The sequence below is a fragment of the Ischnura elegans genome, chromosome 13 (genome assembly GCF_921293095.1).
Source record: "Ischnura elegans chromosome 13, ioIscEleg1.1, whole genome shotgun sequence".
Taxonomy (NCBI): domain Eukaryota; kingdom Metazoa; phylum Arthropoda; class Insecta; order Odonata; family Coenagrionidae; genus Ischnura; species Ischnura elegans.
This window is the reverse complement of record NC_060258.1, coordinates 17,074,790-17,363,147: the sequence shown is the minus strand read 5'-3', so window position 1 is coordinate 17,363,147 and position 288,358 is coordinate 17,074,790. Positions and strand designations below refer to the sequence as shown.

General features: G+C 36.3%; 3 protein-coding genes and 1 non-coding gene across 15 annotated transcripts; 2 read left to right on the top strand and 2 right to left on the bottom strand.

Annotated features, from left to right (window-relative positions):
* Window positions 1-1,885: 1,885 nt before the first annotated feature.
* On the bottom strand, window positions 1,886-18,847 carry LOC124170325 (zinc finger protein OZF-like). The gene is made up of 2 exons (XM_046549044.1): window positions 18,745-18,847; window positions 1,886-3,670 (listed from the first exon to the last, which is right to left on the bottom strand). The coding sequence occupies exon 2, from the start codon at window positions 3,581-3,583 to the stop codon at window positions 2,462-2,464; it is 1,122 nt and encodes a 373-aa protein (XP_046405000.1). The 5' UTR covers window positions 3,584-3,670; window positions 18,745-18,847; the 3' UTR covers window positions 1,886-2,461.
* Window positions 18,848-21,003: 2,156 nt separating this feature from the next.
* Window positions 21,004-22,255, top strand: LOC124170041 (piggyBac transposable element-derived protein 4-like). The gene has a single exon (XM_046548725.1). It carries the CDS (start codon window positions 21,026-21,028, stop codon window positions 22,253-22,255), a length of 1,230 nt encoding a protein of 409 aa, XP_046404681.1. The 5' UTR covers window positions 21,004-21,025.
* Window positions 22,256-49,057: 26,802 nt separating this feature from the next.
* On the bottom strand, window positions 49,058-186,541 carry LOC124170323. Of its 12 annotated transcripts, none has more exons than XM_046549031.1 (15): window positions 186,320-186,541; window positions 185,296-185,405; window positions 185,137-185,228; window positions 182,946-182,999; window positions 172,871-172,962; window positions 170,680-170,733; window positions 166,934-167,213; window positions 148,561-148,699; window positions 127,243-127,551; window positions 121,197-121,455; window positions 91,254-91,657; window positions 81,657-81,902; window positions 68,807-68,928; window positions 57,701-58,024; window positions 49,058-50,587 (listed from the first exon to the last, which is right to left on the bottom strand). In XM_046549031.1, the coding sequence occupies exons 6-14, from the start codon at window positions 170,686-170,688 to the stop codon at window positions 57,741-57,743; spliced, it is 2,052 nt and encodes a 683-aa protein (XP_046404987.1). In that variant the 5' UTR covers window positions 170,689-170,733; window positions 172,871-172,962; window positions 182,946-182,999; window positions 185,137-185,228; window positions 185,296-185,405; window positions 186,320-186,541; the 3' UTR covers window positions 49,058-50,587; window positions 57,701-57,740. The 12 variants fall into 12 exon arrangements, with proteins under 12 accessions (XP_046404987.1, XP_046404995.1, XP_046404989.1 ...); XM_046549039.1 differs by having other exon boundaries at window positions 121,206-121,455; XM_046549033.1 differs by having other exon boundaries at window positions 185,350-185,405.
* On the top strand, window positions 165,381-165,453 carry Trnat-ggu. Its single transcript has one exon. It is a non-coding gene; the product is annotated as a tRNA-Thr (tRNA).
* Window positions 186,542-288,358: the final 101,817 nt, after the last annotated feature.

The window sequence follows — 288,358 nt, the reverse complement described above, 5'->3', positions numbered from 1 at the left end:
ATATTTAATATACTGTGACTATTTATCTGATTGGATGTAAACGAATGACTTATATTTTATACTTATGGTAAACTATTATTTGAAAATGTCAACTATCAAATGTACCTATTATTAAAACAATTTATTCTTGTAATAAATCATAAATAAATTAAATATTATGATAGTAAAATTTAAACCAAAACAAGGTATTTTTTGAAAAAATTGAACTTTTAGCAGATGCAATTATTATGCATCAAAACTTGTCAATAGTTTTAAATATTTTTTAAACATCTCTAACGGTTTGGGGTGGGGAGAATCTATCCCCCTAATACGCCCCCATAGTTATGCCACTGATTGTAGGAACCTTTTGTTCGGAGTTTCTTATTTCAGGAGTGAAGAGCATAAAAAGGAAATGTTTGCGCACCACAACATGCGAAAAGAATCATACAAAATACCGTATCTCTCTGAATATAGTCCCCCCACCTAATTTTGAGGCTTGAGTTTCTGGAAATAATTTGAAAATGGGTTTGAATATAGCCCCCCCCCCTTCAATTTTATCATGGGCATTTTTGGAAAAATAAGGGGGGACTATATTCAGACAAATACAATAATTCACCATCCCCATCTATTTGATTAACTCAAACATTCTCCGGCAAACAGGTGCTATTGAAGAACACCAAAAATAGGGTATCACTATAGGGCCAATTCTAAAGTAAAAGACCCTGTTCACAATCCCACAAATGTTTCTCCTTTGGTGGAAGTTTTTCATCTTCTGAAAACACTTAATCAATTATCAATCGTAGGGAAATAAGTCCATAACAATGGAAGAAAATGAGGTCTTTACCTGGGGAATATTATTGATAGATGAAATTTCAGCCACTCAGACGACGGGGCAGCGGTATCTCTCTTCCGCATCCCCTCGGCAGCAGACTGGCGTATGGATGGCATCTATGAAAGAATGCACTCATACCCTTTGCATCTGGATGACATCCAGCTGCCAAAAGAAATTTGATGAGTTGTGCCACCCGGGACGGCAGCCATCTCTGGAGGGGCTTATCAACAGGTCGTTTGCAGTTAGAAGTATGGACTTTACATTGCACACTTGAAACAAGTCCAGTGTTGAAAATCAATATTGTAATGAATAATATGTTATCAAATGCAAAAAAACTACTTTAGGCTCGCTATATTCTTTGAGAAAAGCAATAAATATCTAACATGCATAACATCAAATATTTTGTTGCCAATAATGAAATACCTCTTCTCCTTTCAAGACTAATGTATCTCCCATTTGACAAATTGCAATGAACATTACTGCTGTTGAGACTCATAAAAAGGAAAAGCTGAAAGCTCGCATGGATAATCATAAAACAGTTATCGCCAGACAATGCTCTCATATTTCGCAGTTAAGGAGAGCCAACAGGGCAAACAGAACCTTGAAATTTATGAACCTAAGATAAGAAGGGAAAATTCAAATCTAGGGAATCTTTCATCCTCACACCAATGCAATTGAGCCACGAGAAGTTCAGTCCATGGAGTAAGGAGGAACAGAATTTTGCGATATCTCTGAATTTCAAATCCCCTACTGTGTAAAGATTACTATTTGAAAAGCTCATGATTCCAGCTTTTTCAATTCTGAAGGTATGGCTAGCTACCTTATCCAAATATATGACCGAGTTTAAAGAGTTACTCTTCCAAAAGCTAGCGCTCAAAGTGACCATGATGTCTCAAAAATGCAAAGTTTGCCTCATTTTATTTGGTGAGTAGTTCCTCATGGCAAATTTTGATTATTCAAACTCAAAATGGCCATATGTATAGGTTTAAGTGAAAATTACAACATATTAAAGGTGTAAAAGAAAAAAGTAAGCGTGAAATATTTATTGCTGAAAATGCCATTCCATGTACGTAATCGTGGCTGCATTAATGGTCTCTACCCTGACAAAAATAAACTCCACCATGGTGGGTACAGGAAGGGTAGCATCCTTCATGGTGGGTAGTTACCCTTGCACAACCCACGCCCTACCCACCATTAAGGGTAAGGGAAGGATATACACGACTAATACTTGGAATAAAAATTTTCTGATTCATGAGCATACAAAAATAATGAACAGTCTTTAACACACAAAATATTTTCCTTACATTATACGAGACTAATACTAGGAATAAAAATTTTCTGATTCATGAGCATACAAAAATAATGAACAAAGTCTTAAACAAACAAAACATTTTCCTTACATTACACGAGACTAAATCTTGGAATAAAAATTTCCTGATTCATGAGCATACAAAAATAATGAACAAAGTCTTTAACACACAAAATATTTTCCTTACATTCTTCGAGACTAATTCTTGGAATAAAAATTTTCTGATTCTCAAGCATACTTGTTGCATTTAAGGTTAGATATCAGAGTGAAAAAATTTCGATCACACACTGTATTCGTAGCGTCTCCATGCTGCATGTGCATCCATGTGTGTTTGAAGGCGGTCATTCTTTGTGTAAGCCTTTGTGCACACGCTGCTGATATATCGTCTTTCTCCAGTGTGTGTACATGTGACTCTTAAGGTTAGAACTCCGGGAGAAAACCTTTTTGCAGACAGTGCATTCGTATGGTTTCTGTCCAGTATGTGTCCGCATGTGACATCGAAGGTCGGTATTCCGAGTAAAGGATTTGGAGCAGACAGAGCATTCGTAAGGTCTCTGTCCACTGTGTGTGTTCATGTGCCTTTGAAGGAGGGAATTACTGGTGAAAGTCTTGTCGCACTCACTGCATTGGTAGGGCCTATCGCCCGTGTGTGTAAACATGTGTGTTTGAAGGCGGTCTTTCTGCGTGAAAGCCTTTGGGCAAATGCCACATTGGTAAGGTTTCTCTCCTGCATGCGTATACATGTGACTTTGGAGATTGGAATTACGATAGAAAGACCTTGGGCAGTAAGTGCATACGTAAGGTTTCTCTTCTGTATGCGTAAGCAAGTGACTTTGAAGATTAGTTTTCCAAGAGAAAAGCTTTGCGCACTCGGTGCAGCCGTAGCATTGCACTCCTATGGTACGTGTACTCCATTCGTGGCTCACAGGATTCTCATCCACTGGTTCTGGAGAGCCTGCTTGGACATTTCCATCGCCACTGCATTCGTATGGTTCCTGTCCACAATGTGTAAGCATGTGACTCTTAAGGTGATCATTCTGAGAGAAAAGCTTTGCGCACTTGGTGCAGTCGTAGCATTGCACTCCTATGGTACTCGTACTCCTTTCGTGGCTCACAGGATTCTCATCCAATAGTTCTGAAGAGCCTGCTTGGATATTTCCATCGCCTGCTTGGATATTTCCATCGCCTGCTTGGATATTTCCATCGCCTCCTTGCCCAAACCACTCTCCTCCTGCATCCCCGTCATTCTCGTTCATGGGTACATTTCCACCAATTTCATATGTGCAATTAGATTCCGCATTACCTTCTACATTTGTTAGTATGAAGTAAGACAGTGGCGTATCACCATTGAGCACACAAAATGTCTCAGAGTTTCCTTGAGACAACATCCTTTCCTCCTCTTGATGGAATGTTACAGCCCCAGAGTCAGTGCCATATCCAGATGCCATAGGAAACAGAGCCATCACTTTGATCAATCCTTGCTTTTCTTTCCTTCCCCACACGTGGAATGGATCATGTACGCATTTGCATACAGCTGTGTTTTGGAAGGCCTAGAAAATAATTATTACATACTGGTCAATACTAGCACTTTCTTACATGCCTAAATTTATTAATTTTAGGAAAGGGAATAGTTTCTGGTGGTCCATCAACTGAGTGTAATAGACAAGAAAATTCTCATACTGGTGAGTTAAATGCTGGAGTAATATGTAATCCTATATCAAAGAGTGCAGATGAAAACTAAAATACTTTTATAAATACATATAAGTTAGTGAAAATCACCCCATTAAGCAGAATTTGTATTGCAGACTGGATTTTTAGGACCAACTAAGGTCGAGAATTTAATACCAGCTTCTAATTTTTAAATAACTTTAGGCTGACCAATCCAGAATGCATATGGAAACCATTAGTAAAACGCACTTTTTTGTTAGAACGGAGGATTGTAATAATTTTTAGAAATGTATATAGCATACATGTAGTTATCACAGCAGTAGCATACGTTTAAAGCATTTTAGGCACCTTTCAGGTAGCACTGTTACCTCGTCTACTTAACTTTCATCTAAGTATCCCTCTAACATGTAAACTGAATGAGGTTTGCCCTGCCCAATAAAATGCTAGTGATATTATACACACTCTCCAAAGAGGAGGTAATATCTTCGATTCACATTTCATACAAGCTTAAATTTTTCAAATGTTTTCCTGCATTTTCCCCACTGGTCTACCGGCTGTTCCCTTAATGTCATCATAAGGCTAAATCTTTCCAGACACTATTATCAACAGTGCTGAGCAGAAAACCAAAAGTTTGCAGATATTTGTCCGAAAACAAGAAGTAGTGGGTTAACCGAAGAATATTTCTACAGAAGAAAAGAAACAAAAAAGATGTACATAGAATGAGATAGAGCTTTTCTTATAAATTGTAAAAACCACATGAATGCCATTGAGTTTTCCATCAAAATTAATGATAAAGGTCTTTCACTGACCACCAGAGCAAAAACTGAGGTTCTAAATTTTTGAAAAATGAAAAGTTCATAATATCATTTATCACATGTTAACGTACCCCTTTTGTCAGGACCATGAATTCACCTAAAAACAACAAAAACTTTGTAAAAACACTGTTTGCAACTCTATTCGTCACTGTCATGAATATGTTTTGGACACTGAATGTCCAAAAGATATTTGTTTGTTCGTAAGATAAATGGGTCCTTCTTGTACAATTTCCAGTTTTTCCAAGGTGTCCAGTCTTCAATCTCCGGGTCAAAATCACAAGAATTTTTTTATTTTCGAGGAGATGTTTTGCCACGAGAGAGGTGCTATCACCTTTCCCCCAGCATTTCCTGTGCTCCTTCACACTATTTTCGCAGCTTCTGTCCGTCTCACAAATGTACACTTTATTACAGTCTTTGCACTTTAATCTATAGACCCATGATTGTTTAAGGTAATTGTTTAAAGAGATAAAGTTTAATCTTATTAATGTATATAGCATACATGTCGTTATCACAGCAGTAGCAGACGTTTAAAGCATTTTAGGTGCCTTTCAGGTAGCACTGTTACCTCGTTTACTTAACATTGATCTAAGTATCCCTGTAATAATGTAAAATGAAGGAGGTTTGCCCTGCCCAATAATATGCTAGTGATGTTAAACGACCTCTCCATACAGGAGGTCATACCTTACATTTAAATTTCATTCAAGCTTCGTTTTTTCCAATGTGTTCCTGCATCTTCCTCTCTGATCTACTGGCTGCTGCCTTAATGTCATCATAAGGCTCAAACCTTTCCGGACACTGTCAACAACAGGGCTTAGCAGAAAACCAAGACTTGGCAGACATTTGTCCCACAACAACAAGTAGCGGGTTAACCAAAGAACATCTACTACTGAGGAAAGAGCCAAAAATTTATACATGTTCTTAGAATGAGAAAGAGCTTTTCTTATAAATTGTACATAACCTCATGAATGCCATGGAGTGTTGCATCAAACTTCATAATAAAGGCCTTTCACTGACCACTAGGACAAAAGCTGACATTCTTAATTTTTGGAAAATGAAAAAATTCGTTACATCAATTACCACATGTTTACGTTCCCCTTTTCTCAGGACCATGAATTCACCTCATAACAACAAAAACTCTGTAATGAAACTGTTTGCAATAAAGAGAACCTGCTCCTCTTCTGCAGATGTGACTTAACTTCTTAAATTGTACATTTTACCAAGTGCGTAAACATTGCAATCACACTGTCACAAGCTTTCAATAATTCACTGCATCAGTATAGGTAAAAGCTTTGACAATGAAATTGGTTAAAACATTGCCATTAACACCTACCTCTCGATTGAGTAAGTCTCTATGGTGCATAGTAATGCTAGTGGCTATCAACTGGAGCAGTTCACTATATACATATTAATTCCTTAATAATTTAAGTGGTGCAATGCTTGTAAGATGGAATTTCAATTTTTTATGGAGTGCATATCAAATTATGACCATAGTGGATTAGAGGGTAGGATTCTTGGTTTAAAATGAGAGGCTACATAGTATTGGACCAAGTTCCCAGATGAAGTCTCCAAGGTAGTCTCCTAAAATTAAATCCTCACTGATCAGGGTTGCCCATGGAAAGGACGTAGTCCCCCCTGCCCTAAATTTGTGAGATTCTTAAAACACATGGCTTCGTATGGAGTGATATCCAACCTCAAAGAGCCAAACCAACTCTCACCCTCAACTGTTTAGTATGTGATTTCAAAATTCAAGGCAAATTCATTGGAAAAATTCATGCAAGACGCTACTTGAATTCAGCCCTCATCAAAAGCTCCCATCCATCTGCAGTTACAATACGTTTTTCTGGAAAAGAATTGAATTCGGGCTGGCACACTGGATTTTGAAACCTGAATTTCAGCTGCTTAACTATGCATATGGGAATAAAGTGCAGGTGAGTATTCCATTCACCATAATAGCAATATATGCAATATTGATAGCAATAAATAAAAACAATAATAACTAATACAGTGGAAACCCGATCCATCCTACCCCCACTGATCGTTTTCCCACATTCATCTTTCACTTTTGCTGGTACAATATAAAGGCCATTATGACAATGTAATTTTTCCCCACAAATATCATCCCCTGAATTATCGTTTGAAGATCAAAGTCCCATTGTATTACTTTCTGCATCCTCCATTTGACACAAAAATGGGAGGGGGGTTAACTATGTGTTACTTGTGGCTAATAACAACAGGCACATAGTTTGAATCTACCCCAAGAGATTAAACTACTATTGGGAGTAGCTGACAGCCATGGGATAGTAACATTAGCATATTTCCCAAAATCAGCTATCCCCCTTCATTCAGCACTCGCCTACCCCCCTTTGACAATTTCCTCTTCTTGGAAATCAAACAAAATGTCCCAGCTCACGCAGGGATCGTATTACTAAGACCTTCGCTTTAAAAGAAAGTATCAAGTTACACAAGAAAAAAAGAAATCTTTCTCGCGCCTCCCCCTTTTTCACTCTGACATATTTCAGCCTATCCACTACATAGTTCAGCTAACACATGACAGCAGGAGAGGGGGTAGAGAGATACCCAATGTGTGAGGGCTCAGGGGAGCCTTTCGAGGATACAACACACTGGGGCCGGCACTGCGTGATAGGAGCCCAACGACACCTCTGGGAGAGAAAAAGTGGGGAATGAATCGGAGAGGAAAAAACACCCCAACACCTTGAAACCGAAGAGGGCCCTACTAAATACTGAAACCAGGCAAAGCGATTCCAGAGGATTTTTCCTATGAGGAAGAAAAACCCATCATTCAAATTGCTAATGAGATACCCAGTGAAAGGAAGAAGTGGGATGAAGCCAAGGATCAGGTGGGCATGAAGGTGACGATTAACACAAAATTGTTCACATTTTACACACTGCCACAATTATATTAGTGAGTAATGAGGAGTACTGAAAAATGCTACAATCTCCAAATTGCAAGAAAAAGCGTGTTATTTCCTAAACAGTGCATAGACGGCATTACAAAACTATGATCCTATGCAATCAGATCCCTTAAATACATGTATTTTTTGCTTACTAATTGTGTTGTGGCATTTACTATTGATAAATCTAGTAACGAGGAGTACTGAAAAATGCTAAAATCTCCAAATTTTAATGAAAAGCATGTTATTTTCTTAATAGTGCTAAGAGGGCGCTACCAAATAATGACTCTGTGCATTCGGATGCCTTACATACACGTATTTCTTGCTTTCAAGGTGTGCTGTTGCATATGCCATTGAGAAAGTGAGTACCGAGGAATACTGAAGAACTGGGTGTGTTGTGATATTTTTAATTGACAAAGGGAGAAATGAGGAGTATTAAAAAATGCTGCCTTCCCAAAATTGCAAGAAAAGCATGTTATCTCCATAATAGCGCACAGAAGGCATTACAAAAAATGGTTCCTTGCTATAAGATCCCTTATTTACACATATTATTTGCTATTAAGGTGAGTTTTGGTATTACCATTGACAACGCTCTAGAGCGTTCCACATTTAGGTGACATTATGGGCTCTTATGGAGAATCGTTTCCCATGTTTATCTCCATAAGGCCAGGAGCCCGGAGTTGTCAATAACAACATGAAAATTAATGTTGCATTATGCGCTGATTAAAAATTGAATTCTAAAGTAGAAGGAGATGCTGCATTCATTGCTTTTAATAGTGTTTCGATAAAAATTATAACAAAAGCCGTAAAAAACATTTCCTTCAATTTCCGTCAGAAACGTGTATTTTTTTACTTTATTTTCTTCTCGCAATTTCTGGCTGACCGTTGTCTGTATAGAATTGAATCTTCTGGACAAAATTCTTCACACTATTTTCTCTTTTAAGGTCTTCACCAATTGTACAAATATTGAGATAAACTGTTGTTACGCCGACTTAACACCCTTTAGGACAAGAAAAATTTGATTTCTGCAAGGTAAAAAGTAGTTGCCTACTAACTTACGTTTCATACATCGTAGGTCCCCATCTCCTGCGTATCAAATTTGAATAAAACTACAAAGTTATTTTTAGTGAAAAAATCATCAACTTACTTCAATTTTGATGTGAGTTACAAAGTTTTGATCTTAAGAAAAAATATAACAGTGCCGCTGGGCCGGGCTACTTGCCTGCAGAGGGAAAATTCTCGGGCGGAAAAGGAGTTTTTTGTCAATGCATACTATGAAATATATATCTATTCGTTTGATATCCTGAACAGAGAATGCTCATACGTCGTAACAGCAGTGTTTTTATTTCAATACATTGATACACGAAAGCAAGCAAATTTTAACGTCTTGGAAATAAGACGCTTTTGCCTTGGGTGTTTAGGTCCCATCGCGGAAACCAAGAAAAAGAATATCTCATAATCGGTGCGAAACACTACCCCATCCAGTGCACGCCTTTTAAAAAAGGGGGCTTGGGCTTTTTCTGAGTTCCTTTCATAGGGTACCATAAAACCTGCACCAGAATCGACCCTAGCCGAAGGGGCTGTGGGAAGAATTCACGAAGGCGTTCAGTTTGTTGTTGCATTTTTTTTGGGGTGAACAAGTTTTGTGTGGTCTGTTGAATTTAAGAATTGTGAAACGTGTTTTACTCTTATCTCTGCTGTAACACACCCAATCAATATGTCCAATACAAAGATCAGGAGAAAGGGTGAGAAGCTCATAAGCCGCAAAAGACAGTTGGTGATCAAAGTCTTCTCGTACTTCAGGAATCTCTCAGCATTATTGTGACCTGCCGAGAAACTTCGAAGGCTACTGGGTGCTCAGAGTATGCTGTTTACAGAGTGAGAAAGGAAAGCTCCCATGGTCCATTGGTAACTCCTTCAAAAACTAAAGAAATTTGACAGCCTTACAAAAATTCGATAGCAGTGATTTTCGACAGTTTGGTGAGATCAGAAATTAGAAGGAAGGTACATGAATCCTTCGGGAAAAATATTCCACCGACTTTAAAATCCATCTTAAACTCGGTAAATATGGATAGTATTCTCCCAGATTACAAAAGGACAACACTATATCGTCTTCTTTTGGACATAGGCTTTGTGTACGAACGCAGGGAGAAAAGAATCATCCTTATTGAAAGGGATGATATTATTCGTAGGTGGCACAATTAATTATTTAAGGCAGCTAAAAAATATCGTCGCGAACACAGGACGAGTGTATTCACAGGCGAAAGTTGGATTAATGTTGGACAAATAGTGAACATTATTTTGCGAAACAAACAATTAGAAAATTCGCGTCAAGCTTTTTCTTGCTGGACTAAATACTGGGCTTGGCCCCCACTTCCCAAGGAGGACGATTTGCAATTATACATGCAGGAACGGAAAATGGGTTCATAAAAGGAGCATCGCATGTGTTTCTGTACAAAAAGAACTCGCTGTATGAGCATGAAGAAGTGGGTGGCAAGTGTTACGAGAGATGGTTTTGAGCACTCACTTCTTGCAAAATTACCCGAAGGATCAATAATAGTGGTAGATAATGCCTCTTATTACTCAAGGAAATTGGAATACTTGCCTACTACAAGATAGAGGAAAAAGAACATTAAGGAAATTAGCTTTGAAGATGTCAGCTTGAAAAGAGATCTTTAATTTACAATAAACCAAGAACAGGAAAATTTTGAAAAATTAAAGATTGATCATGTCTTATACAACATTGCCTTTCATGTAATACAAGCCAGAGCCAAAAAATATTGCATAATATGGGAGGAATAGAAATTTTGTGTCATTCAGGAGTGGCAATTCATTATTGTGGCATTATTCAGCTTGTGCATTGAATAAGTACATACATAAAATAACAAAAGACTTTTCCTTTTATATTGCAGCAAAGATATAATTAACGCTAAAAAATTCCTTACTTTACGCTGTCTTTCATGCGATCCTCAACTCCTTTTTGAACTAAACCATTTTGGCACCAAATTATGTGTGGTTGCACACGCTGTTAGGATGCCTGCTGGTGGAGCGGAAGCTTGGCAACACTGTTATCCATAAAGCCTGTATTATCAACTTAATGTGGAACGCTCTAAAGTAATGAGGATTACTGAAAATAGCGACCATCTCCAATTTGCAAGAAAAGCATGTTATTTTCTTAACAGTGAACAGAGGTTGTAATTAAACAATGATTTTAGGATATCTAAACCCTTAAATACACGTACTTTTTGTTTTCAAAGGTATTTTTTTTCATTTAGCATTGACAAAGTGATTATTGAGGGGTGCTCACAAGTGAAATTATCTCCAAATTTTAAGAAAAGTCAGTCATTCCCTTAACAGTGCATAGTTGGCATTGCCTAACAATGATTCTATGCTAACAGATCCCTTAAGCCCATATGACACTTTCCAATTTATTGGCCAATATATCGGCGCGGAATATTGGTTAAAATATTGGGCTTATGCATTGTACGACACCTACCAATATTTACGCCAATACAGGCGGTCCTCGACTTTCGTACACTCGACTTTCGTACAATTCGCACTTTCGTACATTCAAAATTGACACCTTTTACTCGACTTTCGTACGCTAAATTTGGACTTTCGGACGTTGGTCTGTAATTTTTTAAAAATTCCCACGGTGTTTATTGCGCATCCCAACATTCAATTGTTTCAAATGGGAGTATCAGCAGTATTTGCGAATAATACGAACCTATATAATGAAGGAATTGTTGGTAATTGACTCTAATCTAGGTGATTTATTTGGGAGAGAGACTGCCTACTATAGGCTCCTTTATCAAGAGAAGAAGAAAGCCTTCATTGAAGATATTTTTTAAAAGAAGTTGACTAGCATCATCGAATAGCTTTCAATAAAACTAGTAAGACCTTCTTTCTAATTATGTTTTTTCGTTTGAGTGCTGTTTAATTCATGTAAACCTTCAACAACGATATTGCACGAAATATCACGTGAATTCCGTTTGTCTTTTTTGAATAACATGCGGAATATACGCGATCACGAATGTCACCTGCCAAATATCGAATTTTGGTGTAAAAATTAAAAGGTTTCCAGAGTGCGGGTTCAACAAATACATTTTATTATGCTTCTTGATATGTCCTTTTATTTATAGTGGACGTAATAAGTGGAATGTCAACTTAAACGCCAAGAGGATGTTTCACTCGATAGCCAACGGAGTTCTTGTTTTATAAACTTTTATCTGCATTTTCAGCGTATTTTCGAAAGAAATTAGACGATTTGAGGAGTTTTATTAACATATTATTAAAATTAAGTCAATTGAAATGAATTCCGCGAAAAAAAAGGCTTTAGTACGTATATTCCGCTCTTTTGGAACGTAAACCCTAATTAGTATGGAAGTCAATGGTTCGACTTTCGTACAAGTTTTCGGGAACGCATTGTGTACGAAAGTCGGGGACCGCCTGTATTGGCCATTATAGTGTTCCAATATCCCACTAGAAAAAGCCACATAAAACAAAATGACAAAAGAGCCTCTCAAGACGCAGACTGATTGCCAATGAGCTACAGAATGGGAGGTGGCAAATAATTGTATATTTAATAACTATTTCAAGGGGCTGCAACGATATTTTCGAATTGCTCGAAATTTCATTTGGGGGAGTTCCTTGAATGATTAGAGATAGGCAATATTGTGATCTCATAGGTGAGCCAAGATAACGTAGCGTCTCGTGTTGGCTGGAATGTGTTCACCAAATAAACAGATATTGTGTGATTAATTGGGACTCCCACCCGAAACTTAAGCTCTCAAATCATGAAATATAGTTTTATAATTGTGAATTAAACAAAATATAGACGCAATCGAGGAGAAACAGGACGTTTTTATTCATTGAATATCTGAAATTTATTTCCGAATTACCCACTTTAGACAGTTGATGTTTGTGAATTTGTGTTCTCTCAAAGTACATATTAATTATTTGAGCTATTTCATGGGTTGCTATGCTTCCAACTTTTTTATATATGATATTAAAATTCTGAAGTGGATGCCAATGGCAAGATGGATGCCGTGCGCTCATATCATTCTCGGAAATCATTCAAGCAAATAAGAACAGACCTGAAATTACATTCGAATGATCATTCGAATGCAGGAAATTTCCATTATACATGGTGAATGATGGTCATTCAAATGATCCTTCGAAAGAACTTTTGAATGATCATTCACTGTGTAAAGCGGCCTTAATAGCCAAACCGAATGTTTTGCAAAGAGCTTCTAGTTTTGGCCATTAGGAGTCGATAACACTGAGTTCTAATTGGAGATTGGTCGCGAGAAAATAGAACCTGTTCTAAATTCCAGATTAGGCAAGAAATTGTGTCCAATATTGTGAAACGGATGTTGGGCTAGAAATTGGCGTGTGTCAGTCGGTCCACAATTCAATATCCAATGGATTGGCCAATAAATTGGGAAGTGTCATACCGGCTTTACATACACATATTTATTGCTTTCAAGGTGTGTTGTTGCATATGCCATTGAGAAAGCGAGTATCGAGGTATAATGAAAAATACTACTTTCTCCAGGAGGGCAATACATTAACTCTGTTTTCTCCCAAAAATGGGAGAAAGGAGGTTCGTGAAGCGCCTACGCGAGAGTTGTCGCCCTCCCCAAGTCTCGAGCGCATCCCGCCAGAGAAAGGAGACTATCTGTCGCCTGGGAGAATACTAGTCTCCCGAACCAAGTCTGTAAGCCCCCTCAAGCACCTTCCGGCACCCCAGACGGGCGCTTCAGTTACGTCCCCCTAAAGAGCCTGACGTATCTCTTTCTCCCATGAAGAAAATGCGTATCTAGACAGTGTTTTGTTGTATTTTCTTAATATGGCACGTTTTCTTTCAAACCATAGAATATTATTGCTCTTATATTAGGTGCATTTAAGAGAAGTGGGGCAATTAACACTTGAGAAATTGAGAAAAACTCGTATTAAACATACGAGTTTTTCTTCTATTTCCCTTGATGGATGTATTAATACAAAGGTGGAACCTCAATCTATCGTTTTCAGGGGGGACGAAAAAAAACGATGAATGCGGAAATGTTCGACTAGGTTGCCTATACAGAAGGAAACCCAGGATTTTGACGGGTAATTGACATTTCCTTTAACCTCTTACCTACGCAGGGCGTGATTTCACGGCCTGAATTTTCTGATGCTAAAGAAGGAAGGCCGGCTTTTCACGGCTGGAATTTTTCGAAGCAAAAGGCCAAAGGCTGTTTTTTCACGGTTTCGCGGTCAAGCATGCCAAGTGGGTCCCAACTGCCATTAGGGTCCCTCACCGTGAGAGGTTCGACCCTTTCCTATTGTCCGCATGTGGATTATCTCGGCCCATTCCGGCTCTCAGCGTCCCACTCAAGGAAGGTGCTCATGGTCAATTATTTGTTTATAAGGTGGAATAACTAATAACGTAAATGTTGCATTTTTTGAAAATCAATGCGAGTAATTACATTCTGTATGTACTGCTGATTGGATCCAAATTTACGGTTGGATGTTTAATTGTTATTTTTATAGCTTATTAGCAAGTTTATAGGAGCGATATTGTAAAGATTTACATCTAAAAGTACACGTTACTCTGTTAGCTACATTCTAAGTGTACATTTGCGGTGAGATTCGATAGAATATCCGATTTAACTTCTATGAAAAAAAGCCCTCGTAATGCAATAAAATTTGATTCCCTCAGTTCTTTGTCATGAGCCAAAATTACAGCGGCTATTTTTAATAACCTCTTACCAACCTTTGAATACAAAGGTATTATAAACCAATTTCGCTATAAATACTGATTAATGCATATGCTAAAAATTCGTAAATTTAATGTACCAATAGGGAATGTTTTACGTAGACACATGTTGTAAGAGGCATTCCATACCATTGCAGGAATAAGAAGTGCTCTACCCAGGTAATTACTCTCATATTGAAAGTACTCTCATTGGTGTAAGTACTCTCATACTGATATATGTACGTGGAAGATGATAACCTCACTCTTCTCGTAAAAGCTCATTTGGCTATGATATAGTGCCGTTTTGCTGAAAACCCTAAAAATAACCGTAGAACTTCGTTTTAAAGTTCTACAGGCATTGCAAAATAAAAGGAATACTTTGATGAACTGACATTTAATGCAACAGTAACAATATAAAAAATTAAAATTGCACTGGCAACAATAAACTCACTGCAAAAGTACGCCGGGATGGGCTGCCTTCGGGGAAAAGGGTCGAGGATTATATTTGCCCAGTTGCCGAGGGACCCCGCTAGGAAAGGTCATTAAGGGGAGGAAGCGACTACCTGGTCAGTCCCAAGCCGAAAAAAAACTCCGTACGGGACGAAAAAGAAAATCTCAAACCTTTCGTAGAGCCAAAAGCAACTTCCTGCGAAGGAGCTTGGTGCAAAAAGGTTTAAGGATTCAAACAGGAATTTAGCTGATTAATGGAATATTTTAATTTCATGGAAACAATTTGGGCATATAGTTGATTCAACTAACATCCCTTTTAAATATTCTAAGGGGACACACCACCTTGCAAAAAAATAATTGCATGCCATCTCGGCATTTACACTGCTACGATGGATTTCTGTCCGATGTATACTTTCTTATTTACGAAAGCCATTTCAGCGGCACGCCCATCTGATACTCGGCTACATCCAACTCCTTATTTTCAACAGGTAGCTTACTTTACCCCCACTCCTACTGTCAAGTGCTAGCGGACAATCCAAGGCATCCATTATTTTCAGTCCATATTAGGAAATTCTCACGAGATAAGCAGATGAATTTGAATTGCTAGCACGGAGACACCAAATATCTTGAGAAAACATCCCTTTGTCTGTGACTCATCTATACCGCATCAACTTCCGAGAAGCTCATTGTCAGCTGCGAGGATATCGAGTTTCGCCAAAATGCTGAGTCTCCGTCATATTTCTTCGTCTTTCCATCATTTATTTTCTTACGTAAAATACTTAAATAAAGTCAGAAATACGTTGTGTTTGGTCTTATTCTTTTTAATATGCGCACATTACTAATATTTCAATCACTTAAAGATGTAATAATAATTGCCGAAAGTCAATGTTAGACACCTTTCGGGCTAGTAGATGACTCATGCAGCAGTTGACCTCCAGAAAGGGGGAAATTCGTAGCACGTAGGTAAAAATAGGTCAGTGGGTGAGAAAAGGGGGTGGACGCTAGACACATTTTTATTTTTCTCACGTAACTTGATATTTTTTTCGAAGCTAAGGTCTTCATAATACTATCCCTGCACGAGCTGGAACCTTTTGTTTGCTTTCGAAGAAGAGGAAATCGTCAGAGTGAGTGAGGCGAGTGCTGAAGGCAGGCATAGCGGATCGTGGGAAATGCGCCAATGTTACTATCCCACGGCACTGAGTTTCTCCCTATGGTAGTTTCATCTCCAAGGGAAGATTCAAACTAAGTGCTTGTCGTTATTAGCCATAAATGACACATGGTAAACACCTTGTCTAATTTTTATCAAAGGATGGATGTGGGAAAATAGTCTGTGGGGGAGAAAGAGGGAAGAGTGAAATGCAATTATATTATTTTCCGGTAACTTCATATTTTTTCTAAGCTAAGGTCTTCGTAAAACAATCCCTGCACGAGCTGGGACCTTTTGTTTGATTTCGGAGAAGAGGAAATTGTCAGAGTGGCTGAGGCGAATACTGAATGGAGGGGGATAGCAGATCGTGGGAAATACACCAATGTTGCTATCCCACGGCACTGAGGTTCTCCTGATGGGGGACACCTGGGATTTTCGGATTTTTTCACCCGATCAATTTCGGTTCCCCATGGTCGAAATCTTTTCACCTCTCTAACCCGCGAATTTGATGTAGTTCATCAACTTGCCTAAAACAGCACTAGATACACTAAAAGAATAGAGTTCTCTCCATTTTTCCGAGTCAACTACCAATGACGTGCGAGCGACAGTGCATGACGCAAAATTCAAAGTATTCGAGGCATTCGAGATGGTACCTTTGGCATAACTATTCGAGATCTCGAATATCTTATACTTTCTAGCATTCGAGGTATCCGAGTATTCGCGGATACTATTTGCACATCTCTAGTTTATATGCAAGAAAAAGAAACTTAACACAGCTTTGACCATGATAGCTTGATCGTGAAATATCAATGTTACCTACAATGAACAACAGAGGTGAACATGCAACTGACAATGTTTACATTGCTGTCAGACATTAATCGATATGGTAATAGCACTGTTTACAATTTAATCACAATGGAGCACTGATCATTACAACTCTTAGCTGATATTTTTCAATCTTTCCAAACTTTTTACATTGCAACCACTGGCACTGTGATTATCAGCAGAAGATTAACGGGAGTTGTCATGGTGACATTAACACAATTATGACACAAAAGATGTTTGTATAAATCTGGAAGCAGTGAGCAAAAGCTGTATTCACATTTGAAATTTACTCTTAATTTTAAACTTTGGTGAGGTTGTAATTGATACAAAATGAAGAATTTACATGGTGACAAGCAAAATTTACCGGCACTTGAATTTAGCCTTGCGACCCTTGCATGCGAGGAATCACTGCACGCGGTCAAAAAAGTAGTCCCGACTTTGGTAAGACATAGTGAGGTTATCATGCATTCAATTTATAAAATATTTGCATCACTGAGTTTGACATAAAATTAAAAAATTTTAAAATTGCACAAAATTTATTTTTCTATAAATCACGTTCTAATATCAGATTCGCCTTAGAAATTTTTCATACTACTCATAAGAGCAAGTTTTCTCCCATCGGGTTCGGGAGAAACAGTTTTCTCTACCCAGTTACAGACTTGGGTCGGGAGACAATTTTGGGCGAGAACTCTTTCTCCCAAACAACGCACCCAAAGTAACAGACTTGCCCTCCAGATTGCAAGAAAAGAATATTATTACGTTAACAGCGGATACTGGGCATTAGACAACAATGATTCCATGCTATCAGATCCCTTAAATGCCCATATTTTTTCCTTACTAGGTGTGTCGTGGAATTTACCGTAGACGAAGCGAGGAACGTGGAATTTTAAAAAATGCGACTACCTCCATATTGCAAGAAAAGGGTGTTATATCCTTAAGTGCACATAGAGGGCATTACTAAACGATGATTCTTTTCTATCAGATCCCTTAATACACGTAATTTTGGCTTTGAAGGGGCATTTGTTGCATAAAACATTGACAAAGCGGGTAACGAGCGTTAGTGAAAAATGCTACTATCTCCAAATTGCAAGAAAAGCTTGTTATTTCCATAACAAAGAATATAGGGCGTCACAAAACAATGATTCTATTTTATCAGATACCATGTACAGACATATATTTAGATTCCAAAGTGTGTTGTGGCATTACCATTGAGAACGCGAGTAACGAGGAACTCTGAAAAATGCGACTAAGTCCAAATTGCAAGAAATGCATGTTACTTCCAGAATATGGGATAGAGGGCGTTACAAAACAATGATTCTCTGCTATCAGATCCCATACATACACGTATTTTTGGCTTTTCAGGTGTGTTGAATTATATGTTAATTCAATTAAATATTTTGAATTTCAATACCTATGGCTAGTACACCCCAAGGTCACTTGTCAAACGTATTCAAGATGAAAGAACTAATAATGAATCCTCAGGAGAAGGTAAATTTTGTAAAAGCCACAACGAGGTCCAATAGTGTATTTTGAAACAATTGAGAGAGGCAACGGAAAATTAAAAAAAAAAAAACACCATCACCTTCATCTTAAGATATGAATCCAAAAACCTAAACACACGCAGTTCAATCATCATCAAACAGATATTACATTGTTCTTGTCAACTAAAATCTAAGCTCATTAAGTAAAAATACCGAGCGTACGATAACACTGCTTGTATTTCCCATAAACATTTAGGATTACAACCGTTATCACAACTTTTTGGCATTGAACATGATGAATTGTTGCAAAATATAAAACAATGAGATCATAACACATGAAGTTCAGCAGGCATCTCATTTAGCATTTGAATTTTTTAAGAATCCATTCAATGAGGAACAAGTCATCGAACAAATATTATATTGTTGGTGAACTAAAATCCATGCTCAGTGAGAAAAATTACCGAGCATGTGAAAACACTGCTTGTATTTCAATTAAATATATTTAGTATTACAACACTTGTGGCGACATTTGGGCATTGAGAATGATAAAATGTTGTAAGATATAAAAAAATGATATCATAGCTTACCACTTATTCCACAGGACATCCACTCCCCAATTCAGTGGATTGTCAGAAAATATTACTTGTGTAATTGACCCACCGCCACTTTAATATGGACTCAATTTACTGGAAATAATTATAAAAAACTCACATTAGCATAATGCTATCAATTTGCAAAAACCAAGAGGACAAAAGGCATAGAAGTTGCATTTTCATATGTTATCAAAGGGTCGTTCCATGTCAGTTCATCCAGGCATGACCCCCACTGACTAGGATTTTGATGAAACTTGGCAATTTTCATCCTTCCATGTTGGAATGAAACAGTGTCAAATATTTCTTGGCTATCTCTAATTGTTTTTTTTTCAAGGCCATTTGAAGTTTGGGTGAAACTGCAGTTTTTCAATGAATGCGGTCTCCAGAGGCACTCGTACCTTCAGAGGGAAATAATTTGTCTCCGCCATAGTTTTCATCCGATTCTTATGAAAATTTGCAGGTTTGCTAAAGAAGTCATGAGGATTCCAAAAACTTATTTAAAAATATCCTAAGGGATATTGGAAATTCTCTAAACTCATATGTTTCATAAGAATATAGAAAATTTTGTGTCAAAAACATGGTTCTATAAAACATCAAATTTTGACCTGAGGCAATATCTGAATCCAGCTAAATTATTTTTTCTAATATTCCTTAACACGTTCACCCCGGCTCACCTTTTCTGATGCAGGCCCTGGGGGCGGCTAGGTACCAGTAATAGAGCGTATCGGGCGGCGGATTAATAATGAAAAGTTTTATTTTCCATTATATTTATAATATTCCTTTTTCTAATTTACTGTTTTCATATACCTAGTTATTTAGTATTTATGTTTATTTATATACTTATAATACGTTATTTATTACGTATCAACTGTGAATACACAAAGCTCTTAGATCGAAATTTGGAGCATTAGTTTTTGCCACCAGACGGTGTGACCCGGCCGTGGGTACGTCGAGCATTGTCATGTTTTTTCAATCAATGCTATTTTGAGAGGGCTCGAAAACTCAAATCCCTACTGAGACTATCAAGGCATGATAATTTTTATGCTTCTTGGCTCTCAGACGTATACTTTTTATCCACAAGGCTTCATCGTCAAATGCTATTTCAGTCCACCCATCAAATCGGAAGGAATACAAATTGATCGTCCTGAGGTACTGTTATATTGTCGTGAAGATAAAACGGCGAATCACAGTTCCGAGACTTTTTATTGCAACGCGATAGCAAAGTAACTAGAAAGTGTCAAAATCCAGTATCAATTACTTTTTTCTGTTCAGTCCTCTCCGCTGGTTCTCTTTTCATTGGAACTGTCGACATATTCCACACAGGGAGTCTTTTGGCAGACTGTGTCAGCATCAGGTTATAACTCATACTTGTAGGATAATTCAGCCCAAAAGGTAGGATAGTACTTGTTATGGAATTTGCGATATTTTATATCTGAGTTGAAACTTTTCAGTTTACCGAAATATACTACCATTATTTTATAATGAACAGGTTTCTCAGGATTACTAAGAAATTCAATCATGAGAACGCTAGAAGAATGTGGGACTAGATGATAACTGACTGGAATGACATCTCAGTTGTAGGATAATTCAACCCTAAAGGTAAGATAGTAATTGTATAGTAATTCACGACATTGCATATCTGACCTGAAACTCTCCGGTTTACGGAAATATACAACCATTATTTTTTATTGAACAGGCTTATGAGGATTACAGAGATATACCGTTGTAATAACACTTGAAGAGGGGAGGACTGGAGTGGAGATTAGAGTAGACCGGAGTAAATTTTAGTCTAAATTTTCTGACTTTTTTCACTTCTGACTGTGATTATGAAGAGGGGGTTGGATCCGGCTTGCATTAGCAAGCTTATTGATGACGATTCAGAAGACGATCTGAGCCAACCAGTTGTTCGCGTAGGCACGGGGCCCGTAAAAGAATACTATATTCTTCTGAATCGGAATTGAGTAATTTCAGTTCAGAGACATCAGATTCATCTAGTGATGAAACTGAAGAAGTTCCTAACACAGAGTGGGGTCCAGTAACTACGCGTACGTCCGCACTAGAATTACACTGCAAAGATTTAGAGCTGTCATTGTCGGCAAATAACTGTGCAAGTCCTCTTGATCTGTATAAGTTGTTTCTTACAGATGATATGCTGGAGTATATCGTAAGAGAAACTAACAGATATGCTAATGAATTTACAAACTCGCAGGCTAAATATTTAGTAGGCAATTCCCGAAAACATCAGCAAATTTGGGTACCGGTTACCCTCGGAGAAATGAATAAATTTATAGGTATTTTACTAATCATGGGTGTTGTTCATATTCCAGAAATTCGTCTTTATTGGTCGAATGATCCAATGTACATGAACACACTAATAAAAAGTATTATGCCTAGGGATCGCTTCCTAGCTATTCTAAGATTTTGGCACTTTTGCGATAACAATCAAGCGCGATGTGAAGATCGTTTACATAAGATTAGCTCAATTCTTCATAAAATAAATGAGAATTTCCAAAAACATGTGAAACCTGGAAAAGAAGTAGTGATTGATGAAAGCATGGTTCCCTGGCGTGGGCGTCTTTTATTTCGCCAATATATACCGGGTAAACGACATAAATACGGCATCAAACTGTATAAGCTTTGCCTTCCTGAAGGCTACACTTATAATATGAGTGTATACTCAGGTAAAAGAGAATATTCATCTGAAAAGGGACATGCGCATGACATTGTAATGAAGCTCATGAATGGACTCCTGTATGAAGGTCGCATATTATATACGGACAGTTTCTACACAAGTGTTCCTCTAGCTAAAGAGCTATTAGAGAAAAATACATACCTGTGTGGAACAGTACGCTCTAACAGAAAACATTTGCCCCAGGCCGCAAAAATCAAACAAAAAAACGGTGAGATATTAGGTCTACAAAATTCAGGTGGAATCAAATTTGTGAAGTGGACAGACAAAAGGCCTGTACTCATGTTGACAACGTGCAAAACTCATAAATGTACTTTAGTCGACGTCAGCGAGTCTGTTAGAAAACCAGATACCGTCATAAGCTACAATGCTGCAAAGAAAGGTGTTGATATATCTGATCAAATGTCTTCATACTATACATCTTTGAGGAAGACCATAAAGTGGTATAGGAAAATTATAATTGAGCTAATTTGCGGCACCATGTTAATAAATGCGTGGTGCATTCATAAAAAATTAGATAACCAGAAAAAGCTGAGCATTTTACAATTTCGTGAGAACATTATTACCGCATTACTTGCCCAACCAACGATAGCTGCAACACCAACGGCCTCTAAAAAAAAAGAACATTTTCTTAAAAAGTACGAACGTGCGACCAGAGTAATACAAAAAAGATGTAAAGAGTGCTATAATTCAATTAGTAAAAAAGATGGAAGAGAAGCAGCGATGAAGAAAACCAAAAAAGTTGTAACTTATTGCCCAGATTGTAAGAATCAACCTGCATTGTGCTTGGAATGTTTCAAAAAAATTCATAATTAACGTATATATTTTTATACTATTAAAAATGGGATCTATATAAAGTGTAATCAATATAATTTTCCTCTTTTTATTAATTACCCAAAAAAGACGAATAAATACCTCAATACTGAGTGAAAGTAAATTTTTCGAATACGAGCATCGAGTTAATTAATGCGAAAATTCATAAAAAAAGGTAATGTAATTGAAACCCTAAAAGATCTGTCTGGCGGAGGACAATTCAGGATATAATACAACAGAATTGTTGCGCTGAAAAATCTCCTACAGATCTATGGAGAGTGTGACCCACGGGTGGGTCACGCCGCCCGATGGCGAAAACTGATGTGACCCACCGGTGGGTCACGCCAGCGTGAACCTGTTAAAGTATGACCCACCACCTGTGAAAATAAAATTCATGGCTTTTTGCTTGGTTTGTTGTTAAAAAAATGTATGTAAAAAAATCTCTTTTAACGACTCGGGTAGTTAGTGTTGGGTCATCCTTCAAGTGTGATGAAATACTTGTGTTAACTGTTTTCTATATCGAAGCAAATATTTACAACATGAATCTAGTACATAATAAGTTCAAAAATTAAAACATTTTTTATGTGCACGTTGTTTTTTTAACACAAGCATTTCATCACACTTGAAGGAGGACCCAACACCGACTACCCGGATCGTGAAAAGAAGGTAAATTTTGTAAAAGCCACAACGAGGTCCAATAGTGTATTTTGAAACAATTGAGAGAGGCAACGGAAAATTAAAAAAAAAAAACACCATCACCTTCATCTTAAGATATGAATCCAAAAACCTAAACACACGCAGTTCAATCATCATCAAACAGATATTACATTGTTCTTGTCAACTAAAATCTAAGCTCATTAAGTAAAAATACCGAGCGTATGATAACACTGCTTGTATTTCCCGTAAACATTTAGGATTACAACCGTTATCACAACTTTTTGGCATTGAACATGATGAATTGTTGCAAAATATAAAACAATGAGATCATAACACATGAAGTTCAGCAGGCATCTCATTTAGCATTTGAATTTTTTAAGAATCCATTCAATGAGGAACAAGTCATCGAACAAATATTATATTGTTGGTGAACTAAAATCCATGCTCAGTGAGAAAAATTACCAAGCATGTGAAAACACTGCTTGTATTTCAATTAAATATATTTAGTATTACAACACTTGTGGCGACATTTGGGCATTGAGAATGATAAAATGTTGTAAGATATAAAAAAATGATATCATAGCTTACCACTTATTCCACAGGACATCCACTCCCCAATTCAGTGGATTGTCAGAAAATATTACTCGTGTAATTGACCCACCGCCACTTTAATATGGACTCAATTTACTGGAAATAATTATAAAAAACACACATTAGCATAATGCTATCAATTTGCAAAAACCAAGAGGACAAAAGGCATAGAAGTTGCATTTCCATATGTTATCAGAGCAATTACCAACTATTACGATGTGGGCAAAGTTTACATACGAAATTAAATTATCTACAAATAGCAGGAAATCCACTTCTTTACATTCATCTTTTCTAGTTGATTGCTAAGGCTGAGCAAGTCAATGACCAAAAAGATAATTTCACTGGAACACATTTTAAAATCTTGATTGGTCAACAGAAAATTCCCGAAAAGCAGCGGTTGTACTATCCCATCTACTCCTGAATACACTATACAAGTACTATTACAAAATTACTCCATGGAGGCTCTCCGCATAATACCATGTAACTGATAGTAACAAAATAAAAGAAATCTGCGTTCAAACAGGACTGCCTAAAAAAATGCATTAAGTTGGCGACGTGCTCTTGAACATTCATGCACTATTTTCTTGACGCAAAAGATACGAAGATATTAAAACCCGATCACTATCACTTTTCACCACCAATGAGGGATAAATCATTACGTATCACCTGTTCTCAAAAACCTCAAGTAATCACACGAGTGGTATGCACATCTACATCTACATAATACCCTGCGAGCCACCTCTAGGGTTTCCAAGTAGGCTTCCGCCGAGATTATGATGATATCTGGTAATTTTTCTGGGTTTTCTTCCCCGTGTCCTGCAAAATGGATAAATGCGGAAGAATACCCGGAAAAATTACCAGATATCACCTCTAGGGTGTTTGGCAGGGGGTGGGGGGGTGATCAATCACCAGCATGTAGCACCCACAAGCAGGGATGAGAATTGCTTAGATTTACAAATATATTTTCTGGGATTAATACCGCACTTAAGACACTGCCTTAAATGTGTCTTGAGGATGCCTTTCAAGTATTACGGCGAAAAAAAATTTTTTACACAATCTCTATAAAGGATAACAATGTACACATTTTACATACATTTTTAACACATTCCCTGCCACCCGCCGCCATATGGCGGTTTCTCGCATTGCTGCTGGACGTAACTAGTGAGACGCCAATGGGCGTCAAAGTAGCATTTTCATTGAATCATCAAGCGATGTATAGAACTTGAAATTTAAGCTACATTTCCTAATGCACTGATGAGACAATGTTATCTTCTATTAAGGAATGGTATTGGTAACACATTTCAGCTTGAATTTCATTTTTTTTCGACTTCGGTTTCTCGTGTTTTTTTTGGGAGTGGCATATTTCAATAGCTATATCATTCTATGTTTCAAGTAGAAGCTTGAGGTATTATATCTCCACACAATGTTTCAAATTACATTTCCAGAGCTTTTTCCTCTTGCGTCAGTTGTCGCTCATACCTAACCGAGTGAGGAGTGCATCAGTATACCAAAATTATTCGCTGTGCCTCTGCCTTCAATACTGACTTGATAACCAGTTTAGTGAATACATCATGTGTACTCCATCACGCATTATTGGGGGAAAGAAACGTTTTAACGAAGAAGAAATCGAGAGTATGTTTCATTCTGACAATTCGGCTTCCACTGACGACCTTGAAGGATTTTCTGAAGGAGACACCGCTAATTCAGGGTGTCTGAGGAGTCTTATGAATCCTCAGTCAGGTAATCTTTCTTCTTCTAATACAGGCATGATTCCCCATTCGAAATATAATTCACTATCTAATAATTCCTGCTATAATGTTTAGATACTTCTAGTGAGGTGATTCATCCCACGCTTATGGAAAGAAAGCTTGGGAGATAAGACTCATTTTGTGGGAACCATCAGTAAAATAGGAAAGGGCTGTTAAGAGAAATAACGATTGCTAAATTAAAGGGAGGCATTTCAGTGCTATGAAAAACTTGTGGAGCAACGGTAAAGAAATGGAAAGATCAGCGCGACGTATTGATGATCTCCACCACCATCAGATCAGAGATAACCCCAACGGGGAAATAAATCGAAGAGGGGAAGTGGTTACTAAGCCAAAGATGGTGATTGAGTACAATAAAATAAAGGGAGGAATTGACATTGCCGACACCTTTTCGTTGTATCACTGCACCCATCGAAAAACAGTAAGGTGATACACAAGGAGGCCGATGATGCTCTTTTTGGGACTTGCATTGTTAATGCTTTTATACTGTGGAATGAAACACGGAATCCAGGTGTCACAGCCCTCCAGCAGTTAAGACGATAAATTATAGAAGAATGGCCGCATATTCCTTGGGATTCCGTGGATAGGGTCTAAAAAAATCGACGCACTACCTGGTGAATACAAATAACACTGATCGAAGTCTTCAAAGTCAGGTAATTTAGAGGATAAAATTATCATTACATAATATTGAGAATTAGTGTTTTCGCACTATTTTTAGCACTGTATTTTCATTTTAGAAAAGCCTGTGTTGGCTGTCGCGGATGTTACAAAGAATTAACGGACACGATGAGCCGCAAAGTTGTCCTCCGTGAAGCCAAACGTGTTTCTACCAAATGCATGATCAGTCCGGACCAGCCATACCTATGCCTCCCAAAATTAAATCATTTCACTAATCATCTCCGGATACGATAGCAAATATTATTAAAAGCATAATTAACAATTAAAATTTGTTTAAACATTATTTTCAATCATAGATTTTGAGTGCACACTAAAACGTTGGAACCCATATCAAACTGCCTGAGCCGCCAAATGGGGTCTCATCAAATTTTAGGCATTGTCAAAAGTGGGGAGACGCCATTTGGCGTCGCACGTGACTAAAGTTACAAGCGATATCGCATCACGTAATGAGTGTAAATATACCAGGAAATATTCGTAAAACCAGTAGTTAGGCTCAATATCATTATTGCCGTAAGGTAATAGGTTTGAAACCATTCGCTTGGCACATTTTAGGCGCTTAGCAGAATTCGGGCCCGGCAGCAAACGTGTTAAAGCATATTTAGTACTTTATACAGTGAGAACACGGTATAAAATTTACACAAGTGAATACAGTGTACATACAAAAGTGTATGCGAAATGGACCATTAAAAATCTGTACTAAAAACAATTACTTCCTGTTGTAATTCCATTTTCATTTATGTTGCTAGGTATCTCTGGTAACTTGCCTATTGTTTTGTTTGTGGTTGCTATTGACCCGATTGTTATGCCAAGGAGGCTGATTTGTGTGATATAATCAATATTCATACCCAATTGGAATTAATAAATAACAAGTAGCCTCCATATCTGCAACTCAGATTCTAGATTTACAACAAATTTGGCGCCGAGGATAAACTTAAATATCTTGTGAGAAGTTTCTAGTTGATACCTGGACATAACCAAGATGAGTAATCCAGTCATAAGCTGTATTCCCTTACGGGCAAACTTCAGAAGAATTCGGTTAAGAAATCATTTTATAGAACTTCAGTGTGTCCTGTTATTTTTTGTGAGTGCGTCCAATAAGATATTCTAAGATTATTGTAATAATTGATCATTGAAATGAACTTTCAACACATTACATTAAGTGACATTAACTATGTTTTTTATAATTTCATAGGTGTATGCAGAAGGGTCTACCCTGATGCATCAGATGTGGTGCTGAAAGGGTGTCTGAGTAATTGGCTCAACCAGGCTAAAGTCAGGAAAATAAGAAATTAAGAGGTCGCTTCTCATTTCTCTGCCACATTAATTCGATAATCCCAGACATTTTCTTCATATTTTCCATTCCCTCTTAAAATAGGTATGCACTATAATGTTCCTTGGATGTTGAATCATTTACTGCCATTATGAGAACGTGGGGGTACAATATGGACATCTTATTTATTAAATCTGATTGCTTATTCTTTTTGGAAAATTAGTTAATAATTTCTCAATGTACCTCTCTGATTTAATCAAATGACACATGATACATCATATCACATGGAGTAAGTACACCCATGTCTCGTATAGCGCAATTTCGATTAGCGCAATTTCGATATAGCGCAAATTCGTTCCTCGGGGAAACATTGCAACGCAGTGTAGCCTAATCAAAAATCTTAAATGCTCTCATGATAAAACGTGAACTTGCGCTAAGTACACACGAAATTTCTATCATTTTACGCATATTAATATTATTGCTTGCCTCAAATCTTCTTTTTTGTTTATATATTAATCGAAATCCATTGCTGCGCAATGGCCAAAAGTATTACTCGTCATTGGGTCCAGATAGCCGGCCTGCCGAAGTAATTTATCTCGTCTCCTTAACAGAATGATAATAAATAATTTAGATCGTTAATTAAGAGTTGGGCTGGTGGAAATGAGATTTTTAAAAGCAATACGGTTTGAGACGTATTTTTGCCGTCACAGGTTATCGGGCGATTGACTTCCAGGTTGAGGATCTACGCTGAAGCCTTCAAGGTCATCGGTATTCACGGGGGAGAAATGGAGCGGTGGCCGAGTTGCGCATGAATAGCATCAACACAAAAAAGGGTCCGCTATAGAGTCTCAAACACAATGGCTTCGTTCCCTCCCCGCAGTCGTACCCCTTATGCGTCTCAGGAATACAGTTCAGCAGTAGAAGGTGATTTAGATAGAGCCATACAGACTAAAAACCAAGAAACTATGGCAAAAAATAGGAATGCGTGTAGAAAAATCAAGAATTTATCAAGAAAAACCATAAACCTAGAAGAGGAATTGAAAGAGGTCAATTGCTTTGAAAATGGAGAGCGTCAAAGCGATATTGCGCGGAAGTTTAAACGCACGATGCCTTATTCTGAATAAAGACGAAGTTAAAACATCAGTGACCTCAGCCGCACCAACTTCAACCAAGCGGTCTACAAATACGGAAACCTCATAGTGAATCAGTACAAAAAGACGAGAGTGGTAATCGCTCCGAGACATTTAGTGAAAGCTCCGGTTGGTTCCAGAATTTAAACGGCAAGCAGGTATTTTCAGTGCGGCGATTTCAGCTGGTGAATCTGCAAGTGTTGATAGCGCAGCCACCACAACATTTTCTGATGAACTCCAAGCTGTGATTGAAAGTGGCTCCTTTCCCCCTCAACTAGTTTTTAGTGCTGACGAGACGATATTCTTTTGGAAAAGAATGCATTCTCGTTCATTCATTTTCAGGGAAGGGAAACCCAGGTCAGGTTTCAAGGCATTTAAAGACTGTTTCACGTAGCTGCTAATGACTCGGAGGATTTCAAATTAAAATGATTTATCATTCATAAACTCCGCTAGCTATGAAATGGCATTCAAAGTAGCATTTTAATGTCATTTCGATGAGCGACAAAAGGGCCTGGGTGACACAAAAGTTGTTTTTAGACTAGTTTGAAAAATCGTCAACTGCCGGCAACGCATTACGATCCCCTGAGATAGCAGTTGTTAGCCCACCCGCACGACAGGAGGGAATTTCAAAAGCACGTAAGAATTTTGGCCGCTGCCTCAACATGTAGTACATAATTAATGAGAAAAATAAACTCTTTAGCATTTATTTGTTGCCCATTTTATTAAATAAATGTAGCAGCCAAATTCTGGGCATGTGAAATAACTAACAATTGATTAGAGTGGAAAATTTTCAATTTTGTTGTTGTAAATTTATCATTAATTAGGAGAGCATTTTATTTAGCAGAAATATTTAGCCAGTTTTTCCTCAGCAAGTGTCACTACAGAAATGGTAGGTGTGGAACTAGTTTTCCTAGTATGTAGCAGGTGTGACACTACACGTTTTCAGCAGGTGTGACGTGAGAAGTTTGCAGCAGCTTTGATTTGACAAGTTTGTAGCAGGTGTGATGTGACAAGTTTGCTACAGGTTTGGTGTGACAAGTTTGCAGCAAGTTAGAAAAAGTGTAACTAGGAGGTTTGATTCAAGCTCGCAGAAAGTTTGCAGGCTTGTCATGACAAGCTCGCTGCAAACTTGCAACTTTGTCGTGACAAGCTTGTGGCAAGCTTGCAGCAAGTTTAGCATGCTATCTGGGATGCCGTTAGAAATAATAATATAATTAATAAACATGCATTAAGTTTTACATAGGTTAGTATAGGCTACACTGCAAGTCATGCAATATATTTATGAGTTCCATCGCTGCCGTTATTATCTCTTATTGATCGTGGAAAAAAAGACTGGTAAATTTTTACAAGAGGTACAATCCGGATTTCGCCTTCAAAACTTCACTTTCCTGTAGTATTTTTGCCTCCTGATTAACGTGGTGACATTCATTCCTGGCGCAAATTAATACTTTTCGAGATATTTTAACTTTTATGAATAGCGTTTTTCGGGTTCTGCGCATGTGCGGCCATATTGGAATGGCGGTAAATGAGTTTCACGGCACATGTTTGAAATTGTAAACAAGAGAAAAATATCCCTAGAGATGGTCCAATACATAACAAAGTGGGAGGTAGAAGTGGATAAATCACTTTCCGGGCACATGTACGGGCTGGTCAACTAGAAAAAAATATCCCTTGAGCTGGTCCAGTTGGTAGGGTGGGAGGTAGAAGTGGGTAAAATGTGCTTACCTTTCAGTGTTTATGGATAGAGTGAAATTTTAAATGTGGCGGCATGCTCATGTTTGCGCATGCGCAGAAGGTGAAGTGCGTAAAGTAAAGGGTGAGTAAATGAAGATCGTAAATGGCGGCGCATGTGCAGAACCCGAAAAACGCTATTCATAAAAGTTAAAATATCTCGAAAAGTATTAATTTGCACCAGGAATGAATGTCACCACGTTAATCAGGAGGCAAAAATACTACAGGAAAGTGAAGGTTTGAAGGCAAAATCCGGATTGTACCTCTTGTAAAGTAATACCAAAAGACTTTCTGAATCTGTCTGTTCTACAGTCTACACGCTCTCTGTCGCCTCAATGATTTTCTCACTTCCGCATCGTACCATCACCGCTCGCTGCCTTCTTTTACTGTTTTACTAGGGATGTAGCTATTCATTCCCGAAGTTACGAGCGAAAGAACAGCTTTCAAAGTACCCTCTGTTAAAGTGCGTAATGAAAAATTGATGTTAGCGACAAGCGCTTTTCATTTTTTTTGTTGTAATGATCAGATGTAAGTCAACTGTCATGGCGATGTGATGTTAAGTTAATAAAAACTTGTAACACTGATACCATGGACCTCTTCAGGTCATGGGCCCAGGGACGTGTGTAAAAAAAAATAAGGAGATAATATTTCTATAACATTTAGAAAATTAAAAGTCATCGTTATACAGTTCAACTGAAAAATGTCGCTCCCAACATCGGAAGATACCACACATGTGCAGACATTGAAAGCGGCCGACTCGTAACCTATGTGGACTTTCCAGCTCAAAATTCTGTTAAGTGCGAAAGATATAATGGATATAGTTGATGGTAGTGAAACGTTAAGTGATCAGGGTTCTGATGCAATTAAAATTAAGAAATGGAAAACCAAAGACGCGTTGGCACAACACTATATCGTGTCCATGATAGATAGTCAAGTAGTGTCAAACATCCTAACATGTACGTCTTCGAAAGAAATGTTTGACACTCTGAAAAGGATCTACCAGAGGGAAACCGGGCAACAAAAGTGTCTCCTTCTTCAAGAGTTCTACAACTTTCGCTACGACAAAACAAAAGACATGATGACCAACATAAGCCATCTGCAGAACATCGCATTCAAGTTGAACCGCATGGATCAACCCATAGACGACACCATGATCATCACGAAGATTATGACGATCCTGCCTGAAGAGTACAAACACTTTGGCAGTGCCTGGGATTCAACGAGTGGCACCGACCAGACGTTAGAGAACTTGAGAGCGAGGCTGCAACTTGAAGAGAGCAAGCTCAACTTGGAGTCTAAAGATGCAAACGTATCCTTTAAAGCTGAAATAAAAGGTAACCTGAGTAAGTACTCTCCTAAGTGATACCAGTGTAACGAAAAAGGACACATTAAGAAAAAAATGTCCACTAACTAGAAGATGTGGTATTTGTAAGAAAAATAACCATGCTGAAAAAGACTGCTACTTTAGAAATAAACGTTGTTCTTTTTGTGGTAAAACGAAACATAAATCAGTGGACTGTTTTTTCAGGGACAATAAGAACAAATTTAAAAGTGATAATAAATTGTGTTTTCAAACAGAAATGAATGTTAAAGCTAATATGAATACCGATTTTGATTTTGTAGTTGACAGTGGCTCCTCAAGTCACATGGTGATTGAAAAAGAACAGTTAACCAATGCAGAATCATGTACAGAAAACATTAAGGTAGCAAAGAAAAACCAAAGCATGAATTCAGAAATAGTTGGAACATTTATTGGTGATAAATGTGATTTACAGAAAGTTTACTATGTGCCGGATCTTTCTAGAAATCTTCTGTCAGTGAGTGCAATTACTGAAAATGATGGTGTTGTGGTATTTACCAAGGAAAGAGTTGAAGTCTTTAAGAACGATTCATTGGTACTTGAGGATAATAAAACTGACAATGGATTGTATGTTATAAAATTGAAGTCTCAGATTGAAGCCTTAGCAATACAATGCAATAATCCAATCATAGAATGGCATAGAAAATTAGGGCATAATAAGCTTCAAAAATTGGATGAAAATACCTCATTTGTGTGATGGAATTTCGAAAACTCTTGTCAGTTCAGAAAATAATATTGTTTGTTCCGTATGTATGCAAGCAAAACAGGTAAGACAACCTTTTGTAAAACACAGGGTAAGAGCTGATAGACCGTTACAACTGATACATTCAGATGTCTGTGGACCTATAGATCCTCAAACACATGATGGAAAAAGGTATTTTGTAACATTTGTAGACGATTATACACATTTCTGTGTGTATAATCGTCTACATATATGTATATGTGGTGTATCTTATAACTCATAAGAGTGAAGTATCAATGTATTTGAAACAGTATGTAAATGAAGTAGAAACCCATTTTAACCACAAAATTTCCAAAATTAGGCGTGATAACGGTGGGGAATACCAAAATCTTGCCTTGAAACAGTGGTGTAGAGTGAAGGGCATAGTGTTAGACTTTACAATCCCCTATTCTCCTCAATTAAATGGGACTGCTGAGAGATTCAATCGTACTTTGATGGAAAAAGCTAGAGCATTAATATTTGACTCCAAACTGGGAAAGGAAATGTGGGGAGAAGCTGTGTATACCTCAGCCTATTTATGGAATAGAAGTCCTACGACAGTAGTTCAAACCACTCCTGCGGAAAAATGGTTTAACAAAAGACCTGACTTGTCTAACCTCCAGATTTTTGGCTGTGTCGGCTATGCCAAGACTCTTGTACATCTAAAAAAGTTAGACTGTAGAAGTAAATGGTATATTTTCATGGGTTATGCAACAAATGGTTATCGCCTTTGGGATCCAAATGAAAGAACAATTGTTGTATTAAGAGATGTGGTTTTTACTGATCAGTCAATGGAACTTGATCTCCAAACGTACCACAGGAGGGCACATCAAGAAATTGCAGTAGAAGAAGAAGAAGATACCGAAAATACTCCTTTTCAAGAGCTACATGGAGAAGATGAAGAAAGAAGTGACATATACTGTTTAAGGTCTAGGAGTGCAATAAAAAGACCACAGAGATTTGAAAACTTTGTTTCTGACTGTGACCAGGAAGGAATGCTGACCTACAGTGAATCCATAAAAGGAAAAGACCAAGATCGATGGCAGAAAGCAATAAATGAAGAAAAGGAATCATTAAAAAGAAATAGAACGTGGGAATTAGTTGACCCCAGAGAAGCAGAAGGAAAAGGTATCCTTACTATTAGATGGATTCTCAAAATTAAAGACAATGGAAGATACAAGGCGAGACTTGTCGTTAGGGGCTGTGAACAGAAATCCAACAGCATAGACTTTGAAGAAATATTTAGTCCTGTAGTGGAAACAAGCTCCCTGAGAATTCTTTTTGCTATTGCTGCCAGGTATAATTTGTCTATTAAAACATTTGACATTAAAACAGCCTTTTTGTATGGAGAACTCGAAGAAGAGATTTTCATGAGAATACCTGAAGGTTTCCAAGATGCTGGAAAAATCTGCAAATTAAAAAAGGCGCTTTATGGACTTAAGCAAGCTCCAGCAAGATGGAACAGCACACTGACAACCTTTCTCAAAGAAGAAGGGCTGATTCAACTCAAGACAGATCAGTGTATTTTTAAAACCTCTGACAATAGCCTATATTTAGCTATCCATGTGGATGATGGAATTCTTCTGGGCAAAAACTCAGTGAAGATGAATGAGTTGTTGTTGAAGATGAAAGAAAAGTTTGACATGACAATTTCTGAAAATCCTAAAACATACTTAGGCATGGAAATCAGAAGAACAAATGATGGCCTGTACATAACTCAGGAAAACTATGCTAATCAGGTGCTGAAGCATTTCAACGTGATAAACTGCAAACCAATGACTGCGCCTATATTGCCTGCTGTTGACGAAAACGAAGATGAAATGGAATCACCCTTTCCATACAGAGAAGCCATTGGAAGTCTGCTCTACCTGAGTTGCAAAACGAGACCGGATATGGCATATAGTGTTAATCTTGAGAGTAGATCAATGGAAAGGCCTACCGAACGAAATGTTCAAAATGTGAAACGGACGCTTAGATATTTAAAAGGGACAATGAAATTGGGAATTCGTTACTTCTCTAAAGGTAACATGTGTATAGAAGCATTCTGTGATTCAGACTTTGCGGGTGACAATAAAGACAGGAAAAGTACGACAGGTTATGTGATAATGTTTGCTGGTGCTCCCATTTCTTGGTGCTCCCGTAAGCAAAAAATTGTTGCTTTATCTTCTACAGAAGCAGAATACATAGCTGCGGCAGATTACTGTAAAGAAATTGAATTTATGAAAACTATGATAGAGGAATTGATCGATGAAACTGTACCTGTTACTCTCAATATAGACAACCAAAATGCTCTTAAGATGATAAAATGAGGTCAAATGATGAGAAATAGTAAACACACACAAGTGCGCTATCATTCACTAAGTGATCAATACAAAAGCGGTTTATTCTCTCTGAAGTATTGCCCATCGAATGAACAGGTAGCGGACATTCTTACTAAACCCCTTTTGTCAATAAAATTCATGAAATTGAGAGGTGCAATACTTTCTGAAATTTAATTTGAATGTATTTTGTTATTGTAAACATGCACCAATTGCTGTGATATTGCTGATGAAAATATTTTTTTTGTTGTTTCTTGTATTGAGGGTGCATAACATTTTTTTCATTAAGGGGAGATGTTAAAGTGCGTAATGAAAAATTGATGTTGGCGACAAGCGCTTTTCATTTTTTTTGTTGTAATGATCAGATGTAAGTGAACTGTCATGGCGGTGTGATGTTAAGTTAATAAAAACTTGTAAAACTGATACCATGGACCTCTTCAACCTCTACATTTAACTTTAACATTGATTCTTGAAACGCAGGGAAAGCATTTTTCAGATGACTCTTATCCAAATCAGCTCTTTTAAAAGTGAAAACTTAACGCTCTTTTTTTTAGTTTTCAGCGGTATTTAGAGAATTTGCAGTTACTACCCTATGGTCACTTATTCCTTCGACGGTGCTAACGTTTATTACTTCATCACAATTGATAATGGGATAACACTTCGGTGACATCGATTAACAATTCTGTGTTGCTTGTGCATTTTGTGTTAAGTCACTCAATCATAGTTTTGAGATAATTGCATTTGAAAATTCACTCGCCCATCATAAATCCAAGCGTATGGTTTATTGTGCGATAAATAGCTCATAAGCGACCTCTTCATGTGCTGTTACCATTACCACACTATGCACAAACGATTCTATATGATTCATTTGATGGTTAGGTGAGATAGTCCCATTTTTGGGGTTTTAGGACTTAAAACATTATGGACAAGCAACACAGAATTAGTTCTCGGAAACCGGCTTAATGAAATAATAAGCACAGCAACAGCCCATAGATTTCTGTAAGGGAGAATATAACGTCACCTGATTTGTGAAGCATTGCGGAAGAATTACTGAAACTATACTACTGGGTTTCACACTTGCAGACGAACAAATTCGAGGAATGTCATTTCACAAAGGCATTTGCACATGTTGCATTGGATGATCGGTAACAATAGGGGACTGGTAGGAAAAGTACCTCTTCCACACTCGTATGTGCTGGCAGGAACAATGGAAGCCTTCACATCGCCGGCGAATATATTGCAAAAACATTTCCTTCTAACCTTAAGGTTCTTTGCGAAGGACAAGAAATGATCTAAAGCGGAATGAAGCCCATTGAAGCTCTGAACTCACACACAACTATCAGCACTAAACACTGCAAATATACTGATATCGTGAATAAAACAACCATTAATAGAATAGTTCTGTAACAAGGAAACAACAACTTAGGCATGGCTCTTTACTTACCTCTTTCCTTGCAGATGAATCCCTCCAATCCACAGTTGTGGTACCTTGGCCCACAGTTTTTTTCCCAACATCTGCGGTGCTGCCAACATTTAGCTTAAAATCAAGGGGACTCCATTGCCGCGCAGATACAATTGCATAATTAAATGCAACAAAAACATAAAAAAATACTTTTCAGGTATCTTTTAACTCCATCACGCATGTATCTTTGTTCTACTGGGAGTAGTGTACCCTTATTTTTAACGAATTTGGCCCATCTGCCTCTCCAACTGCAATATTCGTGGTTAAATCTGTGGGCCAAGGTAACAACACTATTGGATAATGGCTGTGATCGCTGTGATATCACAGAAAATTGGTCAGATGTATTTTCAAAAGAACAATGAAAATAATGATTTAGTGTAAATTAAAAAAAAACAATATTTTATTAAAATTCCTTTTAAAACTTTACTCTTGTAATGGACTTTTTTAAAGAAATAAGTTTCCTCGGAAACAATGTACGCGCCTTCTGATTGGGTGCATTGAAATTTTGAGCGTTGGCGATGACCGCTGCGAAAAAGTGAAGAAAAAGATGACACTCGATATTGAATGTGTACTTGTTTACATGTTTCTGGCAACTGGGTTTTCGTGTTGTATTTTGATAAGATTTTATTAAGCTGCATTTTCTCTTTATCTCATATTATGTGCAAATGTAAATGAATTCTGCGTCATTGAAAGCTTTTCCCCACCAGTTTTTTTGTATGTCAATGACTGAGTTGGCTGAATAAAAGATCACTTTTAATTAGCTTCGTGCATTGGTTATGCCCTTCGATGCTTCCAGCGAAGTAAATATTCGAATGCCGTTATTTTCACGTCATTTTATGATCATTTTGTATGATTAACTGCATACGGTTGTTTAGACTACAAGTTAGTTAGTCGAAGTTTGATGGTGTTCGTTCTTTGAAGGTGGGTGAAATAGTGAAATTCTCTCGCGTTAACTTGAAAGTGTACCAATTGATTAGAAGATTTTCCGATCAGTGGTTGTCTCAGTTGGACGCATATTTTGAATGAGGTATGGGTGTTTGTTGAATTCTTTTGTGCTTACTAATATTTTAATTCTTGGAATGTTGACCTAAGGGGCTATTTATCCTAGAGAAATGGACATTCAAGAATATCTATATGATCAAAACCAATGAATGAATGGCCACGCAATGAAACATGTTGAATGTGAGAATGGACTTATATCAATAAATATCTCTTTGTCTTCTTCAAAAGATGCCTCGACATATGTGAATACCTAACCCGAGTACCCATTCACGAATTTTGTAGTAAAGAATGTCAAATGAAGTCTGTGATGCTGTGTAAATAAAATTTCATAACAATCCTGCATCCGCGAGAAAACATTGCTTTGCTGCAGATAATATGACTATTAAGGGAAGTATGTTTTACTTTTTATTGCTGCCTTTCATGACGAGATTCTATATCATCATTGTAAACATTCAAATGCATAGTAGAAAAACGAAACAGAAACTCTAGTTTCAAAATCACAGAAACATGTTAAACGTGATATGGAGGCATTCGGAAAGAGTGCATTATGCAAATATTGAGTGAAAACGCTTAAAATGCAAGGTATATAAACTAGTATTTTGCTGGCCAAACGAAATGAAAATCAAGTCTTTGCTTACGAAGGCTATTGACGCCAATGTAAACAGAAATTTGCTATCATATAGTATCTTTAAAATTCCGGAATATAAACGCATAAATAACCTAAGAACTTCACAATTAGCTTGTTTACAAAATCGACATAAATTATGTCAACCTGTTCAACCATGATATTAATATTAGGTCGTTCCCGAGGACGAAAATGAGACCGTTCTGCGCATGACGTCACGTGGAGAGCAGTTAGTGGCGGAGCGTTTAAAAGTAACTCAAGATTACGGAGACTACTTTCGCTCCGCTTTCGAGATTTGCAAGGCAAACCTTTCTCTCTCGCGAGCAAAGTTAACCTGAGAGAATGTTGAAAAGCCATTTACACGAGACACCTAATCGTATTATATGGCGTGTGTACTATAAGTCGCAGTCAAAATTGCGTTGCTTAAAGCGGTGAATAATTAGAAATAATGCGAGAATACATGGACGTGAAATGGCAAAATAACCCGTTTGAATTTCGTTAGTGAATTCAAGCAATTACGTGCCATAATGAGAAATTACAGTTCCAACCTGCGCAATTACGTCCCCCGTTCAATACGACCTTAAGTCATGACGTTTCACATAAATTCTATAAACTCTATGGCAGTTTGGGTGAAATGAAGCTGGAAAGAACAAAAGATATACCAACTCGTACGGAATAACCTCAGAGAAGCTTCCTATTTCGAGACATGGGCGTACCCAGCGAGCCCCCCCCCCCCCTCCACTAAAAGCAAAAATCACAAATATCTTTCAGGAAAATTATATTTTTTCAAGCAAATAATTTGAAAAACCAATAAAGAGCTGTTACGGATTCCATGAATGTTGATTTCATTCACCTGGTCCATGCTTAAATCTTACCTACAACTTGAGCTACCATGGATTGTATCCCCCCCCCCCCCCACCTAATTTTGATCCTGGGAACGCCCTTGAGTTATCTCCTTTTTACGGAGAATAAAATGCCATTCCCATTTACAGTGAATATCCTTTGGGCTTTGTTCTTCCTTATGAGACATAAATCACCGTTTTGCATGCTGTTTGTTCTGCGTTCCAAAAACTGTCTGAATCAGTTTCTGAAAGCAATTGGCGCTCTTGTCAGGAACTGAATTCCGGAAGGCTGAGAGAAATGTGTTGTAAAATATTTTCTGTCAGAATTTTGAGAAAGTAAAATGTTTAATTTAAACGAAACGCATTCTGAATGTAAATATTAATAAATAGTAATCATGGCTTGCCCTCCTCAGTTTTGGTCCTGGAGTTTGCCCTAACTTCGAGACCCTATTGAAACCCAAGAAGCAACATAATATCCCAAGAAAATGTTCAAAATTAGAAGCTACATCATCTTTTACTGACTAGAATACCCACTTGGTAGTTAATCATCTTTACAACTTTGCTAATTGTAATAAATTCCTGTTGGCCGTAGTGGCTTTACTGTCTTTTGTACGAGGGAATTTCTATAGCAGGTTTGGAAGTTGGTAGATGATGATAGATACTCCGTGACACATAAAAAGAATGAACGAAATAACTGTATTAATACTCTTGTCAATATTTTAAGCATCTGCAGAGGGAACGTGCCCCCATACCTCCCTGAATCCACCTGCGATCGCAGCAGCATCTTCCATGTCAACCGCACCCAAGTATTTGCCATATTCATTCACAATTTTGGGGCACTTACCTTAACTTTTTACAATCCTGTACTCTGCTCATCTGAAATATCTCATCATCATGAAATATGGGGAGAATGTGATGTTTTAAATTTTTATAAAAGCTACTTGGGTAAGTCAGCCTACTTAAGAGATCTAACACCTAATAAAATAAATAGAGGTAATAATATAATAATAATAATCTTTATTCATCCACGGCGAGGATTAGCCCTCGCAGATGTTGTCAAATTATCGTATACAACACATTTATAAAAACATTCAAAACATGTACATTGGATCAAAACATTAGAAACACATACATTACAAAGATTACATTTATAATAAAAGAGAAGAAAAGTCCAGCTCAAAATATTCATGAATTGAGAACAGTGGATAATTTCACAGCCACTTTTCCAGCACATTTTTCAGTCTTGTGATGCTCACTGATCTGGCTTTGCTGGGTAATTTATTAAATAATTTTACTCCCAAATTGGCAGACTGGTTCTTGGTCTTAAACAGCCTACAGTAATTAATATTTAGGTTATTTTTAGCCCTGGTGCCATGAGAGTAGATGGTGGATCGTATGGGGTTATAGGTTTCTAAGTTATATTTAATGTGAACAATGCTGCGAAACACAAAGAGGCTGTAGATGGTGAGGATATGAAAGTTTTTAAAAATTGGCCTGCAGTGGTCACGGGGCCCAGAACCAATCAGAATCCTCACTGCTTTTTTTTGCAGTTTTAGAATTTCTTTGATTTCATTTGCATGTCCCCAGAGTCGAACACCATAGGCAAGAATACTATGAAAAGAAGCAAAATAGGCTAATCTCATGTACTTTTCATAGGTTACACACAGGCAGTGCAGTAACTATGGGGGGATGAGGGAATATATCCCCGCAAAGCACATTCCTAGTTACGCCTCTGTACTCAGGAGTTCAAAAATACAATGATACTGGATTGACAGTTTTGATAATTTATTCACTGCACACAAATATATATGTATAATCAAATAATATATAAAAATATATATATAATCAAAATTTACAAGATTAGTCAAATGAAAACCATTAAAAAATATAGTAGGATCCCTCTTGTTGAGCAGCAATTCATAGTTTCCGACAATCATTTGAATCGACCATAGTGAAAAAACATTAAGTCAGGCAAAAAATCTTGAGCAGGAAAAATCTTTGCAACCTTCAATGCGGAAACGCTAAATAAGGATAATATTTACATTTCTTGGATCAACAGTTTTGATATTTTATTCACTGCACACAAATATATCAAAATTTACAAGATTAGTCAAATGAAAACCATTAAAAAATATAGTAGAATCCTTCTTGTTGAGTAGTAATTCATAGTTTTCAACAATCATTTGAATCAACCATAGTGAAAAAATGCACTGAATAGTAGAGGCCTTCACGTTGTAGAAATCCATCTTACTGATTTGTGAATGAAAAACTTTGCTTTTTCTACAATTTGGAACTTTATTTTCCTGACTAGTTTCGATACACTGTATCATATTCATAGGACTAGCAGTACAGGTAGCGTCTCTGTGGGTTGCATACCAAAAAGGGGGGGAAAGAGTGGGAGGGGCGGGGAGGGGGGAAAGGGGTGGACAGGAGATGTCTGTAGAGCACTACATTGTTGCGCTTCGCGTAGGAGGGGGGGGGAGAGGAAAGGGAAAGGAAGCCACTTAGGGAAGGCGGCGTGGGTTAGCGTCATGGGGATTTTTCGGGTGCAAAATTGGGATGTCCAGGAGGGGGGGGAGTGGAATGGGAAAAGGTGGTCATTAGTGATGGTCTCTTTCTTCCTGGCTATTCTTAAAATTTCCAGTTGCTCCCTGATGCCTATTTTTGACCCTTTCTTCACACGGTGCAGCAACTGCAGGGTGAAATCCGCCTGATGTCCTTCTTCAAGGAGGTGGGAGGCAAACTGGGACAACCCCGTTGTCTTGATGCAGTCTCGTCTGTGTTCTTCGCCTCTAATGGCTAGGTTCCTCCCCGTTTGTCCCACGTATTTGGCGTTACAATCACTGCATTTTAGTTGGTAAATGCTTCCACCCATCAAAGACTCCATAAACCCAACCCTCCATTGTTCTTAAGCATTTTATTTGAATATTTCCACCTTATGAAAGTCCTAGTTCTTGCAAAACAAGAAATGACTTCTTCAGGCCACTTCGCATCAATATCAGCCATTATGCTTTTTGTAACATGGGAAAAAATATATTGACTCCTATTAATGTACTCCCCATGAAAATTCAAAAATTTTACATTTGCTGTTTTTATAACTGTTAAAAACTCATCTGTTGGGTGTACAAGCCCACCCAATGACACCATCGCTATCCAGTCATTTCCAGGGACTACATTTTTCGTCATGTCACGCAACCATGGATATTTAACTTTAAAGCGTGAGGCAATAAACCCAGCTATATACCTTAAGACATCCTCATCCACATCACCTCAGGATATAATAGCACTATTCAAATCCTGCTCGTCATCAACACCCTGATCCATAAGATCACCTTCTGGAACAATAATAATAATAATAATAATATATTTATTTATTCATTTTCTGTGGCAAAGCCACCTTAGAAAAACAATACATTTACATTATAATATATCAGTCGGCACTAGTGAATACAAATAATAATATTACAGATGTGCACATTTACATTACATATGATATTAATTAATAGTGTTCAAGAATATACAAAGGTGGGAAAGACTTTTACAAAGACAAAGTTTTATAAAGATATTTCCAGTATTTATATTTAAAAGACTAATGATTTCACTTGGATTAAGTTCGTTGGCAGAGAATGCCATAATTTTATTGCACTTACAACAAAAGATTTTCCATATACATAACTTTTGTGTGGTGGAAAGTAAAAATAAACTTGTTGTCTAATTTTTAATGAGGATTCAGTAGTCTGTCTTATGGGAAACATATCATACAGATAAGCTGGCATATGATTACGTATTAATTTAAAAATGAACAATCCCAGGAAATATTTTCTCCTAAGAGTAACTGGTAGCCATCCAAGTTCCCGAAGGTGGGGACTGATGTGTTCAAACTTCCGTTTACCATAAATAAATCTGGCTCATGAATGCATTAGCCGTTGGAGCTTAAGGTTTAGTTCCTCAGTAAGGTCATAATAAACTAAGCAGCAATAATCTAAATGAGGAAATATCAACGTGGAAATAAGTTTCTTTCTGGTGTCCATAGGAAGTAAATGTTTATATATTTTCAACTGATATAGTGTGAGTCCTTTCAAGATATCTACGGTAATGCAGACCTCATCCTGCAGTTTTGATAAGCCCTCTTCCTCCTCTATTAAAGTAATGAGGCATTGCTCCGTTGAGGAATCATTGGTATTTGTGTTCACTGTAAACACAGCCTGAGAATGTTTCCCCATCACATAGGCAGGAATCCTTTGCTTGAATGCAATAGCATTAGGGTGCTTATGAGCACTTCCCAAACCCCTAATGTAAGAGAAAAAACACTCCAGGCCATCCTGGTTCAACTTAGTGGTCAGGATGTATTTAACGCCATGGCATTCACTGACATAACTGGAAACATAATGAAGATACACTTTTGTATGTTCCACAAGAGTTTTTAATACCGACCCAGGTTTCGGCAGTACATGCTGTCATTATCAAGGTGAATATACAAAAATTTTGCGAGCTTATATATACCTTAGGGAGAGGGGGGTTAAGACAGGGAGGAGGTGGTGATGGTGGGAGGGGAAAAGCTAACGAGGAATAGTTTCCTCAAGGTCAGTGGGTTTACTTGCCGAGTCCAGCAGAACTGATAATAAAGGGGAGGAGTGGGAGGGGTACAAAAGGTCGTTTACCACCCGTGCATTTTTGTTTCGACATGCTCTTAAAATTTCCAACTGCTCAAGAAAATCCATCTTTTTACCTTTACACACATTATGGAGAACCTTGACATTGAAATCACTGCTATGGTTGCAGTCTAACAAATGTTAGAAGTTGAATCGCCTCTTAGCCAACACTTCATAACTGAACATATTCTTCAGGGATCTAATGTTAATAATCATCCCTTGCTAAAATGGCTGCAAGCCTTTAGATCCTACAACCCTGCATGTTAGTATGCATTTCTCAACATTGTCCAGAATCTTGTCCTGGCGCTGCAAATCTGCCCCATATGCACGCGTGGTCCATGCTTATCATAAATTACTGATGAATTAAATACATCAAAAAAGTCATTGATACCCTTAATGAAGCATGATGCATCACATACATCATTTAAAATACCATTGTGCTCCATATAAAGCAAAGCTGAGGCAACCGTGTGCGACAGAAGCTGGGTAGCCAATTTCACCTTTTGTCTCCTAAATGGAGAGGGGTGCAAATGCTCTGCAGTTCTTTTTGGCATAGATTAAGTTCCCCCTGTAGTGAGAGAAGTTTCTCCAAAACACCAACAGAAATAATTTTTCCATTGTCAAAATAAAACCCTTGTCGACCAAATGGTTCCTGAGCAATTTAATCAAGTGGGGAACACCAGAAAATACAAACACCTCTCCGTTAGGATCATGGGGGTTTTTGTAAGAAGTGCTAGACATATGTACTTACACCCAACTCTTTCCAAAGACCACGATTAGATGGACCCAAATCACTCACTTGGGCTACGACTTGGTAGCCATTGTGTTCCAGAGCCAATACAATACAAAACAGTACCCTTTATGTCATTGGCTGGTCAAAGTCATAATAAATGGGTTGTTTCCACTTACCAAACAGGCTTCTCACCATCGCAACTTGAGCCTGATCACAGGGGCCTACAACCTGCTCTGACTTCCTATCAAAACACATGTCAGAGCGTATTTTCATTTCGTCAAATGATATGACAGTAAGTCTCTCAAGGTCACTCAAGTGCCTACTCTTTATGTTCACTATAGCTAAAACACTCTTCTGGAGTCCACAATTGAAGTTATACCTCGCAACCCATGATTTTAGGGTAGTGATGCAGGGCAAGGGAGATTTCAGGTGGTTTCCCAAACACCGATATGCCTTAGCACTGACATACCTCAAAGAAATGGCATCAGAGACATCTGCTTCACTCCAGACTATATTCTTTTACCTGGATTAAGAATTGCCTTCACTTGCCCAGGTGAAACCAAGCCTGACAGTATCCTGTGCATTTTCTTTTCTTCTCCGCCTCCTGCCTGTTTATTTTGTCTTGGAGCTCAGGATTTTTTCTCTCCAGCTCCACAATAGTTTTGTCAAGTCCTTCCTTTTTGGACTCCAATAGGGTAGTTTCCTTCATCAAAGAAAACGAAAGGCATTGATTGCGATTCATTACCCACCATTAGTGTATTCATAATACACAAATTATTTGCGTTTTACAAATCCCAGTTTAGACGAATGTTAATGGTCAAATTTTATCCTCATTTGAAAAAGGCCAGATTGGCGCCCATGCGATTCCACTCCACGTGACGTCACAGGGACCTAGTTTCTACACGAGAGGATAGGAGTTATACATCGTCTGAGGTTACCAATGCATGCATGAGGCACAGAGCTCAGGGAATCATGTCTTAATAATCACCTATTAAAACTGGCTAAGGTCGGAAAGTTTTCTTCGTTTGATAAGGTATTAATAAACCTTTTTTAAGCCAAGCGCTACCAGCCAGCAAGGTACTCAGCTACCCGCTAGCATCCTGCGTCCTATCAGCGCTCAGAGCCTCGATCAAGGTCACCTCACAAGGTGGGAGGGGGGAACCAGAAATATGCGACACGGAGAGATTTCCCATCATTCCTACTTACGCGTCGCGTTTTCGCGCGCTTGAAATTTTTCACTTTTCATTTAATCGCGAAAAATAGATATCGTCATTTAAAAATCTAAAAGCGTGAAATACCTACTCCAGGAGTAATAATCTTTGGATTTAGGCAATAAAAAATTATAGGAAACCACCCTATTCAACAATTTTTAGTTGCAACTGCTGGAGTTCATTCTGCTCTTGCTGCTCGGCACATCCTCCTTCATTTTCCTCCAAGCATGTTTCTATGTCCGAGAGTCTGAAATGATGAATTTCGAAGATAAAAAACAGTTTGAAAATACACCACACTGTTCTCAATTGAATACAGATCCATAAAACAATATGAGATCAATACAATTTATGATACAGCATCATTTTAATTTGATTAATTCCTAGTTAAAGAAGATATATGATAAAACAAGCAACAATGTAAAAGGGTGCACCATACTTACAAGTCGGGTTGCTCCTGTGGGATGTCTGCAAACAACAAAGAATCCACCAGCTTTCTTTTGGCCCTGTTGGTATGCCTTTCCCTTCTTGATGTGGATATACATTTTTCCTCAGATGAGAAAGGTAACAAAAGGGTCGGTATAGCATCATCCCTCAGCTTTTTACTATTCTTTGGCGAATAGCCTAGCAGAGTTTGCTGAAGGCTTTTGAAGAATGAAGTCTCGTCAAAATGGTGCCATGGTCCAGTGAATATCGCGTTCTACTGCCATGAAAAAGTTCCCCCAACTAAAATTTTGAATGCAATTTCTATATAGGATGTATACAATGTACACATTTTGTATACAGTTGTATAAAATGTGTAAATTGTATACAGTGTTTACAATTTTATACAGAATGTGTACAATGTGCACATTTTGTATGAATGTGTATAAAGCTGTATAAAATGTGTACATTGTATAAATTTTATACATTTTATGAAAATTTATACATAGTTGTGTTGGCTGTATAAAACTTGTACATTTTATTCATTTTTATACAATGTAAAGGTATGTGTGCATCAATTTGTATATATCAGGGTTTGGGAGATACAGCACCACAACTATGCTCAGTTTCTATTCTTTACACCGTAACACATCGTTAATTTTTAAAACGGTGTTAAAATTGTTGCTAATTATTTTTAAACTTATCCCTATTCGAGTCTCACCGCCGGCGAATAATTTCACACTTCTTCAAACTTTTATAATGCCACAGAAAACTGCTATCCAACATAATTTGTTTCATTTTCACCGAAATTTTTAATTTGGTGCGAGGAAACTCTTTTCTGCTCGCGCTGCGTGTCCGATATTTTCCCATTTTTTTCACGGAAGCTTCTATATTATGACCCCTTTACGGTCCATAAGATTTGCAGCCATTAAATTGCTAAACAAAATACGTTTTTAGGCTAATATTGATGCGTAGATTCCAAAAATACTTAAATGAAAGTTTTATCTCCAAAAGTTTCTGAGATATTCACTTCAAGAAAAAAATCCTGGCTGTATAATTCCAAGAAAAATGTAATAGCCTCACACAGTGGCAGCCGGAACCAGGATAACGTCACATGGGCTTTTCCCGGCATTTTCCTTTTTTCGGTGGCTGCTATGGCTTTACAAAGTGTGGCCATAGTTGCATATGTGTTTGGCGAGCCAGACTAAAGCTTGCTATAATTCCTCATCCGAATGATGAAAGTTTGAATGCCATCGTCACACCAGTTATTCCGTCTGTGTTGCGAAGATAGGCGTAGACTTCCTTTTACACATTGTTGTCTGTCGCGAACTTCATCCCTGCCAGGTGTTTCTTCAGGGTGAGAAACACGTGGATAATACTGGGTGATCTATCTATACTCTAGAGTCCAAAAAAACCATCCCTTTCCTCATCAAAACAGGCACAACTTCTCTCAAACATTCCATGCACTGCCCAGTGGTCTTTAGTGAGCCGTTTGGGCACCCATCTGGCAACAGACGTTTACGTGTCCAGAAACTTGTGGCACCACTTACGAAAGTTTTTAACATCCATACAAATTTTTCACCGTAAACTTCAACAAATTGGCGGTTAATGTCGATAGGCGCCACCTTTTTCCCAGTCAAAAATCGTATGACGGACTGGATTTCACAATTGTACAGAGACGTGAGGGGAAGCTCTGAGGAGATGGCTGCTGTCCCAACAATGGGCGGTCAACAATGCTTTGCACTGGCCGAGGGTGGTAGTGGAGGATCCAAGAAACACAGTCACAGAGGTGTTGGTGGATTGCACCTTGCACTTCATGGGGCGATGCAACGACTAAATGAGACCTTATTTTAAGTTTTCCCTAGAATTTATCCACTAATTTCATTTTATCTTCTACTTCGTTGGACGAGGCACATATATGCAGGCAGCTACCGCGCACTATAAAAAGGCAAATGCAATGTGATAATCAATTATTGATTAACCCCTTCGCGCCGGACCTTCGTTGAGGGAAACTCTTCCTCAATACGAGTCTCTTAACCTTTTCCCTACCGTACACGTATATATACGTGTGGACGTTTCCTGACCCGGGAGACCACGGACGTATATATACGTGTGAGAGCTTCCCGGTCAAGAAAACGAAACCCGTATATATACGTTTTCTAGCTCTCCCCCTTTCAGGACGGTCGTGGGTTTAGGTCGCCTTTGTCTCGGGACCCAACGCTTCGGGGTTTAGGATTAACCCTCGGAATCCGGGAGCAGGTACCCGGACCCTTCGTCTTTCTTCATCCCTCTCAGCGGTAAGGGACAGCGGTCATTCAATTGTTTATACAGTCAATTTTAGAAATAAATATTTGTTCATTCCTCAAGGAATATACACTAAGAATTGAATTATTCGTCTTTTGAGCAGCGTTTACAATTTTTAAATGAAATTCTACGACAAATATTAACTTATATCTCGAGTTATGTATAAACATAAACATGGAAATTGTTGCCGCATTAAATGCGTTAATAATGGCCTTAGAACTTCGTTTAAAATTTGACAATGCTCAGATAAAAATGAGGAATTCAATTCGAAGTCTGTAATTTACGTGCAAGGAACAATTATCCATTTGCTAAATACATATAAGCAATACATAAGTTGACCGCGAACCAATGCCGCAGGTATGGTCGTAAACCCGGAAAGGAGGAGCACAACTACTCTCGGAGTCCGAGATAATGCGGAGTCCCACCGTGGAGGGGTCGAAAAAGGTTCAACGAGACCCTTCTTAACGAATGCCCTCCAAAAATGCTCCGTACCACGAGAAAGAAGAGTCTCTTGGGGCTCGGTACAGCAGTCAAGCTAAGACGAAAACTCCGCGGTCTCGAAAGGGTTAAAAGTTTTCTTTACTCCCCTGTACGAAGCTTTTTCGCGTCCACTGAAGGCAGTGGTTCCCTCCCTAACCATTTTTGGACCCAACTAAGTGGGGCGCCGATCCCTTTCCTCGGCCTCAGTCCCAGACCCTCGAAAGATTAAAAGCCCCTTCACAGAACGAGTCCGCGGTCAACTGGCTAAAATATTAATGCAAAATATATGCAAATATTTGTTGTTCGCATAGATTTTTTTACATTCAAAATGAATTTTGTGTTTTTTTCTAAGAGTGCAGAAATTTTAAACGAAGTTCTAGCGTTGATCTTGACAGATTTAGTATATATACTAGTTGTTCTATAACTCCGTTGATATTAACGTTAGAATTTTGTTTGAAATTTCCATGTGGTCAGCAAAAAAAGATGAATTCATTTATAGCAATAGATATCAGAAGTAAGCAACAAATATATTTTTGGAAAACACACTGCAAATAACAGTAGTTGACCGCGTGGAGAGGATAAGAAAGGGTCGACCTGAGCGGCCGAAGGAGGGACTGGGCTCGCACTAAGGCGGATCTCGAGGGGCGACCACGTCCGTGGGTCTATGGTGTCCGCCACGGTCACTTTTTTCGACCTGTGCCGCACAGGTGTGGCATTCGTTGTTTATGGAAAAAAAACCCTCGCCAGGTGTGGCATTCAGCACGAAAGGTTAAATTGATTGGAAGAAAGATGGGTTACACTCTCAAATTCAGGTAGGTAGAATCACAGGACATGAAAAATGAGATCGAAAAATTGAAAATTAGATGTTTATTTTCAAAAACAGCAACACAACACTCACCAGTTCTCTCTTTCTTAAAACATTTTTTCACTACCAAAACTGGGGAACAATTAATGCATATGAAGATAGTGACAATAAGGAAATAATACACATGACAAGTATATACCATCTAAAAGTGGCACAAAAGGCTCTTAAATAGGCAATTTTATTTACTCCACCGAGTTGATTAAATGCCTATAACCCAGTTAAGTTGCAGAAAATGATTTTTTTTTCGACTGTACATCACAAATCTTGAGCAGAAAGGCAAATATCTGTAAACAAAATGGATTCATTGCTAATCTTTCCGTCAAAGATTCAACAGCCAGTACGTGGAGTTGAAAAATGTCTATCGCCCCCAAATATCAACCCCAAAATTTGTAGTTTAATTTAAATACATAAAGTTCCGTGACTTACAATCCCCATTTAAATCCCTTAACCAATCCTCGATACGCAACACGCGTAAACACTTCCCTGACATTGACACTTTGCCAAATTACACTATTCTAGATGCCCGCTTCAAATACTTAAGTATTTTTTTAACCCTAAAATCCACAGAAGATGAAACAAAGGATCTTCTTGAGAAGGTTGACAGTCTCGAGTTTGAAGACAGCAGGCCAGACGGTGAACGTCAAATTTAATGGTAAGCCATCTCTTCCAGTGAGCACCAATCCTTAGAGTTTCCCCTTCAAAAGAGGAACCCTTCTCCAAGGAATGGAGTCCGCAAATATTCCAGATGGTGAGTTACCAAGTTATTTAATGGAACCACTGATTCAAATAGAGAGTGATCCATTACAATGTTGGAGAAACGAACAGAGAATGTTATGCCTAACTGACAAGAAGGCCTCTTGGATCAGTCACCTCTGAACATTTTACTTCGGCAAACCATCTTCCACTTCCTCAAATCCGAGGGCATTCCTTAAGCAATAAAAGGTGAAAAAGCCCATTCTCTGCACAAAAACATGTATTTAAATGTAATTTCTAAATGATAATTTAAATAAATTATTCGGAACTTGGAAGTTCAACGTTCCGACATTTTTTTTGTGTACAATGAATTTGATGCAAGAGACAAAGTTTTGCACCAAATTGTCCCATTTCAATTAAACTTGTTTTTATTTATTTATTCATTTGATACCCTAAAAGCAAATGTTTGATTTGCTTGCACAATTCATAAAATCAAGAGTAATTAATCAATGCTATTAAGTGATTTCAATCGTTTCTAGAATTATCTAGGCTATCACATATCAAGAGACTATTTTACCATTTAACAAATAAAATTCGATGTCAATGATCAAAATCAGATCATTGGTACAGCAATTATCCGCACAGGATTATCAGTAAATCTGATATCGGAATATTTTGATATCGGCTCAGACCCACCAATAACTGTTGCGAGGATAATGACAAATCCAACAGCTTATTCAAACACCATTGGACATTTTCCTTTGAATAATTCCCTTGCAGTTCTAATGAACTCTTCTTCGGCCATTACTCCCAAATTCATTCTCCTGTAAAAGAATGAAGTAAAATTAATCTTTAGTTCAAATAAAAGGCAATTCACGACAATATATACCAAACGCAACTCTTCATGAAAAGTTAATTAATCAGATTAGTAGTTCCACATCAAATCAATCACAGTTTATGTACAGTAAAAATATGAACATACATTCTGAGTTGAGTTGCTCGATGTGGTTATTCAAATTGAAAAATTGGGTGCACGATTATGGAAAATAGACAGCGAATAGAAATAAAATTTACAGCGTTGAAGAATGAATTTTGCAAAAAGTTGTCCTTCAAACTTTGTTATCATGTGAAGAAACAAAATGAAAACAAGTCATTTATGTGGGAAATGATATTGGGAATCAACTGCTTCTGTCAGCAACTTGATTTGGCATTATTTGCGTAAATCTTACGACAGAAACTAGGTCCCTGTGAAATCAGGTGGAGTGACATCGCATGGGCACCAATACGTCCTTTTTCAAATGAGGATAAAATTGTCCCTTGCCATTCGTCTAAACCGGTATTTCTAAAACCAAATAATTTGTATGCTATGAATACACTAATGGTGGGTAAAGAATCGCAATCAATGTCTTTCGATTTCTTTGATGGAGGAAACTACCCTATTACGGCATTAATGCTATGATGCTTATTATTTCCGTTAGAATCCCCATAGACATAAAACGAAAGCGATAGTGCACTAGCTGAATTCGCGGGAGCACCGTGTTCCTGTTTTCCAAGACACACAGTGCACGACCATGCTCCTTGATCACGGATACAAGTCCTGCAGCAGTTGCAACCTGGGCAACTTGTGCGAGACGGGACTATGTGGTGTGGTGCCTGACATTGTAGTTTCCGATGTTGAGCAGTGGTTTTGAAGCATTCATGCATACCAATTATCCGTATCCATGATCACAGAGCCCGGATGCATGGTTTTCAAAATCAGGGCCTATATGTTATGCCTGCTGCATACTTCTTTACCAACGCTAAAATTTGGGGTTACGGAGACTACACCCTCACGCAATTCATCGTTTAAGAATGTTTTACATTATATGGGATTCAAATAGTCGGAAATCGATTATCTAATAAAGCTCGCGTAAGGCGTCACGACAAATGAATGCCAAAAATTGAGTTAATTTGGCGAAGACAATTTGCTGTGAATATGTAATGATTATGAAAAAATCCTGCGCGACCTTCCCCTTTCATAGAACGCATAGAAGAATTTTGTAAATTTAAACAACTTATGGGCACAATACTCGAAATCACGTGACACCATCATATCTCCTTACCCATCACAACCCGCTTGATGAATTCAAGCGCCAATATACTCGTTTCTTATAAGAAGCCCTAATAATACAAGTACAACCTTGTTATCATGGCAAAAAAGTTCGTGGACTGGCAAAGATAGCTCTCAATGAGTTTTGGAGGCAATGATCTAAATTAACTGAATATCTGCATAAATAATGATGTATCGCTTGTCTTATGTAGATTATGAACATTACAGGACATTTAAGTGAAAGTTTGGGTTATCCGTGCCACCACTTCCCATCATTAACCCGGATAATGAGGTGTGTGCTGTTAATTAGTATCTCGTTGGTGTTACACACTTTGAGAATGACGGTTACTCATTGTAACCTAGATTCGTTTAAGTATGATTTCAGTGTGGAAAATTACTGAAGCTTATGAGTTCTTCTGCCATCATCATTGAGAAATTCCACCAAATGAAACCGAATTACCTATTGTTTGTACCTAGCTTTTGAGTCCAAGGCATTTTTCATGTCCTAAAGGTAAATGTCCTAGGCTGAAGCCCCCCACTGGGGAACATGCACGAAATTTGTTCATCATGCTAGTTAGTCTTATTGAATAGACAATTTTCTCACGAGTCCAAATATATAAGCCAAAACTCTCCAAGCATTACACAAACGTCATTAAATGCTTATTAAAAGTGATAGAATATCGCTTGATGTCACGTGACCTTAAACGCCTTCTGACGTCATCGCATGGTACACCATTCACTTCACTAAGAGAGTAGGAGGGCAGACGCTTGATTGCAATATATCGAAGTAAAAATCATCTACGAGCTTTGCAGTAGTTCCTAAAAGGACAAGTTTACTTAAGAGGGAATCGAGAAAGCACAATACGACAGTTTATTTTTGGTCGACTTCCAAATGGTGGCTGATTTTCTGAAAAATAGTGATTGCTTCCAAATCTCACCAAACAATTCCCTTCATTTGTTTCAATAACGCCTTGGCGACCCAGCATATTCATAATCTGCTGTTTGACGATAAAACAGCAATTATTTTCGCCATATTTGAATTTGAGCACCTGCATAGACCGATTTTTTAATCCACTTCCTCAGCCTATCATCAGTGGATTCCGTGCCGTGACGTCACACTCCGATGACATCGTGTTATCAAGCAGCTGATGAAGATTAATTTTCAAAGACTCATAACTCAGCTAAAAGACATTATTCATCCGCAAAATTTTCCGTGAGTACATTTGAGGCAGGGACCTTCTTATTCTAGTACTTAGAAAAAATTGTGCATGTTCCCCATTATAAGCCAAAAGTCCACAGAGCTTAGAGGTGCAAAGAGGGTCATCTTCCAAGTTAAGTTAAGGAGGGGGGGTTGCTCTAAAACTATGTACTACCCTGCAGGCTTCCTCAATAGGGGAGGTTGAGTAAGAATGTGTCATAGCCACGGACTTAGAATAATCAGGACTGGGCACTTGAAGCTTCATCTGTCGTCGCTATTGTCGCTGACGAGAAATTATTCTCTTGCACGGCAGCACTGTAGCTCACCCAAAACATCTAGAGAGTTTTATGGTGATTGCATGGGAGAGATCAATTTTCAGCAAAATTTCGAATATAGAAGCTACTTAAGAATGGTCAATTTTCTTGAGATACCAAGTGTGATGTATAAGGAAAATTTTCTTGATGAAGTTTTTTTGACTCTTTCAAGGGTAAGGATGAATTCCTTGCAGTACAATTGACTTTGTTGACATTTCCATATCTGTCCTTTAAGATTTCCAGCCTCAAACTTTTCGATTACTGCAGTGGAAATCCTTATTGGAAGCCGCTATTCCTGTTGAAATAAGACACTTTACGCTAGTATATTAGATAGGGTCTTATCATTTTATCCTATTCCTTCTGCCTCGGTTAGTAAAAAAAACTATGACGTGCAATTATTTCCAGTCTAGCATTCACTTTCATTGCATCACATATGCCATGAAACAGAGTTACCTGATCACCACTAAGAAGCTGAATTTCACTGATAAACTGTTGAGATAAGTATTAACTGTTTATCCATGCAGTTTGTATTTAATTTTACATTGTTGATTGACCTAATGAAATCCTAGCAGATGATATTTAATGATACACTAAATGCAAAGTTCGGGGGCCTACACTTAGGTTTTTCCACATTTCTATCGCAGGAAAGAAATATAGTGTGTTAAAAATGCTATTCAGGGCTTGATTCGATATTTAAAGGATTTAAATTTGTTGTTGAGAACCTCTTTTATAACATACGTTGATAAAATACTATCTCCTCTAGTCTGGGACTGTTTCATAGCATGATATATCTCCTTGAATCGGAATTACGTGCTTAAAACTCAGGAAGTTGAATTCCACTGATAAGCTTTTGAGATAAGTATTAGCCATAATCCCATTCTGTAGAGTTTGTGCTTGATTGATCTGTTTGAAGCCTAGCAGACGGACTGCAATGAGGTAATGAATGTCATGTCATTTCATGGTTTTCCATGCATGTATTTCAAAAAACAAAGATTTTTCATTGTGAAAATAAGTTTCAGCGCTTAAGTCAGTATTTAAAAGATATAAATTCATATTGAGAGCCTTTTCCGCTAAGTCCTAACGAGGTAAATGAATAGGAGTACACGGGCTAGCTTTGGTGCTGCCATCCAAATACTGCTACTGAAGTACTGCTAAACATTTACTATGGTGAATTTTATACGCAAGTGAAGTTTAGTATCCTGTTTTGGGGTTCCTCTCCCCATGCAGACATTATCTTCAAGATAAAAAACGTGTAATAAGACTTATGTGCCACGTTCCAGTGCATACACCATGTCCCCCGCTGTTTAAGAGACTTCGGTTACTGCCAATTCCTAGTGTTTATATGTATGCTGTTTGTGTGCCTGTCCATAAAAATCTAGTAGACTACTATAATACCAGAAAGCATAAGGATTTTCACCCAAATTTTGTTAGGACTACTATTGCAAAGCATGGACCAATGTCCATGGGGTTAAATATTTACAATCATTTACCCCAGGACCTCAAAATTAAGATAGGTACTGCAGTATTTAGGAAAAAAGCGTTGAACTTTTTCCGCTCCAAAATGTTTTACTCTTTAAAAGAATTTTTTGATTCAAATTTTTAAAGGAGTGGAATGAGTGATTAATTTTAGTTATATATACCATTTTTTTAATATGTATTTTACCATGCATGTACCATGTATTTTATATTATCTTGTACATGCAATTTGTGTAATTCATTGACGTGCATTATATTGATGCATAATGCTGTTATCAATCTCTGGGCAAATAAATAAATTTTAAAAAATTAAAATAAAATCTACGTTTGAAACCATCGCCGGGCAACATTAAGGATGGCATCGCTTGGCATTACCAGGGTTCAGGAGTTGCACTGGGCTGGTCATAGCCCGGCACTCGCCTACTTAGACAATTTGCTATGAGTCCTGGTTTCCTATAACCGCTGCTGCGTGATTGCACGACTTTCGTCTTCACGGCAGTTTCGTGTTCCTTTTTCCCAAGTATTGCGGTGCGCAACCCCGCTCAATGATCACGGCATACTGCAGCAGTTGAATGCCAGACAACTAGTCCTAGACGCGAACATGCCTGAGTGTAACTTCCCACTTTGCCCAATATTTGGAAGCATTCGTACAAACCACTTTTACGCATCCACGATCTCGCAGCAGTGGTGGTGAGGTCTCGGAAACCAGGTAATACACAGAGCAGTAGAAGTACAAGTACAGTCACGTCATCACCACTGAAAGGATCGTGGTAAGGTGAAGAGAACTCTCAATGAGTCTGGGAAGCAATCTAAAACAACAGTCAACATGCGTAAATAATAACAGATTCTTTATTCATGTAGATTATGAAAATTAAAAGAAATTAGAGTAAAAGTTTGGATTATTCATCTTTTCCAATTATTCGTGCCGACTCTCCCTGCCATAAGCCTGAATGATCAGGAGTTTGGTGTAGAAGATTTTGAAATTCTATGCTGTAGTAAAAATTCACGCACAATTCTCATTTATCCCAGTTTTCCCAATCGCTGGGCACCATGATGGATTTCCACCAAGTGAGAGCCGAATCTACCAAGTTACCTTTCCTTCATTTTTTTTCTCCTTACCTTGGCCTCGTTTAATTATCTAAACAACTAAGGAGGAATGCCATTCATCACTCTCTTATCATCGTCATCTCATACTACAATATAAAGTACAAGGAGAAGAATCCGAAGAAGTAGCAACATAAGCAACATAGCAATAGTAGCTGTATAACAACATCAAACCTTAACCCATTTTTTGCACTTTGAAAATGGAAAATTTAAGAAGAAATACAAGAGGAAACTTATAACGTATTGAAGCCCTGATGATGGTTTTAAATAAACAGAAATGTTGGCTACATCTTTTTTGCATAACATACGTCTTCCTGAAGAAAAATTTCTCGGGATTCCCACCAGGTGTGGTACTGGGTTAATTGTCCCAACGTTTCAATGGCTAAGTCTGCCATCGTCTTCAGGGGTTCACTTGTAATGGTACTTCTAATGGTACGTATGGCTTGGAAAACAGGAACTCGGAGCTCCCGTGAATGCAGCTTATGCGAAACTGCTTCCATTTCATGAAGGCGATGCTAATGGAAATAATAAGTATTATGTATCCTAGCACTAACCGTTTCAAGACGGTGGAGTTTTGTCTTAGCATGACTACTGTACCGAGCCCCAAGAGACTCTTCTTTCTCGTGGTACGGAGCATTTTAGGAGGGCATTTGTAAAGAAGGGTCTCGCTGAACCTTTTTCGACCTCTCCACGCACTTCATATTATCTCGGACTTCATATTATCTCTGACTCCGAGAGTAGTTGTGCTCCCTTCTTTCCAGGTTTACGACCATACCTGCAGCATTAATTCACGGTCAACTTATGTATTGCTTATATATATTTAGCATATGGGCAATTGTTGCTTGCACATAAATTGCAGACTTTGAATTGAATTCCTCATTTTTTTCTGAGCATTGTCAAATTTTAAACGAAGTTCTAAGGCCAATATTAACGCATTTAATGCAGCAACAATTTCCATGTTGATTTTTATACATAACTCGAGATATAAGTTAATATTTATCGTAGAATTTTGTTTAAAAACTGTAAACGTTGCTCAAAAGACAATTAATTCAATTCTTAGTTTATTTTTTTATGAGAAATGAACAAATATTTATTTCGAAAACTTGCTAGATAAACAATTGTATGACCGCTGTCCCTTACCACTAAGAGGGGTTATAAAAGACGAGGGGTCCAGGTACTTGCTCCCGGATTCCGAGGGTAAATCCTAAACCCCGCAGGTTTGGGTCCCGAGACAAAGACGACTTAAACCCACGACCTTCCTAAAAGGGAGAGAGCTAGAAAACATATACATACGCCTTCCGTTCTCCTGGCCGGGAAAATCTCACACGTAAATATAATGCCATCGTCTCCCAGGTCAGGAAACATCTACATGTGTATATACGTCTAAAATATACGTATATATACGTCTATAGTTGTCGGCCTCGGTGGCTGCGGGGTAAAGTCGTCGCCTGCTTAACCGAAGGTCGCGGGTTTGAGTCCTGCCTCGGTAAGTTACCCTTATCCAGGGCATGGATCTTTGTGATTGCTAAATGTTATCAACCCCGATGTAAAGGCCGAACAGTGCTGATTTCGGTGGTGTGTGAAATAAATTTTTTAAAATAAAATAAAAATAAATAAAAAGGTTAACGCAGTACCACACCCGGTGGGAATCCTGAGAAATTTTTCTTCAATCTATACGCCGGGAAAACCTAAAATTTTACATCGTACGTCTTCCATCTTATTTCATAAGCATACACACTCGTGCCCACCTGCTTACCTGGCGATTTTAAATGATGGAACTCCTTTCGAAGCACGCTTCAGAGCACACAGTTCGTCATGAGCAGCATGGAAGCGGGATCGCGCCGTCCTCCACACATCCTCACCCTCTTGCCATCTGCAGCAGCCAAACGCAGTACCCGGGCCGTCTCGTAGTCGTCCAGGTATACCGGACGCTTCACCACCCGTCTCCTCCTTGTCGTGTCCTTTCCCCGCGCTTCGCCACGCCCCCCCTCATCCTCCACCATCCTCCCCTCCCCCTCACCCTCCTCGCCGCATTCCTCCGAGTCCATACACTCCCCAGACGACTCACCGCCATCACCACCTGCATCATAATATAATAATAATAATTATTTATCACCGTTGGCAAAATACAATGCATGGCTACGTCAAGGTTTGCATACAAAAAAAAGATGCAATATAAAAGTACATAAGACATTACGAGATGCGTACACCATATGTATATACAGGCGGTCCTCGACTTTCGTACACTCGACTTTCGTACAATTCGCACTTTCGTACGTTCAAAATTGACACCTTTTACTTGACTTTCGTACGCTTAATTCGGACTTTCGGACGTTGGTCTGTAATTTTTTTTTAATTCCCGCGACGTTTATTGCGCATCCCAACATTCAATTGTTTCAAATGGCAGTACATGCGAACAATACGAACGTATATAATGAAGGGAATTGTTGGTAGTTCACTCTAATCAGGCGATTTATTTGGGAGAGAGACTGCCTGCTATAGGCTCCTTTATCAAGAGAAAAAGAAGACCTTCATTGAAGATATTTTTTAAAAGAAGTTGACTAGACATCATCAAATAGCTTTCAATAAAACTAGTAAGATCTTCTTTCTAATTGTATTTTTTCGTTTGAGTGCTGTTTGTACTCCTTCAGCAACGATATTGTGTGATATATCACCTGAATTCCGTTTGTCTGTTGTCTTTTTTGAATAACTTGCGAAATATACGTGATCACGAATGTCACCTGCCAAATGTCGAATTTTGGTGTAAAAATTAAAAGGTATCCAGAGTGTGGGTTCAACAACTACATTTTGTTATGCTTCATGACATGTCCTTTTATTTATAGTGGACATAATAAGTGGAATGTCAACTTAATCGCCAAGAGGAAGTTTCACTCCATAGCCAACGGAGTTCTTGTTTTTTAAGCTTTTATTTGCATTTTCTGCGTATTTTCGAAAGAAATTAGATGAATTGAGGAGTTTTATTAACATATTATTAAAATTAAGTCAATTGTAATGAATTCCGTGAAAAAAAAGGTTTTAGTACGTATATTCCGCTCTTTTGGAACGTAACCCCTAATTGGTATGGAAGTCAATGGTTCGACTTTCGTACATTCGACTTTCGTACAAGTTTTCAGGAACGCATTGTGTACGAAAGTCGGGGACCGCCTGTATACACAATAAAAATACAGAAAAGGGAAAACCATACAAAAACACATTACAAAATCAAATGTTTTTATGAGAGTCTTCAAGGTATTCAGAGACAATGTAACAGCACTTTCTGAATAGGAGATTTTTAACCTTCCATTTAAACAAAGCAGGTGAAGAGACGGATTTAATTTCCTCTGGGATGTGATTAAAAATTGCAGAGGCGGAGTGGTAGGGGCCTCTCAGGCAGAGAGAACTTGAGTATTGCTGAGTGTGTATATTATTTCTAGAGCGGGTATTGTAATTGTGGTAAGAGGCATTTGCAGGAAATTTGTCCTGGTTGGAGTGTATGAAGCAAGCACATGTCAAAATATATAAAGAAGGGAGTGTGAGGATTTTCGCATTGGAAAAAAGAGGTTTACCTGGGGTTCGTATAGAGACTTGAAACATTGCCTTGATGGCTTGCCTTTGTGCAGAAAAAGCTTTACTTGAGGCAGCTGAATTTCCCCAGAACAAAATGCCATAGGATAAGTGAGTGTGTATTTTTGAGAAATACAGCTTTTTCAAAGTATATAGACACACAACTGGTGCTAGCATTCACAATTACACACAGAGTTTTTACAGTAAAACCTCTATTAGTGAACCTCTTTACATCATAATACCTAAATAAAAAATAAATAGTAATAAATAAATAAATAGTTTTATTACTCAAAAAAAAAATAAAAAAAGTACAGAATAGAATTAATTACATAGAACGGAGTAACTTTAGGTAGCCATTAAGGTCAACCTGTTTTATGGCTGCCATCATTTACATAGGGTCATGCTGACAAAGTAACATTTTAGGCACAGCATTTGAATTGAATTAAGTACCTACGTACATATATTGCATGGTATTATATCAAATGAAAATATCCTCCATACTTAGCATTCTAAACAACCAAGACTGTATATTTTTCATAATTGTGTTATTAGTTTTTGATTTCAGACATGAATCAGGTCATAACCCACCATACTTACACCAGGGTTCCCACTCAAACTAAATTATAAAATTCACTGTTTTTTCCAGGTTTTAACGGTCTAAATGTCAACAAATTCACGGTCTGTTGATAAGCCATTTTAGGCAGAAATATTGACAACATAACAATCACCGCCCGCACTTTAACTAAAAATTTATCAACCGCAACAGGTGCCGTGAATTCAAACGTAGCAATGAAAGTGCTATTTCTCACGATGTCACCTATCGATATCAAAATTTAGGCGAAGCTTAAGGTTGTGAGTGGCAAAATGGAGGGAGCAGTGAGGTAGGGAAGTAAAGAAGTGTCTGATTTTTCACCAGGGTTAATGAACACTTTGATAGCCGGTCTTCCAATCACAAGGCTCAAGATCAATGTGTCGTCATGGCACAAGGCACCAATGATTGCACTTCGAATATACGTGTGGAGATAAATGTGTGGACAGTGTCTGTACGTGGCTCGGCCTTGAAACATCATTGAAATATCATTTTGTCTTTTGATCTGTCAATTGTATTTCTTTTTCCATAAGTTTGAGAGATTTTTAAGGTTTTAAGATGAAATTCACAGCTTTTTCCAGGTTTTTTTCACGGTAGACAAAATTCATGGCTTATTCACGATTTTAAGGTTTTCACGGTTGAGTGGGAACCCTGTTATACATAAACCTCCATAAATCATCATCACTCGCCTCCTTCAAAAAGGCACTACACGTAAAACTTCTTAGAGAACAACAACGAGACATGTAATATCATGGGAACAGTAGGAAAGATTCCACACATATGTATCTCCTCCGGCTTCATCTTATGTTCTTTTTCTTTAAAGGTACTGGGTGACATTTCCTTGTAATTTATTGAACTTTTAGCTAGGTATACACTAGCTCCCTCAGTGAGTTTTTCGCAGGTTTTTCACGCACCCGTTCTCGTGTGGGTGTTTTTCCTGCAGTGGGTCTTTCCCAATTAGGAGAGAAGTCAACATCCTTAGGTTTTTCCCACGTTTGCCCACATCTTTTTACACTTGGAAGATGGTAACCTTGTTACCTTATACCTAATTTTATTTGTTGATTGAAAATGGAAATTCTATGTCTCTTTATGAAATTTCTCTTCATGTTATTTCATGAGCAACTTGACAATGTATTTAACTGCATACATTTCATGTTTGACGACAGGTTAGATGGAAGATGGGACTTTCTAGCCCCAATCTTGCCCAATAAAGACGTTTTATTATTATTATTATTATACTTCGTACCACCCCAAGGGTCACATCAGATTTACATGTAAATTTATAGGCAAACCTCTTTATAGTGAACCTCTTTGTCTCGTCAAACCTACGCTTATCATACCAAGGAGACACCCCCGAGAAGGCCTAACTACCTCCTCAAATCATACCGAGACAACAAGAGACCATTAATGCAACCACGATTACGTATGTGGAATAAATATTTTCAGCGATAAATGTTTATTCACACTTTTTCTTTTTCTTATACACCTTTAATATACTGGAATTTTCACGTTAATTATTAGTTGTGGCCATTTTGTTCCATATGAGAGGATATGTAACAGTAAATACGAAAAAAGGTAATTTATCTATGAACTATCCCAATCATTTTAAGTGACTGTTGAATTAAGAGAGATCACACAGAATTTTCTCTTGAATCATGGTAATTTCATGCGATAGCGCTCGCTTTCTGCAATTATTAAATAATAAATAGATGTTCACTGATGCATGCATGTTTTGTTTTCGCACATAAATATAATGGTTTAAAAGACAGTAAATCCTTTCATTCCTGAAGGATATAGAAAAATTGGGCCGATCACTGAAATCTCTCTAAAGTGAACCTCCAAAAATCAAATTGCCCAAATTTAGGTCCCCTCCATTAGGATGTAAAGAGGTTTTACTGTAAACAGAAGGTGTCTCCCGCAAATGATTACAATGTTCAATCCAGAAGAGCACAGTAATGCACACGGTGCATCAACATTAGCCCTTAACCAGTGAAGTTAAATATTTTTTACACTACCAGTGGTGTGTGGTCTGGGAGACCACAATAAATCAATTATTCATAAAATGTTGTCACAGCATTTTTATTGCATAGGTAAATGTTTCTATATTTTCTTAAGTATTCCAAACTTTATATTTTATTAGAGATGGGTCGCATAGCAGATTTCTCGAATTCGAATATTAAATTGTTGCTCGAATATTCAAATACCTCGAATTTCGAATACCTCAAATACTAAACGATGAATGCTGGAATGTTTGACTCGGACTATGAAGCAGGCAACACAAGATTTTGGGGAGTAATTTTGATTTCCTTTAAAGGATTCAAACAGGAATTTAGCTTATTAATAGAATATTTTAATTTTATGGAAACAATTGGGCATATTATTAATTCAACTAACATCGCTTTACCCCCACTCCTGCTGCCAAGTGCTAGCTGACAATCTGAGGCATTTTGTAAAATACAAGCTCTTCTCCACCGGATTTTCTTCAATTATTTTCAGTCCATCTTTGGGAGTTCTCACGAGATAAGAAGATGAATTGGAATTGCTATCAGGGAGAAACCATATATCCTGAGAAAATATCCCTTCATCTGAGACTGTAGCAATAAAGATTAATAGCACCACTCATAAATAGTAACTTGATGTATGTTTTCGGAAAAAAATACCGCATCACCTTCCGAGAAGCTCTGCTGCTCATATCGAGTCTTGCCAGAATGCCAAGTCTCCGTCCTATTTTGGCATTTATTTCCTCACGTAAAATGCTTAAATAAAGTCAGAAATGCATCGAGTTTGGTCTTGATCTTTTTTAAATTACGCGCACATTACTAGTATTTCAGTCCAACAAAGGTGTAATATCAATTGCCGAAAGTCATTATTAGACACCTTTTGGGCTAAAGGTGATTCATGCAGCAGTTGACCTCCAGGAACTGGAAACTTAGAAGCAGGTAGGCTGAAAAAGGTCAGCGGGTGAGAGAAGGGGAGTGGGGCTGGAAACATTTCTTTTGTTCTCATGTAACTTGATATTTTTTTCGAAGCTAAGGTCTTCGTAGTATTATCCCTGCACGAGCTGGGACTTTTTTTATTTCGGAGAAGAGGAAAGCTTCAGAGTGGGCGAGGCAAGTGCTGAATGAAGGGGGATAGCAAATCGTGGGAAATGCGCCGATGTTACTATCCCACGGCACGGAGTTTCTCCCTATGGTAGTTTCATCTCCTGGAAAAGATTCAAACTAAGTGCCTGTCCTTATTAGCCATAAATGACACATGGTAAACACTTCGTCTCATTTATAGGAAACCTGCACGAGCTGGGGCCTTTTGTTTGATTTCGAAGAGGAGGAAAGCATCGGAGGAGGGGCCGAGGGCTGATGGATGAAGGGGGAAGTGGATTTTGGGAATTGTGCTACGTAGTTACTATCCCACGGCACTGAGGTTTTCCTGGTGGGGGAAACCGGGGATTTTCAGATTTTTTCACCCGGATCAATTTAGGTTCCCCACGTCAAACTCTTTTCACCGCTCTAACCCACGAATTTGATGCAGTTCGTCAACTTGCCTAAAACGGCGCTGCATGCACTAAAAGACTAGAGTTCTCTACATTTTTCCGAGTCAACTACCTACGACATGCGTGCGACAGTGTACAACGCGAATTTCAAAGTATTTGAGGTATTCGAGGCGGTACTTTTGGCATAACTATTCCTCGAATATTGAATACTTTCTAGTATTCGAGGTATTCGAGTAATCGTGGATACTACTCGCACATCTCTATATTTTATGCATTACCCAGACAAATCAATTATTCGGTAAAAAAAGTAATTTAAAACAGGATCCAAAAACATATATCAAAAATACTTTAGTTATTATTATTGTTTTTAAGCGTCAACATCTCGCCATAATTCAAAATATGACCTTAAATGTCAAGGAAAGATGGCTGACTGATAGGAAACAATTGAATTTATCTCGTTTACTCCTTGCTTGATACATTCTGCAGGTGTGACATGAGGTTTCTCAGACCGCTAATCGAATTAATTTTTAAACTTACAGAATTGAATAATAAAAAACCTTTAATTTTAATAGCTTGTCGTCATTATTATATAAAAATTTGAAGCTAATGATGATCTGAGATATTTAAAAACAGCCAATTTGAAAGTATTCATAATTTTTAAAAGCAGGGGTCTCTCAGACCGTATGTCACTGGTTAAGGATTAATAACATCAACATTAACAACACCAACATTAACATTATCAACATCAACATTAATCAACATCAATGTCCTAACACCCCCTGCCACATGCCTTTTATGCAGCTTGAGGGGTACTATGTAGATGTTGATTACTTGCTATTTTCCAAACTTAATTAAACCCAGAGGAGAGGAAAGGGCAGCAGTTTCACAAAATTTTTTTGCCAACCAGATATTACAATTTTTCTAGGCACTTTCCTTCACAGTACTGATTGCTAATATGGCCTACACCCTTCCTGGGGCCATATCCACTAAGACAATCTCTCAGATAGTTCTCGGGAAGACCTCATAATTACGGAATGAGTTATCCACTGAGGTCTATCCAAAATTTCCGGAAACTCATCCAAAAGCGGCCACAATGATGGGAGGGTCTCGGAAAATGGCTTTCTGTTTCTCGGAACCAGTAATTGATGCGCCAGCTGGTAAGTAATGGAATACTTTTACCGTGAAAGTTGTGCTGCAGAAGCTGTCAAGAAGTCACAACTAGTTTGCAATACTGGCACCATATGTGTGCCAAAAGTTAAGGGAAATTGATGATTATAAACAGAGTTAGGAATCAAATAAAGCTACAGGCAAAACCAGTTGAAAGCGCTAAGGCCTTGATGCAGTAAATTGATGCTTAATGCAGTAAATTTAGCATAGTGGATAGCATAAAAGCACCTCCAAGAGATGGAAATGTAAAGTTCGATTATGATATCTCAGAAACAAGGAGACGTAGTTACTGGATAGGGCTCCAAGTCAGCCCTCATGGCAGGGGGGGGGGGCTCCTGGCATAAGAAACTCCAACAGCCCTAAGGGGTAAACCCATAAGTGTGGAAGGAATTAAAACTTGGCTACTTCTACATGGCCTGAAATTCTCTCCATCCATGGTTTCTTTCATTCCAAAGTAACAGTATCAAAGTTTAACTCGGTAACAAAACCATGGTCAGATAGAAAAAAAAAACTATGCGGAAAGAGTAGTTCTAATTCCTTCAACTTGTACAATAAAGGATTCCCACCAAGTCATGTGTACTACAATTACTTATATTTAATAAAACCCAATGTATGTATCAGATATTATTAAAAAGTTTCTTTTAATGTAGGAAATGAAGTTCTGTTTTGCACAGGTCCCAAAATGCTACACCTAATAAATTTATATTGCCAAAGCTGCCATTGGAAAATAGATAACCTGTGAGCAAATAGGTTTGCAACATCGAAAAATAGTTAAGTTATTCTGAGTTAATTGACCCAAGTTAATTGAGTCTTAAAGGATGATGATGATGTTGTTTACTTTTACAATGGAAAATAATTTTGAAATCATGAATCATTTGATAAAACTTTTTATAATGCAAAGAAATCATGTGCTAGCAGGCAAAATAGATGTTCTTGCTAAATTGTGCACCCGAAAAAAGTAGAAAATAACCAGCTTACTGCCAATATCCACGGAAAACTGAAAATTTGTTATTCACAGCCGCCATATCGGAAAATGACCACCATTTCTCAAATTTTGAGAGTTCAATTAATTAATGATGGTAGGATGGATATGTTGGATCCAAATATCAGCGGATAATGACCTTTACCTGATAATGAAATGCAATTAGAATTCATTGAAGAAATTGAATCTGGTTCAAAATTTTAAATAATGCTTATGTGAAAGCAGTTCCCTATAAGAGGGTGTGGAAACAGTTCTCATTCTCTCTTTGCATGTTCAAAAGCATTGCGATGCTTATCTTCCTCATGAACCATATTGTCGAAAAGCTCTCACAGATTATGTAACAGAATTTCAGCTGTGGGAAATTTTAGGGCTAAATATAACAGGCATGTAGGGTGAATCTTCCAGAGAAATTGAACAAATGCTGCAGAGAGCAAGGCACTGTAGGATAGTAGCCATTGTAACTATATCAGAAGTAACGATGTCACACATTTCACTCCCTCGGCCCATACCACTGACTTTATCTCCTATCCGAAACCACACAAACACCAAGCTTCAAAGGAAAGTATCAAATTACAGTCAAAGAAATGAAACATGATTTGTCCCTCCCCCATCACCAACTGTCCTTTTTCCGCCCACCTGCTTCAATGCAATTGGATGCCTAAGGCCTGTTTCACATGGAAGTGGATGCTCCACATTCCGCACTACACACCCAGGGCATGGAGAGCGGTAGCCGTTGTTCACATAGGCACGGATGAAATCCGCCCGCGTCCGGCACAATGTCAGCTACGTGTATTGCTTGCCAAGGTAGAACTTCATACTGCCAAGTGTAATATTATAACATAATAACATACTGCTAAGGTATAAAGCAAATGCTGTATACGAGGTTAGAAAAAAATGGAAGAAAGGAGCCCTTCAAAGGAAATTTTGGGTGCACCCTATTGTGGCATGAAGAACATTAACAACAGAACATGATCTGATTTATTGAACTAGGCACCGATGAATATCATTTTATCAATTATTTTCCAAGCATCAATGGGGAACATGTATGAAATTATTTCATCATGCTAGTAAGTCTCACTGAATCGACAATTTTCTCATGATTCCAAATATATAAGCCAAAAATCTCCTAGTACTCCACAAACATCAGCAAATGCTAATTAAAAGTGCTCGAATATCGCTTGAAATCACGTGACCTGAAATGCCTTCTGACGTCATCGCACGGTACACTATTCACTTCGCTAAGGGAGTGGAGCGTTAGAGCATTAACGCAAGAAATCAAAATAAAACTCATCTTTGAGCTTTGTAGTAGTTCCTCAAAGGACAAATTGACTGAAGAGGGATTTAAGAAGGCACAATACAACAGTTTACTTTTGGTCGACTCCTTCATATGGTAGATATCTTTATCCTTTCTCTATCTCCTTTTTATAGTATATCTGCTAGGTGTGCATCAGCCGTCCAGGTTCACGTGTAACTACAAACCTGTCTCTGTGGCCCGTATGCACGTGGATGAACCGCAGGGTGAAGGGGCCACACCGATGGTCCGCACTCATGTGTAAGCTTCCATTAACGTCAATGGAACCTTATCTGCACGATCGCAGCACGGACCGTCCACGTCTATGTGAAATGCGCCTAAAGATAGGTGAGTCATCCACTGGGCCCAAAGGTGTTTAACCCATACACTGTGGGTACACTTCTAAATGCTTTGCACGCTCACTGCAGAAAAAAACGTTTTTAAATGTGTGACCATTGCTCGACTACCTACAGTGAAACCTCTATTTTACACTTTTGAATGGACCACTAACATTAAGAGCAAAATTGAGGAAATTGTAAAATAGAGTATCATTTATTAAAGGTGGTATTGTTTGAGACCTGATAAAAACTGTGCAAAATCAGGGAAAACGTAAAATGGGGGAATGTAAAATCGAAGTTTCATTGTACTTCGGTTTGCCAAAGTTCCAAAGTGCTACCATTGCTCGACTACCTACATACTTCGGTTTCACAAAGTTTTAATCGCTACCCAGGTAGAGCCTAAGTGCACCTACCCTCACTATGGGGATCGCTAATGCAGCTTAACGCTCCCCGACCATCCCAGAAAAACACAACAATTAAACACGCTCCTGCAGTCTAAGGGTTAACAAGAGCTTGACACAGCCATGTTACACAGGACCTGAACTTATATTACTTTAAAATATGTCATTCCCAAGTTTTAATGAGAAAATGCATGAACATTTTCTACAATTACAATGGCAATTAAAATTGCAATTTGATTAAGTACATCCGATGACCTGACACCTGAAATCAAGGATCCAAAATGGATCTAGATTTTCAAAAAAATTCTAAATTTTGTCCACCCCCACGATTAACCTAAGCATTAATTATTTCTGAGCCTCTAGTATTAGACAGTGTTAAATGACACCCATGTTGTTCATTTGACCATCAAAGAAAAACATTTAAGAAAGTTAAACATTATGTAGTGAATTGCTGAAATGCAGTGAATTGCATGTCGAAATTTTGAATAAATAACAGGTTGGGAGCCAAAATTAATGTCATAAATGCATTTTTCGTCATACATCGAGTAGACCTAGATTGCCAATACCCAAGGAAACTTAGCAATTACATTCAAAGTCTACCATATTGGAAATAGGCCACTATTTTGAATCCTGAGGGGTGCTTCAGGCCAAATTGCTTATACTGAACTCCACGTCATTCTACAAAGTGGCATGGTTCCACCACCATCTTAAGTAATTGAAACAAATTAATTAGGGTACTTTAATTAATCATCTAAAAATACTAGATGATAATTTCTACACTTCGTTCCCTGAGAAATCCCAATTTTCAAAAGTTACCATGTCACACAAAACACCAATTCCTAAACATGATACCTTTCGAATGGATTGGCACCAATTTTCCACCAAAACTAAAACACATCAAAATAAATTTGTCTGCAAACTTAAATTGATTATCCTTGAATACTTAGAAATTATCAACCCTCAGTTCCAAAATAAATACCATATTTTGGAATGGAACACCATAGACAAGAAGCATTTCGTTGGAGACTTAATTAACTGACCTGGTGAATGTGGTTTTAGGTTGTAGAGCTGACTGACAACGGAGTTGCTGTCCATCTTGCAGCCACACGACTGACACGAGAGACCACCATCGTTCAGTTTCCTCACAAGGCGGTTGAGGAACCTGTAACAGATGAGAAACAAATCACTGGATTAGCAAGAGATGGGCATCACTGAAATATGCTAGGGTCATTAAAATTTTAAAATTTTCTTAACAGCCATTAATGAATAACACTTTTCGTCCAGTCGCTAGGTAATGTCACTTAACACTAAAAGCACCGAAGTGGTCATTTTGACCATTTTTGAATTTCAATTTGTCTTCTCTTCTTTTGCAATGATTATATAAATATTATATATATATATATATATATATATATATATATATATATAATCATAATAACACATAATAGAAATTGAAAGAAAGAGATAGAAACATAAATGCAAGACGATGACACACTGTGGCGTGGAGATGGAATGAAGGCCGAAAACACATGGAAAAAAGTTCACCTGAACCGGGAATCGAACCACGGACCTTCTGCTTTCCGGGCAGATGCTCAGACCACCGAGCTATCCAGGCTAATCTAATCTCCAGTGTTTTCGGCGGGGGTTTATACACCAAATCCCCCGAGGTCTAGCCCTATCATTTGGCCAAGAGATGGCTCTGGGCGTAGGTCCCGCCACGAACGAAGAATTCAACGCGGACAGAAGAAGAAATGGAATTAAAGATGGTCACAATCACACACACAGCAGGATAGATATAGAACATGCGTTTCGGGGAACGCTGATCCCAAGAAGAGGAAACGAACCATATAGGTCATATACATTTTAAATTCACATTCACACAGGTCGCCACAGGCGAATATACAATCATAATAACACATAATAGAAATTGAAAGAAAGAGATAGAAACAGGGATCGGGGATCAGCGTTCAACATGCGTTTCGGGGATCAGCGTTCCCCGAAACGCATGTTCTATATCTATCCTGCTGTGTGTGTGATTGTGACCATCTTTAATTCCATTTCTTCTTCTGTCCGCGTTGAATTCTTCGTTCGTGGCGGGACCTACGCCCAGAGCCATCTCTTGGCCAAATGATAGGGCTAGACCTCGGGGGATTTGGTGTATAAACCCCCGCCGAAAACACTGGAGATTAGATTAGCCTGGATAGCTCGGTGGTCTGAGCATCTGCCCGGAAAGCAGAAGGTCCGTGGTTCGATTCCCGGTTCAGGTGAACTTTTTTCCATGTGTTTTCGGCCTTCATTCCATCTCCACGCCACAGTGTGTCATCGTCTTGCATTTATGTTTCTATCTCTTTCTTTCAATTTCTATTATGTGTTATTATGATTGTATATTCGCCTGTGGCGACCTGTGTGAATGTGAATTTAAAATATATATATATACTACTTCATTCATTCACACGACGCCTTAAGCGCAAATACACTTATAAATTCACAGGTAAGGAAAGAAAGGGAAAGGAACATGGAATAGAAAAAGGACAAGGACAATATATATAATCATAATAACATATAATAGAAATTGAAACAAAGAGATAGAAACATAAATACAGGAAGATGACACAGGTCTGGTTCTGAACAATGATAAAACCCAGTCACTCGTCTTCTCTTTGAGCACTTCTGATAATCCCCAGACCACCATTAAATTATTAGGATTTGAACTCGACCAAAAACTGACTTGGGAGCCACATACTGTAGGCACTCTTAGTAAATTGTCCAAGGCAGTTTATATGCTACGTAAACTTGTATACTTGATACCTAAAGAGTACCTTACAAATATATACTTTGCTTTGTTTCATTGCCATATTAATTATGGTATTGAACTTTGGGGCCATTCACCATCCGCCAATAATTTATTTAAAATGCAAAAGAAGGCAGTAAGGATAATATCATTTTCTCAACCAAAGGATCACTGCAAGCCTATCTTCTCCAAGCTTGGGATTATGACTCTGTACGGCTTGTATATATATAAATCCCTGTGCAATGTCAAAGATAATCTGGGCTCTTTGGAAAAAAGGTCTAATTTCCACAATCATTATACAAGGAATAGCGACACCCTAGACGTTCCCTATTGTAGGTTAAGCAAAAACAGCAATTCATTTGATGTACTAAAAATTCGTTTTTTTAACAGATTGCCCCCAGAAGCTAAAGTTGTAAGTGTGACAAAGTTCAAAAAAGTTATTCATGACTGGCTATTGAAAAAAGCCTTTTACTCCATTAATGAATTTTTCGAAAATGAAATTGTAATGTCCTTTCTTGATGCATAATCCAATCGATTTTGCCATATGTATTTTGTGTATTGATACTTCTTATGTGTATGACGAAGACTATTGCAAATTCTAATTTGTTTAATGTCCAATAAAACTATTATTATTATTATTATTAAAAATTGTTGATATTCTGTGACATTTAATGAATTTGTATCCTCCGACCACATGCCAAAAATTTTTATAATCGACTACAAGAATTATGAAATACTTTCTGATACATAATTTTGCTAATAAAATTTACAGGAAGGCTGTGCGTTTCGTCAAAAACTGCTACCGGCGTACAGACAGTGTTACGCAGATGTTAAGCAAATTAGGCTGGGAGCCGCTGGAGACTCGGAGGCTGCGCGCTAGGCTCAGATTGATTGAACAATTGAGATTGGATATCTTTAAGGGCGATAAGAAGAACTTAATATTAGAGCCCCACTATGTTTCCTGGTCCGATAGAAGTGATAAATTAAGAGAGATGTTTTGCCGAATGGATACATATGGGAATTCGTTTTTCCCCCGAACGATAAAGGACTCTAATAAATGTTAGTCCCAACTTCGTTAGAGCACTTCATTTTTATGTGGAAAGGGCTGGTGTCCTAACACCCCCTGCCACAGGCCTTTTAGGCAGCGTGGGGGGTAGTATGTAGATGTAGAAGTAAAATTCATAAAATAGCAAATCTGGAGTGGAGGTATTGGAAATATTGTGCAGCATAAGAATGATGAGGGCATAACATATTGACGTAGTAAGTAACGAGGAAGTCTTAGGAAGAGTTGGAGAAAATGGAAATCATCTAATGATACCCTCAGACATCAGAAGGTATGATGTCCTAATGAAGAAAACTGTGGAATGACAACTGTTAGGAATGAAAGGCCTCCACATTAATGAGTTTTCTTGGATATTAGACTATTACTTATACCACTTCATTTTTACATAGAGCAACCTGGGTTTCAATGAATTAAAACCATCTTCTGGCGCAAATTATTTTTTTTTCTCCCTATTGATATTATTTGGCCTTTTTGCTATTCCAACAGCTTTGCTTGTGACACGTGGATTCCAATCTTCTGTTTCTGCCAATACCCATGTATGATTAAACATTTCATGCCCAGGGCTGGAGGTGTAATGTTGGTCGCCCGATCCCACGTTCTCCAGCCTCACGTTCAGTGACCACTGATGCGTCCCATTTATGGAGTTGCATTGCTCTTTCATGCTCTTTTAGCCTTTGGGAGATACATCGCTTTCCCTGTCCCAGGCATGTAGCTTCTGCCACAGCAGAAGGGAGCGTCATACACTCCCATAGATTGAAAAGTAATATCGCCATCCTTCTGTGAAGGTAGGAAATTTTTAAGAAGCTACGTGGGACAGAGCAACCAACATTATGCCTCCAGCCCTGGACATAAAATAATGTTTAACCATACACAGGTATTGGCAAAGACGGAAGATTACTATCCACCCCTTTAATGCAAAGCCAACGAAATAGCAAAATGGCCAAATATTTTCAATAGGGAGGATGGTTATAACCTCAGCAGAGGATGGAAAGGCTTCCTGGTACAATCTAATGCCCAACAGCTATCGCCTTCAGTGGGAAATTCAAACAGGGCCAACAATGGGATAACGATTTCTATATAAGATTGGGACAAGTAAGTTTCCCTCTCATTCTCTTGAAAACCCTCCCTCAGTAGGTGGAGGGAAACGTTGAGCAAAAATGTTATCAATGCAGCATTGCCCAAAAGGAACCAACAAGATAGATAAAAGAACCTGCAAAAATCTTAAGACAAAAATTAATATGCTAGATGAGGGAACATGAAATTCAAACATTTCTCTGGCGAAGGCTAATTAAAAAATATAAAAATGAAGAAATGAAGGCGTAAACTTACCATTCCCTCCCATGGCAAAAAAATCCAACTCTCTTCAAAGGGAGAGAGAACTCAATTCATGTAATTCGAGAACTGCCTCCAAAAGTAACCTGATACCCACGAGAATCTAACATGGCCCAGAGATTCTCGTGGGTATCACGTTACTTTTTGAGGCAGTTCTCGAATGAATAGGAATATTTATAATACATATTATATTGTCATTGTTTCCTTTTGTTTCTTGCTTTCAATTGGCAGAAAAATTGGCAATTAAATCACAAAAAGGAATTCATGTAACTGGTGACTGTTAAGGTCTTTTTACACGGCGCACGAAATTGCACAGGTTATAGCTGCATTGGTTTCTAAAATGGCAAGGAATTGCGCAAATGCATGAACAAAATTAAAACGGGCTATTTTGCTGCCTTGCATCCACGCATTCTTGCATGTGTTCTAGCAATTCACTGCTTTACACAACGTAATTTCAATTGCGCCTTCGCACGTACGTCAGATTGCGCAACTCCGTGTACCGTGTAATACGGCCTTCAAAAACACATCACCTTGATGAAAAATCTATTTGTGATAACTACTTACTTTAAAGTTATATCCAAAGGTACAACCAATGTCTGATGTGTTGATGTGAACAACACTGACATGAATAATGTTCATGTGAATACATCAAAAAGTAACCACAAGTGTGCATAATAATAATAATAATAATCTTTATTGGTCAATAGTATTCATTAGATACACAGACCTCGTCACAGATGAAATTCAATTGCACATACATATAGAATGTACAAGAAAAGATAGTCGCAGTTCATAGGCAGTGTACAATTAATAAAAATAATAAAAATAAATGAAATATAATAGAAAGTATATGAATATATTAGAATACAATATCACATGTGCTAAGAGTAAAATATTCACTGACAGAATACAATGGCTGTGAGGCTAGCCATGAGTGAATCACACTCTTGAATTTGGTCAAGCTAGCCATTCTGGCTGAGATAGGGAGATGGTTAAATAGCTTGATACCTAAATTATGTATGGAGAATTGGGTTTTGGTTAATCTGCACTGATTTAGTGATAAGGAATTCTTATTTCTTAGGCTATGGTTATGAGTTGTACTTCTTATAGGGAAAAGATCAAGGTTTTCTTTCATATATAGTAAAACTCTGTACACGTACATACTGTAAATAGTTAAAATGTTCAATCTAATAAATAGTGGGCGACAGTGTTCACGAGATGGAGAATTAGTTAGTATTCTAACTGCCTTTTTTTGCAAAAGAAACACTGATTTTATATCAGGGGCACTACCCCATATTTCTAGGCCGTAATCTATGTGGCTGTTAAAAAAAGCATAATATATAGATTGCATATAATCAGAAGGGACTATCGGACTTAGCTTTCTTAAAATAAAGAGAGCTTTGGAAAGCTTTTTATTAACCTCAGTGGTGTGATAGCTCCAACTGAGTTTAGAGTCCAGATAAAACCCAAGTAACTTTGTGGGCTTGACTTTGTTGGCAGGCTTCAGGTTACAGATAAGCTTTTGAGTTTTTTCTATGTTAAGTATAAAGCCATTGAATCTAAACCAATCATTGGCCAATACTAGATGATTGTCTGCACTTTGAGCAGCATAGGTAGTAGTTTTGCAGACATCTATTAAGGTCGTATCATCAGCATAAAGAATGGATTTTGAAGGTATACTGCATGGTAGATCATTGATCATTACTAAGAATAAAATGGGTCCCAGGACAGACCCCTGGGGAACACCGTATTGGGTAGGGAGGGAGGAGGACTGCACTCCCTCCATTTCAACAAATTGTTGACGATTAACTAGATATGATCGGAAAAGAGACAACTCAACTCCTGAGATACCATAGTATTTTAATTTTTCAAGTAATATGGAGTGAGAGACACAATCAAAAGCCTTGGTGAGATCACATAGGGTTAAAGCCACTGATGATTGATCTTCAAAAGAGTTGTGGATAATATTGGTGATAAATTGTAGAGCTTTTGTGGTGGTTTTACCTTTACGGAAACCATACTGAGATGAACTGAAGAAACCATTACACTCTAAATAGTCATATAGCTGAGATTTAATAATTACCTCAAAGACTTTACCAATGATTGGTATGACAGAAATAGGGCGATATGAGTTAGGATCTTCTTTAGGGCCTTTTTTGTATACAGGAGTTACTTTGGAGTATTTAAGATGATGCGGAAAGACACCAGATTGAAGACAAGTATTGATTATTATACTGAGAGGCTCAATGAGAGATTCATTTAAGGTCTTTAGGAGGTTATTTGAGAGGCCATAAATGTCTTTGCTGCTTGAGTTTTTAAGAGATTTTATTACTTTAAAGATCTCATATGGTGTTACCCATTTCCACTTAAAGTACCTTTTATCAATTGTGTGTTTGCTTAACAGAGACATAGCTTTAATGTTATCAGAGGGTGTGGTTGAAGTAATGTTCTCAACTGTTTCAATAAAGAATTTGTTGAGGTCATCTGGAGAGATTGAGAGATGAGGAGAAGTTTTTGTTATACCAGCCTCTTTTTTAATGACCGTCCATGCTGCCTTAAGTTTATTGCCAGAATTGGAAATGTATTCAAGGTTTGCTGCTCTTTTGGCTTGGGTTACAAGCATATTATATTCATTCTGTGCTTTGGTAAGGAGTTCTTTATTAAGTTTGTTATGATTCAAACTATATGACTTATGGACCAAGACAAGTTTCTCCTTCATTTGGAGGATGGCAGGAGTGAAACAGGCCCTCTTAGGTGTTCTTGCACAAGTATTAATAAACTTCTTTGGGAAACACAGCTCGAAAAGACCCATAAATTCAGAGAAGAAGAGTTTAAAATTTTCCTCCCCATTATGTTTTAGAAGAGAGAACCAGCTGATATTAGATAGAAGACTTTTAAGATTTAGAACACCAGCAGGTGTGATGGGTCTGACTAAAGTACAGTGAGAGCCTTTTATAAAGGTTCTGTCAGATGAGGAAACGTGCAACTCAAATGCCAGAGCTAAATGGTCTGAGAAAATTGGATCAATTGTCTTTAAATCATATTTCCCAACATCCAGATCAGTCATAATGTTGTCTAGGCATGCAGCAAGTCTGGTAGGTTTATTGTTAGAGCAGTGAAGGTTGAATGAGCTAAGAAGATTAGACAATGTACCGGCACTATTGGAGGCTAGAGACATGTCAACATTGAGATCACCACATAAAATTATGTTAACATTCTTCCCTTTACACAGAAATAATTCCAGAGCTTGATACAGTTTATCACAAAAAACTTGGAAGTCTCCATTGGGAGAGCGGTACAATGAAGCTACAATTACTCTATATTTTTTAACGTAGATTGCAACCATCTCAAAGTCAAGCTCCATACAGTAGCTAGATACATCGATTACGGAGAAACAAAGGCTGCTTTTCACATATATTGCCACACCACCATTCTTGTTAACTTCCCTGCAGAATACACTTGCTATTTGGTAGCCAGAAATAGGGTATAAGTTGACTTCAGGAGATTTAAGCCAATGCTCATTAAGACAAAGGATGTCATATTTATTATTTAAGCAAAGAGAGTCAAGTAAATGTACTTTGTTTCGTAAGCACTGCACATTATGGCTGTATACAGTTAGTGAATTAACACTCGATCCTCTGGGATGACTACCATGTAGTCATTTTTGTTTCCCTTTCATTATACCGTTTCTAGCCCTCGTTAGTATAGGGGATGCCTGAGAACCAACATTACCATTGTTACCTTCCTGCTCCAAGGATGTGCACGACACATCATTGCTGGGTATCACCCCGTCGACCATGGTTTGTTGATTGGTGCGATTAGCACTATGTGTGAGTTTCTTATTCAAAAAAATAAATTTGTTCACAGAAACATTTTTTGGCCATGTTGCGGGATCTGAAAGCTTCTGCAGATGAACTGCATCGGCAGACACACGAAAGGACGCGTAATCTCCTTTGGCTTCAAGTTCAACTACTTCGGCCACAATAGATGTTTTATTTTTCAAATAACACGATAGATCATCGGTAGTGACGCCTTTCTTGAACCGCCACACGTGTAGATGTACCTTTTTCGGAATTCCGATGATCGAGTCGTCGGATGAATCCGCAGTGCCGGTGATGGGCTTCTTTCCTCGACGCTTGTTGATGACTGTGCGATAGGCGTCGTCAACAGCGTTGTTTTGGGGCATACTTGACAAGCTCGTAGTGCTAGAACTCCTCTCAGCTTCCGCCGGGTGATCAGGGTGATGACTTGGGCGACGAGAATCCGTAGAATCTTTCACTCGCTGACGTTGGGACTCCTTTGTGGGTGAGTTTGCCCGTTGTATCCCGGGGCCGAATGTATTCTCAGTTTCGACTATTTGGGGTTGCACGGAGGCGGAAACAGACTTGGCGTACATTTTCACTCGATTATTGGTTTGGTCAGCATGTAACGGAATCCCGTTGGACAGACTAGTAGCACAAGTATCAGTATGAATATCAGTAACAATATTGTTGCATTTTAGCGCGTTCACTTCTCTTTTAAGAACTTCAATGTCCGCCGCCAACTTGCTGACAAGAGATTGACCCGAGCGGCAGGAAAAACACGCCCAGAATATTTCCCTGGATTCACTCAGGGCTTTTAATACAATCTCACTAAGATTTGAGCATTTATAATGTAAAATAAATGCGCAGGAGTGGCACGAGACAACTTTTTCACGCGATTCGACCTTAATATTGCAGGATCGACACGATAATGCGTTGGTGCACGACGCCATATTGGAACCAATTGTTACAGCAATAAGTTACAGCACATAAGTTACAGCAATGAAATAAATTCTATTCCTACCTTTGCCTCCTCTTTATGGTTCTGCAGAGGTTGAAAGAATTCTTCCCACAAACTAAAACTTCATCAGTGTAATGATCAAAATTATACATATACTTTTTTAATATTACATTTCCAATAAATGTTGGCCAACAAAATTCAGTAGATTCCTGTTAATTGGGACGTATCGGGACTTGTGCACTTTGCCCCAATTAAGTTTTGCTTCACACCGGCTGTCCCAATTAGGCGAACCCTCTCGTATATGGGCATAAAGAAATGTTGAAATCATAGAAAGAAGAATAAAGAGAGTTTTTAATGTAACCTAAGTTTATTAAACTATTAATTTGATTAATAAATCAGCGAGTTTAGTTAATTTATTATCATTTTGAAGAATTATAATAATTAAGTTAAAAATATTTTTCACAGCCTAATGCTTAATGAATGTCTTTCACTAAGTCCTATTAAAGAAGTCCTATTCTTTTGTGGATATTATAACAACAAGAGCTTTCAAAATAGGGCAAGAATAGGAACATTTGTGAAAAATAAGAGTGAATCAAAGGAGGAAAATATAAAAAAGCAGTATTCATAAAACAAAAAAAATTAATTTAGTCACCAGTAAAGAGTCTATGTCGCCTGCTCATGGCCCAATAAAGCGGTATGCTGTCCCAATTAAGCGGAGAATACTCTGGGATATTCCTCCATTGGGTTCTGTTCTTCAAGATCTGCCCCAATTAAGCGGCTGCCCCAAGTAACCCGTGGACCCATTAAACGGAATCTACTGTACTATACAACTTATAACCTTTCCAGCAAAAATTCTGCTATTTGAAAAGCAGGATAACTAGTGATGGGAGAAGCAAGAAAGAGATGATCAGCAGAACAGGCCAAGCAAAGAGAGCATTCCACCCAAAGAGAGACCTGCTTACAGCAGGAAACTTAAATATGGGCATAAGGAAACAATAGGGTAGTTTCCTTCATCAAAGAAAATGAAAGGCATTGATTGCGATTCGTTACCTACCATTAGTGTATTCATAATATACAAATTATTTGGTTTCAGAAATACTGGTTTGGACGAATGGCAATGGTCAATTTTATCCTCATTTGAAAAAAGGCCAGATTGGCGCCCATGCGATGCCACTCCACGTGGCGTCACAGGGACCTAGTTTCTATACGAGTGGATAGGAGTTATACATCGACTGAGATTACCAATGCATGCATGAGGCACAGAGCTCTGGGAAACATGTCTTAATAATCACCTATTACAACTGGTTAAGGTCAGAAAGTTTCCTTCGCTTGATAAGCTATTAAAAATCCTTATTTGAGCCAAGCCCTACCAGATAGCTGGACACTATGCTACCTGCTACCATCCTGCGTCGTATCAGCACTCAAAGCCTTGCCCCAAGATCACCTCACTTGCGGCAGTGGGAACCAGAATGACGTCACATGGAGTTTTCCCAGCATTCATACTTAGCCGTCACATTTTCACGAGCTTGAAAATTTTCACTTTTCATTTAAAGTAAAAAATAGATATCGTCATTTAAAAATCTAAAAGCGTGACATTCGTACTCCAGGAGTAATGATTTTTCGATTTAGGCAATAAAAAAATAATAGGAAACCACCCTATTTATAAGAACTTAATTTTTGCTGTATGCTCCAATATGGATATGAGGCATGGACAATGAAAGCAGCAGAGAAAGCAAGGATAGAGGCCTTTGAAATGTGGATCTATAAAAGAATGATGAGGATCAAATGGATTGACCTCAGTAAGATGACAGAACAACCTTGTAGGCCACATCTGGAGACATGATGGCCTAATTAAGACAATCATCAAGGGATAAGTGGATGGCAAGAACGGAAGACCTCAAATGAAATACAGTAAAACCTCTTTACATCGTAATGGAGGGGACCAAAATTTGGTCAATTTGATGTATGAAGGTTCACTATAGAGATGTTTAAGTGATAGGCACCATTTTTTCATATATGTACTTTGGAAATGAAAGGCATTACAGTCTTTCAAACCATTATATTTGTGCATTTAAATAAACATGCATGCTATAATTATATATATGTTCGCTTTTTATTAAACAATTAGTTATTTATAATTTAATAATAACAGAAAGCGAATGCTGTCGCAAGATTTTTACCGTGATTCGAGAGAAAACGATGTGATCTCTCTCAATTCAACAGTCACTTAAAATGATTACGATAATAATCGCGCGTAGGGAAGAAGAGAAAAGAGATGTGGCCTTGGACATTGCAAAGGAAGACCAGCAAAAGGCAAAGGCACATGCTCTCTTGCCATACGTGGCTGGAACGTCGGAAAGAATTGCTAGAGTTCTCGCCAAACATGACGTTCTGACGCGATTTATAAGTTCGAAGAAGACCTCTGACCTCCTCCGGAGTGAAAAAGATCGTCATCCATCAGATATCTATGAAGGAGTGTATGAAGTAACGTGTTCCTGTGGTTTATCATACATCGGGCAAACATCTAGATCCCTCAAATGCAGAATAAATGAACATCTGAAGGCAACCGAAAAGAAAAATTTTCGTCTTTCTGCGGTTGCAGAGCATGCATGGTCGGAACCTGGGCACGTCATACTATTCAAGGAATCGAAAATCATCGCCAGGGAAAATAAATATTTCCCTAGGCTGATAAGGGAGGCGATTGAAATAGCGAGTCACCCTAAGAACTTCAATAGGGAAGACGGCTATCCTTTATCCTCATCTTTCAAACGGCTTTTCCAACAATGGAATTAAAAATCAACATCCGTCTGACTAGCTGTAAATAAATAAGGATCACAGATCTGCAAATCATTTGGACCCGAAGACGGGAGCTGGAACGCGCCCGAAACTGTCGTCCGCAAAACATGTATCAACGCGGTGTAAACCCGAAAAACCAGCACCATGATTACGATAGTTGGATACCTTTTTTCTTATTTATTGTTAGGTATGCTCTCATATGGGACAATATAGCCATAACTAATGATTAATGTGAAAATTACAGCATATTAAAGGTGTATAAGAAAAAAAATAAGTGTGAAGCATTTATTGCTGAAAATGTCATTCCCTGTACATAGTCGCGGCTGCATTAATGGTCTCTTGTTGTCTTGGTACAATTTTCAGAGGTAGTTATACCGTCTCGGGGGTGTCTCCTTGCTTTGATAAGTGGAGGTTTTACGAAATAAAGAGGTTCACTACATAGAGGTTTGCCAATAAATTTAAATGTAAATCTGACGGGACCGTAGGGGTGGTATGAATTATGGAGGTTTATGATGTAAAGAGGTTCACTACATAGAGGTTTTACTGTATATGGAACAGGTAAAGAAAGATGTAAAAGAAAAGAAATACATACGTGTGAAAAGATAAGCTGATAGGAGAACTGAGTGAAGAGCTGAGTCAAACCAACCTTAAGCCCGTATGACACTTCCCAATTTATTGGCCAATCCATTGGATATTGGATTGTGGACCAACTGACAGACACCAATTTCTAGCCCAACATCCATTTCACAATATTGGACACAATTTCTCGCCCAATCTGGAATTTAGAACAGGTTCTATTTTCTCGCGGCCAATCTCCAATCAGAACTCAGTCTTGTCGACTCCTAGTGGCCAAAACTAGAAGCTCTTTGCAAAACATTCGGTTTGGCTATTAAGGCCACTTTACATAGTGAATAATCATTCGAAGGATCATTCGAATGACCATTATTCACCATGTATAACGGAAATTTCCATGTAAATCTGATAATCGGTATGTAAATCAAGGGAATAATCCCTTGAAAAAGTGACCAGCATCGGTCAGGACCACCCAAGAATTGATGCGGCGAATTAGCCCAAAAGTTTTCAATCATAATGACGAGCACCCGCAAAACTTTTAACGAATAATTGTGATAAAAGACTGTTACATCACCTTGCGCTGTCCAGCACAACCACTTGCTTGTTGCGCATGCTCTCCCCTTGTGCTTCATCCGAGTCCTCGTCCCCACTCTCCGATAGGTACAGGGGCTCCTCGAGGGCCCCCTCGCTTTCGTCCGCCTCGGACGAGGGGGGGTGACTCTGTCCGTCCTTGTCGCTCCCCTCTTCTGCTGCGTCACCTACAGGGGGCACCAATGGGCTGGGAGTGGACGATTGTGACGGCTTGCGGACATAGTCCCTCCTGCAGCGTCAATGCATGGAACAAAACACAGTCAACACGCAATCCAAATTTTCACATGGCATATGTCAGAAGGCCGAAATCCATGTTTGAAAATTTGACCATCCCTACAATGGAAAATCGAAATCGTTTATTTCAATAGTGTTGTGATGACAACATTGGTGCAAAAGTATGAATCGTCAAGCCATTTGGAAAAAAAAATTACGTGGAAAATATCAAAGAAGATTTTTCTTAGCTTTGAGGAGGTATTTTGATACCAAGAGGCAACAAAAAATGGCAATAAAGATTCAAGAATTACTGAATTATAGCTGAAATATCCACTACTAGATCAGGGTAATTACTCAAAGGGTTCAAAAAGACAACAAATACGTGACTCTCATAGAAAACACTATTCATAGCAGGGTAGAAAAGAAAAAGTGTAATATGTTACTCAACTGAAATACTGTCAACCTAAAAACCACTGTCATTGAAAATGACAAATAGGGAAGTACACTAGTGTTTCAAATGCACCAAAAACATTTTTTAAATTAGAGTTCAGAATAACAAAATGTCGTAAAACCACAGTTTAAATCCTAGTAGTATATACTTGATTCGAGATAACCGTCTGAAATTTGAAAAAATTAAAGGGCCGCTAAAATGGGTGCCCATGTTGAATATTATCCGTTACGTCACAAGGCTGTAGCAGAAGGCAGCTTCTATGCTGCTTAGTTCTACCACTATTCTTGCATGAAAAAAATTACTCAATTTGAGGATATCCATTTTTTGCTGTCATAAAATATCTTCAGAATGTATATGTGGCTACTTCTCTTTTGAGTACATGACTTCATCATTGCGTAATATACTAATATTCATTTAAGTGCCAACTTCAAGTTTGGAAAGAGTAGTGCCAAGAGCGCATTGAATCTTGAATAAATACATGATGGTATTTATTTTTCACTGGGTATATTTTGGCACAATGTCATTTATCATGCCAAAACATTTTTTGTAAGAACTGAGTCAACTAATAGACCCATTTCAGACGTTTGCTGTAAGACTTATTCGTTGCATATGTTTTCACGCCGGCCGTTTGAACATTCGCCCTTCGCAAAGAGAATCATGGGATGTTAGCCGTATTTCCTTGCTGGCTGGTTGTTGCTGTTGTTCGCTGTTCCAGGATGTGTCCAAGAAAAGTTAATCTTGGTTTGGAGAAGGAAAATTCCAACGATTTACCAAATGCTGATGTATTTATGGTCACTGAATTTTTTAAAAAGGAGGACAGGCTCAACGCTCCTGAAATGTGAGGTGTTAAGGCTAAGTGGTGCATAGTTTTGTATCAACACCTTATCATACGTAATTTCGCAGATATAGCTGCAATATTAAGTTATTGCAGACTTATTATTAATATTAACCCACTCTTATGTATGTTTACTGCAATACCAGGGAGTCTTACGGTGATAATGCGATTGGTTACGCACAAATCCGAAGGGACATTTTCCATAACATTTTCCTTGAGCATCAGATCCTTTATCACCATTTTTCAGTGGCGTCCTCTATGAACGACTTTGGTTGGAGCATCCTAGTTCTCTTCCTGTCACTTTGGCAGTCAAATATGCTGGGAATTGTTCCAACTTTGGCCCTGAACTTAATATTACCTCCCACCAATTTGTATTGCATAAAATTATCGAAGTAAAAATTGGTTAATTTGAAAGACAATGGATTTTGGAATCATCTTTTTTGTACAAATGTGTAAGAAAATTCAAGAAGGGCATAATTCTTTAACCAAACTCCTTTCAGTTTACACATTACATAGGTCTATGCAGAGATGCTATATTTTGACTCAACACACTTTCTGAATGAATGAGGTACCTATTACGTAAATTATTATAATATAAATATATTAGATCTTACAATACCTTAAAATGTTCTTTAAAACAGAATATCATCGCTTAGTAAGATTCAGGAGCAGCATTGAACCATTTATTCCTCATGAATTGTCCTTAAAGCACGGGAGTGAATATCTTCTCCAGGCTTTCGTTTTGACGTCGATATGCAATTTGGAACAAAAAATCATTTTTAATTTGAATTCATGTTATCCGTACTAGTTGACATTTTTAGGAAGCAAACTCCACCGATTCCCGGAAACTCTCGCCACGCTAAAGAAGGTGACGGAATACGGCGATACTCCACTGTGTGCACTGCCTTGTGACGTCACATCTCAATCAAGATGGAGGCACTGTGTTTCAGTGCAACATGAAATTTCCCGACTTTCAAAACGTTTTAAAGTGCATACCCCAGATGCAGGAAATAAAAGCGACTATACTAATATTTCTTTTTTAGGCTAAACTTCCAAATTCGGCAATAAAAAAAAATTAGTGCACTTCCATATTGCAGCTTTGAACAGCAACATGCCAATGAAATTAAAAGGCATTACAGTAGATTCTCGTTAATACGAACAACGTTACAACAAAGTTCTTGTTTTAAGAAAGAAATAAACACATCTTGAGAGGACTGGTGATACAAAGGTGACTCTTTCTGGCTTGACTTCATGGAACGGATTTTAGATGTTAAGACTGAATTCAGAGTTCCACACAAAAAAGTTGATAGAATATGGAAGTTTCCTTCATCAAAGAAAATGAAAGACATTGATTGCGATTCGTTACCCAACATTAGCGTATCCATACAGTAGAACTTGTTTAGTAAGTTTCTGAAGCGACCACAAAAATGCACCTACTAACCAGGAAAACATGCTAAAGAGGAAAGTAAATAATAGCAGTTGGGGTAGTTGCAATCGGTGGAAAAGTCGCCGTAATTAAAATTACTATCCCGAGAATTACACAAAAAAACAATGATAGTCTATTCTAAGAATTAAGAATTGAGAAAAAATTAAAAATCAAGGTTCATATCGAGGGCATATCTAAAGCAGTTGAGGCTATGAAGTACGTGCGTCATTACTTGACTACTGTTGCGGAAGCAGACGATGCTCTAGATCTCCACGTGAAGCTTAGCATAAAAACACTTGATCTCGGCATAGTCTCTGAGAAAAAGAATGCCTAAAATGAACCTAATATTTTGAACGCCCATTCGAACCATTCAGCAGCTATCCTGTTCGTTTCTGTGGATGGAAGGGAATGGTAAAAGAAGAAGGGGAGGGGCTTGGTTGTCTATGCTTATTAAGCTGTATTATAATTCAATGAGTTTTTAGCTGATCCCTTGTAATGTTTACTTTTGATTAATGTTAATTATTGTTTTGTTGGTAATGCTGTCCACTTTGTGAATAGTTTCTAATATCATTATCCTTGACATGCCTTATACTGTGTAAATATCTTGTAACTCTTAAAGACAGTTGAAAGATTCTTTTGTTTAATTAGCTGAGTTATAATGGCAATGAGGTTTAAGCTGATCCCTTTTTATGTGTATTTTTGATCAATGCTAATTTTTGCTTTGTTGGAATGCTGTCTTCTTTGTAAATAGTTTCTACTATTATTATTCATGACGTGCCTTATATTGTGTACAAACCTTGTAACTCAATCGCTGGGCAAATAAATATATCATTATTATTATTCTTATGGTGCACTTTGATGGCCTTGGATGGTCTTCATCTTACCCACTACACATCCGTTGTAGCCACCACGCACTTGATGGAGTAAGCTGCAGTTCAAAATACCCCTTGGTGAGCATTACTGTTGGACCGAACATGCCGCACATGTGCAGTGCAGTCATGAACAGTAAACTGGGAGTTTAACAATAGGACCGCGAGACTCTGGTGGCTCCTTAGAACCGCGAAGGTCCGAAAAAAGGGACCCAACAAGTCATTGCCATTTTTATCTCTTTCAATGAATAGACGTGGACAAAAAAGGACACAACAGTGAAGAATTCAGTGAAAAGTTGCTAAAAGTGATTAGTCCGATATCAAAGTAATGGCCAGACTTTATTTTCTAGAGTGAAGGTAAACAAATTAGTAGACCTTACATTAGCATAAGATATATGAGAGCAATCTTCAGAAATAATTGCAATTATCAACCAAAGAACAAATACGTAAAGTCATTGGCGATTGACATACGTCATGGTTACAAGCACAAAACCAAAATAAATAATTATTAATGCATTCTTCTTCCTCTTATTCAGGTTTGCATGAAAAACACATATAACTCACGCCGCCTGTATACTTTTTACTCACAAGTTTTCTGCAAGATACGCAATCATAAGAAGTTTTTCCTCCTTTTTTGTTTCCTTTTACACAACAAGACATTTTGACTTGGCATAGTCGACGCAAATCACCTCGACATTTTGAATTGGCATCGTCAACACGAATCACCTCGACATTTTGACTTGGCATCGTTGACGCGACGACAATGTCCGATAGCTCAACGGGAGCAGTCTTTATCTTCTTTCTTTGATCAATGAGAGGTTTTTTAAGTTCTTCTCCCAAGGCTAGAAGAAAGTCGTGGCGGAAAATTTTAGCATTAGTAACCTTTCTGTACTGAATACAACTGTTGATTCCTGCCAAGTCTAAAATATTACAGAAAGTGTGGAAAGTCCACCTGCAGGAAGCACTTTTAACAGAATATTTTCGGGCCATTTTGTCAACAATATCCACTCCTGACTTTGTTTTATAGTAAAATGTCACAGTCTCAGGATTTGCTTTGATATCGTTGCCTATTTGCACGTCCCAGAGCATAGAACTCATTATAATAACATTTTTATGTGGCTTTCCTTGATAAACAGTGAGAGTTATACCACTGTTAGTAAAGATCTTACTATCGAAATGTTTTTCGCGGGCCTTTTTCACACATACAGGCTCTTCTCTTCGATTTTTGTTTACTGTCCCGACCAAGCTAGTACCCTTTGACTTAAAGGTACCCTAGGTATTCTGCTAAACGTAAAGATGTAAAAGAGTTATCACTGATAACATTTCTACCCTTGTTTAGGCAAGGTGCCACAAGCTTTTTCATCACATAGTCGCAGAGTCGGTCACCCTCACGTTGCTCATAATCTTTTCCAAGATAAGAAATGAGTTTATCAAATACTTGCTGTCGTAATCGACAGACATCCAAAATTTTTGGCCATATTTGTCCAGTTTTGATGCCATGAACTGTGTAAACCGACATCTAGCTTTTGATGGAAACAACTGTTCATCGACCACTATGTTACGACCTGGTATGTAGTTGCTCTGACAGTTTGATATGAATCTATCCCAAATCTCAGACATTAGGGCAAAATTATTATCCTTCAAACTTTGAGGGCGAGTTGATTTTTCATTACACCTCAAAAACCTCACGATTTCCCTAAAGCAATCGTGCGGCATAGCATCTTTGTACAAATGAATACCGTATTTTTCAAACCAAAGTAAATCGACCTCCATGCCTTTTGACTCGGTTGCGCCTCGCACACTCTAAATTCCGAGAAAAGCATCTAACTCTTGTTGTGACAATGTCCAGCCATTGTTGCCATAAGCTCAATGCGCTTCTGCGACCGTACACTTTTGAATAGTCTTTAGCATACAATCATCAATAATCAAGCGCCAAGCACTTGAAAACAGCCCATCTACAATGTAACATTTTGCATTTGCGGTAGGCCCTGGTTTTTCTTTGAGTACGTTTTGGTGACGGTTAGAGATGGGTTGAATAGCAGATTTCTCGAACTCGAATATCGAATTCGAATATTAAATCATTGCTCGAATATTCCAATACCTCGAATTTCAAATACCTCGAATACTAAACGATGAATGCAGAAATGTTTGACTCGGTTGCCTATGCAGCAGGAAACACAAGATTTTGGGGAGGAATTTTGATTTCCTTTAAAGGATTAGAACAGGAATTTAGCAGATCAATGGAATATTTTAATTTTATGGAAACAATTGGGCACATAATTGATTCAACTAACATCTCTTTCAAAGATTCTAAGGGGACACACCACCTCACGAAAAATGATTGCGTGCCGTCTTGGCAATTACACTGCTACGATGGATTTCTGTCTGATGTATACATTCTTATATACCAAACACCATTTCAGCGGCATGCCCATCTGATACTCAACTTCATCCAACTTCTTATTTTCAACAGGTAGCTTGCTTTACCCCCACTCCTACTGTCAAGTGCTAGCGGACAATCTGAGGCGTTTGGTAAAATACACGTGCTTCTCCACCGGATTTTCTTCAATTATTTTCAGTCCATCTTTGGAAGTTCTCACGATATAAGAAGATGAATTCGAATTGCTATCAGGGAGAAACCAAATATCCTGAGAAAATATCCCTTCCTCTGTGACTGTGACAATAGAGATTTATAGCACAACTCATAAATTGTAACAATGTAGTGTTTATGATCTTGGAGTATAGGTCATGATAAATAAAATACACATTTGGCCAACGTTTCGGAGATTTATTCTCCTTCCTCAGGGCTCTTAATTATAATGAATGTTTACAAAGAAAATAAAGAAAATAAATTAATTAAGTGGTTACAAAAATTTTGAATACAATTGTGCAGTACAAATTCACTGGTAAATTAAAAATTGTGAACAGAATTAAACAACATACCTGTGATAGAAAAGTTTCGTTACTAGGCTAATCATGGTTACTTATAAATATTGATTCTTTTGTTAACAAATGGTATCTAAATTATACTAAACATATCTATATAATTTATATAACATATATAATTTAAATCTCCGAAACGTTGGCCAAATGTGTATTTTATTTATCATGACCTATACTCCAAGATCATAAACACTACATTGTTGTAATAATAAGGAAGGTCAGGAGAAGAAACTTTATTCATAAATTGTAACTTGATAAATGTTTTCGGTAAAAAATACCGCATCAACTTCCGAGAAGCTCTGCTGCTCATATCGAGTCTTGCCAGAATGCTAATGCTGTCTCTGTTGTATTTTGAAATTTATTTCCTCACGTAAAATGCTTAAATAAAGTCAGAAATGCGTCGCGTTTGGTCTTATTTTTATTTAAATTACGCGCACATTACTAATATATCAATCCAATAAAGGTTAAATATCAATTGCCGAAAGTCATTGTTAGACACCTTTTAGGCTAATAGGTGATTCATGCAGCAGTTGACCTCAAGAAACTGGGAACTTTGAAGCAGGTAGGCTGAAAAAGGTCAGTGGGTGAGAAAAGGAGGGGCGTGAAACACGTTTCTATTGTTCTCATGTAACTTGATATTTTTTTCGAAGCTAAGGTTTTCCTAATATGATCCCTGCGCAAGCTGGGACCATTTTTTATTTCAAAGAAGAGGAAAGCCTCAGAGGGGGGGGCTAGTGCTGAATGGAAGGGTATAGTGGATCTTGGGAAATGCGCTAATGTAACTATCCCACGGTACTCACGCAGCAGTTGACCTCCAGAAATGGGGAACTTCGAAGCTGGTAGCCAGAAAAAGGTCAGTGGGTGAGAAAAAGGGGAGGACGTGAAACACATTTTTATTGTTTTCATGTAACTTGATACTTTTTTTGAAGCTAAGATTTTCATAATACGATTCCTGCGCGAGCTGGGACCTTTTGTTTGATTTCGGAGAAGGGGAAAGAGTCAGAGTGGGTGAGGCAAGTGCTGAATGGAGGGGGATAGCGGATCGTGGGGAATGCCCTAATGTTGCTATCCCACGGCACTGAGGTTCTCCTGGTGGGGGAAACCGGAGATTTTAGGATTTTTTCACCCAATCATTTTCGGTTCCCCACGTCGAACTCTTTTCATCACACTAATCTGCGAATTTGATGTAGTTCGTCAACTTGCCTATAAGAGCGCTGCATACACTAAACGACTAGAGTTCTTTATAATTTTCCGAGTCAACTGCCAACGACAGTGTACGCCGCGAAATTCAATGTATTCGAGTATTCGCAGATACTATTCACACATCTCTAGTGACAGTGCCTACCAGTGCACTCACAATTAGGGGAGGCTACTTTCCATTTAGTACCATCCGGTGCCTCAATAACTAAATCAACAGCTAATGTTTTCAGATAGCCTTTTCCATTCCTTTCTTTTGTTGTACCTTGGTGACGTGCATCACCATCTCCTCCTAACCCAGGAGCCACACAGACATCGTCTTCATCAGGTAACGTATCACCGGTTCTCACAGAACCCGATAGACTCGTCCTTTCAGAATGACCTGACTTTCCTGAGGAATAGCAACGTGTTGAGACAGTTTTGTTTAAGGTGGACGACGTCGCAGCATGACTATATGGCTCAGTATCCTTTCTCTGGCGCACACTCTTTCTGCCGCCTTCGTAAGATTTTCCTGAAACAAAAACGACTGTTCAGTACACACAAAATACAAGTACACATACTTATGTATAATTTTTAAATTTGTGAACAATTGCATTTACGATTCTACGGATTTTTCTCCTCATTAAAAATAATAAAACCTATCATTTATTTATTATGAACTCCTGTTACCTTGCTGAACAGCTGGTGCAGGGCTGGGATCCTCGTTGCTGGATGACTTGCCAGATGAAGTTGATTTCCTCTTCATAATCCCTATCTGGTGAAAACACCTCAGAAATATCTTCACTCTCAGTATCTCCTTCTTCAATATCGTTTAGGAGCACCAAAATTTCATCGGGACGTACACTTTTCCGACGTGCCATCATTCACTTTCTAGCAGCTAATGAGGGCAGGCGTTGCGATTGTGACAGCATTCACACCTCATGCACTGACAACCTCAAATGCATTTGACCTGTCGCTCACAATGTGTCAGATTGTTTGCGCAGGGACAAAGATGGGGAAAGCAACACATGCATGCGCGCGGAGCAAAGGGAGACCCTTGCAAGTGCGCAGAAAGGAAGGAGATGGAGAATCACTGCCGGAAGAGCGCTCGGAAATGCTGAGACCCAAAAAAAGGACCTCCACGGTTTAAGTATCATCACGTTTTTTTTCAATGAAGGCTGGAGCAGGGGTTATATATTTTACTCAGTATTATAGTATTAAAACTGATAAAAGTCGGAAAGTTTTAGGACCCTACGGAAAAATCCTAAGCAGTGAGATAACTGTTTATGGTACCGGGTCCCAAAAAAGGGACACTCACTGTAAAAGTGTTAAAGAACTGTTCGTTTTATAACCGGTTCATTACATTGAACAGTTCCTTTTGGCAGTTTGGTTCTTTTTGACTCATCTCTAATAGTGCCCAAACAGCTAAACAATCAGTTAGGTTCTAAAATAAATGGAATAATAAATTAATTCATTCCAATATTGGTAGCTTGCAGTAACTTGAGTGACTTTATAGGAATGGCTTCTGATTTTGAGCCAATAATTTGTTTATAGGTTGTCAAGCAAAGGCACCAATGCAGGAAAATTTAGTACATTTAGGTTCTATCAAATATAAATGAAATAATAATAATTATTACTATAAGCCAATCACAAGAAAATCTTCGTACCTGATCATCTTCTTGGCGGGCTGCTCTGTAACACTGACAGTCTGCCTGCTGGCAGATCGGCACACTCTCTGTAAATCTGTGAAATCACACCTGTGCCCCAAGTTCACATATGGCAAGGGCAATTGGTCCACATCAGCAACAGCGCAATTGTACCCACTGCCATTTATGCGCGCACACTCATATTGCGCACTGGGCTTCGTGCTCTCTCGTGCAGGCTTCTTCTTCACATAATCAATCCTTATGAACGTGGACTGCTTTGCGGGCACAGTTGGTGTTGTCTGATGTGGTGTCCTATTGTGCAGCAAAGGGCTTTGCCTTGCAGATGCAACTCCATCACCTCTGAGGGTCTCCTCTTCCCTCGACACTGCACTGCCCTCCTGAGGGTCACCGGTCACTCCGTCATCCTAAAATAAAAGAAGGAAGAATGCGATGTATGACAGAACGGTTTCTAAACCAAACTTAACATTACTTAAGAGGTCCTTTGTTTACTTAGGACCTAAAGTACTTATTGATATACCACAGTACAGCAGATTCCCGATATTCCTGCTGCGGTTTATCTGTGATTCATTTTCACTCTCGCTCAAATTTTTCTGTGATCTTTATTAAAAATAAACGGACGCAAAATCATCGGAATTACAGCATTAATGCTAAGATACACCGGTCTTATTACTGTATATGTCTGAATATAGTCCCCCCCTTTTTTTTCAAAAATGCCAGTGGTAAAAGTAAAGGGGGGACTATATTCAAACGTGTTTTTTTAACTTTTCCTGGAACTGAAGCCTCAAAATTAGGGGGGGGGGGACTATAATCACGGGTGGGGCTCTATTCGGAGAAATACAGTATTTCTGTTAGAATCCCCATCGTAAAACGGGAGCGATCACTCACTAGCTGCATGCACGGGATCACCGTGTCCCTGTTTTCCTAGCCTTGCAGTACCCGACCTCGCTCTGTGATCACGGATACACGTCGTGCAGCAGTTGCAACGTGGGCAACTTGTGCAATATGTACAAATAAATTGTTGATAAATAAATGTTTTGTGTTATATTTTAAGTCAAATTATATTACAAATTGTAACTCATCATGTTAAGTGTCCAAGTGATACGGGTTGATGTATTGCAAAAAAGACGTACGTTTTATATTCTTGTCAATAAATGGCATCAATGAAATGGTTCTTATTTGGGTACATATATAAATAATGTCTTCAGAAAATTTCAATCACTGTACGACAACACTATCAATGGCCTGTAATAATTTACAGGAGTCTTGATACAGTTACCTTTAAGGCTACCTAAATCTAAGTTATTTCTTCTTTAACAATGTACCCAGTGATGGAGTGTATATACATTATTACCATCACATAATACCATATTTTGTCCAGACACTTAGTGGGAAAAATTCACCATTTTTCAATAGATAGGGCCATAGAATTAACATTAATGATAGTTACTTTCCAATTCTCCATCTTCCAGTTACTAGTACAGTAAAACCTCTTTACATGGTAATTGAGGTAATTGAGACAAAATTTGGGCAATTTGATGTATGGAGGCTCACTATAGAGAGGTTTCAGTGATGGGCACCATTTTTTCATATCCTTTGGAAATGAAGGCACTACTGTCTTGTAAATCATTATATTTATGTGTTTAAACAAACATGCATGCATTAGTGAACATGTATTTATTATTTAATAATTACAGAAAGCGAACGCTATCGCATGATTTATGCCATGATTCGAGAGAAAATGATGTGATCTCTCTCAATTCAACAGTCACTTAAAATGATTGGGATAGTTGTGAACAAAATGGCTACAACTAATGATTAACGTGAAAATTACAGCATAATAAGGTATATAAGAAAAAAAGAGTGAAACATTTATTGCTGAAAATGTCATTCCATGTACGTAATCACAGCTACATTAATGGTTTCTCGTTGTCTTGGTACGTTTTGCAGATGTAGTTAGGCTGTCTCAGGGGTATCTCCTTGGTATGATAAGTGGAGGTTTTACGATATAAAGAGATTCACTATAGAGAGGTTTGCCTGTAAATTTACATGTAAATCAGCTGGGACCGTAAGGGTGGTATGATGTATGGAGGTTATGATGTAAAGAGGTTCACTACATAGAGGTTTTACTGTAATAGTAGTAGTAGAATTGAGTGTTTGGGTGCTTCGAAGGCTAGGTCAGTCTGCACCCCAGCTCAGTCATTTGATTCAAATAGTTCATTAAAAGGGTCGCTTATGCGTAATTTATTTAGATAAAATAATTAGGAACTTTTGCACTTTGCTAAACAGACCGATTTCCTTGAGAAATAATATTACATAATTCAAATTAGTAGGGGTGGTCTCCTAGAAGGGATCCAAGGTCCCCCCTATATTGAACCATATCCACTTTTCGTATTTGTCACACTCTGTAAGGATATGTTAGATACTAAAGGGGCACCTACACCCATCACACTGAGGAGCTTTCTTCTCTCTAGTAAAGACGAAGGTATGAGTCAACCGGTTACTATCATGTTGTTTCTATTTGATGACAACAGTTTCTCTGGCACTACTCCCAACATCTTCAGGGCAAAGATACCAGTCAACACCTTGTCCCTCCTTAAACAGGGTGGAGGAGAGCTGCGTCACTAAATTTTAACCCTGAATAGCAGATACTAGTAAGAACCAAAACTAGCAGTAATGTTTAGGTTGAAAATGCACCATTTATAACTACAGTAAAACCCTGTATTTGCATTATCGGAATTTATGTTTTCCCGCAAATTGCAAGTTTTTTTCTGGGTCCCATCAAATTTCCTATCTCTCCTACGTAAATAGAACCCTGTATTTACGCCGTGTTTTTTTCGTTTTCTCGCCATGTGCATCACGACGTGCCGACTTAAAGAAATAATTTGCCGACTAAAACAATTAATTGTGCACATCAGGCCTTAAAAACTGTCCTTTGGCTTACTTTCGCTCGTTTGTATTTAAAAATATAAGAGGGAGAGAGACGTAATGAGAACTATTTTCAGGATGAATTTGAATGTGGTGGGACACAACGCCACTAGCATCCAAAAGTTGAACTAGGTCATCTCGTTTTCTGTCTGCGGCGAAAAGTTTCACGATATGAAAGTAGGTGTTTTGAACTATCCGGCTATGTAATAATCAATTTCAAAATTAACATTTCTATAGCCAGTGTGTGAGTAAAAGTGAAAATTCTCCATTTCCCACTATTTGCATTTTCCTGCAATTTACACTTTTTTCCTTGGGTCCCTAGAAAAGTGTAAATAAGGGGTTTTACTGTAGAGTAAATGAAAGCCAAGCGCTCTGATTGGCCAACAGTTTGCCCTGTTGCCGGATGCTGTGGACAGCTCATGACTTTGACTGCTTTGCCTGCCAGAGATTGTAATGTAAACAAGGCACCCAGCAACAGGGAAATCTCGCAGCAAATCAGAGCACTTGATTCAAAGTTTCTGTTGTTTAAAAATGGTGCATTTTAGACCCAATCATCTTTAGTAATTGTGGTATCTGCTATTATTGAGCTTATTGATCTCTTCTCTTGATATTCAGAAACTTCTTTTTCAATGTTTCATTTTGCACAAGTAGGAACAGAATTGGAGATGGTATCAACCAAGGATTTTCCTCCTGACACTTCCATAGAAGAGCCAATGGAACGTATGTCAAGTAGCAGTGCAAGGGTCTGTCACGGAGCATGAGGCACCCTGATACTTGCCAATCACACCCAGAAGACAGCCTTTGTGCTATGGATGGGAAGAGGGAAAGAGAGTTGGCTAGTGTTCACATGGTGCGCTCACAAAATATGGGTGTTTTGGTTTTTTTGAAAAAAATATTCATTTATTCATCTACATTTATGTTTTTGCCTTCACTATAGTCTACATTAGTTAGTGTGTACTATTGCCATCGCTTCTTTAAATCCTTGAAAACTTCTCAAACTTAGAAATAACCTACAGTGACTCCCTTTGCTGGTAAAATGGTGATGGTAGAGTTTTATCAAATGACCAAATTTTGTCTGATTTCCACCAAATTTAGGATTTTCCATTTATTTCACTTTTTAAACAATAATAGATGAATACATATATCCAAATATCCGTGGATAATGCACTTCACCAGATGATTAAATGGGATCTAAAGTTCCCAAAGAAATAGAATCTGGATATTTATTTTAAATTAATGCTTCCATGAATAGAGCATGCCACAAGTTGGAGTGAAAAGAGTTCTGTTTCTCTCTTTTCATTTGCCAACACACTGCAATGCTTGTCCTACTCATGAACCATTTTGTTTAATAGCTCTCATGGGAGTATTGCAATGGAATTTCAGCCATGGAAATTTTTAAGGCAATATGATAGGCAAATGGAGTGAAATTTCCAAGAGATTGAACCCGTATTGATGAGCATCATCACTGTGAGATAGTAACTGCATCATACGTAATTATGTTGCAGATTTCACAAAACCAATTACCCTATCTTTCAACCTACCTTCCGGCCAAGGATATGATATTTTACTCCTCTCTGAGGCCACAAAAGCAATGAATCATTAGCTTCAAAGTATCAAATTACACTAAAGTATCAAATTACACTAAGGTATCAAATTACACTAAGGTATCAAATAACACTTAAGTACCAAATTACAATAAAAGAATGGATATGTTTTTCATCCCTCCCAGGTCTCACCAACATGCCTTTTTTGACCTACCTGCTTCAATACTCCCCATTTCTGGATGCCAACTGCTGGATGAGTCAATGATTGGGCCCAAAGGTGCTTAACAATGGCTTTCATAAAATTATATTGCACCATTATTGGATTGAAATAATAGTAATATTAAAACATATTTGGTGATAGCTCTCTGGGCAATGGCAAACATGATGCATTTCTGATATAATTTAGGATTTATAGCTCTAATTGACTGACTCAGAGCTTCATAGTTACCACAAGGCTAGACCAAAATTCAACATTGTCCAAAAAGCACAATTTTCAAAGAAACAAGTGTTGCATGAGTACACTCAAACAAGACGAGGCAAAACTTAAAACACAAGCTGTATGAATCACACAGCTGGCCCAGCTTAACCTTGAAGGCAATAGCATTACAAAGTTGCAAGATCAGACATGCTCGTCTCCTAGCTCCCTCATTGTAGCCACGTGACTAAAAAGACGAGAGAGTGTTCCTTTCCCTCCACCTATCCTCTACATGCTTCTGTCGCCAAACCTTTCTTATTGCTGAGCAGTTGCCATGTTCTGTTAAAGTTTCCGTAGCTTAATTCACATTGTCCATGTTGTTCTAAATATGATATTGTGTATCAGATTGAGCAGTTGCAATTTAATTTCATGGTATACTGATAAAAATGTCTTTCTTACAGTGGAACATTTTAAGGACATTTCAATGTACACCACATACTTGCACTGTGGAGTGAAATTATCATGAGAAAGTGCAAAATCCACCACTCACCACTATTTAAGCAACTTGGAATGAAACTGTCAAGATACAGTAAAAAACTTGGATGATTACTGTTTTAGCAAGCAATTAAAAATGCATTTGGATCCGAAAATATAAAAAAATCTGACATCTGAAGTCAAGAATTCGATCCATATGATTACGAAAAAATCCTGGATACATCCATCCCTAATAGTAACCACATCAATAGTAACTACGTCATATATTTCTCTCCCTTGGCAAATAATGTTTTACTCAACTCCGAGACCACACAGACTATAAACCATTCCCATTGAAGTGAGGTATAAAATTACAATAGAACAATGGAAAAGTGCTTCACTCCTCCCTGATCTCACCCACTGACCTTTTATACTCTTTAGCAACTATAGACCTTCTAAACAGTACAAAATGTATCATTCGAACATACAATGTTTTTTGATATGCAAGTCGTGATGTATTCATTGTCTAAGGGTCAAGGCAAGGTATTCCATTTAAATGTAGGTCTGGTAACTACATATATGCAAACCCTTATAAAGTATATACAGTAACACAGCATAACCTGGGCCTGGGTACTCTCTGCCAAAAATCTGACTGACGAGCCCTCATGGGCCATGCACTGAAGTCTGTATGTGTCGTCGGCCATATTGGCTGGTGTCCTATATAGACAGACAGGTGTGGTCATGCGTCAATTTGTTTCCAAGGCCCGGATGGTGTGTAGGGAGGGTATTCAGGTCCAGCAGCAGTAATAAATCAATTATTGATCAAGAAGAACTTAGAGGGCCCAAAGGTGTCTAACAGCTTTACACAGCCATATAACACAGTAACTAGACTTAAGTATTTTCAAGTAAAGTGATTTTGCCATTTACAAGAGAGTGCCCATAGGCTTTACAACAGACAATTACAAATGCATTTTGGTATGAAAATATGAAAAGATCCAACAACTGAAATCATGAATCCGATCCAGATCTAGATACAGAAAAATCCTGGATCTGTCCATCCCAATAGTAACCATTCCAATAGTAACTGTCACATATTCACTCCCTTTGCCAATATTTTATTCCACTCCGAAACCACACAGACCATAAACCTTTCCCACAGAAGAATAGTATCAAATTGCACGATATTATTTTTCCGAACTGATTGCAACTGGGTGGAAAACAGCAAGTAGCCAATCGGAAGCGCTGAGCCTTCAACCTCAACCTTCCCCTTCATCCCCTTCCCCTTTTCCCCTCCGCTACCTCCATCTGGCTGACAGGGGTTGCCAGCCTTGCGAATAACGGTACTTTCAGGGGCAGCGGAAGATTCTCGGACGAATGCCATGCGATCTCCACAGATTATATTTGGCAGCACTGCAAGCTGAAGAACGTTCTGCACTGCACACAGTTCGGAGAGAGACTGTGGACTCCAACATACTTTCTCCTGTCGTACTTCTATGATTGGCTAGAAGAGTGAGTGGGTTTTTAAGCATGCTCAAGGTCAGCCGCCGTCAGTTCAGAAAAAGGGTATAGGCCTATGGAAAAGTGGTTCATTCCTCTCCTGTCTCACCCACTGAACTTTTTCAGCCTACCAGCTTTAATTCTCCCCATTTCTCGATGCCTTGATCTAGGTGAGTCACCTAGTGGGCCCAGGGGTGTCTAATAACAGCTTTACACAGCCACATAACACTGTATCTGAACTTATATATTTTCATAAAAATGAATTCTTGATATTTACAAGAAAATGCCCATAGACTTTACAACAGAAAATTAAAAATGCATTTTGATGTGAAAATATGAAAAGATCTGACACCTGAAATCAAGGATACAATGTGGATATGGATAAGAAAAAAATCCTGGTCCCATCCGTCGCTAACAGTAACGCGTCAATAATAACTATGTCCCACATTTCTCTACCTTGGCCAATAATGTTTTACTCAACTCAGAAACCACATAGACCATAAACTTTTCCCTCAGAAGGAAAGTATCAAACTAGACTAGAGCAATGGAAAAGTGCTTCACTCCTCTCCTGTCTCACCCACCGACCTTTTTCAGCCTACCAGCTTCAATTCTCCCCATTTCGGGATGCGTAAATCTAGATGAGTCACCTAGTAGGCCCAAAGATGTCAAACAACAACTTCACACAGCCAAGTAATGCAGTAACGGGACTTAAATATTTTCAAAGTAAAGCAATTCCTGTATTTGCAAGAAAGTGCCCAAACGTTTTACAGCAGACAATTAAAAATGCATTTCAATCCCAAAATATCCGAAGATCTAACACCTGAAATCAAGGATCCATTCTGGATCTGGATACAAAAAAATTCCTGGTTCCGTCCATCACTAAAATTAACCACGCATTAATTATTTCTGAGCGTCTTGTCTAACATGTAATGTTGAATGACACTCATGCAGCTCATTTGAGGTTGAAAAGCAAATTTAAGCAAAATTTTAGGTTTTCCCAGCATATAGATTGATGAAAAATTTCTTGGGATTGCCAACGTTGGGAGAATTAACCCAATACCACACCCGGTGGGAATCCCAAGAAAATTTTCATGAAATTTAAGTAAGTTTAAGAAATTTAATTTAAGAAAGAACATTTTGTGGTGAATTCCTAAATTTTGAGCATAGCACAAGTTGGGAGGTGAACTTAATATCAGTAATGCATTGTATCCCAAAAATAAGGTAGACAATCCAAAAAACGAATAGATGTTGATTGAAGCCGAAGTGAGGGAAAGGAAGTGATCACTGAGGTAGCTAAGGTCGGCGGCATTCAGGCCCTGCCTGGGACCCAGCTTAGCGAGTCCTTAGGGCCACTCCTTGACAATTGGCCCTTCCACACATTTACAGTCCTCCTCACAGCAGGAATCCATGGTGAAGTTGTCATATTGTTGCCTCATCCCGACCTCATTTTTCAATAGATTAAGTTCTCAGACTTTTTTTTATGCGTGTCTATTCTTTTAGTCCATTCCCTTTCCTATCTATGCGTCCTCTTTATCTGTCTTATTCATTTTTTTTCCGTGAGTCTCTGGAACTTTCCTTCATGCCTGCGCGGTGCTGATAGTGGGGAATGCATTTTTAATAGATGGTGTTTTTACACTTTTCAGAAAAGAATGGCACACCAGTGGAAAGTTCTAGGACGCACGGAGGGGGGGGGGGGGGGGGTGGTCGGATGCCGTGATGCCTTAACTCGTTGCGTACCGGGGTATTTAAATTCCTAGGAACACCGATTCATGGTGGAAGTGTTGAGATTGAATGTATGTGCCAATTAGGGCTTAATGCCTTTGGTTTAAACATGGTTACAAAGCTAGTGTTTAGAATATAACTTTACCCAATCAAACTTATGATGCATCGATTCATTATAAATAACGAACAAAAACTGAAAACGTACTAACGAATACGTATTGTACGCTTTAAAATTGTTTAGGTTGACGTGCCTAAATGACGAGAATATTTGTCATCCATCTGGAACATTCAGGAAAAAAATGACGAGAATTCTCGCCATCCGTACGCAACGTGTCAAAAACTGCACGCATCATTCACTTGAGGTCATTTCGTCAAGAGTCGGAGCCCCACAGGGCCGTGGAAGGGAAGCTCTACAATTGACCCGGAGTAGCAAAGGGAGGAGATCACTCTTGCTCAACGACCAACTGTCTTAAAATACACTCCTGGCAGCAAACTCCGTATCTTTCATTTCTCACCGTTACTGTCCCTCCGAGAGGACCACGTTCGCAGTCCGGAATCCCTCGTCGTCAGTCAAGATCCCTAGTTTGAGTCACCCCCTGTCGAACTATCCATGAGAAGACACACGACATTGTCTCTAGTTTTTGAAAAGAAAAATTTTAGTACACAGTCCAATTTGTTATACTCCGAAACAAAGTCCTGTTTTCTGAGCTTAAGGGATTATTGAATGATATTCTAGCATTACTATCAAATGAATTCTGGAGCTCAAGTCTTAGGATCTTGTGTTTTCTAACTTAGTTATTATCAATGCTAGAAATCCGTTTAAAATGCTAAAGGCTTAAAAAATGATAGTTATTCTAGTAAAAGTGTAAATTATTGAAATTCAAAAGCAATATGCAGTTTGAAAAATACTGGTACAGTAGATTCCGTTTAATGGGTCTACCGGTTACCTGGAGCGGCCGCTTAATTGGGGCAGATCTTGAAGAACAGAACCCAATAGAGGAATATCCCAGAGTATTCTCCGCTTAATTGGGACAGGATGCCGCTTTATTGGGCCATGAGTCGGCTACATAGACTCTACACTCGCAACGAAATTAAAGTTTTTTCGTTTCAGAATACATACTATTTTTTTTAAATTTTCCTCCTTTGATTTACTCTTATTTGTCACAAATGTTCCTATTCTTGCCCTATTTAAAAAAACTCTAGTTGTTATATATACTATCGGCAAGAGGATAGGTCTTTTCTTTAATAGGACTTAGTAAAAGGCATTCATTCAGCGTTGCCGGAGGCTTTGAAAAATATTTTTAACTAAATTGTTATAATTCTTAAAGATGATAATAAATTAACTAAACTTGCTGTTTTATTAATCAAATTAATAGTTCAATAAACTTATGTCGCATTATAAACACTCTTTAGTCTTCCATCATTTCAACTTTGTTCATGTCCATATGCAGGGTAGTTCGCCTAATTGGGGCAAAGTGCACAAGTCCCGACAAGTCCCAATTAACCTGAATCTACTGTATCACAAAAACTTAACTCAGGCTAGGATAGATGACAGGAAGGACAGTTGGTGAAGTGATTAGCGTTGTCGACTCTCAGTCAGGGGGTCAGGGTTCATGTCTTCGTCACGGCAGTATATTTTTTGCCAGCCTCAGTGGTGGCAGGGTAAAGTCCTCGTCTACCAAACCAAAGGTCGCAGGTTCAAGTCCCACCTGTGTAAGTTATCCTTATCTAGAGCATGGATGCTTTTGAATGCTTGATTGTTAAATGCTAAAAACCCTGATGTTAAGGCTGTACAGTAGTTTTTGGAGGTGTGTGAAATAAATAAAAAAATAAAATAAATACAGCAAACTCCTGATTACTCAGGCAAATTATGCGGCATGAATAATCAGCAAACACTAATAATCCTAATTTTCACATAAACTTCTTGTAATGTTGCAATATATGTAAATCAAATGGTATACAGTCGGATCCGGATTTAAGGTCTTCGCATTTAAGGTTTTTCCGCATTTAGCGTTTATTTTTTTGGGTCCCGGTTCATTCCCTATTAGGACAATGTAAAAATTATCAGTATTTAGTGTTTCCGCATTTTGCGTTTTTCCGCATTTATGGTCGTAAAAATTTGTCCCGCTCAAGATTTATTTGCCCGATTTTACGTTTTTTCATGACGGTTCATCCAAATCTTCGAATTTATTCTCATCAACAGAACAGTCTCATGAAAGTTTACCAAGAGTCGATAGAATCTACCGGGGAACGCTTCTTCAACTGCTTTCTTCCGCGAGCGCAGCGCTGCGACCTTCAACTCACAAGTTGGGTGGTTTGTCTTCTCGTAACGTTTCGCTCCCCTTCTGATCCAAACACCAGGTACTTTTTGTATTAGATCAGATCTAATGGAGCAAAGTCATCCCTTAATAACCTCGAACTACCTTATCCTTCACTTCTTGAACTTGACTTCGATGATACGTGACGACTGATGACACGAGTTATCCTCCGAGGGCCGCTACAATAATGGTTTTCTCGTTATGTTTTCAATTGATGGCTTATGCCCCTTTCAACTCTACTCCCTACGGGCAGTCGATTATTAGCCCAATATTTTTTCAGTCGGCTACTTTCTCTTTTCAAAAGAGGAGGCCCAATGTCAATTGTGCAGTTCACTATAAGATTCTTTCTATAATCCATTCCAAGGTCAGTTTCCACGGAGGAACAGCGAAAGAACAGAGGAAGTGTTTCCCCTGTCATGACCGTGAGTGAGAGCATTCTTTCCCTACGGAACAACATTATTTTACATCGTAATTTAGATATCCCGGAGCCAATTTATCGACATGCGGCTGGTTGATATCGCTGTCGATTCCAAATATTTATCTGGTGCTAATTAATGTCAAAAGAGAATGACAATCGGAGTTATGACGAACTGTCACGGTCCATGACTCTAAATAAATCGCTCGTGCTGGAAAAAAAATCACCGCATACTCACGGTAGAATAGATGAGCGCGGAAAAATACGAAAATCCGGCAGGTGGTTGGTGGTTGACTTCGACATCATAACCCTGACGAAATTGCCAACCTCCAGAGGCACTGACAATTTTTCGGATGAAATCCAGTTCTGTTGAAGGTTAAACCTTTTCACTTAACAGAGTTTAGCTAAACGTTATTCAAGCTCCAACCAAATTTTATTAAAAGCTGCTGAGAAACAAGGCGAGTTGGAGTCAAGGTGATCAGCGCGCCGCGTAAGCAACTTCTCCCGGCTCCATTCGATCTGCATAAGGCCGCGGATATATGACAACGAATCTGGTGTTATCATCGAGTTGAATCACCATCGACTTGTACGCATACTAAAATAAGATTCTACTTTTTTGAATGACCTCGAAATGCAAAATGTGCGCATAGGAGGCTTTTTAAAGGCTCATAAATCCCTTGTTTCGCCGAGGCAACAGAAAACGTTAAGTTAGCAAAATTCCAGAAAACCTTCCTTTTACTAGATATTCGGTAGTTGAGAATTCGGGATTAGCGATCTTCTGCTGTCCCTTTATATCACTCATTCCTCATGATTTTTCGAGTACCTACTTACACCTTTTCTTATTATATTAGAAATGCTATAGTCACCTACATGTCACTTTTACAGAAAAAATTCTAAATTTCATAGAGACCACTGAAATATGCATAAAAATGGAATCACTAATGTCAATAATAATAATCTGTGTGGGAATGCTTTTAAGTTGATGTTTATTAGAATTTTCTTAAAATATTTCATTAAAACAATTTCTCATCCTCTCATTACTTATTTTTACTACCCATTTTTTTAGCTGATTCCTGAAAAGTATTATCCAACCTTCATAGGGCAGAGAACATTTCATTAAAGAATTTTTTGCTGCATTCACCACCTTTTAGTTACTTAAAATAATATTTTTTATTCATAAAAAGCCATTCCAATGATTACAGACCCTAAAACCTGAAAAAAATGGCAGGTCCTCATTTAGTGTTTTTCCGCATTTAGTGTTTTAAATTTTGTCCCCCCTGAAAAACCTTAAATCAGGATTCTACTGTATTATTATTCACGCACATTTTCTGTTATTTTAAATTGCTTTCCGGGTTCAATAAGAGCTTTCTACTCCCAACTGCGATATTTTTAGCTGAGATAACGTGATCATGGTCGTGTTTATACTTCATAGAAAGCCTGTTTTTTAATAACCACCTTCCTGTGGCTGCGAGGTCACGGATTCAAGTGGTTGCCACAAATGCTTCAAAACCACTACGCAACGTCGGAAGCTACACCTGTCAGGCCTCATGTTGCATCTCACACAAGTTGCCCAGGACGTAACTGCTGCGGGACGTGAATTGTTGTGCTTTTGCATCAATTTTTATTTTTTCATGAAGATTTTAAATTTTTCATTGAGATTTTAATTTTTTCATAAAGATTCAAATATTCAGAATTCAGAAAAAAGCCTGGTAGATACCTCAGTAAAGAATCATCCCTCAAAAGTCTGATAGATACCTCAGTAAGCCAATCTTCAAGGATCTGAATCTCCTGCCGATTCCATGTATGTATCTACTTTTAACCATAATATATGTAAAGAGCAATATTGTCAATTATGAAGCGAATAGCACAATCCACCAGCATCAAACAAGGATAAAAAATAATATTCATCAGAATTACGCACCAACAAGGGCAGCCAAAATGGGGCCCAGAGAAATGTGTATAATAATTTGCCATTATGTTTAAAAGAAATAAAATGCATCAATGCTTTTAAATCTGATCTAAAAAGGTACTTACAAAAAAAGCGATTCCATTCCATTGATGAATATCACATTGCATCTTAATGTTAAAATATTCAGTTGTATATAATATATGTACATGTATTTGATGTGTTTATGACGTGCCTTATATCTATGCATGTAGATCAATATAGATGTATCAGATCTCCGGGCAAATAAAGATTTATTATTATTATTATCACGGAAGACATGGAGCAAGTGTGAACTCATGTACGGATAAGCCGCAACATGGATAAACCACAGCCAGATAATCAAGAGTCTGCTGTAAATAGGGTTGAAGGGTCTGGTCCAGGGGTTAAGGCAGTGCACCCTATTGAGTGGGGTCCCAAATTGGAGGGACGAGAATACCTAGTCAACTCCTCCCAAAAACAGCACCCCATGTAGAGAGGTTAGAAATATTCTCAAGCTACCCATATCACGGAAAGCATTTTCCTGTCATAGGCACCAGAAGGAAGGTTTAACCTTTTCCCTACTAAGGACATAATTGTACGTGTGGACGTTTCCTGACCCAGGAGACGAGAGCCATACATTTTCATCAGAGATTTTCTAAAACAAATGAACCATTGACGAATATATATGTTTCCTACCAACTATGTTTCATGACGGTCGCGGGTGTACAACGTCCTTGTTTCAGGATGCAATACTGCGGGGTTTAGGCTTTAACCTCAGAATCCGGAAGCAGGTACCCTCACCCCTTCATCTTTTATTACCCCTCTTAGCGGTAAGGGACCGCGGTAATAAAATTGTTTATCCAGTCAGTTTTCGAAATAAATATTTATTCATTTCTCAAGATATAAAAACTAAGAATTTAATTTTTTGTCTTTTGAACAGTGTTTACAATTTTAAAACGAAATTCTATGATAAATATAAACTTATATCTTGAGTTCTGTATAAACATCGACATGAAAATTGTTGCTGCATTAAATTCATTAATATTGACCTTGGAACTTTGTTTAAAATCTGACAATGCACAGAAAAAAATGAGGAATTCAATTCAAAGTCTGCAATTTATGAGCAAGCAACAATTATCCATGCAGAATTGCCCCAGTCTACCCTACAACACCTTTGTTTTGGGAACCAATACTGCAGGGTTTAGTCTTTACCCTCGGAATCCAAGAGCAGGTACCCGGACCCCTTGTCTTTTATAACCCCTTTTTGTGATAAGGGACCATGGTCATGCAATTGTTTATCCAGACAGTTTTCGAAATAAGTATTTGTTCTTTTCTAAGGAAATATAAACTAATACAGTAAAACTTCGATTTTACGCACTTTGATTTTACATCAAGTCTCGTTTATACGCAACGACACCCAAGTCCGCCCAGAAAGCATAGGGAATTGCAATGGTAAAACTTTGATTTTACATCTTTTCTTGATTTTATGCAGTTTTTCGATTTTGTGCAGCATAACACCAGCCCCAAAGAGGCAGCTAATCTTGATTTTACGCAGTTGTCTTTCGACTTGTTTTAAAATTCCCGACTGGAGCAATATGAAGTTTGGTTATTTATTCGTCTCAATGAGTTGCAAAAATGAATACAGGAACGGTTGAAATGACGTCGCGCTGTTGAGCGTGACTCTAAAAACATCACGAATCTAAATTGTCGCCAGGGTTAAGGAACACTTTGGTTACCAGTCTTCCAGCTTTGGTACAGGCTTAAGGTCAATGTGTCATCACGGCACAAGGACCAATAATTTCGCTTGGAATATACGTGTCCAGATAAATGCATCGGCAGTGTCTGTGCAGAACTGACCATGAAACATGACCGAAATATCAATTTTTATTTTGCTCTTTCAATCGTAGTTCTAAAATCAAATTTGAGAGATTTTGAAGGTTTTATGACGAAATTCTCGGCTTTTTCCATGTTTTTTCTCAACAGACGAAATTCACAGCTTATTCACGGTTTTAAGGTTTTCTCGGTTGAGTGGAAACCCAGATACATCGCAAAGATAGGCTCTCCAGAGGGGGTGGAGTGCTTGTCGCTATCAACAATAAATATTAGAGATGGGTCGAATAGCAGATTTCTCGAATTCGAATATTAAATACCTCCAATACTAAATGATGAATGCTGGAATGTTTGACTCGGTTGCCTATGCAGCAGGCAACACAAGATTTTGGGGAGTAATTTTGATTTCCTTAAAATGATTCGAACAGGAATTTAGCTGATTAATGAATAATTTAATTTTATGGAAATAATTGGGCATATAATTAATTCAACTAACATCGCTTTACCCCCACTCCTGCTGCCAAGTGCTAGCTGACAATCTGAGGCATTTTGCAAAATACAAGCTCTTTTCCACCGGATTTTCTTCAATTATTTTCAGTCCATCTTTGGGAGTTCTCACGAGATAAGAAGATGAATTGGAATTGCTATCAGGGAGAAACCAAATATTCTGAGAAAATATCCTTTTGTCTGTGACTGTAATAATCAAGATTTATAGCACCACTCATAAATTGTAACTTGATATATGTTTTCGGAAAAAAATACCGCATCAACTTCCGAGAAGCTCTGCTGCTCATATCGAGTTTCGCCAGAATGCTAAGTCTCCGCCGTGTTTTGACATTTATTTCTTTGCGTAAAATGCTTAAATAAACTCAGAAATACGTCGTGTTTGGTCTTATTCTTTTTGAAATTACGCGCACATTACTATAATATTTCAATTCAATAAAGGTGTAACATCAATTGACGAAAGTCATTCTTAGACACCCTTTGTGCTAATAGATGACTCATGCAGCGGTTGACCTCCACAGAAATGGGGAACTTCGAAGCTGGTAGGAAAAAAAAGGTCAGTGGGGGAGGAAAGGGAGGGCCCGAAACACGTTTCTATTGTTCTCGCGTATTTTTTCGAAGCTAAGGTCTTCGTAATATGATCCCTACACGAGCTGTGACCTTTTTTTTATTTTGAAGAAGAGGAAAGCTTCAGAGGGGGGGCTAGTGCTGAATGGAGAGGGATACCGGACCTTGGGAAATGCACTAATGTAAGTATCCCACAGTACTCACACAGCAGTTGACCTCCTGAAATGGGGAACTTCGAAGCAGGTAGCCAGAAAAAGGTCAGTGGGTGAGAAAAGGGGGGAGGGCGTGAAACACGTTTTTATTGTTCTCGTAACTCGATATTTTTTTCGAAGCAGGGGTCTTCGTAATGCGATCCCTGCGCGAGCTGGGACCTTTTGTTTGATTTCGGAGAAGAGGAAAGCGTCAGAGTGGTTGAGGCGAGTGCTGAATGGAGGGGGATAGAGGATCGTGGGAAATGCCCTATAAGGTTGCTATCCCACGGCCCTGAGGTTCTCCTGGTGGGGGGAATCGGGGATTTTCGGATTTTTTCTCCCGACTATTTTCGGTTCCCCTCGTCGAACACTTTTCACCGCTAAAATCCACGAATTTGATGCAATTCTTCAACTTGCGTAAAACGGCGCTGCGAGCACTAAATGACTACAGTTCTCTACATTTTTCCGAGTCACTACCAACGACGTGCGTGCGACAGTGTATGATGCGAAATTCAAATTATTCGAGGTATTCGAGGCGGTACTTTTCGCATAACTATTCGAAATCTCGAATATCGAATACTTTCTAGTATTCGAGGTATTCGAGTATTTGCGGATACTATTCGCACATCTCTAATAAATATCCCTCTAAACGTCGCTTGGACCTAAGGACTGACTGTGAAATCCTGTGGACTGAAGTCTCTCTACCCCCCCATAAACAATCGAAACCTATCAAAACTCATGTGGGCTGTTTCCATCGTCCTCCTGCCAGTGATCTTTCCGTCTTACAAAAATGCCTTGACTCTGTGATGAGTGTCATTACTCTTGGTCCCATTATCCTTTTTGGTGACTTTAATCTCTCAATCCTGTGGGAGTCCCCAACGAGTGGGTCTCCGTCTGATGCCCATGATGAGTACTTTCTCCTAAATTTCATCAACGCCTTTCATATTTTCCAGTTCTGCAATGAATGGACACGAAACGCGGCAACGTTGGACTTCCTTCTTTCCACCACTCCCCCCGAGGCAATAACCCCCAGCAGAAACATTTTTGACTCAGAGCATGAGTCCCTTGATGTCATTTACAACTTTTCCTTCTCCAAGAAACACGGTGGGGTAAGACCCCACCCTCTGAAACCCTTTCTTGCATGGTCTAAGGTTTGCTGGGAGGTCATAAACCACTCCCTCAACCTCATACCCTTGTCACTGCTCTCCTCCTTCACCCCCGAAGATGGCGTGGACTTCCTGTACCCCGTCATTGAAAGTGCCGTTAAGTGCCTATTGTGAAACCTAAATCTAAGAAATTCCCCTCCTGGTTTAAAGCAAAAACCCTGCATGCTCTCAGAAACAAAAATCAAGCGTGGTACCTCTACAAGACGACTCCGAACGAACATACTTGTCGCTCTTACACAGAGCTTTGTCGATTTTCTAAAGCTCTCATCCGTCGTGATCACAAGGAATATGCACATAGTGTGAGCTCATCTATTACCACCACCCCTAAAAAAATCTGGTCTTTTTGGAATTGTCGCCGTAATCATTCTGGAATTGCAGACAATGTTTGTTATAAAAATAGTTACGCCGAGGGCCCCAATAGACCAAACTTGTTTGATAAATTCTTTTCAAATCGTCTGATGCCTGCATCCAATCTTCCTTCTCTCCCTGACCACTCCCTCACATCTTGCTGTACGCACTGTCTTTCTGCATCGTGACCGATCCACAGGAAGTCTTTCACTTTCTCTCATAAATACTCCTCCACCGTTAACCAGGCCCTGATGGCATCAGTCCTATCCTTATATGCAACTGCACCTCCTCCCTCTTGATTCCTATGAGTCTTCTATTGAATCGGTGCTTCACGCTCAGTGTCTTTCTGCATCGGTGGAAAATGGCGAACATCATACCAATCCATAAAACTGGTCCTAAATGTGAAGTCGCTAATAACCACCCGATTTCCTTACTTCCTATACTAACCTCTGTCACTGAGAGGATTATCCTTAACAGGTTAAATTACATCCCCTAACCTATCGAATAATCAGCAAGGTTTCCTCCCTAATCGTTCCTGTCTTACTAACATATCTGTCTTCCATCACAATGCTGTCAACTCATAGCAAAAATTCTCAACTTGACACCATATTCCTTGATTTCTCCAGAGCCTTTGATTCACTCAACCATACCCTCCTATTTCACAAGCTTAGTCAATGATTCAACGTGCATGGAATCTTTCTTAACCTTTTCGAGACGGCGGAGTTTTCGTCTTAGCATGACAGCTGCACTGAGCCCCAAGAGACTCTTCTTTCTTGTGGTACGGAGCATTTTTGGAGGGCATTCGTTAAGAAGGGTCTCGCTGAACCTTTTTCGACCCCTCCACGCAGGGACTTCGCATTATCTCGGACTCCAAGAGTAGTTGTGCTACCTCCTTTCCGGGTTTACGACCATACCTGCAGCATTGATTTGCCGTCAAATTATGTATTGCTTATATGTATTTAGCAAATGGATAATTGTTGCTTTCATGTAAATTGCAGACGCTGAATTGAATTCCTCATTTTTATCTGAGCATTATCAAATTTTAAACGAAGTTCTAAGGCCATTATTAACGCATTTAATGCAGCAACAATTTCCATGCTGATGTTTATACATAACTCGAGATACAAGTTAATATTTATCGTAGAATTTCGTTTCAAAATTGGAAACGCTGCTCAAAAGACAAATAATTCAATTCTTAGTTTATTTTTTATGAGAAATGAACAAATATTTATTTCGAAACCTGACTGGTTAACAATTGAATGACCGCTGTCCCTTACTGCGAAGAGGGGTTATAACAGATGAGGGGTCCGGGTACCTGCTCCTGGATTCCGAGGGTAAATCCTAAACCCCGCAGGGTTTGGCGTGAAACAAAGATGACGTAAACCTGCGACTGTCCTAAAAGAGGGAGAGCTAGAAAACGTATATATATACGGCTTTCGTTCTCCTGGCTAGCAAAATCTCACACGTAAATATACGGCCGTCATCTCTCGGGTTAGGAAACGTCCACACGTATATATGCGTGTATAGTAAGGAAAAGGTTAATCTCCTCAAGTCCTTTCTTACAGATAGATTTCGAAGAGTTATACTTTCTGGCACTTCCTCATACTGGTCCCCGGTAACATCAGGTGTTCCTCAAGGGAGTTCCCTGGGGCCATATTTACTATATATATATGAATATAGTCCCCCCTTTTTTTCCAAAAATGCCCATGGTAAAAGTAAAGGGAGGGGACTACATTCAAACGCATTTTTTTCACTTTTCCCGAAACTGAAGCCTCAAAATTAGGGGGGGGGACTACATTCAGAGGGGGACTATATTCCGAGAAATACGGTATTTAGCCTATCCATTGATGGCCTAGCCACACTTTTGCCTCCATCCCAGACACATACCCTTTTTTATGTGGATGACTGTAAACTATTTAAGAATATTCAAACTACCTCGGACTGCGAAGTCCTTCAAAATTCTTTAAACTTGACTGCAAATAGTGTAATACTTAGAACCTACACTTAAATTTCATTAAATGCATTTCCATTTCCCTTAAAAAATCTCCTATTACTTTTCAATATTCAATTGACTCCGCGCCTCTTCAACATGTTTCGGCTGTGAAGGATTTAGGCGTCGTAACTGACACTGAACTTACCCTCTTCGAACACATTCATTTAATCAAGAGCAAAGCTGTCACTTTCAGATCTCCTCTACCACTACACAGAAATAACCAATTCCACAGCTCTCAAATCATACTTCTCAGCATTTATCCCTCCAGTCACCAGATATTGCACTCCCATATGGTTCATCGCAGCTACCTCTAACCTCACCTCTCTTGACAGTATAACAGGCTTCTTTGCCAGAATTGTAAGACGTAGAGTTGCCCACTTACTTGACATGTCCACCAGCTCACTCCTATCTTTTCTATCAATCACTGATCTCTGCCAACAAAGGATTAAAACAGATTTAAAACTTATTTACAACATTCTAAACTCACACATTGATTGTCCTGATTTGCTTTTCTCTATTAATTTCAGAGTGCCTAGCCGAAAAACACATACACATTCCTTACTCCATACGCCTATCCCTAGACTATCCCTCAGTAAGTGCTTATTCCAACACTGCCTTTGCTCCCTGCTCAATTCATTACCAGACAATATTGATCCATTTTTTCTGTCCTCATTTGTCAAACTCGCCATGTCCCGTTCCCCGGCAAATAAATAAACCTCCCTCTCTCCTCCCTTTCCACGTGTCTTCTATTTTTTTCTTCACTATCTTTTGCCTGCACTCTTTGTTCTGATTTTTTTTACGTTAAAATTTCATATTTGTTCCTGCACCCCTATAAATGGGCAGAAATGCTGTATGTGAGCAACTTCTTAAATAAATAAAAAAACTTAGTTTTTAGGTCAAGTGTACATGTATTTTTTAAACGATAGCAAAATTTGGTGGCGTGTACCCCTTGGGGAACCTGCTTGTAAACTCATTTGAAAATCTTTGCTCAGCTTTCTTTCATACCCTCGATGTTCTTCAGGTAGGTTATTATGGGCATATTTGCTCAAGAAAAACACAGGGAATTATCCTAAGGGGATCCTCGCACTACATGAAAAAAATATTTCAAATGCAGAAAAGAATTTTAAAAATAATGAAACAGGTTCCTTTAAGAACACCCACCAAACCAATATATGCAGAACTCAACATTTTACCAGCACCATACATTTACATATTAGAAACAGTGTCCTTCATCCACAAGAACCACATGTCTTTTGAAAAAAACTCTCATTTTCATAACTATAAAACCAGATCAAATGAACTCATCCATCTAAAAAGCCATAGAACAGCTAAAAGACTGAAAAGTTTAAATCACCAAGGATTCAATATTTATAACAAACTGCCATCTACAATAAAAGATCTAGAATATCAGAAATTCAAATTATCCGTAAAAAATATCCTGAGAAAACATTAGTTCTATGATGTAAAAGAATATATGAACTGTGTCTTTTAAGATTTATCTTTGTATACTGTTCTTAACCAAAATGGCCTTCTCGTTGTACTCTTGTTTTTTGTAATTGTAACTCATTACAACGAGTTGTATATTTTGTTTTTTGATGTAACTGACTTGATCATTTTTATGTAATTGTACTTTTTGACGACTCCATGCAAAGGTATTTTGCCCACGGATAATAAACCTTATTATTATTATATCCCTTGATTAGTTGTAAAATAAAAAAAATATGCAAAAAAAATAATAAAAAAATTAGTTGGTAAGTTAGTTCAGTCTTTAAATGGCAAAACTCATTTAACCCTAAACCTGCTCCAATCATCTATAAGCGATTGCCTTATCAGACTGCTCCCACTGTCTATTGACTATTTTTCTACTCTCCCAATCCATGTGTGCTTAGAAGTTCTTCCTTTGACAAGTCGCTACCTTGGTTTGACAAGGTTCTAACTGACCATCAGCTGGTTTTGAGAAAAACCTTGTCAAAGTTTTAAACTGCTCTATTTCTGTTATTAATAGGAATTTATTTTTGATTTTTGGCAATACACTAGTGATCCATTAGATACGCTAGTAATTATTACTTTAAGAAAATATGTTATTTATTTTATTTTTTTACACGTTTATATGAGTAATAAAATAAGTAAAATGCAGTTAGAACCTTGTCACACCAAATACTAGTTTTTTTTTGCTTGCAGCTGGAACTTTGTCACTGTCTAAATCTGTTATTATTTTACACAGAGGAATAAAAACCGGCGCAACACATAGAGAAACATAAACTCAGTTATCTTGAGTGAAAACACCAAATTTTGCAATAATGTCAGTTAGATCCTTGTCAAACCAAGGTAGCGAAGTAGATGTCATGCGGACATCTTTTAGACCTCTTTTGATTTTTATTGCCCTAAATATTTTTGAAACATTTTTTCCTTAAGTAAAAAAGTTATAATTAAAAAAATTGTGCAAAAATAAAAAAAATATTATTTTTTGCGCCTCTAGGTAGCTCCATTTCAGCTTATTTGCGCAGTCAAATGGTTAAATAAACAAAAGAAAATTAATTGGAAGAATAAATAATCTTCGTCTATAGTCACCAAGTAAATTCAAAATCAAGCAAATCAGCTTGATTATTGGCGCTTTGGAACATGGCCAAGATATAGAGTACACTCAGCAATACTCAGGTTCTCTCTGCCTGAAAGGCCCCTACCACTCCGCCTCTGCAATTTTTAATCACATCCCTGAGGAAATTAAATCCATCTCTTCACCTGCTTTGTTTAAATGGAGGGTTAAAAATCTCCTATTCAGAAAGTGCCGTTACATTGTCTCTGAATACCTTGAAGACTCTTAAAAACATTTGATATTGTAATGTGTTTTGTATGGTTTTCCCTTTTCTGTATCTTTATTGTATACATATATATACATATGGTATACGCATCTCGTAATGTCTTTTGTACTTTTATATTGCATCTTTTTTTTTGTATGCAAATCTACGTAGCCATGCATTGTATTTTGCCAACGGTGATAAATAAATATTATTATTATTACAGTAAACTCTTGATTTTACGAAGCAGGATTTTACGAAGTTTTCGATTATACGAAGTGATATTGCGGTCCCGGTGAAAAGCCTATGCTAAATACATGGCGCTATTCGATTATACGAAGTTTCGATTATACGACATTTTTTGAATTTACGAACCTCGGCTCGGTCCCTAGGAGCAAATGGCATTCGTTTATACGAACTACGGCGAAAAATTTGTCAACAAAACTAGTTACGCCGGCGTAAGTAGCTAAAAAATCAGCGCTTCCAACTGTGGTCCATCAAAAGTGCGAAATCGTAAATGATAATGCAACTTTGGAGAGAAATGGGTCGCCAAAAACCTCACTGTGGGAATTTAGGGGGAGTAGGAGTTCAGTTAAAATATCGCGGCTGACATTATGCCCCTATTTACGTGCCTGTTCGTAAACATAGCATCGACAATAATTCGTAGTTTAATATGTCAGGAAGGTCGCGCGGAGTATTTCGTACACCCCTAATTAACCCTTTGCACTGCTGTGAACGTACTTTGAAGACTACTTGACTTTTTGCCGAAGCACTTCGAAGGGTCCCTAATCCGGGACCCTTTCCTCGACGAGCTCACCCTCGCTGGCCCCTGAAACTGGGCTATTGTTTAATGCATTACCTGACGCAACCCTGGGTTTCAAAGGGCAAAGGTGCCATGGGGGGAAAAAGAGTAAAGTGCGTGTTACTGTGGGGCTGTGCGTCAACCAAACGGGCACGGACAAAATAAGCCCGTTGTCATTGGGAAATTTGAAAGGCCACGGTGCTTAAAACATGTAAAATTGGAAGCCCTCCCCGTTTTTTACCATGCAAATAAAAACAGCTGGATGACCCGAGAAATTTTCCAGAACAGCAAAATTGTTTTAATAATGGATAATGCCACCGTTCATAAATACGTGGAAGATCTAAAATTGGCTAATGTTCGAGTCCTCTTTTTACCCCCAAACTCGACTAGCAAGTCCCAGCCCTTGGACCAAGGCATTATCCAGGATTTTAAAGTCCTATACCGGAAGAAGCTTGAGCGGTATTACTTGCGATGGATCGGTATGTATACATTCATCTATTTTGCTCATGTGCGTTTGGATATCGATTTAGATATTTTTATTCACGATTATCATTCTTTCAAATCTATTTGCTACTTTTATAAATGGGAACAGAAATTAATAACATCCCGAAATGGACGTTGATACATGCAATCCGCGCCATAATATCTTTTCGTGTATATATTGGCCTTTGTGAATGAACAACTTAAATATCTTAAGTACTGGGCTCTATTTACCGCCAATTTATATTTCAGGCTTCTCGTAATGAAGACGCACTTCCAAGTCTAACCATGAACTTTCATCTCACGCGCTTCCCCGTTCTCCCATGCTGGGGTTCTGTCTTTCCAAAGCCGTCCCTTCCCTCCTGCCGCCTTTGGCTGATCTTGCTGACACCCACCTTATGCATCCCAAACCCCTCCTTCCCCAGCATTTCCCATTCACTCCCTCCCTAAGGAGACTGTGCTTGTGTGCGTCGCAAAAAAATACGGCCCCCAAAAGTAGACTGAGGCAGAGCTGAAGGCCATTTCCCCACCCTTCTTTGTCCTGCCCCCTTCATCAGTCCTTGTGCTGACCACACTTCTTCCCTCAGGCAATCCCCATCCCACCCTTATTCACCCCACCCACTGGGAACGTTCCCCGATTGTGGAGAAGGGCATGGTTCATCTTTACCTGCAACGGGGGGAAGTTATTAACCGGAGAGAGGCGGAAGAAGTATCTTCCACTATCGGGAAAATGGTGCCGCGCTTATAATTGTCTCTCTTCTTCTCAGCTGACTTTTCAATTGAAATTAATTTCTTTGCTCTTTCCACACTATATTTATTTACGATTATGGCGCGATTATTTTTTAGTGCTAAAACTATGAAAATCTTTTCTCGATGTCAATGATCCTTTGCCTAACTTTCAATACGGCGGAGAAAGGAACACGAAAACTAAATGAGGTGACGGTACAGGTTTTTGCGTGTCATTTTTTGGGAATTCACGCTAGCGAACCAATACTTAACCACGTTGAGAAATGATAAAACGTCTCTTGTAGGAAAACAATCAATGTGGATAATAACGTTTCTATCTATATTTCTCCGATACTGTAAGATGTTTCTCCTGTTGTTTTCCGGTTGGAACCTTGCTCCTGTCGGCATAAAAGGAGAGAAACATACTATATGAACAGGTCACCTCACACCCGGTATGAAGAATACAGTCCTGATGAAGAATTAAGTCTTTTATGGCAACGTCTGCGAAGATGATGGAACACAGTAGTGGGACGGAGAACTCAAACAGAATTTACTTCAAATATTCGCCAGAAGATAATCACATCCTACGTTATTTATGATCGTAATTGAGTCTCAGTGAAAATAGAGCACATTCTGCTGAAAATACGAAGTAACTCGAAATATTAACTTACGAAGGTTATTTTGGAAACGGGCTAAGACCCTTGTTTTTCTTTTTTTCTCGTCACTGAGCGATAGAGGGCGACATAAATGGCGGTTAGGCCGGCTGCCGCTAAAATTCCGTGGGTGTCAGAAACAAATATCTATCTTTTGCATACTTAATAGTAGCTATTGGCTCCTAACCACAAATTTATTACTGTTAATTCTTATAATAAACGAGTCGATTGGGTGCTTGAACTCTTCAAGCGGGTAATTAGGAGGGTGGGAACATCGTTGTGTCACGTTTTGTAGAGTATTGTGTCCATAAGTGTTTAAAATATTCAAAAATTTCCCTGCCGGTTTTTGAAAGGGTAAGGAACTTAATTGTTTACTTTTAAAATTATTTGTTATTTTCAATATGATTTCATTTGACGGATAGTTCATTATTTGAATAGGCTAAGTTTAGCACTGAGACATAATTGGAATAAGGTTTTTAAAATTTCAAGACAGTGATGATTTTGTGGTTATTTTTCAACTCTTAAAGTCCAAAAGCGTTGTGATAAGCGAAACTTGAAAATGAAACGCAGATTCCTTAGATAAATATATAAATATATACCACTCGCAAAACATATGTCCATAATGCAGTGTGTAAAATACTAAATTGTAACGATTCCCCAAATTTCTTTGGTACTAAAAAATAGTTATTCTCAAGATATTCCAATTTGAAAAAAATAGCTTTGGCATATTTGCTATCATTATCATATCGATTTATCAAGTATACTGACACGTGTATTGAAAATTTGCAATCCTGTTCCAGTCTTCGATCATCAACCCTAAAATTCCTGGTCAACTATGCACGTGGATAGAAAATCCTGTATGTAATAACGATTCGATATATTTTAAGAAAAAGCATATTCAATATATATAGATCGTGAGACTACACGCAAAGCATATTTCCATTGGGCATTGTGAGGAAGACCAAGATGTACCCATTCACCAAATTTCATTGGTCCAATGGATACACTAATCAAGTTATGCCAATTTAAATATTTGCTAAAATAATCAAATCGATTTTTCAATTATACTGACATCTGTACTGTTAAATCCACAATGCTATTGGTTTAACTTCCAGTCTATGGGTATCTACTACATAATTCCTGGTCAACTATGTCCTTGGATGTAAAATCCTATATGTAATAGCAATTCGATATATTTTAAGAAAAAGTATATTCGATTTATATCGAACGTGAGACTATAAAAAAAAATATTTCAATTGGGCATTGTGAGGAATACCAAGATGTACCCATTTACCAAGTGTCATTGGTCCAACGTAAATACTAATCATGTTATGCCAATTCCCGTATTTGCTACAATTATCGAATCAATCTTTCGATAAAACTGCAATCTGCACTGTAATATCCGCAATGCCGTGGATTTTAATTCCAGTTAATAGAAATCTTCTCTATATTTCCTGGTCAACTATGTCCTTGGATGTAAAATCCTATATGTTATAGCAATTCGATATATTTTAAGAAAAAGTAGATTCGATATATATCGAACGTGAGACTAAACACAAACAATATTTCAATTGGGCATTGTGAGGAATCCCAAGATGTACCCATTCACAAAATTTCATTGGTGCAACGTATATACTAATCAAAATATGCTAATTTCAGCATTTTCTATAACTATCGAAGCGATCTTTCGACTGACATCTGTACTGTAAAATCCGCAACGATATTGATTTTATTTCCACGCTATGGTCATCTTCTATATAATTGCTGGTCAACAATGCCCGTGGGTGTAAAATCCTATATGTTATAGCTATTCGATATAATTTGTGAAAAAGCAGATTCGATATGTATCGAATGTGAGCTACATGCAAAACATATTTCCATTGGGCAATGTGAGGAATACCAAGATGTACCCATTCACCAATTTTCATTGGTCAAACATATATACTAATCCAGTTATGCCAATTTGCGTATTTGCTACAATTATCGAATCAATCTTTCGATAAAACTGCAATCTGCACTGTAATATCCGCAATGCCGTGGATTTTAATTCCAGTTAATAGAAATCTTCTCTATATTTCCTGGTCAACTATGTCCTTGGATGTAAAATCCTATATGTTATAGCAATTCGATATATTTTAAGAAAAAGTAGATTCGATATATATCGAACGTGAGACTACATGCAAAACACATTTTCATTGGGCATTGTGAGGAATAAAAAGATGTACCCATTCACCAAATTTCATTGGTCAAACGGAAACACTATTGAAGTTATGCCAATTAACGTATTTGCTAGAATAATCGAATCGATTCTTCGATCATACTGACATCTGTACTTTAAAATCTGCATTGCTTTTGGTTTAACTTACAGTCTATGGGTATCAACTATATAATTCCTGGTCAACTATGTCCTTGGATGTAAAATCCTATGTGTTATAGCAATTCGATATATTTTAATAAAAATTATATTCGATATATATCGAGCGTGAGACTACATACAAAACAAATTTCCATTGGGCATTGTGAGGAATACAAAGATGTACCCATTCACCAAATTTCATTGGTCCAACGGAAACACAATTGAAGTTATGCCAATTAACGTATTTGCTATAATAGTCGAATCGATTTTTCGATCATACTGACATCTGTACTTTAAAATTCGCAATTTTTTTGGTTTAATTTCTGGTCTATGGGTATCTACTAATATATTTCCTGGTCTACTATGTCCTTAGATGTAAAATCCTATATGCTATAGCAATTCGATATTTTTTAAGAAAAAGTAGATTCGATATATATCGAGCGTGAGACTATATACAAAACATGTTTCCATTGCGCATTGTGAGGAATACCATGATGTACCAATTCACTAAATTTCATTGTTCCAATGTATACACTTATCATTTTATGCCAATTTGCGTATTTGCTATAAAAATCGAATCGTACATTCGACTATACTGCCACCTGTATTGAAAAATTCGCATCCTATTGATAACCCCTCCATTCGATGGCCATACCCTTATCCCTCTCTCCTCTACTATCCCCGCTTTCAAAATTTCGCCTATGTTCTTATATTGGTGACGTATATAGGGCGATGCGTGTATTTCTTATGGGGACCTAATACAAAAAGATATAAATTCATATTGATATATCTTCGTTAGGAAACAATACTTATCTAAATAATTAATGTGTACGCATAACTCATTCCTTCCTTTACATATTGCCATAATTTTTATTCCCGTAACTATGTAAATAGGTCTGAATAATGGCTCCATTGAATGCAACCTTGTATCGATCATAACTTCGAGTCTTATCAATCGATCCGCTTGATTTAACTTTTGTCGGATGAATGACATTAGCAGTTGTATTGTGCATGACTCTTGGGTTCAAAACTTGATTTACAAAAAAGTTATTAGCGTTTAAAGCGTAACCAAGGAGATTGGTATCGATATAACTCGCACGTGAATCGATCGAGCGGAATGGCAATCATTGAAAAAGTTGACCATTTTATTAATATTATTAATCTGAAAATTTCATTCCTCTAGCTTAAATGGTTGCTAAGATATTCAAGATTGCATGCTCCACAAAAAAATGGCGACAATGATTTTTCGCGTGCAGGACATTTTTCGGAATTTAATTATTAATTAACGAAGAGGGATACGGAGAAAGTGAGCTTAAACGTGAGGGTACAAAGTACCCTCTACGGTTTTTCCAGAAGATTCCAAATTTTCATATGGCACATGTCTCAAGGCCGAAATCCGAGTTTGAAAATTCGCCCATCTCGACAATGTAAAATCGAAATCGTTTATTCCTCGGAATTGTTTCGACGTACGAAAATTCCAAGATAGCCAAAAAATTAACCAAAGAATTCTCTAACTTTTTGGCAAAGGAATTTGTCGTGCGATTATTGCAAGTAGGTCAAAAAAATTCCTAAAGTTTTCCCATAAGAAAAGCATTGAGAGCGTTCAAACAGTAATAAAAAATACTAAATATCAATTCGTAGCTATGGCAACCACACCAAAAAATCTAGTTTATGTCAAAGGATTTTCATGTTCCTCAGGCGTTTAAAAGTACAAAAAAAAAGCGAAAAAGTTGTAGTCCCATAAGGCTCCCATGTTAATTCAAGTCGATACATCTCGAAAACTTATCAACTTTTTCGAGTTTTCAGATTTTTCCTCCCGATGAATTTTTTTTTACTTTTACGTCCAATATTCTAAATACCCACACCTATCACAGTTTGGGCTACTAATTTGTGTCAATCACCCAATCAATCAATTACTTTCCCACTTTATATATGTAACATTGCAATTCATTATTTGATAACGTTTTCTAAACTGGTCGGGAATTTCTTTAGCGATCGTTGATGTTGAAGTATGAACTAGAAATGGGAATTTTATGGTGGTATTTAACGATTTTTCACATCATAAATCGATAGCAAAAAGCCTTTTCTATGAATTATACCGAGAATAACCACCGAAAACATTTAAATAAGACCACTAAAGACAAAAAACGGCGGAAGAAACAAAAGCGAACATTTTTTTCATGACTTATGAAAAAGGTTTGAATTAACGAAACTCGATTTTACGAAGTGCCAATTTTCCGGTCCGACTGACTTCGTAAAATCAAGAGTTTACTGTATTATTATTACTATTACCATGTTCACCTCTTCGGTCTGCGTAGACCCAATGCTCACGCCGGCATCCACCGAGCCCTCAGCATCAGCCGCATGCTCCCCGCAGTTGCTGCTGCACGACGCAATGCAAGGCTCCCTCTCCTCGCCATAGCCACAAACTTGGACGAGGTCCAGCCCTGCCAACAGCTGATCCTTTTGACCGCGAGAGCACCGCGCCATACTGTCCTCGCGCTCACAATCGCCCTTCCCCATCACCATTCTCCTGTAGTTCTTCACTGACCTGAAACACCAACCGCACCTTCCACTCTAACAAATTTCTTTGGTCACAAGTAACCTCAATATGGCTGCCGCTAAGTTTGGACATGATTTCATAAGCTCTGAAGCCATTTTCGGCTGACGATTCATAAGTTTTCTAGAATATTACACAATAGGGTAGTTTCCTTTATCAAAGAAAACGAAAGGCATTGATTGCGATTTCTTACCCACCATTACTGTATTCATAATATACAAATTATTTGGTTTTAGAAATACCGGTTTAGACAAATGGCAATGGTCAATTTTAACCTCATTGGAAAAAGGCCTGATTGGCACTCATGCGATGCCACTCCACGTGATGTCACAGGGACCTAGTTTCTACATGAGTATATAGGAGTTTTACATCGTCTGAGATTACTAATGCATGCATGAGGCAGAGAGCTCAGGGAAACATGTCTTAATAATCACCTATTAAAACTGGCTAAGTTCGGAAAGTTTTCTTCGTTTGATAAGGTATTAATAATCCTTATTTAAGCCAAGCGCTACCTGCTAGTAAGGTACTCTGTTACCTGCTAGCATCCTGCGTCATATCAGCACTCAAAGCCTCGCCCTCCAACACCAACCGCACCTTCAACTTTCTTTTTCTTTCAGCCAAATTTTTAGGGATACATATTGACTTCAATGTTTCATGGGATATCCATATCTGTTTCTTGGCCAACAAACTTAGTTCTGTCTGCTTTCTAGTTAGATCCATTCGCTACACAGTGTCATCTGACATTCTCCTTAATATTTACTATGGCTTTTCTACTCCCATATTTCTTACAGTATAATCTTTTGGGGATCGTCCTCTAATGCCTTGAAATTGTTCAATATTCAAAAGAAGGTTGTCCGTATCATATCTAATGCCAATTACAACAGCCATGCCCACCCCTGTTCAAAAAGCTAAAAATTTTACCTTTACCCTGTGTGTACACACTGTTAACCATACTTCACACCAAAAGCAACATACAGTGAGTCCTCCTTTAACGTCACTTACCGTTCCTGAAAAATGTGACGATAAACGAAATGACGTTAATCGAAACATAAATCCTATAAGAAACAATGTTAAAAGTGAATATCGGCTTCTATACGCCAAAAAAAATTTAGCATATCATATCTGGGGCATTTTTTACGATGGGAATTCGCTATGGTGGTCGCCCGGGCGAGCGTCGCCTGGGCATCACCATCGCTGAAACATCGTCGCAATTAAAGGAACAAAAATTATTTTTAACAAGGCGAAAAAAGTGATGACAAAAATTCCGAGTTCTACACGGAAAAATTCCTTGAAATCACTTTTTAGGTTCCTGAAAACCATTATGTCAAGTAAAACCTTGCGACCCTACCTAAGAATTCATTTTGCAGAAAATTTGCTGAAACCGTAATCACAATTTACAATAAACACACTGTTTTACACTTCGTTTTGACTAACTGTATGACCGCCTGCAAAACGAACAACCTGCAACGCCCACCGCTTCGCGTTTTTCCTCGCACGAAATTTAAAAGACTCGACGTTATCGCGAAGCGAAGGTGCGATAAACAAAAGACGATCTCAAAATTTTTGTGACGTTATCGCGAAATGACGTTAAACGGGGTGACATAGAACGAGGACTCACTGTATGTAATTATTACCTCAACTCAGATGTTCACCAGTACTCCACCAGAAAAAAAAACAATGATCAGCACCAACCGATTGTACGCACTAGGAAATCTGCTAATGGGCCTAAACATATGGGGCTTCAGCTCTACAACAAACTTCCCTCACAAATGAAACATTTAACTACAGACAAGGTTTTCAAGGATGAATTGAAGGTAATTCTCTCCTCTCTAAATTTTACCACTCAATTAACGAATTTCCATGCGATGAGAACTTGTAAATGTTAAGTCTTATGTATTAACGATCATTCCCATTGTATTTGATTTTACTATTATTTCATGCATATTTTAAATTTGCGTTATTTCTAACCCATTGCAGACATTACCATATTACTGGTGATGGTTTAACCATCTTATACTGACGTGCCATATATTTGAATTGATGTAACTACTCATTCTTTTCTGATCCTTTGGCAAATAAAGTATTCTATTCTATTCTAACTCTCACAAATTTCTTTGGTCACAAGTAAGGATGGACGCATCCAGGATTTTTTTCGGATCCAGATTCGTATCAGATCCTTGATTTTCAAAGCCAGATCTTTCGGACCGGATATTTTCGGATCCGAATGCATTATCAAATTCCTGCTATTAAACAAAGTAATTAATCAAGTTTGTACAATCATAGGAATGCTTTTAAATTTTCGTACACATTTTCATATTTTTATAAATAAAAAATCATTTTTAAAGGTTTTGAAGTTGTGTTTTAAAAAAATCTTTACGTGCTCAGGACCTAAACTGTTATGCTTGGGTTTGGAAATGAAAATAGGAAAAATCTTCGGATAAACCACCATTTCCAAACGCAACCAACTCACCATCACCATTTCCAAACGCAAGTGCAAGAATTTAGATCCTGATCATGTAACGATTTTATTGTTTTTAAAAATTATTTGAAAGCTTATAAAACTGATTTTGAATCAGTAAAAATATTTAAATGTATATGTAAACCTAAAACCCATTCCTTTGATTGTATATACCAAGAAGAAACTTGACGAAGTACTTCGCTTTATAGCAGGAATTTGAAAATGCATTTGGATCCGGCACGGAAAATCAAGGATCCGATCCGAATCTGAAAGAAATCCTGGATCCATCCATCCCTCATATGCCCTATATTTCCGAATACAGTCTCTACCCTTTTTTTCCAAAATTGCCCAAAGAAAAAGTTAGGGGGGACTACATTCGAGTGTAATCCATTTTAGCATACTAAAAGTGACCATCAAGTTATAAATAACGGCATAAGGGCTGATGTTCTCGTAGTCTTTCTATTGGAGTATATTTATGAGGATTATAATCGGAGAGATGAGTAAATACTGCCACGTTTTACTGGAAATTAAGACAATTTTACCACAAATGTTGTAAAGATACGATTATTCTAATTCTAACAGTACATCGAATATTCATACTCATTGAATTCATTGGGTAGCAACTAATTTTTCTGGGAAAACTACTATAAGAATAATTGAATCGACACCAATTACTTAATGATGCAAAACAATGAATCCGCAAGAGGATAGGACTTTTCTTTAATAGGACTTACTAAAAGACATTCATTCAACGTAGCCCGAGGCTGTGAAAAAATATTTTTACCTTAATTGTTATAATTCTTTAAAATGATAATAAACTAACTAAACTTGCTGTTTTATTAAGCAAATTAATAGATTAACAAACTTATGTTGTTTTAGAAACATTCTTTAGTGTTCTTTCTACCATTTCAAAAATTTTTATGTCCATATACAAGTGAGTTCGCCTAATGAGGAACTTGCATGGGTCGTAGATTGCTCTAAAAACTATTTTGAATAAGTCAAATGGATACATTAGGTCGCAAAAATACCTTCAGTTTCTCCATTCAACATCAAAAGAAATAAAAAAATTGCATTTAAAATCGAGAAAAATTTCTCTGAGCCGACCACTGCGCGAAGACACCCGAGCGTAGCCGAGGCCAGGCGTGATGTCATAGGTGCCTAAACAACCGTAGGGAGTAGGGAAATACGCTGAGCGCATGGTGTAAAATTTGTTTTGAGGGAGTATTTAGCCGCTCATCGTCACTTTATTTTGTTCTGTTATTCTTGGGCAAGTTTTCCTATTGCTATTGTGCCTAGATTATTACTTGGGATATTAATAATGCGGCATCGGGATGATGAAGTACAAGCGTTTCACTTCGTGTGTTTTGGTTATCAGAAAAATGGATGATAACGTTGCCACTCGTTCGAATAGTACACCTGAAATTCATCTACGTCAACATAATACCCCGCAAGCCGCCTAAAAGGCGTGTGGCATGGGGTGTAAGGACACCAGCCTTTTTTTAGGACACCAAAAATTGATGCCACGACCCTCATGGAATTTGTTAAGACAAATTATTGCTATACGTCGGCGGCAAATCGAGTTGTAAAAGAAACTTGTAATACTGGAGGATAACGATCGTAAGCTGTGCTGTTGAATTTGGCAACGCCGGATTAACGGAGAAGGTAGTCCTATCCGTCCTACGGTACGAATTCACAGCAAAACAGTCTGCACACAATCCACATGTGAGATCGCGAATCGGTTCCGCTGCCAACGCACACAAGCTACAACCTATTTCAATGATATAGGTAAATCCATAAACAATATACTAGCATATACCATAAAAGTATAATGGGAAATAGGCAAATACTCTTATCAAAAACTGGATGTCACTATCACATTCTTATATTCATCACGTACAACTTACAATAACTGAACTCGTTATGATGAATACAACTATTTATTCACGGATTTAAACCCTTATATTAGCCCACACAAGTGACATTTCTCACTACTATTCGTTGAAATAATGGAATAACAAACTTCACACCCAGTTTTTATTTCAATAGCGTGATCGTGAAATGTCATATCTACGGTGAACAATGGAGATTAGCACGCCACTGACAATTTTTACACCACTGTTAGACATTTATCGATAGCGTAATAGCACTTTTTACAATTCAATCACGATGGAACACTGATAACCCTTGGCCGATATTTTTCAACCTTGTCAAACTTTGTGCATTACAACCACTGGCACTGTGATTATTAGCAGTACCTTAACGGGAGATGTCATGTTAAAAATAACACTATTTTGGCACAAAAATGTTCCTAGATGTCTCCAATCAGCGAGCAAAAGTTGCATTGACTGGAATTCACCCCATAATACAAGCACAGACAGTCCTAAACGACGAATTCTCCGGTACCTACGAATAAACGGATGAAGTTATTGTATATAAAAGCTAAGCGGACATTAGTAAACATCAAAATCGTTCTAATTACATACTTAAATGAATGATATGCCGTCGATAACATCAACTTACAATTGACGTATCCCCCTTCCAATGGCCGTGGCTCAGACTCCTACAACGATGTTATTTAGGTATTATCAAATTTTTGGTTTAACTGCTCCAGTTTTATATTTTATGCCCTTACTCAGATATTAATATTATAAATAATGCAAAATACGAGGGCTTGCAAGCCTCTATCGTCGGATATTTATCTTTAAATATAAAATAATCAACACGTCTAACAAACGAAGCTCTCACAACTGCTGGCAACTATTACAAACAATCACAACAATAGCTTCGCGTGATGTTTAGGCACCTTTGACGTCATCGAGGCTTCGTCGGCAGTGGCTTGGGGGGTGAGGGAGTTTTTCCCACGCTTTAAAATTCGTTATATTTATCATTAAATAACTCGCGAAGGAAAACTCAGATTTACATGCGGTTTTCTTTGCTGTATTCAGAAAATAATTTTCTAACCGCCTATGAAATAAAAAAAAATCATGCAAGTTCCCCATTGGGACAGCCGCTTTATTGGGGCGAAGTGCACAAGTCCCGATATGTCCCAATCAACCGGAATCTACAGTATTTCCATAACCTGGCCTTTAAATGCACGCCAAAATGGACGCCATTTTGTTTTTGGCCGAAAAACAAGATGGCCGATAGTTAACCTGATCTAAAACTGCTAGTTACTTCAAAAGTGTCAAGAAATCCATTAGACTTGAAAAATAGCAATTTTTTCCCATTTTACACCTCGATTGTTAGGAATATTTAATTTACTTAAACCTTACTTCAATTCTGTACATGCAATGATAAATTTTCTTTAACTTTCCACTCACTCCAAGTGTTGCATGCTCATGAGGTGTGCACGCACGTTCCCCCACTGGTAAACATCCTTGGCGCATGGCGTACATCGATACACGACCTCCTTGGTCTCGCCACCGCTCCTCATCCCGTTTCTTCGGCCCTGCTGTGCCCAGCGCCGCGACTCTTCCCCGCACTCTGAGGCTGACCTTCGACGGCCGCTCCCCCACGACCTGCCTGAGGGCCACAGGCCATCGACGTCTGGCAATGACGACGACGAGGGAGACACCTCGCTCACACAAGACGAACGCCTTCCTTTCCGGACGGCAGCACTCGTGGATTTGCTGCACGAGAGAAAAAGATTGTGGTCATCGCTAGAGACAGGGATTGAGTCAAAATAAATGTCATACGATTTCAATTTTTCCTGGTGAATACTTCCAACGAACATTTCTCGGGTTTGCAGTCAGGTTAATGCTTTTGTTACTGGGACCGCATAATTAAGGAAGCAATAGAGATCCGCCTCAATCCCAAGAATTTCAATCTAGACACCGGCATTCCTCTTAGCAATACATAGAGACCTGTAATCAGCTGTATGAAAAACATAAGGGTCGAACGTGAAGAATTTTAAAAGACCTACAGCCAATCGGACAACACCTGAGCCGCATTGCTGTCCTCGGTAAACGGTCGATCCCGCTCAGTGTGAAATTGGACTTTCATAAAGTAGCACAGCTTTGAGGATGGGAGACAAGTCGTCTCTCAAAACGTAGGCTTGTATAAAAGCATTAACCTAGCTGCAAGCCAGAGAAATATTCATCATAAATATCATACCCTTTCCCGTCGAATGCAATACGGTAGTTTCCTTCATCAAAGAAAAAGAAAGGCATTGATTGCGATTCGTTACCCACCATTAGTGTATTCATAATATACTAATTACTTGGTTTTAGAAATCCCTGTTTAGACGAACGCTAATGGTCAATTTTAACCTCATTTGAAAAGGGCCAGATTGGTGCCCATGCGATGCCACTTCACGTGACGTCACAGGGACCTAGTTTCTATAAGAGTAGATAGGAGTTTTACATCGTCTGAGATTACCAATGCATGCATGAGGCACAGAGCTCAGGGAAACATCTCTTAATAATCAACTATTAAAATTGCTTAAGATTGGAAAGTTTCCTTCGTTTGATAGGGGAATAATAATCCTTATGTCAATGCCCATGGGTGCCATATGGCACCCAGTGCAGTTCCGAGCCAATACTCCTGCTATGCATTTAACCCTTTCGCGCCGAATGCCTCACCTGTGCGGCGAGGATTTTCTTCCCTAAACAACGAATGCCACACCTGTGCGGCGTGAATTGTCCTACCCTAACCAACGAATGCCGCTCCTGTGTGGCACAGGCCGAAAAAAGTGACCGTGGCGGACACCATAGACCCATGGACGCGGTCGCCCCTCGAGATCTAACTTAGCACGAGCCCAGTCCCTTCTTCGGCCGCTCAGGCCGACCCTCTCCTATCCTCTCCACATGGTCAACTACTGTTATTTGCAGTGGGTTTTCCACAGAAATATTTCTTGCTCACTTTTGAAATCCAATGCTAGAAATTAATTCATCTTTTTTTGCTGACAACATGGAAATTTCAAACAAAATTCTAACGTTAATATCAACGGAGTCATAGAACAACTAGTATATATACTAAATCTGTCTAGATCAACGTTAGAACTTGGTTTAAAATTCTGCACGCTCAGAAAAAAACACAAAATTCATTTTGAATGTAAAAATATCTATGCAAACAACAAATATTTGCAAATATTTTGCATTAATATTTTAGCCAGTTGATCGCGGACTCGTGCTGTGAAGAGGCTTTTAATCCTTCGAGGGTCTGGGACAGAGGCCGAGGAAAGGGATCGGCGCCCCACTGAGTTGGGTCCAAAAATGGTTAGGGAGGGAACCACTGCCTTCCGTCGACGCAAGGAAGCTTCGTACAGGGGAGTAAAGAAAACTTTCAAGATACTCGTATTGAGGAAGAATTTCCCTCGAGGAAGGTCCGGCGCGAAAGGGTTAATATGTGAATCTTAGTGTACATTTCTGTGCACATACTTGGTAGAAGCTTTCCTCTATTATCCACTCAGTTTCAATTGTGTTCATTTTGTTGAGCTAATATGTATCATATTTTATAAAAGTGAAATATGCGTGATTTAAAAAAAAACTTTGGGCGCGGACGGGCTAAGCCAAGCACTACCTGCTAGCAGGGTACTCTGCTACCTGCTAGCAGCCTTCATCGTAGCGGCGCTCATAGCCTCACACCAAGGTGGCCTTGCACCGCGGCAGGGGGAACCAGAATGATGTCACATGGACTTTTCCCAGCATTCATACATAGCAGTCGCATTTTTGCGAGCTTGAAAAATTTCACTTCATTTATTTGCGAAATATCGATATTGTCACTTAAAAATCAAAAAGCATGAACTATGTACTCCAGGAGTAATAATCTTTTGATTTAGGCAATAAAAAAAATAATAGGAAACCACCCTATTGAGAAATCTTTTCGAATTCAGCACCAGGTAAGGCTATTAAATGTCAATCCGTTAATGAGCAACCCCCTAACCATGATCAGGGCTAACCTGCCGAGTTTGGTCCGCACTAGGTTTTTATACTTAGCTAGCTACAGTTCATATCCCGACTCCCCTGAGCCAAAAAATGCACAGAGAAAAAATCATTCGCCTTGACCAGGATTCCAACCGGGATCCCTGGATTTCCCCGTCGACTGCTTCAGCCAGTTAGGCTGCCGATGTGTCATTCTCTCCAGCAGAAATTTGAGGACTATACCGGACAAGGTGGTATAATAAACTAGTATTGGTGGTATACCACACTAGGTGGTGGACAATATATTACTATTTAATCTCATAGTCTGTCGTTATAGATGGCTTTGAACTCATTGAGAGCTTTTTCACCTAACCATGACCTTTTTAACCTTCCATCAGGTGCAATGGATCTGGCAGGCAGCATGCCAGTTTTTCTCTTCATTTCTCTGTGCCACTGGGCAGCATAGACCTTTGGTGCTTAAGAGTTACTTTGTATTGACACGCTCTGAGAATCCTTTCACTGTTCACAATTATGCAGACAGATCAGTGGCGGATTATTCAGCACAGTTAAACAAAATAAAAAACACTCATCTCATTGAATTCAAGAGACAGAAGCAGGCAAAATGCAGTGGAATGGCATCCTCTATGTATCAAAAGAAAATAGAGATGACACTTTTCCACAGGATTATTTAAAGTACGACGGGTATCAACCGTTAGGTCATTATCAAGTACAATCTTTGTACTTGATGATGAACTAAATAAACCTGTGGAAAAGTGCCATCTCTATTTTCTTTTGATACTTATTGAATACACATGCTGAAATAAATTAAATATAATAATACTTGATAGCCTAAAGCGCATGTTAATCGCACCTAGCTAGATTGGTCCAGGACCATATTAAAGTGTGTAAAAGAATCTATGCATAGCATGTAAGACATCATTTAAGTGTTAGACTACATTTATAATGGTGCTTTAAACTTTAAAGGTGTACCACTGAGTCATGCTAAGAGTCAATAATGCTTTTTCATGTGTGTACTTGTCAGGCACATTAAGCATGAACTCAGCAATACCAATATTGTGCCTGACAGAAGGTTAAACGGCCTTACCTAGAGCCTAACCCGAGATGACTTTAACAAGGGATTGTGTCCATTCAGTAGGGGTGAAAAAATTTAAGGTTACCATTTCTCGGGTAACACCAGCGTCTGAGAGATTGCTTGAACAATTGAGAATTAATTGAATGTATATCTTTAAGGGCGACACAGAGAAAATTATATTGGAGCCACACTATATTTCCAGGTCTGATAGAAGCGACAAATTAAGAGAGATGTTTTGCCGAACGGATAGATATGGGAATTTGTTTTTCCCCCTAACCATAAGGAACTTTAATAAACCAGGGTTCCCACTCCAACTACATTATAAAATTCTCGGTTTTTTCTCCAGGTTTTCACGGTCTAAATGTCATCAAATTTTTTAGATAAGGCATTTTAGGCAGAAATATTGATCACGTAACAATCATCGGCCGCACGTTAACTAAAAATGTGACAAGCACAACAGATGCCTTGGATGCAAACTCAGCAATGAGAGTGCTATCTCTCATGACGTCACCTATCGTTAGGAAAATTCATGTCCGGCTAAAAGGATGTGAGTGGGAACATGGAGAGAGCAGGGTGGCAGGGAAGTGAAGAAGTGCCTGATTTTTTGCCAGGATTAAGGTCTTCCAATCGCAGGCTTAAGGTCAATGTGCTGTCATGGCACACACGGACCAATTAATAGTTGCGCTTTCGAATGCACGTGTGCAGATAAATGCGTGGACATTGCCTGCACGTGAATGACCTTGAAACATAATTGAAATATCGTTTTTTTTTTTTTTTTACCCGTCTATCGTTGTTTTAAAATCAATTTTGAGAGATTTTTAAGGTTTTATGACGAAATTCACGGCTATTTCCAGGTTTTTTCACGCTAGAAGAAATTCACGGCTTATTCACGGTTTTAAGTTTTTTACAGTTGAGTGGAAACCCTGTAAACGCTAGTCCCAACTTCATTAGAGCACTTCATTTTTTAATGAGTAAACAGCTGGTGTCCCAACACCCCCTGCCCTTAGTTTTAACATCTATTTTAGCTATACAGCTGAACAATTTTGAGCCTGAATGCACACAAGGATGACAAAAGAACAATGAAATACACTGCACAAGAAATTGACTAAGGAGTGAACAAAGAATAGTGAACATCTGAAAGTCTAACATTGCTGAAAAATCATAGCTTTAGCATTCAATGCCAGAGATGCAGAATTCGATCACAATGTCATTCTGCCTTAAAACAAATGAGGCAGGTGAGGAATCAAGCTATTATCACTAATATGAATTTATTTGATAGATAAATCACATGGTTTTGTATGGTTCCTTGGCTGGCTACTTCTAATTGAAGCTTTTAGCTATATCCCACACTCACATGGGGCGAACAGAAGTGTCACCATTTTGACTTTGGCCTCTTTTGAATTTTTTGAAGTGATTAAATGGTTTCAAGGTGATAGGGGGTCAATATTAAAAACTATGTACTGCTCTAGAAAAGCATATGAGCCACAGTCTCCCAATACAGAGAAGAATACAGATTGAGCAATAAAAATGGATGCCATTTCGGCCGCCATTTTGTTTTCGGACGAAAAACAAGACGGCGGATAGTTAACCTGGTCTGCTAGTTAATTACAAAGTCTCAAGAAATTGGCTAGACTCCAAAAATAGCAATTTTTTCCATATTAGCCATTTGGCACTTCGATTGTTAGGAAAATTTTGTTTTAACATTACTTCAATTCTGTATATTCAGAAAGGAGGGAAGGATAAGATTGGGATTCTATTTGGTTTTAGAAATCCCAGTTAACACAAATGTTAATAGTCAATTTTAACCTCATTTAAAAAATGCCAGATTGGCGCCCATGCGATGCCACTCCATGTGAGGTCACAGTGGCCCAGATGCTATACAAGTAGTCAGGAGTTTTACATCGTCTGAGATTACCAATGCATGCATGAGGCACAGAGCTCAGGGACACATCTCTTAATAATCACCTATTAAAACTGCCTATGGTCAGAAGGTTTCCTTTGTTTGATAATAATCCTTATTTAAGCCAAGCACTACCTCTTAGCAGGGTACTCTGCTACCTGCTAGGTATCCGTGCCCATAGGTAGCATTGCACCAAGGTAGCCTCACACGGCGGCCGCTGGAAACAAACTGACATCACATGGGCTTTTCCCAGCATTGATACTTAATCATCCCATTTTAGCACACTTGAAAATTTTCATTTTTCATTTAATGACGAAAAATAGATATCATCATTTTAAAGTCTAAAATTGTGAAAAACGTAGTCCAGGAGTAATAAACTTTCCATCAAGGCAATGAAGAATAATAGGAAACCACCCTATTATTTGCAATATGAAAAATATACTCAAAGATCATACGTAATGTTTTTCTTCATTTACGAGCGGTTATACATAGGAGAATCTTCTAAATTTAATCAAGAGTTTTTCCCAACGCTCATCGCCTTTCGCAATGGTGGAGCAAACATCACAATAAACTTGGAACATTACCTGCCAGCCCGTAAATAATCTGTAATAGGAAAAGAATTCTGATGAGAATTTTAAGTCTGGCGGAGCCTTGCGTTAAAATGCAATAATCCTGATGCTTTTGGCTCAGATTCTATTTTTTATAAAGATCACGGAAAATATAGAAGTGTGAAATTATAAATGGACACACTGCAACATGGACAATAGGGTAGTTTCCTTCATATAAGAAAACTAAAGGCATTGATTGTGATTCTTTACCCACCATTAGTGCATACATAGTATACAAATTATTTGGTTTTAGAAATACTGGTTTAGACGAATGGGAATGGTTAATTTTATCCTCATTTGAAAAAGGCCAGTTTGGCGCCCATGCGATGCCACTCCACGTGAAAATTTTGGCCTTTTTTGCCCACTTTCATTTAATCGCAAAAAATAGATATCGTCATTTTAAAATCTAAAAGCGTGAAATACGTATTCTAGGAGTAATAATCTTTCGATTTAGGCAATAAAAATAATAGGAAACCACTCTATCTGGAGTCTGCTGTAATAATAACAATAATAATTTCTACTTGAGAATCCAGACAAGTGAAGCACCAACTATCGGCCCAATTTGGAGGTAGAGCTCCGATGATACCAGGCAATCGACTAAAGAATCCACGCTGAGAATTCATTGGCATTGTAGGGTATTTTCTGACTTCTCTCGTAATTTAGTTGGTATTGACACATTTGCATCCATAAGCATACTGGCACACGGCTTAAAGCTAGCCACAAACACTACAAGCACACCGGTGCACAGAATGCATAGCGATATCTATCGGTTGATCAAGTTGCCATCTTACAAGTTTTTTTGTAAGTTTTTGGCCAGATAGTGCACCTTGGTTTTATTTATGTTTAAGTTCATTCCAAATTCCCTCCCCACATCCATTAAATCATCCATCACTTGTTGTAAATCTTCTTCACTTTCTGCCAGCACTGCTTGATCATCTGCATATTTAATTGTTTTTATTCTTTCTCCTCCTGTTACAACTCCTCTAGCTTTTTCTAAAGCTTTCTCCATCATTTTTTCTGCATAAACATTGAAGAGCTCTGGAGAAAGGCAGCACCCTTGCCTCACTCCTCTTCCTATGCCAATTTCTTCTGTTTCATCATCTCCAATTTTTATAACTACTACCTGCCTACAATACATCTCCTTTATTAATCTCCTATCTTTCCAATCAATGCCAATGTCTTTCAAAATTTTCAATAACACATTCCAATTAACCTTATCAAATGCCTTTTCCCAATCAATAAAGCAAATGTACAAATCTCTATTCACTTCCATCATTCTTTCTCCTATCAACCTCAAGCATCCTATTGCATCACGAGTCCCTTTACCCTTTCTAAATCCAAATTGATCTTCTCCCATATTTTCTTTAATTCTTCCTTCGATTCTTTTTAATATAATCCTTGTAATTACTTTGGTAACATGGCATATAAGACTAATTGTCCTATAGTCTTTACATTCTTTGGCATTACATTTCTTTGGTATTGGTATTAGAATAGTTTCAAGTAGATCATCAGGCCAGCTCCCGGTATCATATATCCTATTGATTAAATTTGTTAATCGACTCATTGCATTGTTGCCTAGGTTCTTTAATGCTTCTGATGGTATTCTATCGCATCCCATTGCTTTCCTTTCCTTGAGATCCTTGATTGCCTTTTCCACTTCTCTTCTCAGTATGTTTGGTCCTCTATTCACCTCTTCACATTCCCATTCCTCTTCCAGCTCCATCTCAGAATGATCATCTTTACTATCATATAGTTCTTTCACATATTCTTTCCATATGTTTTTGTTTTCCTCAACACCTGTTGTTATCTTTCCGTATTTATTTAACATTCCTTGTTTACTTATTTTCTTTGGCTCTCTTTTTGTGAACTTTTTAGCTGTTTTATACATTTCTTCCAATCTCCCTTGTTCTTCTAAGACTTCCATCTTTTCGCATTCTCTCTCCATCCACTCCTCTCTTGCCTTATCAGTTAATCTTCGTAGTTCATAAGAAAAAAAGTAAAAAAAAGTAAAGTTTTTTTGGGAAGTCTGGTAAGATGGAATGGAAGTTGTACTGAGGAAATAAGAAGAAGGATATCAATAGGTAAAGGAGCGTATGGAAAGGTAAAAGCATTGTTAACAGCAAAAAGAATTCCAATAGAGATGAGGAAGAGGTTTATGAAATGTTTTGTGTGGAGTGTAGTGTTGTACGGATGTGAATCATGGACTGTTAAAAAGAAGGAGGAGAGATATTTAGAAAGTTTTGAAATGTGGGTATGGAGACGAATGTTGAAAGTGAAGTGGACTGACAGAGTGAAGAATGAGGAAGTTCTAAGAAGAATAGGCGAGGAAAGAAAATTAATACATATGATTCATAAGAGGAGGACAAGTTGGTTAGGGCATATATTAAGAAGGAATTGTTTGGAACGGAGAATAATAGAAGGGAAGATAGAAGGAAAGAGAGGAAGAGGAAGAAGGAGGATGGGAATGTTGGATGATATAAGAAGAGGAAGAAAATACAAAGACCTAAAGGAGGATGCTCAGGATAGAGAAAGATGGAGAGAAGTCCAGTGGAAACCTGTCTAAGGACAGTAATCACTGATGATGATGATGATGAGTGCACCTTATAGTAGCTGCCATCTGGTGGCTATTCAGAAAATTTTTCCATTTTAAATCACCTTAGAAATATTTAACTTGAACCAAATTTAAGAGCAGCTAACTGTTAACAACATATCAAAATTCGGTCAAAATCAGTCGACAAATACTCTATTAAATGTATTATTTAAACCAACACTACAAGTATGTTAAAATTCTTCAATAGTTAGCAGTGTTTGGGGTCGATTTAAATCCCAGGTGACGGATGCAAATGGGTTGAGCTATCATAACCTCGTAAGTAATATATTTTAAGTATTCACATTTATGTATAATGCTTTTGGTTGCCATCCACTGCTATAATTTATCATTTACTGTGACAGTGGTTGGTAGGTTGGCATCTTTTAAAGTAACAAAGGTATTGCACTTCTTTTCTTCCTTGTTAAGGATTGTGTTTTTATCAGAGTCATGCATTTATGGCCATCGGGAACCCTTAACTAATAGCGAGATGCAAGTAGTGGATATTTCACCTGTAATTTATTACATCCCCAACCTTCGTTGCTAGTCTTCTTTGTTTCTTGGCATCAAAATACCTCAATAAAACCAAGAAAGGTCTTCCTAGATATTTTCCACTTAATTCTTCAGAATGGCCACACGATTCCTCTCACTACACCAATGTAAACACACACTTGAAGCATCGGCCACATTGGCAAATTTCGTCACTGGCTTCAGGTATTTGAGTCTCGAACTACGCTAACAGGTTCCTCTAATTACAGTAAAACCTATTCATATCGTAATGGAGGAGACCGCAATTTGACAAATGGAGGTTCACTATAGTGAGGTTTTAGTGATATGCACAATTTTTTCATCATCATCATTAGTCAACAATCCTAAGATTGGTTTGACGCAGCTCTCCATTTCTCTCTCCTATCCGCTAATCTTTTCATAGCTACATATATACATCCTTTACGAAATTTAGCTCTTTTACATTCTTTATAACCTGTCCTATATAACTCATTCGGGGCCATCCCTTGCCCTTTTTCCCTTCCACTAGTCCCTCAACGATTGTCTTCATCAGACCATCGTGCCTCAAAATGTGGCCAACTGAGTTGTCCCTTCTTCTGCATAAGGTTTTTAGGAGGTTTCTCTTTTCTCCCACTCTCCTTAGCACTTCTTCGTTACTCACACGGTCAATCCATTTTATCTTCCTCATTCTTCGGTAACACCACATTTCGAATGCTTCCACTCTTGACTTCTCTGCTGCTGTCAACGTCCAAGCCTCGCTTCCATAGAGAAAAACACTCCATATGTAGCATCTGATGAATTGTTTCTTTACTTCTATACTGGTATTTTCAGCTGTGAGAAGATTCTTCTTTTTGTAGAAAGCCCTCTTCGCCTGCGCTATTCTACTGTGTATTTCTTTCTTGCTCCGTCCATCGCTGGTAATTCGGCTTCCCAGGTAAGAAAACTCTTTTACATCATCAAGTTTATGCTTTCCTAGGTTGATGTTTGTTTTAGCCTCCTCTCTTATGCAGCAAACTAATATCTTAATCTTCTTTTTGTTGATTTTCAGCTGCTATCTGGCCATTGTCCTTTCCATCTTTGTCAACGTCTTCTTTAGATCCTTCTCTGTCTCGGCTATGACTGCTATGTCATCAGCAAATTGCAGTATGCTAATTTTTTCTCTGTGGATATTGACACCCGAAGCTCTCTCCTTGATTTCATTGATGGCTTTCTCTAAGTAAACATTAAAAATTAAGGGGGAAAGCTCACAACCTTGTCTCACCCCTTTTCTTATTCTTGCTTCTGCACCGTTTGGTCCACATTTGATCACAGCCACTTGGTTTTTATACAAACTATGAATAAGTCTACAATCATTGTAGAGTACGCCGATTTCTTTCAGAATTCTTTATATCCTTTGGAAATTAAAGGTGCTACTGTCTGTTAACCATTATATTTATGCATTTAAAGAAATATGCATGCATAAGTGAACATATGTTTATTATTTAATGATAACACAGAGCGAGAATATTCACGTGAATTTTCCACGATTCAAGAAAAAATGAAGTGATCTTTCTTAATTCAACAGTCACTTAAAATTATTAGGATAGTTGGATATCTTTTTTCTCCTTTACTGTTTGGTATGCTCTCATATGGAACAAAATGGCCATAACTAATGATTAACGTGAAAATTATAGCATAATTAAAGGTGTATAAGAAAAATAAATAAGCGTGAAACATTTATTGCTGAAAATATCATTCCATGCATGTAATTGCGGCTGCATTAATGGTCTCTATTTGTCTCGGTACCATTTGCGAAGGTATTTAGGCATTCTCAGGGGTATCTCCTTGGTATGATAAGTGGAGGTTTTAGGATATAAAGAGGTTCACTACAAAGAGGTTTGCCTTTAAATTTACATGCAAATCTGATGGGTGGTATGAAGTACGGAAGTTTATGATATAAAGATGTTCACTACATAGAGGTTTTACTGTACCAGCATTTGGCTAGTTTAGGCAAAGCAGATGTCCCATGCCCTTGACACCCACTGAAAACTCCCACCTGCAACCTATAGTTAGACAGCTGATGTTTTGGCAGTGCCACCACTGCACATGGCCACCAAAATTGCCACCATTTAGAATTTGGCTTCTTTCCGATTGTTTAATATGATTAAATGGCTTCATGGTGATAGGGGGTGAATATTTAAAACTACGCATTGAAATAAGAAAGCATATGAGCCACAGTCGCACAATGCATAGATGAACACAGATTGAGCAATACAAATGGACGCCATCTCGGCCGCCATTTTGTTTTTGGCCCAATAGCAAGATGGCGGCTAAGTTCACCTGGTCTAAAACTGTTTGTTTCAGCCTCAAGAAATCCATTAGACTTGAAAAATAACAATATTTTCCCATTTTGACCTCGATTACCAGGAGTATTTTATTTACTACAACATTACCTAACACTGCATATTCAGAAAAGGATGGACAAGATTGGTCATTCCCCTTGCATGAAAATTACCATCTGGTGGTATATTGATCTTAAAAAATAATCCCTATCGGTATTTTCAGTGTTATGTTGGCAGCCTGCGCGCTGTGAGTAGTGTTATGTTGGCAGCCTGCACGCTGTGAGTCATGTGGGCAGCCTGCGCGCTGCCGAGTGTTACGTCCGGGCAGAGTGCTGTTCGGGCGGTTGACGAGTTGAGAGAGGTCGCAGTCTTTCGTTACTCATGTCTGTGAGACCCAAAGTGAAATAAAGTCTAAAAGCCAAAGAGTAAGATTGTTCTTCTTGTAGACAGCTTCCTTCGACATAATATCTGGCGACGAGGAAAACTGGCGAACGTGTGCTATCTTTCAACAGTAATATCCATGTTAAGAGAGCGTGATTGTAATTGAGGTTTTTTAGTCATGTCGAAACCTCCTATATTTGAACCCGGAATCGAGGACTTTGATTCCTTCGTGGAAAGACTTGAGTTATTCTTTCTCATAAATGGCACCGAAGACAGACTCAAGAAAGGTCATTTCTGTGTGAATCTGATTCCGGGCGTTTATGCGGAGTTAAAAATTTTATTAGCTCCAGTAGATTTCGCTAAGGCTACATATGATCAGTGTGTGCAGGCTTTGAGTACTAGGTATAAAAAGATAAGTAAGGTTATACCTGAGCGTTACAAGTTCAATTCTCGTAAGCAACAATCAGGGGAATCCTTACAAGACTACGTTTCTGAGATCAAGCGTTTATCAACGAAGTGCAACTATGGCTCGTTCCTGGATCAAGCATTGCGTGACAGGCTGGTGTCGGGTCTACGGAACACGTCTATGGTGAGTCGTCTATTATCAGAGAAGGACACAATGTCATTCGACGAGGCTTGCAGTATTATTTTCGAGATGGAAGCGGTAGAGCAGTCAACATTGGTGATGGCCGGTTCGAGTTCTGACTCTTTTATGGTTTCCTCCAAGTCTGAGGGTTCGCCTTCATTTGAACGTGTTGCCGCGAGGAAGAGTTTTCGTTCTCCCGTGAGGTCGACGTCATACCAGTCGAGGAGGGGGTCATCGCCGAGGCGAGGGTCTCCATTTCGGGGGCGTTCGCCATCACCTAGTCAACGCTCGGAAGGAGGTCAGAAGAAGAGGTGCCGGTATTGCTATTCCAGACATACTCCAGATAAGTGTCCAGCTAATAAGTGGTTGTGTTACAATTGTGAATGTCAAGGTCATACAGCTGAATTCTGTGGCAAGCAACAAGTGAATTTTGTTGTTACTGGAGTCAATGTATCTGTGAATGTGTTAAAGTCTCAGTCTGATTCATTATTTGTGAATATTGTTATTAACGGTAAATCTGTGCGGTTCCTTGTTGATACTGGGAGCTCTATTTCGATTTTGAGTTATGATGTTGCAAAGGAATTGCAGTTATTGTCGAAAATTTTGCCCTACTATGGTACTATAAAAGGTGTTGGGAATCACTTATTAGATGTGATTGGAAAGTGTGAGGTTAGTATTTGTTACGGCAAGTTGAGTACAATATTTTCCGCTGTAATTATAAGAAATGTATCATGTCCTGCTATACTGGGTCGCGATTGGCTGTCAGTATTAGCATTAAATTGGGGTATTACGTTATTACCTCATTTGTATAATGAGGGTGAGGTTGGTCTAATAAGTAGACAGGAAACTTGTATGTCCGTTCGGTCTAGCATAGAAGAGTACGTTCAGTCCTTGTCAGTGAAATTTCCTAAAGTATTTTCTAAACAGAGTAATGATAAACCAATTGAAAATATTAAGGTTAATCTAAATTTGAAAGAAAATGTTCCTCCTGTTTTTCATAAAGCATATACGGTTCCTTATGCATTGAGAAATGAAGTAGGCCTTGAGTTAGATAGATTAGAGTCTAAAGGCATAATTACTAAGGTGAAAACGTCTGATTGGGCAAGCCCTTTGGTTCTTGTTCCTAAAGGTAATGGAAAGATAAGATTGTGTGCCGATTTCAAGGCAACTTTGAATAAGTTTTTGAAGGTGGATCAACACCCTATGCCTATACCTGAGGATATTTTTAATCAGTTTACTGGCTGTACGGTGTTTTGTAGGCTAGACTTAACTGAGGCTTACTTGCAATTAGAAGTGCATGAAGCTAGTAAGGATTTTCTAGTTGTTAACACAATACGAGGTTTGTACAGATTTAATCGTTTGTGTTTTGGACTGTCTCCTGCATGTGCAATTTTTCAGTCTGTTATTGACTCCATTTTAGTAGGAATTGATCATGTGGCACCATACTTAGATGATATTTTAATTGGTGGTAAAGATCTGGCTACTTGTAAGGAAGTTTTGAATAAGGTCATGATAAGATTAGAGGAATATAATGTCAAACTGAACGTACAGAAATCTGAATTTTTTGTCAACTCTCTATTGTTTTTGGGTTTTGAGCTGTCAGGTAAGGGTAAAGTTCCTTCTGCCACCAAGATTGAGAAAATTTTGTCAATGCCACCACCTGAGAATTTGACACAGTTAAAAGCCTTTGTTTCTATGTTCAATTACTACAGAAATTTTGTTCACATGTGTCCTGACATTTTGGAACCATTCCATAAACTTATGAGGAAAGATGAACCATGGGTATGGTCTTCGGAGTGTATGATTGCCTTTTCCAAATGTAAAACAGCTTTATCTGAAGCTTCTATGCTTGTTCTGTATGATCCAAGCAAAGAGTTAATTTTGTCGGTGGATTCCAGCTCCTTTGGGGTTGGTGCCATCCTAAGTCAAATTGAAAATGGTGAGGAGCAGCCTATTGCTTTTGAATCAGCTACCTTAAATCAGTCCCAGAGGAACTATTCTCAGTTAGATAAGGAAGCATTGGCGATAATTTTTGGTGTAAAAAAATTTCATAAGTATTTGTGGGGGAGGAAATTTACAATTTTCAGTGATCACTTGCCACTGAAAACAATTTTTGGGGAACAAAAAAAAATTCCAGTTATGGCTTCTTCTCGATTAATAAGATGGACTACCACTTTATCAGCTTATAACTACTCTCTGGTACATAAAAAAGGAACTTTGATTCCTCATGCAGATGTATTGTCGCGTTTACCATCTTCAGATAGCATAAATGATAAGGAAGTGTTGTTTACATACTTGTCCACTCCCATGTTAGATTTAGATGAAGTGAGTGAGCACACTCGCAATGATAAGTTGATGAGCAGAGTCTTGGAGTATGTTTTAAAAGGTTTTCCAAATTCTTGTGCAGATGAATTGAAGGTTTATGAACGAAATAAGTGCGCCTTATCTGTAAGTAACAATTGTTTATTTTTTGGTGACCGAATTATTGTGCCTAAGAGTTTAAGACAGAAAGTATTAGAGATAATGCATTTTAATCATGCGGGTGTTGTACGATCCAAATTATTGGCACGTTCATATGTGTGGTGGCCTGGATTAGATAATGATATTTATAACAAAATAGCAACCTGTGACATTTGTCAGTCAACAAGGAATAGAACAAATAACAAGTACCGTCAATCGTGGCCATTGGCTCATTTTCCTTGGGAAAGGGTTCATGTGGATCTATTTGATTTTTGTGGAAATAAATATTTGATAGTGTGTGATGCATATTCGAAATGGATCGAATGCTTTATTTTGAGGTATAGGTGTGATTTCAATGCGGTATTGTCCAAGTTGGCTGAAGTTTTTTCAAGATTTTCCTTTCCAAAGACTATTGTATGTGATAATGGACCACCATTCAGTTCTCATTGCATGAAGAATTTTTGCTACAATAAGGGGATTAAACTGATTTTCACTCCTCCATATTCTCCTCAATCAAATGGGCTGGCTGAGCGTAGTGTCCAGACCTTCAAAAATTTGTTATCAAAATTTCATTTACAAAATAGACACAGAAACGAAAATGTTATCACTGAAGAACTGTTACTTGACTGTCTATTTGCTTATAGGTCTACACCGTCCTCGGTGACGGGAAAATCACCGATGTCGATGTTGTTAACATATGAGCCAAATAGTGTCTTTGTCGGGTCTCAAAAAAAAAGTTACATTTAAGAGTGGTTTAATAGATGAAAAGGTCACAGAACACAGGAAATCATTCAAAATATTTGAGGTAGGCCAAGTAGTATGGGTTAACCCTAATAAAAAGCAAGAATTTGGTGTCAAATTCGAATTGGGAAAGGTTATAGAGAAGGTTAGCAATTTTGTTTATATAGTAAAATTGTCCAATGATGTTGTGGTTAAAGTACATGTAAATCAGCTCAGAGAATTTTATGATAATGCCCAGCTACGCAATTCTCTGGCGGCTAAAGTTCGCAATTTGCAAACTAGTAGTGGTGAGAGTGAGCAATGTGAGGTGAATGATTGTAAGGAGACACAAAACGAATTGCGGAGGTCTGGACGAGTTTTAAGGAAACCGAATAGGTATTCCGACTCGAACTTTGCTTAAATTTGTATTAGCTTGAATCTGGGATATGCCCATTATTATTGTAGTAATGTCTTTTGTTAAGTATTCGGTGTTAAGTCATTTCTTATCTAGTCAGTCTGTTAAAATATAAACCAATCTTGTCATTTTGCTATTGTTTATTATTTGTCAACTAAGAGGGGAGAGTAGTGTTATGTTGGCAGCCTGCGCGCTGTGAGTAGTGTTATGTTGGCAGCCTGCGTGCTGTGAGTCATGTGGGCAGCCTGCGCGCTGCCGAGTGTTACGTCCGGGCAGAGTGCTGTTCGGGCGGTTGACGAGTTGAGAGAGGTCGCAGTCTTTCGTTACTCATGTCTGTGAGACCCAAAGTGAAATAAAGTCTAAAAGCCAAAGAGTAAGATTGTTCTTCTTGTAGACAGCTTCCTTCGACATAATATTCAGGAGGTTAATTACTGGATCTTTTGAATCCTATGAAGTGCTTAAATGGCCACATGGTGATATGGGGTACATATTTAGAACAATGTACTGAAGAAAGTATGCATATGAACCATGGTCTCCCACTACAGAGAAGAATACAGATTGGGCAATAAAAATGGTCGCCATCTTGGCCGCCATATTGTTTTTGACCCAAAAACAAGATGGCGGCTAAGTTTTGTCTGGTCTTTAACCTGGTCTTTAACTGCTTGTTACTTAAAAAACCTCAAGAAATGCTATTAGACCAAAAAAATAGTACCTTTTTCTCATTTTGCACCTCAAGTATTAGGAATATTTGATTTTTTCAACATAAGTGTACCACTGTATATTCAGAAAAGGGATATCAACATTAATGATTCACCTTGCATGTAAAATACCATTTTGTGGTATATTATTCATAAACATGGTTCCCACCCAAACTGAAATATAAAATTCACAGTTTTTTCCAGGCTTTCACGGTCTAGAAGTCGTCAAATTCACGGTTTTTAGAATAACTATTTTAGGCAGAAATATTGATCGCGTAACAATCATCCGCTGCAGGTTAACTAAAAATTTTACGAACGCGACAGACGCCATGAATGCAAATGCAGCAATGAAAGTGCTATCTCTCCTGACGTCGTTAGCAAAATTCAGCTCCGGCTTAAGTTTGTGAGTGGAAAAATGGAGGGACCAGGGTGCCAGGGAAATAAAGAAGTGTTTGAATTTTCCCCCAGGGTTAATGCACACTTTGGTCACCAGTCTTCTGGCTTTCGTACAGCCTTAAGGTCATTGTGTCATCACGGCACACGGACCAATAATTGCTCTTAGAATATACGTAAGCAGATAAATGCTTGAACAGTGTCTGCACATGACTGACCTTGAAACATGTTCGACATATCAATTTTTCTGTTGCTCTTTCAATCGTAGTTCTGAAATCAAGTTTGAGAGATTTTTAAGGTTATATGACGAAATTCATGGCTTTTTCCAGGTTTTTTCGCGGTAGGAGAAATTCACGGCTCATTCACAGTTTTAAGGTTTTCATGGTTGAGTGGGAACCCTGATAAAAAATATTACAAATTTGCTTTTTCAGGAGGTTAACTAGTAATAAAATGGCTTGCCACCATTTTGAATTTACCTCATTTGGATCCTCTGAAACGGCTTCATGAGTACATTCGGGGTACATTTTTATAAAATCTACTGAAGAAAGTATGCATATGAACCATGGTCTCCTAATGCAGAGTAGAATATGGATTAAGCAATAAAAACGGTCGCCATCTTTGCCACCATGTTGTTTTTTGATCTATTTTCAAAAACAATATGGCAGTTTAATAACTTGGTATAAAACACTTGTTGTTGAAGTACCAAATACAGTCATTTGACTTCAAAAATGCAGCTTTTTCCCATTCTACACCAGCACTATTACCAATATTTTATTTTCTTCAACAGTAATGTAAAATTCTCAGTATTTTAAATTTATTTATAAGCTTATGACGACCTTAATAGATGACATTTAATAGGTTTATGCAGGGTCGTTCCATGTCAGTTCATCCAGGCATGACACCCACCGACTCGGATTTTGATGAAACTTGCCAATTTTCATCCTTCCATGCTGGAATGAAACAGTGTAAAATATTTCCATGTGTATTTCCATTTTATAGAACCATGTTTTTGACGCAAAATATTCTAAAATCTTATGAAACATACGAGTTTAGAGAATTTCCAATATTCCTTAGGATATTTTTCAATAAGATTTTGGAATCCTCGTGACTTCTATAGTAAACCTGCAAATTTTCATAAGAATCGGATGAAAACTATGGCTGAGACAAATTATTTCCCTCTGGAGGCGCAAGTGCCTCTGGAGACAGCATTCATTGAAAAACTGCAGTTTCACCCAAACTTCAAATGGTCGTGAAAAAAAAAACTATTAGAGATAGCCAAGAAATATTTTACACTGTTTCATTCCAGCATGGAAGGATGAAAATCGGCAAGTTTCATCAAAATCCGAGTCGGTGGGTGTCATACCTGGATGAACTGACATGGAATGACCCTGCACATCAAAGGAGAGGATATTTCGTAGAATAAGAACTAGGTGGAATGTCAGGCACAGAAATATGAATGAGGGTCAATGCAAGCTTCATTGCAAGTCAACATAATGAAAAGTACGAAGAATGCTTGATGACCAGATGCATCATACGAAGTATTGTGTACTATTCACGATATTGTTAGTGTGTAATTTTAACTTCCTGCAAAAAAATGTTTCTAGCAAAAAAGACAAAAGCACACACTTTTAATTGAATTGTAATGTGCACTTAACTTAAATGCTTACAATGTCTGTGGACAAGAATTCGGCAGGTGAATGCAAGGAAGGTTTGTATTACATGACGTAGTACTCCCACAGTATGCTGTTGGTCAAATAATTTTATGAGACATAACTATAAGCAAAGCTGAGGTTTAAATGCAAGACCAGGAAATACAAATTTCCTTGAAAAATCCATGCAAGTACACATTTCTATACACTTATTACAGCACTCACAGAGTAAGGAACAAAGACCCTGAGTGTACCTAAAGGTTTTATGGAACTAAATACACCGAGAGGAGAAAAATAACTTCAAAAATGTTAACCCTGAATAGCTGATGCCAGTAGGAACCAAAATTATTAAGTATTACATGCTTTCCTAGTTTCAATTCGTCTTTCATGGCACTTTTTTCTTTAGGTTTGACGTCCTTACTAAGGCCCAAATTGTCAACGTTCAGAATAAGTTTCATGTACACTTACATGCATGTTTCAATTCATCTTTCTCGGCACTTCTTTCATAGGGTTTTCACGTCTTTACCAAGGCCCAAATTGTCAACGTTCAGAATAAGTTTCATGTACACTGGGCCAAAGGTCTACAACTTATTACCATCCCAGTACAAAGTTTGCTCATAGTAAAATTGAAGAAATACTTTTTTAGAACAATCAGATAATTATAATAATGTACATAATTAAATATATCACTCTTGTTAATGTTGATGCGTGTCCTTTTATCTGCTATTTATTAACCAATGCATGGAAGATTACTATACAGACTGTCCCACAAGTGGTGTGTTATTTTTGACCCCTAATTTTAGTAGCTTTGCCTTGAGCAATATTCATGAAGTTGGCATACTTAGGAGGAAATGCCATATGTTTTGAAAAATGAAAAAGAAGAAACTTAGTACTTTCACACGAAATATTTATTCACATTTACACGACTATGGTTTCAACGTAAAACGTCATCATCAGGTGATGATGTCTTACGTTGATGATGATGTCTTACGTTGATGAGGGCGTCTTACGTTGAGACCATGGTCTACATCCACATAATACCCTGCGAGCCACCCCTAGGGTGTTTGGCAGGGGGTGATCAATCACCAGCATGCAGCATGCAATTGGACTCCAACATGCACACCACACGGTCCAAACAACGTCATGCATACTAACAAATTATACTACTATATGCTGTTAGAAATACTAATAAAATTAAGAAACGTGCATTAAGTTTTATGGAGATTAGTTGGCTACACCATAAGTCATGCAATCTATTTATGAGTTCTATCGCTGCCGTTATAATCTGTTATTGATCGTGGAAAAAATGACATGTAAATGTGAATAAATATTTCATGTGAAAGCACCGAGTTTCTCCTTTTTCATTTTTCATAATGGACCACTTTCACAAACGCCTCAAACAATCAATTCCATCAGTCCTAAGTTTCCTTGAGTGCAAGCCAAATTTAAAAATTTTGACCTTTTGACCTCACAGCATGGGTCCAAATCAAAATTTTGGATTTGCCTTATGGGGTTTCAATGTAAAAAAAATGAAGGCAGAAAAAAGTCTGAATTCCATCGACCCAGATGTCAATTCTTAGGTTTTTGGACTCGAGGAAACAAAAAAAAACTTTCATTTGCAAAAATTCAACCGTTGACCGAGCAAGGTCACAATCAAGGTCATAGGGGTGAAAAAAAGAATGGCATCCCAACAAAGGTGTTGATCCATTAGTTTTTAAGGGTGCCAAAGTCATTGGTATAGTCCAAATACCCGTCTTATCCACTGCAAGGCTAACTCTGAGGTCAAAGGTCATTGTGTTAAACTTTGGGGCATCATGACAACCAACATGTGGAACCATAGGTTTTAAAGGGTGTCCAAGTTCCTGGTTACAAATATTTTTCGGAAGATTTTTGGATGAGAAAGTAAAAGGAAGGTGCTATTTTGCTCTCGTTCGACCGCACCTTGAATATGCAGCAAGCGTAAGGGATCCAGTGCAGAAAGACTTAATCTGCAAACTGCATAACATTCAAAGGAAGGCTGCACGTTTCGCCAAAAACTGCTACGGGCGTACAGACAGTGTTACCCAGATGTTAAGCGAATTAGGCTGGGAGCCATTAGAGACTCGGAGGCTGCGCGCTAGGCTTAGAATGCTTGAACAATTGAGAATGGGTATCTTTAAGAGCAACAGAGAGAACATAATATTAGAGCCACACTATATTTCCAGGTCCGATAGAAGTGATAAATTAAGAGAGATGTTTTGCCGAACGGATAGATATGGGAATTCATTTTTCCCCCAAACCATAAAGGACTTTAATAAACGCTAGTCCCAACCTCGTAAGAGCACTTCATTTTTTTAGCTGTAAATGGCTGGTGTCCTAACACCCGCTGCCACACACCTTTTAGGCCGCTTGCGGAGTATAATATAAAATATATATGATGTGGATATATAAAACAATCCTGGCTGGAATGAAATGCTCACCTTCGCTTTCGCCGATGACACTTTTTGCATGAGCAGCGAGAGGCATAGCATTTCCACGACGACTGTTGATCCACGACCTGTGAGAGAGTCGAGTAGTGGCACTTTTGGCACGAACAATCAATCTCGCAGCGCCGCTTTCCTGCAGAAATAAAACACAATCCAAAGTGATGCACAGAACACGAGTACAAGAACTGCTAACACGAAAAATCATTCACAATGACCAGATAAGAGAATGAGCGCGCACGAGGTATTGCCATTCAAATGTTAGAAATTTCAAATAAATTGCCAATATCCTGAAAAAATGCAACATCTCTTGCTATTTTCGAGACAAAACTCAGCAAATAGCCATATAGTGTAGTCTTTATTCTATGGAGGAGTTTTTTCTAACGGACAAATAGTAATTATGTCCATAATCACATGACAGAGCTTTTAACGCTGTATTTTATTTTACTAATGGAGTACGCATTTGCGTCACTATTTTTATGATATTCTTTCTTTAGTATCCATCCTGGGGATTTTATTTTATTTTTTCAGCACAGGATTCCAACAGTCCTTGTGATACACATTGCAGTGGTTGGTTTGCCGTTTCAAAATGCATTCATGAAAATATTAAGATTTTAGCCGAGTTAACTTTTACAATGCACTGTTCTTGAATCGTTGACATAAACGTCTGCATCTCCAGCCATTGATTCTTACCACAATGACATCAACTTGCACACACCTCAAATGATAGCTTAAGATAATGCCAAACTTAACCCTTTCGAGACAGCGGAGTTTTTGTCTTAGCATGACTACTGTACTGAGCCCCAAAACACTCTTCTTTCTCGTGGTATGGAGCATTTTTGGGGGACATTCGTTAAGAGGGGTTTCGCTGAACCTTTTTCGACCCATCCATGCTGGTACTTCGCATTATCTCTGACTTCGAGAGTAGTTGTGCTCCCTCCATTCCCGGTTTACGACCATACCTGCAGCATTGGTTCATGGTCAACTTATGTATTGCTTATATGTATTTAGCAAATGGATAATTGTTGCTTGCATGTAAATTGCAGACTTTGAATTGAATTCCTCATTTTTTTCTGAGCATTGTCAAATTTTAAACGAAGTTCTAAGGTCATTATTAATGCATTTAATGCAGCAACAATTTCCATGTTGATGTTTAAACATAACTCAAGATGTAATTTAATATTTATCATAGAATTTCGTTTAAAAATTGTAAATGCTGCTCAAAAGACAAATAATTCAATTCTTAGTTTATTTTTCTTGAGAAATGAACAAATATTTATTTTGAAAACTGACTGGATCAAAAATTGTATGACTTCTGTCCCTTACTGCTAAGAGGGTTTATAAAAGGCGAGATGTCCCGGTACCTGCTCCCAGATTCCGAGGGTAAATCCCAAACCCCGCAACGTTGGGTCCCGACACATAGACGACGTAAACTCACGACCGTCCTAAAAGGGGGAGAGCTAGAAAATGTACATGGCTTTATAGTTATTTTGTTGTTTATTCGTTGCTATTATGCATTGGTAGGGGAGGGTTCCCCCTCTTGGAAATTCCCCTGAAGTTGAGTAATGCTCCAACCCCATCGCAACCCTCCCCTACCAACGCGTAATCGCAACGAATTAACAACAAAATAACAATAAAATTAACGATTTCAGTACCTGAAGATGTCTGTCGCCTCTGCAACGAAACCGGTCATCTTAAATAAACTGTGTGAAAAAGTGCAATAACTTTTTATTGCGTGATATTTGTGATGGTTTTAAGACTTGAAATTAATCACATTTGACACATACAAATTTTCAAAACACAGTTTTCCAAAAGTGAGGAAATACTCCATTCAACCCAGAGTCTCCCAAATTTGCACCACCACTCTAGTGAGCAAACAAGTACAGTGCAACCTCGATAAAACGACACCCCACGGTGCACCAATAAACACTCGTTATAGCGAATTGTCGCTTTACCGGAGGTGGAGCAAATAATAGCCAATATGTATACCTGTTGCGAACAGTTATACAGGAACAGAGTGGTGCAGGGACAGATAAATTTCTATCTGATAAACATAAGCATAAATCCAGACGAAAGGTGATGTTTTTTTGCATAACTAAATTTCCTTACTCAAACAACAACTAATTGTTTGGTGTTTTCTTGGCCATGGTGTCTGCCATCAAATGCTTACTATTCATGCAACTCATTGACGTGCGGGTATGCTGACGACTGCTTTCTGCCGCCCGAGGAACAAGAGAAGATCAAGCATTCGCGAATGCTAATGCCACAATATTTTCACCAAAATTAACTACTTATTTATCGAATGACAGTTTACCACATACATTTGAGACTGAGCACTCCATTAACTTCATTTCTAACAGATCGCTAGCAATTACAGAGATTAAGGAGTCTTGACGTAAGTTTTTCAGGCGGTGAAACCCTCGCTAATGCGAGAGCCAACACCAAAAGGGCCTCGAAAAAAACGAATTTTTAAACATGCTTATTATAGGGTCAATAGAGTGTTTGCATGGGTGAGGAATAAGCTTGAAACTCTTACCATTTAGTGCATACATGTTTGAAGTTCACATATGTTTAATGAAAATTCCATGTGTTTTGCTATTAGTTTATTATTTAAGTTTTAATAACGTTTGTTTTAGCATCGAAATTCTGGAGGGTAAAACGGCCTGTAATTGGCTAATCGTTACGTGACGTCATCTCCCATAGTATCACATAGTATAGTTGCAAGCAGACGGGAGCATTAATGAATAACTTATATTTCACGTATTTTACGTGATATTTCTTCATTTTTCTGCAAGTAAATTCGCAAAATGGAACCTGGTTTCGTTAAGGCTTGTTCAAATAACCTCCCAGACGTAGACCCTTTCGTGATCGGTGTATACCTAGGGCCTATCTTCGTTTTTGTAAGGTCTGTAACTTGGTTTCTCCCGAGTTGGGAGAAAATAGACTCGTGAAGCGTTTCATCCAACAATTAAGTCTCTAACTCGATTGCATATAGACGATGAAGTAAAGAGTGAAGTGAGTTGTGAATGTAACACCTTCGAGGAATTTATTTCTTCCATGCTGGTTCAACCAACCGTATACATTTCGATCATTATCTTTATTATTATATCATTTCGATCGATATCTGACTATTGCGAAGGGGATATGTTTCATATTTGAACTAGCTGTGCTTTAGGGATACATCAAACGCGTATTAATTTTCTTTTGTTTGTTCGCTTCTAAGTTCTGTTTGATTTTATTACGTAATGAACCTATTGCCAATTCATTGTGAGCTTTCGCCAATGTTTACATTTCACGCATTTCGTTGCGCTGTTGTTCGTTTTTGTTTTGGTCATATTTTGGTTACGGTAGGAGCGTAGGAGTGATAGTGAAATTCGAAGTTTTTTGATGTTACAATAACTGGTTTAGCAATTTGTTTCAGCCTATTCATTTAATTGTCTTCGCAATGTTAACGTGAAATAACGTAAAGTGATTCTAAGTCGTTAGTGATGTGTGGGAAGTGACATGTGAAGAATCCTTACGAATTTCAAGGAGTGCAAATTCTTTTAGTGTGGTGTGCAGAGTGATTGGAAAACCGATAATTATGCTTTATTAGTGTTACATAATAGTGTTTTATATTTATTGTGAGCCAAGTTCTTCATTGAAACAGTTGATTCGGCATATACTGATTATAAGTATCAAAAAGACAGCTCGTGAAATGTGTGCGTGGTAGTGCTATTTGTGATATGATGAGCAATAAATATGTACAAGTACGGGTAATTCTGCATTGTTTTTTATACATTAACACCACTAGTAAACTATTTTTCCCTATGTTTCCGCACTTTTATGCTGTCAATATTTGAAAATTTAAATGTAGCGAGGCAGGTTGTTGTGTTTCCTCAACTATAACATTTTAGGAGTTGCAAACATATGTCACTAATTTCTCGCGTGTAGGTATTTGCAATGCATCAAATTTGTACCATTCATACATTTACCATAACGTTATTTTCTTTACGATTCTTTACTGCATTGTAAAATTTTTAAATTTTCCTTTTCCACTCCAACATTGTGTATATATGCTTTTCGAGTATAAATGCTTACAATACTGACGTTGCTAATTATGTTTTTCCATAGTCCTCAAGCATACATAATGATAGTAAGCATCCGAAGTGAAAAAATATGCAATGTATATCATCAATGAATACACGGCCGTTTGTATACAAGAATAACTGCATCTCAAACATACATATGCTTCAGTATTACGCATTAGTCTCTCCTTTCTGAATGGAATAATATACTCTTTTGTGTGTAATAATGGCATCGACTTAAGATCCCTCCGGGCTGCCAATAACCATTTCCGTCGTAGTTCAGGCTTATCGGGAACATCTACAAAAATCTTGTTCGGTGTAGAAACACGGGTGCTCCCACATATCGGAACAAAACAATATTCATTCCAGAATTTTGTCCTACAAGCCATTAATCTATCTTCGCTCATGGCTACGAACTTAAAGAATTATTGTACGAAATATACCACTAATTTATAGTAGGACAGATGGTTTATTCCGTCAGATTCACCTCAGTGTTCGTAAACAAAAATAAACAAGGTTTCCATCAATCGCAGGTGATCGGAGGAACTGCAGTCAGTTGAGTATGGGGATTGACGTCACAAGCCGTCTGACATGGCGGCGGAGTGTTTTAAGCGCAACATTGATTTTGGAATGTTTATTTGTTAATAACAAATTCACCCATGGTCGAACGACTGTAGGAATTAGAATTTTGCTTAATTAAACCAAACTGATATTTTTAACAGGCCTCACCAAAAAAGTGCAAATACTCTATTGACGGTTCATCGGCTATTTCTCGTAATAGCGGGGGTCTCGCTTTAACGAGGTTTCACTGTCATTTTATGACAATGAATGCATTTACAGTACACTCCCAATTATCTGTGCTAATATTGGGGAAAGAGAGCAGGAACAATGGGAAAACCTGAATAACACAAACTCTCAATTTAATGCCTTGTAATGTTCATAATTTATGTAAAGAAAAACATTTCTTCTAAATAATTTATCAACTTATTCTACTATTTTAGAGAGCTTCCCGGACTCATTGAGAGTTTTCTTCACCAGACTGCAATCTTTTAAGCGGTGATAACATGGTTGTACTCATATCCCTACTCCTCCATGTAAGCCCTGGTCACGAAAACCACAGATCTGTGGCTGTGTGATAACGGATAAGGGAAATTGGTTTGTGCGAATGCTTCAAAAACCACTGCATGACATCGGAAACGACACTGTCAGAGATCACGCCACATAGTCGCATTTGGCACAAGTTGCCTAAGTTGCATCTGCTGCGGAATGTGTATCCTTGATCGTGGAGCGTGGTCGCGCACTACATGGCTTGGAAAACAGGAACACGGAGCTCCAATGAAGGCAGCCAGTGAGCAATATCATCTATTTTACGAAGGGGATTCTAATGAATATAATAAGTCCGATGTGTCCCAGCACTAAAATGCAGTAATTTCTGTGACATTGCGTCTGATTTTATTTTTTTATAGAGGAGGACATTGAACAAGAGTGAAAATCATGCACAGATAATCCAAAATAACTGTTGGATTTTAACACGTTGCGTACCGTGGTATTTTAATTCCTAGGAACGCCGATTCTGGGTGGAGGTGTTGAGATTGGAAATATGCCTTTGGTTTAAACATGGTTAAAAAGCTACTGTTTAGAATATAACTTTACCCAATCAAACGTTTTGATGCATTAATTCATTATGAATAATGAACAACAACTGAAAATTTACTAACGAATACGTATTGTACACTTTAAAATTGTTTAGGTTGACGGGAATCTTCGTCATCCGTCCGAAACGTTCGAGAAAAAAATGACGAGAATTCTCGCCATCCGTACGTAACGTGTTAACAGTTACTGTTGGATTTTAACAGTTACTGTTAGATTTTCTACAGTTACTGTTGAATTTCAGCAGTTACTGTTGAATTTCAGCAGTTACTGTTGAATTTCAGCAGTTACTGTTGAATTTTCTACAGTTACTGTGGGGTTTAAGCAGTTACTGTAGAATTTTCTGCGGTTACTGTTGAGTTTCAACAGTTACTGTTGAATTTTCCACAGTTACTGTTGGATTCAACAGTTACTTTTGGTAACAGTAACAGCGGTCCCAATGAACTGTTGAAGTTTTCGACAGTTTTTTTTAATTTTCTTCACTAAGGGTGGCTTTGTATATCTAAGCTCATTTTTTTCAGTCATCAGTAACTGCTGAATTCATCGATGACTGTTGGATGTATCAGAGACAGTTAAATTTAACAGTTATTGTCAGTTTTAACAGTTACTGTTGGACTTCAACAGTTACTGTTGGGTTTCCTCAGTTGTCCCAATTAACTGTTGAAATTTTCAATAGCTTTTTTTAACATTTTTTAACACTTTTTTTGCTAAGGGCTCAACAGTTTTGGTGAAATTAATTGGTAAAATCGAGGTTGTTGACTTTCTCCGTGAAAAAATTTCTCTTCTGTCAAACATTGACCCCTTGGCTAATGACAAATCCAATCCACTCAAGGGTATATGTACTACGCATATTAAGTTTCCCCAGTACAGCTAGTGCATTGCTTACAGAGAAGTACAGCTTGTGTTGTTGCGGGCACATTATGGAGTTGCTACTGGCCTCGTTAAATATATATAGCAGACACAGGACAAACGAATGACCATAATAAATGAACCTGCTATCCACGAAAACATGCTAACCAGGCAAGTAGGTGAGAGCGATTGGGGTAATTTCACTCTATGGAAAAGTTGTCATAATTACAATTACTTTCATAGTTTGTTCTCATAGGAATACCTTCCTGAGCTCTATTTACATTGATAATCAAGAAAAAGGGCACTGCAATGCAAAAACAGTGCCATGTGAATGAAAATCACAATAGTTCGTAAATTTCCCTGAGACAATTTCATAAAAACGGCATCATTCTCTCATGGTTTTTCATGTTTATGCTTTAAGAGGACAAGTCGAGCTAAGTAATTCCTATTTTCTCACAGCTTACTCCAAGAGAATGATGATAATTCTATCATTTGGTTGTTTTAAAACATCATAAAAATTGGCATAACTTTATTAACCAAAACTCACAGCAACCACCTTATTACGCATTGGTTTTCCGAATGAAACCATACTGATTGTTATATCAATTCATGTATGGATATTGATATGACGATTTATAATGCACTTAAAGATTATTAAAAGCACATGATTATATTTTACAGTTTAAAGTCACTTAAAAAATTTGTCTAATGTAGTCAACTTAAATTCCTTCCGCCGAGATCATATATTTTTGCATTAAGCTTCGAGTGGAGATCCAGAACATCATCTGCTCCTGCAACACTAGTCAAGTTGTGTCCAGTAATGAGGCATGTACAGTCACTTTCAAAAGTCGGTCCCCATACCTGGCGCAGCCATCTCCGTTATTCTCCGAAGTCGACCTTCGCGTATTGCTTACACGATCCTTGTCCACTGGGGATCGATTCGACTTGATCAGGTAGTACAATTGGTGCAACTTCACTACTTTAACCGTCGTCAAGAGCCCCACGCACGATTTCAGAGGTAGGAAGGCCGCGTGAACCTCCCCCCCCCCCACACCGCCAAACAATTCCACCACCGAAGAAAGCAGAGAAGAATATATGGGTTTTTCCGGCAAGTAACCCATTGCACGAGGAAGAGAGGAGACATCTGTGTAGTTTGGTAAACTTATACAAAACATATTGTGCAAATAAATTTTCGGAGCAGTTCGAGCATGTTACTCCAATATTTTTTCTTCACATCACCTGGTGAAAAATACGTAAATATATACGCCTATGTAAATATTGTCATTTGCATCACGGTTACCATCCGTCATCGCGTTCATCCATGCCGGCACTTAAAGATTTTCAGACATTTTTTCAATGTTTACAAGTTAATTAGCAGTCACTCCCCAAGTAGTAGGTTATTCGGGCTACAGTATTGCCTACATTTTGAATTGCGCAACTTATTCCCATACTGTGAATAGAAAATCAGAAGAAGTTTTTAAATTTTTACCGGTCAAAACTACCGGTACGGCAATTTTTTATGGGAGAAGATAATTTTGCATTATTTTTTCGAATAAGCAATTGGATTGTCTTTAAATTTTATTGAATTGCTTTTAAGAAATATAAATTTTCACTAAAAGAAGCAGCGAGATGTTTATTGGCATCAAGTGAAATGGCAGGCTGTTAGACCATAATGCATCGTAGAAGTGTTGTCCTTTTGTTTATGGGAAATACTCTTACATTAATATTGTTCATTTTTTTAAGAAAAACAGTACAAGCAACATGTGCGTGGAGTTATGATGGTGAGTCAACTAGTTATGGTGGTCATAGAAAAACATCATTTACCTGCCCTTCTGAATTGAAAACTTTACGAATCACCCTGCCTGCGCCCCTCCCAACTTGAACTTACCCCTTTAATTAAAAGTGACGCCCATTCGCATTAGGCCCTTTCATTCTAACCATATCCTTACTTTCATCCTTCCCCTCCCCCCCTACCAAAAATCTCTCGACCATGGATAACACTTTTTTCCTCTCCATCCTTCTCACCTTTTCCTTTCTTTTTTATACTCACATCTCGGATGCCTTCATTCTTTTCTTGTCCCTCTTTTGTCGTCGCCTAAGTTTCCACACCGTCAAACGCTACATCCCAAGCAGTATATTTGGCAGCTCATAAGTTAAATTTGTATTAATAATGCAGAAATAGTCATTAGGTACCCAACACGGTATATTTTTAACGGATTAATATTATGCGTGCGTAGTTTAGTGTCAGTAGGAATATGATCAGTATTAGTTCGCACGTAAGACTAACTCAAGGTATTCATTACATGAGTGTAAGTTCTATTTATGATATAAAACCACTTATGCATAATAATGTGAAGGATATTGCCCTGCATGATATCAGCAGGTGCCAATTACGACTGGTTTTAGCAGAAAAAAAAGAAACGAAAAAGGGGGAAGACTTAGGTTAACCTCTCAATGAAGGGGCAAAGGTAAAACATATAGTATTAATGTGCCTTTAAATGGTCAGAAATAGGCAAACAAGTCATGTAATTAATGCTTCCGTTGGTATTTTCATTATAGAAAATATATTTATGGTAACTATTAAGACATTCGAACTTTCGATGAACATAGAGATGTCAGTTAATTACTTCCTGATACCTCGAATATATAAAGCATTATTTAAATATTTGTTCATATGGGATATGTTAGTAATGACTGGAATAAATATGATACAGAATTAAACATTACAATTTAGCGCACATAAATATTTTTGATTTCTCGCGTGATGAGACACGTAGAAAACTGTAGTATAAACCATGGTAAACATATGTATCCTAAGAAAATGGTTAGGAATAATGAATGTGCCAAACAGTGTGTTTGAAATACTTAAACATAGAGCACTATATATTGATGGTGTTGGTAATAATGTGTTAAAGGTATAATCTAGAAGGTTATTTCGTAGGAAACTTTTTGAATTCTCTTTCAGACGTAAATTCCAATTTTCGTTATTTTTTAGTGCAAGCCAGACTACTCGGAATATCCATCTCAGAATGCTATCAGGGTGGGAATCCCATGACTGAGAACATATGCTTCGCCTTGTGTTGTGGCACTGGGAGTCGGGGAAGTCGCGAAGAATTTAGGAATAGTGAAGAATGCCTCGGGAAGACTTGCGCGGACAGTGAGAGTAAGTCAAACTGGCCCGTTCAAGACACAGAAGGCATAGCCAATACCCGAAATTCGACCTCCGAGGAAAACGTAGTTGCTCGCGCTGGCCGTGGGGACCTACTTTTGAAAGTGACTGTACCCCTCACATTGAAAAATGCATTTCGACATGTAACTGTCGTAGAAAGAGAGAAAATGGGATGAAATTTAGGTCAATGGCTGATAATAATAAAATAACTTATGAATTCGAATGTATAAACACCTTCAGAAGATACTAGGAAACGACTCACAGGTTGCTTCATGGCAATTGACCATACTACCCAGGAAAGCGCCACTATTTAAAATTTGCTGACGAAATAGTTTTACCTATATTTTGCTCGGATGGTACCGGGACCTAGAGAAATCATCGTTCTAAGGAGGCGAACGTGCTACAGAGAAACATACTAACCGAGTTCCACTGCATAATCTTTGTCCCGTCATCAATTGCCACAGAAATTAAATGCCAAAGGAAAAGGGAGGTGAAAGGATTATTCCAAGCTAGAGTTTAACCCTTTACTGCCAGCCCATTTCGGGTGGGATGGATGTGCGAAGACTGCCAAGGCTTTTTACCGGAATTAGCAACATTTCAGATTTAAAAGTTTTTCAGCTACTTAAATTTCATTTAATACATCTAGAATTTTTTCCAATACTTAATAAATACTAATATCTTAAAACCATAGATAGATTATGGGGGTTTACTAAAATTACAGCCATTGAAAAGGCCACAATCATGAAAAATAAAGTCAAATAAGTCTGGCTGATAAATCGGCCCCTGGCAGTTTGTGCACAAGCAGCTAGGGCCGGTATGTCGGCGCAGTGGCAGTATAAGGGTTAACAGGTCCCACTAGGAAGTGCCGAAAAAGGTTGGCGCAGAGAGCGTGTGATTATTAGCGAGACCAATCAAAACGAATGTCCTACAGCAATGCTCTGTACAGAGGGGACGGAAGAATCTCTTGGGGCTCAGTACAGCAGTCATGCTAAGACGAAAACTCCGCCTTCTCGAAAGGGTTAAGTTTGGCATTATCTTAAGCTTTCATTTGAGGTGTGTGCAAGTTGACGTCATTGTGGTAAGAATCAATGGCTGGAGATTCAGACGTTAACCCTTTCGTGCCGAATGCCTCACCTGTGCGGCGAGGATTTTCTTCCCTAAACAACGAATGCCACACCTGTGCGTCCTGAATGTTCTTACCCTAACCAACGAATGCCGCGCCTGTGCGGCACAGGCCAAAAAAAGTAACTGTTGCGGACACAATAGACCCACGGACACGGCCATCCCTCACGATCCGCATTAGCGCGAGCCCAGTCCCACCTTCGGCCACTCAGGTCGACCCTTTACTATCATCTCCACACGGTCAACTACTGTTATTTGCAGTGTGTTTTCCAAAAAAATATTTGTTGCTTACTTTTGAAATTCAATGCTAGAAATCTTTTTTTGCTGACCACATGGAAATTTCAAACAAAATTCTAACATTAATCTCAACGGAGTTATAGAACAACTAGTAAATACATTAAATCCGTCTAAATCAACGTTAGACCTTCGTTTAAAATTTCTTCACGCTCAGAAAAAAAACACAAAATTCATTTTGAATGTAAAAAAATCGGTGCGAGCAACGAATATTTTCATATATTTTGCATTAACATTTTAGCCAGTTGACCGTGAACTCGTGCTAGGAAGGGGCTTTTAATCCTTCTAGGGTCTGGGACAGAGGCCGAGGAAAGGGATCGGCGCCCTCTGAGTTGGGTCCAAAAATGGTTAGGGAGGGAACCACTGCCTTCAGTTGACGCGAAAACGCTTCGTACAAGGGAGTAAAGAAAACTTTCAAGAGACTCGTATTGAGGAAGAATTTCCCTGAACCAAGGTCCGGCGCGAAAGGGTTAATGGCAACGATTCAAGAACAGTGCAATGTAAATGTTGACTCGGCTAAAATCTGTATATTTTCATGGAGGCATTTTGAAATGGCAAACCAACCACTGCAATGTGTATCACAAGTAAAGTTGGAATCCTGTGCTGAAAAAATGACATAAAATGCCCAGGATGGAAACCAATGAAAGAATATCATTAAAATAGTGTAGCAAATGCGTACTCCATTAGTAAAATAAAATACAGCGTCACAAGCTCTATATCACGTGATTATGGAGTGTTACTATTTGTCCGTTAGAAAAAACTCCTCCATAGAATAAAGACTACACTATATGGCTGATGAAGCTATAGAGAAGAGTCTCTTAGGGCTCAGGACAGCAGAGATGTTAAGGAGAGAATTCCACTGCCTCGAAAGGGTTGGAGGTATACATAAGGTTTCTCTTCCAGTTTATTTCCGGTCTAATTCCAAAGCTTGGGTTACCATCGCCCTCTTTAAACATTGGTTTCCAAATTGTTTTGTCATAGGCATTGAAAAATATTGCAAAGAAGAAGGTATCCCTTTCAATATTTGCTTTCAACTAGATAATGCTCCAGGCTATCCTGTTCATTTAAAGGATTTCCATCACAATACAAAAATCATTTTCATCTCTTACTACGATTTCATTAATTCAATCAATGGATCAAGGAATTATTTCAAATCTCAAAGCAAATTATTTACTTGATACGATCTCACTGGCATTACCAGCAACAGAAAATGAGGCCAGCGTTAGTTAACAAGGGTTTTGGTAATCATACCATTTTAATGCCATCTAATGCGCACGAAACAATCGAAAAACAAGAGAAATGTGGAATGAATCCATCAAACGATGAACCATACTCTCCACATTCCACATTGTTTATGTTCGCCTGCAAATGTGTGATGAACAAAGTGATTTTAACATGTTGCATATGGATGGAAGAGAATTCTCGTCATTTTTTTTCCAAACGTTCAAGACGGATGACGAAGATTCTCGTCATTAAGGTGCGTCAACCTAAACAATTTTAAAGCGTGCAATAGGTATTCGGTGGTACGTTTTAAGTTATTGTTCGTTATTCATAATGAATTGATGCCTCATAACGTTTGATTCGGTAAAGTTATATTCTAAACATTAGCTTTTTAACCATGTTTAAACCAAAGGCATTACGCCCTAATAGGTACATATTTCCAAATCGGCGTTCCCAGGAATTTAAATACCCCAGTACGCAACGTGTTGAGTTTTGGATGTCAGAGAAAAGCATTTTCTCATGGGATAGGTAAATTTGGTAACCTATTTGTATCAGTAATAGATAAGGTAAGGGTACTTTTTTGTAGTACAAGGTCAGCATTCACTTTATCACGTTTCTTTTGTAGTTATTTGCTCATTTTGTTGCAAAAGCTTAGCGTATATTCCTTTCTATGCAGAAATTAATATTATTTTAATCGTTCTCTTTACCTAGTACACCCATTAAATTTCATAATTTTATCAGAAATTCACTTTCTAGTTTGGTATTTTTTAAAGGTAAGGTTCACTTCCTCTCTTTCCTAATTTTAACAAACTTCCTCTTCATGTCAACTCCCTCTACGGACATTTCATTGCTAAAATGAAACAAAAATGAAAACTCTGGGTGCCTTCACAGTTCGGCGTTGCGTTGATGCCGCGGCTAGTGAGCCAATCCGAGCCCGTCTTTGAGAATTGATGACGTCACGTCTCAAGCTCGCTGCGTCGTCGCAGAAAAACTGAACCTATCGAATTTTCTCCGCGTGAAGGCGGCAGTATGCCGATGATTTCGAATTGATGTTTGTTTATGGGAAGCTTAGGTATTCAAATATGCAAGATTAGCCCTAATGGGAGTGACAAATACTATTTATTTAATTAATTACTATTATTTTGAAGTGATAAGCATAGATATTTCATATCTTCCCTGAACATAGGATTAATATTAACCCTAATTTAGATTAAAATCACCGAGGAGCGTTGATTAACATAACACATACCCATCAATGGTATCAAAAGCTAAATAGACCGCGAGAGCTCCTTGTTGGTGACTACGGTCGTTTTAATTCCAATTGATATCTAATAATTGTGCCTTCATGATCTACTCAGAGCTATTTAGATAACACGACTAGGACAATCTGTTTGAACCACAGTTATCATTAATAATTATTTCTGATGACATTCCAGGTTACTCATGTTCACTGAGTGTATGTAATTAGCTATTTTTTGAATATTCCAATTAGAGAATTTAAAGATCATAACAATGCATAGGCAAGGGCCATCATTACATGCATGACTATCGACTTTATGGTCGCCATATTAACTTCAAATGCTATTTATAGTTAAGAAAAATATTTTAAGAAATGAAATTGCGTACAAATGCACAAAACAACATATGTATTATGCGTTTGGCTTGAAATCATAAGATGATATGCTCCAAGGCCGATTTTTAGGAGCCAACGCTTTTTGCCTTTCATTTGTTTTCGCAACGCAAAGCTGTGAAGGGCTCAAACTTGCTGCGATGAGTTAGCTCCGCCCTCAAGCACGCAACGCCGAGCTATGAAGGCACCCTCACTCGAACAAACCTAAAATTATCATCACTGAGGGAGTAACATAAGACTGATTAATAAGAAAATTAACTCAGAAGAAACACATCTCCATGAAAAGGCCAGGGGCTGGGAGACTAGAATAATATAAAGCCTGAATCACGCATTTATTTTTTCTCATAGATTTTCCTGGTCTTATCATAATTTCGTTTTGATCAGTTTATAAATATTTCAATATTTTTATCGCGATTTTATGACTTTCAGCTGGATGAATAACTTTTAAAAATCTAAAAACACATTGGCTGAAGACATATTATGTTTCATCATTAGTTAAAATGAAAAAATATAACTGGACAATTTATGACCCTCCCTTGGTCCACAGAGTAGCCGGAAAAAGGTTGGTCCTTTAAGGGTAAAGGTCAATGTGCTGTCATGGCACACGGACCAATTAATAATTGTGCTTCGAATGCAAGTGTGACAGTGTATGCAGGTGACTCGGCCTTGAAACATGATCGAACATATCGAGCTTTCTTTTAATTGGTCAATCGTAGTTCTACAATCAAGTTTGAGAGATTTCTACCGCGTCATGGCAAAATTCATGGCCTTCTCCAGCTTTTTTTACAGATGAAAATACACCAACGGATGAAGTTCGCCATGAAAAAATACTTAAAACATTATTCAACAAATCGTTAGATAAATCGGACCCTCTTTCAAGATCCGGCATTTAAGAAATCAGCTGTGACTCGTGTGACGCAAAATATGTAGGTCAAACAGGCCGCAATTTCAAAGTACGGGCAGCAGAACATAGAAGATGTTATGAAAAGAAAGACGCTAAATCTCAGGTAGCCGCTCGTCTCATCAACGAGGGCCATTCGTGCAATTTCAACCCAAAAATATTGGTCTTCGAGAATAAAGGACGTCGGCTCGACGCACTTGAGCAGTGGGAGATCACCAGAAGGAGGAAACGCAAAGTAAATCTCATGAACGACATTGAGTTCCTTAGTCATTCCCCGCTGTTAGCCCTGCCCCCGCTAAAACCATCCACCGAACCCCAATTCCTTACGTAATTCAACCGCCTCCCCACTCCATTCCCCATCCTTTACCCCCCAACCCCTCTCCCACTTCCACCAACTCATAACCATACCCCCTCCTTTCCGCATGTACATATATAAGACTTCTTGACGCATTTGTACCTGATGATAGCGATGAGTCGCTGAAATGCGTCGTACTTGAATAAATACTGTGGACATTCACAAAGTTTTTTCACTTTCATTTATAACTGCAATATGTTCCACAACATCTCGCCAAACACCGCTGAATACACATGAAAAAATAATTAACTTAGCCGGGATTCAAACCTGGATCTCCTGATTGCCAGTCAGGTGTGCATTTTCTCGGAGCGAAGTTGAGCCGTACATGCGGACTCAAGGTCGGCCTGCCCAGCCGCGGAAGAGTCATACCAGGACGTGACTGGACGACGCCTGCTGTGGATGAGCCGTGCATGATGGCTCGAGGTGGGCCTGGCCGGGCGACTGGTGTCAAACAAGCTCGTGCCTGGATGACGGCAGTAGAGCCAGCTTCCTCCCCACCCCACCTACTCCACCGGCAATTTGGGGGGCTTATATAAAGCCTTCCCGGGGGACGAGAGCCCACTTTTTTCCGGAGCGAAAACTTTGGTCCCTTGCGAAGTGTGCACCTCGATATGAGGCTTGCTGTTCTTTTCTTTCACCGTAAATGGGAAGAATTTGATGTCATGCTGAACAGATGAGTCTTTGAACGGATACCGAGTGAAATTGAAGTGGTTGTCGTGTTAGTCTTGAGCTTTCTCATAAGAAGAGAATTTTTAATAGTTCAGCGTACAATTATTTTTCGTTACCCCAGTATTGGTGACTTTATTATCTGTTAAATTCTGTCTTTTTACTTGTCGGCATAATTGCTTTAGTTAGGGGTGGAATAATCTAAGAAGAATGAAGTCAATTTTTAGTTTGGGGGCTCTCTGCCTCCTAGTTATTGCCGTGCTGGGTAAAGAAGACAAGAATAAGGATGTCAGGACGGTCGTTGGCATCGACTTGGGCACAACTTATTCTTGCGTTGGTGTGTACAAGAATGGTCGAGTGGAAATTATTGCTAATGATCAAGGTAACCGAATCACTCCATCATATGAGGCATTCACTCCTGATGGCGAGCGTTTGATTGGTGACGCCGCTAAGAACCAGTTGACAACAAATCCTGAAAATACCGTCTTTGACGCTAAGCGGCTAATTGGAAGAGAATGGAGCGACTCATCTGTTCAGCATGACATCAAATTCTTCCCATTTACGGTGAAAGAAAAGAACAGCAAGCCTCATATCGAGGTGCACACTTCGCAAGGGACCAAAGTTTTCGCTCCGGAAAAAACAGTGGGCTCTCGTCCCCCGGGAAGGCTTTATATAAGCCCCCCAAATTGCCGGTGGAGTAGGTGGGGTGGGGAGGAAGCTGGCTCTACTGCCGTCGTCCAGGCACGAGCTTGTTTGACACCAGTCGCCCGGCCAGGCCCACCTCGAGCCATCATGCACGGCTCATCCACAGCAGGCGTCGTCCAGTCACGTCCTGGTATGACTCTTCCGCGGCCGGCCAGGCCGACCTTGAGCCCGCATGCATGGCTCAAAGTGGCTTGGTGGTGTAACTGGTTAACACGCCTGACCGGTAATCGGGAGATCTGGGTTCGAATCACGGCTAAGTCAAACATTTTTTCATGGCGACCTTCTTCCTTTGGTGTATTTAACTTTTCACCCGTGCGCGTGACTGCGTACAAAGTCACTTGTTCCTGCAGTGCTTTTTCACGGTAGACAAAATAGGGTAGTTTCCTTCATCAAAGAAAACAAAATGCATTGATTGCTATTCGTTACCCACCATTAGGGTTTTCATAAAATACAAATTATTTGGTTTTAGAAATCCCGGTTTAAACCAATGGCAATGGTCAATTTTAACCTCATTTGAAAAAGGCCAGATTGGTGCCCATGCGATTCCACTCCACGTGACGTCACAGAGACCTGCTTTCTACACGAGTAGATAGGAGTTTTACATCGTCTGAGATTACCAATGCATGCATGAGTCACAGAGCTCAGGGAAACATCTCTTAATAATCACTTATTATAACTGCCTTAGGACGGAAAGGTTCCTTCATTTGATAAGGTAGTAATAATCCATAATTGAGCCAAGCGCTACCTGCTAGCAGGGTACTTTGCTACCTGCTAGCATCCTGCGTCGTACCAGCGCTCAAAGCCTCGCCTCAAGGTCACCTCACAGGGTGGCAGCGGGAACCAGAAATACGTCACTCGGACTTTCCCCTTCTTTACTACTTAGCCGTCGCATTTTCGCACGCTTGAAAATTTTCACTTTTCGTTGAATCGCAAAAAATAGATATCATCATTTGGAAATCTAAGAGTGTGAAATACGTACTCCAGGAGTAATAATCTTTCGATTTAGGCAATGAAAAAATAATAGGAAACCACCCTATTGTCACAGCTTATTCACGGTTGAATGAGAACACTGACGAGTACTTGATATTTTCCTAGTTAGCTGACACCAGGGTTCCCACTCTAACTAAATCATAAAATTCACCGTTTTTTCCAGGTTTTCACGGTCTAAATTGCATCAAATTCACGGTCTGTTGGAAAAGCTATTTTAGGAGGAAATATTGATCACATAAAAATCACTGGCCGCACGCTAACTATAGATATAGCAAACGCGATAAACGCCGGGAATGCGAAACGCAGCTATGAAAGTGCTCTTATGACGTCGCCTACAGTTAGAAAATTTCAGGGCCAGCTAAAGGTTGTGAGTGGTAAAATGGAGGGTGACAGGGAAGTGAAGAGGTGTCTGATTTCTCGCCAGGGTTAATGATCACTTTGGTTAACGGTCTTCCAATCACAGCCTTGAGGTCTGGGTGTCGTCATGACACACGGACCAATATTTGCGCTTCGAATACACGTGTGCAGATAAATGCGTGGACAGTGTCTGCGAGTGATTGACTTATCGATTTTCCTTTTGATCCGTCAATCGTAGATCTAAAATCAAGTTTTATAGGCTTATAAGGTTATACTACGAATTCTACAGCCATTTCCAGATCTTTTCACGGTGGATGCAATTCATGGGTTATTCACGGTTTCAAGGTTTTCATGGTTGAGTGGGAACACTGTGACACCCTTAACATGCACCCACCCCCAGGAAAGCGCCACCTTGATGCTTCAAGTGGTGCCGGCACCGAATTCGAGTCTGAGGAGGGAGTCTCGTGGCCGTTGAGGCTAAGACTTGCAGCATCGACACCATCTCCGGAAGGTGACGGGAGGCTCCTGGCCTCGGGACTATATTCACAGGCACTGACGGTTGGGGAGAGCTTCGTTGCCACGTCAACCGCTGATTCACTGGATGAGATGAGGCCGAGGGGGGAAGCCGTGCGACGGACAGCCTTCATCCTTCCCATTTCAGCATTGCTCCTTCCCTTCAAGAGGAAAACCAAAAAAAAACAATCAAAGATTTAAAAAAAAACTGAAACAGAAGAATCAAAGAAACAAACACAGGGGTCCCACTCAATCTAAATCATAAAATTCACACTTTTTTCCAGGTTTTCATGGTCTAAATGTCTTCAAATTCACAGTTTGCAGATAGAGCATTTTGTGCAGAAATATTGATCGCCTAACAATCATCGGCGACGCGTAAACTACGAATTTAACAAACGTGACAGACACCGTGAATGCAAACACAGAAATTGAAGTGCTATCTCTCCTGACCAGTGGTGCCGACTCCATGGGGCCTGAGCACCCCCCCAAAAATTCGTTACAGATGTGAGGAAAAAATGTGTCAGGCTTGTCAACCTTCCCCGGAGTGTCCAGATACATCGAGATTCGAGTGATCAGGGTTCTAATGTTGATCATATGACTCTTCTAAAATGCTTAAAAACCTTAAAATTCTCATAAAATTAACTCAAAATTTACCGTGGCAAGGTCCCCTGTTTGGGCCCCCCCAATATTTTTTGTAAGTCGGCACCCCTGCTCCTGATCTCACATATCATTTGCAAAATTCAGCTCCGGCTACAGGTTGCGAGAGGGAAAATAGAGGGACTAGGGTGCCAGGGAAATTAAGAAGTGTCTGAATTTTTGCCAGGGTTAATGAACACTTTGGTCACAAGTCTTCCGGCTCCGGTATAGGCTTATGGTCTGTGTGTCATCATGGCACACAGACCAATAATTGCGCTTCGAATATACATGTGCAGATAATCCGTGGCCACGTCTGCACGTGACAGACCTTGAAACATGATCAAAATATCCATTTTTCTTTCAATCTGCCAATCGTAGTTGTACGATCGTAAAATCAAGATTGAGAGATTTTTAAGGCTTTAGGACGAAATTCACGACTTTTTCCACTTTTTTCATGGCAGACAAAATCACGGCTTTAAGGTTTTCAAGCATGAGTGGGAACCCTGAAAAAGTCACGACAAGAGATCTCATCTACGCAATTAAAGAAACGTCAAGCACAATTTATTCAATGAAAATTCTAATCTCAAGTGCATTAATGATAGCTATTAACCACAAAAAAAACTCTTTCCATGAAAGGTTTGTCAATTTTCCAAGTAATTTTCTCTAAAATTAAGATAAATTCATTTTTGTTTAACCATTCATGCACAATAAACTAAACCTTAAACACCTTCTACCTTAAACATTTTTCTAATCAACTATCACATTATTATGGAGGCTTCCACAGTGAATAAATTAATGATCGGTTCCGGGTTTATTCCACGTCAACTCCTTTTTTTGCAGACGACAGTTTCGGGCACGTTCCAGCTCCCACCTTATGGGTTCAAATGATATGCGGAGCTGCAATCCTTCATATATAAGGTTAGTCAAGCAAATACTGATTTGCTTGGTTCCAATTCAATTGTTGGAAGTCGTTTGAATCATGGGCGTACCCAGTGAGGGGCAAAGAAGCAAAAATCCCAAAAGTCTTAGCAAAAGCAAAATCAATACATACTGAATTGAAAAGAAAGCATTGAACAAATTTTCTTTAAACCCACGAAAAATGATATGTATTAGCACAAGATATGTAGCTAAAACAAAACTATTTTTTCAAGGAAATAATCTCATAAACTAATGTCACAACTTGGTTTGCCTCCTCCAAGTTAAAAACAGGTTTTGATCCTGGGTATGCCCTCGGTTTGAATGATGAAGCTTAAGGATAGCTGTCCTCTCTATAAAAGTTCTATCCATGATTCACTATTTCTATCGCCTCCCTTATCGGCTTAGGGAAATATTTATTTTCTCTGGCAATGATTTTTGATTCATGGAATAGTATGACTTGCCCAGGTTTCGACCATGAATACACTCCGCAAATGCAGAAAGGCGAAAATTTTTCTTTTTGGTTGCCTTCCAATGTTCATCTATTCTGCATTTGAGGAATCTAGATGTTTGCCCAAAGCAGTCCCTATCACTCCGGCGGAGGTCAGAGGTCTTCTTTAAGCTTTTGAATCTGGTCAAGACATCGTGTTTGGCGATAACTCTAGAAATAGGGTAGTTTCCTTCATCAAAGAAAATGCAAGGCATTGACTGTGATTCGTTACCCACCATTAGTGTATTCATAGAATAAAAATTATTTGGTTTTAGATATCCCAGATAAGACGAATGGCAACGGTCAATTTTAACCTCATTTGAAAAAGGCCAGATTGGCGCCCATACGATGCCACTCCACGTGATGTCACAGGGACCTAGTTTCTATACGAGTGGATAGGAGTTTTACATCGTCTGAGATTACTAATGCATGCATGAGGCACAGAGCTCAGGGAAACATTTCTTAATAATCACCAATTAAAATGGCCAAAGGTTGGAAAGTTTTCTTCGTTTGATAAGGTATTAATAATCCTTATTTAAGCCTAGTGCTACCTGCTAGCAGCCTCCATCTCAGCAGTGCACATACCCTCGCCCCAAGGTCACCTCACACGGCGGCGGAAGCGGGAACATGCATGACATCACATGGGCTTTTCCCAGCATCCATACTTAGCTGTTGCGTTTACGTGCGCTTGAAAATTTTCACTTTTCATTTAATCGCGAAAAATAGATATCGTCATTTAAAAATCTAAAAGCATGAAATGCATGCTTAAGGAGTAATAATCTTTAGATTTGGGCAATTCAAAAAATAATAGGAGTTAAATAATAAAAATAAAGTAATAAAAACAAGTGGGTGAGGAGACGAGAGCTTAAGAAGGTGGCGGTGAGCCCCGTCAGCGGTGGCGTTAACCCCGCCCTCCCCTGGCTGGTCAGATCCTCACAGGAAAAACCCTCGTCCCAAAACAAGGCTGCCCCTTTCCCCCACCCCCTCTCCCTGTTTCAGTCCGTGTTTAACCCTCACCTTCGATCTTTCAACCAGTCCTTTTCCTTTCCAATAGATGTCCTCACAGTCACTTGTGTACTTTGTGTATGAATGCATGATGCATACAAGATCAGTCACCTGACGATGTAACCAAGTTACGAAACCCGGGTCGTGCGTATAATTAAATAACAGTGAACCTTACGAAGTTTTATTTCCTAACTTCCAATATGGAGAGGTTTCACAAAGTAAAGCCTGAAGTTATTAATTATATTTTGGAAACCACCCTATCCTCTCCGAAGTTCCTGCAACATATGGAAAGAGAGCGTGTGCCTTTTGCTAGTCTTCACTTGCAGTATCCAAGGCTACATCTCGTTTCCCTTCTTCCTTACGCATGATTTTCCAAATCAGTTCCCGTTCGTAGCCATTCCCTTGGAGTGCGTTAAGGATGTGTTGTTTTCCTCTTGCGAGCCTATCAGCATCCGAGATGGAATATGCCCCATTGCCTGTCATAAGTCCCGAATAAAAAGTCGATGCGGAATTAACCAAGAACTAATCATCAATTGCCATATTTTCATGGGCCCTGAGTAATTACTATAAACAAGACTTACCCTCCACATAATTAGCTCCTGTAGGATACTTTCATAGATGCTTGATATATCACCCTGTGAAAATTAAAAACCATCAAGACAAATCAATTGCCTTTTGTGAGAAAGAGAGCGTTTCACAATTCTATACACACTAAGGAGTTTAGTTCGTAAATTGAAGGTAATGCCATCTTTTAAAAATATTTTCAGCACTCAGAGAACCTTCTTCCATTTATGTAATACCACACACACAATTATACCTACCTGTGCCACTCTCTGCATGAAATGATTTCCAAATTACATTCAATTAATGGTGAGAATTGCCATTAAATGGGAAAACGCAGTTTAAAAATTCATAGCAACATGTCCAACTGATATGCAACACACAGTTTAGCCAGATACATATATCATAAAGTTTTTAAAAATTACATGGATCACATTGGCAGTCTGAAGCATTACTAAAGAAAGATGAAAAAATTTAGAATGGAAAAACAGAAATGTTACACAGAAAAGTTACAAGAGAATAAGGAGCAAAATAATGTTGTAAAGCAATGAAGGCTGGAGATGTGCGAATGAAAAAGTATTTGTTAAGATCTACGAAACAATCCTGTGCACAGTAAAATAAGAGGCAGCCTTAAGTATAATGAGGAACAACTTTAAGGAAAGACACGTAAGATGTTTATACCCTGTGGGAAAAGAATGGAGAACTAATGATAGAAAATTAAGAAAAAGTGAAGAAGCTGAAGGAATATCTGGTGGAATTGTACATTGGATATACACAAAAACACAAAAAGTGTCAACAACAAAAGGGAAGTGGATAAAGATAACACAGGAGCCCCAATTTTAATATGAATTAGAATTTGATGAGGCAGTAAGAGACCTGTAGATGATTTACGCAACTGGAATTGACAATATTCCAGCAGAGCTAAATAAAAATGCAGGAGAAAAGACGTTGAACCAGCTGTAGAAAGCCACACGTGCAATGTGAGATGCGAAAGGACTTGGAGAGAAATATTATAATCCCAATTTGCAAGAGAAAAAAGGGCTGAGAACTGTGAACATTTTAAAACCATGAACCTGATAACGTGTGTGTCAAAGATATTGACAAGAATCATCTGCAGAAGAATAGAACAAATAACAGTCGAGTACCCGGATGAGGAGAAATTCAGGTCTGAATCTGATCTTCCACGCATGTGCATTAGGCCTCAAAGAAAATGAAACAAATACGGAATACGTGAACACAGACTAATTGCTTTGAGGAAATTGAATGTGGGTACCACGACCATGCTTGATCCAACAAACCACACTTTTGTTCTCAGAATTTAATTATATAATTTCAATTAGATGCTCCAAATACCATCATAAAATAAGCACAATTCCGATTAAAAATAGTTAATTTCTTTCCACAATAAACATGATATTGATGGGCCTGGTTACACAATACATTATCACAAATAATATTCTGTCAACACATATGAATGTAAGATTGAACATGGAGATGTGTAGGTTCACCACAAAACTTTTAAAAATGTACAAATAGAAATACAGAACCCTTTCGAAGTTGGTTAGTGGGTTTCCACATGTTTGGTCATGACAAAATCATTTGTGTTCACAAATCAGTAAGAAGATAGTTTGCTGAATTATGATGCGTACACAATCCTTTTCAATCAATTTTGGGCTTTTTTGGCAGGCCCCTAATGAACTTTTTCACAGCTGAGATCTAGTAAACATGGTATTATTGATCCTAACAGAAAGATTTACCATAAAATTACATTTCCAATTTTAATAATTTATACATTTTCATACCCCAATAGAGAACTGCCTGCACGGCCAAAGGTTCCATTCCAGGCCCAAGGAATATTTTTAGTAATTTTTATTACCTTTCACAATGAATGCGAGCACACAAAGAAGATAAAAATTTCCCAAATCACAACACTTGAATGAAAAAAGCAAGGGCATTCTCAATGCAAGCCGGAACATGAAATTCCCTCCTGATACGCTTTAACATACAAAAGCAGTGAACACTTAAAGGCATTATTTTTAATGCTTTTATTGAACAATCGAAATTAATGAAGATGAAACTACCTTCAGCAGCTTCAGGCACATAAACCTGAGCATGCAAAGTTGTGTTCCTAAGAGCAAATATAGGTTGCAATGTCATGGGTTCAATTGAATATACCCTTACGAATAGAAAAAGCAGAATTATAATACTGACCTTAAAGCCACACCGACTAGACTGACCGACTAGAATATACTGTGAGGATTGGAGAAAACTGGAGGCTAGACAGACACTCGTATGTCTACAAACTGCAATGGAAAAATGCACTAATAGAAAATGTGCACTCAATGGGATGATCAGGTAAAAATAAATTACCTGCAAAAATCTGTTATCCAAGTTAAAGAAAGGTAAGGGCTTCAAGATATATACACTTTCAGTTAATATCTGTATTTTCCTGACCCAGGAGACAGCTGCAAAGCTGGGAACTGCGGAAAACAACAACAAGAAATATACTTGGACTTGTATTTTCCCGAAAAAAAAAAAAACAATTGTAATAACGAAATGCTTCGCTGTCAAACATTTACAGTCGGCCTGATTTACATAAATTAAGAAATACAATAATGAACGAAGAAATACAGGCATCTGATATTCCCCGTATTTTTACGAATGGCTACCAAAAAAGCCAGAGGTAAACCGCAAAGTGCGAAATATCCACAGGGGAAATTAATTTGACCAATTAATTCGGAAATTAATTTGGCCAGGTCCTCGGGAAGGCAAATGGCTCCTAGCCTCAACAAATATAGCGCCGATTAAACATACGATTTTGAAGAAATACAATCGCATTAAACGGCAAGCATTTCTACAAGATAGACAGCTCTTAATCAAAACCGATACCCAACTACATATAACAAGACCAAGCAGCTCCAGTTCTGAGATTCAGCCATAAACTCGAGAAATCACTTTAACAATGATAACTTTAATAACGAATGGCTACTTGTATTGTGTTTCGACGAGGACAAAAATGTCACAGAAAGCATTGTTCACAATTAACTATATGAAACCCACGAATCAATTGATCAACGCCGAACGATTTTTACAGTATGTGCCTCATACGATGGTACACGTGAATCATGATGAGGCACAAAGTCAAACGGTATATTTCACATAACAGGCTGTTTTACATAGTCGATAATAGTAAAATCATATTACCACACATCAGTTAAAATCATGAATGAACCAAAAATTAACTGTTAGCCTCAGCGATTGCCCTAATGCCGTAACATAAATTAAAAGAGGCTCAAAAGAAATTCTGGCAATAATAAAAACTATACATGTATTGCTCAGCATAATATCTCCTCATTTAAAGGCTAACATGTAATTATATCACAGCTCAACTCACCACGATCCAGGAGGCTAGGAGTTGAGTCACAAGCTCAAGCTTGGAATTTCAGGAACTCGGAAATCCAGGCAACGCTAAGCATTGTATATTAATTAATTTCCTATCTAAACTTACATCCGACCTATATACAGTGAAATTATATTAATTAGGGCGACAAATTTTAAAATGATTTTCACCCACGCGAAGACACGGCCACGATCGTCATTTGTCAACAAACTTAACGGGCGGGACTAGGTAGAATTGATAAATCGAGCGGGACTCCCTTTGACTCATGAAGTTTCCAATATGCTCCGGAAGGTGGCTACACTGCCGTCATTACCACACCAGTCCTATACGGACCTTGTACCACCGATCTATGATCCCAAGCATGCTTCCAATTTTTGAACTTTCTTTGGGCATTTTCTGAGAAAAAATACGCACTAGGTCGATAAAAAGTAAATTGAAATGTTTAACAGTATTATGAGCCAAAAGTTGGTGATATTCATTTATGCTCTGCCGCAATCCCAAACCGAGTAGGAAAACTCCATCCGCGGGTTTTACTCCGATGTCGTAGCCATTGCTTTACGTAATTATCGGTTACATGTATATTGCATACTCAAAACGTTTTACCATGGATTTAAAATTACGTTTCCCAGCCACTGCAAGGGTGTCCTTGTGATGTTCAATGGTCTACCTATCGTGGATTTCCAAAAGTCCCATTGAAAGACATGCAAATAAGGATGCCCATTTCGGGATAACAAAAGGATGCTGGAGACTTTTTTTTATAGCTTTTTGGGAAAACTAAACGAAGAAATTTTCCAGTATAGCCAGAGTCTAAGCAATTAGTCTTCCAACTCTATGGGTTTTGTGGTAAGCCAATAAAAGATTCACTTCAGGGCCATTACATCAACATTAGGGCCAATCAATTAACATAAAGCCGATGTCCCACGGTCAAATTTGCGTCAAAATATTTTGATCAAAATTTGATGCAACTGACGCGCACCCTGTCCCACGGTCAAAATTTTGTCCAACTGGCTTTTGGTCCTATCGTTTGTACAAATCACCGATTTGTACAAATGGATAGGACAGGTTCTAAATTTTCATCCAATTGGATGAAACCAACCAATCACAGGGCCTTTGACAAAAAGCATCGCCAATATTTCGCTGCTCGGTAACAGGTATTAATTATTATATGAATTAAATGTATCAAGTATGTTACTTTTGGAGTTATAAAGTAATAATTTTAATAAGCACCTCTTTCTGTTTTGAATCCATTTCTCATTGTTTATTTATTCATTCGTATATGTGACATCACGACTGAAATCCTAACGGTTAAGGCAGCAACCCAGACAGCACACACAGTGGAATCCACATATGGATTCTAACTGTAATCCATGGAAATACCCTGGATCCATATGGTATTTCCATGGATTTTATTGGCAAATGTCCTCTAAATTCCATGGATTCCATATAGAATCCACATGGAAAATTGTCATGGAATCCATGAATAATCCATGGAAAATTTCCACATGGAAAATTACCATGGAATCCATGTATAATCCATGGAAAATTTCCAAATTGAATCCACATGGAAAAGTGTTATGGAATCCACGTGTAATCAATTATTACTAGCTCAAATATAATTCTTTATTCTGCCCATTGGATAATTCATTTTGAAATAATTTTCAATGAAACTTGTGAACAATTAACCATCCAGTAGACAAAACCAAGTAGAATTTAATTTAGTTCACCAATCTAAACTAAAAAATGTTCACAGATATTAATGTATAAGAACCCAGACAGCACACACAGTGGAATCTACATGGATTCTAACTGTAATCCATGGAAATTCCATGATGGAAATACCCTGGATCCATATGGATTCCATATGGAATTTCCATGGATTTTATTGGCAAATGTCCTCTAAATCCCATGGATTCTATACAAGGGTGCCAAATTACAAAAAATATTGGGGGGGCCCAAACCAGGGACCTTGCCCCGGTAAATTTTATAAGCAGTGAATTTTAAGTTTTTAAGCATTTTAGAAGAGTCATATGATCAACATTAGAACCCTGATCACTCGAATCTCGATATCTGGACACTTCTGGGAAAATCGGCAAGCCTTACACATTTTTTCCTCACATCTGTAACGAATTTTTGGGGGGGCTCGGGCCCCCTCAGGCCCCATGGAGTCGGCGCCACTGATTCCATATGGAATCCACATGGAAAATTGTCATGGAATCCATGAATAATCCATGGAAAATTTCCACATGGAATCCACATGGAAAATTGCCATGGAATCCATGTATAATCCATGGAAAATTTCCAAATTGAATCCACATGGAAAAGTGTTATGGAATCCACGTGTAATCAATTATTACTAGCTCAAATATAATTCTTTATTCTGCCCATTGGATAATTCATTTTGAAATAATTTTCAATGAAACTTGTGAACAATTAACCATCCAGTAGACAAAACCAAGTAGAATTTAATTTAGTTCACCAATCTAAACTAAAAAATGTTCACAGATATTAATGTATAAGAACCCAGACAGCACACACAGTGGAATCTACATGGATTCTAACTGTAATCCATGGAAATTCCATGATGGAAATACCCTGGATCCATATGGATTCCATATGGAATTTCCATGGATTTTATTGGCAAATGTCCTCTAAATCCCATGGATTCTATACAAGGGTGCCAAATTACAAAAAATATTGGGGGGGCCCAAACCAGGGACCTTGCCCCGGTAAATTTTATAAGCAGTGAATTTTAAGTTTTTAAGCATTTTAGAAGAGTCATATGATCAACATTAGAACCCTGATCACTCGAATCTCGATATCTGGACACTTCTGGGAAAATCGGCAAGCCTTACACATTTTTTCCTCACATCTGTAACGAATTTTTGGGGGGGCTCGGGCCCCCTCAGGCCCCATGGAGTCGGCGCCACTGATTCCATATGGAATCCACATGGAAAATTGTCATGGAATCCATGAATAATCCATGGAAAATTTCCACATGGAATCCACATGGAAAATTGCCATGGAATCCATGTATAATCCATGGAAAATTTCCAAATTGAATCCACATGGAAAATTGCCATGGAATCCACGTGTAATCAATTATTACTAGCTCAAATATAATTCTTTATTCTGCCCATTGGATAATTCATTTTGAAATAATTTTCAATGAAACTTGTGAACAATTAACCATCCAGTAGACAAAACCAAGTAGAATTTAATTTAGTTCACCAATCTAAACTAAAAAATGTTCACAGATATTAATGTATAAGAACCCAGACAGCACACACAGTGGAATCTACATGGATTCTAACTGTAATCCATGGAAATTCCATGATGGAAATACCCTGGATCCATATGGATTCCATATGGAATTTCCATGGATTTTATTGGCAAATGTCCTCTAAATCCCATGGATTCTATACAAGGGTGCCAAATTACAAAAAATATTGGGGGGGCCCAAACCAGGGACCTTGCCCCGGTAAATTTTATAAGCAGTGAATTTTAAGTTTTTAAGCATTTTAGAAGAGTCATATGATCAACATTAGAACCCTGATCACTCGAATCTCGATATCTGGACACTTCTGGGAAAATCGGCAAGCCTTACACATTTTTTCCTCACATCTGTAACGAATTTTTGGGGGGGCTCGGGCCCCCTCAGGCCCCATGGAGTCGGCGCCACTGATTCCATATGGAATCCACATGGAAAATTGTCATGGAATCCATGAATAATCCATGGAAAATTTCCACATGGAATCCACATGGAAAATTGCCATGGAATCCATGTATAATCCATGGAAAATTTCCAAATTGAATCCACATGGAAAATTGCCATGGAATCCACGTGTAATCAATTATTACTAGCTCAAATATAATTCTTTATTCTGCCCATTGGATAATTCATTTTGAAATAATTTTCAATGAAACTTGTGAACAATTAACCATCCAGTAGACATAACCAAGTAGAATTTAATTTAGTTCACCAATCTAAACTAAAACTTTTTCACAGATATTAATGCACAAGAAATTTTAATGTTTACCCATATCATCCAACCTCTATTGTTTTTTTAGGGTAGGTTTGGCCTTGCACCAAGCTATATGTAGCTCATTTTCATAATGAAATTCTTACCAGGTACAGCATGTATTAGCTGCGCATTAGAACATAACAAGTTTGACACTAGCTTTAATTGATCCAGATCTATTGAAAATTGCTTTTGTAACTAGTGTATTATAAAACCTCACCCTCCACCTCAATGTGCTACAGTGGTATTTGCACAGTTATAAACTATAAGATTAGTTGCCACCACAACGAAATCACTCTTTAACATTTTATTCCTGCATGAATGATATTTCCAAGTATCCTCCACCAGCTGATTTGAGTGCTGAAATTTTACCTCTCCCAATCATATACTCTTCCTTATAATGACAATCAACCCTGTAAACACAAATAGCTGCAGCAGCGCTGCACAGGGGTTTCACAGCTGCAAGTTCGTTTCCGTTTCAATGAAGCGCGGTAACAGCGCTTGTGCAGCGCTCTTTCGCAGCACGCTGGCGAAACATGCAATTGCAGCGCATCAACAGCGCATGCCCAAAGCATGCCTGCAGCACGCTGCTGGAACGCTGCAAATGCGAGTTTGTGCAACAATCCTCCGCTACGCGATACGCGATTGTTTACCAGGGTGCTTGGGAAGTTTGCTGAGGCTATGGCGGCCAACGTCGTGGAACTGTTGATCGTCCTTGGGGATTCTAATTAGTTAAGAATTTATCATCTTCTTTTAAAATGTATAATTTTAGTTACTTTAAATTCAATGCTCCTTGAAATTAGGTAGAATTGGCATTCTTTCATGGTGAATATAAACACATTTTAAGAGTGAGTGTTTTTGTTTACATACGTGGTCGTAGTTATGTTTGGAACCATTGGAAATAAGCTTTAAAATAATAATCATATAGGTTTCCATTAATAGTGAAATAGGAAATTTGTAACGCATATCTCAGGAAAAGTTCACAGCTGAAAAGTTTCTAGTTAGCCAACCTTTTTAGTAAAATACTAAAAAGATTGTCTAACGAGATGGGCTGACGCGGGAGTGAAAAAATCATTAAAGCGACAGAGAGAATGCCCTGCTAAAATGGAAGATGTCAATACTGATTTATCCAGTAATTATCTCGTGTTACTAATTAAAAAATATAAGTTGTTTAAAGTTTAAGTAAGCCTTCAAGAATGCATTGACGAATTTTAAAATGAAAACGCTGGTAGAGGAGTAACGGGATAACTCAAAAGCATTTTGGTCTGGTGTTAGGGAAGTACGAGCAATGTAAAATATTTTCCGTTTGATCGCTAAAATACGATGATGGATAAGTATTAGCAAACAGTTTCGTGAAAGTCAATTTATTGAATTCCTACTTCAAGAGTGTGTTCACTGAACCTTCTGAGAACAAATTAGAAAATATTGACAATGTTTTTGCAAGTTCTAGCTTCAGGGTAGATTGCCTTCATGAGTGTTTGGCAAGTTTAGCCTTTATATAAATGAGAGAGTGTAATTTTCTGGCGCATGTAACATTGTTGTGACCGTGTGGTGTGCATGTGGGAATCCTCTTGCGTGCTTATGATTCATCATGATAAATATTATAATTATTGCAAAGCTATTCTTGGTATAGTTTTTACTCTTGTCATTTATTCCTTCCCTCCTTTCACAATTGATCTCCCATTGATTGCGTCTTTTGTATCAGTAGATGCTTTATGTGTGTTCTTTGGTATTTCCTCAGATGCTGATAAGAAGCCTACGCTGGTTCATGTTGGTTTTGGTAAAATAAATAAAAAGATAGGAGAGTGGTACCAGCAATTGCACCAGGATAAGGAGATCTGTTTTTGACAGCGATTGTGTATACTGTTGCATTATTATGAATATATGCTTTTATTTTTCATTGAATTGCTCTTGCTTCATCTGATGTGTCTAGCATAGTTACTTTAAACGACCACTGTTTATTCTCAAATTTTCAGTTTTGTATTTCGAAGAAAGAGCATAAAAACTTCCACTGCTATTATATGCCATGCAATTCTGCCCTTGGGTACTGTCATTTTGTTCTGTAACTAGGAATTGTGGTGCATTCTCATTCTATATTGAGTACTATGTTTGTTGCCTTTGCTTTTGATGATTTTTCGTTGCATTGCTTCTGCTGACATATCATGCATTAATTACTTAACATGAATTTTGTTTATTCTCTAATTTTCAAATTTATATTCTGAGGAGAGGGCAGAGAAACTTCCACTGCCATTAATTGCTATTAAAATCTGGCCTTGCATACTGTCTCTTTGTTCTGTAACTTTTTGGGATGCAAATTAAAAGATGCACTGAAAATAAATTTTTTTAAGCATATTTTGAATTTTTGCGATTTTATTCTTCTACCATAAACTCATTCTGCTGTAAGGATAATGCTATATAGCGAATGGTGAGTAAGTATCTGTGTTTAAGGTATGCTGATTGATTGATTGTTTAAGGTATGCTGACTGGTATGCTGAAGGATTGTTGTACGCTTTGTATGGAGTGGTTACCAGTTCTTAATTTTGCATTCTTTTTTTGATTCGAGATTTGAGAACTAGTGCTGTTTTGGCTGAGTGAAGTACTGATGTGAGCCTAGAGTGAAAGTCTATGGAAATTTTACTTTCTAGGTTATGACCGTCATAGAATTCTACCCTGTGTGCCAAACTTCTTGTCAAGGTAATTTCGTTTTGGTTTACTACCCTGTGGCCATAGTTATGCAGGTTATTCCGGACCTTTTCATTGATGGTATGCTTTCAGTGTAAATCCCCAAAAGCAATTCCATCATTCATGTGCAGGTCTGAATTATCATCGCTGCTATGCTCGTAGATATGTCTACTTGTCCGGGCACTAGTCAGCCTGGCAGGTGAATGAAGAAATGGCTATTGGGCATAAGCTATGAAGGAGTACTGAAATAAATTATTAGGTCTTGATTGAACTGCGTAATTCAATCAAGACCTAATAATTTATTTCAGTACTCTTTCAGAGCATATGCCCAATAGCTATTTCTTCATTCACCTGCCAGGCTGACGAGTGCCCGGACAAGTAGACATATCTACGAGCATAGCAGCGACGATAATTCAGACCTGCACATGAATGATGGAATTGCTTTTAGGGATAGGCCACCGGGTATTAATTGGCAAGGATAAGCTTGATTCAATACGCAATTAAAGCGAAATTCGGGCGCCGCAGCACCGCTGGTGTAGCGCTGCAAGACGGTTGTTGCAGCGCTGCCGCAGCAACTGAACGGCGCTGCTGCAGCTGTTCAGCAGCGCTCGTGATGCTCCTCCGTTACGCTGCCGCAGCTGTTCTGCAGCGCTACAGTGGCGCTCTAGCAGCGCGTGTGGCATTCAAAAAACGGAAATTTGAAGGCTGCTGTCGCTCGTCAGCAGCGCGTGGGCACCGTCTGCAGCGCTACGGTGCAGCGCTGCTGCAGCGCTTCAGCAGCTATTTGTGTTTACAGGGAACCTTTCCTCCATGTCCCAAAAACAATTATTCTCCCCAATTACTCCTGCCAACAGAACTTGGCATATGTGTCCACTTTCACCATCTCCAACCCAATGAATTAAATTATAAATAAATAAAATTAAAAGAAAAAGGCCAGATTGGCGCCCATACGATGCCACTCCACGTGATGTCACAGGGACCTAGTTTCTATACGAGTGGATAGGAGTTTTACATCGTCTGAGATTACTAATGCATGCATGAGGCACAGAGCTCAGGGAAACATTTCTTAATAATCACCAATTAAAATGGCCAAAGGTTGGAAAGTTTTCTTCGTTTGATAAGGTATTAATAATCCTTATTTAAGCCTAGTGCTACCTGCTAGCAGCCTCCATCTCAGCAGTGCACATACCCTCGCCCCAAGGTCACCTCACACGGCGGCGGAAGCGGGAACATGTATGACATCACATGGGCTTTTCCCAGCATCCATACTTAGCTGTTGCGTTTACGTGCGCTTGAAAATTTTCACTTTTCATTTAATCGCGAAAAATAGATATCGTCATTTAAAAACCTAAAAGCATGAAATGCATGCTTAAGGAGTAATAATCTTTCGATTTGGGCAATTCAAAAAATAATAGGAATTAAATAATAAAAATAATAAAAACAAGTGGGTGAGGAGACGAGAGCTTAAGAAGGTGGCGGTGAGCCCCGTCAGCGGTGGCGTTAACCCCGCCCTCCCCTGGCTGGTCAGATCCTCACAGGAAAAACCCTCCTCCCAAAACAAGGCTGCCCCTTTCCCCCACCCCCTCTCCCTGTTTCAGTCCGTGTTTAACCCTCACCTCCGATCTTTCAACCAGTCCTTTTCCTTTCCAATAGATGTCCTCACAGTCACTTGTGTACTTTGTGTATGAATGCATGATGCATACAAGATCAGTCACCTGACGATGTAACCAAGTTACGAAACCCGGGTCGTGCGTATAATTAAATAACAGTGAACCTTACGAAGTTTTATTTCCTAACTTCCAATATGGAGAGGTTTCACAAAGTAAAGCCTGAAGTTATTAATTATATTTTGGAAACCACCCTATCCTCTCCGAAGTTCCTGCAACATATGGAAAGAGAGCGTGTGCCTTTTGCTAGTCTTCACTTGCAGTATCCAAGGCCACATCTCGTTTCCCTTCTTCCTTACGCATGATTTTCCAAATCAGTTCCCGTTCGTAGCCATTCCCTTGGAGTGCGTTAAGGATGTGTTGTTTTCCTCTTGCGAGCCTATCAGCATCCGAGATGGAATATGCCCCATTGCCTGTCATAAGTCCCGAATAAAAAGTCGATGCGGAATTAACCAAGAACTAATCATCAATTGCCATATTTTCATGGGCCCTGAGTAATTACTATAAACAAGACTTACCCTCCACATAATTAGCTCCTGTAGGATACTTTCATAGATGCTTGATATATCACCCTGTGAAAATTAAAAACCATCAAGACAAATCAATTGCCTTTTGTGAGAAAGAGAGCGTTTCACAATTCTATACACACTAAGGAGTTTAGTTCGTAAATTGAAGGTAATGCCATCTTTTAAAAATATTTTCAGCACTCAGAGAACCTTCTTCCATTTATGTAATACCACACACAATTATACCTACCTGTACCACTCTCTGCATGAAATGATTTCCAAATTACATTCAATTAATGGTGAGAATTGCCATTAAATGGGAAAACGCAGTTTAAAAATTCATAGCAACATGTCCAACTGATATGCAACACACAGTTTAGCCAGATACATATATCATAAAGTTTTTAAAAATTACATGGATCACATTGGCAGTCTGAAGCATTACTAAAGAAAGATGAAAAAATTTAGAATGGAAAAACAGAAATGTTACACAGAAAAGTTACAAGAGAATAAGGAGCAAAATAATGTTGTAAAGCAATGAAGGCTGGAGATGTGCGAATGAAAAAGTATTTGTTAAGATCTACGAAACAATCCTGTGCACAGTAAAATAAGAGGCTGCCTTAAGTATAATGAGGAACAACTTTAAGGAAAGACACGTAAGATGTTTATACCCTGTGGGAAAAGAATGGAGAACTAATGATAGAAAATTAAGAAAAAGTGAAGAAGCTGAAGGAATATCTGGTGGAATTGTACATTGGATATACACAAAAACACAAAAAGTGTCAACAACAAAAGGGAAGTGGATAAAGATAACACAGGAGCCCCAATTTTAATATGAATTAGAATTTGATGAGGCAGTAAGAGACCTGTAGATGATTTACGCAACTGGAATTGACAATATTCCAGCAGAGCTAAATAAAAATGCAGGAGAAAAGACGTTGAACCAGCTGTAGAAAGCCACACGTGCAATGTGAGATGCGAAAGGACTTGGAGAGAAATATTATAATCCCAATTTGCTAGAGAAAAAAGGGCTGAGAACTGTGAACATTTTAAAACCATGAGCCTGATAACGTGTGTGTCAAAGATATTGACAAGAATCATCTGCAGAAGAATAGAACAAATAACAGTCGAGTACCCGGATGAGGAGAAATTCAGGTCTGAATCTGATCTTCCACGCATGTGCATTAGGCCTCAAAGAAAATGAAACAAATACGGAATACGTGAACACAGACTAATTGCTTTGAGGAAATTGAATGTGGGTACCACGACCATGCTTGATCCAACAAACCACACTTTTGTTCTCAGAATTTAATTATATAATTTCAATTAGATGCTCCAAATACCATCATAAAATAAGCACAATTCCGATTAAAAATAGTTAATTTCTTTCCACAATAAACATGATATTGATGGGCCTGGTTACACAATACATTATCACAAATAATATTCTGTCAACACATATGAATGTAAGATTGAACATGGAGATGTGTAGGTTCACCACAAAACTTTTAAAAATGTACAAATAGAAATACAGAACCCTTTCGAAGTTGGTTAGTGGGTTTCCACATGTTTGGTCATGACAAAATCATTTGTGTGTTCACAAATCAGTAAGAAGATAGTTTGCTGAATTATGATGCGTACACAATCCTTTTCAATCAATTTTGGGCTTTTTTGGCAGGCCCCTAATGAACTTTTTCACAGCTGAGATCTAGTAAACATGGTATTATTGATCCTAACAGAAAGATTTACCATAAAATTACATTTCCAATTTTAATAATTTATACATTTTCATACCCCAATAGAGAACTGCCTGCACGGCCAAAGGTTCCATTCCAGGCCCAAGGAATATTTTTAGTAATTTTTATTACCTTTCACAATGAATGCGAGCACACAAAGAAGATAAAAATTTCCCAAATCACAACACTTGAATGAAAAAAGCAAGGGCATTCTCAATGCAAGCCGGAACATGAAATTCCCTCCTGATACGCTTTAACATACAAAAGCAGTGAACACTTAAAGGCATTATTTTTAATGCTTTTATTGAACAATCGAAATTAATGAAGATGAAACTACCTTCAGCAGCTTCAGGCACATAAACCTGAGCATGCAAAGTTGTGTTCCTAAGAGCAAATATAGGTTGCAATGTCATGGGTTCAATTGAATATACCCTTACGAATAGAAAAAGCAGAATTATAATACTGACCTTAAAGCCACACCGACTAGACTGACCGACTAGAATATACTGTGAGGATTGGAGAAAACTGGAGGCTAGACAGACACTCGTATGTCTACAAACTGCAATGGAAAAATGCACTAATAGAAAATGTGCACTCAATGGGATGATCAGGTAAAAATAAATTACCTGCAAAAATCTGTTATCCAAGTTAAAGAAAGGTAAGGGCTTCAAGATATATACACTTTCAGTTAATATCTGTATTTTCCTGACCCAGGAGACAGCTGCAAAGCTGGGAACTGCGGAAAACAACAACAAGAAATATACTTGGACTTGTATTTTCCCGAAAAAAAAAAAAACAATTGTAATAACGAAATGCTTCGCTGTCAAACATTTACAGTCGGCCTGATTTACATAAATTAAGAAATACAATAATGAACGAAGAAATACAGGCATCTGATATTCCCCGTATTTTTACGAATGGCTACCAAAAAAGCCAGAGGTAAACCGCAAAGTGCGAAATATCCACAGGGGAAATTAATTTGACCAATTAATTCGGAAATTAATTTGGCCAGGTCCTCGGGAAGGCAAATGGCTCCTAGCCTCAACAAATATAGCGCCGATTAAACATACGATTTTGAAGAAATACAATCGCATTAAACGGCAAGCATTTCTACAAGATAGACAGCTCTTAATCAAAACCGATACCCAACTACATATAACAAGACCAAGCAGCTCCAGTTCTGAGATTCAGCCATAAACTCGAGAAATCACTTTAACAATGATAACTTTAATAACGAATGGCTACTTGTATTGTGTTTCGACGAGGACAAAAATGTCACAGAAAGCATTGTTCACAATTAACTATATGAAACCCACGAATCAATTGATCAACGCCGAACGATTTTTACAGTATGTGCCTCATACGATGGTACACGTGAATCATGATGAGGCACAAAGTCAAACGGTATATTTCACATAACAGGCTGTTTTACATAGTCGATAATAGTAAAATCATATTACCACACATCAGTTAAAATCATGAATGAACCAAAAATTAACTGTTAGCCTCAGCGATTGCCCTAATGCCGTAACATAAATTAAAAGAGGCTCAAAAGAAATTCTGGCAATAATAAAAACTATACATGTATTGCTCAGCATAATATCTCCTCATTTAAAGGCTAACATGTAATTATATCACAGCTCAACTCACCACGATCCAGGAGGCTAGGAGTTGAGTCACAAGCTCAAGCTTGGAATTTCAGGAACTCGGAAATCCAGGCAACGCTAAGCATTGTATATTAATTAATTTCCTATCTAAACTTACATCCGACCTATATACAGTGAAATTATATTAATTAGGGCGACAAATTTTAAAATGATTTTCACCCACGCGAAGACACGGCCACGATCGTCATTTGTCAACAAACTTAACGGGCGGGACTAGGTAGAATTGATAAATCGAGCGGGACTCCCTTTGACTCATGAAGTTTCCAATATGCTCCGGAAGGTGGCTACACTGCCGTCATTACCACACCAGTCCTATACGGACCTTGTACCACCGATCTATGATCCCAAGCATGCTTCCAATTTTTGAACTTTCTTTGGGCATTTTCTGAGAAAAAATACGCACTAGGTCGATAAAAAGTAAATTGAAATGTTTAACAGTATTATGAGCCAAAAGTTGGTGATATTCATTTATGCTCTGCCGCAATCCCAAACCGAGTAGGAAAACTCCATCCGCGGGTTTTACTCCGATGTCGTAGCCATTGCTTTACGTAATTATCGGTTACATGTATATTGCATACTCAAAACGTTTTACCATGGATTTAAAATTACGTTTCCCAGCCACTGCAAGGGTGTCCTTGTGATGTTCAATGGTCTACCTATCGTGGATTTCCAAAAGTCCTATTGAAAGACTTGCAAATAAGGATGCTGGAGACTTTTTTTTATAGCTTTTTGGGATAACTAAACGAAGAAATTTTCCAGTATAGCCAGAGTCTAAGCAATTAGTCATCCAACTCTCTGGGTTTTGGGGTAAGCCAATAAAAGATTCACTTCAGCGCCATGGCCTGCGATTCACTATGAATGATCAGAAACATGCCCAGTTTATCCATTAGTAAAAAACATCAACATTAGGGCCAATCAATTAACAAAATATATCGCTGCTCGGTAACAGTTATTAATTATTATGCATTAAATGTATCAAGTATGTTACTTTTGGAGTTAAAAAGTAATAATTTTAGTAATTTTAATAAGCACTCCGCACCTCTTTCTGTTTTGAATACATTTCTCATTGTTTATTTATTCATTCGTATGTGTGACATCACGACTGATATCCTAACTGTTGAGGCAGCAACCCAGACAGCACACATAGTGGAATCCACATGGATTCTAACTGTAATCCATGGAAATACCCTGGATCCATATGGAATTTACATGGATTTTATTGGCAAATGTCCTCTAAATTCCATGGATTCCATATAGAATCCACATGGAAAATTGTCATGGAATCCATGAATAATCCATCATGGAATCCACGTGTAATCAATTATTACTAGCTCAAATATAATTCTTGGTTCTGCCCATTGGATAATTCATTTTGAAATAATTTTCAATGAAACTTGTGAACAATTAACCATCCAGTAGACAAAACCAAGTAGAATTTAATTTAGTTCACCAATCTAAACTAAAAAATTTTCACAGATATTAATGTATAAGAAGTTTTAATGTTTACCCATATCATCCAACCTCCCATGTTTTTTAGGGTAGGTTTGGCCTTGCACCAAGCTATATGTAGCTCCTTTTCATAATGAAATTCTTACCAGGTACAGCATGTATTAGCTGCGAATTAGAACATACAAGTTTGACACTAGCTTTTATTGATCCAGATCTAATGAAAATTGCTTTTGTAACTAAAGTGGACTATTAAACCTCACCCTCCACCTCAATGTCCTACAGTGGTATTTGCACAATTAATAAACTATCAGATTAGTTGCCACCACAAAGAAATCACTGTTTAACATTTTATTCCTTCATGAATGATATTTCCAAGTACCCTCCACCAGCTGATGTGATTGTGCTGAAATTTTACCTCTCCCTATCATATACTCTTCCTTATAATAACAACCAACCTTTTCTCCATGTCCCAACAACAATTATTCTCCCCAATCACTCATGCCAACAGAACTTTGGCATGTGTCGACTTTCACCATCTCCAGCCCAATGAATTAAATTATCATTCTACTTCAACACGTGCTACGATGGCAAAACAGCAAAAATATCTAGAATATAAATGTTGGAGGATGATTCCAGCCTAAATTTAAAAATTTTACTTGTACAGTAAAACAAGACTTATGGAAAACCATTCAAATTCAGATGCCACAAAAGAAATCCTACCAAAGGAGGTTTATACAAGTTATCTTTGAATGAAATTCTTCTGTGAATAGAAGGTTTAATGAAGAAAAAAGGCAAGGTTTAGTATAAAAAACCATTACATTTATTCAATATACATATGATACACAATCAATATGTATTACGGATTCCACTCAAACTAAATCATAAAATTTACAGTTTTTCCAGGTTTTCATGGGGTAAATGTTGACAAATGCAGTCTGCTCCAAAGGAATATTGAAAACTGACTCAATGGAAATTTTACAAATGCGACAGACATCGTGAATGCAAATGCAGCAATGAAAGTGCTATCTCTTATGACGCCATGGCTGCTATTCTGGATGGAATAGCATTATGCTATTCTCCGATATTGCAACCGATGTTGCTATAATATAGCGTATTGCAACGCCTATGCTATTTGGTATTCAGAACGGTTGCAATTCGTGTTTTTACTACACCGGAAGACGTAATTCTCAGAATAGCATAGGCCCGTAGCAATTCACTATTCTGAACGGCGAATTGCAACCGGTAGGCTTGCTATAATATTACGCGGTCTTCGAGGCCGACCTATTCGGTATTGCAACCCAGAAAACGTGCGCATTGCGATGTCGAATTGTTTTTCTGAGGTTAAAGTAACATAATCAAGTATTGAAAAATGGAATAATAGCCAAAAATAAAATGATATCAGCTTTATTTTAATTAAATAATAGAAGCATAAGTGATGAATATTTAACTATTTAAGTGAATTGGTTAGAAATTAACATTCGAGCTTAATATATGAAGCACAAGCTTGCTTCATCGAGAATTACTACGATTAGACCAAATTTTCCGTGTTTTATTCATATTTACAACTCATAATTTTATTTCATCACTTGACTTGCTACTAAAAATATCCTCAATATAGGCTATGAGGTCGATTCTTGAAAATTTTCAAGCTTGTGTTAACACACTAACTCGCCAAATATAATAACAGTTATAGCTTTCAATGAAAACCATATATTACCATAATAATACCATATACTTTGATCAGCCGTTCATTTCCTCAATTGGACAGTATATACAAATACATGCAACGAGTCGAAATTGTTTTCCCCACTATTCGCTACCTTCTACAATTAAAACTTAAAATTTACTAAATTATAACGGGAAGTCGATTTGAAATACTTGCTTGAAAACAAAGGATTTCTCCGAACACCAATAAAGTTTCCGAACAAATATGATTCACCACAAACGTTTAATGGAATATTCATGTACATCATAAACGCAATATATATCATGTGGAATTCAATACAAATTGTTTCCTCTATAGCCAAGCAAGTTATTCACACAATTAATTTTCAGTATATCGGCACAGTTCAGGGTCTATAAAAAATTTCAATGAGCACATTAAAATCAGCTGATACGAAAACAATGATAACTGACACAACAGCACTTTCCACACGATTCACTATTGCTAGATTCACTTTTTCACAGCTGTTCCATCATCCTCAAATTCACCATCACCTCCCTCTGCTTTTTTCCAAATCTGCAGCTGAAATATCGATACTATTCCATCGTAATACATGAAAGCACAGCTGTGACGTTGCCACCTACTTCAGTTCCTAAACAGAGATTGAATACTGAAATTAGGGAGTCATATAATATAAAGTTGGTATTAAAAACGAAAGCTTCTAGTCCATGCAATAAAGCTATATCGTCACGATCAAAGCAATAAAAGTTGGTACATATTTATTTTGACATGCAACGAACAGACAGACTTCGAAGCCTAAGACAATTACGAAGAAAATCCAACATATTTAGCTTTCAATGATTATTTCGCATAACATATATCTCACGATAAAGGACCGATCGGATATAGGTAAATGATTCAATATATATGCCCGATAAATCATCATTATAACAGTAAAATTATGACCTAACCCACCTGTCTGAAGCCATTGTGATATCAAAACAACAACAATCAGCTGATTTCATAAACAATATTTTCAAAGCGTATTATATAAATCCACGGTTTAATATAATTTTTAAATGCAAATGAAGCAATTATTTTTAATTGCAAGTCAATATTCCATAAAATACAGAAAAATATATAAAATATCTTCTCCCTCATTGGTTGCGCAAACTGTTCAGAAAATTTTTCATACGGGAAGGGGCGGAGCTTCCAAATAGCTCACGCAAGAAATAGCATGCTGCTATTCCGAACAAAATTATTACTACACGTCATTCTGAATACGGGGTCGTTGCAATAATGACCCGCAGAATAGCATATGCTATTTTTTGCAACGCTTATCCAGAATAGCAGCCCATGGCTGCTATTATGGATGGAATAGCATCATGCTATTCTTCATTTTTGCAACCGATGTTGCTATAATATAGCGTATTGCAACGCCTATGCTATTTGGTATTACGAACGGTTGCAATTCGTGTTTTTACTACACCGGAAGAAGTAATTCTCAGAATAGCATAGGCCCGTTTCTATTTACTATTATGAACGGCGAATTGCAACCGGTAGGCTTGCTATAATATTACGCGGTCTTCGATGCCGAGCAATTCGGTATTGCAACCAGAAAACGTGCGCATTGCGATGTCGAATTGTTTTTCTGAGGTTAAAGTAACCTAATCAAGCTTTGAAAAATGGAATAATAGTAAAAAATAAAATGATATCAGCTTTATTTTAATTAAATAATAGTAGCATAAGTGATGAATATTTAACTAGTTAAGTGATTTGGTTAGGAATTAACATTCGAGCTTAATATATGAAGCACAAGCTTGCTTCATCGACAGTACGAAAACAATAACAATTAATGCAAAGAATTACTACCATTAGCCCAAATTTTACGTGTTTTATTCATATTTACAATTCATTATTTTATTTCATCACTTGACTTGCTACTAAAAATATCCTCAATGTAGGCTATCAGGTCGATTCTTGAAAAATTTCAAGCTTGTGTTAACACACTAACTCGCCAAATATATTAATAGTTATAGCTTTCAATGAAAACCATATATTACCATAGTAATACCATATACTTTGATCAGCCGTTCATTTCCTCAATTGGACAGTATATACAAATACATGCAACGAGTCGAAATTGTTTTCCCCACTATTCGCTACCTTCTACAATTAAAACTAAAAATTTACTAAATTATAAACACGGGCAGTCGACTTGAATTACTTGCTTGAAAACAAAGGATTTCTCCGAACACCAATAAAGTTTCCGAACAAATATGATTCACCACAAACGTTTAATGGAATATCCATGCACTACATCATTAATGCAATATATATCATGTGGAATTGAATACAAATTGTTTCCTCTATAGACAAGTAAGTTATTCACACAATTAAGTTTCAGTTTATCGGCACAGTTCAGGGTCTATCAAAAATTTCAGTGAGCAAATTAAAATCAGCTGATACGAAAACAATGATAACTGACACAACAGCACTTTCCACACGATTCACTATTGCTAGATTCACTTTTTCACAGCTGTTCCATCCATCCTCAAATTCACCATCACCTCCCTCTGCTTTTTCCAAATATGCAGCTGAAATATCGATACTATTCCATCATAATACATGAAAGCACAGCTGTGACGTTGCCACCTACTTCATTTCCTAAACAGAGAATGAACACTGAAATTAGGGAGTCATATAATATATAGATAACATTAGAAACGAAAGCTTCTAGTTCATACAGTAAAACGATATCGTCACGAGCAATACAATAAAAGTTGATACATATTAATTCTGATATGCAACAAACAGACTTCGAAGCCTAACACATTTACGAAGAAAATCCAACATATTTAGCTTTCAATGATTATTTCGCATAGCATATATCTCACGGTAAAGGACCGATCGGATATAGGTAAATCATTGAATATTTATGTCCGATAAATCATCATTATAACAACGAAATTATGACCTAACCCACCTGTCTGAAGCCATTGGGAAATTATCACAACCACAACAAACAGCTGATTTCTTAAATGAGATTTTCAAAGCGTATTATATATTTCCAAGGTTTAATATAATTTTTAAATGTAAATAAAGCAATTATTTATAATTTCAAGTCAATATTCCGTAAAATACAGAAAAATGTATAAAATATCTTCTCCCTCATTGGTTACGCAAACTGTTCAGAAAGTTTTTCATACGGGAAGAGGCGGAGCTTCCAAATAGCTCGCGCAAGAAATAGCATGCTGCTATTCCGAACAAAATTATTACTACGCTTCATTCATAATACGGGGTCGTTGCTATAATGACCCGCAGAATAGCGTATGCTATTTTTTGCAACGCTTATCCATAATAGCAGCCCATGTATCATTAGCAAAATTCAGCTCCGCCTAAAGGTTCTGAGTGGGAAAATGGAGGAAGCATGGTGGCATGGAAGTGGAGTAGTGTCTGAATTTTTGCCAGGGTAAAGGGAAGGAATTGTTAATTTCCCTTGGAGTGATCCATTTGTAGCTGGTCTCTACCATGGTTCTGTGAAACCCAACTCGTAAGACGAATATCTTAGTGAATTTGTGAGTGAATTACAGGATCGGCTACAGAATGGTTTATTGATTGATAGCCATAAAGTTTCAATCCACATCCATTCCTTCATATGCGATGCTCCGGCTCCCTCTTTTATAACCCAAACTAAAGGGCATAATGCTTACAATGGTTGCCCCAAATACATCACTGTGGGGAAGTGTGTTGCTAACAGAGTGACATTCCCAAAAACAAACTGCCCCCTTAGGACTGATGAGGGGTTTTCTCAAAGAGATGATGGCCAACATCACCTTGGGATTTCTCCTCTAGAGAAAATTCCTGGACTTGAAATTATAAATAATTGCTTTATTTACATTTAAAAATTATATTAAACCTTGGAAGTATATAATACGCTTTGAAAATCTCATTTAAGAAATCAGCTGTTTGTTGTGGTTGTGATAATTTCCCAATGGCTTCAGACAAGTGGGTTTAGGTGGGTTAGGTCATAATTTCGTTGTTATAATGATGATTTATCGGACATAAATATTCAATGATTTACCTATATCCGATCGGTCCTTTACCGTGAGATGTATGCTATGCGAAATAATCATTGAAAGCTAAATATGTTTGATTTTCTTCGTAAATGTGTTAGGCTTCGAAGTCTGTTTGTTGCATGTCAGAATTAATATGTATCAACTTTTATTGTATTGCTCGTGACGATATCGTTTTACTGTATGAACTAGAAGCTTTCGTTTCTAATGTTATCTATATATTATATGACTCCCTAATTTCAGTATTCATTCTCTGTTTAGGAAATGAAGTAGGTGGCAACGTCACAGCTGTGCTTTCATGTATTATGATGGAATAGTATCGATATTTCAGCTGCATATTTGGAAAAAGTAGAGGGAGGTGATGGTGAATTTGAGGATGGATGGAACAGCTGTGAAAAAGTGAATCTAGCAATAGTGAATCGTGTGGAAAGTGCTGTTGTGTCAGTTATCATTGTTTTCGTATCAGCTGATTTTAATTTGCTCACTGAAATTTTTGATAGACCCTGAACTGTGCCGATAAACTGAAACTTAATTGTGTGAATAACTTACTTGTCTATAGAGGAAACAATTTGTATTCAATTCCACATGATATATATTGCATTAATGATGTAGTGCATGGATATTCCATTAAACGTTTGTGGTGAATCATATTTGTTCGGAAACTTTATTGGTGTTCGGAGAAATCCTTTGTTTTCAAGCAAGTAATTCAAGTCGACTGCCCGTGTTTATAATTTAGTAAATTTTTAGTTTTAATTGTAGAAGGTAGCGAATAGTGGGGAAAACAATTTCGACTCGTTGCATGTATTTGTATATACTGTCCAATTGAGGAAATGAACGGCTGATCAAAGTATATGGTATTACTACCCCAATGAAAATTTTGTATACAATTGTACACAGGATTTCCTGTATAAAAATGTATACAATTGTATACAAAATGTGTTAATTGTATACAAATTTGGCTTTACACAATTGTATAAAAATGTGTACAATTGTATAAAATGTATACAATTGTATACATTTTACACAATTGTATACATTTTACACAATTGTATACATTTTATACAATTGTATACATTTTTATACAATTGTGTAAAGCCAAATTTGTATACAATTTACACATTTTGTATACAATTGTATACAGTTTTATACGGGAAATCCTGTATACAATTGTATACATTTTTATACAATTGTGTAAAGCCAAATTTGTATACAATTTACACATTTTGTATACAATTGTATACAGTTTTATACAGGACATCCTGTATACAATTGTATAAATTTTTATACAATTGTGTAAAGCCAAATTTGTATAAAATTTACACATTTTGTATACAATTGTATACAGTTTTATACGATTGTGTTAAGCCAAATTTGTATACAACCCTAACAACACATGGACATCCAATGGATGTCTGACGAATACCCAATGCACACGTTGCCGATGGGCCAAGGATATCCGATGAAAATCCGGCGATTTCCCTTGGACATCTGTCGGATATCCATAAGTCCCAAAATCCGATATCCATAGGACGTCCCCTTCCAGATATTAATACCATTTTTGCATATTGTTGCAAGAATATACACCAAAATGATTCCTTCACATGATAGACAACCTTATCAAGGTGGAAGGATTCTTCATTCAAAAGTTTCATGGGTGTCTGCTTAGTAACCATTGATGAATGATTACCCTGGCGAAAATGTGACCGTTTTCAGATTGTTTAAGAACGCACCATGGAGGTGATCATGAACAGCGAAGAACACTATCCCAGTGTGTCCTCGAGCGGAAATGTGTACGCCTTGGAGTGTTCACAAACACTCTACAGAGCGTTTAGCTATGTTTACGACTGTTTGTCAATGTTTCCAAGCGTTGATGAACGCCCTGTGAGTTACCATCTTCATTGTTTCGCAGCATTTACTTACATTTGAGAACACCCTGTCTAGGCTATCGAGAGTGTTCATGTACATAATGTAACATGCTAATGTGTTTTCCATAGTTCTTGAACGCTATGGGAACACTTGCCGGTGGGTTTCTGAACTCTTGCAGTGAATAAATTTAATAAAGAAAAAATCAGTGAGATTCAGGTCTTACAGGGTCTACAAAGGAAATGAAAACCAGATACAGTTTGCTGTAATGATAAAACAATTATATTTAACTATATATTACACACTTATTTACAACAACACCACACAATCACATGAGTACTTTATAAACTGAATTCATCATGCATAACAAAGAGACCAGGGGGTCTATTCTCTAACTCGAAGCTCCCGTCGTGGTAGCTTCGAACTAGCTACCAGAATTGGCTACCAACCTTATTCTCTAACTGGGAGTAGCTTTCTCAGACCGAGAATTTCTGGTAGCTTTCTCAGACCGGATATGGGGTATGAGAAATATTTCGTGCGAACTCAGTTTTTACTTTTAGAACCAATGAAATCGCTCGTTTCATTTCGTAACCTGCGGGAAAATCATAATGTAGTCGTTCTCGGCTGACTTTTTCTTCTAGTTGAAATTAATGTGCTTTGTAAATTACGAAATGCTGAGTGCCTTCAGCTTTCATAATAATAGAAATACGAATAATAATAGAAATAATTATATTTGGCTAAGCGGCTTTTATATCAATTCAATAGTTTCGATCGATGCAGCAGTTTATGTCACGATTGATAATCATGTAGGCCATGTAAATATAATGAAGAGAAAATATTAGTAAACTACCAACACATTAAACCAATGCTATGACATTGTCGTTCTAATTCCCGAGAACTTTACACTCAGCGCTCCTTATGCTTTTGCCTGTTTGATGCAAAAATTTTGATGACCAACTGTTTCTGTGCAGAGATTGTTCCTTCTTGCACTGCGAGAGAATATCTCAATAACATGTGCATACGATAAGTGTATATTATTTGGCAGCGTTTCACTTGAAAATGCTGCAGTGCAGTGAAATATGTTGACTCGTGTGTAATAAAAATATTTTATGTGGAAAGTGCAAAGTGTTTCACTTCATATTTCTGGTCAAGATTAAATCCTTCCTCTATAGTGTAATGAATGTGACATCTGGTGTTCCTCAAGTGTCCCGCCTGGATTGTTATTACATTTATTTATTAATGATGTTAAGCAGAAGAAAAAACCAAATGCGGGTCTATCAAATGCTGATGATTACAAATTACATTGCAGGATTAAATATTTAGATGACTGTTTATGTTTACAGAGCAGTTTAAATAATCTATTTTGCCGGTGTTAAAGTACTTCTATAAGAATTAGAGTGCTTTCCAATCACCTTGCGCAGATTAGCTCACATCACAACAGATTGAAACACACTAGCGCAGACGAACAATGGTGCAGGATGTGTTCCCATCTGTTTAGCGCAGATGACGTCACATCTGCGATTGGAACACGCTCTGAGCTAAACAGTTTAAAACAGATCAGCGCAGATACGCGATTGGAAAGCACCCTTAATTTAAAGAAATGTGTGCCAGTCACATATCATTTTAAAAGTCTGATTACATTTAATTGCAACATGAACAATGGATACCTTGAGAGAACCACCAAAATTCTAGATTAGGGTGTTATCTTTACAGCTAATTTAAATTTTGACTATCATGCGGATGTGATGGCCCCAATTAAAATTTTGCATATGATTTGTACACAATGTACGCAGGATTTCCCGCACACGATTGAGTACAAATTGCATAAATGTGTACATGTACAATGCATTGCAAAAAAAATTTGGCATCCAACAACTTGTGTAGATTGTACGCAATTTGCACTCTTTCATATATTGCATAAAAAGAGTACAACCTACACACAATGTGTAAAGCCAAATTTTTGTACATATAAACATTCTTTCTACAATTATCATTGGAGATATCACAAAGAATAATGAATAAATATCCAATAGAAGTATAACGCTATCACTGACTTCCTTGGCAGTTTATTTCCCTTAACATTCAATCTCTCAAGCTTTTTTACATGAGAGGCAACAGAGACCTTAAAATAATACTAAGGGGCATAATGACTGCCAAAATTAGTGGGCCAGAACCGGCAGGGAATCATTTAATTTTATTAATTTTAGGCATATTATTAGATGTCGAGTAGATATAATAAAATGATCAGATAATGAGAAAATAATAATGTAACGTAAACATGGAATACTCCAACACAGAGTAGAATTTCTATCAATGTACAATATTACGCATTTGACACTGATTTCAGACATTTCTCTTTCCTAATGCTCTGAATAGTCTGAGGAATAACTGCAGGCACTCTCTCAAAATGATACATGCAAGTTTTCAGTTGAGGTACCCTCACAAATGTCACATTCAATATCATTATCAAGGGTGGGCAAAGCAAAAGACTTATTTTCCACTTTGATTGGATAAGTTGCAATTGTTCAAGAAAAGCCACTTTTTTGCTCATGTTTGCTCCCATACTTCATTCAAGTTTGTACCTCCTTTTCTACAGAAGTGGGAACCTCACTTGTATTAAGGCCTGTTTACAAAGTACATTAACCCGTACAAGTGAATGTCTGTTTGCGTGAATGGACCAGAACAGAACATGTACAAATGCAAGAACCAAATTAGGAGAGATTATATTTCTGTTCATGCATTCACACAAGTTGGGTGCCTATAACATGGTGCATTTTCGTGTAAATTAATGCATTCATACATTTAGACAATGACTCCTACAAGTTAATGTACAGTGTAAACATGACTTCAGGAAGAATGTGGATCAATATACTCGAATTATCTTCAGCAACCTCCTTGTTACCATTTCTGGTGATTACATGGTACATTTGCACCTCCTTGGGCTCTTCATGCTCCTGCAGTAGCTATAGAATTTTTCTCTTCCTAGTTACGGGGCGGTCTGGAGAGACTGGAATGTTCTAATCCTGGCATACATACTGTTGTTTTTATCCTCGAAGGGCCTCATGTCATTTTCCAGTACATGTATTTTTCTGCATCCTCTTCCAACTGTAAGGCATTAGTGAATATTTTACTAACTATTTTACTAAGACACAAATCAATACCTAAATGATCGGAGAGAGTTAATTGATGGCTTTGTCCTGAACTGCTCATTAATTACTATATTCTCAATAGTTATTCATTTGTAAGAAAAACCCTTCATATACGAGTTCATTGAGAAGGAGAATAATACTTTAATGCCATAAAGAACAGGTTAAAAATGTATTTTACGGCGAGAACTGATATTTAAACTTAATCGGTCTGAATGGATTGTATTTTATCACGCAAAGATCATACAAAATATTAATTACACTGAGAAATAAATTAGTCCTGAAAGGCTCGATACACACAAGTTCGGTGGTCTACTATCGAATAGAGAAAAATTTTCCGTTTACTTACATTTAAATGGTCAGTAAACAGTGGATGGGTCGGTCAATGCTGACAAGGCATCTTCCTCAAATCCCTTCGTACTTCTAAGAGCCACTTTTTGCCAGTCTCCACTGCGAAAAAGGGGTCATTTTCCTCTTCCATGGCGTACGTCAACGTAAATTTGCTTGTAAAATAAGATTTTATAGCACAGCTAAATTCACAAAGTCAAAAATACAGTACCTACGAATGAATACAAATAACACAAATAACTTCAGTTGCGATGGCTGTGGGCGCTGTAAGTCACATGTTATATAAGATGGCCGCCGGTCGTTTTGGCGCAAGGGCGCAAGTTTCGAAATACGATTTTTAATCCGTTATTTTTAGATAAGTACGTAATATAACGGTTTCAACGAAAAGGTTAATAATTGTCTCTGTGGTGGAAATTTGTAAATGCTATAATCACCAATTCCAAACTGTAGCTGCTTGTATTCGACAGGAAACCCATATTAATAATGAGCGAAAACCAAAACTTGCAGGAAAAACTTCCAATGCCAATAGAGTATGTGCACTCGGGAGGAATACGATTGAAATGCAGTTTATTCGATAAAGTGTATCGTAAATATCATTACTTTCGATTAACAGCATTAATTGTTGCTTAGTTTGTTTAATAATTACTATTTAATATGCATTGTTTTCGCAACGATATTAGGCAGACGAAAACGCTCATCTATTGGCTCCTCGGTATGTGACGTCATTCTGGTCTATCTCATCAGCGTGCAAGGTGTTTATCGTGTTATGATCGTGTTTATGATTCAATAAACTACGTGTGCATTGGAAAAAGTTGGTGGATCTGATCTGTGTAAAGGGAAATACGTTTAAGTGCTTATCATGGAATCAGGTTTCGTGAGGGTTTCTTCAAATAATATCCCGAAGGTGGATGCTTCAATGATTGACCGTGCTGATTATGTTGGACTATACCTACATGCCTCGGCACGAAGTTTTAATGTTGAACTGGAGCTTTTTTGTTGTCTTGTCTCATTCATAATAAAGAGAAATGGACGGGAAACCTCATCGGAAATTAGGTCTAACATAAGTGAATTAAGTAAGATTGTTTACAGTAGGTAATCGGCCAAAAGTTTGTTAGCACGATTCGAAGGTTTACGGAAGTAAAAGTGCCGGTAGGTAGATAACTATCGATATTTGTATTATTGTCATTTCAAATACCGATCATAATTTAATTTATCTATTTAACTATTTTCTATTCTATTATTATTTAACCTACTGACCTGCGAAAAATAATTTTTCATATTCAGTTATGGCCCGTGGTGACTGGATGAATATCCATAGTTAATTATTACATTGCCGTTACCGAGCTGGGTTCTTCTTCTTCTGGGCTATTTAAGGTTTTAAACGTAAGCACAAATAACTGAAGTTACATTTTGGTCCAGTTTAAGCAGTAATCTGATCTTAATTTCTTTAAAAAAACGCACTTTTAGTCGACGTATTTTTTCTTTCGTAGAATTAATGTATTCAAAAGCAGAGTTCTGATTATCTCAATGTTTCTACAAGTTATTTTCAGTTCGCTAACATAGATATGTCAGTCAGATGTACATTTGCTTGGTTGAGGTTTATGAATAGCATTTGTGAGGTATATCTAAAAATTGGTTATTGAAAACTTGGTCCGGATGAATGACGGAAATCTCTCGGGCTGGAAATCAAATGTTTGATAGTTAGATCAGACGATTACTTTTCATTCATTCGGTTTCAATATGCTTCTCGAAGCATTTGTTAGCACAATTTAATAATTGGTTCATTTTATATTTCTTCACAGCATAAGTTTATTGGTTTTCAAGGTACAAGTGTCTTGTTATTACCGCGGTTATGACTATCCATTAAGCGAGGAATCCCTGCGCGCGGTGCATTTCCAAAAAGTAGTCCCGACTTGTGATACGTAATAATGAGCTTATTTCACATCCGATTTGGAAAATATTAGCATCACTGTGTTTGGAATTAAATTACAAACATTTTGAATACCCAAACTATCACTTTTTATCGAAAATTAATTTTCCGTTTTTTAGTTAGTAGTACGGGTACAGTTACTAAGTTAGTTACTAATTAGTGACAAGTTTTCACGAATCAAATCGTACTATTTTCAAGGACCATCACTGTTTAAGTGTCTCTTAATTTTAATGCCACTATAAATCTGCAAACGAACGCAAATGCGAGAACTGTGCGAGAACCGAGGAGTAAGAAATACGATTAGGTAGTTCGAGGTAGAAAAGTTGATAGTCTTGTCGTCAGCGTAACCGAGAAACAAATGAATTAAAAGATGTAGATGATGGCATGTACACACTTTAAATCTAGTTCATAAGGCATTCTATGGCTTCTTTCCAACCTCAGTATACGCTGTAGAGGGGCTCACCCTAAAGAACAAGGAATGCCTGTGAACACGTCGAACAAAATGACGTCACAGCCTTGAGAATATGGCCGACTGGTGTTTCAGCGCATCATTAATCTTGCAAATTTTAATAATTAATATCTCGCTTAAAAAGTACCTCTCTATTCTCAGACTCGGAATTTAGCCTAATTGAGGTGTAAATTCTTTTTTAAGATCACTTCCCAAAAATGTGCACATACTCTATTCGAATAATTTTTGCATTCAGAGTTGCTATTTGTATTCAGTTAGTTTACATCAATGGATATGGTTTATCTGCATTGGTATTGTGCAAATCTGAATGCAACAATTATTACATACTCACATATTTCTTAGCTGATATTTTAATTTCTTAAAGCTAAAATTAATCCGAAGTAAGCATTGCCACTTAATAACACTTTAATTTGTACCAAGCTTCCAGTTTCATTGTTATCAAGAAACTTATTGGTTTTTCATACAGCTTGGACTCCGGGAGGAAATTATAAACTATTCAACGAAACAAAATTTTGGACATTTTTACCGCTTCTACAGTTTCAGAACAACAAATGAACGCTATTTTGAAGTTTTATAAAACAATTGTCTATAACAATTAATTAAGTTTAAAAAAGTTTGCAACAATGCTAATAAAATTTACGAGCATTAACGATTTCTACATACCTTACGGGTTAAACAACAACAAATTAACAACAACTCTCTAAATTGTTCATGAAAAAAATTTAAAGTTTAAACAAAGTTAGCAACTTTTAAAAAAATAACAATTTCCGCATGTTGTACGGTTGAGAAGAGTTGGCTGAACAATATACCCTTACTCTTTGTTGATTATAACAATTACTAAAATTTAAACAAATTTAGCAACTTTTACAAAAACTATTATTATGTAATGAAGAATTCCCACATTTTATACGGTCGAAAAACGTGGAATGAATGATACACTCTTACTCTATTATGTTTACAACGATTACTAATGTTTAAACAAAGTTAGCAACAATTTTACAAACATTTTCAAAATCTTACAATTTCTTTAATTTAATTAGGTTAACCAACAACAAAAGAATGGTTTAGTGGAACTTTATATTGTTTATAATAATTTCTTAAGTTTAAAAATAATTAGCAACAATTTTAGCACCGTTTTAAAAAGTAACAATGTGTTACGGTGTAAAGAATAGAAATTGCTATGAAAAAGAATTGTGGTGCTTTAACTCCCAAACCCTGATTTATACACATTGATGCACACATACCTTTACATTGTATAAAAATGTACAAATTTTATACAGCCTACACAACTATGTATAAATTTTCATAAAATGTATAAAATTTATACAATGTACACATTGTATACAGCTTTATACAAATTCATACAAAATGTGCACATTGTACACATTCTGTATAAAATTGTATACATTGTATACAATTTACACATTTTATACATTCTATACAATTGTATACAAAATGTGTACATTGTATACATCCTGTATAGAAATTGTATACAAAATTTTCGTTGGGGTATGGTAATATATGGTTTTCATTGAAAGCTATAACTATTAATATATTTGGCGAGTTAGTGTGTTAACACAAGCTTGAAATTTTTCAAGAATCGACCTGATAGCCTACATTGAGGATATTTTTAGTAGCAAGTCAAGTGATGAAATAAAATAATGAATTGTAAATATGAATAAAACACGTAAAATTTGGGCTAATGGTAGTAATTCTTTGCATTAATTGTTATTGTTTTCGTACTGTCGATGAAGCAAGCTTGTGCTTCATATATTAAGCTCGAATGTTAATTCCTAACCAAATCACTTAACTAGTTAAATATTCATCACTTATGCTACTATTATTTAATTAAAATAAAGCTGATATCATTTTATTTTTGGCTATTATTCCATTTTTCAATGCTTGATTAGGTTACTTTAACCTCAGAAAAACAATTCGACATCGCAATGCGCACGTTTTCTGGGTTGCAATACCGAATTGCTCGGCCTCGAAGACCGCGTATTATTACCCAAGTAACATTGACCGTTGGGCCTCGGTTGGGGAACCGTAGTCACGGTTGGCTCATTGTGGGTGGATATGCCTACCAAAATCCGCTGTTGGCCCAACGCAGATATTGTTCGTCGGCCCAACGAAACGGTTTATGCTGTTGGCCCAACGGAAATCCCCAACGATGGCCCTACGAAATGGATTATCATTGGGCCACCGTTGGGACATCATACCATTATAGTACGATTGCATATGTTGCAGGATACGGTTCACATGGTTCCCTAGCAACCTCACAACCAAAACTTGTTTGGTTGTTAGGGATTGCTTTTATATGTTAATCATTCACTATGTCTTTGTGATAGCAGTTAAATAAAATAAGTCGAGTGCTTCTAACAAAAATCAGTCATTGACCTCATTTGGTAAGTCTTACAAAACTGGCATTCCTAAAATCATGTTACCTTAAACAGATAGTTTCGTGGAATTTTAAACTTTTCATCATTAATTTAGATAGATCGATATGTATATTTTTTCCAGATTGTGGCATATCTAGTATCAGTGGAAGTTTTAATGAAAACAGTGTTTCAATGGACAAAGTGAGTGATTTAGACCTCTCTGAAGAGAATGAGATTGAATTTATATGAGTAAACCTAAATAACATCTGCACAGTTATTATTTTATGGAAAATACATCAAATATTATACTCAATCAGTGTTTCTGTGATTCCTATTAATATCCCTAAATCTTGAACTTATTGTTAGCCATATTCTACATATCCTTTTCTCCAAAATGGCATCAAATTCCATTTTGCTTTGTTTATTTCTTTCATTATCTATCCAAATCTGCATGTAGAGGTCTCATCTCTCTGGTATCTTAAATAAACATTGCTCATATGCAATTGATTTATCAAATTTTACTTTCCCTTCCCATATAATTTCTTGAAGTACTTATCCCCAGTCGAACTTGAATTTTATTTCATTTGCTTTTTTAATTTTCCAGGTTAAATCATATTCCATATTGCGATTCCTGTATCTTTCATTGCGTAGTGATTGCCAAAGTCGTATTCAATTATCAGTCCACCATTCTAGGCTATCGTTAGTTTCATTGATTTTAGTTTCTGTTAGCATGTGAGGATGTTAGCCCTATACAGAACCCATGCCCTGAAAGACCTCTATGGTATATCGCCTTGTCTGGCCAGTCAGGTGAACTTTGCAGAGCTTGAATGTCCTTTTTGATGTACACCAATGATAGACATCTACATTTGGTTCATGGGAAATCATTAGGTTTGCTGTATACCAGATATAGGCATCTACATTTGGATTGAATTAGGTATAATGCTAACTTTGTACTCCAGTAGGGATGTAAATCTAAAGTTTGCGCAAGTGTTTTAAGCATGTTGATATGATATTTATAATAAATATTTCCATCAGAAAATTTCTTATTAATAACATTTTGTAGCTGATAGTTGTAAGAAATTTTCTTATGGAAAATTTTTTCAAGAAATTTTCTTATAAGAATTTTCCAATAGGGGGGTTTTAGGCGCAAGTAATACTTAGGAGTGTGGGAGTATTGCATGCCCGCCAGGGAAAGCAGGAGTTGCGGGGTCGTCCTCCAGGAAAGATTTAAGAATAATGGTTCAAAATGGCGAGTTTTACGGCTTTCTGGGGGATATTTGATTAATCCTAACACTATGCTCTAAGTAATATAGCATTGTGTTAGGATTAATTAATTTATAACTGATCCAATTAAGTAAAATGGACTAAACTTAAAAATTTCGTTACCGAAGACCAGAGAATAGGAATTGTGAAGGCAATTGAATCAAATAACTCAGGGGTGTACATCTTGCAGTGTGACAAGGAGAATTTCTTTGAATTACCTCTTAGAAGTGGTACCATTGGTATATTTGTAGTAAAAAAATTAGTACCTGGATGCAAATTGCAGTCCACCCAGCTTTTATCTAAGTCTGTTTTGTTGCCCTACAAAGAAGATGGACAGTTTTTGTGTGTGCCATATTGTAATATGGAAAGGTGCTGTTGAAATTTTCCTAATTTTGTCCTAATTTGTGAAAATAAAAGTTGGGGACCTTCTGAACTGATATTGATTTTTTATTTTCCACTTTTAACCACTGTAACCTTACTTTGTCCAATAGCATTGATTGTTTATGTATTTACTTTCATTTTGATTTATAGGGAGTTAAAGGAAAAGATTCTATCTACCGGTATCGTATCAAGTGAGAAGGTAAATTAATTTAACTTTCATTCTATAAAAAAAAAGAAATGCCAGTAAAATATAGCTTTTGTTGGGAAACGGATGGCAGAATGTAAAAGGGCCAACGGTATATCGTTGGAGATTTGTTGGCCTTGGGTTGGGAATACGAAGGCCCGACTGTAATGCTCTGTTGGCCCATCGTTGGGGAATCGTTGGTTGGGATACGGTTGGCGAGGTGGCCAAATCATACCATGGGCCAACCGCTGTGTCCCACCATCTGCCAACAGAGGGCCAACCAAAAATGTTACTTGGCTATTGCAACCCTATCGGTTGCAATTCGCCGTTCATAATAGTAAATAGCAACGGGCCTATGCTATTCTGAGAATTACGTCTTCCGGTGTAGTAAAAACACGAATTGCAACCGTTCGTAATACCAAATAGCATAGGCGTTGCAATACGCTATATTATAGCAACATCGGTTGCAATATCGAAGAATAGCATAATGCTATTCCATCCATAATAGCAGCCAATGGCATTGTCGTAGTGGAATTTATTAGACCAGATGATTCAGGAATAGCATTTTTTGGCAAGAGATTCCAAAATGTTGAAGATTATTATAGTAGCCCTCAGACTTCATTGGATGTCGGCATTTACAAGGCATCTAATTTATTGTTTTAGGGCCAAATGTGGCAAAGAATGTCAGGAAATGTAGGCAGCAAAGCTATGATGATGAATGCATCATTGATACATTAAGCCATCCTCAAGTATTACCCCAGGGATTCAAGTTACTGTGCTACTCAAGCATCAGATAGAATGGTTTCAAAGTAACTACTCAAATCCCAAATAACTGTATAATATTGAAAAACAATGGCATTGTAGTGATTGATTTCATTTGACCAGATGATTCAGGAATAGCATTTTTTGGCAAGAGATTCCAAAATGTTGAAGATTATTATAGTAGCCCTCAGTCTTCATTGGATGTCGGCATTTACAAGGCACCTAATTTATCGGAAGTCTTTGTAAAAGTTGCCAGGGCACGGGGGACCTAAGGTTTATGCATTGTCATGGCACACCACAAATGGGCCTTGAAAGATGATTGACACATCACTTTTTTCTTTTGATCTGTCATTCTTAGTTCTACAATCAAGTTTGAGACAAAATTCAAACGTTTTTCTGTTTTTTTTTCATGGTAGATGAAAGTCACAGCTTATAGATGGTTTAGAGGTTTCCACAGTTAAGTGCAAGCCCTGATATATGTGCAACCTCACTTCCTCTTTGGTGCTTGAGCAAGCCAGTTTGCGATATGCAGTTTAAACAAATCTTCATCGAAGCGCGTCCCTCAACTTCTTGAGCTGCATCTGAAAACAGAGAAAATTAACATTATATTTTGGCAAAGGAAAATACACAACCAAGCTTCATGAAATGGGATATTTATGAGTTCTTTTCCAGGACTGAAAATTCAAATTTTATTTAACAAGAAAGATTTGTTTGAGATGGGATGTGTGCAGCAGTTGAAAATTGATAACCCTCCTCAATCATCAAAGCTTTTCATGTTTCAATCAAAACAAAATCCTGACTACACAATGGAAAACTACTCTTGAAATGTTAGCATTGATGGAGAATATCACTTGGAGGGAATCCCAAAAGATCAAAATTTTCAGGAAGATTGTGGTTACCACGGGCCATATTCATTCCAGTGATATCCATTCATGGCCATCATTCCTGATATTTTGAATGATACATACCTTTAAAAATTCGTGTTATGTTTGAAAACTTTTTGAAAGAAACCTTGCCATTTTTTCCTGCCCAGTTTAATTGCGAGGCAACTGCATTAGTCAAAACTTTTACTAAGTTTTTTCTTATGAAATCTCCAATAAACTAAAATTTCATTCCCTTCAAATCCACTACCTAAATTGGGAAAAATATCTTTCAAATTTAAAAACATATGAATGCTCAAATCACTATGCCTAAGGATTGTTATTTATTCAATACGTATCATAATGTTTATCTAGCACTGTCAATTATATTTTACCATGAAGTATTGAATAATAATGACAGCTTACCATGAAATCTTGGAACATTTTGTCCCTACCAAGATATGCATCTAAAGTCTCCAGTTTGGCAATTCCAACGGTACTTTGAAGCCCTTTTCAGAAACCCCTGCCTTTAAATTTCCATTTGATAGAAGATTTATAATTTTTTCTTGGTTTTTTAACATGGTTTCATTTTCGGCTTCCCGGTAGGCATTCTCTACTTCCTGCCACACCCTGAATTCATTGAACATGGCTAACAGTGACATCTGCAAAGAACAAATTTTGTTGAAAACAGCAAGCCATCAGGCAAATATGTATCTTTCAAATATAAGCTTACTACTTACATTTCAAAGAATTATCTCCAACCCTATTATCCGTCAGTGCACCTACAAGAATAATTGAAAGCGAAAAGTTATTACTTAAAATGAAATGATCAACTCCAATGGCCAAAAATATGCACAAACATTGAAGAATAAATTTTGAAACTAAAGCACTTCCATATCATTACCGTGAGAGGAGATAATGCCATGTCCCACTGGAGGCTGTGACAATTTGTTGTTTCTCCATCACCACTGCGTACCTCCTCTCCAGGACTCTCTGTTCTCACTGAAACCAAAGGTGCAATTTCATTACAGTTCCATTACATACACTAAATTTATATTCCACGAATATGAAATCTTGCATCGTAAATCCTTCATGCCAAGTGGAAATGAAGATTTTCAATATAATTTTGACCACCAAATGTAGTTAAATATAAAACAAAATAAATGGCTAAGCACCACCAGTATCTCCTCCCCAACAACACACATTTGGATATACATATGTATTTATATTGTATTTTTCATGGGTCACATACATATGTATTTTTATTATGTATTACATCTGTAATACATATGTATTATTGAATGTATTTCCTTTAAATTCATACATATTCAAAGGTGGTACGTGTTACAGGATAAATACATTTGTAATTTTGTGTATTTTTGGAATTTGAATACTAATGTAAATGTGGTAAAAATACACAAAAAATACAAATGTAAATATCGTGTAACGCGTATCACTTTTACATATGTATGAATACAGAGGAGATGCATACGTAAATGCGGTCAAAAATACACAAAATATATATTATGTATATTTCCTGTAATTTTTGAGAGGTGGATTTTCGTGGCGTCTTGTGAAATGTTCATAAACATTTTTTCCAGAAATAATATGTTCACTGCAAATGCCAGATTTCTTCATATTTATGATCATTCATCCATCGAATTTATACTAAGAAAGCTTAAAAATAAATCATATACTGGTCGATGTGAGCAAGGGTAGTATGGCGGCCATATTTATGTTAATTTGTAAATTCACGCGAAATACAGACGTATTACATATGTAAAATTCAGTTTACATCCGCAAAATATACACATGGAAAATGGTTCACAATACATGAAAAATACAAAAAATAGATCTTGCGCAGAGCAAAAGTAAAAGCGAAGTTTAATTTTTTAAACAATATTTTAAATCAACTGTTTAAACAAAAAAATTAAATTCTCAATTCTGCGCCTCCACTGTCGCAATAAGCTAGGGAAGTGAGTGGGAGTGATAATCTCGTTAACAGTTAAGCTCGGCATTTCGTTCGAGACTACGAGAACGTCGAGAACGTGCCGTAGGAGGAACTCTTGCTGCTGATGTATAGTTAATTTTATATTCGTTTGTATTATTATACGTACTGGAAGAATTGACATAGTGTTTTAATCCTCGATAACCGGTGCGTGTGGATGGTGTGCTCAACCCGAAGCTATGTTTTGCTAGAAATGTGCTTCAATCCGGCACGTTATTGCGATTCGTGCAAGCCAGCTCCAACAGTTTCCTGTCACTGGATAATTAAGGTAAGGTATGATTTATCTTTAATTATATTGTACGCCTACATAGATTACATTAATTATGTTATTTGAGTATATTTGGATACAACTGTTGGCGCAATGTGTTGACCACATTGAGCCAATAGAGGTAATTATTTTGTTTATGTTTGGCTATTGTTTTCCTTTTTTGTTGAGTTATGTATCGAGGAGACTGGTCTCCATTGAAGTTATATGGTAAAACGTATATGTAGTACACACTATAGTAATGTCAATCTTGTACGTATAAATTAATAGATTATGCGTCGTATAGTAATTCCGTGCTTCGCGGCTGAAGTTACATTTTTTTCTTCTCTTAATTAAGAGCAGAAAAAATTGTTTAAAGGAATGTTTTCGTTCATGTGTAAGTTGTTTTATCGCTGTTTATTACCACAACCTACTGTATTGTAGTTCTTGCATTCCTAGTTATCCTATGCTTTAGTCATAACATCTTTGATCGTAGACTTATCAGCGTAGCCTTGTCACAAATAGATTCCTCGAGGTTCCGAGCCGTTTTGCTCACTGCTTCTAATTATTTAACGAACAAGAAGTATTGGTCGTGTAATATCGGTTCCCTTAAAGCTAAGTGTAATATTTCTTTCATCTTGAAATGCAGTCAATCAAAGTGCATTTCGTCATTATTGTTAACACAAGATAAATACGTAATTTTCATGCGAAAGTTTGTCATTATATGTAAGAAAAAGGTGTGTACGGGCCTAATTAATTAATTATGATTTTATTTTCATGCTCTTTCGTGCATACACAGGAGGCGACGATGTAAATAGCTTGGCCTGGACAAGAAGAGAATGGATTACGGAAAAAACGACGAAGCAAAGCCAGAAGACCAGGTGGAATTGTTAATACCGAGGTAAGGTTTGAGGCAAAAATTTTTTTTATCCATAATGGAGAGGTTTCTCAAAGTTAAGCCCGAAATTATCGGTTGTATGAAATTTATTTGTTTGAAAATTTGATATCACAAGTTTATATTTTTTCTGCGTGAATCATCCGCTACTAAATCATGGTACTAATATATTAGTATCATGTACTAAATAAGCATACCAATGGATACACTTTTTCCTAGTTAATTTATATTTAAAAGTAGTCATATGATCTTTTCTCATATTTCTCATTCTTCTTAAGAGAAACCCAGATAACACGGCATTTGTATTACATCAATAATACACAAAAAATACGTGCCCAAATACATATGTATAAGATGGAATACGATCGTATTACATCGGTATATTTCACGTAGAAGTGGTTCAAAAGTCCCTATGGATGTATGTATTCGTGCGTATTACAAATTGGAAATCTGAATACCCATACATGAATTATACATATGTATACAATGGAATACAATCGTATTACGTCTGTATATTTCACGTAAAAGTGGCTCAAAAGTCCCTCAGGATGTATGTATACATGCGTATTACAAATTGGAAATCTGAATATCCTTACATGTAATATACATATGTATCTGCAGGCCCTCGTACACGAATTATACATATTGATTTTCTGACCCACATCCACTTAATATCAATATGGATCAAACGGATGAATGAATATAAGGAAACCAGAACATACAGATAATAAAACTTTTATTCAAAGAGAAAAATAAAATAATACACACAAATAACAAGTGTAGCCATGAATATTGCTAACAAGCATTAAGGGCCAGCAAACAGTAGGTGAAACTTAGTTAAAAAAAATGGCACAAAGATAAATCAAGTACAAACAATGGTTTGAGTTGGAAAATAGAAAAAAATGTTAGCACGGAACAAGCGTTGTAACCCATTGCACAAGAAGAAACCTGAATTCAGGAAACCAACTCTGCACAATTAGCCACTTTCTGAAAGGAGAAAAGAAGAAGTCAAGTTTAAAAGTCATGCAAAAATATATCTTTTTGTAAGATCTGAATAGGAGCTCAAGGCCTTTCAATTTTATTTTTATCAATTCATATAGGCAGTCAGTATTCTGTGAAGTCTGTAATTTTAGTACTAATTCTGTATTCTGAATGCAAATGAAAGTTTGGCTTCTCTGATAGATTCCAGACATAAGTTTTAAATTTTTTCATTTACCAATTATGTCGAGGTCCCAACTAGCACAGATTTGACCTTGTCCTTTGAGAAATCATATATTTTGGGGATATGCTTTCATTTTACAAAATTAATAGCCTTTCTCTTAAGAAGAATGAGAAATATGAGAAAAGATAATATGACTACTTTTAAATATAAATTAACTAGGAAAACGTGAATCCATTGGTATGCTTATTTATTACATGATACTAATATATTACTACCATGATTTAGTAGCGGATGACTCACACAGAAAAAATATAAACTTGTGATATCAAATTTTCAAACAAATAAATTTCATACATAACCGATAATTTCAGGCTTAACTTTAAGAAACCTCTCCATTATGGTAAAAAAAAATTTCCCTCAAAGCTTACCTCGGTATTAATAATTCCACCTGGTCTTCTGGCTTTGCTTCGTCGTCTTTTCCGTAATCCATTCTCCTCTTGTCCATGCCAAGCTATTTACATCGTCGCCTGCTGGGTATGCGCGAAAGAGCATGAAAAGAAAATTATAATTAATTAATTTGGCCCGTACGCACCTTTTTCTTACATATAATGACAAACTTTCGCATGAAAATTACGTATTTATCTTGTGTTAATAATAATGGCGAAATGCACCTTGATTGACTGCATTTCAAGGTGAAAGAAATATTACATTTTGCTTCAAGGGAACCGATATTACACGACCAATACTTCTTGTTCGTTAAATAATTAGAAGTAGAGGGCAAAACCGCTCAGAACCTCGAGGAATCTATTAGTGACAAGGCTACGCTGATAAGTCTACGGTCAAAGATGTTATGACTAAAGCATAGGATAACTAGGAATGCAAGAACTACAATACAGTAGGTTGTGGTAATAAACAGCGATAAAACAACTTACACGTGAACGAAAACATTCCTTTAAACATTTTTTTCTGCTCTTAATTAAGAGCAGAAAAATAATGTATCTTCAGCCGCGAAGCACGGAATTACTATACGACGCATAATCTATTAATTTATGCGTACAAGATTGACATTACTATGTTTTACCATATAACTTCAATGGAGACCAGTCTCCTCGATACATAACTCAACAAAAAAGGAAAACAATAGCCAAACATAAACAATATAATTACCTCTATTGGCGCAATGTGGTCAACACATTGCGCCAATAGTTGTATCCAAATATACTCAAATAACATAATTAATGTAGTCTATGTAGGCGTACAATACAATAAAAGATAAATCATACCTTACCTTAATAATCCAGTGACAGGAAACTGCTGGAGCTGGCTTGCACGAATCGCAATAACGTGTGGGATTGAAGCACATTTCCAGCAAAACATAGCTTCGGGTTGAGCACACCATCCACACGCACCGGTTATCGAGGATTAAAACACTATGTTAATTCTTCCAATAAGTATAATAATACAAACAAATATAAAATTAACTATACATCAGTAGCTAGTTAATAACGGATTTCCTTTTGTTTATTAGCGTAGATGCCGGAGTTCCTCCTACAGCATGTTCTCGTAGTCTCGAACGAAATGCCGAGGCCGAGGCGCCGAGGTTTACTGTCAACGAGATTATAACTGTATCACTCCCACTCACTTCCCTAGCGACAGTGAGCCGCGGAATTGAGAATTTAATTTTTTGTCTAAACAGTTACATTAAAATATTGTTTAAAAAATCAAACTTCGCTTTTACTTTTGATCTGTGCAAGTACTATGTTTTGTATTTTTCATGTATTGTGAACCATTTTTCCATGTGTATATTTCGCGGATAGAAACTGAATTTTACATATGTAATACGTCTGTATTTCGCGTGCATTTACAAATTAACATAAATAGCCGCCATATTTACTACCCTTGCTCACATCGACCAGTATATGATTTGTTTTTAAGCTTTCTGGGTATAAATTCGAATGGATGAATGATCATTAAAATAGGGAAATCTGGCGTTTGCTGTGAACATATTATTTCTGGAAAAAATGTTTATGAACGTTTCGCAAGACGCCACGAAAATCTACCTCCCAAGTATTACAGGAAATATACATAATGTATATTTTGTGTATTTTTGACCACATTTACATATGTATTTCCTCTGTATTCATACATATGTAAACGTGGTACGTGTTACACGATAAATACATTTGTATTTTTGTGTATTTTTGACCACATTTACATAAGTATCCAAATTTCAAAATACACAAAAAATACAAATGTATTTATCGTGTAACAAGTGCCACTTTTACATATGTATGAATACAAAGGAAATACATTCAATAATACATATGTACTACAGATGTAATACATAACAAAAATATATATGTATGTGACCCATGAAAATACAATATATATACATATGTATATCCAAATGTGTGTTGTTGGGGAAGGCTATTAATTTTGTAAAATGAAAGCATATCCCCAAAATATATGATTTCTCAAAGGACAAGGTCAAATCTACGCTAGCTGGGACCTCGGCATAATTGGTAAATGAAAAAAATTAAAACTTATGTCTGGAATCTAGCAGAGAAGCCAAACTTTCATTTGCATTCAGAATACAGAATTATTACTAAAATTACAGACTTCACAGAATACTGACTGCCTATATGAATTGAAAAAAATAAAATATTGAAAGGCCTTGAGCTCCTATTCAGATCTTACAAAAAGATATAGTTTTCATGACTTTTAAACTTGACTTCTTCTTTTCTCCTTTCAGGAAGTGGCTGATGGTGCAGAGTTGGTTTCCTGAATTCAGGTTTCATCCTGTGCAATGGGTTACAACGTTTGTTCCGTGTTAACATTTTTTCTATTTTCCAACTCAAACCATTGTTTGTACTTTATTTATCTTTGTGCCATTTTTTTAAGCTAAGTTTCACCTACTGTTTGCTGGCCCTTAATGCTTGTTAGCAATATTCATGGCCACACTTGTTCTTTGTGTGTATTATTTTATTTTTCTCTTTGAATAAATGTTTTATTATCTGTATGTTCTGGTTTCCTTATATTTATTCATCCGTTTGATCCATATTGATATTAAGTGGATGTGGGTCAGAAAATCAATATGTATAATTCGTGTACGAGGGCCTGCAGATACATATGTATATTACATGTAAGGATATTCAGATTTCCAATTTGTAATACGCATGTATACATACATCCTGAGGGACTTTTGAGCCACTTTTACGTGAAATATACAGACGTAATACGATTGTATTCCATCGTATACATATGTATAATTCATGTATGGGTATTCAGATTTCCAATTTGTAATACGCACGTATACATGCATCCATAGGGACTTTTGAACCACTTTTACGTGAAATATACCGATGTAATACGATCGTATTCCATCTTATACATATGTATTTGGTCACGTATTTTTTGTGTATTATTGATGTAATACAGATGTAATACAAATGCCGTGTTATCTGGGCTATAGCAATAGTATGAGTAACAGCCGAAGAATTGTAAAACCTCTCAGGTACAAGGACTACATTATGTAATAAATGCAGTGACCATTTTGAGGGGTAGATGTTGTAAAGTTGTATTAAGTAGTGGTCATGTGTTCACCCATGCATGCACCAAGGTTAATGGTTGCAATTTAATAAGCATTGACACAGGATAGTGTTTGCACAAAGCCATGAAAGAATATCTCTGGAATGCAACAGTATTCTTGCCTGTCTCAATTTTCTTCCTCTTGGGAACTGGGGGAAGTTCAGGTAACAAAAATATACTGTCGTCATTGGTTGACGACTCTTCCACTGGAAATGCCTTCTTTTTGGGGTAGACAACCCTTTTTTTTATTTAGGAGAGCTTGTCGCCTTGCCTCGTAGCCTTTGAGCAGGTTCCGGCCTTGCCCCAGCTTTCCAATGCATTTTTCATATTCCTTAGCCTCTTTGTATGTGTCTAAAGAAATGATGCAATGTAAAAACTTAAAGAGATATTGACAAAGATTCGTATAAAATTTTCTAGCCATAACAACCAAAATTAACAGGTAGGTTGCAGTAAATATAGGTTTCTTTAAAGTTATTCCACACACAAACTCACCAATTTCCGGAGTTTTTTCAATTACAATGCGGATGGGCCACTCAATACATGCTGGGGTACCATCCTGTATCATTTTTTCAATAGCTTTCAATTCCTTCTGGGAATTTGTAGATGGAGGCCATCTGGCATGGCCTGCTCCATCATCTGTTTCCAGCCATGACATTGGAAATAACGCAGAACATAAAAGCAGGCTCCTCATCATCAAGTGAATCTAGAAATTTGACTATCACCCACTTTGCCCTTGAAATCGAAAAGTTACCTGTTTTAGACAGTGTAATACAATGATATGTGATGGACCAGGAGAGAATTAATAAATGCTAATATCAATCGCAGATGTATAGAACCAAATGTGAATATTACATATTAAAATTATGTTTTACATTAGGTACCATGTACATGGAATGACATTTTCAGCAATTAATGCTTCTCTTTTTTTCTTATAGACTTTTAATAAGCTGTAATTTTTGCGTTAATCATTAGTTATGGCCATTTTGTTCAATATGAGAGCCTAGAGATAGAATTATACTGTTCATACCTAACAGTAAATAAGAAAAAAGGTATCCAACTATCCTAATCATTTTAAGTGACTGTTGAATTGAGAGAGATCACATCGTTTTCACTCGAATCATTGTAAAAATTATGCGTTAGCACTCACTTTCTGTAATTATTAAATAATAAATATATGTTCACTGATGCATGAATGTTTGTTTAAACACATAAATATAACCCAAGTAACATTGACCGTTGGGCCTCGGTTGGGGAACCGTAGTCACGGTTGGCTCATTGTGGGTGGATATGCCTACCAAATACGCAGATATTGTTCGTCGGCCCAACGAAACGGTTTATGCTGTTGGCCCAACGGAAATCCCCAACGATGGCCCTACGAAATAGATTATCATTGGGCCACCGTTGGGACATCATACCATTTCCTCAATTTCCGCCATGAGAGCTGCAAACAAAATTCCGACAAGATCTTCAACGTAGAGATGGGTGAAATTCCATTGTAATCGATTTATCGTATCAAATGGTTATCGGATCGGTAGCATCTATTCATTAAAAAATAGGGATGGCATAATCGCTTGCTTTGACAGTCAGTGCTATCGACTATGTGCAGGCAGAATAATTATTTTAAGTTAATTTTTTAAGAATATATTATAAGATAATTTTTGGAAATTGTGTATAACTCTTTTTTAAGTAATGTTCTGCTAATTTTCTGGTGTTTTCAGCATGGTATTTGACATAAATGGTTCCAAGAAGCGGAGGCTTCTTTAATGCGACTTGTTAGTATATATATCCCGGAGGGCACATGAAAAATTGTAGACTTATAAGATCTGTCTGTTTCGAGTCTAAACTTAACCGATGGAAGTTCGATATGGGCCGTGAATAAGCACGATGTATACCTCGATTGCATACGTTGCAGGATACGGTTCACATGTTTCCCTAGCAACCTAACAACCAAGACTTGTTTGGTTGTAAGGGCTTTGTCTTTGTGATAGATGTTAAATAAAATAAGTCGAGTGCTTCTAACAAAAATAAGGCATTGACCTCATTTGGTAAGTCTTACAAAACTGGCATTCCTAAAATCATGTTACCTTAAACAGATAGTTTCGTGGAATTTTAAACTTTTCATCATTAATTTAGATAGATCGATATGTATATTTTTTCAGATTGTGGCATATCTAGTATAAGTGGAAGTTTTAATGAAAACAGTGTTTCAATGGACAAAGTGAGTGATTTAGTCCTCTCTGAAGAGAATGAGATTGAATTTGTATGAGTAAACCTAAATAACAACTGCACAATTATTATTTTATGGAAAATACATCAACTATTATACTCAATCAGTGTTTCTGTGATTCCTATTAATATCCCTAAATCTTGCACTTATTAATCCAATTAAGTAAAATGGACTAAACTTAACAATTTCGTTACCGAAGACCAGAAAATAGGAATTGTGAAGGCAATTGAATCAAATAACTCAGGGGTGTACATCTTGCAGTGTGACATGTTTGAAATTAAGGAGGATTTCTTTGAATTACCTCTTAGAAGTGGTACCATTGGTATATTTGTAGTAAAAAAATTAGTACCTGGATGCAAATTGCAGTCCACCCAGATTTTATCTAAGTGTGTTTTGTTACCCTACAAAGAAGATGGAGAGTTTTTGTGTGTGCCATATTGTAATATGGAAAGGTGCTGTTGAAATTTTCCTAATTTTGTCCTAATAAAAATTGTCCTAATTTGTGAAAATAAAAGTTGGGGACTTTCTGAACTGATATTGATTTTTTGTTTTCCACTTTTAACCACTGTAACCTTACTTTGTCCTATAGCATTGATTGTTAATGTATTTAATTTCATTTTTATTTATAGGGAGTTAAAGGTAAAGATTCTATCTACCGGTATCATATCAAGTGAGAAGGTAAATTAATTTAACTCTCATTCTATAAAAATGAGAAATGCCAGTAAAATATAGCTTTTGTTGGGAAACGGATGGCAGAATTTAAAAGGGCCAACGGTGTATCGTTGGAGAGGGGTTGGCCTCTGGTTGGGAATACGAAGGCCCGACTGTAATGCTCTGTTGGCCCATCGTTGGGGAATCGTTGGTTGGGATACGGTTGGCGAGGTGGCCAAATCATACCATGGGCCAACCGCTGTGTCCCACCATCTGCCAACAGAGGGCCAACCAAAAATGTTACTTGGGAATAGTTTAAAAGACAGTAGTGCCTTTTATTTCCAAAGGATATGAAAATATGGTGCCTATCACTGACACCTCTCTATTATGAACCTCCATACATCAAATTGTCCAAATTTTGGTCCCCTCCATTACGATGTAATGAGGTTTTACTGTATATATCTTTGCTCCCTTACTTATCTATATATCTACTGTTGGATCAAGATAGCCCATGAAAAGGAACTTGTCTCCGTTCAGTGTGTTGTTCATATGCCTGACTTCGACTGTTGTCCACCCTATCAAAATCAACCTCCGTGTTCAATCGGTTTGGGGTGCATCATATATTGAAAGAAGTTGTTGACTTATTTGCACACATCCTTAGCCCTGTGACATGTAGTTAGTAAACCAACAAGGCAACAATAGGGTGGTTTCCTTTCATTTTTTTATTGCCTAAATGGAAAGATTATTACTCCTGGAGTACGTATTTCACGCTTTTAGATTTTTAAATGACTATTACTATTTTTTACATGATTAAATGAAAAGTGAAAAATTTCAAGCGTGCGAAAACGCGACGGCTAAGTATGAATGCTGGGAAAACCCCGTGTGACGTCGTTCTGGTTCCCGCTGCCACAAGTGAGGTGACCTTGGGGCGAGGCTTTGAGCACAGATACGATGCAGGATGCTAGCAGGTAGCAGAGTACCATGCTAGCTAGTAGCGCTTGGCTTAAATAAGAATTATTAATACCTTATCAAACGAAGAAAATTTTCCGACCTTAGCCAGTTTTAACCCTTAACCAGTGACGTGAAATATTTATTACACTACCAGTGACGTTAGTAACACTACACTCCAGTGTCTTGGAGACAACAATAAATCAAAAATTCATAAAATGTTGCAATGCCATTGTTATTGTTTTGTTTAATTTTTGTTTTAATGCCTAACTATTCTTAAACTTATAGTAAAATTTTTACACTCCCAATACGAACCAATTTGTCATTAAAAATTGTGATTTGAAGCAGCCTCAAAAAACTGATGCCCAAAACACTTGAGTTATAGTTATTCTATTTATGCATCAATATGTCGCCAGATTAAAAAAAAGCCTTAAATGTTAAAGTTGGAAGGCTAAGTAGTAAGTAGCTATGAAATTTATCGAGCTTATTCCTTTCTTGATGCTTTCTTATGCTAGAGTCGACGTACGGTCTCACAGACCGCTAATAGAATTGAAATTCAAATATACAAAATTTAATAAAAGGAACATTAATTTTTAAGAGTGGGATGTCCTTGTTATGCAAAAATATGAAGCTAACGAGAATTATACATATTTTGAAATATTAATTTTGAAAATATTCATAATTTTAGAAACGCAGCGGTCTCTCAGACCGCACGTCACCGGTTAAGGGTTAATAGGTGATCATTAAGACACGTTTCCCTGAGCTCTGTGCCTCATGCATACATTGGTAATCTAGAGATAGGCAATATTGTGATCTCATAGGTGAGCCAAGATTACGTAGCGGCTCGTTTTGGCTGGAATGTGTTCATTGAATAAAAAGAGATTGTGTCATTAATTGGGACTTTCACCCTAAACGCTCAAATCATGAAATATAGTTTAATAATTGTAAATTAAACAAAATATAGACGCAGTCGAGGAGAAACACGACGTTCTTATTTATTAAATATCCGAAATGTTATTTCCGAATTACCTACTTTAGATAGTTTTTATAGTAGATGGAATTTATGTTCTCTCAAAGTACATATTAATTGTTTGAGCTATTTCATGGGTTGCTATGCTTCCAAAGTTTTTATATATTATATTAAAATTACGAGGTGGATGCCAATGGCAAGATGGGCGCCGTGCGCTCATATCATTCACGGAAATCATTCAAGCAAATTAGAACAGGCCTGAAATTACATTCGAATGATCATTCGAATTCAGGAAATTTCCGTTATACACGGTGAATGATTTGGTCATTCGAACGATCCTTCTAAAGATCATTCACCATTTCACCATGTAAAGCGGCCTTAATAGCCAAACCGAATGTTTTGCCAAGAGCTTCTAGTTTTGGCCACTAGAAGTCGACAAGACTGATTTCTGATTGGAGATTGTCCGTGAGAAAATAGAACCTGTTCTAAATTCCAGATTGGGCAAGAAATTGTGTCCAATATTGTGAAACGGATGTTGGGCTAGAAATTGGTGCATGTCAGTGGGTGCACAATCCAATATCCAATGGATTGGCCAATAAATTGGGAAGTGTCATTCGGGCTTATAAGCGTTAACATATGTAAGAAGTGTTGTTTTGGCAGTTGTTTTTTTTTTTGCCGTTGTTTCTTCTGATGCTTTTTCCGGCACAACTATGGTTGTTGCCAGTTTACAATGGGTGATTGTTGTGTGTGATGTAATGAGGTGAAGTTGTGAAGTCCCAAAATATATATCGCTGATGACGCAATCTCTCACCCATTCTCTCACCCACTGCTCACCTGAGCCTAACACTCGGTACTGCTCCAGCATTGCTCTATGACCATATAAACTGTGCGTGGACCATGCCGAGATATGCTGTCACGTCCATGATGTGCATGCCATCGTCACGAATCTGAAACGGGCGAAAATGTGGAATAAATTATTAAGATATATTAGCCACAGTTTGGTGGAAGTAATCCTCCCTTGATGGAAAAGAAAACTTTTTTACCTGAATGGGATTAACATAGAATAGAATATTTTATTATGCTCAAGGTAAAACCTATGAGAGCAAAAAATAGAAAATATGTACAGGAAATGTCCTACTCTTAATAGAAGGCATTTTGACAAAAACAAGGCAATATGGAGATTATTGCTAGGCTAACAAGTAGTAGATATTTATACAAAAAGTGTAAAATATTCAATACTAATAACACAAAAATATAAGTTTTAACTTAGACAGTAATGAACACATACATATACACATTTATCTAGAGGGTTTTGATAACATCACAACTTTAAGATGATAACTCTAATGAGTTGAGTGCAGACATGAAATAGGAGGACAGCCTTCTTTTAAACGACTGAAGTGATTGTGACGTCTTTATATTTGGCAGTAGACAGTTCCAGCATACATCACTAATGAGACTCAAATCGACACTCTTTAGGAGAACATATTTACCATCTGGACATTCATGGAATGAAACCCTTTGTGGTTTTTATACGACTCTTCATGGTCGTTCGGGGTTACAATTGCCACATGTGTCCAGTTAATTGCACCCAACAGTCCAGGAAAGCCAACAACACGCCGAAACCTAAATGAAATTAGAATGGTATTTAAAAATCCAGCGTTATTAAAGTACATTCAGCGCGGCACTAATGGAAATAATTTAAACCTTAGCTCCAGTTTGGCTCTGTCACTGTTATTATGGGGGAACTTAATCCACTTACGTCGTAAGTGGTCGCACAATGCAAACACCACAGCTCTGATGCTCCGTGACGCCGATTTCTGACTAACAGGCAGAAAAAATCCTGACCGACACCCCACTGATAAGTTCAACCCTCAGCAAAGAAGCGCAAATCCACAAGCACCGTGCAATAAATGGACGGGAAAGAAAATTTACCGGCGAGGCATAATAATATTACCTTCAAGGCTTCTCAAAAGAGACAAGGATTGTAGAAAGAACAATGCACTATACTCACTATGGAAGTTTAACACTTTCGAGCACGCTAAAATATCAGCGAACAAAATAAATTGTAGCGAAGAGCAGAAGACAAAAGCAGTAATTAAGTATCATTATGAATTTCAGTCAAATATTTTACGCGTATGAAAAACAAGGCAGTTACCTGAGTGTGAACTGTTAAGCCGTTAAGCCACTGCCACAATGGCTGTTAAGGATGGTTAAGCCCGATCAGCGTCGTCTTCTTAGGTGGGGCGCAAGTTCATTACAGAGATAATGGGCAATTTCCCAGCTAACACGGAACCGGCGCCGAAAATGTTCTTCCCTTATCTCCATAGGATTCATGATATGTCTTAATGCCCTTCTCTGCACCCAGAGCCGTCGATCTTCAATCAAATATTCCTCAAATTCGAGGTCTCCACCAGTTCAACACGGGACGCGCCATTTACATCGAAAATAAACGAATGCATAGAACAAAACACTGTCGCAATTCGCAATTTTTCTCGTTTCTCACAGCGAGTCAGTAACAGGGCTTTGGCACAGGGCGGGCGAACTGTTGACAGCGTGCGACACAACAGTCTGACGGGCGTTTTCTTGAACTAACGCTATCGTTTCGTAAGATTATTTTTGATTAATAAATATTATTGCGTAAAAAATTATTTCATAACTTGTGTAATATCACTCAGTTGGTATCTTTAATAATAAATAGGAAATATGAAATATGTGTGTTTCCTCTGTCTCACCCATTGACCAATCATGAATCGGCCAATGAAATTTCGTCTCCTCATTTCGAAAGTTTTGATCGTTAGGAAAACATCTACTTACTGTGGACCGGTTAGATCTTGTGTTCTCGCGATGTACGGTTTTAGGCGTTGTTTGTATATAGTTGTTGATTCTATTTTAACTTAATTCTCTCTACATCAAGTTTTCAAGCCTGCGTGTGGTGTGTGAAGTGGTTGACAACGTTATATTTTCGAAAAAGTCACGTATATTCAGCCCATTAACGCTTGTATAGTGATCTTGATTTTGCTTACGAATTTTTGTTTTTCAACAATCTCATATTCAGTGCAGTGAAGTGGCCACTGGTAAAGGAATTTTCTTTGTGGTGTTCTTATCCCGTAATTTGTGATGACACTGAGGAATTATAGTTCGCTGTGTGTGTGGGTACGAGGACTTATGCGTACACAAGTGAGGCATAGAGAGATTCTTGTCAGGCTTTCGCCATCCTGTGTATAGTGTTTATTTATATACTAATTCAATCCATTGTATTTGGCAGGTGAGTGACTTTTATGTGAACTTTTATGAAATAAATGGGCATTTGCTTTGCACATGTTGTGATTTTATTTAAATGATATCCCGCATAGTATCCCTACCGCATGCAACACGCAAAGCAAGAATAAAAGTGGAATGGGGACTGGAGGGGAGGGGGTACGGTAGGGGAGGGTGCTAGTTTACGGAAAACGCCCGCAGAATGCGCTGTAGTGGCCCCAGCCGCGTCGTCCGCTACGCTACGCTGTCTACACTTTTTAACATTGTGTGTCACGACTGTGGTCAGTAATAGGGATGGGCGGTTATGAGAAAAAAACCGGTGTTAGGTTAACCGGTTATTTTGAGTGAAAAGAATACCTGAGTATAATAACCGGACGAAAAAAAACGGTTATATTCAGGTTATATAACCTAAAGCATTGCGTGTTGCATATCTTCTATTCTTAAAAAAACCTATCGCATTTTTGAACTTCGCCTTCCTTCTTCGTGGTGTAGTTTATCGTAGAGTCTTACTTGTTTTTTATTAGATAATCAAATTAAAAACCGGTTGTTTTTCGATGCCATTTACCTGAGAATTAAATTATTTTTGCCATAACCGAAAAATAGCCCGAGAAAAATAATCTGACTCTTTTGATTCCCGCACTCTCTCGCGAACCGTTGGAACTACCAGCACTTTTGCCGCTGCCACTGGATGAGGTTTTCCTGCGCCTCTACCGGCCACAGAGAACATTAAAACCGGCATTTTTTTATGAGGTCCGGCCCCCCCTGGAAGACCGTAATCCCGCTATAAAATATGGGTGGCGGGACCCCCCCCCCCCCAGAATTTTTATAGGGGGCCGGGTCCCCTGAGCCTCCCTAGCTACTCCGATGTCGCAGACATGCTTCATATATAGCATAGATATATAGCATAACTAAATTTATAACAGAGAGCTAAGGAGGTCCCGCCCCCCAGATTTTCTAGCGGTACTACGGTACTCCAGGGGGGGCCGGGCCTCCTAAATATGACAGTGCTTGAATGTAGCTGAGTCTAAAACAAAAAAGTTAGGGGGGCCATAACCCCCCCCCCCGAAATTTTAAGGGGGACTACGACCCCTTCTGTGGGGCCAGGACGCCCCCAGATACAGCCGTGCTTGAAAGTAACAAAATCTACATAAAAAATTAGGGGGGGTCATCATACCCCCCAGAATTTTTATAGGCGGCCGGGTCCCCTGAGACTCCCTAGCCACTCCGATGTCGCAGACATTCTTTCACATAACTGAAATTATAACAGAGATCTAAGGGGGTCTAACCCCCCAGATTTTCTAACGAGACTACGGTCCTCCCGGGGGGGACAGAACCATGACTGTGCTTGAATATAACTAAGTTTACTGAAAGCTAGGGGGTCCATAACAACCCCCCCCCCCCGAAATTTTATGGGGAACTACGACCCTTTCGATCCTGATTGTATAAACAGCTAAGGGGGTACCGGCTCCCCCCCGAATTTTCAATATTCATATTTGTATTATTGAATTTGGTCACATGGTAGGCATGTTTTCGCAAACTAATGTAATATTTCATGTACTTCATATCCATTTAACTTCCGCAATAGCTACTCCAACGCCTTGGTTATTTTCCTCGGGTTATTTTGCAATAACCGGAGAATAACCAAGTACTCGTTATAGTTTTTACTAGATGATATGCATTGAAAAAACCTATACCTGTAACCTGCCATAACCGCCTGCCATCGGTTATGCCAACGAGTACTCGTGGCCTAGGTTTTAACCGGCCACTAGGTTTTTCCATTGATAAAAACCTTCCCACAGCGATAGGTTTCCCCAACGAGTACTCCCTCATCCGGTTTTTTCTCTTCCGCCTGCCATCGGTTATGCCAACGAGTACTCGTCGCTTAGGTTTTAACCGGCCACTAGGTTTTTCCATTGATAAAAACCTTCCCACAGCGATAGGTTTCCCCAACGAGTACTCCCTCATCCGGTTTTTTCTCTCCCGCCTACCATCGGTTATGCCAACGAGTACTCGTGGCACAGAGTAGATATATATCCCTACTCTGTGCTCGTAGCCTAGGTTTTAACCGGCCACTAGGTTTTTCTATTGCATCAAAAAATACCGGTTTTAATGTTCTCTGTGGCCGGTAGAGGCGCAGAAAAACCTCATCCAGTGGCAGCGGCAAAAGTGCTGGTAGTTCCAACGGTTCGCGAGAGAGTGTGGGAATCAGGAGTCGAATTATTTTTCTTAAGTTATTTTTCGGTTATGCCAAAAAAAAACGAATACTCAGGTTAACCGGCGTCGAAAAATAACCGGTTTTTACTCGGTAAACCTTCTGAAAAAACCGGTTATAAATAAAACCGGTTATTTTTGCCCATCCCTAGTCTGTAACTTGACTCGCGTTACAGACAGTAGATATATATGATAGACAGTTAATATGCATTAAAAACCCAATCGGTTTCGAACTATTCAGGTCATCATCATAATCGTAAACCTCTAGAAAAAGACCTAAAAAGATTGAAACCGGTTGAGTTTTTTCATTAGTACTGTTTGCAATACTAAAAGCTTTAGTTTTGAATTTATAATGTCACCATACTGTTGTATTACTGATCCAGGAGGGAGATGCGTATTAAATGAGCAAGCCGCAACGCAACGCTGATTTTTCGCAGATGATGGGTAGACTCAAGCTCCCAGCTATAAAGCTGTCTACTGAGGGATTCGCGTCAATGAATAGGTTCAGGAAATTTTTAATCGCGTACTGATCATGGCATTTCATATATTTAATTTGATTAAGTGGGGGTGGGGATATGGGAAGTGATAAGGGCGGTTTTTGGGCATTTTGCTTGGCGAGTTCTGAAGCGGTATATCCATTAGGACGCCGAGGGGTACCAAAGGTTTTGCAGTAGATCATTTTACGTGGCGGCAAATGATTTTTCAAATTTCGCCAAAAAGGTCTTTATAAGGTTGTGAGAAGGGGAGTAATCTTCAGATCTTTTCTTAAATTTCTATTTGTGATGAACCAGAGAGCCCCGACGATTTTCCTCACAATGGCATTTTCAGCGGATTGTATGAGCTTCAGATGTGTAGATGCTGCGTATAGCCAGGCCGGAGATGCGTAGGATAATAGAGGTTTAATACAACTGTTATACAGGAGTAGTTTGGTTTTTACCCAGACGGCACAGAATCCTCCGTATCTAATTCGTATGCAGATAGTATTCATTGACAAAAAGCGGCGGCGCGGTAGTCAATGGATACTATCTGCATACGAATTAGATACGAAGGATTCTGTGCCGTCTGGGTAAGCTCAATGGTGAGGTGGATTTCAGTAGAGGTCTTAACGCCCCTTGGACTCCTTTCGCCTTAGTAATAGAGGATGTGATGTGTGATTTCCAGGTGAGCTTTTTATCCATAAGGACGCCGAGAAACTTAGTAGATTGCTGCTTCGGAATCCTTTGGTTCCCGTAATGTAGCCGGTGACCGTCGCCTGTGCTGGTTTGCCGAGAGAACACAACATCGCGTGCACTTGGATGCATTAACACTGAGCTTCCACTCGTTTGCCCAGTCTTCGTATTCGTCAAGGTGCAGCTGCGCTAAGTCAGCCGTTCGTTCCGGGTCCGAACCCTGGGCAAGGATAGTGGAGTCATCTGCATAGAGGAACAGCTGGGTATTTGGAAGGGAAGGGGTGTCATCTACGTAGAGATTTAAGAGTATGGGGGATAAGATGGCGCCTTGCGGGACGCCAGAGGAGATAGGATGACGGGAAAAGATGTCGGAATTTAGGATTACAAAGAAGGAACGGTCTGATATAAACGATTGAACCATTTTAAGGAGGTAGGAGGGAATGTTTAAAGAGGAAAGTTTTTGGATGAGGCTCAGGGTCCAGACACGGTCGAAGGCTGCTTCGAGGTCCAAGAATACTGCATGCGAGATTAGCCGTTTATTGAAACCGGAAGTAATGGCTTCGGCGAGTCGAACAATTTGGTGAACCGTGGAAGTTTTTCGGCGGAATCCTGTTTGTTCCGGTCTAATGGTGTTTTCAGTCAGAAGAACTTGGCTGAGCCTGCGGTGAATAAGTTTTTCGAAAAGCTTAAATAGAGTGCAGAGCAGACTTGATTGGCCGGTATGATGAGGGAAGGGTGGGAGTTTATCCGGATTTAGGAATCATTATAATTTTAGCCATTTTCCACGATGATGGGAAATAGCAGGTGGATAGGAGGAAGTTAAAAAGTTGTTGCAGGAGAAGAATGGTAGGTTGGGGAAGGTTTTTAAGGAGCCTGTTGGGGATGTTGTCCGGTCCGGGAGCTGATTTTGGTTTGAGGGTGCGGATAGTGGCCTCAATTTCGTTGAGAGGTCCGGTTCACTGGTTGGGCAGTGCTGCAGACTCAGCCAAGTGTCTTCACAAGATTCCTCTCGAGGGGATTGCAGATCATTGATAAAGCGCTTTTCGAGCAAAGAAGCAAAAGCTTCCGCTTTTTCGAAGTTCGTAGTAGCTCTTCCATCAGGAGTGATTAATGCCGGAGGATCACGCCTGGGATTCTTGAGGGCCTTGGTGATCGGCCAGATGGTGCCGTCGGGGCCTTGCAGCGATTTCAGTTTTGAGTCCCAGGATTTCTGCCGAAGATCCTCTATCAGTCTTTGCACTCTGTTTCGGAGTGCATTAAATTTCATCCTGTCTTCACGGAGCCGAGTATGTTGCCAAATCTTCCTGGCTGCATTTCGGTGTTTGATCGTCGTGAGTATGTGAGGAGGAATGGGTTCAGAGAAAGATGAAGGCGGCGGTAGGAAGGATGCTTCTTTGGCGGCGGTAGGAAGGATGCTTCTTTGGCGGCTTCTAGTATCAAACACGTTATTTTCTCAATGAAGAGGTCTGCATCAGCTCTGGTGATGAGCGGGAGGTTAGACAAGTCATGAGAGTTGTGACCTACAATTCGTCGAAATTTTGAATAATTGGTTTTAGTTTTTAAATTTTGAACCCGATGCTCGGGGGAACAAGGAATAGAATAGATAATCGGGAAATGGTCGGAGGCGGTGGAATCGAGAGTGGTAGGAGGACCGGAGGATGGCAAGTTTTTGGTAAGAGCTATATAGAGGATGTCATAGGAGCCTTGAGATGAGAGGTGAGTAGGAGAGGAAGGAGCAAGCAGGGCAAAATTTATGCTTCTCTGCCGAGTCATTAGCATGGAGCCGGCCAAGTTATTCCAGTTGCAGCCCCAAGAGACGTGCTTTGCATTGAGATTTCCTCCTACTATGGATCGGCCTTGTAGGAGCTCTCCAATTTGTTTAGAGTCCTCCTTAGTTGCTTTCCTCGGTGGGCGATAAGTTGACCAGAGGCTGATGTTTCCAAGTCAAGTGCGAATGGAGACGCCGACGGCTTCTACGGAAGATTTTTGATTGTAGGGGAGTTGTGTGGCCGAGAGTGAGAGTTCTTAACTAACAGAAGAACTCCGCCACCAGCATTATCAAGGCGGTCCATTCGGAATTTTTGATAGCCAGGAAAGAAAATGGACTTGTCAGGCTTAAGAAAGTTCTCTTGGATCAGAGCGGCGTCAGCAGAGTGCCAGTTCAAAAGATGGCGAACCTCTTCTTATTTTGGGTGCAAGCCGAAGATATCCCACTGTAGGATCTTCAGTTGGGAAGCTGGCTGTCTAGACATCGCTAAGCAGAGAAAGTGCCATTTGTATAATCTCTTTGAAGATGATTTCGGATTTTGGGGTAGAAGAAGGGGTGATAGACAAGGTTAGATAAAAAAGAGGAAAGTTTTTGTTTAATGGATGGGGTGAGTAGAAAGGAAAGAATGGAACGAATGTCGAAATCAGAGGGGGGTGTGGGAGAGGCAGCTGCACTATATCATCGACGGAAACTCCAATTACGTCGAGGTTGTCTCGAATTTCATCTATCGAGGTGTCTCTCATTAGGCCGCGGAAAATTAGATAGCATTTTTTATCTTCGGGGAGCTGGTAAGTGTAATACTCCCAGTTGTTTTCTGCAAAACGTTTGACTATTTTTCTGTAGTCATCCGGAGAGTGACATTGTATACGGACTTGAGACCCTGTAGTATTGCAAACTGGAGGGCTGGAGGCGGCTCCTACCATTCTTCGATATTTAATCGACCAGTTGGACTGGTCTTTTAAAAATATTGGCGGAATTTTTCTAGTGGAGGTGGTTGAGGTACCAGGAGAAGGTCGTTGGGAGGTGGCAGAGGTCTGCGGAGTCTGAGTTTGCGACGGCATGGCGCTAGCTTGAGAATTTCCAGAAGCGAGGTCTTGAGGATGGCCGGTAGAGTCCTGAAGAGGACCATTATCAGAACTTTCGCTTAGAATTTGGAATCTGTTGCTAATTTGCAGAGCCGGAGGAGAAATTGGTGGTGAGGTATGGACGCGGCGCCGTTTTCTCCATTCAGTATAGTTGTCGTCAACAGGGTTTAGCGGGGGAGGTAATCCTACAGCTAAACAAAACGCAGGATCTAACAGCTTAGCCTTTGGAAATGAAAAGCTAACAAGTGGCTCATCAATTTCGGTGGGAATTATAACCGGGGAGTTGACCAGAGATCGTGACGTGGGAATTATGCCATGATCAGCCGGCCATGCATTGACCAGATGTTGTTCTTTTGACGTGTTGGCATCGGCGTTGACGTCATGCTCTTGCTCTTGGTGCACGGAGACAGCAGTGGCATCTTCACTAGGCTCAGGGGAATCCGGGGATTCGGATTCCATTAGTTCTTCGGAATCTTCGGAATCGCTGATTCCAGGGGCCGCCATGGAATCCATGGCGGCCAGGCGGCTCGTTGGGGAGGACAAGGGAGGTCTTGTAAGGGCCTAATATCCTAACGAGGGGACTCGGACGTGTCCCCCGGGGGTGTAATGGGCGATTTGGCGGCCCAAAAGCCCGGGGTAGCGACCGAAAAGACCCAGGGAAAGTCGCCGGGTGCAAGGCACCACCCGAAAGTGCTGGATATGGTGGTTGAGGAGAGGCAGCTTTTGGATGAGATACGGAGGAGACGGAAGGTATGGATGGAGGGAGTACTCAGAGGGGAGGGGATGTTGAAAAAGGTGTTAGAGGGTAGAATGTTAGGGAAACGAGGGAGGGGAAGGAAAAGAGTAGGATTTTTGGATAGACTGAAGGGGAGTAGGCCTTATTGTGAATTGAAGAAGGCGGTAATGGAAGGAAAGGAAGGCTCCCAGATCACTTCTTTAGTACTCCATGCAAACCTACCTATCCAGGTAGTCTGCTTTGTGCCCCTCACGGGCTTATTTCGGGACACATTAGCGCATTAATGTTTTCTAGGAAAAACTTATCCTTCAACTGGAAGACCCAAGAGTATATTGGTGTAAGTATTCTCCTACGGAAATATGTACGTGGAAGATGATAACCTCACTCTTCTCGGAAAAGCTCATTTTCTTTTCAAAATTTTCTTGGCGTGTATTCAAATTAAACCGTAAATGTTCTGTATGCATTCCCCTTCCTCCTCCTGCAAGGATTTATTTTCAAATGATGTTTCGGTGGAATTACATTTTTTCTTGGAATTATACAGCCAGGATTTTTTTCTTGAAGTGCCTTTCGTTTCGCTTTCGTTAGTTTTGCTTACGTTCTCGACCTGTTCGGAGTTGCTTGGCCGAGAGGAGCGTTAGGCAAATTTTCTGGACTTAACTTGCACTGGGAAAATGTCCCGGCTAGTAACGGATCAATCGATCCTCGAATCAAACGGATCGAAGAAGGATTGGAAATTTATTCTAGAAACAGTGTTTTGTATTTTTTCTTATTTCGTGCGTAATATGAATTTATAATTATACAAGCAAATTTGCTTTCAAATAATATTGAAAGGAACATTGAAAGATTTCATTCCCTTGAAAGTATTTGTTGGTCTATGATATAATGCCGTTTTGCTGAAAGCCCTAAAAATAACCGTAGAACTTCGTCCAAAAGTTCTACAGGCATTGCAAAATGAAAGGAATACATTGATGAACTGACATTTAATGCAACAGTGACAATATAAAAAATTAAAATTGCACTGGTAATAACCTAGACGGCACAGAATCCTCCGTATCTAATTCGTAGGCAGATAGTATCCATTGACTACCGCTCCGTCGCTTTTCGTCAATGGATACTATTTGCATACGAATTAGATACGGAGGATTCTGTGCCGTCTGGGAATTAACTGACCACAAAAGTACGCCGGGATGGGCTGCTCTCGGGGAAAAGGGTCGAGGATTATCCCCACTAGGAAAGGTCATTAAGGGGAGGAAGCGACTACCTGGTCAGTTCCGAACCGAAAAAAAACTCCGTATGGGCCGAAAAAGAAAATCTCAAACCCTTCGTAGAGCCAAAAGCAACTTCACGCGAAGGAGCTCGGCTCGAAAAGGTTAACGCTATGATATCTGATTATTTGTTAAGTTATTATTATAAGTTTAAACTCCGAGTCTACAAGATAATTGCGCAGACAACAAACAATAAAGAAGTCCACAAGGTAAAAATGGTTAACAATATTATGGATATAAATGCTGCCTAGTATGAATTGCAATACAAAAAAATCTACTCACCCAGTTTTGATGAAGCTAGTAAAAGAAACCCTTTCGAGTGATCTAGAAGTACACAGAATGTAAACAAAACACCGCACTGTCAGATAACCATTGATTCGCAGCTCAATACACATGATTGCAACTCGATTTGGATCACAGTAACACTCAAAGTTATTAGAGCACTATAACTTTGCATTCTACGGTAACACTCATAGTCATTAAGAAAGTAGATGCAAATGTGGCATGCGGTGGCAGGAAACAGTAAAATAGTGGACATTTCGTGTCGATGGAAATCGATTTCATCAAGGAAACACATTTAAAATCAACCATCCGGTGTATATAAATTATTTCTCCTCGGAATTATATCAGATAACTTTTACAACGATTGGAATAACATATTAAGTGTTTTAGTAGAGTTCCAGTTTGATTAAATTATAAATTTTGTAAATATACCATTATTTTTTGTTGCCATACACCCAGGAAAAACTTTTGAAAATCAAAAGTTGTGCGAAGAAATTTTTAATCTAATCGTTAAATAGTTATAAATAGCTATTTAGATATTCTGTGCGATTGATTTACAACCTTCGAAAAATTTAAGTAAGTGTTGATGGCCTTAGGATGTTTTGCATTAGGAAATGTATTTAAGAGTTTCGATTTTGAAGAGACCAACTTATTTTTCAGGCGTTTTCAACGGGTGGGCGGTAGACTTGTGGTAATCGCGTTGTTTTCCCACGCGGGGGTCCCGGGTTCGATTCCCGGCCGCGAACGTGGGAAAAAAATGCTAAAAATTAGGGCGTTATGAGGGTTGCGTTAGAGTCAGGTCGATTAGAACGTAGGGCGGGCAGGTGGTCGTAGGTGCCTCCAGTGTTCAGTGGCCGGGTGCGAACCCGGGGCCCTCAGTTGACATCCTTTTCACCTCGGGGACCCGGGTTCTTATCCCGGCCACTGAACACTGGAGGAGGGGAGGCTGGAGGCATTTTGTTGCATTTTTTTTACGCAGACACTATATTGTGATGCTGTAATATTTTTTCCTTCGATTCTGTAGGTACAGCATTACTACCACACATTATATAAGCATTGTTAACAACTTATCCAACATAGATTATCTTAACCTAACAATATGTCGTAATTTTCGCAAACAAAAAGAATTAAAACGACGGCAACAAAATGTGCCAATGAGTCTTCACTTGTTTTTACCCTTCTTTCATTGGCGGAGGAACGTTGATTTTTCCCCATTTGGGAATGAGGGGGAACCGTACTGTCTGCTTCTAAAACTGACGACTTACAGAATTGCTGAAAGTACCGTCGTCGGTACGGAAACCGTTGTCCGTACGGAATGATGTCCAGTAGGGTGCCTCGTTTTGCCACATCCTTTTTGGAGCTAATCGTAATACTCAGCAAAAGTTGCGTACCCGAGTGGGTATTACAGATATGATTTTTTTAAATCGGTTAATATCTTCTGTTCGCCATTTTGTCTTGAAATTTCGAAATTTTTAGCGAAAAACGTTAAAAATATAAATAATTTTAATTTACTTATAGCAAGCACTCATTTTTTTCCAATGGAGGATAGCATTGGTCTTCTCTTGATATTTTAGACCAAACATTTTAGGTCTATTTCTTTTATTTATCGAGAAAGTGACCTTTTATCGTTTCCCCGAAAGCACTTTGTGGGGTAGGCAAACCGCAACACTCCGCCTCATTTTATGCTACGCATGCGATAAACGACGTTAAATAGAGATGTTTTCACTCATAAACGTGACAATCATGTCTTAAGTTGTCAAGGGAAGTCACTAGGATGAGATTTTTGTCTTATATGCCATCGCCGACTATATTGACCATATTTTCGTGCAAGAATTCTTAAGATATCACTGTAGATGGTAACTATCATTCGAGATTCACTATGGTGGTTTTATGCCCCTCTAGGGTCAAACTCGCCTCCCCTGCGGTCAGAAAAGGGGTTTAATTTGGTATGATCTAACAAAATGTACAGCTCGAGGCTCACCCAGACGGCACAGAATCCTCCGTATCTAATGCGTATGCAGATAGTATCCATTGACGAAAAGCGACGGAGCGGTAGTCAATGGATACTATCTGCATACGAGTTAGATACGGAGGATTCTGTGCTGTCTGGGCACCTATCCACAGAAGGTGGCCAAGCGACCCAGGGCCCACCACGTGGAGGTGCACCTGCACCTTTGGCTCCTTCGCCTCATCCACCCAACTAACCAACCAAAGTAATGCACTCCAGTTTGTTTGTTCTCAATCGTCACCGTCCGGATATATTGTGAAAATTTGAGATTTTGATTGAAATGTTGGCAGCACTTGCCGTGAAACCCAAGTGGATCGGATGACGCCATCCCTGGCGTTATCGGCGCATTCATGGGTAGCCGCTTCGGAGACTAGCTTCACTGTCCATTCCACTGCCATTGTTTGACAGAGATATACGGCGAATGACTATTCTGGCGAAGTATTTTAAGGAAGAGACAGTTTGTCAACTATTTTTGTATGGCAAGGAAAACGAACTTCTAATACAGATCTTTCCGTAACAAGGTCCTCCAAGTTTTTGTTTGTCATCCCAGCTACTATTGGTGGTTGATTTACCTCATTGGTTCCCAGTCAACCGAGTGAATATAATTTTCAGCATCGAAGTTTAGAAAGATTTTGTGCTTTCCCGGCGAATGGACTGAGTGAAGAGTTCTCGGGAACGCCACCGGGTCAAGAACTCCATTTCTGCCGACGTTTCGATGACCGAGTCGGAAATCGAAACGTCGGCAGATATGGAGTTCTTGACCCGGTGGCGATCCCGAGAACTCTTCACTACTTCGAAGGTTAGCTTTGGAAAATTCGAATTTTCTCAATTCCTCCTGCTGAGTTTCTCTCGATTTCAATGTATTTGTGATGGCCATTGCACGAATTTGTCTGCGTTCATCGGCTAGCATTGCAAGCGGAATATTCTCTGGGTGAGCAAAATTACATTTCCCTGAATCATAGAGTAGCGGCGTAATTTGATGTCTCTATCTATATATTTCATAAGAAGAATCATGTTCATAATATGCGTGGGGCATTCTGTTCAATACTGTCTCAAATTTATTGAAAACTGCATTGGAGCGTAAACATCGATAACAAATTTTGCCATGGTCATCAGTTCTTTTGACGGTTCTGAACGATAGTTCACTGCAATGAAGCAGGCAAACAAACCAATGCATAGGTCTTCTTACGGCCATTTCCATTCTCCTGATTACTCCGGCATGGTTTCCGGTGTTAACTTCAGTTCCATCGCAAACAATTGCTTGGAGTCCATCGATAATGATCATTTCCTCCCCTAGAAAATTCGTTATGGAATCTTAGAGGCAAATTGCTTTGCTGACACATGGGGTGGCATGCCATAAGTAGCGTAAACCGGGCTCTTGAACGAGAGTTACATTCTCCTCCACTATTGTTTTTCGCATTGATTGACTATAAACGAAAACAGAGTCTTTCCTCTCGTTGAAGTAAAGCGCTTGCAGTTTAACAGTTCCCACATTCCTCCGAAGAGACGCGCGCAATCTTTCCCTGTCCCTTCTAACTTTGTTCTTGTCAACAACAAGTACATCGACTTCTTGAGTAACCAACCCGATATCTATAACGTGCGCAGATGCAAGTGCTGCAGAGGTATGGTTTGATATGCAGAATTATTCACAGGATGATGCAAATCTTGGCAATTTCAAATTACTTACACTAACCTTTTTCCATGAAATCCTCTCCTTCACTTGCATTACATAACTCTCCGTTCTATGTCATTTCATCACCTGAGTCTTCCATACAGAAGTGTTATCACAAAAAATAGGGTGGAACATTCGGGTGTTCCTTTTTTCTTTCCAAGCTGTAAAGCCTCGTCTCCCTATTTTTGGTCTCCTGCACATCGATGGCGCCTATAATCATTTCCCTGCCACTTCTCTGTCCTTAGGGAATTCCCATTCTAAGCTAGGCATTTTCGAAAGAATATCACAAACAGAATCAGTCTCACTAAAGCAATTTATATGCCGCAACATCAAAAGCTGACGTGCGTGACAAAGAATGTCTTGCTTCGGATCAATGAAAGCATTCATGATGACAGTTCGAAGAATATTGCGATTATTTCCATGATATTGAATAATTTGTCAAACAATTTGCCTATATCCAACAACTGGGATAGAGGATCTATGCCAAATGCCTTCAATGGCATAAGTCACTGTCTCCGCGATTCCCGGCAGAGAAATAATGGTATTTTAACTTTCATCTTCAATGTACCGAGAGTACTAAAATATTTCCATCATCTCTTCATAAGTGAGCAAATCATTACCCCTGAAATTTTCGGGTGCAACAAATATCACGCACTCCACTCCACGCCTGGTACACTTTCCCTCTATTCTAACCCAGACGGCACAGAACCCTCCGTATCTAATTCGTAAGTACATAGTACCCATTGACTACGGGGATACTATGCCGCTCCGTCGCTTTTCGTCATGGATAATTTCCGTTCACGGCCTGTCGACGAAGCGCGTACGAAGCATGTGAATGTCCGCTATGAAGCACGTACGAAAGAATACGAAGCGCGCAGGAACACAGCAGTTAGGCTAATCTCAATCGATTAGGTCGAAAATTAGATATATCGTAACTGGCACAATCGAAAAATATATCGAACGCAGCACAATCGATAACTACCTACCATGGCCCTTTTACACCCTTGGCCCTTTTATGAGGCAGGAAAGAAAAAACCCACAGAAATACATTACCGATATTATTTATTTTCTTTAGTCAATCACAATAATATTTCCAATTTCCTCTTCTAACCCACATCTAATTTGGCGAAAAAATTACTCATATTCTCTTTCGAAAAGAAAATCATTTACAAGAGGACCGGCCGATACACAATAACTATCTTCAATACATTCTCCGATGAACGTTCACTATCACAGCATTCACTTGCACAAAACAAATCCACACCCACTTTAGATCTATATGTCACTTCTGCCACGATGTCTTTCTTCTTGACGACAGGTTACTGCGAAGCAATGGCACCTTCCTCCAATCTGGGCGCCTTCAATTCAACAAGAATTTTCTCCCTGTCTTCTCGTCCAAGACCACAGATTATTTTCTGATATCACAAGGTGTGTTGTGAAGCTCGCACACCTGAAACTAATAAATAATAAAATACAATGTAACTTACTAGGTCACACCTGTCGTATTATTGATAATTGTCAGAGTTATTGTATAAAGGTAGGGCAATAGTCACAACACACTTATAGAGAACAACTCACTAGTGTACTTCCTTTATTAGAAAACACGCACTGATAAACATTGTAAAACAAAACACACGCTAGAATAGTGCTACCAACCCTACTTATACAAAATTATGCACTGAGGTTATTGCCAGCCTAAAATAAATTCCAACAACATCATTTCCAAATTTAGGTATTTCTGCATGAGAAATCAAATTACTAGGCTCGTAAATATAGTAAATAGTTGTAAACCTGAATATTTTTTCAAACTTTAGCATAAGATAATTTGAAATGATGAAAGCCGACGTATAACAAACCATTGGTCTCAGAAACAATTTTCGATTCTATAAACTCGGCTGCTAATTCCTTTTTTCTCCTTTAGCCACACGTTTACCGAATGAATTAATGCAAAAAAGACAACTAAAATGCAAGAATTTTCAAAAGAATTGCTGCTATAAAAATTTTGAATCACCATTTTCAGTACTGAAGTTATGCATCCCAAAGCCACTAACTTAAAATTACATCCAAATAATTACAGCGAGAAAGAGTACATACCTTACTGTTTTTCGTAGGGGTGAAATGTTTTCTTCTTATCGCCCAAATACACTTCTTCTTCAACTCAGAATCTTTTGGAAAGCTAAAACTTGAACCATGTCCCTGAGTTGATCCCCGACAATACCACAGCAACCTAGAGAAACTGTCACGCACGAAAGGCATTTATAGAAAAATACCTCACAAACACGTTTCTGAAGCCCATTGAATGAAATTAAAAAATGAGGGAAACTGCACCATTACCAGACACACTATTATTCACCAACTTAACCGCAAAAATCCCTGAAATGTGGTGAGACGCAACGTAATCCATGTGATCTCCAAAGCTTTGTGCTGGCTTGTGATCGGGCCTTCTTTATGAGGATATGGCACCACCCGCGAAAGAAAATAGTCCCAGACCGAATACAGTTTTATTGATGATATACACTTTTATAGGTGCAGATGAATTTGCCAGTCCTCTTGTATCTTTTTTCTTCATTAAAGGAAATAAGAAACAAAACTTTTTTAGTAACTTCCTGATCGCGATTTCTTGTATCCACTTATATCTTGATGGTCCACCTTCGTATTCAGATACGTAAAATTCCTGTGCCGTCTGGGAACCATTGCGTCAATCCTCCCGTAATCCTTTGGAATGTTGGCTGGGGGGACACGGGTGGAATTCGATGGTAGCCTCTTCCTCGTGGTGAGTTCTGGGTAGTTTCTTTACGAAACTAGCAGAGAGCTACTTAGTGAAATGCTTGGTGTTCAGGTTCTGTTTTTTCTCAGACTTGGATGAATTTCTTGTTAAAAATAGCTGCACAGGTACGTTATTCGTCATTATGATTGATGTTAATTTCAAATAATTTACCTTATTATTACTTTTTGTGGGATTATTTACCACCATACGATGACTAATTTGATAAGAAATGAAATTCAATCGAAATGAATATTATTTTACCTGCAATTTAGCCCCAAAAATGGAATTTTAGAAATGTGGGCAAAAATGAGTTGTGTTGTGCGGGTGGTTTATACTCTAATTTAGTTGTTAATTCATGGACATTTTTTTAACTATAGATTTTGTCAAAAAAACTTCAAATTTAATTTTCATAAACTATAATCATGTATCCACTCTTTGATATTATTCATTATCCCATATTTTCATAAAATTCGTCTTCATAGCCGTTTGATCCGGAAATCAGGTTGACTTTTAGCAAACTCTAAAACTTTAGAGCTCGAGCCCACCTTATGACATATACACAGGGGACATATAAAATCGACCATCCGGTGTAAAAACATTACTTCTCCTCGGATTTCAATCAGATAACTTTTAAAACGATTTGAATAACATATCAAGTATTTTAGTAGACTTTCATTGTGATTAAATTACAACCTTCGAGAAAATTACCTGATTTGTAGATGCCATACACCCAGGAGACACATTTAAAATCAACCATCCGGGGTTAAAAAATTATTTCTCCTCGGATTTCAATCAGATATTTTTTAGTGCGATTGGAATAGCATATTCAGTATTTTAAAAGAGTTTCAGATTGATTAAAATACAACCTTGGAAATTATTTCATGATATGAGGATGCCATATATCGTACCCAGGGGGCACATTTAAAATCAACCATCTTTTGTAAAAATATTATTTCTCCTCGGATTTGATCAGATAACTTTTTAATCAATAGGAATAACATATTAAGTATTTAGTAGATGTGTCAGTGTAATTAAATACTTAATTTTGAATATATTCCAATATTTGTAGATGCCTAATACCCAGGGGACACATTTAAAATCATTCATCCGGTGTAAAAAAATTATATCTCCTCGGAATTATGTCAGAGAACTTTAACAACGATTGGAATAACATATTAAGTGTTTTAGTAGAGTTTCAGTTTGATTAAATTATAAATTTTGTAAAAATCCCATGATTTGTGGTTGCCTTACACCCAGGAAACACTTTTGAAAATCACAAGTGGTTCGTAGAAACTGTAAATCTCATCGGATTTTGAATATCTACGTTAAAACGTTCTTAAATAGTTATAAATAGCTATTAAGATTCTCTGTGCGACTGATTTACAACCTTTGAAAATATTTTAGCAAGTCTTGAAGATGTTATGCATTAGGAAGTGTAATTAAGAGTTTCGTTTTTGAAAAGACCAACTTATTTTTCAGGCGTTTTCAACGGGTGGGCGGTAGAGTAGTGATTAGCGCATTGGATTCCCACACGGGGGTCCCGGGTTCGATTCCCGCCGCGGACGTGGGAAAAATGCGAAATATCAGGGCGTTAGAGGGTATGCGTTAGAGTCAGGTCGATTAGAACGTAGGGCGTAGGTCGTAGGTGCCTCCAGTGTTCAGTGGCCGGGTGCGAACCCGGGTCCCTGAGTTGACATCTTTTTCCCCTCGGGGACCCGGGTTCTTATCCCTGGAGCCACTGAACACTGGAGGAGGGGAGGCTGGAGGCATTTTGTTGCATTTTTTTACGCAGACACAATGCGACATATTCGAAGCAATAGAACATATTCTATTATCGTATTATTGAAGTACCTGCTCCACGATCAGCATTTTCACCTTTTCGTCGCATGTGAGGAGATGGTTTTCGGAGAGTGAACAGCAGCGAAAATGATTAATGGCCGCATCCAGAACCCTCACGTCAGATGAGTCTACTTCTAGATAAGTCATCAGATGATTTTTCGTCGCACAGAACAGAATTTTCATCTTTTCGGCGCACGTAAGTAGATGGTTTTCGGAGATTGAACAGCAACGAAAATGGTTATGGACCCTCACGTCTGATGCGTCTACTTCTAGATACGTCATCAGATGATGACGTAGCCACTATAGCGGCCGAGCACCGCTACGATCACCCGCTGCAAAGTCTAGTGAGGTCCATGTCATGCTACTCGCTACAAGTAATATGGCCGCTGGATTTCATCTTCTCTACGTCTCGCATTTATAATTAATACTTATTGATTTTTAAAGGGCTATCAGCTCATGGTAATCATTTCGTATTTTATAAAATTATTTTAGAAATGCCTAACTAATTTGAAAAATAAAGCTTTAATAAAGATTTTTGATGGTACGGAGTAAATATTTGACCTAATTTAACTATCAATAAATACTGTCAACAATACCGTGATGAAACCTCGTCGGATTCACCGATTCAATTAATATATATACATACCTTGAAAAACGTTTATAATTAAATAAAAACAAATTTAATATGTATTTAAGTGTCGATACCTTTGACTTATGTTTTCCCGCAGATTTATGTGTCAAGAGGTTAGCCTGTTAAGCAGGATGTCCAACAATATAACTTGAATGCCGTTACGTAACAAACAGTAACGAGAAAACGACGCTAAAGGCAGGATAGATGAAGGTCCTTGTGAATTCTCAATTGACCCTGTAGGACCTTAATAGGGTGGTTTTCTATTATTTTTTGAAAGCCTAAATTATTACCCCTGGAATACGTATTTAATGCTTTTAAATTTTTAATTGACTATATCTATTTTATGCGATTAAATGGTAAGTGAAAACTTTCAAGCGCGCGAAAACGCGACGGGGATGAGAGTGATGCTGGGGAAAGCCCGTGTGACGTCGTTCTGGCTCCAGCTGTTGCTGTGAGAGGCCACCTTGTGTGAGAGGCTAGGTGCACCTTACAATGCACCCTTCTAGCATGTAGCAGATGTAAAAAATGCGAATTGACGCATAGAAATTGAATTTTTATTACAGAACACAGAATTAGTGAGGAGATTTAAAAAATGCGAATTATCGCATTGAAAATGAAATTTTATTACAAAGCACAGCTTTATTGTGGAGATTTTAAAAATGCGATCTATCGCATGGAAGTTGAATTTTTAGTACGAATTGAATTTTTAGTACGCGACAAAATTTAGTTTGAAGATTTTAAAATGCGAATTATCGCATGGATATTGAATTTTAAGTACGCAACAAAGATTTAGTTTGAAGATTTTAAAATGCGAATTATCGCATGGAAATTGAATTTTTATTACAGAACACAGCTTAAGTAAGAGGATTTTAAAAATGCGAATTTTCGCATGGAAATTGAACAATAATTGAAAAACACAGGTTTATTGTGGAGATTAAAAAAATGCAAATTGACGCACTAAAATTTAAATTTTATTGCAGGTCACAGCTTATAAAAGCTGTGTTCTGTTATAGAAATTGAATTTCTATCGATAATTCACATTTTTAATATATCCACACTAAAGCTAAGTTCTGTAATAAATATTCAATTTCTATGCTATAATTCGCATTTTTTGAATTTCCACACTAAAGCTGTGTTCTGTAATAAAAATTCAATTTCTATGCATTAATTCGCATTTTTTTAATTTCCACCCAAAGGCTATGTTCTGTAATAAAAATTCAATTGCTAAGCTATAATTCGCATTTTTTAAATCTTCAAACTAAAGCTGCGTTCTGTAATAAAAATTCAATTTCTATGCGTAAATTCGCATTTTTAAGATCTCCACACTAAAACTGTGTTCTGTAATAAAATTCAATTTCTATGCGATAATTCGCATATTAAAATCTCCACACTAAATCTGTTTTCTGTTATAAAAATTTAATTTCTATGCGTTAATTCGAATTTTTAATGTCTCCGCACTAAATCTGTTTTCTGTTATAAAAACTCAATTTCTATGCGTCCATTCGCATTTTTAATATCTCCGCACTAAATCTGTTTTTTGTTATAAAAATTCAACTTCTATGCAATATCTCGCCTTTTAAAATCTCCACACTAAAGCTATGTTCTGTAATAAAAATTCTATTTCTATTCGTTAAATCGGATTCTTAATGTCTCCACACTAAATCATTTTTTTGTTACAAAAATTCCATTTCTATGCGATAACTCGCATTTTTAAAATCTCCACACTAAAGCTGTGCTCTATATTAAAAACTCAATTTCTATGCTATAATTCGCATTTTTAAAATCACCCCTCTAAAGCCGTGTTCTGTAATACAATATCATTTTTTATGCGATAATTTGCATTTCTAAAATCTCCACACTAAATCTGTGTTCTGTAATAAAAATTCAATTTCTATGCGTAAATTCGCATTTTTAATATCTCCAAACTTAATCTGTTTTCTGTTATAAAAATTCAATTTCCATGCGATAACTCGCATTTATAAAATCCGCACTAAAGCAGTGTTCTGTAATAAAAATTCAATTTCTATGCATTAATTCGCATTTTTAAAATCTCCTCACTAAAGCTGTGTTCTGTAATAAAAATTCAATTTCTATGCATTAATTCGCATTTTTTTATTTTCCACCCTAAGGCTATGTTCTGTAATAAAAATTCAATTTCTATGCGTAAATTCGCATTTTTAAGATCTCCACACTAAAACTGTGTTCTGTAATAAAATTATATTTCTATGCGATAATTCGCATTTTAAAATGTCAACTCTAAAGCTGTGTTCTGTAATAAAAATTTAATTTCTATGCGTTAATTCGAATTTTTAATGTCTCCACACTAAATCTGTTTTCTGTTATAAAAACTCAATTTCTATGCGTCAATTCGCATTTTTAATATCTCCGCACTAAATCTGTTTTTTGTTATAAAAATGCAATTTTTATGCGATATCTCGCATTTTAAAATCTCTACATTAAGGCTATGTTCTGTAATAAAAATTCAATTTCTTTGCGTTAAATCGGATTCTTAATGTCTCCACACTAAATCATTTTTTTGTTACAAAAATTCCATTTCTATGCGATAACTCGCATTTTTAAAATCTCCACACTAAAGCTGTGCTCTATAATTAAAACTCAATTTCTATGCTATAATTCGCATTTTTAAAATCCCCCCTCTAAAGCCGTGTTCTGTCATAAAATTTCATTTTCTATGCGATAATTCGCATTCTTATAATCTCCACACTAAATCTGTGTTCTGTAATAAAAATTCAATTTCTATGCATTAATTCGAATTTTCAAAATCTCCACACTAAAGCTGTGTTCTGTAATAAAAATTCAATTTCTATGCATTAATTCGCATTTTTTTAATTTCCACACTAAGGCTATGTTCTGTAATAAAAATTCAATTGCTAAGCTTTAATTCGCATTTTTTAAATCTTCAAACTAAAGCTGCGTTCTGTAAAAAAAAATTCAAATTTTATGCGATAACTCGCGTTTTTAAAATCTGCACACAAAAACTGTGTTCTGTAATAAAATTCAATTTCTATGCGATAATTCGCATTTTAAAATCTCCACACTAAATCTGTTTTCTGTTATAAAAACTCAATTTCTATGCGTCTATTCGCATTATTAATATCTCCGCACTAAATCTGTTTTTTGTTATAAAAATTTAACTTCTATGCGAATTCTCACATTTTTTAAATCTCCACACTAAGGCCTTGTTCGGTAATAAAAATTCAATTTCTATGCATTAATTCGTATTCTTAATGTCTCCACACTAAATCATTTTTTGTTATAAAAATTCAATTTCTTAGTGATAACTGGCATTTTTAAAATCTCCACACTAGAGCTGTGTTCCGTAATAAAAATTCAATTTCTATGCAATAATTCACATTTAAATATATCCGCACTAAAGCTGTGTTCTATAAAAAAATTCTATTTCAATTTAAAAATCGAATTTTTAAAATGTCAACACTAAAGCAGTGTTCTGCAATAAATATTCAATTTCTATGTGATAATTCGTATTTTTAAAATATCCACACCAAGGCTGTGTTCTGTAATAAAAATTCAATTTCTTTGCGATAACTCGCATTTTCTAAATATCCACTCTAAGGCTATGTTCTGTAATAAAAATTCAAATTCTTTGCGATAAATCATATTTTGTTTTATATCTCCTAGCTTAACTTTTTCTATAATAAAAATTCAATTTCTATGCTATAAATCACATTTTTAAAACATCCACACTACAGCTGTGTACTATAATAAAAATTCAATTTCTATGGGATAATTCGCATTTTAAAAATCTCCACACTAAATATTTGTTCTGTAATGAAAATTCAAATTCTTTGCGATAAATCATATTTTTAATATCTCCTAGCTTAACTTTTTCTGTAATAAAAATTCAATTTCTATGCTATAAATCGCATTTTTAAAACATCCACACTACAGCTGTGTTCTTTAATAAAAATTAATTTCTGTGGGATAATTCGCATTTTTAAAATCTCCACACTGAAGCAGTGTTCTGCAATAAAAATTCAATTTCTATGCGATAATTCGTTTTTTTTTTTCCACACCAAAGCTGTGTTCCTTAATAAAAATTCAATTTATATGCGTTAATTCGTGTTTTTAAAATCTCCACACTAAAGCTGTGTTCTGTAATAAAAATTCAATTTATATGCGTTAATTCGTGTTTTTAAAATCTCCACACTAAAGGTTTGGTCTCAAATAAAAATTCAATTTCTATGCGATAATTCGCATTTTTAAAATCTCCACGCTAAAGCTGTGTTCTGTAATAAAAATTCAATTTCTATGCTATAAATCGCATTTTTAAAATTTCCTACCTACAGCTATGTTCTGTAATAGAAATTCAATTTCCATGCTATAGATCGCATTTTTAAAATCTCCACACTAAAGCAGTTTTCTGTAATAAAAATTCAATTTCTATGCTATAAATCGCATTTCTAAAATTTCCTACCTACAGCTATGTTCTGTAATAGAAATTCAAATTCCATGCTATAAATCGCATTTTTTAAATCTCCACACTAAAGCTATGTTCTGAAATAAAAATTCAATTTCTATATAATAACTCGCATTTATAAAAATCTCCACACTAGAGCTGTGTTCTGCAATAAAAATTCAATTTCTATGCTTTCATTTGCATTTTTAAAATCTCCACACTAAATCTGTGTTATGTAATAAAAATTCAATTTCCATGCTATAAATCGCATTTTTAAAATTTCCTACCTACAGCTATGTTCTGAAATAAAAATTCAATTTCTATGTAATATCTCGCATTTATAAAATCTCCACACTAGAGCTGTGTTCTGAAATAAAAATTCAATTTCTGTGCTTTAATTGGCATTTTTAAAATCGCAACACTAAATCTGTGTTCTGTAATTAAAATTCAATTTCTATGATATAAATCGCATTTTTAAAATTTCCCACCTACAGCTATGTTCTGTAATATAAATTCAATTTCCATGCTATAAATCGCATTTTTTAATTCTCCGCACTAAAGCTATGTTCTGAAATAAAAATTCAATTTCTATGTAATAACTCGCATTTATAAAATCTCCACACTACAGCTGTGTTCTGCAATAACAATTCAATTTCTATGCTTTAATTTGCATTTATAAAATCTCCACACTAAAGCTGTGTTCTGCAATAAAAATTCAATTTCTATGGTTTAATTTTTTATTTATAATATCTCCACACTAAAGCTGTGTTCTGTAATAAAAATTCAATTTCTATGAAAAAACTCACATTTTTAATATCTCCGCACTAATGCTGTGTTCTATAATAAAAATTCAATTTCTATGCTTTAATTTGCATTTTTAAAATCTCCACACTAAAGCTGTGTTCTGCAATAAAAATTTAATTTCTATGCTATAAATCGCATTTTTTAAATCTCCACACTAAAGCTGTGTTCTGCAATAAAAATTCAATTTCTATGGTTTAATTTTTTATTTTTAATATCTCCACACTAAAGCTGTGTTCTGCAATAAAAATTCAATTTCTATGGTTTAATTTTTTATTTTTAATATCTCCACACTAAAGCTGTGTTCTGTAATAAAAATTCAATTTCTATGAAAAAACTCACATTTATAAAATCTCCACACTAGAGCTGTGTTCTGCAATAAAAATTATATTTCTATGCTATAAATCGCATTTTTTAAATCTCCACACTAAAGCTGTGTTCTGTAATAAAAATTCAATTTCTATGCACTAAATCGCATTTTTAAAATTTCCTACCTACAGCTATGTACTGTAATAGAAATTCAATTTCCATGCTATAAATCGCATTTTTTAAATCTCCACACTAAAGCTATGTTCTGAAATAAAAATTCAACTTCTATGTAATAACTCGCATTTATAAAATCTCCACACTACAGCTGTGTTCTGCAATAACAATTCAATTTCTATGCTTTAATTTGCATTTATAAAATCTCCACACTAAATTGTGTTCTGCAATAAAAATTCAATTTCTATGGTTTAATTTTTTATTTTTAATATCTCCACACTAAAGCTGTGTTCTGTAATAAAAATTCAATTTCTATGAAAAAACTCACATTTTTAATATCTCCGCACTAATGCTATGTACCATAATAAAAATTCAATTTCATTGCTTTAATTTGCATTTTTAATATCTCCGCACTAAAGCTGATTTCTATAATAAAAATTCAATTTCTATGCGATAACTCGCAATTTTTAAATCTCCACACTAAAGCTATGTTCTGAAATAAAAATTCAATTTCTATGTAATAACTCGCATTTATAAAATCTCCACACTAGAGCTGTGTTCTGCAATAAAAATTCAATTTCTATGCTTTAATTTGCATTTTTAAAATCTCCAAACTAAAGCTGTGTTCTGTAATAAAAATTCAATTTCTATGCTATTAATCGCATTTTTAAAATTTCCTACCTACAGCTATGTTCTGTAATAGAAATTCAATTCCATGCTATAAATCGCATGTTTTAAATCTCCACACTAAAGCTATGTTCTGAAATAAAAATTCAATTTCTATGCGAAAACTCACATTTTTTTATCTCCGCACTAAAGCTGTGTTCTATAATAAAATTTCAATTTCTATGCTATAAATCGCATTCTTAAAATTTCCTACCTACAGCGATGTTCTGTAATAGAAATTCAATTTCCATGCTATAAATCGCATTTTTTAAATTTCCACACTAAAGCTATGTTCTGAAATAAAAATTCAATTTCTATGTAATAACTCGCATTTAAAAAATCTCCACACTACAGCTGTGTTCTGCAATAAAAATTCAATTTCTATGCTTTAATTTGCATTTTTAAAATCTCCACACTAAAGCTGTGTTCTGTAATAAAAATTCAATTTCTATGCTATAAATCGCATTTTTAAAATTTCCTACCTACAGCTATGTTCTGTAATAGAAATTCAATTCCATGCTATAAATCGCATGTTTTAAATCTCCACACTAAAGCTATGTTCTGAAATAAAAATTCAATTTCTATGCGAAAACTCACATTTTTTTACCTCCGCACTAAAGCTGTGTTCTATAATAAAAATTCAATTTCTATGCTATAAATCGCATTTTTAAAATTTCCTACCTACAGCGATGTTCTGTAATAGAAATTCAATTTCCATGCTATAAATCGCATTTTTTAAATCTCCACACTAAAGCTATGTTCTGAAATAAAAATTCAATTTCTATGTAATAACTCGCATTTATAAAATCTCCACAGTAAAGCTTTGTTTTGTAAAAAAAATTCAATTTCCATGCTATAAATCGCATTTTTTAAATTTCCACACTAAAGCTATGTTCTGAAATAAAAATTCAATATTTATGTAATAACTCGCATTTATAAAATCTCCACACTAGAGCTGTGTTCTGCAATAAAAATTCAATTTCTATGCTTAAATTTGCATTTTTAATATCTCCACACTAAAGCTGTGTTCTGTAATAAAAATTCAATTTCTATGCTATAAATAGCATTTTTTAAATTTCCTACCCACAGCTATGTTCCGTAATACAAAATTCAATTTCCATGCTATAAATCGCATTTTTTAAATCTCCACACTAAAGCTATGTTCTGAAATAAAAATTCAATTTCTATGTAATAACTCGCATTTATAAAATCTCCATACTAGAGCTGTGTTCTGCAATAAAAATTCAATTTCTATGCTTTAATTTGCATTTTTAAAATCTCCACACTAAAGCTGTGTTCTGTAATAAAAATTCAATTTCTATGCTATAAATCGCATTTTTAAAATTTCCTACCTACAGCTATGTTCTGTAATAGAAATTAAATTTCCATGCTATAAATCACATTTTTTAAATATCCACACTATAACTATGTTCTGAAATAAAAATTCAATTTCTATGTAACAACTCGCATTTATAAAATCTCCACACTAGAGCTGTGTTCTGCAATAAAAATTCAATTTCTATGCTTTAATTTGCATTTTTTAAATCTCCACACTAAAGCTGTGTTCTGTAATAAAAATTCAATTTCTATGCGAAAACTCACATTTTTAATATCTCCGCACTAAAGCTGTGTTCCATAATAAAATTTCAATTTATATGCTACAACTCAAATTTTTAATATCTCCGCACTAAAGCTGTGTTCAATAATAAAAATTCAATTTCTATGCGATTACTCGCATTTTTTAAATCTCCACACTAAAGCTATGTTCTAAAATAAAAATTCAATTTCTATGTAATAACTCGCATTGATAAAATCTCCACAGTAGAGCTGTGTTCTGCAATAAAATTTCAATTTCTATGCTTTAATTTGCATTTTTAAAATCTCCACACTAAAGCTGTGTTCTGTAATAAAAATTCAATTTCTATGCTATAAATCGCATTTTTAATATTTCCTACCTACATCTATGTTCTGTAATAGAAATTCAATTTCCATGCTATAAATCGCATTTTTTAAATCTCCACACTAAAGCTATGTTCTGAAATAAAAATTCAATTTCTATGTAATAACTCGCATTTATAAAATCTCCACACTAGATCTGTGTTCTGCAATAAAAATTCAATTTCTATGCTTTAATTTGCATTTTTAAAATCTCCACACTAAAGCTGTGTTCTGTAATAAAAATTCAATTTCTATGCTATAAATCGCATTTTTAAAATTTCCTACCTACAGCTATGTTCTGTAATAGAAATGCAATTTCCATGCGATAACTCGCATTTTTTAAATCTCCACACTAAACCTATGTTCTGAAATAAAAATTCAATTTCTATGTAACAACTCGCATTTATAAAATCTCCACACTAGAGCTGTGTTCTGCAATAAAAATTCAATTTCAATTATTTTAATTTTTTATTTTTAATATCTCCACACTAAAGCTGTGTTCTGTAATAAAAATTCAATTTCTTTGCGAAAACTCACATTTTTAATATCTTTGCACTAAAGCTGTGTTCTATAATAAAAATTCAATTTCTATGCGATAACTCGCATTTTTTAAATCTCCACACTAAAGCTATGTTCTGAAATAAAAATTCAATTTCTATGTAATAACTCGCATTGATAAAATCTCCACAGTAGAGCTGTGTTCTGCAATAAAATTTCAATTTCTATGCTATAAATCGCATTTTTAAAACATCCACACTACAGCTGTGTTCTTTAATAAAAATTAATTTCTGTGGGATAATTCGCATTTTTAAAATCTCCACACTGAAGCAGTGTTCTGCAATAAAAATTCAATTTCTATGCGATAATTCGTTTTTTTTTTCCACACCAAAGCTGTGTTCCTTAATAAAAATTCAATTTATATGCGTTAATTCGTGTTTTTAAAATCTCCACACTAAAGCTGTGTTCTGTAATAAAAATTCAATTTATATGCGTTAATTCGTGTTTTTAAAATCTCCACACTAAAGGTTTGGTCTCAAATAAAAATTCAATTTCTATGCGATAATTCGCATTTTTAAAATCTCCACGCTAAAGCTGTGTTCTGTAATAAAAATTCAATTTCTATGCTATAAATCGCATTTTTAAAATTTCCTACCTACAGCTATGTTCTGTAATAGAAATTCAATTTCCATGCTATAGATCGCATTTTTAAAATCTCCACACTAAAGCAGTTTTCTGTAATAAAAATTCAATTTCTATGCTATAAATCGCATTTCTAAAATTTCCTACCTACAGCTATGTTCTGTAATAGAAATTCAAATTCCATGCTATAAATCGCATTTTTTAAATCTCCACACTAAAGCTATGTTCTGAAATAAAAATTCAATTTCTATATAATAACTCGCATTTATAAAAATCTCCACACTAGAGCTGTGTTCTGCAATAAAAATTCAATTTCTATGCTTTCATTTGCATTTTTAAAATCTCCACACTAAATCTGTGTTATGTAATAAAAATTCAATTTCCATGCTATAAATCGCATTTTTAAAATTTCCTACCTACAGCTATGTTCTGAAATAAAAATTCAATTTCTATGTAATATCTCGCATTTATAAAATCTCCACACTAGAGCTGTGTTCTGAAATAAAAATTCAATTTCTGTGCTTTAATTGGCATTTTTAAAATCGCAACACTAAATCTGTGTTCTGTAATTAAAATTCAATTTCTATGATATAAATCGCATTTTTAAAATTTCCCACCTACAGCTATGTTCTGTAATATAAATTCAATTTCCATGCTATAAATCGCATTTTTTAATTCTCCGCACTAAAGCTATGTTCTGAAATAAAAATTCAATTTCTATGTAATAACTCGCATTTATAAAATCTCCACACTACAGCTGTGTTCTGCAATAACAATTCAATTTCTATGCTTTAATTTGCATTTATAAAATCTCCACACTAAAGCTGTGTTCTGCAATAAAAATTCAATTTCTATGGTTTAATTTTTTATTTATAATATCTCCACACTAAAGCTGTGTTCTGTAATAAAAATTCAATTTCTATGAAAAAACTCACATTTTTAATATCTCCGCACTAATGCTGTGTTCTATAATAAAAATTCAATTTCTATGCTTTAATTTGCATTTTTAAAATCTCCACACTAAAGCTGTGTTCTGCAATAAAAATTTAATTTCTATGCTATAAATCGCATTTTTTAAATCTCCACACTAAAGCTGTGTTCTGCAATAAAAATTCAATTTCTATGGTTTAATTTTTTATTTTTAATATCTCCACACTAAAGCTGTGTTCTGCAATAAAAATTCAATTTCTATGGTTTAATTTTTTATTTTTAATATCTCCACACTAAAGCTGTGTTCTGTAATAAAAATTCAATTTCTATGAAAAAACTCACATTTATAAAATCTCCACACTAGAGCTGTGTTCTGCAATAAAAATTATATTTCTATGCTATAAATCGCATTTTTTAAATCTCCACACTAAAGCTGTGTTCTGTAATAAAAATTCAATTTCTATGCACTAAATCGCATTTTTAAAATTTCCTACCTACAGCTATGTACTGTAATAGAAATTCAATTTCCATGCTATAAATCGCATTTTTTAAATCTCCACACTAAAGCTATGTTCTGAAATAAAAATTCAACTTCTATGTAATAACTCGCATTTATAAAATCTCCACACTACAGCTGTGTTCTGCAATAACAATTCAATTTCTATGCTTTAATTTGCATTTATAAAATCTCCACACTAAATTGTGTTCTGCAATAAAAATTCAATTTCTATGGTTTAATTTTTTATTTTTAATATCTCCACACTAAAGCTGTGTTCTGTAATAAAAATTCAATTTCTATGAAAAAACTCACATTTTTAATATCTCCGCACTAATGCTATGTACCATAATAAAAATTCAATTTCATTGCTTTAATTTGCATTTTTAATATCTCCGCACTAAAGCTGATTTCTATAATAAAAATTCAATTTCTATGCGATAACTCGCAATTTTTAAATCTCCACACTAAAGCTATGTTCTGAAATAAAAATTCAATTTCTATGTAATAACTCGCATTTATAAAATCTCCACACTAGAGCTGTGTTCTGCAATAAAAATTCAATTTCTATGCTTTAATTTGCATTTTTAAAATCTCCAAACTAAAGCTGTGTTCTGTAATAAAAATTCAATTTCTATGCTATTAATCGCATTTTTAAAATTTCCTACCTACAGCTATGTTCTGTAATAGAAATTCAATTCCATGCTATAAATCGCATGTTTTAAATCTCCACACTAAAGCTATGTTCTGAAATAAAAATTCAATTTCTATGCGAAAACTCACATTTTTTTATCTCCGCACTAAAGCTGTGTTCTATAATAAAATTTCAATTTCTATGCTATAAATCGCATTCTTAAAATTTCCTACCTACAGCGATGTTCTGTAATAGAAATTCAATTTCCATGCTATAAATCGCATTTTTTAAATCTCCACACTAAAGCTATGTTCTGAAATAAAAATTCAATTTCTATGTAATAACTCGCATTTAAAAAATCTCCACACTACAGCTGTGTTCTGCAATAAAAATTCAATTTCTATGCTTTAATTTGCATTTTTAAAATCTCCACACTAAAGCTGTGTTCTGTAATAAAAATTCAATTTCTATGCTATAAATCGCATTTTTAAAATTTCCTACCTACAGCTATGTTCTGTAATAGAAATTCAATTCCATGCTATAAATCGCATGTTTTAAATCTCCACACTAAAGCTATGTTCTGAAATAAAAATTCAATTTCTATGCGAAAACTCACATTTTTTTACCTCCGCACTAAAGCTGTGTTCTATAATAAAAATTCAATTTCTATGCTATAAATCGCATTTTTAAAATTTCCTACCTACAGCGATGTTCTGTATTAGAAATTCAATTTCCATGCTATAAATCGCATTTTTTAAATCTCCACACTAAAGCTATGTTCTGAAATAAAAATTCAATTTCTATGTAATAACTCGCATTTATAAAATCTCCACAGTAAAGCTTTGTTTTGTAAAAAAAATTCAATTTCCATGCTATAAATCGCATTTTTTAAATTTCCACACTAAAGCTATGTTCTGAAATAAAAATTCAATATTTATGTAATAACTCGCATTTATAAAATCTCCACACTAGAGCTGTGTTCTGCAATAAAAATTCAATTTCTATGCTTAAATTTGCATTTTTAATATCTCCACACTAAAGCTGTGTTCTGTAATAAAAATTCAATTTCTATGCTATAAATAGCATTTTTTAAATTTCCTACCCACAGCTATGTTCCGTAATACAAAATTCAATTTCCATGCTATAAATCGCATTTTTTAAATCTCCACACTAAAGCTATGTTCTGAAATAAAAATTCAATTTCTATGTAATAACTCGCATTTATAAAATCTCCATACTAGAGCTGTGTTCTGCAATAAAAATTCAATTTCTATGCTTTAATTTGCATTTTTAAAATCTCCACACTAAAGCTGTGTTCTGTAATAAAAATTCAATTTCTATGCTATAAATCGCATTTTTAAAATTTCCTACCTACAGCTATGTTCTGTAATAGAAATTAAATTTCCATGCTATAAATCACATTTTTTAAATATCCACACTATAGCTATGTTCTGAAATAAAAATTCAATTTCTATGTAACAACTCGCATTTATAAAATCTCCACACTAGAGCTGTGTTCTGCAATAAAAATTCAATTTCTATGCTTTAATTTGCATTTTTTAAATCTCCACACTAAAGCTGTGTTCTGTAATAAAAATTCAATTTCTATGCGAAAACTCACATTTTTAATATCTCCGCACTAAAGCTGTGTTCCATAATAAAATTTCAATTTATATGCTACAACTCAAATTTTTAATATCTCCGCACTAAAGCTGTGTTCAATAATAAAAATTCAATTTCTATGCGATTACTCGCATTTTTTAAATCTCCACACTAAAGCTATGTTCTAAAATAAAAATTCAATTTCTATGTAATAACTCGCATTGATAAAATCTCCACAGTAGAGCTGTGTTCTGCAATAAAATTTCAATTTCTATGCTTTAATTTGCATTTTTAAAATCTCCACACTAAAGCTGTGTTCTGTAATAAAAATTCAATTTCTATGCTATAAATCGCATTTTTAATATTTCCTACCTACATCTATGTTCTGTAATAGAAATTCAATTTCCATGCTATAAATCGCATTTTTTAAATCTCCACACTAAAGCTATGTTCTGAAATAAAAATTCAATTTCTATGTAATAACTCGCATTTATAAAATCTCCACACTAGATCTGTGTTCTGCAATAAAAATTCAATTTCTATGCTTTAATTTGCATTTTTAAAATCTCCACACTAAAGCTGTGTTCTGTAATAAAAATTCAATTTCTATGCTATAAATCGCATTTTTAAAATTTCCTACCTACAGCTATGTTCTGTAATAGAAATGCAATTTCCATGCGATAACTCGCATTTTTTAAATCTCCACACTAAACCTATGTTCTGAAATAAAAATTCAATTTCCTTGTAACAACTCGCATTTATAAAATCTCCACACTAGAGCTGTGTTCTGCAATAAAAATTCAATTTCTATTATTTTAATTTTTTATTTTTAATATCTCCACACTAAAGCTGTGTTCTGTAATAAAAATTCAATTTCTTTGCGAAAACTCACATTTTTAATATCTTTGCACTAAAGCTGCTTTCCATAATAAAATTTCAATTTATATGCTATAACTCACATTTTTAATATCTCCGCACTAAAGCTGTGTTCTATAATAAAAATTCAATTTCTATGCGATAACTCGCATTTTTTAAATCTCCACACTAAAGCTATGTTCTGAAATAAAAATTCAATTTCTATGTAATAACTCGCATTGATAAAATCTCCACAGTAGAGCTGTGTTCTGCAATAAAATTTCAATTTCTATGCTTTAATATACATTTTTAAAATCTCCACACTAAAGCTGTGTTCTGTAATAAAAATTCAATTTCTATGCTATAAATCGCATTTTTAAAATTTCCTACCTACAGCTATGTTCTGCAATAGAAATTCAATTTCCATGCTATAAATCGCATTTTTTAAATCTCCACACTAAAGCTATGATCTGATATAAAAATTCAATTTCTATGTAATAACTCGCATTTATAAAATCTCCACACTAGAGCTGTGTTCTGCAATAAAAATTCAATTTCTATGATTTTATTTTTTATTTTTAATATCTCCACACTAAATCTGTGTTCTGTAATAAAAATTCAATTTCTTTGCGAAAACTCACATTTTTAATATCTTTGCACTAAAGCTGTGTTCCATAATAAAATTTCAATTTATATGCTATAACTCACATTTTTAATATCTCCGCACTAAAGCTGTGTTCTATAATAAAAATTCAATTTCTATGCGATAACTCGCATTTTTTAAATCTCCACACTAAAGCTGTTCTGAAATAAAAATTCAATTTCTATGTAATAACTCGCATTGATAAAATCTCCACAGTAGAGCTGTGTTCTGCAATAAAATTTCAATTTCTATGCTTTAATTTGCATTTTTAAAATCTCCACACTAAAGCTGTGTTCTGTAATAAAAATTCAATTTCTATGCTATAAATCGCATTTTTAAAATTTCCTACCTACAGCTATGTTCTGTAATAGAAATTCAATTTCCATGCTATAAATCGCATTTTTTAAATCTCCACACTAAAGCTATGATCTGATATAAAAATTCAATTTCTATGTAATAACTCGCATTTATAAAATCTCCACACTAGAGCTGTGTTCTGCAATAAAAATTCAATTTCTATGATTTAATTTTTTATTTTTAATATCTCCACACTAAAGCTGTGTTCTGTAATAAAAAATCAATTTCTTTGCGAAAACTCACATTTTTAATATCTTTCCACCAAAGCTGTGTTCCATAATAAAATTTCAATTTATATGCTATAACTCACATTTTTAATATCTCCGCACTAAAGCTGTGTTCTATAATAAAAATTCAATTTCTATGCGATAACTCGCATTTTTTAAATCTCCACACTAAAGCTATGTTCTGAAATAAAAATTCAATTTCTATGTAATAACTCGCATTGATAAAATCTCCACAGTAGAGCTGTGTTCTGCAATAAAATTTCAATTTTTATGCTTTAATTTGCATTTTTAAAATCTCCACACTAAAGCTCTGTTCTGTAATAAAAATTAAATTTCTATGCTATAAATCGCATTTTTAAAATTTCCTACCTACAGCTATGTTCTGTAATAGAAATTCAATTTCCATGCGATAACTCGCATTTTTTAAATCTCCACACTAAAGCTATGTTCTGAAATAAAAATTCAATTTCTATGTAATAACTCGCGTTGTTAAAATCTCCACAGTAGAGCTGTGTTCTGCAATAAAATTTCAATTTCTATGCTTTAATTTGCATTTTTAAAATCTCCACACTAAAGCTTTGTTTTGTAATAAAAATTTAATTTCTATGCTATAAATCGCATTTTTAAAATTTCCTACCTACAGCTATGTTCTGTAATAGAAATTCAATTTCCATGCTATAAATCGCATTTTTTAAATCTCCACACTAAATCTATGATCTGATATAAAAATTCAATTTCTATGTAATAACTCGCATTTGTAAAATCTCCACACCAGAGCTGTGTTCTGCAATAAAAATTCAATTTCTATGATTTAATTTTTTATTTTTAATATCTCCACATTAAAGCTGTGTTCTGTAATAAAAATTCAATTTCTTTGCGAAAACTCACATTTATAATATCTTTGCACTAAAGCTGTGTTCCATAATAAAATTTCAATTTATATGCTATATCTCACATTTTTAATATCTCCGCACTAAAGCTGTGTTCTATAATAAAAATTCAATTTCTATGCGATAAATCGCATTTTTTAAATCTCCACACTAAGGCTATGTTCTGAAATAAAAATTCAATTTCTATGTTATAACTCGCATTTATAAAATCTCCACACTAGAGCTGTGTTCTGCAATAAAAATTCAATTTCTATGCTTTAATTTGCATTTTTAATATCTCCACACTAAAGCTGTGTTCTGCAATAAAAATTCAATTTCTATGCTTTAATTTTTTATTTTTAATATCTCCAAACTAAAGCTATGTTCTGAAATAAAAATTCAATTTCTATGCGATAACTCGCATTTTTTAAATCTCCACACTAGAGCTGTGTTCTGCAATAAAAATTCAATTTCTATGGTTTAAATTTTTATTTTTAATATCTCCACACTAAAGCTGTGTTCTATATTAAAAATTCAATTTCTAAGCGATAAATCGCATTTTTTAAATCTCCACACTAAAGCTATGTTCTGAAATACAAACTCAATTTCTATGCTTTAAGTTGCATTCTTTAAATCTCCACACTAAAGCTGTGTTCTGTAATAAATATTCAATTTCTATGCTATAAATCGCTTTTTTAAACTTTCCTACCTAAAGCTATGTTCTGTAATAGAAATTCAATTTCCATGCTATAAATCGCATTTATAAAATCTCCACACTAGATCTGTGTTCTGTAATAAAAATTCAATTTCTTTGCGAAAACTCACATTTTTAATATCTTTGCACTAAAGCTGTGTTCCATAGTAAAATTTCAATTTATATGCGATAACTCGCATTTTTTAAATCTCAACACTAAAGCTGTTCTGAAATAAAAATTCATATTCTATGTTATAACTCGCATTGATAAAATCTCCACACTAAAGCTGTGTTCTGTAATAAAAATTCAATTTCTGTGCTATAAATCGCATTTTTAAAATTTCCTACCTACAGCTATGTTCTGTAATAGAAATTAAATTTCCATGCTATTAATCACATTTTTTAAATATCCACACTATAGCTATGTTCTGAAATAAAAATTCAATTTCTATGTAATAACTCGCATTTTTAAAATCTCCACACTAAATCTGTGTTCTGCAATAAAAATTCAATTTCTATGCTTTAATTTGCATTTTTAAAATCTCCACACAAAAGCTGTGTTCTGTAATAAAAATTCAATTTCTATGCGAAAAATCACATTTTTAATATCTCCGCACTAAAGCTGTGTTCCATAATAACATTTCAATTTATATGCTATAACTCACATTTTTAATATCTCCGCACTAAAGCTGTGTTCTATAATAAAAATTCAATTTCTATGCGATAACTCGCATTTTTTAAATCTCCACACTAAAGCTTTGTTCTAAAATAAAAATTCAATTTCTATGTAATAACTCGCATTGATAAAATCTCCACAGTAGAGCTGTGTTCTGTAATAAAATTTCAATTTCTATGCTTTAATTTGCATTTTTAAAATTTCCACAGTAAAGCTGTGTTCTGTAATAAAAATTCAATTTCTATGCTATAAATCGCATTTTTAAAATTCCCTACCTACATCTATGTTCTGTAATAGAAATTCAATTTCCATGCTATAAATCGCATTTTTTAAATCTCCACACTAAAGCTATGTTCTGAAATAAAAATTCAATTTCTATGTAATAACTCGCATTTATAAAATCTCCACACTAGATCTGTGTTCTGCAATAAAATTCAATTTCTATGCTTTAATTTGCATTTTTAAAATCTCCACACTAAAGCTGTGTTCTGTAATATAAATTCAATTTCTATGCTATAAATCGCATTTTTAAAATTTCCTACCTACAGCTATGTTCTGTAATAGAAATTCAATTTCCACGCGATAACTCGCATTTTTTTAATCTCAACACTAAACCTATGTTCTGAATTAAAAATTCAATTTCTATGTAACAACTCGCATTTATAAAATCTCCACACTAGAGCTGTGTTCTGCAATAAAAATTCAATTTCTATGATTTAATTTTTTATTTTTAATATCTCCACACTAAAGCTGTGTTCTGTAATAAAAATTCAATTTCTATGCGATAACTCGCATTTTTTAAATCTCCACACTAAAGCTATGTTCTAAAATAAAAATTCAATTTCTATGTAATAACTCGCATTGATAAAATCTCCACAGTAGAGCTGTGTTCTGCAATAAAATTTCAATTTCTATGCTTAAATTTGCATTTTTAAAATCTCCACACTAAAGCTGTGTTCTGTAATAAAAATTCAATTTCTATGCTATAAATCACATTTTTTAAATTTCCTACCTACATCTATGTTCTGTAATAGAAATTCAATTTCCATGCTATTAATCGCATTTTTTAAATCTCCACACTAAAGCTATGTTCTGAAATAAAAATTCAATTTCTATGTAATAACTCGCATTTATAAAATCTCCACACTAGATCTGTGTTCTGCAATAAAAATTCAATTTCTATGCTTTAATTTGCATTTTTAAAATCTCCACACTAAAGCTGTGTTCTGTAATATAAATTCAATTTCTATGCTATAAATCGCATTTTTAAAATTTCCTACCTACAGCTATGTTCTGTATTAGAAATTCAATTTCCATGCGATAACTCGCATTTTTTAAATCTCCACACTAAACCTATGTTCTGAAATAAAAATTCAATTTCTATGTAACAACTCGCATTTTTAAAATCTCCACACTAAATCTGTGTTCTGCAATAAAAATTCAATTTCTATGCTTTAATTTGCATTTTTAAAATCTCCACACAAAAGCTGTGTTCTGTAATAAAAATTCAATTTCTATGCGAAAAATCACATTTTTAATATCTCCGCACTAAAGCTGTGTTCCATAATAACATTTCAATTTATATGCTATAACTCACATTTTTAATATCTCCGCACTAAAGCTGTGTTCTATAATAAAAATTCAATTTCTATGCGATAACTCGCATTTTTTAAATCTCCACACTAAAGCTTTGTTCTAAAATAAAAATTCAATTTCTATGTAATAACTCGCATTGATAAAATCTCCACAGTAGAGCTGTGTTCTGTAATAAAATTTCAATTTCTATGCTTTAATTTGCATTTTTAAAATTTCCACAGTAAAGCTGTGTTCTGTAATAAAAATTCAATTTCTATGCTATAAATCGCATTTTTAAAATTCCCTACCTACATCTATGTTCTGTAATAGAAATTCAATTTCCATGCTATATATCGCATTTTTTAAATCTCCACACTAAAGCTATGTTCTGAAATAAAAATTCAATTTCTATGTAATAACTCGCATTTATAAAATCTCCACACTAGATCTGTGTTCTGCAATAAAATTCAATTTCTATGCTTTAATTTGCATTTTTAAAATCTCCACACTAAAGCTGTGTTCTGTAATATAAATTCAATTTCTATGCTATAAATCGCATTTTTAAAATTTCCTACCTACAGCTATGTTCTGTAATAGAAATTCAATTTCCACGAGATACCTCGCATTTTTTTAATCTCAACACTAAACCTATGTTCTTAATTAAAAATTCAATTTCTATGTAACAACTCGCATTTATAAAATCTCCACACTAGAGTTGTGTTCTGCAATAAAAATTCAATTTCTATGATTTAATTTTTTATTGTTAATATCTCCACACTAAAGCTGTGTTCTGTAATAAAAATTCAATTTCTATGCGATAACTCGCATTTTTTAAATCTCCACACTAAAGCTATGTTCTAAAATAAAAATTCAATTTCTATGTAATAACTCGCATTGATATAATCTCCACAGTAGAGCTGTGTTCTGCAATAAAATTTCAATTTCTATGCTTAAATTTGCATTTTTAAAATCTCCACACTAAAGCTGTGTTCTGTAATAAAAATTCCATTTCTATGCTATAAATCACATTTTTTAAATTTCCTACCTACATCTATGTTCTGTAATAGAAATTCAATTTCCATGCTATAAATCGCATTTTTTAAATCTCCACACTAAAGCTATGTTCTGAAATAAAAATTCAATTTCTATGTAATAACTCGCATTTATAAAATCTCCACACTAGATCTGTGTTCTGATATAAAAATTCAATTTCTATGCTTTAATTTGCATTTTTAAAATCTCCACACTAAAGCTGTTTTCTGTAATATAAATTCAATTTCTATGCTATAAATCGCATTTTTAAAATTTCCTACCTACAGCTATGTTCTGTATTAGAAATTCAATTTCCATGCGATAACTCGCATTTTTTAAATCTCCACACTAAACCTATGTTCTGAAATAAAAATTCAATTTCTATGTAACAACTCGCATTTATAAAATCTCCACGCTAGAGCTGTGTTCTGCAATAAAAATTCAATTTCTATGATTTAATTTTTTATTTTTAATATCTCCACACTAAAGCTGTGTTCTGTATTAAAAATTCAATTTCTTTGCGAAAACTCACATTTTTAATATCTTTGCACTAAAGCTGTGTTCCATAATAAAATTTCAATTTATATGCTATAACTCACATTTTTAATATCTCCGCACTAAAGCTGTGTTCTATAATAAAAATTCAATTTCTATGCGATAACTCGCATTTTTTAAATCTCCACACTAAAGCTATGTTCTGAAATAAAAATTCAATTTCTATGTAATAACTCGCATTGATAAAATCTCCACAGTAGAGCTGTGTTCTGCAATAAAATTTCAATTTCTATGCTTTAATTTGCATTTTTAAAATCTCCACACTAAAGCTGTGTTCTGTAATAAAAATTCAATTTCTATGCTATAAATCGCATTTTTAAAATTTCCTACCTACAGCTATGTTCTGTAATAGAAATTCAATTTCCATGCTATAAATCGCATTTTTTAAATCTCCACACTAAAGCTATGATCTGATATAAAATTTCAATTTCTATGTAATAACTCGCATTTATAAAATCTCCACACTAGATCTGTGTTCTGCAATAAAAATTTAATTTCTATGATTTAATTTTTTATTTTTTTTATCTCCACACTAAAGCTGTGTTCTGTAATAAAAATTCAATTTCTTTGCGAAAACTCACATTTTTAATATCTTTGCACTAAAGCTGTGTTCCATAATAAAATTTCAATTTATATGCTATAACTCACATTTTTAATATCTCCGCACTAAAGCTGTGTTCTATAATAAAAATTCAATTTCTATGCGATAACTCGCATTTTTTAAATCTCCACACTAAAGCTATGTTCTAAAATAAAAATTCAATTTCTATGTTATAACTCGCATTTATAAAATCTCCACAGTACAGCTGTGTTCTGCAATAAAAATTCAATTTCTATGCTTTAATTTGCATTTTTAAAATCTCCACACTAAAGCTGTGTTCTGTAATAAAAATTAATTTCTATGCTATAAATCGCATTTTTAAAATTTCCTACCTACAGCTATGTTCTGTAATAGAATTTCAAATTCCATGCGATAACTCGCATTTTTTAAATCTCCACACTAAAGCTATGTTCTGAAATAAAAATTCAATTTCTATGAAATAACTCGCATTCATAAAATCTCAACACTAGAGCTGTGTTCTGCAATAAAAATTCAATTTCTTTGCGAAAACTCACATTTTTAATATCTTTGCACTAAAGCTGTGTTCCATAATAAAATTTCAATTTATATGCTATAACTCACATTTTTAATATCTCCGCACTAAAGCTGTGTTCTATAATAAAAATTCAATTTCTATGTAATAACTCGCATTGATAAAATTTCCACAGTAGAGCTGTGTTCTGCAATAAAATTTCAATTTCTATGCTTTAATTTGCATTTTTAGAATCTCCACACTAAAGCTGTGTTCTGTAATAAAAATTCAATTTCTATGCTATAAATCGCATTTTTTAAATTTCCTACCTACAGCTATGTTCTGTAATAGAAATTCAATTTCCATGCTATAAATCGCATTTTTTAAATCTCCACACTAAAGCTATGATCTGATATAAAAATTCAATTTCTATGTAATAACTCGCATTTATAAAATCTCCACACTAGAGCTGTGTTCTGCAATAAAAAATCAATTTCTATGATTTAATTATTTATTTTTAATATCTCCACTCTAAAGCTGTGTTCTGTAATAAAAATTCAATTTCTTTGCGAAAACTCACATTTTTAATATCTTTGCACTAAAGCTGTGTTCCATAATAAAATTTCAATTTATATGCTATAACGCACATTTTTAATATCTCCACACTAAAGCTATGTTCTGAAATAAAAATTCAATTTCTATGCAATAACTCGCATTTATAAAATCTCCACACTAGAGCTGTGTTCTGCAATAAAAATTCAATTTCTATGCTTTAATTTTTTATTTTTAATATTTCCACACTAAAGCTATGTTCTGAAATAAAAATTCAATTTCTATGCTTTAATTTTTTATTTTTAATATCTCCAAACTAAAGCTATGTTCTGAAATAAAAATTCAATTTCTATGCGATAACTCGCATTTTTTAAATCTCCACACTAGAGCTGTGTTCTGCAATAAAAATTCAATTTCTATGGTTAAAATTTTTATTTTTAATATCTCCACACTAAAGCTGTGTTCTATAATAAAAATTCAATTTCTAAGCGATAAATCGCATTTTTTAAATCTCCACACTAAAGCTATGTTCTGAAATAAAAACTCAATTTCTATGCTTTAAGTTGCATTTTTTAAATCTCCGCACTAAAGCTGTTTTCTGTAATAAAAATGCAATTTCTATGCTATAAATCGCTTTTTTAAAATTTCCTACCTACAGCTATGTTCTGTAATAGAAATTCAATTTCCATGCTATAAATCGCATTTATAAAATCTCCACACTAGAGCTGTGTTTTGCAATAAAAATTCAATTTCTATGATTTAATTTTTTATTTTTAATATCTCCACACTAAAGCTGTGTTCTGTAATAAAAATTCAATTTCTTTGCGAAAACTCACATTTTTAATATCTTTGCACTAAAGCTGTGTTCCATATTATAATTTCAATTTATATGCTATAACTCACATTTTTAATATCTCTGCACTAAAGCTGTGTTCTATAATAAAAATTCAATTTCTATGCGATAAATCGCATTTTTTAAATCTCCACACTAAAGATATGTTCTGAAAAAAAAATTCAATTTCTATGTTATAACTCGCATTTATAAAATCTCCACACTAGAGCTGTGTTCTGCAATAAAAATTCAATTTCTATGCTTTAATTTGCATTTTTAATATCTCCACACTAAAGCTGTGTTCTGCAATAAAAATTCAATTTCTATGCTTTAATTTTTTATTTTTAATATCTCCAAACTAAAGCTATGTTCTGAAATAAAAATTCAATTTTTATGCGATAACTCGCATTTTTTAAATCTCCACACTAGAGCTGTGTTCTGCAATAAAAATTCAATTTCTATGGTTTAATTTTTTATTTTTAATATCTCCACACTAAAGCTGTGTTCTATATTAAAAATTCAATTTCTAAGCGATAAATCGCATTTTTTAAATCTCCACACTAAAGCTATGTTCTGAAATAAAAACTCAATTTCTATGCTTTAAGTTGCATTCTTTAAATCTCCACACTAAAGCTGTGTTCTGTAATAAAAATTCAATTTCTATGCTATAAATCGCTTTTTTAAACTTTCCTACCTAAAGCTATGTTCTGTAATAGAAATTCAATTTCCATGCTATAAATCGCATTTATAAAATCTCCACACTAGATCTGTGTTCTGGAATAAAAATTCAATTTCTTTGCGAAAACTCACATTTTTAATATCTTTGCACTAAAGCTGTGTTCCATAGTAAAATTTCAATTTATATGCGATAACTCGCATTTTTTAAATCTCAACACTAAAGCTGTTCTGAAATAAAAATTCATATTCTATGTTATAACTCGCATTGATAAAATCTCCACACTAAAGCTGTGTTCTGTAATAAAAATTCAATTTCTGTGCTATAAATCGCATTTTTAAAATTTCCTACCTACAGCTATGTTCTGTAATAGAAATTAAATTTCCATGCTATAAATCACATTTTTTAAATATCCACACTATTGCTATGTTCTGAAATAAAAATTCAATTTCTATGTAATAACTCGCATTTTTAAAATCTCCACACTAAATCTGTGTTCTGCAATAAAAATTCAATTTCTATGCTTTAATTTGCATTTTTAAAATCTCCACACAAAAGCTGTGTTCTGTAATAAAAATTCAATTTCTATGCGAAAAATCACATTTTTAATATCTCCGCACTAAAGCTGTGTTCCATAATAACATTTCAATTTATATGCTATAACTCACATTTTTAATATCTCCGCACTAAAGCTGTGTTCTATAATAAAAATTCAATTTCTATGCGATAACTCGCATTTTTTAAATCTCCCCACTAAAGCTTTGTTCTAAAATAAAAATTCTATTTCTATGTAATAACTCGCATTGATAAAATCTCCACAGTAGAGCTGTGTTCTGTAATAAAATTTCAATTTCTATGCTTTAATTTGCATTTTTAAAATTTCCACAGTAAAGCTGTGTTCTGTAATAAAAATTCAATTTCTATGCTATAAATCGCATTTTTTAAATTTCCTACCTACATCTATGTTCTGTAATAGAAATTCAATTTCCATGCTATAAATCGCATTTTTTAAATCTCCACACTAAAGCTATGTTCTGAAATAAAAATTCAATATCTATGTAATAACTCGCATTTATAAAATCTCCACACTAGATCTGTGTTCTGCAATAAAATTCAATTTCTATGCTTTAATTTGCATTTTTAAAATCTCCACACTAAAGCTGTGTTCTGTAATATAAATTCAATTTCTATGCTATAAATCGCATTTTTAAAATTTCCTACCTACAGCTATGTTCTGTAATAGAAATTCAATTTCCACGCGATAACTCGCATTTTTTTAATCTCAACACTAAACCTATGTTCTGAATTAAAAATTCAATTTCTATGTAACAACTCGCATTTATAAAATCTCCACACTAGAGCTGTGTTCTGCAATAAAAATTCAATTTCTATGATTTAATTTTTTATTTTTAATATCTCCACACTAAAGCTGTGTTCTGTAATAAAAATTCAATTTCTATGCGATAACTCGCATTTTTTAAATCTCCACACTAAAGCTATGTTCTAAAATAAAAATTCAATTTCTATGTAATAACTCGCATTGATAAAATCTCCACAGTAGAGCTGTGTTCTGCAATAAAATTTCAATTTCTATGCTTAAATTTGCATTTTTAAAATCTCCACACTAAAGCTGTGTTCTGTAATAAAAATTCAATTTCTATGCTATAAATCACATTTTTTAAATTTCCTACCTACATCTATGTTCTGTAATAGAAATTCAATTTCCATGCTATAAATCGCATTTTTTAAATCTCCACACTAAAGCTATGTTCTGAAATAAAAATTCAATTTCTATGTAATAACTCGCATTTATAAAATCTCCACACTAGATCTGTGTTCTGCAATAAAAATTCAATTTCTATGCTTTAATTTGCATTTTTAAAATCTCCACACTAAAGCTGTGTTCTGTAATATAAATTCAATTTCTATGCTATAAATCGCATTTTTAAAATTTCCTACCTACAGCTATGTTCTGTATTAGAAATTCAATTTCCATGCGATAACTCGCATTTTTTAAATCTCCACACTAAACCTATGTTCTGAAATAAAAATTCAATTTCTATGTAACAACTCGCATTTATAAAATCTCCACGCTAGAGCTGTGTTCTGCAATAAAAATTCAATTTCTATGATTTAATTTTTTATTTTTAATATCTCCACACTAAAGCTGTGTTCTGTAATAAAAATTCAATTTCTTTGCGAAAACTCACATTTTTAATATCTTTGCACTAAAGCTGTGTTCCATAATAAAATTTCAATTTATATGCTATAACTCACATTTTTAATATCTCCGCACTAAAGCTGTGTTCTATAATAAAAATTCAATTTCTATGTAATAACTCGCATTGATAAAATCTCCACAGTAGAGCTGTGTTCTGCAATAAAATTTCAATTTCTATGCTTTAATTTGCATTTTTAAAATCTCCACACTAAAGCTGTGTTCTGTAATAAAAATTCAATTTCTATGCTATAAATCGCATTTTTAAAATTTCCTACCTACAGCTATGTTCTGTAATAGAAATTCAATTTCCATGCTATAAATCGCATTTTTTAAAACTCCACACTAAAGCAATGATCTGATATAAAAATTCAATTTCTATGTAATAACTCGCATTTATAAAATCTCCACACTAGAGCTGTGTTCTGCAATAAAAATTCAATTTCTATGATTTAATTTTTTATTTTTTTTATCTCCACACTAAAGCTGTGTTCTGTAATAAAAATTGAATTTTCTTTGCGAAAACTCACATTTTTAATATCTTTGCACTAAAGCTGTGTTCCATAATAAAATTTCAATTTATATGCTATAGCTCTCATTTTTAATATCTCCGCACTAAAGCTGTGTTCTATAATAAAAATTCAATTTCTATGCGATAACTCGCATTTTTTAAATCTCCACACTAAAGCTATGTTCTAAAATAAAAATTCAATTTCTATGTTATAACTCGCATTTATAAAATCTCCACAGTACAGCTGTGTTCTGCAATAAAAATTCAATTTCTATGCTTTAATTTGCACTTTTAAAATCTCCACACTAAAGCTGTGTTCTGTAATAAAAATTAATTTCTATGCTATAAATCGCATTTTTAAAATTTCCTACCTACAGCTATGTTCTGTAATAGAATTTCAATTTCCATGCGATAACTCGCATTTTTTAAATCTCCACACTAAAGCTATGTTCTGAAATAAAAATTCAATTTCTATGTAATAACTCGCATTCATAAAATCTCAACACTAGAGCTGTGTTCTGCAATAAAAATTCAATTTCTTTGCGAAAACTCACATTTTTAATATCTTTGCACTAAAGCTGTGTTCCATAATAAAATTTCAATTTATATGCTATAACTCACATTTTTAATATCTCCGCACTAAAGCTGTGTTCTATAATAAAAATTCAATTTCTATGTAATAACTCGCATTGATAAAATTTCCACAGTAGAGCTGTGTTCTGCAATAAAATTTCAATTTCTATGCTTTAATTTGCATTTTTAGAATCTCCACACTAAAGCTGTGTTCTGTAATAAAAATTCAATTTCTATGCTATAAATCGCATTTTTTAAATTTCCTACCTACAGCTATGTTCTGTAATAGAAATTCAATTTCCATGCTATAAATCGCATTTTTTAAATCTCCACACTAAAGCTATGATCTGATATAAAAATTCAATTTCTATGTAATAACTCGCATTTATAAAATCTCCACACTAGAGCTGTGTTCTGCAATAAAAAATCAATTTCTATGATTTAATTATTTATTTTTAATATCTCCACTCTAAAGCTGTGTTCTGTAATAAAAATTCAATTTCTTTGCGAAAACTCACATTTTTAATATCTTTGCACTAAAGCTGTGTTCCATAATAAAATTTCAATTTATATGCTATAACGCACATTTTTAATATCTCCACACTAAAGCTATGTTCTGAAATAAAAATTCAATTTCTATGTAATAACTCGCATTTATAAAATCTCCACACTAGAGCTGTGTTCTGCAATAAAAATTCAATTTCTATGCTTTAATTTTTTATTTTTAATATTTCCACACTAAAGCTATGTTCTGAAATAAAAATTCAATTTCTATGCGATAACTCGCATTTTTTAAATCTCCACACTAAAGCTATGTTCTGAAATAAAAATTCCATTTCTATGTAATAACTCGCATTTATAAAATCTCCACACTAAACCTGTGTTCGGTAATAAAAATTCAATTTCTATGCTATAAATCGCTTTTTTTAAATTTCCTACCTACAGCTATGTTCTGAAATAGAAATTTAATTTCCATGCTATAAATCGCATTTTTTAAATCTCCACACTAAAGCTATGTTCTGAAATAAAAATTCAATATTTATGTAATAACTCGCATTTATAAAATCTCCAAACTAGAGCTGTGTTCTGCAATAAAAATTCAATTTCTATGCTTTAATTTGCATTTTTTAAATCTCCACACTAAAGCTGTGTTCTGTAATAAAAATTCAATTTCTATGCTATAAATCGCATTTTTAAAATTTCCTACCTACAGCTATGTTCTGTAATAGAAATACAATTTTTATGCTATAAATCGCATTTTCAAAATCTCCACACTAAAGCTATGTTCTGAAAAAGGAATTCAATTTATATGTAATAACTCGCATTTATAAAATCTCCACACTAGAGCTGTGTTCTGCAATAAAAATTCAATTTCTATGCGAAAACTCACATATTCAATATCTCCGCACTAAAGCTGTGTTCCATAATAAAATTTCAATTTATATGCTATAACTCACATTTTTAATATCTCCGCACTAAAGCTGAGTTCTATAATAAAAATTCAATTTCTATGCGATAACTCGCATTTTTTAAATCTCCACACTAAAGCTATTTTCTGAAATAAAAATTCAATTTCTATGTAATAACTCGCATTGATAAAATCTCCACAGTAGAGCTGTGTTCTGCAATAAAAATTCAATTTCTATGCTTTAATTTGCATTTTTAATATCTCCACACTAAAGCTGTGTTCTGCAATAAAAATTCAATTTCTATGCTTTAATTTTTTATTTTAAATATCTCCAAACTAAAGCTATGTTCTGAAATAAAAATTCAATTTCTATGCAATAACTCGCATTTTTTAACTCTCCACACTAGAGCTGTGTTCTGCAATAAAAATTCAATTTCTATGGTTTAATTTTTTATTTTTATTATCTCCACACTAAAGCTGTGTTCTATAATAAAAATTCAATTTCTAAGCGATAAATCGCATTTTTTAAATCTCAAACTAAAGCTATGTTCTGAAATAAAAACTCAATTTCTATGCTTTAAGTTGCATTCTTTAAATCTCCACACTAAAGCTGTGTTCTGTAATAAGAATTCAATTTCTATGCTATTAATCGCTTTTTTAAAATTTCCTACCTACAGCTATGTTCTGTAATAGAAATTCAATTTCCATTCTATAAATCGCATTTTTTAAATCTCCACACTAAAGCTATGTTCTGAAATAAAAATTCAATATTTATGTAATAACTCGCATTTATAAAATCTCCACACTAGAGCTGTGTTTTTCAATAAAAATTCAATTTCTATGCTTTAATTTGCATTTTTTAAATCTCCACACTAAAGCTGTGTTCTGTAATAAAAATTCAATTTCTATGCTATAAATCGCATTTTTAAAATTTCCTACCTACAGCTATGTTCTGTAATAGAAATTCAATTTACATGCTATAAATCGCATTTTTAAAATCTCCACACTAAAGCTATGTTCTGAAATAAGAATTCAATTTATATGTAATAACTCGCATTTATAAAATCTCCACCCTAGAGCTGTGTTCTGCAATAAAAATTCAGCTTCTATGCTTTAATTTTTGATTTTTAATATCTCCACACTAAAGCTGCGTTCTGTAATAAAAATTCAATTTCTATGCGAAAACTCACATTTTTAATATCTCCGCACTAAAGCTGTGTTCTATAATAAAAATTCAATTTCTATGCGATAACTCGCATTTCTTAAATCTCCACACTAAAGCTATGTTCTGAAATAAAAATTCAATTTCTTTGTAATAACTCGCATTTATAAAATCTCCAAACTAGAGCTGTGTTCTGCAATAAAAATTCAATTTCTATGCTTTAATTTGCATTTTTAATATCTCCAAACTAAAGCTATGTTCTGAAATAAAAATTCAATTTCTATGCGATAACTCGCATTTTTTAAATCTTCACACTAGAGTTGTGTTCTGCAATAAAAATTCAATTTCTATGGTTTAATTTTTTATTTTTAATATCTCCACACTAAAGCTGTGTTCTATAATAAAAATTCAATTTCTAAGCGATAAATCGCATTTTTTAAATCTCCACACTAAAGCTATGTTCTGAAATAAAAATTCAATTTCTATGTAATAACTCGCATTTATAAAATCTCCACACTAAACCTGTGTTCTGTAATAAAAATTCAATTTCTATGCTATAAATCGCTTTTTTTAAATTTCCTACCTACAGCCATGTTCTGAAATAGAAATTCAATTTCCATGCTATAAATCGCATTTTTTAAATCTCCACACTAAAGCTATCTTCTGAAATAAAAATTCAATATTTATGTAATAACTCGCATTTATAAAATCTCCAAACTAGAGCTGTGTTCTGCAATAAAAATTCAATTTCTATGCTTTAATTTGCATTTTTAAAATCTCCACACTAAAGCTGTGTTCTGTAATATAAATTCAATTTCTATGCTATAAATCGCATTTTTTAAATTTCCTACCTACAGCTATGTTCTGTAATAGAAATTTAATTTCCACGCTATAACTCGCATTTTTTTAATCTCAACACTAAACCTATGTTCTGAATTAAAAATTCAATTTCTATGTAACAACTCGCATTTATAAAATCTCCACACTAGAGCTGTGTTCTGCAATAAAAATTCAATTTCTATGATTTAATTTTTTATTTTTAATATCTCCACACTAAAGCTATGTTCTAAAATAAAAATTCAATTTCTATGTAATAACTCGCATTGATAAAATCTCCACAGTAGAGCTGTGTTCTGCAATAAAAATTCAATTTCTATGCTTTAATTTGCATTTTTTAAATCTCCACACTAAAGCTGTGTTCTGTTATATAAATTCAATTTCTATGCTATAAATCGCATTTTTAAAATTTCCTACCTACAGCTATGTTCTGTAATAGAAATTCAATTTCCATGCGATAACTCGCATTTTATAAATCTCCACACTAAACCTATGTTCTGAAATAAAAATTCAATTTCTATGTAACAACTCGCATTTATAAAATCTCCACGCTAGAGCTGTGTTCTGCAATAAAAATTCAATTTCTATGATTTTATTTTTTATTTTTAATATCTCCACACTAAAGCTGTGTTCTGTAATAAAAATTCAATTTCTTTGCGAAAACTCACATTTTTAATATCTTTGCACTAAAGCTGTGTTCCATAATAAAATTTCAATTTATATGCTATAACTCACATTTTTAATATCTCCGCACTAAAGCTGTGTTCTATAATAAAAATTCAATTTCTATGCGATAACTCGCATTTTTTAAATCTCCACACTAAAGCTATGTTCTGAAATAAAAATTCAATTTCTATGTAATAACTCGCATTGATAAAATCTCCACAGTACAGCTGTGTTCTGCAATAAAAATTCAATTTCTATGCTTTAATTTGCATTTTTAATATCTCCACACTAAAGCTGTGTTCTGCAATAAAAATTCAATTTCTATGCTTTAATTTTTTATTTTTAATATCTCCAAACTAAAGCTATGTTCTGAAAAAAAATTCAATTTCTATGCGATAACTCGCATTTTTTAACTCTCCACACTAGAGCTGTGTTCTGCAATAAAAATTCAATTTCTATGGTTAAATTTTTTATTTTTAATATCTCCACACTAAAGCTGTGTTCTATAATAAAAATTCAATTTCTAAGCGATAAATCGCATTTTTTAAATCTCCAAACTAAAGCTATGTTCTGAAATAAAAACTCAATTTCTATGCTTTAAGTTGCATTCTTTAAATCTCCACAATAAAGCTGTGTTCTGTAATAAAAATTCAATTTCTATGCTATAAATCGCTTTTTTAAAATTTCCTACCTACAGCTATGTTCTGTAATAGAAATTCAATTTCCATTCTATAAATCGCATTTTTTAAATCTCCACACTAAAGCTATGTTCTGAAATAAAAATTCAATATTTATGTAATAACTCGCATTTATAAAATCTCCACACTAGAGCTGTGTTTTTCAATAAAAATTCAATTTCTATGCTTTAATTTGCATTTTTTAAATCTCCACACTAAAGCTGTGTTCTGTAATAAAAATTCATTTTCTATGCTATAAATCGCATTTTTAAAATTTCCTACCTACAGCTATGTTCTGTAATAGAAATTCAATTTCCATGCTATAAATCGCATTTTTAAAATCTCCACACTAAAGCTAAGTTCTGAAATAAGAATTCAATTTATATGTAATAACTCGCATTTATAAAATCTCCACCCTAGAGCTGTGTTCTGCTATAAAAATTCAGCTTCTATGCTTTAATTTTTTATTTTTAATATCTCCACACTAAAGCTGCGTTCTGTAATAAAAATTCAATTTCTATGCGAAAACTCACATTTTTAATATCTCCGCACTAAAGCTGTGTTCTATAATAAAAATTCAATTTCTATGCGATAACTCGCATTTTTTAAATCTCCACACCAAAGCTATGTTCTGAAATAAAAATTCAATTTCTTTGTAATAACTCGCATTTATAAAATCTCCAAACTAGAGCTGTGTTCTGCAATAAAAATTCAATTTCTATGCTTTAATTTGCATTTTTAATATCTCCAAACTAAAGCTATGTTCTGAAATAAAAATTCAATTTCTATGCGATAACTCGCATTTTTTAAATCTTCACACTAGAGTTGTGTTCTGCAATAAAAATTCAATTTCTATGGTTTAATTTTTTATTTTTAATATCTCCACACTAAAGCTGTGTTCTATAATAAAAATTCAATTTCTAAGCGATAAATCGCATTTTTTAAATCTCCACACTAAAGCTATGTTCTGAAATAAAAATTCAATTTCTATGTAATAACTCGCATTTATAAAATCTCCACACTAAACCTGTGTTCTGTAATAAAAATTCAATTTCTATGCTATAAATCGCTTTTTTTAAATTTCCTTCCTACAGCCATGTTCTGAAATAGAAATTCAATTTCCATGCTATAAATCGCATTTTTTAAATCTCCACACTAAAGCTATGTTCTGAAATAAAAATTTAATATTTATGTAATAACTCGCATTTATTAAATCTCCAAACTAGAGCTGTGTTCTGCAATAAAAATTCAATTTCTATGCTTTAATTTGCATTTTTAAAATCTCCACAATAAAGCTGTGTTCTGTAATATAAATTCAATTTCTATGCTATAAATCGCATTTTTAAAATTTCCTACCTACAGCTATGTTCTGTAATAGAAATTCAATTTCCACGCGATAACTCGCATTTTTTTAATCTCAACACTAAACCTATGTTCTGAATTAAAAATTCAATTTCTATGTAACAACTCGCATTTATAAAATCTCCACACTAGAGCTGTGTTCTGCAATAAAAATTCAATTTCTATGATTTAATTTTTTATTTTTAATATCTCCACACTAAAGCTGTGTTCTGTAATAAAAATTCAATTTCTATGCGATAACTTGCATTTTTTAAATCTCCACACTAAAGCTATGTTCTAAAATAAAAATTCAATTTCTATGTAATAACTCGCATTGATAAAATCTCCACAGTAGAGCTGTGTTCTGCAATTAAATTTCAATTTCTAAGCTTAAATTGTCATTTTTAAAATCTCCACACTAAAGCTGTGTTCTGTAATAAAAATTCAATTTCTATGCTATAAATCACATTTTTTAAATTTCCTACCTACATCTATGTTCTGTAATAGAAATTCAATTTCCATGCTATAAATCGCATTTTTTAAATCTCCACACTAAAGCTATGTTCTGAAATAAAAATTCAATTTCTATGTAATAACTCGCATTTATAAAATCTCCACACTAGATCTGTGTTCTGCAATAAAAATTCAATTTCTATGCTTTAATTTGCATTTTTAAAATCTCCACACTAAAGCTGTGTTCTGTAATATAAATTCAATTTCTATGCTATAAATCGCATTTTTAAAATTTCCTACCTACAGCTATGTTCTGTAATAGAAATTCAATTTCCATGCGATAACTCGCATTTTTTAAATCTCCACACTAAACCTATGTTCTGAAATAAAAATTCAATTTCTATGTAACAACTCGCATTTATAAAATCTCCACGCTAGAGCTGTGTTCTGCAATAAAAATTCAATTTCTATGATTTAATTTTTAATTTTTAATATCTCCACACTAAAGCTGTGTTCTGTAATAAAAATTCAATTTCTTTGCGAAAACTCACATTTTTAATATCTTTGCACTAAAGCTGTGTTCCATAATAAAATTTCAATTTATATGCTATAACTCACATTTTTAATATCTCCGCACTAAAGCTGTGTTCTATAATAAAAATTCAATTTCTATGCGATAACTCGCATTTTTTAAATCTCCACACTAAAGCTATGTTCTGAAATAAAAATTCAATTTCTATGTAATAACTCGCATTGATAAAATCTCCACAGTAGAGCTGTGTTCTGCAATAAAATTTCAATTTCTATGCTTTAATTTGCATTTTTAAAATCTCCACACTAAAGCTATGATCTGATATAAAAATTCAATTTCTATGTAATAACTCGCATTTATAAAATCTCCACACTAGAGCTGTGTTCTGCAATAAAAATTCAATTTCTATGATTTAATTTTTTATTTTTAATATCTCCACACTAAAGCTGTGTTCTGTAATAAAAATTCAATTTCTTTGCGAAAACTCACATTTTTAATATCTTTGCACTAAAGCTGTGTTCCATAATAAAATTTCAATTTATATGCTATAACTCACATTTTTAATATCTCCGCACTAAAGCTGTGTTCTATAATAAAAATTCAATTTCTATGCGATAACTCGCATTTTTTAAATCTCCACACTAAAGCTATGTTCTAAAATAAAAATTCAATTTCTATGTTATAACTCGCATTTATAAAATCTCCAATGTACAGCTGTGTTCTGCAATAAAAATTCAATTTCTATGCGATAACTCGCATTTTTTAAATCTCCACACTAGAGCTGTGTTCTGCAATAAAACTTCAATTTCTATGGTTTAATTTTTTATTTTTAATATCTCCACACTAAAGCTGTGTTCTATAATAAAAATTCAATTTCTAAGCGATAAATCACATTTTTTAAATCTCCACACTAAAGCTATGTTCTGAAATAAAAATTCCATTTCTATGTAATAACTCGCATTTATAAAATCTCCACACTAAACCTGTGTTCGGTAATAAAAATTCAATTTCTATGCTATAAATCGCTTTTTTTAAATTTCCTACCTACAGCTATGTTCTGAAATAGAAATTCAATTTCCATGCTATAAATCGCTTTTTTTAAATCTCCACACTAAAGCTATGTTCTGAAATAAAAATTCAATATTTATGTAATAACTCGCATTTATAAAATCTCCACACTAGAGCTGTGTTCTGCAATAAAAATTCAATTTCTATGCTTTAATTTGCATTTTTTAAATCTCCACACTAAAGCTGTGTTCTGTAATAAAAATTCAATTTCTATGCTATAAATCGCATTTTTAAAATTTCCTACCTACAGCTATGTTCTGTAATAGAAATTCAATTTCCATGCTATAAATCGCATTTTCAAAATCTCCACACTAAAGCTATGTTCTGAAAAAGGAATTCAATTTATATGTAATAACTCGCATTTATAAAATCTCCACACTAGAGCTGTGTTCTGCAATAAAAATTCAATTTCTATGATTTAATTTTTTATTTTTAATATCTCCACACTAAAGCTGTGTTCTGTAATAAAAATTCAATTTCTTTGCGAAAACTCACATTTTTAATATCTTTGCACTAAAGCTGTGTTCCATAATAAAATTTCAATTTATATGCTATAACACAAATTTTTAATATCTCCACACTAAAGCTATGTTCTGAAATAAAAATTCAATTTCTATGTAATAACTCGCATTTATAAAATCTCCACACTAGAGCTGTGTTCTGCAATAAAAATTCAATTTCTATGCTTTAATTTTTTATTTTTAATATTTCCGCACTAAAGCTATGTTCTGAAATAAAAATTCAATTTCTATGCGATAACTCGCATTTTTTAAATCTCCACACTAGAGCTGTGTTCTGCAATAAAAATTCAATTTCTATGGTTTAATTTTTTATTTTTAATATCTCCACACTAAAGCTGTGTTCTATAATAAAAATTCAATTTCTAAGCGATAAATCGCATTTTTTAAATCTCCACACTAAAGCTATGTTCTGAAATAAAAATTCCATTTCTATGTAATAACTCGCATTTATAAAATCTCCACACTAAACCTGTGTTCGGTAATAAAAATTCAATTTCTATGCTATAAATCGCTTTTTTTAAATTTCCTACCTACAGCTATGTTCTGAAATAGAAATTCAATTTCCATGCTATAAATCGCATTTTTTAAATCTCCACACTAAAGCTATGTTCTGAAATAAAAATTCAATATTTATGTAATAACTCGCATTTATAAAATCTCCACACTAGAGCTGTGTTCTGCAATAAAAATTCAATTTCTATGCTTTAATTTGCATTTTTTAAATCTCCACACTAAAGCTGTGTTCTGTAATAAAAATTCAATTTCTATGCTATAAATCGCATTTTTAAAATTTCCTACCTACAGCTATGTTCTGTAATAGAAATTCAATTTCCATGCTATAAATCGCATTTTCAAAATCTCCACACTAAAGCTATGTTCTGAAAAAGGAATTCAATTTATATGTAATAACTCGCATTTATAAAATCTCCACACTAGAGCTGTGTTCTGCAATAAAAATTCAATTTCTATGCGAAAACTCACATATTCAATATCTCCGCACTAAAGCTGTGTTCCATAATAAAATTTCAATTTATATGCTCTAACTCACATTTTTAATATCTCCGCACTAAATCTGAGTTCTATAATAAAAATTCAATTTCTATGCGATAACTCGCATTTTTTAAATCTCCACACTAAAGCTATTTTCTGAAATAAAAATTCAATTTCTATGTAATAACTTGCATTGATAAAATCTCCACAGTACAGCTGTGTTCTGCAATAAAAATTCAATTTCTATGCTTTAATTTGCATTTTTAATATCTCCACACTAAAGCTGTGTTCTGCAATAAAAATTCAATTTCTATGCTTTAATTTTTTATTTTTAATATCTCCAAACTAAAGCTATGTTCTGAAATAAAAATTCAATTTCTATGCGATAACTCGCATTTTTTAACTCTCCACACTAGAGCTGTGTTCTGCAATAAAAATTCAATTTCTATGGTTTAATTTTTTATTTTTAATATCTCCACACTAAAGCTGTGTTCTATAATAAAAATTCAATTTCTAAGCGATAAATCGCATTTTTTAAATCTCCAAACTAAAGCTATGTTCTGAAATAAAAACTCAATTTCTATGCTTTAAGTTGCATTCTTTAAATCTCCACACTAATGCTGTGTTCTGTAATAAAAATTCAATTTCTATGCTATAAATCGCTTTTTTAAAATTTCCTACCTACAGCTATGTTCTGTAATAGAAATTCAATTTCCATTCTATAAATCGCATTTTTTAAATCTCCACACTAAAGCTATGTTCTGAAATAAAAATTCAATATTTATGTAATAACTCGCATTTATAAAATCTCCACCCTAGAGCTGTGTTCTGCAATAAAAGTTCAATTTCTATGCTTTAATTTTTTATTTTTAATATCTCCACACTAAAGCTGCGTTCTGTAATAAAAATTCAATTTCTATGCGAAAACTCACATTTTTAATATCTCCGCACTAAAGCTGTGTTCTATAATAAAAATTCAATTTCTATGCGATAACTCGCATTTTTTAAATCTCCACACTAAAGCTATGTTCTGAAAAAAAAGTTCAATTTCTTTGTAATAACTCGCATTTATAAAACCTCCACACTAGAGCTGTGTTCTGCAATAAAAATTCAATTTCTATGCTTTAATTTGCATTTTGAATATCTCCAAACTAAAGCTATGTTCTGAAATAAAAATTCAATTTCTATGCAATAACTCGCATTTTTTAAATCTTCACACTAGAGTTGTGTTCTGCAATAAAAATTCAATTTCTATGGTTTAATTTTTTATTTTTAATATCTCCACACTAAAGCTGTGTTCTATAATAAAAATTCAATTTCTAAGCGATAAATCGCATTTTTTAAATGTCCACACTAAACCTGTGTTCTGTAATAAAAATTCAATTTCTTTGCTATAAATCGCTTTTTTTAAATTTCCTACCTACAGCCATGTTCTGAAATAGAAATTCAATTTCCATGCTATAAATCGCATTTTTTAAATCTCCACACTAAAGCTATGTTCTGAAATAAAAATTCAATATTTATGTAATAACTCGCATTTATAAAATCTCCACACTAGAGCTGTGTTCTGCAATAAAAATTCAATTTCTATGCTTTAATTTGCATTTTTTAAATCTCCACACTAAAGCTGTGTTCTGTAATAAAAATTCAATTCTATGCTATAAATCGCATTTTTAAAATTTCCTACCTACAGCTATGTTCTGTAATAGAAATTCAATTTCCATGCTATAAATCGCATTTTTAAAATCTCCACACTGAAGCTATGTTCTGAAAAAGGAATTCAATTTATATGTAATAACTCGCATTTTTTAACTCTCCACACTAGAGCTGTGTTCTGCAATAAAAATTCAATTTCTATGGTTTAATTTTTTATTTTTAATATCTCCACACTAAAGCTGTGTTCTATAATAAAAATTCAATTTCTAAGCGATAAATCGCATTTTTTAAATCTCCAAACTAAAGCTATGTTCTGAAATAAAAACTCAATTTCTATGCTTTAAGTTGCATTCTTTAAATCTCCACACTAATGCTGTGTTCTGTAATAAAAATTCAATTTCTATGCTATAAATCGCTTTTTTAAAATTTCCTACCTACAGCTATGTTCTGTAATAGAAATTCAATTTCCATTCTATAAATCGCATTTTTTAAATCTCCACACTAAAGCTATGTTCTGAAATAAAAATTCAATATTTATGTAATAACTCGCATTTATAAAATCTCCACACTAGAGCTGTGTTTTTCAATAAAAATTCAATTTCTATGCTTTAATTTGCATTTTTTAAATCTCCACACTAAAGCTGTGTTCTGTAATAAAAATTCAATTTCTATGCTATAAATCGCATTTTTAAAATTTCCTACCTACAGCTATGTTCTGTAATAGAAATTCAATTTCCATGCTATAAATCGCATTTTTAAAATCTCCACACTAAAGCTATGTTCTGAAATAAGAATTCAATTTATATGTAATAACTCGCATTTATAAAATCTCCACCCTAGAGCTGTGTTCTGCAATAAAAGTTCAATTTCTATGCTTTAATTTTTTATTTTTAATATCTCCACACTAAAGCTGCGTTCTGTAATAAAAATTCAATTTCTATGCGAAAACTCACATTTTTAATATCTCCGCACTAAAGCTGTGTTCTATAATAAAAATTCAATTTCTATGCCATAACTCGCATTTTTTAAATCTCCACACTAAAGCTATGTTCTGAAATAAAAATTCAATTTCTTTGTAATAACTCGCATTTATAAAACCTCCACACTAGAGCTGTGTTCTGCAATAAAAATTCAATTTCTATGCTTTAATTTGCATTTTGAATATCTCCAAACTAAAGCTATGTTCTGAAATAAAAATTCAATTTCTATGCGATAACTCGCATTTTTTAAATCTTCACACTAGAGCTGTGTTCTGCAATAAAAATTCAATTTCTATGGTTTAATTTTTTATTTTTAATATCTCCACACTAAAGCTGTGTTCTATAATAAAAATTCAATTTCTAAGCGATAAATCGCATTTTTTAAATGTCCACACTAAACCTGTGTTCTGTAATAAAAATTCAATTTCTTTGCTATAAATCGCTTTTTTTAAATTTCCTACCTACAGCCATGTTCTGAAATAGAAATTCAATTTCCATGCTATAAATCGCATTTTTTAAATCTCCACACTAAAGCTATGTTCTGAAATAAAAATTCAATATTTATGTAATAACTCGCATTTATAAAATCTCCACACTAGAGCTGTGTTCTGCAATAAAAATTCAATTTCTATGCTTTAATTTGCATTTTTTAAATCTCCACACTAAAGCTGTGTTCTGTAATAAAAATTCAATTCTATGCTATAAATCGCATTTTTAAAATTTCCTACCTACAGCTATGTTCTGTAATAGAAATTCAATTTCCATGCTATAAATCGCATTTTTAAAATCTCCACACTGAAGCTATGTTCTGAAAAAGGAATTCAATTTATATGTAATAACTCGCATTTATAAAATCTCCACACTAGAGCTGTGTTCTGCAATAAAAATTCAATTTCTATGCGAAAAATCACATTTTTAATATCTCCGCACTAAAGCTGAGTTCTATATTAAAAATTCAATTTCTATGCGATAACTCGCATTTTTTAAATCTCCACACTAAAGCTATGTTCTGAAATAAAAATTCAATTTCTATGCTTTAATTTGCATTTTTAATATCTCCACAATAAAGCTGCGTTCTGCAATAAATTATCAATTTCTATGTTTTAAATCGCATTTTTAAAATTACCTACCTACAGCTATGTTCTGTAATAGAAATTCAATTTCCATGCTATAAATCGCATTTTTTAAATCTCCAAACTAAAGCTATGTTCTGAAATAAAAATTCAATTTCTATGCGATAACTAGCATTTTTTAAATCTCCACACTAGAGCTGTGTTCTGCAATAAAAATTCAATTCATATGCTTTAATTTGCATTTTTAAAATCTCCACACTAAAGCTGTGTTCTGTAATAAAAATTCAATTTCTATGCTATAAATCGCATTTTTAAAATTTCCTACCTACAGCTAAGTTCTGTAATAGAAATTCAATTTCCATGCTATAAATCGCATTTTTTAAATCTCCACACTAAAGCTATGTTCTGAAAAAGGAATTCAATTTATATGTAATAACTCGCATTTATAAAATCTCCACCCTAGAGCTGTGTTCTGCAATAAAAATTCAATTTCTATGCTTTAATTTTTTATTTTTAATATCTCCACACTAAAGCTGCGTTCTGTAATAAAAATTCAATTTCTATGCGAAAACTCACATTTTTAATATCTCCGCACTAAAGCTGTGTTCTATAATAAAAATTCAATTCCTATGCGATAACTCGCATTTTTTAAATCTCCACACTAAAGCTATGTTCTGAAATAAAAATTCAATTTCTATGTAATAACTCGCATTTATAAAATCTCCACACTAGAGCTGTGTTCTGCAATAAAAATTCAATTTCTATGCTTTAATTTGCATTTTTAATATCTCCAAACTAAAGCTATGTTCTGAAATAAAAATTCAATTTCTATGCGATAACTCGCATTTTTTAAATCTTCACACTAAAGTTGTGTTCTGTAATAAAAATTCAATTTCTATGGTTTAATTTTTTATTTTTAATATCTCCACACTAAAGCTGTGTTCTATAATAAAAATTCAATTTCTAAGCGATAAATCGCATTTTTTAAATCTCCACACTAAAGCTATGTTCTGAAATAAAAATTCAATTTCTATGTAATAACTCGCATTTATAAAATCTCCACACTAAACCTGTGTTCTGTAATAAAAATTCAATTTCTATGCTATAAATCGCTTTTTTTAAATTTCCTACCTACAGCTATGTTCTGAAATAGAAATTCAATTTCCATGCTATAAATCGCATTTTTTAAATCTCCACACTAAAGCTATGTTCTGAAATAAAAATTCAATATTAATGTAATAACTCGCATTTATAAAATCTCCACACTAGAGCTGTGTTCTGCAATAAAAATTCAATTTCTATGCTTTAATTTGCATTTTTTAAATCTCCACACTAAAGCTGTGTTCTGTAATAAAAATTCAAGTCTATGCTATAAATCGCATTTTTAAAATTTCCTACCTACAGCTATGTTCTGTAATAGAAATTCTATTTCCATGCTATAAATCGCATTTTTAAAATCTCCACACTAAAGCTATGTTCTGAAAAAGGAATTCAATTTATATGTAATAACTCGCATTTATAAAAAACTCCACACTAGAGCTGTGTTCTGCAATAAAAATTCAATTTCTATGCGAAAAATCACATTTTTAATATCTCCGCACTAAAGCTGAGTTCTATATTAAAAATTCAATTTCTATGCGATAACTCGCATTTTTTAAATCTCCACACAAAAGCTATGTTCTGAAATAAAAATTCAATTTCTATGCTTTAATTTGCATTTTTAATATCTCCACACTAAAGCTGCGTTCTGCAATAAATTATTAATTTCTATGCTTTAAATCGCATTTTTAAAATTTCCTACCTACAGCTATGTTCTGTAATAGAAATTCAATTTCCATGCTATAAATCGCATTTTTTAAATCTCCAAACTAAAGCTATGTTCTGAAATAAAAATTCAATTTCTATGCGATAACTAGCATTTTTTAAATCTCCACACTAGAGCTGTGTTCTGCAATAAAAATTCAATTTATATGCTTTAATTTGCATTTTTTAAATCTCCACACTAAAGCTGTGTTCTGTAATAAAAATTCAATTTCTATGCTATAAATCGCATTTTTAAAATTTCCTACCTACAGCTAAGTTCTGTAATAGAAATTCAATTTCCATGCTATAAATCGCATTTTTTAAATCTCCACACTAAAGCTATGTTCTGAAATAAAAATTCAATTTCTATGTAATAACACGCATTTATAAAATCTCCACTATACAGCTGTGTTCTGCAATAAAAATTCAATTTCTATGCTTTAATTTGCATTTTTTAAATCTCCACACTAAAGCTGTGTTCTGTAATAAAAATTCAATTTCTATGCTATAAATCGCATTTTTAAAATTTCCTACCTACAGCTATGTTCTGTAATAGAAATTCAATTTCCATGCTATAAATCTTATTTTTTACATCTCCACACTAAAGCTATGTTCTGAAATAAAAATTCAATTTCTATGTAATAACTCGCATTTTTAAAATCTCCACACTAAAACTGTGTTCTGTAATAAAAATTCAATTTCTATTCTATAAATCGCATTTTTTAAATCTCCACACTAAAGCTATGTTCTGAAATAAAAATTCAATATTTATGTAATAACTCGCATTTATAAAATCTCCACACTAGAGCTGTGTTCTGCAATAAAAATTCAATTTCTATGCTTTAATTTGCATTTTTTAAATCTCCACACTAAAGCTGTGTTCTGAAATAAAAATTATATTTCTATGCTATAAATCGCATTTTAAAAATTTCCTACCTACAGCTATGTTCTGTAATAGAAATTCAATTTCCATGCTATAAATCGCATTTTTAAAATCTCCACACTAAAGCTATGTTCTGAAAAAGGAATTCAATTTATATGTAATAACTCGCATTTATAAAATCTCCACACTATAGCTGTGTTCTGCAATAAAAATTCAATTTCTATGCGAAAAATCACATTTTTAATATCTCCGCACTAAAGCTGAGTTCTATATTAAAAATTCAATTTCTATGCGATAACTCGCATTTTTTAAATCTCCACACTAAAGCTATGTTCTGAAATAAAAATTCAATTTCTATGCTTTAATTTGCATTTTTAATATCTCCACACTAAAGCTGCGTTCTGCAATAAATTATCAATTTCTATGCTATAAATCGCATTTTTAAAATTTCCTACCTACAGCTATGTTCTGTAATAGAAATTCAATTTCCATGCTATAAATCGCATTTTTTAAATCTCCAAACTAGAGCTGTGTTCTGCAATAAAAATTCAATTTCTATGCTTTAATTTACATTTTTTAAATCTCCACACTAAAGCTGTGTTCTGTAATAAAAATTCAATTTCTATGCTATAAATCGCATTTTTAAAATTTCCTACCTACAGCTATGTTCTGTAATAGAAATTCAATTTCCATGCTATAAATCGCATTTTCAAAATCTCCACACTAAAGCTATGTTCTGAAAAAGGAATTCAATTTATATGTAATAACTCGCATTTATAAAATCTCCACACTAGAGCTGTGTTCTGCAATAAAAATTCAATTTCTATGCGAAAACTCACATATTCAATATCTCCGCACTAAAGCTGTGTTCCATAATAAAATTTCAATTTATATGCTCTAACTCACATTTTTAATATCTCCGCACTAAAGCTGAGTTCTATAATAAAAATTCAATTTCTATGCGATAACTCGCATTTTTTAAATCTCCACACTAAAGCTATTTTCTGAAATAAAAATTCAATTTCTATGTAATAACTTGCATTGATAAAATCTCCACAGTACAGCTGTGTTCTGCAATAAAAATTCAATTTCTATGCTTTAATTTGCATTTTTAATATCTCCACACTAAAGCTGTGTTCTGCAATAAAAATTCAATTTCTATGCTTTAATTTTTTATTTTTAATATCTCCAAACTAAAGCTATGTTCTGAAATAAAAATTCAATTTCTATGCGATAACTCGCATTTTTTAACTCTCCACACTAGAGCTGTGTTCTGCAATAAAAATTCAATTTCTATGGTTTAATTTTTTATTTTTAATATCTCCACACTAAAGCTGTGTTCTATAATAAAAATTCAATTTCTAAGCGATAAATCGCATTTTTTAAATCTCCAAACTAAAGCTATGTTCTGAAATAAAAACTCAATTTCTATGCTTTAAGTTGCATTCTTTAAATCTCCACACTAATGCTGTGTTCTGTAATAAAAATTCAATTTCTATGCTATAAATCGCTTTTTTAAAATTTCCTACCTACAGCTATGTTCTGTAATAGAAATTCAATTTCCATTCTATAAATCGCATTTTTTAAATCTCCACACTAAAGCTATGTTCTGAAATAAAAATTCAATATTTATGTAATAACTCGCATTTATAAAATCTCCACACTAGAGCTGTGTTTTTCAATAAAAATTCAATTTCTATGCTTTAATTTGCATTTTTTAAATCTCCACACTAAAGCTGTGTTCTGTAATAAAAATTCAATTTCTATGCTATAAATCGCATTTTTAAAATTTCCTACCTACAGCTATGTTCTGTAATAGAAATTCAATTTCCATGCTATAAATCGCATTTTTAAAATCTCCACACTAAAGCTATGTTCTGAAATAAGAATTCAATTTATATGTAATAACTCGCATTTATAAAATCTCCACCCTAGAGCTGTGTTCTGCAATAAAAGTTCAATTTCTATGCTTTAATTTTTTATTTTTAATATCTCCACACTAAAGCTGCGTTCTGTAATAAAAATTCAATTTCTATGCGAAAACTCACATTTTTAATATCTCCGCACTAAAGCTGTGTTCTATAATAAAAATTCAATTTCTATGCGATAACTCGCATTTTTTAAATCTCCACACTAAAGCTATGTTCTGAAAAAAAAGTTCAATTTCTTTGTAATAACTCGCATTTATAAAACCTCCACACTAGAGCTGTGTTCTGCAATAAAAATTCAATTTCTATGCTTTAATTTGCATTTTGAATATCTCCAAACTAAAGCTATGTTCTGAAATAAAAATTCAATTTCTATGCAATAACTCGCATTTTTTAAATCTTCACACTAGAGTTGTGTTCTGCAATAAAAATTCAATTTCTATGGTTTAATTTTTTATTTTTAATATCTCCACACTAAAGCTGTGTTCTATAATAAAAATTCAATTTCTAAGCGATAAATCGCATTTTTTAAATGTCCACACTAAACCTGTGTTCTGTAATAAAAATTCAATTTCTTTGCTATAAATCGCTTTTTTTAAATTTCCTACCTACAGCCATGTTCTGAAATAGAAATTCAATTTCCATGCTATAAATCGCATTTTTTAAATCTCCACACTAAAGCTATGTTCTGAAATAAAAATTCAATATTTATGTAATAACTCGCATTTATAAAATCTCCACACTAGAGCTGTGTTCTGCAATAAAAATTCAATTTCTATGCTTTAATTTGCATTTTTTAAATCTCCACACTAAAGCTGTGTTCTGTAATAAAAATTCAATTCTATGCTATAAATCGCATTTTTAAAATTTCCTACCTACAGCTATGTTCTGTAATAGAAATTCAATTTCCATGCTATAAATCGCATTTTTAAAATCTCCACACTGAAGCTATGTTCTGAAAAAGGAATTCAATTTATATGTAATAACTCGCATTTTTTAACTCTCCACACTAGAGCTGTGTTCTGCAATAAAAATTCAATTTCTATGGTTTAATTTTTTATTTTTAATATCTCCACACTAAAGCTGTGTTCTATAATAAAAATTCAATTTCTAAGCGATAAATCGCATTTTTTAAATCTCCAAACTAAAGCTATGTTCTGAAATAAAAACTCAATTTCTATGCTTTAAGTTGCATTCTTTAAATCTCCACACTAATGCTGTGTTCTGTAATAAAAATTCAATTTCTATGCTATAAATCGCTTTTTTAAAATTTCCTACCTACAGCTATGTTCTGTAATAGAAATTCAATTTCCATTCTATAAATCGCATTTTTTAAATCTCCACACTAAAGCTATGTTCTGAAATAAAAATTCAATATTTATGTAATAACTCGCATTTATAAAATCTCCACACTAGAGCTGTGTTTTTCAATAAAAATTCAATTTCTATGCTTTAATTTGCATTTTTTAAATCTCCACACTAAAGCTGTGTTCTGTAATAAAAATTCAATTTCTATGCTATAAATCGCATTTTTAAAATTTCCTACCTACAGCTATGTTCTGTAATAGAAATTCAATTTCCATGCTATAAATCGCATTTTTAAAATCTCCACACTAAAGCTATGTTCTGAAATAAGAATTCAATTTATATGTAATAACTCGCATTTATAAAATCTCCACCCTAGAGCTGTGTTCTGCAATAAAAGTTCAATTTCTATGCTTTAATTTTTTATTTTTAATATCTCCACACTAAAGCTGCGTTCTGTAATAAAAATTCAATTTCTATGCGAAAACTCACATTTTTAATATCTCCGCACTAAAGCTGTGTTCTATAATAAAAATTCAATTTCTATGCGATAACTCGCATTTTTTAAATCTCCACACTAAAGCTATGTTCTGAAATAAAAATTCAATTTCTTTGTAATAACTCGCATTTATAAAACCTCCACACTAGAGCTGTGTTCTGCAATAAAAATTCAATTTCTATGCTTTAATTTGCATTTTGAATATCTCCAAACTAAAGCTATGTTCTGAAATAAAAATTCAATTTCTATGCGATAACTCGCATTTTTTAAATCTTCACACTAGAGCTGTGTTCTGCAATAAAAATTCAATTTCTATGGTTTAATTTTTTATTTTTAATATCTCCACACTAAAGCTGTGTTCTATAATAAAAATTCAATTTCTAAGCGATAAATCGCATTTTTTAAATGTCCACACTAAACCTGTGTTCTGTAATAAAAATTCAATTTCTTTGCTATAAATCGCTTTTTTTAAATTTCCTACCTACAGCCATGTTCTGAAATAGAAATTCAATTTCCATGCTATAAATCGCATTTTTTAAATCTCCACACTAAAGCTATGTTCTGAAATAAAAATTCAATATTTATGTAATAACTCGCATTTATAAAATCTCCACACTAGAGCTGTGTTCTGCAATAAAAATTCAATTTCTATGCTTTAATTTGCATTTTTTAAATCTCCACACTAAAGCTGTGTTCTGTAATAAAAATTCAATTCTATGCTATAAATCGCATTTTTAAAATTTCCTACCTACAGCTATGTTCTGTAATAGAAATTCAATTTCCATGCTATAAATCGCATTTTTAAAATCTCCACACTGAAGCTATGTTCTGAAAAAGGAATTCAATTTATATGTAATAACTCGCATTTATAAAATCTCCACACTAGAGCTGTGTTCTGCAATAAAAATTCAATTTCTATGCGAAAAATCACATTTTTAATATCTCCGCACTAAAGCTGAGTTCTATATTAAAAATTCAATTTCTATGCGATAACTCGCATTTTTTAAATCTCCACACTAAAGCTATGTTCTGAAA

Bases quoted from the DNA above. Each gene is read 5' to 3' on its own strand.
- LOC124170325 (XM_046549044.1), bottom strand. From the start codon at position 3,583: ATGGCTCTGTTTCCTATGGCATCTGGATATGGCACTGACTCTGGGGCT.
- LOC124170041 (XM_046548725.1), top strand. From the start codon at position 21,026: ATGAATAAATTTATAGGTATTTTACTAATCATGGGTGTTGTTCATATT.
- LOC124170323 (XM_046549031.1), bottom strand. The intron at 148,700-166,933 runs GTGGGTGCATGT...TTATTTCTGCAG, and splicing joins AAGGTGGCGCTTTCCTGGGG to GAAAGCGGCGCTGCGAGATT. The intron at 81,903-91,253 runs GTACGAAGATTT...TTGACGCTGCAG, and splicing joins CCCGCCAAGAAGATGATCAG to GAGGGACTATGTCCGCAAGC.